At 43.0% G+C, this 288,358-nt stretch overlaps 1 protein-coding gene across 1 annotated transcript; it reads left to right on the forward strand.

Moving 5' to 3' along the window:
* Positions 1-37,430: 37,430 nt before the first annotated feature.
* On the forward strand, positions 37,431-227,931 carry LOC126234871 (uncharacterized). The gene is made up of 6 exons (XM_049943612.1): positions 37,431-37,631; positions 52,369-52,573; positions 59,720-59,962; positions 73,341-73,522; positions 185,714-186,020; positions 227,876-227,931. Exons 1-6 carry the CDS (start codon positions 37,431-37,433, stop codon positions 227,929-227,931), a joined length of 1,194 nt encoding a protein of 397 aa, XP_049799569.1.
* The last annotated feature ends 60,427 nt before the right edge of the window (positions 227,932-288,358 follow it).

The raw sequence follows: 288,358 nt of genomic DNA on the forward strand, positions 1-288,358 counted from the left end.
AAGTCCTGCGGACTCTTCTCGAACAGGTGCGAAGCATCCTTGCACCACTTCAAGCGATTCCGTTTTTGGTCAAGCGTGAGCAATCGCGGAACCCATCTTGTGAATAAATTTCTCATGTCCAAATGTTTATGCAAAATATTATGTACCCGTTCATTCGAGATGCCCACAGCACTAGCAATCTGACGCTCCTTAACTTTTCTGTCATCCACCACCATGTCATGGATTTTATCAATGATTTCTGGCGTCGTAACCTCTACAGAGCGTCCAGAACGTTCAGCATAACTTGTGCCCATATGGCCACTCCGAAAATTTTGAAACCACTTATACACTGTGCAGATACGCGCCGGTGGTGCCATCTCTCGGACTTTGCACGGATTTTTCAAACGCCCCTCGAAGTCTATCATGAGATCTGTCACAGATCGCCGCCTAGCCTGCATTACAAAGCGGTCTAGCCTTCGACCTTAACGAGCTGTGATGATACGTGTATAATTTTAATTAATATTGTGTTTATACTGGTTGCTCGTGAGGAGGAAAGTTAGTTATTAGTATTTTATTAATGATCTCATGCATAAGCAGCCATATCACAGCCATCACAGTCGCTCAAGAAAGTTATAATTAAGCTTTACTTGTTTAATCAGAATCGGACCTTGACTCTCCTTGTCCGCAGTCTCGATGATTCGAAGCGATCTGCAACCCTGTGTAAATAAAATGTCTGGGTTTTCTTGCGTTGCGTAGTTAGTCGGGAAACCTCAGATCAAGCGGAAAGTTTGCTTTGATAGAGCTTAATTATCCGATGAAATAATGGACCTCTTGGATCTACTAATTGCAGGCTCGTTTCCAATTCATCGGAAGTTCTCTTCTGATTACCAACGAAACGACACCTCCGTGCAAATTTCCAATTAGAGAATACATATATAATGAAATTCCTTACACACCTTTGATGTAAATGCTCAGTATATATTTTCTTGAGTAGCATACAATATATTTTCAATCTCTTTCTTCCAGTAATCTCGATAGCAAAATTACAATTATTCAATGCGGCTATTCGGCACGGAGAAGATCCTAGAAGTCCTCTCAACACACCAGAGAGAATATTACAAAGAGTAATTATGCGCTCATGGAACAGCAATAGTATTGTACTAATTTGCGCATCGATTCTGCGAGTATATAGATGGTCAAGTAGGAAACGTAATTCACTCATAGAATTGTGCAGGGATAATTAGTAGAATATAAAGAGATATTACACGTGGATGTTCAATACATTGGCGCCTACTCATGGTTTCAGTGTCCATAACCATTATCTGTAGAGCACGAGAACAGCCGACAAGCTTCGCCGTCTCTTATACCAGTGAATGTTCCCCATTTCCGCGCCTTGTGTCTCCATGAAAATGATTTTCCGTTCGTCTCCACTCCTTTTTTATACTAGGTTGGGACATTAAGGTCGTATTTTTCATATTAGTATCCGGTTGCTATTGTTTACTTATCGATTCTAATTTTTTATTTGTAGTTCACTGTTGCTATCTGAGTTTACATAATAATCTCATTTGATCATTTGGAGCTAGTGATGCCAGAAAATGGAGTGCCAAGTAGAGAAATCGGAACATTTCCGACGTGTTCGTCTGTTTGAGTTATATAGAGGGAGGACAGCAGCAGTGGAGGCCGTGTATGTGGATAATGCTATCGGACAGAGTGCTTTTAGGAGGATCGGTTTGACATTTGTGACTCGCCACGGTCAGGAAGATCTTCGGGGCTTGATGAAGATCGTTTAAACGCATTAACCCACAATGATCCACATTAGTGTACTCCAGAACTAGCACATGCGACGCGCTGTGATAATTCCTACAGCGTGTGACATATGTATGCAATGGGAATGTTACAAAAATCTGGTGGTAGTGTACCGCATGCTCTGAGCCAAAATCATAAAAATCAGCGGGTGGCCATATGTACATCTCGGTTTCCTCATCATCAATTGGCTTACAAACAGACTAAAACTGTGTGCCCGACCGAGACTCGAACTCGGGACCACTGCCTTTCGCGTGCAAGTGCTCTATCATCTGAGCTACCGAAGCACGACTCACGCCCGTTACTCACAGCTTTACTTCTGCCAGTATCTCGTCTCCTACCTTCCAAACTTCACAGAAGCCCTTCTGCGAACCTTGCAGAACTAGCACTCCTGAAAGAAAGGATACTGCGGAGACATGACTTAGCCACAGCCTGGGGGATGTTTCCAGGATGAGATTTTCACTCTGCAGCGGAGTGTGCGTTGATATGAAACTTCCTGGCAGATTAAAACTGTGTGCCCGACCGAGACTCGAACTCGGGACCTTTACCTTTCGCGGGCAAGTGCTCTACCATCTGAGCTACCAAAGCACGACTCACGCCCGGTACTCACAGCTTTACTTCTGCCGGTATTTCGTCTCCTACCTTCCGAACTTTACAAAAGCTCTTCTGCGAACCTTGCAGAACTAGCACTCCTGAAAGAAAGGATACTGCGGAGACATGGATTAGCCACAGCCTGGGGAACGTTTCCAGAATGAGATTTTCAGTCTGCAGGGGAGTGTGCGCTGATTTGAAACTCCCTGGCAGAATAAAACTGTGTGCCCGACGGACACTCGAACAAGCCCGGTACTCAGAGCTTTACTTCTGCCAGTGTCTCGTCTCCTACCTTCCAAACTTTACAGAAGCTCTTCTGAGACCCTTTCAGAACTAGCACTCCTGAAAGAAAGGATACTGCGCAGACATGGCTTAGCCACAGCCTGGGGTATGTTTCCAGAATGAGATTTTCACTCGGCAGCAGAGTGTGCGCTGATATGAAACTTCCTGGCAGATTAAAACTGTGTGCCCAACCGAGACTCGAACTCAGATGTTAGAGCACTTGACCGCGAAAGGCAAAGGTCCCGAGTTCGAGTCCCGGTCGGGCATACAGTTTTAATCTGCCAGGAAGTTTCATATCAGCGCACACTTCGCTGCAGAGACAAAATTTCATTCTGGAAACATCCCCCAGGCTGTGGCTAAGCCATGTCTCCGCAGTATCCTTTCTTTCAGGAGTGCTAGTTATGCAAAGTTCGCAGAAGAGCATCTTTAAAGTTTGGAAGGTAGGAGTCGAGATACTGGCAGAAATAAAGCTGTGAGTACCGGACGCGATTCGTGCTTCGGTAGCTCAGATGGTAGACCAGTTGCCCGCGAAAGGCAAAGGTCCCGAGTTCGAGTCTCGGTTGGGCACACTGTTTTAACCTGCCAGGAACTTTCATATCAGCGCACACTCCGCTGCAGAGTGAGAATCTCATTCTGGAAACATCCCCCAGGATGTGGCTAATCCATGTCTCCGCAGTATCCTTTCTTTCAGGAGTGCTAGTTCTACAAGGTTCACAGAATAGCTTCAGTATAGTTTGGAGTGTAGGAGACGAGATACTGGCAGAAGTAAAGCTGTGAGTACCGGACGTGAGTCGTGCTTCAGTAGCTCAAATGGTAGAGCATTTGCCCGCGAAAGGCAAAGGTCCCGACTTCGAGTCTCGGTCGGGCACACAGTTTTATTCTGCCAGGAAGTTTCATATCAGCGCACACTCCGCTGCAGAGAGAAAATCTCATTCTGGAAACATCCCCCAGGCTGTGGCTAACCCATGTCTCCGCAGTATCCTTTCTTTCAGGAGTGCTAGTTCTGCAAGGTTCGCTAAATAGCTTCTGTAAAGTTTGGAAGGTAGGAGACGAGATACTGGCAGAAGTAAAGCTGTGAGTACCGGGCGTGAGTCGTGCTTCGGTAGCTCAGATGGTAGAGCAGTTGCCCGCGAAAGACAAAGGTCCCGAGTTCGTGTCCCGGTCGGGCACACAGTTTTAATCTGCCAGTAAGTTTCATATCAGCGCACACTTCGCTGCAGAGAGAAAATCTCACTCTCGAAACATCCCCCAGGCTGCGGCTAAGCCATGTCTCCGCACTGTCCTTGCTTACATGAGTGCTAGTTCTGCAAATTTCGCAGAAGAGCTTCTGTAAAGTTTGGAAGGTAGGAGACGAGATACTGGCAGAAGTAAAGCTGTGAGAACCGGGCGTGAGTTTTACTTCGGTAGCTGAGATGGTAGAGCACTTGCCCGCGAAAGGCAAAGGTCCCGAGTTCGAGTGCCGGTCGGGCACACAGTTTTAATCTGCCAGGAAGTTTCATATCAACGCACACTCCGCTGCAGAGTGAAAATCTCATCCTGGAAACATCCCCCAGGCTGTGGCTAAGCCATGTCTCCGCAGTATCCTTTCTTTCAGGAGTGCTAGTTCTGCAAGGTTCGCAGAAGGGCTTCTGTAAAGTTTGGAAGGTAGGAGACGAGATACTGGCAGAAGTAATGCTGTGAGGGCCGGGCGTGAGTCGTGCTTCTGTAGCTCAGCTGGTAGAGCACTTACCCGCGAAAGGCAAAGGTCCCGAGTTCGAGTCTCGGTGGGGCACACAGTTTTAATCTGCCAGGAAATTTCAAAAAGAAACATATTTGTAAAACATACGAAATAACATGTTTAACAGTTGCTAATACTGAAAATATTACAAAATTAAAAGCTGAATATATGAATTGTTACTAAAATAAATTGTAGTTGATGTCAATGTCAGAAAATCATTTGCATATCTCGCACATGCACTCAGATAAATACATAAGCAAATGGACATACTACGAATAGTTTGTTTCCTCCTGCTAAATACGTACTCTCACAATTTTTGAACGGTAAATCGAAGTATAGCTTCTGCACATGCGATTGGCCTATAATTCTTCGCTTGAAAACCCCGCCAACGTATATCACAGAGAATACCATATACAGGGTGATCCAGGAGGAAAGTCACAGAATTTACGGGTTGATTTTACATATTAAAATAAATCGAAAAGAGGCGATCAAAAAGTCCCACACCCGTCTCAGTACACTTGTCAACACGTTGGAGGGTGTGTTCCGTTACATTTCTTTTTCCAACTAGCGGGTTAGTAGACAGTATCAATACTAAGAATAAGAACAATATACATAAAGATTTAAAATCACTTACTCTTGCCCAGAAAGGCGTCCAGTATTCAGCAACGCATTTTTTCAATAAGTTACCAGCAACCATTAAGAGTTTAGTTTCAGATAAGGCACAATTTAAACATAATTTAAAAGAATTTTTGGTGGCCCACTCCTTCTATTTCATCAATGAATTTCTCAGCAAGTGCAGTAGACCATTTTAATGAAAATATATTATACTTAATTTTTTGACAATCCTTGGTTGTAACAGCCAAGTAACTACCTACTCTGTGAAAGATGGATGTATGGAAAGCAGACGCCGGCCGAAGTGGCCGCGCGGTTCTGTCGCTGCAGTCTGGAGCCGCGAGACCGCTACGGTCGCAGGTTCGAATCCTGCCTCGGGCATGGATGTGTATGATGTCCTTAGGTTAGTTAGGTTTAACTAGTTCTAAGTTCTAGGGGACTAATGGCCTCAGCAGTTAAGTCCCATAGTGCTCAGAGCCATTTTTTGGAAAGCAGACGCAAGTAAATAGTGGAGGTTTAATTTTAAATCTTGTACATAATTTGACTGTTCTTAACTGAGGATAACTGAAATTAATACTTTAATTTTTGACAATATTTGGTTGTGATAGCGAAGTAACTAGCAACTTGAAACGTCCCCTTTGAACAATTATACATGACTGTGCTTAAACTGACACACAATATTTTTTAGCGCAACGCTATCTGACTTTCAATAATCCCTACAAAAGAATGGCCCTGACTAACATTAACCTATACCTTTCACAAATCACTTACCTCACAAAAATCTTCGTTACTCGAACTACTGCAATACAGCGAGCGCCACTACTGTCAGCTAAATAAAAGATTCAAACTAAGGAAGGCACTAACTACTGATAGGAATAGTTAGCAAATGAAAGATTTTAATAGAAAACAAACAATGTATTTACCTTAATAGTCATAATCTGTATAGCAGTTCATGACAGCCAGTCTTACAAATTTCAAAACTCCGCCATCTCTCTCCCCACATCCACCACTGCTGGCGGCTCACCTCCAACTGCGCAACGCTATGCGCTGTTAACAGCCAACAACCCAACACTACAATGGCGAATATTACAACAATGCCACCCAGCCACAGACTGCACACAGCACAGCCAGTGATTTTCATATAGAGCGCTACATGGCGTTACCAATATATAAACCTAAACAGCCTACTTACAAACTGTGTGAATGATGTATTTAATGAAAGCAGATGTAAGTGTTAAACCTGTAAATAATATAAGTTTAATTTTAATTCATCTATAAAATTTTACAGTTTATTGACTAAGGATTAAAATTAATGAAACTCAAGTTTTTCTAATTTAATTTTTGTAATGTGTTTATCTGACATGTTCCACACCCAGGAGGATCCCCTCTTTTGTGGGCCTATGGAATGAATAATTAATCAAATCAGATATAACCATTAAAAAAGAAAACGATCAGCATAGCTTTTAAATCTACCATAAACCTACAACAACTGACACAATCCTCCATCAGACTTCTAATCACCCACACTCACAGAAACAATTAGCACTCAGATACATGCTTCGTAGACTCAACACAGTACCACTCAGCACAGAAAATTACTAGAAAGAACTAGACACCATCACACAAATAGCAACAAACAATGGGTACAACAGGGAACTAGTCACCAAATTAAACAAAAAAATTAAAAAAACAAATACAGTCAGTCAACACAGTAGATAAACACCCACAAACAACAGTAAAGCAAAACACTGCACAAACAGGCACAGACAGTCACAGAACAATAACGACCCAAAGAATACAGGAAACAAGAAACAAGATTCAAGATGGTACACCATGACATACAAGCACAAACTCACACATAAAATAACAAACATTTTCAAAAGACAAGGGATAAAAACTGCATTCAAAACAGGCAATCCAATCCAAAGGCACATTCCAAAAAGAACCAAAAGCACAGATATCTACCAAAAAGCAGGAATACATCAACTACAGTGTAACACATGTGATGGAAGGTATATAGGACAAACCAGCAGAACATTTGACACCCAGTACAAATAACATATCAGAGCATGGAAATATGGAACGAGGCACTCAACTTTTGCAGAATATTTCAGAGAAAATAACCACAAACCTACTACAAGGGAAAATGATAAGAAAATAATTAGAATAAATAATGAAAGACATCTCCTAACATTACAGGAAAATTATCATATATACAAAACGAAGGCTGAAAAAAAACAACTACTAAATGACTAACAACTTACTGTTTACACTGATTGCTCATATAATAGACAGAAATCCCAACAAATGATTACGCATCTGATTCCTCTCATAAGTATATGCAGGACAATATTTTTAAGACTAAATAAAAAAAATCTCTCCTCCTCTCTAATACACACACACACACACACACACACACACACACACACACACACACACACACATGTTCACAAAACAGTTGGTAACACTTAGAAAAACTAATGAATTTCTGTGTTAAGAAGATGGCCGTTACAGTGAAGTGTAGCGAAAACAGTGAACTGAAAGTGAACTGTAAGATGTCCACTTGGTTGCCAGATGAGAAAAAGCAGTTTGCTTAGATGCAGTGAATTAGAAGTTACCTGTAAGTAACTTTCCATTTCGTAATACAACGTTAAGGAAGTGTGTTCAAATCTATAACCTAGATGTGAAACCATAACCTATGTGTAAAAAGGAGAAATCATGTTACGTTTCAGGACACCCACTGAAGATGTCTCGTAAAAACGTCGAAACGCGTCTGGATGCATAAATAAAAATAAAAATTTCGATGTGTAGCATGCAAAAGGCATTTTCCTTAAAACAAGTGCAATTTACTGTATATACAGCTGCTGCGAAAATGGCCACTACAAGAAACGTGACGTCCAGGTTAGATTAGGTGCCGAACGATTGCTTTGAGACATATTTGAAATAAAGATTAAATAAATTGTACTGCAAAATAAATGCTTTCTCTGGAACGTAAGTTATTTCGCGGCTGTGTTTCGGTATACGTGCCACTTTTCACTGCCTTGGGTGACCGACATTCATAGCTGCCGTTTGCATCTACCAGTTCCGAGAACCACAGAGTGCGTTGGTGTTCACCAGAACACTATTTTCCTCGAAATAGCGTGTTCGTATCTAAAGAGTATAGCAACTTTCTGGGTGATAATAGCAGCTGGCCTTCGAGCGCTGAGACCGCCAAAGCCGCAGCAAGTCGTTGAGAAACTTCAGAGATTCCCAGAGATGGAACTTGCCGTGCGTCCTTCCTCGTTCCGGAAATGTTAACTTCCAAGATAAGAGTAGCTGCGTCACGGAAGCTGCGGCATCACGAAATAATCAAGTTACACCCTGCTCTTGGATAATGCAGAGTCCGTTCTACTTTGGCTCTGATCGTTGAATGTACATTCAAGAGATATTTCCCTTGTGCCATCTAACCTTAAGAGATGATCGCAGAGAATGTTTCTCTAATCAAGGGTCTTGGTACTAATACACAAAAATCTACTTTGGCTCTGATCGTTGAATGTACATTCAAGAGATATTTCCCTTGTGCCATCTAACCTTAAGAGATGATCGCAGAGAATGTTTCTCTAATCAAGGGTCTTGGTACTAATACACAAAAATCAGTAATCAAACATTTCAAGGTACACCTGCAGCAAAACCTGTCTTGTTGGGTATAATTATTTGTTTCTCTTTAGCTCATTTTCTGATGCTGATCCCTGTACTAATCAGTGCAGTTTATTTATTTCTTCTACATTGTATCACATTATTTGGTATTCTGGATTATGACGTATTTTTTTACGACGATGTAATTCCTACAGTCACATTAGATAGAATACTCATGCTACGATGACAAAGTAAATATTACTTTTTATCCTTCTCTATTCATCCCACAGAAAAATTGTCTCCCGAAAAACCACAGGGAGGATATTAGCTTTAAAATTACTGTAGAAAAAAGTGGTGGAAAGCAATTTAATAACATAAAAAGCTTTTATACATATCAAGACTGCGTTAGTGACGTAAAATGGAAAAACTGTTTGAGATAGGAAGAAGGTAGTAGTAGACTATAGAACAGCGAGATGGCTGTTATTTGTGGTTGTTCAGAACAAGAAAATTCACAGTCAGCAATTATTTTTTATGTTTAGAGGGGGCACATAAAAAGGGTCAGGAAACAGAGATACCTACCATAAAGTACATATGCTGACTTATATTAAGAAAGTTTCTTTACATAGAAGCCATTTTAACAAGAACCATAAAGCTATGGGAAGCGAATATAACACGAAAATAGACAAGTCTAAATCCTAGGTGATAAATTGTGATAAACCAAAGCTCAAGTCAGAGTTCGAGCATATGCATGCGGCAAGTTACTGCAAAAAGTTGGCTGATTTTCTTACATGGGAAACTCGATCGTTAGAGAAGGAATAAGCAAAGAAGAAGTGAGAAACAGAACTGCGCAAGCGAAAAATGCGTTCAATAAATAGAAGAAAATATTAACTGCAAAACTAAACATCATACAGATCAGAAAAATGTTTCGTAAGGCATATGTTGGAAGTGTGCATTATGTGGCTGTGAGATCTTCACTCTGGCGAATGAGGAAAGTGAAAGCCTGAATTCTTTAGAGATATGGTGTTTACAGGCGCATCTTGAAAATCAAATGCTCTGATAAAGCCACGAATGACGTAGTCTTTAACAAAGTGGGAGAGAAGAAGAGTTTATGGGACAACGTTGTGAAAAAGAATTAACATTTTTGGCAGGGCTGCTGCTAGTTGTTTAGCCTCCCTAGGCGAGAATTCAAAAATGACGCCACCTCTTTCTTGTTACCATTGGTTTCCCCGATATCCTTCTCTCTCCACCACCAGCAACGTCGTACTATACTTTTAATCTTTAATCTTAGGTGACCAGACGTCCTCATTTTCTGGGGACAGTCCTCAATTTTCGTGCTTTGCCTTCGATTTCTTTAAAACTGATTGAGGCCAACAAACGTCCTCACTTTCCTATTTTTTGTCCTCAAGTTTTGGAATTTCCTCAGAATAACTGAAATAGGAAGAATGTGCTGAACATTTTAAGTTAGGACTTAACGTTTTTCTTGGTATGTTCTCAAATAGCGAAAGTTTAATTACAACCACCTTGTATGGAGAGATGCATCGTATTGGACACAACCAATGTCCGGATAGAGTGAAACCTGAAATGACCTGTCTCCTCAGTTACAGCATGAAAAGCCAGCAACTGATCATTGCAAGAAATGGACTTCAGCAATATAAACACCTTTTTCATTCTCTTATTTGTCTGTTATTTGCATTCTATCAAGAGGGAACAGCCTGTCAGTGGCCTAGTTAAGGATGGAATAGATCCACCGTGGTTTTCCAACGAAATTCGAAAAATGCTGAGGAAGCAAAGGCTGTCGCACTCACGGTCCAAAAGAGAACGCGCAAATGACGACAGGCAAAAGTTAACAGAAATACGTGCAACTGTAAAAAGGTCGATGCGCGAAGCTTACAACTACCATCGTCATGTTGCCGAGAACCGAAGAAAATTCTGGTCCTACGTAAAATCGCTAAGCTCGTCTAAGACTCGTTGACCAGTCTGGTATGGTAGTAGAAGATAGCAAAAATAAAAACAGTTTTAAATTTTGTATTTAGGAAATCGTTCAAGCATGAGAATCGTACAAACATACCGTGGTTTGAGCAACGAAAAGACTCTCATATGGAGGACGTTGTGATTAGCGTCCTTGGTGTAGATAAACAACTCAAAGAACTGAAAGCAAACAAATCGCCAGGTCCAGATGGAATCCCAATTCGGTTCTGAAAACTACTTCATAGTAATAGCCCCTTACTTAGCTTGCACTTGTCGCAAATTTCTCGCCCAGCACAAAAGTCCAAGTGACTGGAAAAAAGCGCTGGTGACTCTTGTATGTAAGAAGTGTAAAAGAACGGACCCGCAAAATTACAGACCAATATCTTTAACATCGATCTGCGGCAGAATCCTTGAAAACATTCTCTGTTGTAATATAGTAAATTTCCTTGAGAGAGGAAAGTTTCTGTCCACAAATTAGCACGGTTTTAGAAAGAATCGCTCGTGTGAAACGCAACTTACCATTTTCTCACACGATATTCTGCGAATTATGGATGAAAGGCAACATGCGGATTCCATATTTCATATTTCCGTAAAGCATTTGACACGGTGCCACATTCCCAACTGTTAACGAAGGTTCAAGCATACGCAGTAGGTTCCCAGATATAGCCAGAGGGTGTAGCCGAGCGTTTCTAGGCGCTTCAGTCTGGAACCGCGCGACCGCTACGGTCGCAGGTTCGAATCCTGCCTCGGGCATGGATATGTGTGATGTCCTTAGGTTAGTTAGGTTTAAGTGATTCTAAGTTTTTGCACACTGATGACCTCAGATGTTAAGTCCCACAGTGCTCAGAGCCATTTGAACCATTTTGAAGGTTCCCAGATATGTGAGTGGCTCGAAGACTTCGTAACAGAACCCAGTATGCTTGACGGCGAGTTTTCATCAGAGACAAGGGTATCGTCAGGAGTGTCACAGAGAAGTGTGACTGGACCGCTGTTGTGTATAGGAAACACAAATGGTCTGGCGGAGAGGGTAAACAGCAGCCTGCGGTTGTTTGCTGATGATGCTGCTTTGATGTACGGGAAGGTGTCGTCATTGAGTGCCCGAAGGAGGAAGCAAGACGCCAGACAAAATTTCTAGTTGATGTGACGAATTGTAGCAATCGTTAAATGTAGAAAATGTAAATTTATGCAAATGAGTATAAAAAACTAACCCCTCACGTTCGAGTACAGCATTACTAGTGTGCTAGTGGACATCAACATGTCGATTAAATATCGAAGGATAACGTCGCAAAGCAAAATGAAGTGGGATGAGCATGCAAGGATTGTAGTAGGAAAGGCGAATGATCGACTTTGGGCTACTGAGAGAATTCTAGGAAAGTGTGGTTCATCTGTAAAGGAGACCACATTTAGGACAATAGTGCGAACCATTGTTTAGTACCGTTTGGGTGCTCGGATCCGTACCTGCTCGGATGAAAGGAAGGCATCGAAGCAGTCCAGACACGTGCTTCTAGATTTTTTACCGGTATATTCGAACAACATGCAAGTGTTAGGGAAATTTTCGCGAACCCAAATGGGAATCGCTAAAGGAAAGGCGATGTTCTTTTCAAGGAGCACTATAGAGAAAATGTGGGGAGCCGCCATTTGAGACTGCAGAATGATCCTACTGCCACCAACGTACGTTTCGCGTAGAGACCACGAATATTAAAGTAAATACACTCCTGGAAATTGAAATAAGAACACCGTGAATTCATTGTCCCAGGAAGGGGAAACTTTATTGACACATTCCTGGGGTCAGATACATCACATGATCACACTGACAGAACCACAGGCACATAGACACAGGCAACAGAGCATGCACAATGTCGGCACTAGTACAGTGTATATCCACCTTTCGCAGCAATGCAGGCTGCTATTCTCCCATGGAGACGATCGTAGAGATGCTGGATGTAGTCCTGTGGAACGGCTTGCCATGCCATTTCCACCTGGCGCCTCAGTTGGACCAGCGTTCGTGCTGGACGTGCAGACCGCGTGAGACGACGCTTCATCCAGTCCCAAACATGCTCAATGGGGGACAGATCCGGAGATCTTGCTGGCCAGGGTAGTTGACTTACACCTTCTAGAGCACGTTGGGTGGCACGGGATACATGCGGACGTGCATTGTCCTGTTGGAACAGCAAGTTCCCTTGCCGGTCTAGGAATGGTAGAACGATAGGTTCGATGGCGGTTTGGATGTACCGTGCACTATTCAGTGTCCCCTCGACGATCACCAGTGGTGTACGGCCAGTGTAGGAGATCGCTCCCCACACCATGATGCCGGGTGTTGGCCCTGTGTGCCTCGGTCGTATGCAGTCCTGATTGTGGCGCTCACCTGCACGGCGCCAAACACGCATACGACCATCATTGGCACCAAGGCAGAAGCGACTCTCATCGCTGAAGACGACACGTCTCAATTCCTCCCTCCATTCACGCCTGTCGCGACACCACTGGAGGCGGGCTGCACGATGTTGGGGCGTGAGCGGAAGACGGCCTAACGGTGTGCGGGACCGTAGCCCAGCTTCATGGAGACGGTTGCGAATGGTCCTCGCCGATACCCCAGGAGCAACAGTGTCCCTAATTTGCTGGGAAGTGGCGGTGCGGTCCCCTACGGCACTGCGTAGGATCCTACGGTCTTGGCGTGCATCCGTGCGTCGCTGCGGTCCGGTCCCAGGTCGACGGGCACGTGCACCTTCCGCCGTTCTGGCGACAACATCGATGTACTGTGGAGACCTCACGCCCCACGTGTTGAGCAATTCGGCGGTACGTCCACCCGGCCTCCCGCATGCCCACTATACGCCCTCGCTCCAAGTCCGTCAACTGCACATACGGTTCACGTCCACGCTGTCGCGGCATGCTACCAGTGTTAAAGACTCCGATGGAGCTCCGTATGCCACGGCAAACTGGCCGACACTTACGGCGGCGGTGCACAAATGCTGCGCAGCTAGCGCCATTCGACGGCTAACACCTCGGTTCCTGGTGTGTCCGCTGTGCCGTGCGTGTGATCATTGCTTGTACAGCCCTCTCGCAGTGTTCGGAGCAAGTATGGTGGGTCTGACACACCGGTGTCAATGTGTTCTTTTTTCCATTTCCAGGAGTGTAGATTTTCGTACTGTGGCATATAGACAGTCGTTTATTCCCTAGCTCTATCTGCTACTGCAAAAGGAAAGAAACGACCGGTAGCGGTACAGAGTAACCTCCGCCACTAACATTCTTCAGCCTTCGGTTAAAACAAATTTAATTCTTAGTAAATGTATTGGAGGAAGCAGAAATAGTGAACCTAATATTGATGGAAATGGAAATGAGCGTTTGGTGTCATTGGTCGGGAGGCCCCTTGCGGGGCAGGTCCGGCCGCCTTGGTGCAGGTCTTACTACATTCGACGCCAGATTATGCGACCTGCGCGCCGGATGGGGATGAAATGATGATGAAGACAGCACAACATCCAGTCCTTGACGAGGTGAAGTTTGTGGTTCTCGAATCTCTAAGTATAGTGATGCTGTGAACACCTGTTAATATTTTCTATGTGTGAGATGTGGATTCGGATGGCGTTAGAGAGGTTGCGGAGGAAAAGGCAATGAGATGAGTACTTTTTTTCACTTACTGCCATTTATTTACTGACCCACCCTCTGATTACTTATGGTGGGTCTGTGAGAGCCTCTTGGCCGCTGAAACTGGGTTCTGCGTCCGAGGTAGCTGTGTAATACATCCCCGACTCCGGCCTCCACTCACACCGTTGCCCGGGTCCTGCCACGTGGAGGCGGGCTCTCTTCGGTTTTGTTTCTTTTTCATTTTTTTTTTGCAGGTTTTTCAAATCTTAAAATTAATACAATTGAAACTGGAAAGTGAAATACAGAAAGTTGATGATGGATCGAGTTTAGAGATTCCCACCACCAGATTGTGGGTAGCGGCCAGCGTCTTGGAATGAACTTCAAGTCGCTGACCGCCACCCAGGATCTCCTTTTGTATGCCTACATTCCAGGAGCAGGCACTCCATGCCCAGTTTCAACCACTCCCATCGACCAACAATCCGGGGTGGTTAGCTCCTCTGAGCTAGGCAAACGATTCACTCTTTACAGGGGTTTTCCCGGATATACTCCCGTATCTGTCGGGTTGGGCTTTATAAGGAGGAACCAGAATTAAGAACCTTCGGTCCAGGTTCATCGCTGCTTCCTAGGAGGCGCAGGCCTCTTAAAGAGCTATCTGACATTAAGCCCCTTCCCAATTACTGACCTGGTGGGACTACTTCACACTTAGAACTTGGACGTCCAACTAACATTTATGTACATATATAAAGTTTTGGTGCATTATGCTCGTGAGTATGTTTAGCCTTTGCATCTTTATTAGGCTGTTCTGGTGTTGTTGGTTGTGCTGTGTTGCAGAGTACCACTATGGATCAAAACGGTTCAAATGGCTCTGAGCACTATGGGACTTAACATCTGAGGTCATCAGTCCCCTGCTTGAACCTAACTAACCTAAGAACATCACACACATCCATGCCGAGGCAGGATTCGAACCTGTGACCATAGCAGTCGCGCGGTTCCGGACTGAAGCGTCTAGAACCGCTCGGTCATCAAGGCCGGCTCAATATGGATTATCAGCGCGAAACGCCACAAGTTCCACTTCGTTGTCAGAGTCGGTTTCGGTGTCTCATGGTTGGTTGTTTCAGCACTGACATCCATCCCGTGGGCACTGCTGTCTCTGTATACCGCCTTGCCTTCTGTAAGGTCTATTAGGTACATATTCTCTGTGCAAGATCTTAGAAGTTTCGACAGTCAGTGTGTTCAGTTCTGTCCACTGGTCAGGATTGCGTAGCGTAGCGTAACGTGTGTTATTTATGTTCATCGGGTTTACGTGTAGTGTATGTATTGTGGTTGTGCGCTGCCTGCAGAAAAAGACAGTGTGTTCAGGAGGTCCTTCTTCCCCGCACGTGCACATAGTTGTCTGTTGCAGACCCACGCGATTCAAGTGCGTGGCATATGGGCCTTGACCGGTGAGAAAGTGTACCATACCGTGGCTGGGATCGATATGTTTCAGTTTTAGTCTTTCCCTGATATCAGGGAAAAAGTTGTAAACTCGGCGGCCCTCATCACTATTGTCCCACTCGCCCTGCCAGGTATCCACTCGCCATGCTCTGAGTTGGCGTGTTGTTTCATGTGGTACACCAGTGATCTGCCGAACCTGGTCTAGTCTCTCTATCCTAAGCCAGTACATAGTGTAAGCGTGTATATTTCTATTGTCTATTGTCAACCCACAATTTATGAATGATGTTTATATTTTATTAATAGGATTAAGTATAAATAATTAATATTTGTCATTTTGGAAATAATTGTGGTAGCAGGGAATGTCTGCACCAAAGCGTTGTTGGCGGGAGAGACCGCACATCGATATAATTTAAAAAGGGCTGGAGAGACCGCGTATGAATACATTTTAAGAAAAGAGCGGGAAGGACCGCCCATTGATACATTTTGTAATGGTAGCAGGGATTGTCAGCACCAGAAAGCATTGTTGGCGGGAGAGACCGCACTTTAGCGTTCGTAGGAAGTCAGTAGTAAGCGAGATGTGAAGCGAGTCGGTAGCAGGTTTGAAGCGAGAGGTTGAGAGGAGCGGTGTGCCTGCCAGCCACCAACTATGATTTACAAGAGATTATAAACGGATGTACAGAGACATCAGCTAACTATTATCATGAGAGGAACTAATTTTTTTTTTTTTTTTTTTGAGAAACTCAAGACTACTGAAGATATGTTTGCGCAATGCTAGTTTTAAGATTATTGTAAAAAGTAAGTCCCATTTGAACGTTTGTAAAATCATTTGGTTCAAATGGTTCAAATGGTTCTGAGCACTATGGGACTCAACTTCTGAGGTCATAAGTTCCCTAGAACTTAGAACTACTTAAACCTAACTAACCTAAGGACAACACAAACATCCATGCCCGAGGCAGGATTCGAACCTGCGACCGTAGCGGTCGCGCGGTTCCAGACTGTAGCGCCAGAACCGCTCGGCCACCAGCGGCCGGCGTAAAATCATTTCATTACCAACAGTAAATATTTGAAGAATTGTTTTCAGAATATAATTAGCTTTTGCCAGCAATATTGCATTACTGAATATAATCAGTCCCAAAAACCATCAATGTAAAACTTTGGAAAATGTTATTGTTGTCAAGAAAAAGTTTAACTATGAATTACGTAACTTCAGCCAAAATAATTAAAGAATAACGTCATCTTTGCTATTAAAGAATAACGTCACTTTTGGTAATAAATACAGCCACTTATTATGACAACCCACCAGCAGCTAACAGAGTATAGTAAAGCAGAGTAAGTATATTCATGTCGCAGTTCGATGTAGCAGTCAGATGGCGACCCAGTAACAGTAGAAAAGGTAAGGAACAGTTTTGGGTTATTGCAGGTAACGACTGAGGGACACGACTACGATAAATTCTATGTTTCGTCGAAATAAACAGAAAATCACTTTTAATAAGCAGCATTTGCATTTGTATGCGAAGATTGCACTTATTATTAATGAGAAAGCGAATTAATTTCAAACGGAAGATTTCATTTGATATTATTAAGCAAGAGATAGAAATCCTAAGGGATGGTTCCATATGTTATTGTAGAAGGGAAGGTTGCGTAACAAAACAGATATAGAGGAGACGGGAAGGTTTCAATAGCCGCACAGTATCTGATAGTTATGTCTATCGGGAAGACCCCCATCACAACGCACCTACCGACGTTGTGCTCAAAGCCCAATCCTTAGTAATCGCACCGTCATCCTGTCGCAGCGTTCCCGGAACTAGTGGACTGCTAATTTTTTCAGTTGCAACTCTGTATGGTTCCCCAATATGTTTAATTGTGTTTGCGCTGCAACGTGTCTGTTCTAGTGGTCCTTCCTCGTCTTTTATGGTTCTGGTTTGTATCTCTCCTTGGCAAGCCGGTATGCGTTTAGTCGAATCTGTCTCTCTCTTTCTGAGATCGCTCTTTGATAGAGTTTGCCTTTTCCTCTGTCGTCTTGTTTGAGTTGCGTCAGATTTGTAGTCTAGGGAATAGTGTGGTGTTTCGTATTTCTTGATGTAGGTATGCAGGTGTACTGTGTGTGTGTACGACGATGTCTGTCAGCATGTGTGCTCGCTAGTCGATACTTCCATCGATATCATGTAATGCGAGTTCTTGTAATGTGTGTCTGACCTTGTCCCAGTCTGTCTTACTAAATAGCAGTCGTTTTGATTGTACTTCTGTGTTGACGTGAGGTATGTTATGGAGGGTTAAGATGAGTAATGGGAAGAATCAACAGAAGTGTTGTAGAGGACAGGAGGATGTGATTTCAGTTATGCAGGGAAAGAATGGGTTAGTCATTGGAGCCGTCATATGGAATGCCAATGGTGTTGTTGTAGTGTTTGGACTGAATAGTAGTTTGATCCAAATCTCCACGCTGCTCTGTCCTGTGCAAGGCTCTTCATCTTTGCACAACTACTGCAGCCTGCAGCCACTTACATCTGACAAGCCTCGATCCTCCGTTACGGTTTTCACCCCCACACTTCCCTCCATTACGAAGTTTACTTTTCTTTGACGTCTCTTTACGTGTTCTGTCAACCCGTATCCCTTATTAATTACCCGACGACATTTCAGCATTCCTATTGACCAGCCCATTTCAAAAGCTTCTATTTTCATTTTGTCGGAACTGTTTGTCATCCACGCTTCACTGTCGTACAAGTTTACATTTCAGACAAATACTAAAACACTTCCCAACACTGAAATTTGTATTCGATAGTTACAAATTTCTCTATCTCAGAACCTTTTTCTTGCTGTTCCCTGTCTGCACGTTATATTCTGCCTACTTCGGCAATCATCAGTTTATTCTACCAAAGGAGTAGAATTCACGTACTAGCTCCAACGTTTCATTTCCTGTTTTAATTGCATGAGCATTTTCTGATGCACGTCTAGCCATTCCTGCTTTTGCCGTTGAGCGCTTCATTTGTGGAAGCCTGTGTTTCCCTTCTCTTGCTTCCTTTGCTCGAGTTTTACATTTTCTTCTTTTGTCAATCAAATTCAATATTTCACGTGTTATCCACAGATTTGTCCTAAGGACTATTTTTTTGCAGATTTGACTCCCTGCTGTCTCCACTATTTCACCTCTGAAAGCTACACATTCGTCTCCTATTATATTCCTTTCTCCTGTTTTAGTTAATCGTTGCCTAATACCCCCTTTGAAACACTTAACAGCCTCTGGTTCTTTCAATTTATGTAGGTTTCCTCTCCTAAATTCTATATCTTCCATATTTTATTCAGTTTTAATCTGTTGTTCATAACCAATATATTTTAGTCATGGCCCACATTCTGCCGTGTGGTTTTTCTAGTTTAAAATCTGATTTCGAATCTCTCTCTCTACAAGATAGCTTGATCTGAAACCTTCAGGTATCTTCAGGCCCCTTCCACGTCCAAAATTTCTTTCATGATTCTTAAACCAAAATTTGGCAATGATTAATTGCAGGTGGCTTCTCCTTTAATTTCTTTCATACTGTTCACGTTCTCCTATCAGTTTCCCTTCTCATCCTTTTGCTATGATAGATTTCCAGTTACCCATCACAATTAAATTTTCGTCCCACTTAACTATCTGAATAATTTTCTTGTCAATGTCTTCACCATCTGCGGACCTAGTTATGTTTAGCATTTAAATTTCTACCCTTGTGACGGGATTGACATCGTGGCTATCTAACAACGAGAATTCGTTCTCTATGCCATTCATAGTAGCTCACCCAGATTCCTATTCATTAATACACTTCTGCTTCATTGCTGTTTCGTGTTGTAAGTAGGCTGTTTAGGTTTATATGTTGGTAACGCCAGGTAGCGCTCTGTATGAAAATCCCTCACTGTGCTGTGTGCAGTCTGTGGCTAATTTGCATTGTTGGAATATTTGCTATTGTAGCGTTGCGCAGTTGGAGGTGAGCCGCCAGAAGTGGTGGATGTGGGGACAGAGAAGCCAGAGTTTTGAGATGTGTGTCCGTCAGAAAAAGAATATTTGCCAAACTGGGTATCACAAATTATGTATATATATTATGACTTTTGAACACTGTTAAGGTAAATACATTGTTTGTTCTCTATCAAAATATTTCATTTGCTAACTATATGCCTATCAGTAGTTAGTGCCTTCAGTAGTTAGAATCTTTTATTTAGTAGGCAGTATTGGCGCAGTATTGCAGTAGCTCGTGTAACGAAGATTTTTGTGAGGTAAGTGATTCATGAAAGGTATAGGTTATTGTTAGTCAGGGCCATTCTTTTGTAGGGATTATTGAAAGTCAGATTGCGTTGCACTATATATATATATATATATATATATATATATATATATATATATATATATGTGTGTGTGTGTGTGTGTGTGTGTGTGAGTTGTGTGTGTCAGTTGTGTGTGTGTGTGTGTGTGTGTGTGTGTGTGTGTGTGTGTGTGTCAGTTTAGTGTTGATCAGAATAAATAAAGAGACAAATGTCTGAGTACGTTCAGTTTTGCTCATCTGTTTGAAAATCAAATAACGTAAGAAGTTTTTTCAGCACAGTCATTCATAATTTTCCAAAGGGGACGTTTCAGTGTTTATAGCTCAGTACTATGCTGGCTAGAAATTTTGTTCTTCCTACCATCGTACATCAGAAATGCTCACTAGATCTGAGTTTGAAATTTTGTTCTTCCTGCCATCGCACATCGGAAATTCTCACTGGATCTGGCTTATAACTATCCATATCTCTCTTTGAATTATCTAACCTACATCCCAGATTAAGGAGTCTAACAAACGACGCCCTGTTAATTTGTCCTGATGACAAAATACTCCTAAGTAGTCCTCGTGTTAACATCTGAATGGTTATTGTTTTATCTCCGGAATATTTTACCTAAGATGTTGCCAATAAACCACAGAGTAGCTCTGATCGTGAATTATATCGATTGCAGTTTTCCCCTCGCCTTCAGCCACTTATTGTATCAACAAAGCAAGGTCATATCGGTTAATGTGACAAGTCCAGATTAAATCAGTCACCCTGACTGTTGCCCCTGCAACTGCAGAAAATGCCGCTGCCCCTCTTGAGGCCACACATGTTAGGAGAGCCCTACTGTTGTGGTTGCGGTTGAATTTTGAATAGTTCAGGCATACAGGCTGCCCCTCCTCCGCTGGGTCCTAATCGCCATTCCTATTTGGAATCGACCCAGAGAAATCAGGGAAAGTAAACTGGGGATAAGAATAACGCAACAAATCACAAACATATTTCTGAGACTCTCTTGTATAGACGAACGGAGAGTAATCCTGTCTTGCTGAAAGGAGACATGGGAAACGTTCTCAAATGTATGAAAGTTGGAGAAACATACAGTACGTTGTGTGGAACATATAAATTCAGAAGATGCGAAAAAAAGTTTCGTCAAGAAGCGTACATACCAAATGATTGGTTCAAATGGCCTTGAGCACTGTGGGACTTAACATCTTTGGTCATCAGTCGCCTAGAACTTAGAACTACTTAAACCTAACTAACCTAAGGACATCATACAACACCCAGTCATCGCGAGGCAGAGAAAATCCCTGACCCCGCCGGGAATCGAACCCGGGAACCCGGGCGCGGGAAGCGAGAGTACATACCAGGCAACGAAAATATCAAAATGATGGTTAAGTAATTATGGAATCTTCGGCATGAAAAGAACTCAAGGAGAACAGCTGGTTTAAGTACATTACCCCAAAGATATAAAAAGTCATCAGTGGCACTAATATCACGAAGAGGAAGGACACATTAGAAACCGGAAATCACAGAAGTATATCTCATAGTGAACGAAGTGATGAATTGTGATGTAAGAAAAAAGTAAGACTCCATTTCTGACGCACATATCCATATTTAAGTTTCTAATATATTTCCTAATTGGCAGTAAACTCATGTTTATCCTTTATCCTAAATGGAAACCATTTTGTTGCTCGTTCTCCTTTGAAACAATTGCCTAATTTCTATAAATTTTGACGCATAATCTTCTCTGTATACAGCAACAGGACGAGGTTATAAAGGATATCCTATAGAACCTGGTCCTCCAAATCTGGCATATCCACAGTCCCCCTCCTCCCTGCACGTTCGTCGGTCTGAAAGCTCCCACGATCACACAGCCGTCCAAAAAGGGCTTCAAATGTTGTGTGATGTGGTTGGTTTCTGTGAGGGTACTTGTTTTGGTATAGCCGTGCTGCCTCTCGATCGTTTCCATCTGCTTGACCGCCACCAACACCATCCCGACTTGTTCCTGGCATGAATATCGGACCATTGTGCTACTTACCGTGCGATGCGTCAACCACACAGCCTGTAACATAGAAGGAACACACGGCACTTGGTCAGAGGAACTTCTGTTCATCAGCGCCATGTACCGTGGCAACAATGCATTTCCAGACATATGTTCACAGGGCCTCTTTCCCTCCATTTCCAGTCAGGAAACCGGTCTTACAGTTTATCGGTTTTATAAAATGCAGTGTCCCGACTGAATGACTCGCTGACTCATCGTAATCCAGCACAAACGACTAAGGATAGGAACTTGAAATTTACAGAGGGTGTAGTTCTTATACCTGTAGGCGTCGTTTAAGAAGGGATTTTGCGAAATTCCACCCCTAACAGAGTGTTTTGAAAAATGTCCCTTTCAAGGGACTTTTGAAGCTAGCCCTAACATAATTGTTATATGGTGTCTCAGTCAGAAATAAAGAAATACGTGTTTCAGCACTTTTTGGAATTCAACCACTAAGGATATAAAATAGTGAGCGAAACCTTTTTTCAAAATAAATCATTATTAAAGACGTACTAAAGCATTTGTAAAGGTACATCTGGTATTTGACTTCTCGGTTAGAAATTAAAAAAAAAAAACATGTTTCACTGTTTTGGCAATCCAACCTCTAAGAGGTAGAAATAGGGGATGAAAATTTTTCAGAAAATATTTCATTATACTAAAAGATTTTTAAAACTAAATCTATGAAAACTGGTATTTCACTTCTCTGTTATACATAAAGATATATGTGCTAGGGCATGAAAGTTTCTATGGAATATCACCACCAGAACGCGAAAGGAATGATTAACAAAAACCTTGGACTCCAACTATCACTATTGCTCTTTGGTTATAAGTAAATTCGGAAAAGACCATACTTCTGTGGCCTCAGTTACCCTGAAAACTTTAGGGGTACTGCAGTTTGTGAGCAACATAAAAATTCGACTAAAGTAATACAAAACATGAGTAGACCATACAGTCTACGCAAGCGAATTAGCGGGCGCTAAGCTAATACTTTATAGTTATGAAACTTAAAATATTCTGTCAAATATGACTTCTGTCTCATTTCGTAAAACTCAAATATAACACGCTGGGTGCGACTTTGCGAATGGGGATGATAGATAAGTTAGGTCCTCGTCATCTAGAGCTTAAAGTGCGTTCTATTAAAGCGTGTTTCACTTTTTGTTCCAGTTTTGAAATCTGAGGATTTCATTTAGAACTGCTGTGAGTTGTCGGCCGGAGTGGCCGAGCTGTTCTAGGCGCTTCAGTCTGGAACCGCGCGACCGCTACGGTCGCAGGTTCGAATCCTGCCTCGGGCATGGATGTGTGTGATGTCCTTAGGTTAGTTAGGTTTAAGTAGTTCTAAGTTCTGGGGACTGATGACCTCAGCAGTTAAGTCCCATAGTGCTCAGAGCCATTTGAACCATTTTTTTGCTGTGAGTTGTTTTGGTGATACGGAATCTCCTCTTCTCGCTCTTCTTTCAATTCTAAATTTCCCACTAGCCTGATAAAGTTTAATGGAAGCTGCAGCATTTGTGTACTAAATTCCTTAGCATACTAACACAGATTGAATCTATGCCTTGTGTCCCAGTGACTGTCGATACAAATCTTCTTGTAAATGAGTCAGAACTTGTAATTTCTTAGACTTTCCCGGCGATTTGATGACATCTCGTGGAAATCGGGGTTTCTGCCGGATATCAGCGTCTTCCAAACACGATATTTCGACGTCATTACTTGACGTCTTCATCAGGTGTTCCCTGAGACTGAGTCAGAACTAATTTCGTAGTCTGTTAATCCTGGACAAAAAGAGGTGATTCATGCTCACTATATCGCTCTGACATATGGGTTATTGTGCCTTAACCTCTTCTGAAGCCACCTAGCTCCTTTCCTTAATTGATGCCGTTACTTTACTAACACTAATGATCTTATGCCTCCGATTCGTCGCTTTCTTACTGTATATCTGCCAGCGATAAATCTCTGGAATGTAGGTCAAAGCTGAGTTTGTTGATCTGTCAGTACAACTTCTCAATGTTTTAGAGCCAAGTTATTCGTTTTCAGCAGGTTTCTTGAGTTGATTGATGATGGGTATCGCGTTGCACGCAGCCATCGATATAACAGATAAATAACGGCATTGACGTGAAGACTTCCGATGACTTACGGTCGACGACAATATGTTCCTATAAATCCAGTTTTACGATGCCAGGTTGCGTGGCGTCTATTTGGACTTAATACATCAACTACTGAAATACTATCATACGATCAATATTATTGTCAGTATTGGATGACTACGGTGTTTTATAAAGGGTGGTTCAACTACCCCTACCGACGCAGTTCTACGCAGCCCGCTATGTTATTTCTGGCTTTCAAAAACCACGCGCGAGATTTTCATATCCTCTTAGTCGTTACACGCAAACTGTTAGTGCTGCAGAAAAAACGAACGAGACCTTTTTGTAGGAAATTAAATGTAATTAAATTTTGTACTCGGATACGTTTTCCTTGGAGATGACGCTTTCCGGTTTATTCCATACAAATGCACAAAAGCGACCTTCAAACGCACTTTCACCTCCACACTCATCCCTCACCAGTTAGGATTTCTAGTACGTTGTTCGTGGCACTACCTCTTACCATTTTACAAAAAATTTCCGACTAGACGAACTGTTCTCGATATTCCACCTGTTTTGATCTCTATTAATTGGGCTATTACACCACCAAAATATTCGGCTATTTCATTAACAATATTAATTTAAATGTGATGGAGAGGATAATGAAAGAAAAAAGATTTTTATAAACATTATGCTAAAACTAATTACGTTAACAATTCGATCCAAACTGAACACTTACAAGCGCGGTAATTTCGTAGTCAGAAGGTCTGACGAATGTAACGATGTAATTGTTTATTTCATGCTGTTAAAATTAACAAAGTTATTATGTAAAATTTAGACAAACGTCAATTTTACAATATGTAAGTGCTCGACTAAGCCAGTGGCGTAATAAGGCCAGTCAATGAGGACCCAAAAAGTTCGAATGTGGAAAATAATTCGTGCAATCGCAGATTTTTGTACAGTGAGTGGAGGGAGTGCCATGAACAACAACTAGAAAAACTGACTGGTGGGGGCTGAGTGTCGGAGTGTGGAAGTGAGGGTGCCTTTGAAGCTCACTTTTGTGCATTTTTCTTGAATAACTCGAAAACTACCGTCTCTACCGAAATCCCAGTACAAAATTTGGCTACATTAAATTTCCTACCGAAAAGGATGTATTGATTTTTCTGTAGGACTAACAATTTGTGCGTACCGAGCGAGAGAGTATGAAAAACTCGCGCGTGGTTTCTAAGGCTATATATAGCATTGCTGGTTGCATAAAAGGTCATCGGTAGGGGCAGAAGATAAAGTTTAGTCATCTTAATATAATTCCTTACAGTTTTGCCAACTGTTCACTTCCACAAACTCCGCGAAGTAGACATAAAAAGAGCGTCAAGCCGTGGTCAAAAACTGAAGTGAGACAGAGTAAAAGTTTGTACACTTAAACTTATTAAAGTACGCAATAAAAGTTTTTCTGTGTATGGTACCACGTCATATAAAGAGCTATTGCTAGCCGAAACTTTGGTTTCATAAGTAAAAGTCTTTTGCTGTATAATGTCCGCAGCTCGTGGTCGTGCGGTAGCGTTCTCGCTTCCCACGCCCGGGTTCCCGGGTTCGATTCCCGGCGGGGTCAGGGATTTTCTCTGCCTCGTGATGACTGGGTGTTGTGTACTGTCCTTAGGTCAGTTAAGTTTAAGTAGTTCTAAGTTCTGGGGGACTGATGACCATAGACGTTAAGTCCCATAGTGCTCAGAGCCATTTTTTTTACTGTATGATGCGGTTGCATACCCAGAGAATATATGTCAACCACCTCTTGCCTAGGAAGCCTATGCAGTTACATCATTAAACTGTGTTGAGAACAATGATGCAAAGGATTTGCAGATTATGTATCGAACGACCAATCCGTAGGTACAGCATTGCAATGCAATGCGTCCTTATACGCCAAAACAAAATAAGAATATCCTATAGCCCAGGTACGAAAATAGAAGAACAGTTGTACAACATCTGATTTTATTATCGCGTTCCTGATGATTCATCAGTGATTTCGAAATTCGTTTCTGGCTACATTACATGAAGAACACTGGTGTGCTGTACCTCACCAGAACGTGGAAACGTTTATTTTTACTTCGCACGTGAATATTGTATAAACCGACCTCGGGGAAGATCAGTTTGGATTCTGTAGAAATGTTGGAACACGTGAGGCAATACTGACCCTACAACTTATCTTATAAAATAGATTAAGGAAAGGCAAACCTACGTTTCCAGCATTTGTAGGCTTAGAGAAAGCTTTTGACAATGTTGACTGGAATATTCTCTTTCAAATTCTAAAAGAGGCAGGGGTAAAATACAGGGAGCGAAAGGCTATTTACAATTTGTACAGAAACCAGATGGCAGTTACAAGAGTCGAGGGACATGAAAGGGAAGCAGTGGTTGGGAAAGGAGTGAGACAGGGTTGTAGCCTCTCCCCGATGTTATTCAATCTGTATATTGAGCAAGCAGTAAAGGAAACAAAAGAAAAATTCGGAGTAGGTATTAAAATTCATGGAGAAGAAGTAAAAACTTTGAGGTTCGCCGATGACATTGTAATTCTGTCAGAGACACAGCAAAGGACTTGGAAGAGCAGTTGAACGGAATGGACAGTGTCTTGAAAGGAGGATATAAGATGAACATCAACAAAACCAAAACGAGGATAATGGAATGTAGTCGAATTAAATCGGGTGATGCTGAGGGTATTAGATTAGGAAATGAGACGCTTAAGGTAGTAAATGAGTTTTGCTGTTTGGGGAGTAAAATAGGCCGGCCGAAGTGGCCGTGCGGTTAAAGGCGCTGCAGTCTGGAACCGCAGGACCGCTACGGTCGCAGGTTCGAATCCTGCCTCGGGCATGGATGTTTGTGATGTTCTTAGGTTAGTTAGGTTTAACTAGTTCTAAGTTCTAGGGGACTAATGACCTCAGCAGTTGAGTCCCATAGTGCTCAGAGCCATTTGAACCATTTTTGGAGTAAAATAACTGATGATGGTCGAAGTAGAGAGGATATAAAATGTTGACTGGCAATGGCAAGGAAAGCGTTTCTGAAGAAGAGAAATTTGTTAACATAGAGTATAGATTTAAGTGTCAGGAAGTCATTTCTGAAAGTATTTGTATGGAGTGTGGCCATGTATTGAAGTGAAACGTGGCTGATAAATAGTTTAGACAAGAAGAGAATAGAAGCTTTCGAAATGTGGTGCTAAAGAAGAATGCTGAAGATTAGATGGGTAGATCACATAACTAAGGAGGAGGTATTAAATAGAATTAGGGAGACGAGGAATTTCTGGCACAGGACATGTTGTGAGGCATCAAGGGATCACCAATTTAGTATTGGACGGCAGCGTGGAGGGTAAAAATCGTAGAGGGAGACCAAGAGATGAATACACTAAGCAGATTCAGAAGGATGTAGGTTGCAGTAGGTACTCGGAGATGAAGAAGCTTGCACAGGATAGATTAGCATGGACTGCTGCATCAGACCAGTCTCTGAACTGAAGACCACATCAACAACATGAATATTAATTTTGACTAAAGAGAGGGTGACGTAATCTAAAGGCCGTAAGAGAAAGCATACTTTTTCACGCATTTATTGGTGGGTGTCCACTTTCAAAAATCCCAGAAGCCAAACTGTAATTACGTGAATATTTTACTTTACACAGGATATAGACACAGCCATCTTCCGTTTAGTGGGCTTTTGTTTCTTCTTGATCAGTCGTTTCAGCGCAGTAATGTAAAACGTGAGGCGCTTCGGTTGAGCTTATCTTCGCAGCTAATGCAGGCGAGAAATTTTACGGGTTACCCAGTAGACAGAGATTTAGGAACCAGGTTTTAAATTGTAAGACATTTCCAGGGGCAGATGTGGACTCTGACCACAATCTGTTGGTTATAAACTGTAGATTAAAACTGAAGAAACTGCAAAAAGGTGAGAATTTAAGGAGATGGGACCTGGATAAACTGAAAGAACCAGCGGTTGTACAGAGTTTCAGGGAGAGCATAAGGGAACCATTGACAGGAATGGGGGAAAGAAGTACAGTAGAAGAAGAATGGGTAGCTCTGACAGATGAAGTAGTGAAGGCAGCTGAGGATCAAGTAGGTAAAAATACGAGGGCTAGTAGAACTCCTTGGGTAACAGAAGAAATATTGAACTTAATTGACGAAAGGAGAAAATATAGAAATGCAGTAAATGAAGCAGGCAAAAAGGAATACCGACGTCTCAAAAATATGGTCGACAGGAAGTGCATAATGGCTAAGCAGGGATGGCTAGAGGACAAATGTAAGGATGTAGAGGCTTATCTCACTAGGGGTAAGACAGATACTGCATATAGGAAAATTAAAGAGACCTTTGGAGAAAATGGTGGTGGTGGTGGTGGTTAGTATTTAACGTCCCGTCGACAACGAGGTCATTAGAGACGGAGCGCAAGCTCAGGTTAGTGAAGAACTGGGAAGGAAATTGGCCGTGCCCTTTCAAAGGAACCATCCCGGTATTTGCCTGAAACGATTTAGAGAAATCACGGAAAACCTAAATCAGGATGGCTGGAGACGGGATTGAACCGTCGTCCTCCCGAATGCGAGTCCAGTGTGCTAACCACTGCGCCACCTCGCTCGGTGGTCTTTGGAGAAAAGGGAACCACTTGCATGAATATCGAGAGCTCAGATGGAAACCCAGTTCTAAGCAAAGAAGGGAAAGCAGAAAGGTGGAAGGAGTATATAGAGGGTCTATACAAGGGCGATGTACTTGAGGACAATATTATGGAAATGGAAGAGGATGTAGATGAAGATGAAATTGGAGATACGATACTGCGTGAAGAGCTTGATAGAGCACTGAAAGACCTGAGTCGAAACAAGGCCCTGGGAGTGGACAACATTCCATTAGAACTACTGATGGCCTTGGGAGAGCCAGTCCTGACAAAACTCCACCATATGGTGAGCAAGATGTATGAGACAGGCGAAATACCCTCAGACTTCAAGAAGAATATAATAATTCCAATCCCAAAGAAAGCAGGTGTTGACAGATGTGAAAATTACCGAACTATCAGTAAAATAAGTCACACCTGCACAATACTAACGCGAATTCTTTACAGACGAATGGAAAAACTAGTAGAAGCCGACCTCGGGGAAGATCAGTTTGGATTCCGTACAATTATTGGAACCCGTGAGGCAATACTGACCTTACGACGTATCTTAGAAGAAAGATTAAGGAAAGGCAAACCTACGTTTCTAGAATTTGTAGACTTAGAGAAAGCTTTTGACAATGTTGACTGGAATATTCTCTTTCAAATTCTAAAAGAGGCAGGGGTAAAATACAGGGAGCGAAAGGCTATTTACAATTTGTACAGAAACCAGATGGCAGTTACAAGAGTCGAGGGACATGAAAGGGAAGCAGTGGTTGGGAAAGGAGTGAGACAGGGTTGTAGCCTATCCCCGATGTTATTCAATCTGTATATTGAGCACGCAGTAAAGGAAACAAAACAAAAATTCGGAGTAGGTATTAAAATCCATGGAGAAGAAATAAAAACTTTGAAGTTCACCGATGACATTGTAATTCTATCAGAGACAGCAGAGGACTTGGAAGAGCAGTTGGACGGAATGGCCAGTATCTTGAAAGGAGGATATAAGATGAACATCAACAAAAGCAAAACGAGGATAATGGAATGTAGTCTAATTAAGTCGGGTGATGCTGAGGGAATTAGATTAGGAAATGAGGCACTTAAAGTAGTAAAGGAGTTTTGCTATTTCGGAAGCAAAATAACTGATGATGGTCGAAGTAGAGAGGATATAAAATGTAGAATGGCAATGGCAAGGAAATCGTTTCTGAAGAAGAAAACTTTGTTAACATCGAGTATAGATCTAAATGTCAGGAAGTCGTTTCTGAAAGTATTTGTTTGGAGTGTAGCCATGTATGGAAGTGAAACGTGGACGATAAATAGTTTAGACAAGAAGGGAATAGAAGCTTTCGAAATGTGGTGCTACAGAATAATGCTGAAGATTAGATGGGTAGATCACATAACTAATGATTAAGTATTGAATAGAATTGTGGAGAAGAGGAGTATGTGGCACAACTTGACAAAAAGAAGGGACCGGTTAGTAGGACATGTTCTGAGGCATCAAGGGATCACAAATTTAGCATTGGAGGGCAGCGTGGAGGGTAAAAATCGTAGAGGGAGACCAAGAGATGAATACACTAAGCAGATTCAGAAGGATGTAGGTTGCAGTAGGTACTGGGAGATGAAGAAGCTTGCACAGGATAGAGTAGCATGGAGAGCTGCATCAAAACAGTCTCAGGACTGAAGACCACAACAACAACAACAACGCAGTAGTACATGAAGAAAACGGTGCCAAGAGTGCTGCATGAATGAAACTCAGTACCGCTCGTTTTCAAAAATCCTTACATCGAAAGGGACTGATCGACAATCAATCGTCTTTTCAGCTGTGGAGAAGAAGAAAAATACACGAACCGTGTAACATTAGGATGTCCCGAAATGACAGAGAAGATATTTCGACCACAAAATCAGCTGAGTGTTATGCGGTACAAAGGCCCCACTGCAGTACTATTCTTTTCGGAACAACAGACTTTAACGTGTGCAAACTCATACAGACAGCACTTCAGTAATAACCAAAGTTCATATAATTAACTACGGCAAAATCTATATCCTTGAGTACGGGAAGTTTCATCTTCATATATATTAATGTTATTTTTTCGTGCCATAGGCGATTTTATAAAAATTATACCTCTTTTGATATAATGGATTGAAATGTTGTACACAGATAATGGTCGCGAATCAGTGGTCGTATTTTGTTACTAACTGCCCTTATACATGTCCATCGAAACATTTCAAAATTGCATTCTTTTGTTTTTCTCAACCACACCATTCTTAAGCATTGTTCTTTATACAGTCTAACTTCTGTTCTCTTGCTACTACTTGATGGCGCGGAACAGAGGTTTCAGACGCACTATTTAACTGTTGTTTTTCTTTACCACATGCATATACAAACTGAACTACAACTTACATTTGTGGCTTGCATGATTTTACAAACAAATAGAGCTAAAGGACTAAAACTACAAATTTAGACCTAAATTTTCAGCCCGGTCAAGAGCTGCCTCTGTCAATTCAAAGAAACTTTCTAGATTTGCTGGGTAAGCTCGTCTGCTACAGTTTGTGTTTGATGGTCTGACGTTCTTTGCCACGCTCACCTGAAGATGATGGAGCCTTTCCCCATCGGTGGCGGCTTTCCGCACATATGCTATGGATTGTACGAATCCTGTTAATTGTTTTGCAAGCATGTCGTAGTAATTCCATGTCTGCTGGTCAACAGCCAGGTCTTAAGAGGGTGTAATATTCCTTATGGGCAACATTTTTCCACGTTTCTGACCACCTTCTGCTCACGCTGAAATCTATTGCTTGTAGCGATTCTGTCAAGATGATAGGTGACTGTCTGGGTTTTAATCGGCCCAATTTAAGTGTAGGCGTGTCAGAGTGGACTAGGACTTGAGAAATTTTAATTAATTTTTCGTATTCCTTGCGAAGCGTATTCTGTATTCGAAGATGTGGCAGGCAATGTGGCCTAGAGTTGGTAACCAGTGAAGAAGGATAGATCTGATACAACCTGTTATTGTCCTCATTCCTATTCTGATTCTTGTTTTGTATCTACTGAAGATTCAGAAATATTGCTTCATTGTTGCTCTGCATCTGATGTTTCACAAACTGCCGAAGGTCTCTTTCTGACAATAAATGTATCAATGTTTGATGACTTCTGTAAATTACATCATTTTAAAAGAAGGAAAATAATGACATATGCCACCAATGAAACAAAGAAACAGACTGGAGGAAAAGTGTACTACCTTCTAATATTACCAATCGAAGAGCTTGCTATGACATGGAGCGGCAGATAGCGGCAATGTAATCCAACAGAAGAGAGACGTCCAGTGCGATGATGGAAGTTACACGCACAGAATAGTGGAGTTCAACATTCGGATGACTCGTTTAATACGTAGTCTATAGTTACACGAACGAAAAGAAGGTTTTCTGTGTATTTTATTGCAAGTTTTTCGTTTGTTTTACGTTCTGAATTTTCTAGTCTCGCGATACCTTTTACTTCATTACTCGACGCCCATGGGGTGTCGGGACGCCCAGTTTGGAAAGCTCTGAGCTAAGAAATAGTTATACTAGCGCCTGCTCGAAATTAGAGTTTGGAAACTGCATAAAATGTACACAATACGAAGTTATCAAATTGGTGCTCCATGCGCTTTTATTACAAGCTGTTATTCTTCTACGGAGCTACATTTGGATTTACAATGGCTGTTGGAAACATCGTAGACCTTGAAAGCAGTCGATTCTACATCTACACAAATTCCCCGCAAGTCATCGTACAATGCATGGCGGAAGCTACGTCTCACCAATATTCCTTTATACTGAAGCGGAAAAAGTTGTGCGATACCTCTTCTTATCATGTACTACCTACTCTTTCTCGGCGTAGTGCAGCAACTCGACACGGCATGGACTCAAAAAGCTGTTGGAAGCCCCCTGCACAAATACTGAGAAATGCTTCCTCTATAGCCGAAGTGTTGCCGGTGCAGGATCTACATCTACATCTACATGGATACTCTGCAAATCACATTTAAGTGTCTGGCACAGGGTTCATCGAACCACCTTAACAATTCTCTACTATTCCAGTTTCGTTAGCGCGCAGAAGGAACGAACACCTATATCTTTCCGTACGAGCTCTGATTTCCCGTATTTTATCATGGTAATCGTTTCTCGCTATGTAGGTCGGCGTCAACAAAATATTTTCGCATTCGGAGGATAAAGTTGCTGATTGAAATTTCGTGAGAAGATTGCTCCGCAACGAAAAACGCCTTTGTTTTAATGATGTCCATCCCAAGTCCTGTATCATTTCAGTGACACCCTCTACCCTATTTCGCGATAGTACAAAACGTGCTGCCCTTCTTTGAACTTTTTCCATGTGCACGAACTAACCTCTCGATTATGTCCCGGAAGTGTTCGACTGGATTCATGTCGGGCGATTTGGGTGGCTAAATCATAGGCTCGAATTGTCCAGTGTGTTCTTGAGAAGAATAGCGAACAGTTGTGGCCCGGTGACATGACGCGTTGTCATTCATAAAAAAATGCATCATTTTTCTGGAACATGAAGTCCGTGACGGGCTGCAAATAGTCTCCAAGTAGATGAACATAAGCATTAGCAGTCAATGATCGGTTCAGGACCCATATAAACACAGCCCACACCATTATGGACAAATCAAAAGCTAGCACAGTGCTTTTTTGACAGCTTGGGTCCATGGCTTGGTGGGGTCCGCGTTACACTCAAACCCTCCCATCAGATCCTACCAACTGAAATCGGGACTCATCTCAACAGACCATGGTTTTTCAGTCGTCTACGGTTCAACGGATATGGTGACGATCCCGGGAAAGGAGCTGCAGGCGACGTCGTGTTCTTAGCGAAGTCACTCGCGTCTGTCGGATGCTGCTGTAGCTCATTAACTGAAATTTCGCCGCAATATCCTAACGGATAAGTTCGTATTACGTCCCACATTGATTTCTGCGTATATTTATTGCAGTGTAGCTTGTGTTAGCACTAACAACCCTACGCCAACGCCGCTGCTCTCTATCGTTAATTAAAGGCTGACGCTAACTGCGTTGTCCGTGGTGAGAGGTAATGCCTGAAATATGGTATTCTCGGCACATTCTTTACACTATGGATATCGGAATACTAAATTCCGAAATGGAATGTCCCATGCACTTATCTTCAACTACCATTCCGCGTTCGAAGTCTGTTAATTGCCGTCGTGCTGTGGGGCGGCGGGTTGCAAAATATGTTGCTGTTATATAATTTGTTTGAATGTAGAAACACTGCATTTCCTATTATTTAGAATGTTATTTATGCTGTCTTTCGCCGTTCTCAACACTGGCTCTCTAACTACATTATTGGCTACCAGAAAGTGATTAGCAAAACGTGAAGCCTGTAATTAGAATTCCTAGTGCCCACTTCATCTGAGAATACACTTATAGTTACAGCTTATAGCTCTGAGGAATTAGGAGATTGTCCGGGATTTATAATCAAAAAAGATTTTCTAAAATAGTTGAGTATATTCTGAAAGTCACAGATGAAAAACAAAAGAATCCACACAACCTAACTAACAGAGCAGTTCATAGTCTATAAATGTCCAAATTAAATGTTAAAATGAATGCTCGCCATAATTTGATGATTAGGTTCATCAAACGCCACGCTAAATAATGGTAGAATGTTTGTCCCGCGGCGGCACGTGAAAATACGACAATACGCAAACTGAAGATCGATAATTAAAGTCATCCCAGAATTAACACTTCACTCGAAAATGATTTCATGGTTACGCGTATCTCGAGTAACTTAATACGGCACCCGAGGCTGTTTGTAGCAATGATACCGACGCGACGCGACTCCCGACACATATGGCGTGCTATTCAGCGTCTGGAGAGAACTGGGGCCTTCCTTCCTGTTGCTGCTGCCGCCTGACAGGGACAGATGAGCCCCTGTGGGCCGGTGGAGTCTAAGCCGGAAGGCTATGCCTCCAAACTGACGGAGCATGTGATGTGGCCTGACTTCATGTGCGATGTCCTGTCAGTCTGCGGGGACGGTGTTCTGGACGTGCTGGCAACTCAGTGGTTGCGAAGCAGGTGGGGCCATCTGGTTGCGTTAAGACGCTGCACTCGGTGGCCCAGGGCTCGAAGGAGCGGGTTTTCGGACTGCGCGGACTTCTCGTAAAAGAGCGGTGCAGCCTGATGGAACCGTTCTCGAACAGTAGGAATGTTGGAGAGGCGGTTAAGGTCGTCCGACGGGAAGTCCCGAGGGAGGTGCAATGCCAGACGGAGAATCCGGTTCTGAAGGCGTTGCAGACGATCGACATGGGTCGCTGCAGCATTGCCCCAGACCACAGCGGCGTAGTCGATAAGCGGACGTATAAGTGTAAGATAGAGCGCAACACCCAGTTCTGGCGGGAGCGCAGGTGTCGGATTGAGAAAGGGGTAGAGTTGAGACAGTCTACCCCTGACCTTTTTGACGATGTCGTCGATATGGTGTCTCCACGTGAGCCCTCTATCCATCGTCACACCCAGGTACTTAGCGGTATTGCCCCAAGGTACGGCGGTTCCCCTGATGGTGATCTGCGGTAGGTCGGCAGGGATACGCTTCTTGGTGATGAGGAGGGCTTGCGTCTTAGCCCCATTGAAGCTAAGGCGCCACCGCCTGGCCCACTGACTAAGAGTGTCAGCCGCTGCCTGCATGCGTCGTTGGAGCAGAGCTGCATTCATGCTGCGCGTGAACATCGCCGTATCATCCGCGTAGAGGGCGAGGCGGACCCTGTCCATTCACGGCATGTCTGCGGTATACAGGATGTATAGTATGGGGCCGAGGACGGAGCCTTGGGGAACTCCAGCCCTAACCCTGCGGCGCGTCGACAGGTCCTCCGTGCGTACATGAAAGCTTCTGTCGGCGAGGCAAGATTTTAAGAGACGGACTTGCGGCAGGGGCACACCGAGGTCCAGGAGCTTGAAGAGAAGCCCCTCATGCCACACAGAATCGAACGCCTGTGGAACATCCAGGAAGATGGCTCCGAAGTATTCCCGCCATTCGATGGCATCAAGGGCCTCTTCAACGAGGCGAAGCAGTTGGTGGGTTGTCGCGTGTCCAGGGCGAAAACCACATTGTTCGTCCGGCAGGAGACGTTCTTCCCTGATGTGACGCAGGAGGCGGCAGAGATACAGCCTTTCAAAGACTTTGCTGACAGCTGGCAGCAAACTGATGGGCCTGTAGCTGCTCGGGAGACGAGGGTCCTTCCCAGGCTTGCGGATGGGGATGACCTCGGCGTGTTTCCACTCCTGAGGAAAGTAGCCAGTGCGGAGGATAGTGTTAAAAAGGCTAGCCAGGTGTTCAGCGGCTGCCGGCGGCATTCGTCGCAGCATTTCATTTGTAATCTGGTCAGGGCCGCCTGACTTGCGCGTGTTGAGCCGTCGAAGTTGATCGGAGACTTCAGCAGCATCCACCTCATCGATATGGTCGTCACCCGTAGGAGCAGCGAGGAACACCGGGAGACGTTGAGCAACCAGGCGAACGTGATCCCGATCCATGGGGTCCATGACGGGCTGGAAATTTTGTTCAAAAACGTCAGCAATGGCGTTGGCTTTGGCCACTGGGCTGCTGACGATGTTGCGACCAACTTGTAACGGCGGAATCTTCTGACGCCGGCGGAGGAAGAGCTGCGTGGCTTTCCAGGCGGTACCATCATCAACCCGAAGAGTGGCCAGGCAGTTGGACCAGTCCTGATGGCGGTAGTTTGCAACGGCAACTTTGATATCCCTCCTCATCCTGTTGAGAGCCCTCTTCGTCGCCGCGTTGCGCGTCAGCTGCCATTCACGAAAGAAGCGGTTTTTGGTAGTTATCGCCTCCATGAGATGCGGTGGTAGTTGCCGGGATCGGTCAGGGGGGCCAGACCGCGGCCGCGGCCGCGGCGTGGCTCGGAGTACCGCTTGTAGAGTACAGTCGTGGAGGAATCGGGCACAGCCATCAACTCCAACAGCGTCTGCGTCAGGTGTGTCACGGAGACCCTCTTCCAACAGCGCCTGATACTGGTTCCAGTTGGTGTTCCTGGTTGGGATGCCTCTCCGCGTCACTGGCTGGGCATCGACGTCAATGTCAAATATAACTGGGACGTGGTCCAAAGATAAGGCAGTGCGGGTGCTGGCAGAGATAACATAGGGCACACCCTTGGCCACCGCAATGTCGAGCACGTCTGGAGGCCCACCGTTGTTGCTAAAGTGGGTGGGTTCATGAGGCCCGAGGATGATGGCGTTCCACCGCTGGGCCGCTCGGAGAAGTTTGCGTCCGTGGTTGTTGGTGACACGGGAATGCCATTCGGTGTGCTTAGCGTTAAAGTCACCACCAGCAAAGACCTTTCCAGGTAATGCCAGCAAAGCGTCAACGTCCGGGAGGAGTAACTGTCGGCCAGGCGGACGGTAGACAGCAACAAACGTGATGCGCCCATGCGAGGTGTTGACAGCTGCAGCAGTGGCCTCTATCGCTTGGAGCTGTGGAAGAGGAACTTGATGGTGCACCAGGGAAGTCCGGACGTAGATTGCAGTGCCACCGCCATGAGTTGGCCTGTCGGTCCGGTAACACACGTAGTTGGCTGCCCGGACATGGACACCAGGCTTGAGAAAAGTCTCGGAAACCAGGCAAATGTCGACGGCCTCATCCCGCAGCAGCTGCCGAAATTCGCCATCTTGGGTGCGGATGCCCTGGGCATTCCACACGCATACAGTGACGCCTCGTTGACTACGGGCCATGCTGGGATGCCAGTGGTCCGGTGGAGAGTGCCTGAACGGCTGCACTGACAGCGGCAATGAGTTGCCGTGGGATATCTTTGAGAAGCTCCCGAAGTTCTTGCAAGAGGAGCTTCATTTCGGCCATGCTGGAATCGGCCGCCTGGGATGGGACAGTTGCAGGCCGTGAGTGTTGAGCCGGGGTCGGCACGACGTCAGCCTATCGTCCCTGTTGGGAGTGGTCGTGTTGGCCCTGGTCTTCATCCTGCTGCTGTGCAGAGCGCCGCGCTGGTGGTCGCGCTGCGGCCCGTGGACGGCGGTCCGTCTCGGAGGCGGGAGCCCGTGCAACAGTGGCCGGCTTCGGCGCAGGTAGGGAGGCCTGCGGGGAGGAGCCAGAGGAAGTAGCAGCAGCAAAACTGACGCCAGGTCGGACTGGTGCAGGCCGCTTTATGGAGCCGGGTCGTTGACCACGGCTCCGTGCCGCAGCCCGTTGGAAGCTGGAACAGCCGCGGTAGGAGGCCACATGTTCCCCACCACATCCAGCGCATTTGGGCGGTCCATCTGTCCGCTGCCGTGTGCAGTCGCGACTGGCGTGCTCCTCCGCACACTTAACACAGCGGGGGGGCAGCGTGCAGAACCGTGCCACATGCCCAACCATTTGACAGTTGAAGCATTGCGGTTCGCCCCTCTTCGAGCGCAGTTTTTCCGTAGTGACAGGTGTCGCCGCGATCTTCGTGACCTGCCATAGCCTGCGGTTGTGTGGGATATCACAGGTGACCACAAGGACCAGCGGAGTCTCCTTTCGGGTGCGGCGAGAGGGGAGGCGGGATATCGATCGGAGGCCAAATCCATAGCCCATATCCTCCAGCTGTCGCTGGACGTGATCCAGGCTGTAGTTTCGAGGTAGGCCCCGGAAGACGATCTTGAGTGTCTTGTCCGTTGCAGACGGGTAAGTATAGAACGGCTTCTCGTGTGCCCCAAACGTAGCCGTAACCTTCCTGTAATCTTCAGCCTATTTTAAGGTCACCTTATAAAGGTTGGCGCCAGCTGGCTTGATAATATCGTTATCTTGGCCGACAAGGCGAAGTAGCATCCTGTAGAGGCCGTCGTAGTCCTCCTTGTGTTGGACCACAATGGGTGGCGGTTTGGGTTCTCTCGTCTGAGCAGGCATCTCCACACCATCAGCGAGTTCCTCAAAGGCGTTTGCCATCTGAACCGGCGGCGCTGAGGAGAGCTGAGCCTTCCTGGCTGGCCGTTTGACGAGTTGAAACCCTTCGTCATCAACGGCGACATCGGTCTGTTTCGCCTTTTTGCCCTTAGGAGGCGCGCGGGTGGTTCCGGTGGCAGTAGTAGCGCGGCGTTTCGTTGTCCCGGCGGTGGCGGGAACGTCAGTTCTTGCTGTCGACTCGTCGTCCGAATCGGGCAGCGGAACTTGCAGTGCATCCGAAACGTAATCCATTTCCGTATCCATATTCATGGCCAGGGCCGTCGTAGGTGGGGGGCCGGATGGGGCCGTCGACAAAGCGGGCTTTGCCGGACGGCGATCCGCCACACCCTTCGCTGTACGGACAACCTCTCGCTCCGACATCTCAACGCGAACGAGTGCGCGTGTGCGTGGCCCTTCCTTCCTCGCGCAGCGTTCTTATATATAAAGCCGCGGTGCGGACGGCTAAGGGAACGCCTGATCAAATCGGCTCTCCCGACTAGCCGCTGGGCTAGTAATGCACCACTTTAAGTTACCTAATAAATCATAGCTTCTCTTGCTGATGGCCGATGAAGCTCTTAATTAAAATGTGCATTCAGCACGCAGGTAAGTATTGATAATAAAATTTTGACGTGCCTAAGTTAAATATTTTGGGCGAGAGAATTAATTTAATTACACTGCACGCAGTAGACGAGCTCTGAACTGGCCCTTTGGAGATACGCTATCGCTATAGTTTTATAGGTATTCAAATGAAACTTCTCACATCTTCATAGTTATAGCGGATCTCCCAACTACTTAAATATAAACATCCTAACCTTATTTATTAGCCTACTTAATCTATCTTGCTTCCTTAAGTTTTAAGACAAAAACCAGAAAATCATGAATATCCACTAAAATTTTAATTTGTGAGATCCAGAAGACTGTTTCTATTAAATAATTATGAAAAAGGAATCTAATTATCAATTTTGAATTTTCTAGCTCTTTTCTGTTGCGCCAATGATTTTTACAGAAAAACGTCCAAATTTCGAAAATGGCTAAAGTTATCGAACTGATATTCAACACATATTAATTTAGTATTACTACTGACATGCTAGAAACATTTTAGGTTATTTATTTGATTTTTAAAGTATTGCGCAACATTTATGACGTCAGAGCTAGTTACAGCGGACTGGCTGGCACACAATGGAAAGACTGATGTGAATTTACTACGGCATGAGTAGGCTGCTTCCCTACAGTGCGGCTATAATCACGTCGGAAATATTTTCCCATGAACCACCTGAGTACAAATGACGGCTCCGCCAATGCGCTACCCCTTTATACCTTTCGTATACGATACTACTGCCATCTGTGTATGTGCACACCGCTATTCCACGACTTCTGTCTCCTCAGTTTATTATAAAGCTTTTTACGGAAATGCCCGCTTTTAGATTTAAAAAAAAACTGAGGCAAAGCAACGAAAAGTGGTGAACATTTCTCTGCAGGTAGCTGAGTCACGATTCGCTTGTTAGCGATCTATACTTCAGCACTAAAGCAACTGCGAGCGACCAGGTTTCCCCGAAATGGGTGGCATATATTACCAGAACTGAATCGATAGAGCGAGCGTACCAGTGCATTCCTCTATCGTGAGTAAGCGAACTCCCAGTACTTCAGGTAATATCTGACGTCGTTTTGAACGAGTAACAGAGGCGGAATTAGGCGCCCGGGCTGGTCGTTCTAACAGCAGGCCACTTACAACACGATATGTCGTACGCCGAACGATTCTCAAACTGAAGTAGTGCTTCATCTTGTAACACCATAGCTCTAATGCTCTACTGATTCATTTTGTCTTTTGTTTTATTTACTGTTACATCGTTGAGCTTCTGTAAATGTGTTTGATTGAATCGATAACACAAAATTGTATACTCCTTTGTTTATAAAAACTTTTATTATGTCTTTTAGAGTGTAGGAAGTGTAATCTCTGCAACATGTACAATATGAGCAAATCATATGTTTTGTCTTTGTCATATAATCTCTTTGGTTTATCTTTAAAATTAAATAGTTTTATTTAAATAATTTTGTGTGTAAAAGATGGTGTGGTTCCCCTCCGGAACGGAACTTAGTAGCGCGCGCAAAATGTGGTTGGCATGGATAGAAAGGTGGAACCAAGTCAGTCCGGGACGAGCTACAAAACTGTCAACTGCTCATGTAAAAGTTGTATATTGTGCTGGTGCCGAGATAGGCTTTCCGTGCCGCTTTGCAATGCCTCGGATGGATAGATAAAGAGCTGGAACTATTCTGGAATTGATATCTGTCATCGCCACCAAGAAATGACAGTCCAGCAATTCTATCCGCTAATCCACCTACCAACATGCAATCGCCACCACACTGCGCAATCACTGAAAAGAAACCAAGGAATAGTACAAATGTATGGTGAAGGATCCGCTCAGTGGATGTTTTAGTGTGCGCAAATATGAGGTAACTTATACTCGAACTCTTATACCTACCTTGATTTTTTATCCCTCTGTTACATTTCCACTTAGGGTCCTTCCCATGCTAAAGTGATTACCGAGTGCCCTTATTGAAAGAACATTAATACCCAGTGTTTTACTAATTAATGCCTCTTGAACATAGTAAAAAGAAAGTTAAAGTTAATGTGGCAAGAGAACTGAGTAATATAGTAAATAATGAAACTTCCTGCCAGATTAAAACTGTGTGCCCGACCGAGACTCGAACTCGGGACCTTTGCCTTTCGCGGCCAAGTGCTCTACCACTTTTTTTTTTTTTTAATCTCATTTTGTTCACTATTGTCCGTTGCATCTGTTCGGGGCGGACGTCGTAAGACATCTGTTTAAGTTCGTTGTTGATCGACTAGCTCAGTTTTTTTATTACAGAGGGCTGTTAACCCTCTGACCGAACACGCTGAGCTACCGTGCCGGCCTACCATCTGAGCTACCGAAGCACGACTCACGCCCGGTACTCACAGCTTTACTTCTGCCTGTACCTCGTCTCCTACCTTCCAAACTTTACAGAAGCTCTCCGGCGAACCTTGCAGAACTAGCACTCCTGAAAGAAAGGATATTGCGTAGACATGGCTTAGCCACAGCCTGGGGGATATTTCCAGAATGAGATTTTCACTCTGCAGCGGAGTATGCGCTGATATGAAACTTGATTGCCCGCGAAAGGCAAAGGTCCCGAGTTCGAGTCTCGGTCGGGCACACAGTTTTAATCTGCCAGGAAGTTTCATTCTGGAATAGTAAATAATGCTTGCTGCTAATAATTTTTCTATTAAAATTGCTTATTAAAATTTTGTTGCCAACTTCTAAAGTGAAAGTTCTCAAGACTGAGGCTTATAAAGTTACGCTTGGGTATTGGTCATAATGCTGCCTGTTGTAAATTGTAAAAGGTGAGTCAGTTTCTTACAAATATGTCAATATCGTGTCTCAAAAGTAGTGAACTGCGTTTGTGGAAAGTTATATACTCATGTTTGTTAAGTGCTTGTCTCTCTTGTGTATTGGAAGTGCATATTAATAGTGTAACAGGACCACAGTTTGTCTATTGTGTTTATGCTAGGTAACAAGTAACAGAAAGACCACTATCTATGATAACAGTAGCTTCTTTTATTCAAAGGTCAGTGAGAAATAGTTTGCTAGTGAAATATTTATTTTTCCATGTCAGGTAGAAAATTAATTGGAAAAATAAATTCAGACTCTATGTCCATTTTATGATTCTACAGTGAATATTGATAATAATATTATTGAGACCATTCAGTTTGACCAAGCGTTGAAGGTAAAAGTGTATGCCATTTTCTGTTACCATTATGCAAATAGTTTGTTCTGCTCTGTCAGCTCCAACCTTAGCGTGAAAATGTGCAGGTGCCAGCGTTCATTGCACTCTCGTGTGACAAAGTATAGGCTGTGTTTGCCCATTGAAGTTACTTATTTTCAAATTCTTGAACAAGAATGTTACTCATTCTTATGCCTAATTAGACTGGCGACCGTTGTCTTTATTCTTTGAACAATATAGATAGGTAAATTATTGTTTATTACTGTTTAAATATTTACGTAATACTGATTTTCACTCCCGATAAGCCACCTCCGTTAGGTACAACACGGTCAACATAACAAAATTCCTCTCAGAGGGTAACACTGCTCTGTTGCTTTATACCATAATTGCTTTAACAAGATCTTATTTCACGACCTGCCTCCAACTTTAAGGTTATGGTATAGCCGTAGTTAAAGGAAGTCTTATACGTGGCTTTTCCGTGACAGGACTATTTGTTCTGTTGAGGCATAGTACGTAATAAACCAAACTTGGTATCTGATTGTACAAGCCATGTAAATCCAGTTGCAGTGTTATAAACTCTTTTGATGTTAAAGTTAATGGCGTTTCTTCATTTTTTCTACCAGTTCAATTTAATATACTATGATGCATTAATTGCCTCTGAGCACTATGGGACTTAACTTCTGAGGTCATCAGTCCCCTAGATCTTAGAACTACTTAAGCCTAAATAACCTAAGGACATCACACACATCCATGCCAGAGGCAGGATTAGAACCTGCGACAGTACCGTTCGCCCGGTTCCAGACTGAAGTGCCTGGAAACGCTCGGCCACCCCGGCCGGCACGCATTAATTAACAGTGTTGTGTCCTTAGCTAAAAAAATATCTATGTGCTGAGAGAACGAACTGTGCGTTTGCATGACCCGCGTGCTCTCGTAAATCCCAACATTAACCCCATACTGGCTGCCTACTCACATCAGATCTTTTAGCCGGCTACCGCTCCTCCATCATTAAGTCTCCCCCCTCCCCTTTTTCATGCATCTCCACACACTCCATGTCACTTCCCAGGCAAATTTCAACTGCCTTCCTCTTCCAGACCATAACTTCATTGCTGAGGCCTAACCACCAAACAACGTATCTGAAACATAAGAGGAATTAGGCAAAGATGAAGTGGGAGATGTGGTACGCTTTCTTTTAAGAATCACAAATCACCTATATGTCCTGTGGCTCTGTAAAGATCAAGTGCCCACATAAATCTATATGCATCTTATGACTGGACCTAATTTTCCTCCACTCAGTGGAATGTCATTGATATCAAATTGACAGAGTAATTAATTAAACTGTTCATGAGAGTCACTTTGTATGGTGGGTAATCTTTTTTCCAACTGTCGGATCACACCCGTCAAGTAATTCAGATGGGAATCCCTGGATGGAAGACGATGTTGTTTTCGAGGAACTCTATTGAGAACTGACATTTGAAACTGCAGAATTGCCTGATGTGAAAGAAGAAGAAATAGGGGTCGATTTAGAAGAGGTAGGGGATACAGTATTAGAATCAGAATTTAAGAGGGCTTTGGAGGACTTGAGATCAAATATGGCAGAAGGGATACATCACATTCCATCAGAATTTCTTAAGTCCTTGTTGACCTTTGCCTTGCCTTCTTCGATGTACAGATTGAACTGTGGCAACAAAATGACTATTCACGTTGGTGTGTAGAATGTATGAGTCTGGCAAAATACCTTCTGACTTTCAGAAAAATATTACCCAACAATTCAAAACACTGCAAGACCTGCCAAGTGCGAGAATTATCGCACAATCGGCTTAACAGTTAAAGCATCCAATTTGCTGACAAGAATAATATATAGAAGAGTGGAAGAGAAAACTGAGACTGTGTTGGATGAAGATCAGTTTGGCTTCAGTAAAGGTAAAGGCACCAGAGACGCAATTCTGACATTGCGGTTGATAATGGAAGAAAGACTAAAGAATAATCAAGAAACATTCATAGGATTTGTCAACCTGGAAAAAGAGTTCGACAATGTAAAATGGGGCAAGATGTTCGAAATTCTGAGAAAAATATGGATAAGCTATAGGGAGAGACGGGTAGTATACAGTATGTGCAAGAATCAAGAGAAAATAATAATAGTGGACGACCAAGAAGTTAGCGCTCGGATTAAAAAGGGTTTAAGACAGTGATGTAGTCATTAGCGTGAACACAAATGTATTCATTGAGCTAACGTGTCGTAAATGCTACTGTTAGTTAAGTGACTACTTTTGTTATCCGTACAACATCTCCAAAGACTCAGCGCATTATGTTGCAATAACACTCGACTTTAGTTTACACGACGCAATTTAGGATTCCTTTCAGCTCCAGCGATGACACTGATCTGGCTGTAGTTGCTGTACTTTTTTAGAATACAGGTAACTAATCTTAAAAAAAGCATTTTACTAACAGCCAAACGTCATAATTCATGTTGTTGCGATCTTCAGTCCAGAGACTGGTTTGATGCATCTCTCCATTCTACTATATCCTGTGCAAGCTTCTTCATCTCCCAGTACGTACTGCAACCTACATCCTTCTGAATCAGCTTAGTGTATTCATCTCTTGGTCTCCCTCTACGATTTTTACCCTCCACGCTGCCTTCCAATACTAAATTGGTGATCCCTTCATGCCTCAGAACATGTCCTACAAACCGATCCCTTCTTCTAGTCAAGTTGTGCCACAAATTTCTCTTCTCTCCAATCCTGTTCAATACCTCCTCATTAGTTATGTGTTCTATCCATCTAATCTTCAGCATTATTCTGTAGCACCACATTCCGAAAGCTTCCATTCTCGTCTTGTCTAAACTATTTATCGTCCATATTTCACTTCCATACATGGCTACACTCCACACAAATACTTTCAGAAACGACTTCCTGACATATAAATCTATACTTGGTGTTAACAAATTTCTCTTCTTCAGAAACGCTTTCCTTGCCATTGCCAGACCACATTTTATATCCTCTCTACTTCGACCATCGTCAGTTATTTTGCTCCCCAAGTAGCAAAACTTGTTTAATACTTTAAGTGTCTCACCTAATCTAATTCCCTCAGCATCACCCGATCGGTCATAAATAAAACTATAGTGCCTATGCTGTAACAAATATGTATGGAAAGGCCGCACGGGGAATCGCAGTTTGGGGTGAGAGGGGGAATGGGTTCTTGGTGCTCGGTTCCTATTTGAGCTAGAAACATGGCATAAAAAGTTTTTGGTTTAGTCCAGAACAGCTATCATACGCATAGCCATTCGAAAATGTCTTACTGTAGCTGTGTTACAGTATATTAAGTAAAGTTTTAACGACGAACCGGAGCTAGCGCTCAGGCAAGTTGCGCGAATCGATTAATTTCTTTTGTAAAAGATGTTAATTGTGCTGAAATTAATGCTTAGCTAATGGAACCATTCGTATGTGTACCATTCGGATTTTAAGGACAAAAACATAATTTCCTGGGAGATTTTTGAATCAGTTCAAACTCTGCACGAAGGTACACAAATTGATAAAGTCACAAAGAATGTTTTAAATCCAGTAATCCTTATCCGTTATAAAAACACGATAAAATCGAACTAAATGTGACACGTAAAATTGGTTCTTACGTGTCTTGAATGCGTGGTAACGGTTTAAAGTGAATCAGATAAATAAAAAATTCATTATTACGATAAAATTGGAAGCTCGGTTTCACAAATCCAGGTTAATTCGGATTTTATGTGAAGAGACACGTTTTTCAGGTTTTTCTTTTTGAGCGCGGCACTCCTTTATTTCAGACTTGTGCGGATCAGTTCAAATTTTGTAAGGAGATGGACAAATACATGTAATTAATGGGCGACCTGTTGTTTTGTGTAAGCTTTATCCGTTAACGCTATATAGTAGTCTGAAATTGCACATAAAATCCTGTTTTAAGCGAATAGTTCGAGGTGAGACGATTTAAAGTGATACCAATAATAATATTTAAGAAATATTGTTATGGTAACGTTTGCAAAAATCTTTCGTCCTTTTACGTTCGAAAAATCTCGCGTTTTTACGTGAAACTGTGTTTCGCAAAACTGCGTTGCAACTTAAGCGATGCATCAGTATTTAAAAAAACTCGTCGTTGCATTATCGTTTCGTTCTTAATACGTTAAATATTTGTTCACCAGCGGCTTAAAATCATCGAAAAATCTTTGGACGTACAAAACAATGCACAAAGCAGACCAGAATCATGTCCAGCGCTGTAAAAATGATACACTGTTTGATCGAGCGTTTAAAGGTTTATCGATAGTCACACAGAAAATTAAACTAACTCGAAAATTGCTGAATAAAAATAATTGTCAGAAAAAGGGCACCTTATTTCTAACTTACAGAAAATGTTTTACTACATTTTTTCAAATACTACTATGCTATCTTGTAGAAAATTTCTGTTCGGACAAAACAAGCTTAAATTCGTCAGTGTTCGTCCAGGATTCAAACGTTGATACTATTTTTTCGCAGTTCTTCTGTTTATTACAAACAATAATACTTAATTCGGACTGACTGTTGGAACATTTCTGGCCAGAATTATTCATGTGAATTTTTCCAGCTACGGTTTCTTAATTTTAAATTTTTATTGTTGCATACTTTAAATAGCAAGAATTTCAAGATGAGAGATGATAATAGTACTGTCTTTTTCAATAGTTTATTATTTGCTGCTCGACTCATTCAGCGTTCATGTAGTGCTTAATTCATTACACAGTATCCTTTTCTCTGGTTTTGTTTCAGATGTAAGATTTCATTTACGAAATCATCCGAGAAATTTTCAAACACATTTTTTGAAACGATGCATTTGTGCAGCTGATAGATAAGTTAGATTTAAACACATATCGGTAAGGCTCCCAATAAGGTGGGAATATTTTGATCCATCAGTTAGTTGTTCAACGGGTTAAATCCTCAACTAGTTAAATGGTCAAAATGGTCAATTAATGAAATTAATTAAACTGTCAGTTGACTGTTTTTGTGTCTTAGGATGCTTCTTCCTGCAGGTCGTCAAATCATTGGATGTCAATAGTGAGCCTATCCTAGCGCATAGTTGTCCGCACTTTGTCATTCATTGTAAAGATATTTTCACATATTATATTGGCTGATTGTCACTTTTTCTCTGTATTACTTCGTGCTATTCCATCGCGCGCTTGGTCATATGGCTCTTGTGCGTTACGTTACAACTACTTTTACAAAGTGTTCAATCAAGCGCAAGCTTTTTGCCACCCAGACGCCAATGGACAAGTCGCCTTTATCAACAGCAGTATGTGGACATGGAGAGATTCGTACAATGTCCTGAGTTTCAAAGCTGCTACTTCACATGAACCCTGAGACCACGTCTTTTTTCGTACAACCATTCTACATTTTTGTTCACATCGTAAGTTTATCCACGTAATACGATCGTATCGTACGTCTATCTACATAAAGTAAACTCTATACTTACGTTATCATAACCTTCGCACGGTATTTAACATTTCATTCGGTATTCGTATTTGTCTTTGCTGCTGATCTGTGCACTGTATGAAATATTTATGGTTAACTGTCACGCCCAAATCAACAATTTGATTCTTAATACGACACAAAAACAAAAAAAAGGCATACCGGATCAGTCGTTGCCCGAGACAACAAAAGTTTGCATCGGTTCCTAAGCTAAGGCGGTCTAATGTAAAAATTATGGTACAGTAAAAGTTGGGAACCACAATGAATAATTACCTGACAAGATTAGCACCCACACACGGGTTCTAGATCTTCTACATCTAGGCCAACAGATGTAGGTAGGCCTCTGACTAGTAAAAGCATGTGGACTGGGAGCCGAAATACTTTTGCATCCATTCACCAGATGTGGCAGCACGTGACTTTTTTTATAACGTAAGAAAAAGAAATTGGAGAAAAGGAAGTTGCTTCATATGAATAAGTCATCTGTCCTGAAAACGAATAGTATTTGTTTCTCGTGCAGAAAAAAAGGCTGGTACTTGCAGTTAGCATCGCTATCTGTCTGTGAACACAATAGCGCTTGCTTTCAAAACACATATGCATTAAACCCGTGACAAAACCAAGAGCACAGAAAATATAGTGTTACCGATTTTATTGAGTAGAGATTTAACTGTTAGAACATAGATTGGACAAACCAGCTACACGACCAGCAAAAGAGTATGTCATTAGCCCCTTACTTAGTTTGCGTATGTCGCGAATCTCTCAAACAGCGCAATGTGCCAAACGACTGGAGAAAAGCGCAGGTGACTCTTGTATATAAGGAAGAATAAAAAAAAAATGGTTCAAATGGCTCTAAGCACTATGCGACTTAACTGCTGAGGTCATCAGTCGCCTAGAACTTAGAACTAATTAAACCTAACTAACCTAAGGACATCACACACATCCAAGCCCGAGGCAGGATTCGAACCTGCGACCGTAGCGGTCGCTCGGCTCCAGACTGTAGCGCCCAGAACCGCACGGCCACTCCGACCAGCGAAGAATAAAAGAACGGACCCGCCGAATTACAGGCCAATATTCTTGACTTCGATTTGCTACAGAATTCTAGAGCACATTCTGAGTTCGAATATTTTCTTTATACATAAATGGTACATTAAGAGTACAACAGGAACTCCACTGTTACATGCAGAGGAGAGAGCGGATAGGTGGAAAGAGTGCACTGAAGGCCTCTACAAGGGGGAGATTGTCTGATGTGGTAGAGGAAGAAACAGGAGTCGATTTAGAAGAGATAGGAGATTCAGTATTAGAATCAGAGCTTAAAAGAGCTTTGGAGGAATTAAGATCAAAAAAGGCAGAAGCGATAGATAACATTCCACAGAATTTCTAAAATCATCGGATGAAGTGGCAACAAAACAACTGTTCACGTTGGAGTGTAGAATGTATGAATCTAGCGACATACCATTTGACTTTCGATAAAATATCAACCATACAATTCCGAAGACTGCAATAGCCGACAAGTGCTAGAATTATCGCACAATCAGCTTAACAGCTCATGAGTCCAAGTTGCTTACAAGAATAATATACAAAAGAATGGTAAAGAAAGTTGAGGATGTGTTAGACGACTATCAGTTTGGCTTTAGGAAAGCTAAAGGCATTAGAGAGGCAACTCTGACATTGAGGTTGATAATGGAAGCAAGACTGAAGAAAAATAAAGGGACGTTCATAGGATCTGTCGATCTGGAATAAGGGCTCGACAATATAAAATGGTGCAAGACATTCGAAATTTTGAGAAAAATATGGGTAAGCTATAGGAAGAGACGGGAAATATATGATATGTACAAGAGCGAAGAGGGAACAATGAGAGTGGACGACCAAGAACGAAGTGCTCGGATTAAAAAGGGTGCAAGACTGGAATGTAGTCTTTCATACCTACTTTTCAATCTTTACACCGAAGAAGCATTGATGGAATTAAAAGATAGGTTCGGGAGTGGAAATAAAAATTATGGCGAAAGGATATCAATGATTCGCTGATAAAATTACTATCCTGAGTGAAAGTGAAGAAGAATTACATGATCTGCTGAATACAATGAACAGTCTAATGAGAACAGAATACGGAATGAGAGTAAATCGAAGGAATACGAAAGGAATGGGAAATAATGGAAATGAGAACAGCGGAAAACGTAACATCAGGATTGATGGTCACGAAGTAGATGAAGTTAAGGAATTCTACTATCTAGACAGAAAAATAACCAGTGACACATGGAAGGAGGAAGACATCAAAAGCAGACTAGCACTGGAAAAAAAGGCATTGGTTCAAATGGCTCTAAGCACTATGGGATTCAACATCTGAGGTCATCAGTCCCCTAGACTTGAAACTACTTAAACCTAACTAACCTAAGGACATCACACACATCCATGACCGAGGCAGGGTTCGAACCTGCGACCGCAGCAGCAGCGCGGTTCCGGACCGAAGCGCCTAGAACCACTTGGCCACAACGGCCGTCAAAAAGGGAATTCCTGGCCAAAAAAAAAAAAAAAACTACTGGTATCAAACATAGGCCTTAACTTGAGGAAGAGATTTCTGAGGATGGGCGTTTGGAGAACAGCATTGTGCGGTAGTGAAACACTGACTTTGGGAAAACCGGAACAGAAGAGAATGGAAGCGTTTCAGATGTGGTGCTGTAGAAGAATGTTGAAAATTACGTGGAAAGATACGGTGAGAAATGATGAGGTTCTACGTAGAATCGGAGAGGAAAGGAATATATAGAAAACATTGATAAGGAGAAGGGACAGGATGACATGACATCTGTTAAGGTATCAGGGAATAACATACACGGTATTGAGAGGGAGCTGTAGGGGATAAAAACTGTGGAGGAAGACAGAGATTGGAGTACATCCAGCAGATAACTGTGGACGTAGGTTGCAAGTGCTACTCTTGGATGAAGAGATTGGCACAGGACACAGGACAGGAATTCGTGGCGGGCCGCATCAAACCAGTCGGAAAAAAAAGCAAGAAAGAAAGAAAAAAAATGGTCTGGCAGGCAGGGTGGGCAGCAATCAGCAGTTGTTCTCTGATGTTGCTGTGGAGTACAGGAAGGCGCCGAAGATAAGTTCTTGAACCAGACAAAATTTCTAGTTGGTGTGATGAATGGCAGCTGGCTCATAATGAAGAAAAATGTAAGGTAATGCGGATTAGTATGAAAAACGAACTCGTAATGTTCGGATACAGCATTAGTAGCTGTATCCTGCTTGACACACTCGCGTCGTTTGAATATTCGGGCGTAACGTAGCGAAGCAGTATGAAATGGACCGAGCTTGTGAGGATTGTGGTAGGGAAGGCGACCGGTCGACTTTGGTTTATTGGGAGAATTTTAGGAAACTGTAGGTCATCTATAAAGGAGACCGCATATAGGACGCTAGTACGACCTATTCTTGAGTGCTTTTAGAGTGTTCGGGATCCGCACCAGGTCGGACTGAAAGAAGAATCGAAGCTATTCAGAGGTGAGCTGCTAGATTGTAACGTTTTAGCTTTAATTTTGGTATGAAATCGTTACTAATAGCCAATGAAAGCGGGTTGAAAACTGTGAGCTGTCAGGGGAAGTTAATCTTGCATTACTAAGCAACAGTTTCACGACTGGGTATCTAGTCTAGGTTTACCAAATTCCCAAACAGACTAACATTGATTATAATCTTTTACAGTCATACAACAACCGGTAATATATCTATATATAAAAAAGGAGAATTTAAATAAAAAGAAAGAAATCAGTTTATATTTGCAAATTTATTTTAAGATTGATCATTGAAATTTCAGCATATTATACGTGAGTTATACTGAGCTGGTGCCTTATTTACGATTGTGAAAATGTGAGATTGGAATCTTACGGAACACATAAAATATGGAGCCAAGATTGGGAGACTGGATACAACACTGCATTCATAAAACAACACACAAAGAACATTGAAACACATGCAAGAGAAAGTTAACCACAACCAACAGATTCAAATTTTCAGTCAAAGAAATTACGTTCGTAGCACAATCCTGCCCGTCATGTAATTACCACACACTGGTATACTAAATTCATATTAACTCTTTGTGAAATCTTCCCAAGAAGAATAGCTGAGGGCTACTTTGATGATTCCACCACATGCTTCACGTGGTCAACTTGGTTTACAGAAAGCGTATAACTCCACAGTAATTTTGATAATAAAATAAATTCGATCGAAAAGCAATTGACAAAAGAAAAACCTTGAACTGGTTAATAACGTCTTACTATTAACCTGATGGGTCAAACAGTTATATAAGCACGTGGTACTGGTCTCGCAAAGTACACCCCACGTGGGTTGAACATAAAGAAAAGTTGCTATATTGAAAAAATTGTTAAGACGAGACGTTATAATCACACAAGCATTCGCATTTAAGATTGATCTTAGTTAGAGTTACTGACCAACACGTGGTTCCACTTTACTCACAAAGAAATGACAAAGCAACTACCGCAAAATAATCTGAACTTGACACGAGAATTACACTACGCTGCAATTTAAGGTAACCTTAGATATTTTAGAGCTAAACCTGAAATCACGGTGATTAAACTTTCAGTTAGGCTGAACTTAACAAATCCATTGTCCTACGGACTTAGCAGACACGCGCTTCGCTGGAGATCTTACCATTTCAGACGCTCGCCACCGCCAGACTGCAACTGCCTACTGCCCGACTGCAACTGCCTACCGCCAGACTGCAACTGCCTACCGCCAGACTGCAACTGCCTACCGCCAGACTGCAACTGCCTACCGCCAGACTGCAACTGCCTACCGCCAGACTGCAACTCCCTACTGCTGGACTGCAACTCTGCTACTACCAGACTGCCACTGCCTACTGCCCAGCGTGCTTCCTGAGGGTCGCTCACAAAGACAAACGGAAGGAGCCAGAGGGGCAGCTTCCTATACCAACCTGACAACGGACGGACCAGACCATACTAAGAATAGAAACCTCTCTGCTTTTAGGAACCGTAGCTACCTGTTCCGACGTTGGTCCTACTGTTCTCTAGCAGACAGCCTTGTCTGCTACCCTCAAGCATGCAACTACAAACACATTTGATCATTCATCCTCTCACACAGAAGGGAAGGGGGATGACAGTATCTTATCATATACAGTATATAAAAGAAAGCGGATGTGGGTTCCGTATGAGACTGTGTGACATGAATTACATATAAACTGTGTTTTAAAGTGTAGTAGTGTGACAGATCGTTCTTGTTTACGTGTAAAAGTAACACGTTCCACTACTCAGTCTCCTCCCAGATAGTCAGAAACGCCACAGTAAATTTAGAAGAGGAATTTATTCCATAAAAGACAACAAATTTGATAAATTAAACATGAAAGGAATCCAACAGAGTCCTTTCATAACCCCAATGCTCCGGGAAAAGACTATGCAGGGAATTTTCTGGCCATGCTAGGACATTCCCAAGCAGGCTTCTCACACCCTACTTAAACCAAAAGTGTGAAGAAAAGGCAAAAGGTCACCAGCTACTTGCTAAAACACAATAATTTCAAACATCTTTACAATCTACCAATTTCAAAGAGAGAAAAAAAACACACAATCTGTGACACCTATTTAAAAGATCGTGTAGACCTAATTCGGGCAGCAAGTAAAAACAATGGTTCCTGTGTCATTAATATGAAAACAATTTCTGGTTGTTACCCTTATGGAGTTCACCAGTATTTGCTCATTGCAAGAGCCAACTCATCACAGGAAAATTTATGACTGTTTATTAACAACCAAAATTTATGAAAATAGCAAAGGTGCCACAGCAATAAAAAAAAAGAACATGAAATAACATCAGTATTATAAAGCAGAACATTACAATGCACAATTCGCAAAAGCAAAAAAATTGATAAGAAAAAAAAACATGTTTTACAAAGTGGTTATCGCAAAAAAATTCTATATCATACAAAACTAATAATTTGACGAATTAAAATAACTATGTGGCACTAATTTAATCACTCTACTATATTTCAATTAGTTAGCAAACAATGAGCACTGTGTCATTATACTGAGACTACAATAATTATGTGATTGTTACCCTTATGGGGTTCCTCACAATAAATATGCCCCATCCAAAGGCTAATCGATCACAGCCCAATGAGAATGAATAGCAATCTGACTGATAAACGAAGCAATGCCACTTGAATGAATTTACGAAACAAAATAACACAAATCTAATACATCACACAAGAACAAACATTGATCAATAAAACAGTACAATAGTCAACATATAAAACAAAACACCAGTAAATAAAACACCTGCAAAATACAAGAGTCAAAGTTTAAATAAAATATAGAACACCTGCAAAATACAAGAGTCCGAGTTTAATAAACACCAATAAATCGAGTCCCTGCAAAACACACGAGTCAAAGTTTCTGTGACAGAAACACACGTATATGCATTGAACTAATAACCGTATAATCACTGTTCACTGATACACTCACTAGTTCCACTGTTCCGAGGCACAATATAAGGGGAGGGGGAGGGGGTTCGTCGCCGCAGCTGTCAGTAGGGATTTTTGTCCATCTGTTGCGTGCAATCCCGCCGTCTCTGCCCTCTCATGAAGTTTCTCTTGGTGGTCTGTGTCACGTACATCTCGATTTGGCTCCATGTTTGTGTTGTCAAATTCGTGTAGTATCTTCGATTGACACGCCAGGTTGATATTCCTGGGCAAGGATGACACTTCAATGGCTCTTCTTTTGTGCCACCCTTAGCGACCAGAGAACATCGAACCATGATTTACTGTCGCTTGACAGTAGGCATCCTTCAGGAAATGTCGATAGGCGTCGTTGACGTCTGCAAGTTTCTTTGGACAGTACCTGTCAAAAGGCTCCACGCCCTTTCATCCCCTGTCTTTTATCGTTTCACCGCGGCCGTCTCGTCACGGTCGCGTGCGTGTGGTGCGTTGCCAGGAGATGGATTTCCGTGCGGTGGACCGCTCGCCCATCTCAGGTCATCACCTCGAGGAAAGGGTCGCACGGGGCGGCCGCCCATTAGCTCCAGGTGCAAGGGAAAGTGTTTGCCGGAGCCCTTCTTTTGTTGTTGGCCGCGCTCCCAAAGTGTCCCGGTTGACAGCGTGTCCCGCTGGGAAACCCGCCAGTTTACAACCAGTCCGGCTGCTCCCGCTGTCTCGTAAGAGTTTAGCCGGTTCGCTTTCACGTTCTCAACTGCATTCACAGAAAAAATTTTTTATCGTAGTTATGTGATTACACAATGTCATACATAATACCACTTAGTATTGTCTTTCACAATTTTTAAGAACAAAATGAAACTTAATTAATTTTTTTTAATAAAAATAATTAGATGAATCGACAATATAAAATAAAATTTAAATGACTTGACAATGTAAAAAAAATAAAAGTGAAATGACTTGACAATATAAAAATAAAAATTAAATGAACTGACAATACAATATTTAAATCCACATCACTAATGTGGTTCACTTGTTTTAATAAATCAAGTGCTACTTATTAATTCACTAAAATGAATAGGATTATCCCTTGTGCAAGTATAGGTCAGGACAGCATAGGGTTCACATGTTATTTACACACATACATACACACCTGTTGTCTATTCTACAAACTAACTACCCATAAACATGCATTACTCATAATTCTACTTCTATCCACTCCTAGTTAAGCCCACAAGCTACTCCAATTCTATTTCAACACCGTGTATATACCACTACAGCAATGTTCTAATTCGCCCTCTTCTTGACGCTCGCGGCATACGTCTTGTCATATAATGAATATGGAGACTTTCCTTAAACATACACATTAAAAAGAACAATGGTTATTTACACGCCAAAACATTTATACCAGTTCACACACCTGAAAAGAGACTCGCAATTATACTTTTATCATACTCATATATTCACACATAAAACAGTAAGAAAATTTTATCTAAAATTACGTTATCACAAGAATTAATCACACAGATGGCTCTGAGAAGGTTAAAGATATTTTTATTATACAGGTTATATTACATTTTCTTACCCATTTTGCTGCGATTTCGTTCCTTCTTTAAGTTACCTTTCGCTTCCAAATCAGTTACTTCGCCTGTGGTGGTTATTCTGGATTCATTTCTCATGAATGGCAAAATTGTGGTCACCTCTATTCTGTAAAACAGTATCATCTTAACATATTGAACTTACAACAGACACAAAAGATCCGAATCCTCCTGTAGTTTAAGTGACAAATGTTTTGCTTCATCCTTATTACCTTAAACCAAGCTTTCCTTCGGTCCCATAATCAAAATTATTTAATCATCCTCTACCTTCAAGAGGGAAACTTCCTCAGTACAAATCATATAGGCTGCAGTGCATCCCGCACCAGCGAAAACAGTAAGCTGTAATGCTCACAGCATCAGCAAAACACATAAACGTCGCTTTTCTAGGACAAGTATTAACACAGAATAATTTTTCAGGCTTTGGCTCAACATCAATCAAGACTACAAAAAGGATCCATATTTCCGTTCCATTCTCCATTTGCTGAAAAACTGCTCGTATTTGACTACCACAATAATATTTCAGAGCCACGTAAATTACACAAACCACAATTCTTCTTTCACCTTGAAGGGAATCAATATACTTACGAAATCCACAGACAGCACTTTACGTACTCAGCTATAAAGAACAAAAACAGACATATATCATCAATATTAACATATCATCGCATATTGGGAAGCCAATGGTTAAACAATCGTATTATCGCATCCTGTTTTCAAGATTCCAGATTTACTCATTCCTTTCTCAGAGTTCTCCTATCTTAAAATATTCATACAGCACGCATACTATAGTAAGAGATCCTCATTTGTACTGACAGATATAGAATAGTAATAGATAGATAGTAGCACTGAAAACAGAAAATCGGAAACAAGGCTACTAACAGCTGGGGACCTGGGTTTGCCAGAACCATAATACCCACAGATCGGATATTCCCCTGAGTTTTCCTATCTTAAAATATTCATACAGCACGCATACTATAGTAAGAGATCCTCATTTATACTGACAGATATAGAATAGTAATAGATAGGTAGTAGCACTGAAGGCAGAAAATCGGAAACAAGGCTACTAACAGCTGGGGACCTGGGTTTGCCAGACCCATAATACCCACAGATCGGATATTCCCCTGAGTTTTGCATTAATTCAACACAGATCTTGCTTCTCTCAGGAGCAACTCTCTTCAATTTACACAAAAAAAAAAACATAAACAGCATTTCACTCGTTCACAAAGAAACCTTTTATCTTCACGTTTGAATCAAACTAAATCCTAATTGCACAAGGAAAGAAAAAAATTAAAACATCACTTCCATCAATCACATAGAAACATCTTTATCATTATTTTTACCAACATATTATTCAAAATGCATTTATCACAAATGTAAACTAATCAATTCATTCTCCTCTCTATAAATCCTATCTACTCATTTGCCATGTCGCTCATTTGTTCCGATTTGGCGCCTTCTGGGCTGATCATCTGTCATTGCCGGTTTCGTTCATTTCCATTTACTGGATTATGTCTAGGGTTGGCCGGCCGAATTTCAACATCATGTGGGGCTCCGCCTACAATCCTACTCCCACCGTGTTCATCGTAGTAACGATGCTGGTTGCCGTACCTGTTGCGTTCACGATCTTGTCCACGTCCTCGATCATTTCTGTTGTTCCACCTGTGCTCCCGAGTGTTACCCCTGTTTCTATACGGCCGGTCCCGCTTATTGTTCCGTTCGCGTCGCAACGACCAGTCACGCCGTTGATTAGTACTACAGCCACGACTGCGATCGCGCTGCTGTGCCCCGTAATAACTTTGTGCCTGATTAGTCGGGCATTCTGCTGTATTGTATTCCAACTCTTGGAGAAGTGTTTTAAACGTTTCCATGTCCTCTTTGCATCGTCCCGCAAGAATGACGTGGCGAAAGTGCATCTGCAATTTGGTGATGCATATCCTAATTAGTTCCGTAGGCCCGTATGGGTCGTATACAAATTGATTTTCCTGCAGCATGTGATCGAATAGGCGTGCAGGGCTGCCGAAACCAGGCTGGTTCAGCTCGTGAATCGCTAAACTGTTGTCCGCTATTGTGTTGCTAACGGACGTGGGACAATGCGTTTCCGCCTCTTGGACCCTCGAGAGTACCTGCTGGGGTTCCCTTTGGCATTCTTCCATCAGCTCTTGGAAATTCCTAAGTAGCCGTTCTTCGCTTTCTTTAGATTCGGCCTCGCCACTCCGCTTGTCCTGTTCAAAGGCTTGCAGACGGTCATCGATTTGTTCAAATGTATGGCCTAATTCTTGGATCGATTTTTCTGATTTATGCGTCATTTGTTCGCCTAGCTCTTGGATCGATTTTTCTGATTTATGCGTCATTTGTTCGCCTAGCTCGCGGATCGATTTTTCAAATGTATGCGTCATTTGTTCGCCTAGCTCGCGGATCGATTTTTCAAATGATTCTTCTTGTTCTCGGAACGATTTTTCTAATTTCTCTGCGTTTTCTTTATTTTGTTGCAATAAAGCTTTCATGAGTTCTGCCAAATCAATTTGGTTGGTTGGAGGCAAATTAATTTCTGGCTGTGATGTGAGCCCGTTCGTGCTGTTTTGCATTTCGTCTGAAGTATTCTCCATTGCATTTTCGGAACCGCCCGACGCGTTAATATTGGAAATCAAATTATCCCCTTGGTCCATGTTGCTTAAGTTGTCGGACTGCTTACTTTTAGCTTGGTTACGTGTTTGCATTAGTGCAATTTATACCCAATACGCAACACACTAATCACAATAAATGTATCCCCCAAAAATTACGACAGTCACACGAAAGATACCCAACCTAGTACGCACTTTTTATTTTATTTTATTTTTTTTTTTACACGCAAAAGAAATTTTTATCTTTGATCGAAACAGTGGAATTTACAAGCGAGAAAAAAACACACATAGAAACACACACATATAGAATACACAAATATAGAAAACATAACAAGACAAACAACTCAACGCCGCTCAACAACGCCGTGAATCTTTTGAAAGTCTGCTCAGAAACAACGCAGAAGTTGTTTGAGCGCTGTAGGGAAAAAAAATTTAGATTATAACACGCTCGCAATCTAACGTTTCAGAGATTCCAGAGTCTAGCGGAATCACAGAACAGGGTCGCCATTTGTAATATTTTAGCTTTAATTTGGTATGCTGAAAGCGGTACTGATGGATAACAAACGCGGGTTAAAAGCCGTGAGCTGTCAGGGGAAGTTAATCTTGCATTACTAAGCAACAGTTTCACGACTGGGTATCTAGTCTAGGTTTACCAAATTCCCAAACAGACTAACATTGATTATAATCTTTTACAGTCATACAACAACCGGTAATATATCTATATATAAAAAAGGAGAATTTAAATAAAAAGAAAGAAATCAGTTTATATTTGCAAATTTATTTTAAGATTGATCATTGAAATTTCAGCATATTATACGTGAGTTATACTGAGCTGGTGCCTTATTTACGATTGTGAAAATGTGAGATTGGAATCTTACGGAACACATAAAATATGGAGCCAAGATTGGGAGACTGGATACAACACTGCATTCATAAAACAACACACAAAGAACATTGAAACACATGCAAGAGAAAGTTAACCACAACCAACAGATTCATAAGCACGTGGTACTGGTCTCGCAAAGTACAGCCCACGTGGGTTGAACATAAAGAAAAGTTGCTATATTGAAAATATTGTTAAGACGAGACGTTATAATCACACAAGCATTCGCATTTAAGATTGATCTTAGTTAGAGTTACTGACCAACACGTGGTTCCACTTTACTCACAAGTAATGACAAAGCAACTACCGCAAAATAATCTGAGTTTGACACGAGAATTACACTACGCTGCAATTTAAGGTAACCTTAGATATTTTAGAGCTAAACCTGAAATCACGGTGATTAAACTTTCAGTTAGGCTGAACTTAACAAATCCATTGTCCTACGGACTTAGCAGACACGCGCTTCGCCGGAGATCTTACCATTTCAGACGCTCGCCACCGCCAGACTGCAACTGCCTACTGCCAGACTGCAACTGCCTACCGCCAGACTGCAACTGCCTACCGCCAGACTGCAACTGCCTACCGCCAGACTGCAACTGCCTACCGCCAGACTGCAACTGCCTACCGCCAGACTGCAACTGCCTACCGCCAGACTGCAACTCCCTACTGCTGGACTGCAACTCTGCTACTACCAGACTGCCACTGCCTACTGCCCAGCGTGCTTCCTGAGGGTCGCTCACAAAGACAAACGGAAGGAGCCAGAGGGGCAGCTTCCTATACCAACCTGACAACGGACGGACCGGACCATACTAAGAATAGAAACCTCTCTGCTTTTAGGAACCGTAGCTACCTGTTCCGACGTTGGTCCTACTGTTCTCTAGCAGACAGCCTTGTCTGCTACCCTCAAGCATGCAACTACAAACACATTTGATCATTCATCCTCTCACACAGAAGGGAAGGGGGATGACAGTATCTTATCATATACAGTATATAAAAGAAAGCGGATGTGGGTTCCGTATGAGACTGTGTGACATGAATTACATATAAACTGTGTTTTAAAGTGTAGTAGTGTGACAGATCGTTCTTGTTTACGTGTAAAAGTAACACGTTCCACTACTCAGTCTCCTCCCAGATAGTCAGAAACGCCACAGTAAATTTAGAAGAGGAATTTATTCCATAAAAGACAACAAATTTGAGAAATTAAACATGAAAGGAATCCAACAGAGACCTTTCAAGATTTGTTCCTGATAGGTTCGATCCGTATGCAAGTGTTACGGATATGTTGCGGGTTCTCAAGTGGAAATCCCTGCAGGAAAGAAGACAATTATTTCGAAGAACACTACTGAGAAATTTTAGAGTATCGGTATTTCAAGCTGATCATACAACGATCCTACTGCCTGTCAACATAAATTTTGCGTAGCGAACACGAAGATAAGATAGGAGAAATTAGGGCTCATACGGAGGAATATAGACTGTGGTTTTTCTGTCGCTCTATCTGCAAGTGGAACAGGAAAGAAAACGACTAGTTGTGGTAAAGAATACCCTCCGCCATGCACCTTACAGTGACTTGCGGTGTATGTACGTAGATGTAGATGTAGATGTAAATGCAGATGTAGAATAATGTATGGCGGAGTATAGCGGTTTAAATCCCGGTGGCGTGAACCCAAGGTCGTTGAAGGAGCATCTTCTCAATGCACTGATTCCTTAATGTATTTTTTCATAATTAATACGTCTCATTTTTCAAACGAACTGCTCAGTTCATGGAATCAGTACAATTTTCTGTATGTCAACAGTCTTGTAACTGGTTTCACGCGACCCGCTACCAATTCCTCTCTCGTGCAAACCTCTTCATTATTAGTGCTTGCGCCCTACGTGCTCAATTATTTGTTGGATATGCTCCATTCGCCGTGTTCTCCTACTGTTTTTACTCTCTACAGCTCTTTCTAGTACCATGGAAGTGTTTTCCATGTATTCTTTTCCTCACCGTTTTTGCGGGAACCCCCACATCCCTTACCTCTAAATTTTCAACATTCGTTAGTAGCACCACATGTCAGATACTTCGACTCTCTTCTGTCCCGGTTTCCCCACAGTCCATGTTTCAATATCATACGATGCTGTACTCCAAACGTACATTTTCAGAAATTTCTTTGTCAAATTAAGGCCTATGTTTGATACTGGTAGACTTCTCTTGGAATGCCTTTTTTTTTTTTTTTTTTTTGCTAATGCCAGTATTTTCTTTATGTCCTTCTTGCTTCGTTCTTATTGCTTTATTTTGCTTTTAGGTATCAGAATTTCTTAACTTCATCTATTTCGTGATCCCAAATCCCGCTGTTAAGTTTTTCGTTGTTCTCATTTCCGCTACTTCTCATTACTTTCCTCTTTCCTCGGTTTACTTCCAGTCCGTATTCTTTACTCGTTGGGGTTTTCGTTCAGTTCAACTTCTTTATTTTCACTGATGGTAGGAATGCCATCGGCGAATTTTATCATCGATATTCTTCCACACTGAACTTTAATCCCACTCTTTAAGCTTTTTTTTATTTCCGTAAATGTTTCTTAGATATATAGATTGAGCAGTAGTGGCAAATGAAGTATCCCTGTCTTATATCCTTTTTAATTTGAACACTTCATTCTTAATATTCCCATGTTATTGTTCCTGCTTGGTTCTTTCACATATTGTGTATTATCCGTCATTCCCTGTTTCATGTCCTACATGTTTTAGAAATTCTAAAATCTTGCACCATTTTACATTGTCGAACGCCGTTTTCTAAGTCGACAAATGCTGTGAGCGTGATGATGTTTTTCAGCCTTGCTTACATTAGGAGAACTGCCTCTCTGGTGCTCCCTTTACCTTGACCTAAAGTGAAACTGATCATCTAACTGATCATCAATTGTCTTTTCCATTATTCTGAATATTATTATTGTTAGCAGCATGGATGTATGAGCTGTTAAGCTGATTGTGTGGTAGTTTTCGCACTTATCTGCCTTTAATGACTTGGGAACTGTATGGATGGCGGTTTTCTGAAAGTCTTATGGTACGTCGCCAGTCTCATGGGTGCTACACATCAACTTGAATGATCGTTTCATTGCCACATCCTCCAGTGATTCGGCTCGCATGCGACAGAATGCGTTACAAATATGTTCCAAAACGCCACTCATTAAAACGGGATTTTTTCGGGACTCATATCACCTGCTCTATTGATGATAGAAAGATAGGGCTAAATGTTTTGGATAACGCTTCGTGCTAGTGACCATTTTTATACGCGACACAAGGATCGTCTTACCGGAGTACAGCCGCGCGGGCTCGCCGTGTGGTCTAGGACGCCTTGCCACGGTTCGCGTGGCTGCCCCCGTCGGATGTTCGAGTTCTCCCTCGAGCATAGGTGTGTGTGTTGTCCTTAGTGCAAGTTAGTTTAAGGTAGATCAAGTAGTGTGTAATCCTAAGGACCGATGACCTCGGCAGTGTGGTCCCATAGAACTTACCACAAAATTTCCATTTACCGGAGTATCCAACAGTACAGGGTAAAAGTTTGAGTATTACACACTTCATCTAGGTTAGGCAAATGGAGAAAATCGGTTGCTTCCTCTTGCATTAGATGTGATCTAGGGTACACCTTAAGGGGCTTACGAAGGCACGATTTAGTTCATGAGTGCTTCCTGAGAAAACCAGAAAAAAAGAGTGTTTCACCATTTCTTTCGCCGTCAGCAGCGGATATCTAAATAACTAACCACAGTGAATTGCTCAAATTTAAATGGTATATTCTTCAGGAATTTATTTAAAAGTTCCACCTTCCCGTTTTCAAAAATCTTTATCCGTTACCGAGAAGCACCTAAAAATGTGGCTTTTGGGTACCAAAACCGAGCCAAATATTCCAAGACGGCTATGCACAGCAAATTGCTGAAATTTACACGATATATTGCTAAAATACAGTTTTAGAAAGACCTAGAAAATTTTTAACGATTTTTTTATCCGTTTCCGAGATAAAAGGTTCAAAGTAACCATAGTTATACACGTAAAATACGCACGTAAAATCCGGTGTGAGGTGAGAACATAGTTTACAAAGTGACGTAGTGCTGAGAAATAAGCTTTAAAGTGTCTCCATTATCATGAGAAGAGTTTTGGGAACCCATTGTTGCAGTACTGAAGCACACGCAAAATATTTGTGTACGTAAAATCTAGCTTGAGTTGCAAAATTAGTTTTGCGTTATTTCAGTTTCAAATAAATAAAGAATAAAAATTTTACTGATCCATAAAGTGACACGCCCTACCGTCACAGGGAAAAGAAGGGAACCAGCGGAAAATGTTACACTTGTTAGTATATTCCATATATTGCTTTCATCGCCTTTTTCCTCGCGTATTTCTTATCTTATCAGTCCGCCTAATTTTCAACATTTTTTTGTAGCACCACATGTGAAATGCTTCTACTCTTTCCTGTTCCCGTTTTCCCACAGTTCATGTCTCATCGCCATACAATGCTGAACTCCAAACGTACAGTTTTCAGATATTTCTTCTTCAAATTATGACCTGTGTTTGATACTAGTAGAATCCTCTTGGCCAGAAACTCCCTTTTTGCCAGTGCTAGTCTCCTTTCGATCTACTCCTCGCTCCTCGACATGAGTTATTTTGCTTCCTAGGTGGAAGAAATCCTTAGTTTCATCTACTTTGTGATCACCCATTCTAATGTTCCTTTCTTTCTGTTGCCGGCCGAAGTGGCCGTGCGGTTAAAGGCGCTGCAGTCTGGAACCGCAAGACCGCTACGTTCGCAGGTTCAAATCCTGCCTCGGGCATGGATGTTTGTGATGTCCTTAGGTTAGTTAGGTTTAACTAGTTCTAAGTTCTAGGGGACTAATGACCTCAGCAGTTGAGTCCCATAGTGCTCAGAGCCATTTGAACCATTTTTTTCTTTCTGTTCTCATTTTTGCTACTTCTCATTACTTTCGTCTTTCTTCGATTCATTCTCAATCCACTTTTTGTACTCTGTCTTACACCCTTTTTAATGCGTGAACTTCGTTCTTGATTTTTCAGTCTTCCTCTTCCCTCTTGGTTCTTGTACATACTGTTAATTACCCGGCTTTCCCTAGTCGTTAGTTCTATGTTGCTTAGAATTTCGAACATCTTGCCACTGTCGAACCCATTTTTCCAGGTCGACAAACCCTATGAACGTGTCTCGATTTTTTTTCAGTCTTGCCTCCATTATCAAAAGCAACATCAACATCCCAGTTCAGTTTTTCACAGAGTTACTTACGGCATTGGTCCCTTACTCAGCTCGCGAATCTCTCGCCCAGCGCAAAGTACCAAGCGACTGGAAAAAGGGGAAGGTGACTCATCCGTATGAGAAGGGCAACACAGTGAAACCGCAAAATTACAGACTAATATCCCTAACATCGGTTTCCTGCTGAATATTTGAATATATTCTCAGTTCAAATATAATAAATTTTCTCGAGACCGAGAAGCTCATGTCCATGGATCAGCATTGATTGAGAAAGCATCTCTCGAGCAAAACTAAGTTTGTCCTTTTCTCACATGATATTCTGCGAACTATGAATGAAGGGCAAGAGGCAGGTATCATATTTCTAAATTTCAAGAAAGCGTTTGACAAGGTGCACTATAGCAAGCTGTTAAAGAAGATACGTGCAATCAGATACGTGAGAGGATCGAAGACTTCTTAAGTTATAGAACCCATACGTCGTCCTCACGGTGAATGTTCATCAGAGACAAGGGTATCGTCAGGAGTGCTCCAGGAAACTGTGATAGATTATTCTCTAGGTACATAAATGATATGACGCACAGGGTTGGCAGCAATCTGTCGTTTGCTGATGGATCTGTAGTGTACGGTAAGGTGACTTAGACAATTTTCTTCTTGGTCTGATGAATGGCACCTAGCTCTAACAAGGGAACCTCCCCATCGCACCCCCCTCAGATTTAGTTATAGATTGGCACAGTCGATAGGCCTTGAAACACTGAACACAGATCAATCGAGAGAACAGGAAGAAGTTGTGTGGAACTATGAAAAAATAAGCAAAATATACTAACTGAGTAGTCCATGTGCAAGATATGCAGTATCGTGGACAGACTCATCTCAGGAGCGCCGTGGTCCTGTGGTTAGCGTGAGCAGCTGTGGAACTAGAGGTCCTCGGTTCAAGTCTTCGCTCGAGTGAAAATTTTACATTCTTAATTTTCGCAAAGCTATGATCTGTCCGTTCGTTCATTGACGTCTCTGTTCATTATAATAAGTTTACTGTCTGTGTTTTGCGACCGCACTGCAAAACCGTGCGATTGTTATTGAAGTCGCAAGCTATATTTGCTGGATTCATATTGCCTACGGAATACATCTCACGTATTTAATGCACTCTCGTCCATAGTAGCGAACAATCAACTGCCGTGCGCTGTTGTCGACTGACGTCGTGTGTTTCGATGTTTGTTTAGGTGTAGCGTCCCCATACTACGGCGCAGTTACCTCGCATGGGACGGACGGACTGACAGATAATAATTGTCTGAAAATTAAAAAATTAAACTTTCCACTCGAGGTAGGACTTGAACCATAGTCCTCTCGCTCCGCAGCTGCTCACGCTAACCACGGGACCACTGCGCTCTTGAGCTTCCACTATCCTTGATATTGCCTATCTTGCACATGGACTACTGAGTTTGTATATTTTGCTTATTTTTTCATAGTTCCACACAGCTCCTTCCTGTTTTCTCGATTGATCTGTGTTCAGTGTTTCAAGGCCTATCGACTGTGCCAACTTACAACTAAATCTGAGGGGGGTGCGATGGGGAGGTTCCCTTGTAAGTGTAGGAAAAAGTAAGTTAATGAGGATAAATATGAAGAACGAACCCGCAATGTTGGGATACAGCATTAGCAGTGCCCTGCTTCACACAATCACCTCGTTTCAATATCTGCGCGTAACGTTGCAAAGCGATATGAAATGGAACGAGCATGTATGCGAGGTTTGTGATACGAAAGGCGTATGGTCCACTTCGGTTTATTGGGAGAATTCTAGGAAAGTGTGGCTCATCCGCAAGGGATACCGCATTTAAGACGCTAGTGCGACCTATTCGTGAGTATTGCTCGCGTGGCTGGGGCCGTTCCAGGTCGGATTAAAGTAAGGCATCGAAGCAATTCTGTGACGAGCTATAATATTTGTTACTGGTAAGTTCGAACAGTTGCGGAGATACTTCAGCAACTCAAATGGCAATCGCTGGAGGGAAGGAGATATTCTATTCGAAGAACCCTGTTGAGAAAGTTTAGAGAATCGACATTTGAAGCTGACTGCAGAACGATTCTGTTGCCTTCAATGTACATGGCAAACAAGTACCAAGAAGATAAGATACGGGACGTTGGGCTCATGCGGAGGCATATAGATAGCCGTTTTTCTCTCGTTCTATTTGCGACTGGAACAGGAAATCAAATGACTAGTAGTGGTATGGGATACCCTCCGCCACCCACCGTAAGGTGGATGGCGGTGTATCGATGTAGATCTAGATGTAGGTCAGAACTGTCTCTTTGGTGCCTTCACTTTTGCTAAAGAAAAACTGATCATCATTTAACAGATCATCAGTTTTCTTTTCCATTCTACAGTATATTATTCTTGTCACCAATGTGATGCATGAGATGTTAAGCTGATTGTGCGATAATTCTCGCACTTGCCGGTTCTTGCTGTCTTCGGAATTTTGTGAATGATGCTTTTCCGAAAGTCTAATGGGATATCTCCTGTCTCACATGTTCCACACACTAACGTAAATAGTCGTTTCGTTGCCAACTTCCCCAACGATTTTAGAAATTCTGATGGAATGTTATCTATCCGTTTTGCCTTATTTGAGTCTTCCAAAGCTCTTTTAAATTCCGGTTGTAGTACTCCCCGTCTGAGAAACCCTCACTTCACTCTTTCCACCTACCCGCTCTCTCCTCTGTATTTAACAGTGGAATACCCATACATAACGTTTCCGCCCTTACTTTTAATTTCACCGAAAGTTGTTTTGCCGGCCAGTGTGGCCGAGCGGTTCTAGGCGCTTCAGTCTGGAACCGCGCCACCGCTTCGGTCGCAGGTTCGGATCCTTCCTCGGGCGTAGACGTGTGTGATGTCCTTAGGCTAGTTAGGTTTAAGTAGTTCTAAGTTCTAGGGGACTGATGACCTCAGATGTTAAGTCCCATAGAGCTCAGAGCCATTTGAACCATTTTTGAAAGTTGTTTCCACATTTCTATAAATTTAGTCAGTCCTTCCGACAGTCATTTTTTTCGACTTATTCACATTTTTCATGTAGCCATTTCACTTTAGCTTCGCTGCTGTTCCTATTTATTTCATTGCTAGTGACTTGTATTTCTCTATTCCGAATTTCCCTGCACTTTTTTGTACCTCTTCCTTTCACCGATCAACTGAAGTATTTATTCTAAGTACACACATCAAAAAACGTTTTGCATCACCCCAGTTCCCAGAACTCCTGAAGACAGACGTTGACTGTGGATATTGTATCACAGACACAGTCCCTTTCACTGTTCAGAGATGTCCCTAAACCCGTCGAAAGATGTAAACAACCATATATGAGCTGCACGGAGGGGGCCCGACAGCCGATCAGTTCCAGTCATTCCACCAGGAAGAAGGGACACTGCTCGTGTTGTCTGTAGTTGAACCATACCTAGAAGGTCAACACCGCCGTTCGATCGCGTCTACGTCGTTACTTTGTGCGAGGAAGGGCTCTCAACAAGGGAAGCGTCCAACCGTCTCAGAGTGAACCAAAGCGATCTTATTCGGACGTGGAGGAGATACAGAGAGACAGGAACTGTCAATGACATACCACGCTCAGGCCGCCCAAGGGCTCAGCCGTGCGCAGTAGGCTGCATGATACGCAAATTGACTCCCGACGCCCACGGCGAGGTTCATCTTTGCAACCACGAGACCATGCAGGGCGGTACAGATGGGCCCAAAAACATGCCGAATGAATCGCTCAGGATTGGCATCACTCTGTCTTCACCGATGAGTCTCGCGTATGCCTTCAACCAGACAATCGTCGGAGAAGTGTTTGAACGCAACCAGGTCAGGCTGAACGACTTAGACACGCCGTCCAGCGAGTGCACAGAGGTGGGGGTTCCCTGCTAATTTGGGGTGGCATTATGTGGGGCCGACGTACACCGCTGGTGGTCATGGAAGGCGCCATAACGGTAGCGGCAGAACTTTCTCATGAAATTTAAATGATAACTTCCTCTTCCGAATGCGAAAATATTTTGTTGACGTCTACGTGTATAGGGAGAAATGGTGTCTGTAATAAAATAAGAGAAATCAGACCTCACAGGGAAAGATTGAAATCTTTGTTTTTCCCGCGTGTTTTTCAGGAGTGGAACGGTAGACAAATAGCTTGAAGGTGGTGCGATGAACCCTCAGGCAGCAGGCACTTAAGTGAATTGCACATTAATCATGTAGATGTAGATTTAGATGATTGGTGCCCGTATTACACGTGCTCTAAGGGACCCTCTACACATTGCTTCCGGACGTGCGTACCACAGAGAAACCAATCTTATGGTGTATGGTATTTCGTATACCATTGCTACTTCCCCCTTTCCTGCTTTGATTGCGTGTGGTCTGCAGGGAGAACGAATTGTTGGTAAGTCTTCGTCTGAGCTTTCATGGTCTTTTCACAAAATATACAGAGAACGAAGCAATATATTGGTTAATTGTAATGGAAACGTACGTTCTTCGAATTTAAACAATTAACGACGTCGTGACGCATAAGGTCTCTCTCATAACATATGCCACTGAAGTGACCATTTCTCTGACGCTTCTGTGATTACAAACGCACTGCTCTTCTTTGGATACTCTCTTTTTTTCTGTCAATCCTATTTAATAAAGATATCGGATTGACGAGCTATACTGAAGCGTCGGCCAAACTAGGGGTTAGTCAGCTTCCTCCTCCGTGCGTGGACATTTCCTTACGATCCTTCTAAAGAACCTTAGTCTGGCATTTGTGTTTCCTGCGATTAGTTTTATACAGTCGTTCCACTTCACATTGCTCCGAACGGCTAGTCCCTGATATCTGGATCTGACTGCTTCCAGTAAGTATCCCGCATTCTTGTAGTCATACAGTAGCGTGTCGATCCGCTAATTAAAACTCAGCGTGAGATATATCAACGACAGGATTCACTGACGTCACTGTTATTCTCAGTGGAAACGAGAAAGAGTTTCATCACATACTGAACGGAATGAACAGCGTACTGAGCACAGAATATGGGCTGAAAATAAATCGAAGTAAGAAAAAAGTGATGAGGAGTAGCAGAAATGAGATAAGCTGTGAAATTAATATCAAAATTTGGGACGAAGAAGTAGAAGAAGTGAAGGAATTCTGTTACCTCGGAAGCAAAATAATACATGATGGACGAAGCAAGGAGGAAATGGAAAGCAGACTAGCACTGGTAAACAGGGCATTCATTGCCAAAAGGATTCTACTGGCATCAAACATCGGTCTTAATTTGAGGAAGAAATTCCTGAGAATGTAGTCTGAAGAACAGAATTGCGTGGAAGTGATCCTGAACTGTGGGGGAAGCTGAGAACAACGAATTGGAAGCGTATAATATGTGGTTCTATAGAGAAATGCTGAAAAAATAGGAAATTTTCCACGTTATCGGCAAGGATGGATACATGTGGAAAATATTGACAAGAAGAATGGACAGGATCCTCTGACATGTGTTAAAACAGGGAATCACTACCATTGCATTAGTGGGAGCTATAGGGGGTAAAAACTGTAAGAAAAGAGAGTGGAATATATCAAAAAAATAATTTGGGATGTTGTGTAGAATTGCTACTTTGAAATGAAGAGGTTGGCGCAGGGAAGGAAGTCGTGGCGGGCCACGTCAAACCAGTCATATAACTGACGACCCGACAAACGCACTTTTTTATGTTGAGACTCAAGTGCCATTCCCTGCACAAACTGTCGATACTCTGCATGTTGTATCCTGCCTACTCGTCGAAAATCGGGTGCCTAGGAAACCTGCTTTCTCTGATCGCTAGACAACAATTCGAGCAAATCGTATTAATGAGTTTTTATTACAGAAAATAAACGACAATACTTAACTTTGATAAATTTACCATGCTGTGTCTCAAGCAAAGGGCGCAAGCAACATAAATCAGTCTCTTCAGTATGTACAATTCGCAATACAAGAGAAGTAATACAGTTGCTAAATCACTGCTATGCAAGTGAACACACTGTCGAAGTCGGCGAACTGAGCCGCGACCAGGCGGTGCGGCGCTTATGTCATCTTCATGTAGATGGCACTGCCGTCGCGTTGTCGTCGTGGAGAGGGATCTGCTGGCATGCTATTGGATAACGCTGTCTCGCGGCCCTCTCTACTCTAACGTTCCTACCTGATGTGCCGGCACTTGGCATTACAGCGGAACACTGCAGGTCTTCCTACATTTCAGTACAAGCTTCTAGCGTTGTGACTTCTCTAAAGACAACAACATCTAAGAACGGCCTCGTGGAATTCTGCATCCATCTACAAGTAAATTTTATCGTATCTACAACACGAGGATTTCATTTTGTGAACAAAGCAAGGAGATGGAGTAGTTGAAGAACACGATTTACATCCGGGAAAAGTGGGGTTTAAAGCCGTATGAGCCCCTCTCATCTGAAATTCTTTGCACGTTGGTAATATCAAATACATTAAACAGTTCAGTCAGTTTACGTTCCTGGGTTTCACTGAGTGTAATTTTTGACGTACTTGGTGAGAGAAGTGAAAAATTTAAGAGAGAGTGTGGTAATTTAATTAGAACGCCAAGAAACAAAATAAGGAATGAGGAAACGTTGAAGTTATATAAGACTGTGAAGGTACTAGTAGGGTCTTCACTCACAGCGGCAAAGGTAGAGTCCAAGACTCCGAAAGGCGGTTTCTTCGATTACTTGTGCGGTGGACAGAGGAGCAGGAAGAGAAATGAATACATACGCCATACACTCAATAATTACGACTTACTTGACGAATTCTTAGATTTGAGATCTCGCATAGAACGAATGAGCGACGACCTTTTGCCAAAATCGGCCTACAGGTATTATACGGCCTAGAGGATTCTGCATAATAGGCAGATCAGGGAGATGATCACGTCTGAAGTTTGAAACTGGTCGAAAGGCATGAAGATGTTGACGGTGATCATGAGTAGGTCACGGCATATTTCCTTACCTATCTTTGTCCAGCTGACCTCGTGCTCCGTTTCTAAAGAAAGGACAGAAAGGTGTAACCTCACCGTACTCCGGTACGTGAGGCTTGCGCGGAAGTCTCAATTATACGCCCAGTGCTAGCAGAATGCAAGTATCCGGGTTTGAGACACCATCACAATACCGTGACAATTTGTCGATATTGTCCGACACAATTAATACTCCTCGGAACGTAAAACAAACGAACCTCACCTTGCAGTTTTTATTATACGTAGATGCCAAATGAAACAAAAAGACTGCTATATGTTACTTGAAGTGAGAAGAATATAGAGTTCTTCATCTATGTGCCTGCGCATGGCGCAGGGAACTGCTCATTGCATTTCGCCTCTACTAGAAATACTCTAGACGAATTTTCCACGTGATCAAAAGTATTGCGAAATATCTTTTACATGTTAAGCTCTGCGCTATATTCTTCAAAACAGTTTCTGGTTGACAATAAATTTATCGAGGGGTCAGTGTGGCATTGGACGCATAAATCTCTCCGCCTTTTCCATTCCGTAATTATGGTGGGGGAAGAGAGATTTATTAGTATGGCTTACACCCGTCTATATATAATTCGCAGCGGATAACGGGTTCTGCAAACAAGACCGCGTGGAATACTGCTGCGACCGTCGACTTAAAATTCTGATGCTCTATTTTCAGATGAAACCACACAGTTTTCTTTGAACATCGTTGTGATTTACCTCTGTGAGCGATAAATCTGGTTTGAAAGTCACTATTGCGGGATTTATGAAATAGGTGTCGTACTATTAGAAAACACGTCATCAACACGATGACTGACTCGAACAACATACGCCCTGCCTGAAATTTAATGTTTTCATACACGTTTAAACCAATACTTTCCTCGTCCAATCACTTCTTGATAACATGCCGTAGGCAGTGCTCAGAAACGTCGCCATTCATAAATGTTTCTGTACGATGTATGTAGCCTTTAGTGACAAAGTGTCACTCAAACACAGAAGTCAGTGCAAAACGACATATTATCTATTTCTGCTATTAGTTTCAGTATAACGGAGGTCTGTCGCGGACACTGTTAGTCCGTGTGTACCCAACAAGAACAGGTTAGATTGTATTAGATACTATTGTCTAAATAGAATTAGGAAGTATATTTCAGTAACTTACGTTTTCATCGAGACAGAATATACTTTCTGGGTTTTACCACCTTGTCGATGAGGGAAGTTTTCATTTTCTACAATGGTCTACTTTCTGGGTTTTACCACCTTATCGATAAGGAAGTCTGCATTGGCTTTTGCCACCTAGCAGAAAAAAACATTTGCTGTGATCTTTGTTATTTGGGAATACGTTTGCCAACTGTTGGGAAAAATTTTTTGCTGTTGTTTTTATTATCCGAGAATATAAAATTAAGTGATGATACGGCCCACAAATGTGATGAGAGATTGTTATGTAGCCTACAACTGGTACACAAACGGTACCCTAATGATTCCACAAAAAGGGAGATATTCCTTGAGAATATAATGTCCGTTATCTAAAACAGAGACATCAATAATTTCAAGTACCGAATGACTGATATCATCGACACCGGTGATGCAGATATGTGTGCCACGTGGGATTAGCCGAGCGGTCTAGGGCGCTGCAGTCGTGGACTGTGCGGCTGGTCTCGGTGGAGGTTCGAGTCCCGCATTTGAACAAGATGTGTGTCACTAAAGAAAAAGAAAAAAAATCCTAAAAAACTAAAAACATCTGCAGCATGAGGACTCGACTCCATCAGCTACCCTACCCAGATACAATTTCCCTCCTTCTTCCTATTTTCTCCCGAAAGTTCTTTTTTTCCCTTCGCCAGTCACAAAACTCCGGCCCCAAGGAAACGACCCCTAGGGCTCGCGCTACAGCTGCAATTCCCTGCTTAGGCCTCTGTGTGCATTGGTAGGCGCTTTGTGAAGTAATTCCACTTGCAGCTTTATTTCAGAATGATTGCGTGTTTATCAGCTTTGGTAGTTGCGAGGCAACGCCGCCAGTGCTGGCGAGGCGCGCGTCTACGAGACGAGAAGGCAGGCAGCTGTCCGCCCCCAGCGCGCTAGTCAGCAGTCAGTCTTCGGGCTGCCCGCAGGCGGTGTTTGGCGAACTGACGCAGGCGGGGGCCGGTCGGTTTACGCTGTCGGAGAGGTGTTGGGCCTCAGAACGACGCCGCTCTGTGTGGCCCATTGGCAGGTGTTGAGACGCCGCTGACAAAGCTCTCAAAATACAAGGTACTGTAGGCGCTGCGAGGCAAAACTGGCCGTGAACTTGCGTCAACTTGCGTAATCCACTCTGATCACGTTCGCAGAAAAAATAGGCCTGACTGCTTGGGCAAAGAAAAAGTAAAAGTAAATGATGAAAGAGAGAGAAATTATGTACTGTCAAACGAAATACACTAGGCATTTCTCCGCTATCTCTTTTTCTTCCGGGACTGTTACTCCAGCAAGGTATGCAGGAAAACGACTGTGGGGTTTGAAAGGTAGAAGAGAGATAGTGTTGGAAGTGAAGCTTTCAGGATGGTCGTGAATCACGCCTGGGTAGCTCAGCCGGTAAGAGCACTGCTCACGAAAAACAAGGCACTGATTTCGAGTCTCAGTCCGGTACACAGTTTTAGCTTCAAAACATGGCATACTTCGGCACATGACGAAACAGTCATTCTCAGTTTGGGAGTTTCATTAAAAACCTCCCCCCAGTCAATTCAAATGCACCATAAACAGCTTCAACTATGACCAAAATGGTTAGTTTGAAATAATCATAAACGTATTCAGTACGTTTCCATATGCACTTTCCATAATAGGTAATATACAAACATTGTGAGCTCATGTTTGTACATTGTGTTAAAAGACAATATTTCATACTGTAAGAGATAGTGGTATGGACCATAAAAGAAAAAAACTTCAGTTGACATGGATTCTAACGTACATAGTTTAAGAGCTATGTACTGTGCTATTACGGAGGACCTACAGAATGCAATGAACGGATGAGAATACATTACTCCGTAAAACGCAAGACATTTTAATGTAATCAGCTTGCTATTACATACGACTTGTTGCAGTCACTGCTGAAGGAGGTTCTCAAAATGTTGTCAGTAGTGAAACTCGAGCCGAGACAACGATCTTATTTTAAGGTCACATCCAAACTGCCGGAGAATCATCCCCCCCTCCCCCCCCCCCCCCAACACACACATACACACAAAAATGATTCAAATGGCTCTGAGCACTATGGGACCTAACTTCTGAGCTCATCAGTCCCCTAGAACTTAGAACTACTTAAACCTAACTAACCTAAGATCATCACACACATCTATGCCCGAGGCAGGATCTGAACCTGCGACCGTAGCGGTCGCGCGGTTCCAGACTGTAGCGCCTAGAACCGCTCGGCCATCCCAGCCCCCCCCCCCCCCCTACACACACACACATACATACATTGCCCACGCCTGTCAGGCAATCGCGTGAGGTACTTTCAAGATCAGGATGTAACCTAATACCACGCCCACGGCTGTAGGGCACTTGTGTGTGATATATTAAAGATTAGTACCTAACCCGTATTCCGCCTCCGCATCTTGGTCTGCTGCGTGACATCCAGTGTCCACCTTTTGGACAGATAATGGCTCTCCCCCGTCTGATCTACACCACTACTACAGCTTAAAAAATGTGGTAAATCACTAACCTGAGTCCTCTCTCTAGACCAATAGGAGCACACTTGACTGGAGAGAAAGCCACTACCCTCCCGCCTTTTTATTACTATTCCAACTGTGTGGATTTCGTCATTTGAGGTGTGTACCGCATAGTGAAGGGATCATGAAGCGCCAACACAGATCAGCCACCAAACAGGCTGAAAGAAACCTAAGACTATCACATTCGAAAGTATTACTGCATCCATCTCTCTTATTACAAATAAGTTATTTATGTTATACATGTTTGTACCTACGATTGATCTTATTTATTTATTTATATTTCAGGTTTTTCTGGAAATTCTTAAGATATTACTTTTTCTACAAATGATCAATTATTTAACGATAATCTGTGTTCTCACTTAGGAATTTTTTATTTTCCGACAGTGTTGTGCCCCCTCATACAGTACTCCCTTCCCATTATCACCATTTATTCATTTTATTTTACTTTGCGTCCGACACCCAGACTACAGAAAATAAGTTTTAATCTGAACAAAAAGCAACAAGATCCACAGATATTCAGTATCAGAATGTAAACATGGAATTTTGTAGCCAATCTTTAGCGTTGACTGTAAATATGTGAATGTAGTTAAGACATCGGTCAGGAAACCCATACACATCACAACTTAAAATATGGTCCCTGGTCTGTTCCATTCCACAGTTACACTTCGGATATTCATTGAGTCCCCACATCACCGCCGGCCGCGGTGGTCTCGCGGTTCTAGGCGCGCAGTCCGGAACCGTGCGACTGCTACGGTCGCAGGTTCGAATCCTGCCTCGGGCATGGATGTTTGTGCTGTCCTTAGGTTAGTTAGGTTTAAGTAGTTCTAAGTTCTAGGGGACTAATGACCACAGCAGTTGAGTCCCATAGTGCTCAGAGCCATTTGAACCAACCCACATCACCATTAACTGTCTGCATCCTCGAAATCCGGCTCATAGTCCATTCAGTGCAGTCTAGTGGCTACAAAGCACTTGCACTGTTGCGTCAGGCACCGTGCTGCTGTCATTCACGGGTATTCGCCGCCATCCTTCTCTCCGTGCGGTCTTCGCATCCTCAGGTGTCGTCGATGTTGAAGGGTTTTCGGGATTTGAGGCGGTCCTCGATTGGAAAGTGTTGGTGCATGGGTAGGGTATGATTGTCTCTGATTGATATAGCTACCCACTGGGTTGTCGTCGGATGTGTGGAGGTTCAATGCGTGATAGGACTGGAAGCCACGGAATGGGCGTTGGTTATAGTGTTCCTGAGATTATGCTCATGATTTCTTGGAATTGGATGTCAGCCTTTTTTATGGATACTACTGGCCCACATTTGGGCACTGTACTTGCTAACACTATGTACAGTAACCAACGCTGTAGAGCTAAAGTGAATGTATGATGTAGAAATAAATAAAAACTGAATCCAATATGCCACAAAGGAGCTTGTAGGCTCATTTTAAAGCAGGAAATTAGCCGGTTGTGCTCTTATAAAGGCGCCTCCAGTCGCCCTGGTAGTTTTTGAATTATAATAAATTGAACATTTTAATAACTATATTGTAAACTGGTCATCTTGGAGACGCTCTGACAAAATTTTACGAACGAGGTGTCAAATGAAAGGTCTGAATGAGTAGTATTAAGATATCTATGTAACTTTTTTTACATGTTTTAAAAATTGAAATGAGGAGCCAGAATGCTGTTTTAGTGATTAAAAATGCAGAATTTTGATAAATAAAAAATAGGAACTCTAAAGATAGCGGCAGTACGGAAAAGTAGACATAAGGAAATAGGTAATACAATGATAATATCAGTTATTTATGCATTGAAATTATTTTAAATAATGAAAAGTTCTATATGAAGAACACATAAATTTTAATAATATGAGAATAAGATCCCTTACAGAAATTGTGATGATGAATCTGAATTCAGCGAAAATTTGCCGTCTGAGTAGAAGTGTTACATGCATTTTGTTGTATCTATATTAAGTGTGAAAGTAAATCTTATGTGCAAAGAAACTTGATTTGACTTCAGAGTGTCCAAACAGAGGGCTTTTAGGGGCAGCCATTGTCTGTGGTAGGGGGCAGGCTTTCAATTCAGTTGAAAGGGGTAGCACGTATGATTGTCAAAAATCTGTGCACGAATTGGACTTAGAATATTTTCGGACCTCGTAGTCGTGTCGAACTTTAAACTCTGAACAACCGCTGTGGCACATTGTGATTTCAGCTTGCGGTTGGACTTCGGATTGTACTTGGTTTATTATTATTTTTTTCGAGAAGTATTCTCCGCTCGGAGCTTTGTTCATCTTGAGGTTTCAGCTATTTTAAAAGAAACATTAAGTGAATAATTGCTGAATGATTGAGATTAATATTTGAGTGAACTAACTCGGTAAATATCTGAGGTCAAATCAAGAACACTTAACAGTATTTCACTCAAATATGTCCTGAACAAGTTAAAATGAACTCTAGTTAGTTAAAACTGTGCTGTGTTCACTAAAAACTATTCCTGCCTGTTAACATTTTTTTATAAACATGACATTAATTTAAAATTACTAGGGATAGTGCAGCGGATGTGGTTGGCATCCCTCAGACCTAACGTAGACAATTTAATTAATAAGTACAACCACTTTTTACGGAACCCATGCTATGTAGGTGCTTGTTTTTTGTTTTGTTTTGTTTTTTCGCGCAGAAGCACGTGGGTGCTCGCGCATAGAGAGAATCCGTAGCACGTCGCAAATGGGTATTTCTCGTCCGTAGTAGCTCGCAACCAGGATTAACAGTCCCTGTACTGACCGATCCAGTGGAACAGACAAGAAACTCTGTCCCACAAACCGACATCCGACACCTATACAACACAATGCATCCACGCTTGTGTGCTTGCACTCAACATTCTAGTGGCTACACCATTATTAATGCACCAGCATTTCGTATTTACAGTGGCTTATCTCACGCTTACACTAAGCTGTGCCCTTGCAAAGTTATCAGCCCGCATCTCGTGGTCGTGCGGTAGCGTTCTCGGTTCCCACGCCCGGGTTCCCGGGTTCGATTCCCGGCGGGGTCAGGGATTTTCTCTGCCTCGTGATGGCTGGGTGTTGTGTGATTCCTTAGGTTAGTTAGGTTTAAGTAGTTCTAAGTTCTAGGGGACTGATGACCTAAGATGTTAAGTCCCATAGTGCTCAGAGCCATTTTGCAATGTTATCACTTAAATATAATAACTAGAGAAATGTATTCCCGAAATTTCTTTACTCTACATTAATTATCTTTTGTGTTGGGACTATTTTTCCGTATATGTATTTTCCGAGCAGGTTTTATTTTGTCCACACTGCATATGTGGACGCTACTAGCTACTGTATCGAAGTAACCATTTACGTGTAGCATAGTCAGACACGTTAGAGCAGACATTACTTACATAACCAGAGTCGTACATATGATCTTTGCTTCTTCCACTACCTCTGTTACATTTATAGGGTTTGAGTATTCTAACATTTTTTCTCTGGTGTAACATATTTAACTGATGATCTCTGTGCATTGTCTAAAAATGTTAATGATTTCGGAACAAGGTTTCTCACAAATGATAGTGGTCGGGGGGCATGTAATTTCTTTTCCTAGTTAATACTCTTGACTCTTGTATAAACCAAAGTATTGAATCAAGTACGGTATTTTTTAAATAGAGCGATGTACTTCTTTTGACAACATTACAAATCTCTTGAAGAGACACGTATGGTGATGTAGCATGTGTAATTGTTCACGTTGGAGCGTTTAGCAAAAGTACTCGAGGAATGTGCTAAATCCGAAAGCTGATGCGGCTGGAGTCGGTTATTGTGGCCACTGCGGTAGCATCAGGCCTTTCGGCAGTTTACGTTTTTCCACAGAAACTTCTGACTTAAACATGATTTTATTCATATATTAGGAATAGTTTTCCTAAGCTGCATCCGATACGGTAGACGTCAGCATATAGCTCTATTTACAGCAATCGTAGCAGAACTTTTATCTATTTCGCAAGAAGTAGACCCAACAGGAACTGCATTTAATCGTAGAATCGTAGACTTGTTTTGTTGTCAGTTTTCAGATCAATCGATGCTGAGAGAAATTAATTGTAACATAAATGTGATATTTCGCCACATCGCAACAAAATGTTGCTGACACATTAGGGACAGGGAATTTGTTGATTTAGGTGTCTAAACAGACATAGGAAACGTGTACCTGCCGCCAACATCGATTTTTCTACGGCTGAGGTTATCCTCCAGTACGACAGCGAGGATTTCGGAGCTTTCACGGTTATCTGGATACCTTATCCTGTTATCGACTCACCGGAGCTACGCAGATGGCAACTGGCTTACCTCTTTACCTGGAGCTCGCGCCTGTCACCAGGTAATAATCCCAGATAATACAATTCTTCACCGCCTCCTCCGCCGTCTTCCTCTGTCTGCTCTTCTTCAAGGTTGACCTGTATTCATTCTCCAGCTCTCTTTTTCTCGTACTTTCTGCACTCTGTATGCCACCGTGTGGTTGTGTACTGCTTATCATGGAAACCATTGCGCTTCACCCGATGGACGCATTCATCTTTACAGTCGGTTGCGTGTATTTTGTTAGTGAAATCTTATTTTTAGTCTCTTACTCAGTACACTGTCAAAAAAAGTCCTGTCTTGATTGTTTCCGATATGCAGCTCCTTTGTTCTCTTTGTTCTTAACAGAGACAAAATGACCTAGCAGAAACGTTCTCATGATCGATCTACTGGCTGGTGAAATATATCCATTTGTATGTTACACGAAAACACTTGAAAAGAAAATTTGTGCTGCTTTCCATGGTATTGTATTGTATTGTATGTTAACCGGTGGCCTAGAAACGACAGAGAGGCTTAGACCCTGTTGCAGCCACAGTGGTCCACAACCCCACGACGACTTCCGCAGTCCACTTCACCCCTCTGCCGCCGCCCCACACCGCACACCGAACCACTCTTTCAGGATTACTGTGCGGTTCAGCCCCCTGTGGATCCCCCCCCCCCCCCCCCAGAACGTCTCACACCAGATGAGTGTAACCCCTATGTTTGCGTGGTAGAGTAATGGTTGAGTATGCGTACGCGGAGAACTTGTTTGCGCAACAATCGCCGGTTGCTGAGGTCATCAGTCCCATAGAACTTAGAACTACTTAAACCTAACTGACCAAAGGACATCACACAATAAGTGATTGTCGCCACCTCCTCGATCGACGACTTCAAGCCTTCAATCAACCAACAAGAAAGACTGAAAGCAAGTAAAGTTTTAGAACTGTATCGCAGACCTCAGCTTTTCAAACTGTTCCACTTGTGTCACTAAAATACAGCAACTTAGCATAAACCTTTGTTGCTCAATGTCCCAATTGCATTACCAAGCAGGGTCGCTTCCTTTTCCGAAATGAACCCGTGTGTCGTTGATATTTAAACGCCAGCATTTAAGTAATATCATTCCATTTCAATGCTTTAATTTCAAAGTTCAGTTAAAGTATTCATAACTGGCTACAATATTTAGATGACACAAGCACAAATTAAGAGTGCGAGTTTTGTTACCATATTTTAGCTTACCTGTGACTGCAGCTCAGCTGGGTACGCACTAAATTTTACTATTGTTAATTGTTCAAAATCACTTAATTCAAGTTAAAATTTAAATCTCTTACTTCTAAATTGCGTAGATTCAGAAAGCTTTTGAGATGATTGTTGAGGTAGCCCGAGACTAACCTTATTTTATTTAATTTCGTAGTGCTTCAGAAGCAAAGTTCACTATTAATTTCAGTCACTAAATTAACTTTCAATTTTCCGGTTTTATTAATTCTTTTGCTAAATTAAGTCAGAGTGTAGCGAAATTTATTACTTCTGACAAACATTCAGTTTTCACAACCTTCAGTTGCCACGGTTTTAGTGCTAATCATATGTGCATTAACCTTTCTTTTTCACTTATTATAGTAGTTGTCCATAGGACTGGCGACCGTAATTCTCCCCAAATCTCAAATATCTAATGAACGCCATTTACTTGTTAACGTAACGACCGCACATTTACTTCCTTTAACTTTACCCCTTTTCAAAATTAATTTCCACCAATTTCATTTGCATTTTTCCTTTCATTTAGATGTAACCCTTTCCTCCCTCTTTACCGACAGATTAACTTCGGTGACGATTGCTTTTCCAAAATTTCCATTAGGTACACGCGGTTTAATTTTTCACTGTCATTAAGGTCGATAAGTGAGGGGGAGGTTACATGCTGCCATTCCAGGCAGGTTTCCAACATGATAACGCTCACCCAAATACCGCTGTTTTAACAAAAGGAGCTCTACAGAGTGTCGACATGTTGCTCTATCCTGCTCTATCACCAGATCTGTCCTCAATGGAGTACATATGGGACATCATAAGACGACATCTGCACTGTCATCTACAACAGCTTTCAACGATTATATAGAGTACAATCACCCACAATGCGACAATCTTCCAAAGAAGAAGGACCACTAGCCTACACCCATAAGTGAACACTACAATCAGAATTTATCTTACAACGTCTACGACAAGACAAAGATAAACTCCTGTGCGGAAATAGGTAGGAACCCTCACTAGCAATAATGATGCGTAAACGTTATTTTCGTCGTCGCCGGCGAATGCTGATTTACAAATCACTTGTCAATGTGGACGGCACTCTTGGTGCTTCGACATCTTCTGGTAAGGGTAAAAAGAACGAAATAAGAGGAGTAGGTAAAACTACTCAATTTGTTCCTATTCATGGACCTACTTTATTTCGTGGTGCGAGGTTAACTTTTTCTTTAATGAAAGTTTCTTCTTCTTCCAGTTTGGGTAACGGATGGCTTACTGTAGCTTTCGTTGCTTGTAATAATGCAGGTAGACCCGGTTTGGACTCCTTTGAAACTCGGGAAATCTTAGCTTACCGTACTATACCTGTTTCCGAGATTATTATTGCTAGTGAGGGTTCCTACCTATTTCCGCACGGGAGTTTATCTTTGTCTTGTCGTAGACGTTGTAAGATAAATTCTGATTGTAGTGTTCGTGTGTTGACCGACCAAGTGCAACAGGCACGGGTCTCCATCCTGTAAACTGACGTACGGCACCTGTGCAACACACTGCATACACGTCTGCATGCTTGCATTGAACATTCTTGCGGTTACAACCGGTTATTAATGTGCCGACATTTCACATTTACAAAAATGGTTCAAATGGCTCTGCGCACATGGGACTTAACTTCTGAGGTCATCAGTCCCATAGAACTTAGAACTACTTAAACCTAACTGACCAAAGGACGTCACACACATCCATGCCCGAGGCAGGATTCGAACCTGCGACCGTAGCGGTCGCGCGGTTCCAGACTGTAGCGCCTAGAACCGCTCGGCTACCTCGGCAGGCTTCACATTTACAACAGCTTATCTTGTGCGTACCTTGTGCTACACTGTGTAACTCAGGATTTCATGAAGTGTGCTTCCACGGGACTGCTTTTCATGCTTCGTCACTGTGCATTTTCATTTTCGGATTACAAAAGCGGATTTGCTGTTTGTTTTGTATATTTAAGAGCCAGCTGATGTTCTTACCGTTTGAGGGGAGTTTTGTGTCAATTTTTCAGTAGTTTAACAGAATAGTTCATCGTCTGGCTTACGAATCTTCGTAAATTCCATTTCAAAAGCCACCTGTGGGTAAAAGGGTAGGGTTTCAGACGTTCCAGTAGTTGGGAAGATGGTGGTGCTGGGTTGTGGGTTATGAGGTATAACATAATGCAACACGTAATTGAACACTCATTGTGTATTAACAAATTCGCTCTTAAAATCGAAAGACCAGACATTTATCTGTAAGTGAACTGATACAGGTAATTCGCTCGCATTGATGTGTTCGAAGGTATGGAGATTCAGCATACTTTTGTAGGAACATTGCTTGGCTTCCTTCAGAATCCACTGCATGAAAAAAATAGTGAAGCAAACAAAAAAAAAGTAACGAAATAAAACTTCGTGAATTTAGAGGGTAAGTGGCGTTACTTCAATATCTGCAATAGTACCTTCGCACTATGACCCTACTTATAAGTATGACGTTTGGCCCACGACTAATGTAACTGGTCATTGGTATCTTGGGTACTGGCACTGAGAGCTGCTCCCACACTTCTTCATAGAGAATAGTGACGTGTGTGGACGAGCACTCACAAAATGGCGTCACAATAGTGTCGCATGAGAGGTAACACATGAGGATTAAAAAAAAATGGTTCAAATGGCTCTGAGCACTATGGGACTTAACATCTGAGGTCATCAGTCCCCTAGAACTTAGAACTACTTAAACCTAACTAACCTAAGGACATCACACACATCCATGCCCGAGGCAGGATTCGAACCTGCGACCGTAGCGGTCGCGCGGTTCCAGACTGAAACGCCTAGAACCGCTCGGCCACAGCGGCCGGCTAACACATGAGGATGCAGGATGTCTGTGATGTGTCATTGTGCCGTCAGAGTTCCCTCAACCACAATCACCCGTGACGTGAAGTCTTACCCTATGCCTCTCGAAAACACTGGGAGAATCGGACTTCCGTTCGCCTGCTTAGCTGGCTGGTAACGTGCTCGCCTCCCATGCAAGTGGGACCGGGTTCGTTTCCCGGCCGGGCTGGAGATTTTCTCCGCTCGTGGACTGGATGTCGTATTGTCCTCATCATCATTTCATCATCATCACCGGCGCGCAAGCCGCCCAGTGCGGCGTCGAATGAAATACGACTTTCAGTTGGCGGCCGAACTTCCTCCAGGCTAACGATGCCATGCGCTCATTTCATTTTTTTTTATCGGACATCTCCCCCTGATCACCGCAACACTCACCGACGATGATCATCAGAGGTAGTGCAGATTCGTACACAACGCGATGCCATATATCAGCGATCCATGTTTCTCTGCAATGGCACCACTCCAAAAGTAACTGTTTGTGTTGTGCTATTAAGGGCATCCTTACGCCTGGGAAGGTAATTCCTTAAGTCCGGCTGTTGCTAGTCTCGAACAATGGCGCGGGATGCCACACGACCTTGCAGCGAGTCAATTTCTTGTTCTAGGATGGCAGACGCAGATGCGAGGGTTACGATGTGCTTGGTGCACAATAGTGGCGATCCTCCTTGTAGTCGTCAAATGTGATCGACCGGACACCTGCCCACATGTTCCCATGCTGTCCAACATCGGGCCACAGTCACAGCCGAAGACCCCAAAAATCAGAATATTGCATGGTTCTACCAGCCGGCCAAATGGAGACCTCCAATGAGGCCACTTTGAATGTCTGTCAGATGCTGTTAACGCTGTCTCACGCGATTTTGCGGCATCTGACTGTCTTTCACAGTGATCACTCAACATCTGAAGTTGCTAAACCACTTTATATTCCCTACAGACTGGTAACAACACTAAACACCAACCACATTAATGCGCTCTGGTTGCAGTTCTACCTGACATAGAGAATTACAAAAAAATGGTTCAAAAGGCTCTGAGCACTATGGCACTTAACATCTATGGTCATCAGTTCCGTAGAACTTAGAACTACTTAAACCTAACTAACCTAAGGACATCACACAACACCCAGTCATCACGAGGCAGAGAAAATCCCTGACCCCGCCGGGAATCGAACCCGGGACCCCGAGCGTGGGAAGCGAGAACGAGAGAATTAAAACTCAAACCATTTACATAATGGTATCGAGGGGACACTAGACTTACATCCGAACCCTTAGGACAACGACAGAGAAAGAAGTACTACATTCAGATTTTTTTCACTGGCTTTGTTAGAGAAACTGGTGGATAACAATTTCTCTGGATAACAATTACGCGGTAACTAACCGATCGGACGTACCTCCCAGTGATAACTAAATAAATTCTACTAAAACGATAATACTAACAAAAATAGCAACCATCGTCTCCCATTCCTAGGGAGAGGGGTTGATGTGTGAGATGTTATAGAGAAAAGAGTTTAATAACAGTCGAAGACGGCGTCATTAGAGACGGAGCACAAGCTGGAATTGGGGAAGAATGCGGTGGGAAACTGACCGCATCCGTTTCAGAGATAATATTCCAGCATCAGCCTCAAGCTATATAGAGAAACACCGTAACCTAAATGTGGTTGACTGGGTGAAAACGTGGAGAGTCGTCCTGCCTCACCCTGCTCGGAGCTCGCATTTCAATGTATCACAGAGTCTACCTATACAGATCAGTTGGAGGCAGAGCCGGCCGCGGTGGTCTCGCGGTTCTAGGCGCTCAGTCCGGAACCGCGCGACTGCTACGGTCGCAGGTTCGAATCCTGCCTCGGGCATGGATGTGTGTGGTGTCCTTAGGTTGGTTAGGTTTAAGTAGTTCTAAGTTCTAGGGGACTGATGACCATAGATGTTAAGTCCCATAGTGCTCAGAGCCAGTTGGAGGCAGATGTCAAGGACCAGCACACTGCGAAACTGTTGCTACTTAATTTTCGTGTCACGCTCTGTTCTGCGTCACTACACTACCACTACTGGCGCCTGAGTTTCCTTAGTTTTACTTAGACAAACATCGTCTCATTGCACTGTTAAGATTCATCCTCGAATCGGGCCTTGGACCTAACCACACAGAATTAAAAGTCAGTTTCAGATCGTTTCCATTTATGGAGAATACGACTGCATGCGCAGCCAAAATATCTAGACTTTTTAAACGATGCAATAGTGCCAACTTAATCGCAATAGGTGATATGAACAGAAGCACAGCCGATAAAAAACTTAATCGTCCTTATCACATTAATATCGCATGTAACCATCTCTATCGTTGACTACAGTTCCAGTCCAGCTAGGAAGAGTTTCAGTTTAGCAAGAAAGAACTCCAGAAATTTATTCTCTGGTGTACCGTATTTACATGAAGCCATTAACTGATGATCAGATACCACAGAGCTACCATACTGCGAGTATGTTGTCTGGTACGTTTCATCCGCTGTTCCATACAGTCTCAGATACTTTCTGTGGGATGAAGATGGGCTGATTTAGCTGATGGTTGGAGGTGCAATAGGGAACCTTGAGTGTTCGTCAAAACAGGAACGTGTGAGTGCAGTCCTGTGAACACTGCTGTTGTCAACTTGGAAGACAGGACTGTACACAACACTCTCGTCATAAACACTGAAGTGCCAAAGAAGTTGGTACAGGCATGCGTAATCAAATACTGAGATATGTAAACAGGTAGAACATGGCGCTGCGGTCGGCAACACCTATATAAGACAACGAGTGTCTGACGCATTTGTTAGATCGGTTACAGCTGCTACAATGCCAGGTCATCGAGATCTGAGTGAGTTTCAACATGGTGTTATAGTCGGCGCACGAGTAATGGGCATAGCATCTCCGAGGTAGAGATGAAATGGGGATTTTCCCGTACGACCATTTCACGAGAGTGCCGTGAATATCAGAAATCCGGTATAACATCAAATCTACGACATTCCTGCTGCCGGAAAAGGTTCCTGCAAGAGCGGGACCAGTGACGACTGAAGAGAATCGTTCAACGTGGCAGAATTGCAACCCTTCCGCAAATTGCTGCAGATTTCAATGCAGGGCCATCGACAAGTGTTAACGTGCGAACCATTCGACAAAACATCATCGAAATGAGCTTTCGGAGCCGAAGGCCCACTCGCGACACAAAGCTTTTCGCCTCGTCTGGGCCCATCAACACCGAGACTGCACTGTTGATGACTAGAAACATGTTGCCTGGTCGGACATGTATCGTCTCAAATTGTACCGAGCGGATCGGACGTGTACGGGTATGGAGACAACCTCACGAATCCATGGACCCTGCATGTCAGCAGGGAACTGTTCAAGCTGGTGGAGGCTCTATAATGGTGTGTGGCGTGTGCGGTTGGAGCGATATGGGACCCCTGATACGTCTAGATACGACTCTGACAGGAGACACGTACGTAAGCATCCTGCCTGATCAGTTGCATCCATTCATGTCCATTGTGTATTCCGACGGACTTGGGCAATTCCAGCAGGATAATGCTACACCACACATATCCAGAATTGCTACAGAGTGGCTCCAGGAACACTCTTCTGAGTTTAACCGCTTGCACTGGCCACCAAACTCCTCAGACATGAAAATTATTGAGCATTTCTGGGATGCCTTGCAACTTGCTATTAACAAGAGATCTCCACCTCCTCGTGCTCTTACGTATTTATGGACAGCCCTGCAGAATTCCTGGTTTCAGTTCCCTCCAGAACTACTTCAGACAGTAGACAAGTCCATGAGAAGTCGTATTGTGGCATTTCTGCATGCTCGCGGGGGCCCTACACGATATTAGGCAGGTGTACCAGCTTCTTTGGCTCTTCAACGTAGATGTAGAAGAAACGACGTACTGGTCACTGAGAATGTTAAAATGAACAATATATTTCACGTTCACGCTAACCTGAGTGAGTAGGTCCAAAACATGGTACGAGAAACATTCCTAAAACGCGAAGGAACCATCTCTGGCCTGAAGCACACCCTCGATACACTGTGGGTTGTCTCACTGGGACTGTCGGTGTACTCGATGCCTTGGATAATTTGAAAAGGCTCAGAATCACAATCAGTCTGACCTCACTACACGCCTCCAGTCAATTACTGTCCAATGATTCAGCCCACTCAAGACGTGCAGGTTTATGTGTCGCCAAGGGCAATAACCTTTTGCGAGGTACTCGACTACAAACGGCCATTGTATGAATTTCCCTTTGCACTTTTGTCCTGAAATTGGTTGTGATATACATTCATTCACTGAGAGCAAGAATTCCTGCCGGGTTTTAAGCCGATTACCATTGAAAATGTGATACCTTTCTCTCCGATGTGTCAGTTTAAGGTAGCGCTGGGACGATAGTGCTTATAAACTGCTGGGTCCCTATACAACGTTTTAAATTTGTTGTTTTACTTCCGTATAATACGAGAAATAACGTCTAGTAAAATTTTGTTTCACTAATTCCAGCACTATCAGATACTGTGCATTTTGATTTTTATACCATAATCTGAACAACATAATAAACATAGCTCAAAACATTAAAAATGCCCGTCACATTTGTCTCTTAGTAGTTCCATCTACATGGTGAAGCTCACTGTTTAGGAAAAACAAGCCTCTCCATCACAAACCGTTTCGGACACAACTTGCTTCTGTCGTCTATACACTGAAACTGACCAAGTGACGAGGATGCTCTTGCTCCAGGTTTCACAAAGTGCGAAGAGTGACACAACCACTATTAGTGTTTCTATCGTCGCTCGACTTACGTGTGGAGCGGCAGCCGCATGCCGTTATAGGAGCTGACTTGGGCAGAGTGTCTAGAAATTGGCTCTTGTAAGAGAGCTTACTTTATAAAGAAAGATGTTTTGAAATTAAAAATTAGAATTTGAGATTGAACAAAACGTTGCAACACATTCCATAGTCCTGTGTTACACAGTAAAATGTAGCTACACAGCGTGTAGGATGTGTTTATGACCGCTCTTCTTACGCTGCGTCACGTGGCTGTAGGTGGTATACCAGTCCCTGTAGAGCCGGCGGACAGTCCGCCTTGATACACAAATAAATCAGGAAACTTCATTCGTGATGCACTCATGGACACGCCTAAACTCGATAGCTCTTTTCTGACATTTTGTGACGGTGTAAGGTGCAATATTCGTGGTTTACTTATTCTAGGATTGAAGACAACTGTGTAAGTTGAAATGACATGTTTAATGTCGCAATATTAGCACAAAAATATACGCTTTTACACAGTTTTCAATGTGACAGCAAAAAAACAGTTGTCAGGATAACGCATCTCGTCAACATCTAAAAGTGAAATAATCCTAAACACAATACTATTAAATATTAACTCTCATAAGGTTGAATTTTCCTAAACACGACAATATTAAAGTTTAACTAGAAGTTTCTTTACAAAACTGTTCCTACACTTACTTTATGATATTGGTCAGTACTATGAAAATCGTCCGATTCCTGTTCAAAGTTCGTTACTATCTTTAGGATGACAATCAATTCTATGGTGGATGGTTAGTAATGTGACAAATTGAGCAAAAGGTTACCCAAGGTCGCTTGAGTTTACAGTTGACACGAGCTGGTGAACCAACAAATTTACACCTCTGCAGGTGGTATTTACCTTAAGCTGCGATGAACTGTCGTCTGCTAGGCTGCTCTCTTACACTGAAATTCCTATAAAACTAATTACATATTTGCTGAATTTTCCAGCAGAAACTTTCCCTATGTTTCTCATTATGCGAGAGAACATGTAATCATCCGTAGTCTTAGAATGTGGCGATATACACGTGTATGTTTGGAGCAGCTGTATATTATAATGCCCTCTCAGTTCTCACAAGAACAATTAACTAAGTGGCTGATTGGTTTCTCTACAGTTGGAGCCGGCCGAAGTGGCCGTGCGGTTAAAGGCGCTGCAGTCTGGAACCGCAAGACCGCTACGGTCGCAGGTTCGAATCCTGCCTCGGGCATGGATGTTTGTGATGTCTTTAGGTTAGTTCGGTTTAACTAGTTCTAAGTTCTAGGGGACTAATGACCTCAGCAGTTGAGTCCCATAGTGCTCAGAGCCATTTGAACCATTTTTTTCTACAGTTGGAGCTAACGACGCTACAGTTAATTTCTATCTGGATATCAGCCGCTATGAACGCAGTGCTCAGACAAATTACTCCTCTGCGTCATACAGAGCGTTATGCGCTCCGTTCTGCAGTTGACGCCAGTTCAGAGAAGAGTCCCCGAAAATTTCCGTCTTGTCTTACTCATAGCCGAACCGTCTACCCACCTAGGTTCCTTCATTCTTCACGTCATTGCTTTTTTCAACCAATACGAGCGTTCGTCTTATGTTGTCGAAACTCTCTCTACCAATCGCAAGGTCCCTACCATTAAATTGCGTCGAAACTTTGGCTGTTTTCTCCTTCCTAGCGCGTTTCCGCCAACCGGACGTTTTGTGCCTGTTCCAGACGCCTAAATGCGTACATTGACTCTCTCACGTGAGTACCACTTGCTGGACATGTGATCGAAAATGCGTCACTGGTCTTGTTTCGTATCCTTTTGGAATTCCGAAATGAAATTTTCTAAAAGCTTTCTTTCCTGTCCTCCCTCAGATGGGCGGTTTATACTCGCTCTCTCTGTCTGAGTCACCTGGTCGGTCGTTAACTTTCCGCCTGGGACACTCCTTTAAGTGGTTTCCGTGGTACCTCCTGTAGCGTGGCCTTGCCCTCTGCCCTCTTCCCTCTGAATTCCAAACTAAAACACCTCTCGCTGCTTGTTTCACCTTCTGCTCAAACATGCATAATAGGAATGTTAATTATCATCGATTGAGTGTCATCCCGTTTTGCATTACATACTAATTGGCAAATTAAGTTAGGTGTCATATTCACCTTCCCGTTGCAACGTAGAAAACTCTCATGTAAGGTGCGAATCTGACCTTCATTTATTCTGCTGCCTTGCAACGTCTTTTTGTCGAACTATTTTACTTCTGTGATTCCATAGACTCGCTGACTCACAGCAGCTCTACACTGCCATGGAAAGGACTTACTTGATTCTTCGAAGAATTCGGTTTAAGGGACTTATTTTCATAGTGTCTTGTCTCAATACTATCAAAATAAATCCCTTAAACCTAATCCTTCCAAGACCAAAGTAAGCGCTTCTCACGTTTGAGCTCGGCAAGCAAAAAGAAAACTCGATATTTCCTGGAAAAATACATTGGAACTCACAGATAAACCATTCTATCTGGGTGTGACGTCGGATAGACCTCGGATATGTAGACACTGCTGTGAAAAGAGTCGTCAGGAAGTTGCTTCCAGAAGTAATATTTTGCAGAAACTCGTAAACAGCAAATGGAGAGCAAAACCTACTATCTTGAGAACCACAGCACGAGCACTGTGCTTCCCTACAGCTGACTACACCTGCCCAGCGCGGACCAGATCAATCCACACGAAGAAAGTACAGGATAAGCCTAAATGACATATGTCAAATAACAAGAGCGTACGTGAAATCCAGGCTCCTACCAAAGCTTTAAAGAGCTGCTGGTCTTGCGAGCCCCAACACCCGAAGAACATCTCACGAATTCACAGAGAGGCTCAGACAAAACATTGATAATACACAGTCTCTCTCTAGTACTGAGTGCTAGTCTGGACGACTTAGATACCACAAAAGGTTCTTCAACACGGGCATAGAAGATCCACCACCTGACTATAAACCAGCACAGGTAGCGGCTGGCGGCTACAGAGCAATCTGGGAAACATGGAGGACACTGAACCGCATAAGAACAGGGGTAGCCCCAGTGGAAACAAACATGATCAGGAGGGTTCATGATAGTGTGGATGACAAGTGAGGCTGCGGTGCTGTGCAAGACGTGGAACACACCCTGGCCTTTGGAAACTGTCCCTACAGATGCAACCACGACGATTTGTGGCTGGACGAGAAAGAAGCTCTAAACATGACCCAGTACTGGGCTAAAAGACTATGATTGGTTTCCAGAAACGAGAAAGTAAAGCGCTGCCATGGAGAACCACACGACCGACTCTTGGTGTAATCGCCAAATCCTCGAAAAATAAGCGAAAAATATACCTATTCAATAAAGCAGATAAAAATTCACTTGACGCCTTCCTAAGAGACAATCTCGACTCATTCCAAATTAATTATGTGGTGTCACTGCCAGACACCACACTTGCTAGGTGGTAGCTTAAATCGGCCGCGGTCCATTAGTACATGTCGGACCCGCGTGTCGCCACTGTGTGATCGCAGACCGAGCGCCACCACACGGCAGGTCTCGAGAGACGTATGAGAACTCGCCCCAGTTGTACGACGACGTTGCTAGCGACTATACGGACGAAGCCTTTGCTCTCATTTGCCGAGAGACAGTTAGAATAGCCTTCAGCTAAGTTAATGGCTACGACTTAGCAAGGCGCAAATTGTCACAGTGCATGTATCTTACGAGTCTCATTTGTATAGTCAAGAGGATGTATCACAAGGATTGATTAAAAGTTAAGTATATTCCAAAGATACGTATTTTCTTTATAGCAGTCATAACTTATCCTGTTCCAGATTTGACGCCAGTCGGCGTGTGTGTACGCGTGCCTTTCGGCTTCCTCCTCAGTGTGGCGTGACTAGCTTGTTACGCCACAACAGATTGACGACGAGGATTACAGGATCGTGTTCTTTCTACTTGCTTTGCTCTGCATTATTTGTGTCATGGCTTCGCCACATTCTCCAGATGTACTGTCCGAATTTTATCGCTTGCAGAATCAGCAGACGCAGGCGTTATTGGATGCCCTTGGACAGCTCGTCCAGGGTCAACGTGCGCTGCAAAACGATGCGGCCGCCGCCGCTTCATCGCTACCGCAGCCACAACACGCCGTTGCACCATCCTTCCGTAATTTTGATTCAACGCGAGAAACGTGGCCAGAATGGTCACGCCAGTTTGGCTTCCATCTGGCCGCCTACAGAATTCAAGGTAATGAGCGGCAGCCGTTTTTGCTTTCTTGTGTCGGTGTGTCCACCTACCGTGTGATAGTGAAATTGTTTCCCCGACGCGACATAGCAACTCTGTCCTACGAAGAGATTTTGTCTGCTTTAGATGCCTATTTCAAAGAAACAGTTAATGTAGTTGCCAAAAGGTATACGTTCTTTCGTACCAAACGTACGGCCGGTCAGACTAATAGGGAGTGGGTTGCAACATTGCAAGGACTTACTAGGGATTGTGATTTTGCATGTGAATGTGGACTTCCGTATTCAGATACTATGGTGCGTGATGCAATAGCACAGAATGTTTCTGATGTTCGCATACGGGAACAGATTTTGAAACTAGTAAATCCCTCCCTTCAACAAGTGATAGACATATTGGCTAGGCAAGACACACTTGACTTGGCTCAGGAATCATTTGAAACTTCGCCAGCAGTGTGTCGCATAGACCGGCCCGCCGGGCGCGCAGCACGGGACGCTAAACGGCCCTCGCGCACGTTCGCGCAGCTGCAGCCTAGCTCGCCAACACGTGCCGCATAAGCATGCCAATGCAGTTCTCAAATCATGCCCGCGGTGTGCAACTAGACATTTGCGTGACAATTGCCCGTCACGCCAAGCTATTTGCTTTTACTGTCATAAGAAAGGACATGTTCAAAGTGTTTGCCAGAAAAAGCTTAGATCAGACAATCACAATACTTCCAGGCCCTTTGCTTCGCGCCGGAATCGAACCAGGGACAATCAGGCTCGTGGACCTTCGCCCATGGACATTCATGTCGTTAGTTCCACCCCGTCCAGTGCCACTTTATCTCACAGTGACTGTGTTCGTCCCGCACAAAGTGTGCGTCGATGTCGCCGGAACTCCCGTAAAGTCGCAAGTGCTTCTGTACCTGTATCAGTTCAAATTGCACGTGAAAGTCGCTCTTGTCGTCAGCAGGACAATAAACTTTTTGTAGACTTAGACTTTGAAGGCAAAGTGATACCATTCCAGCTCGATACCGGAGCTGCAGTTTCATTGCTCAATCAAGACATGTACAACCAGCTGGGCAAGCCTCCGTTGCGTGCCGCAAATGTTCAGCTCAATAGTTTCTTAGGACAGCAGATACCTGTGTTAGGACAGTGCAGCCTTCTTGCCACATACAAGGGACAAACAAAACTTGTGTCATTTTACGTTCTTCGTCCTTCTACGGCAGTGAACTTGTTTGGGTTGGATTTATTTCAGTTGTTTAACATGTCAATAGTCAATCAGGTCCTATCAGTGAATCAGACTGTGCCTTCCGCCAGTGTTTCTCGTCTTTGTGACGAATTTGCAGACATTTTTGCACCGGGCCTTGGTTGCGCTACGAACTATGAAGCACATTTGGAACTCAAAGTGGACGCGCAACCGAAATTTTTCAGAGCGCGCAATGTTCCCCACACATTGCGTGATGAGGTCGCAAGAACATTACACGGTTTAGTATCACAAGGTGTAATTGAACGTGTGCAGGCTTCTCTCTGGGCCTCACCCTTAGTAATTTTGCCAAAACCTTCTGGAAAATTGAGACTTTGCGTGGCCTTCAAGGCAACTGTGAATCCACAACTTGTGCCTGCAACTTTTCCTTTGCCCCGCCCGGAAGATCTTTTTGACAAACTGTGCCCGGGTACATATTTTTCTAAGTTGGACCTAGCTGATGCGTACTTGCAAATACCAGTGGACGAAGAATCCCAGCGCGTCTTGGTGGTTAACACGCATCTTGGATTGTACCGATTCAAAAGACTGCCATTCGGGTGTGCATCCGCCCCGGCATTGTTTCAGCAATGTTTACAAACTGTTTGTGCGTCGGTTCCTACTGCTGCGAACTATCTGGACGATATTGTGATCTCCGGAAAGACAGAAGACGAACATTTAGCCAACCTACGAACGTTATTTCAGGTCTTGCGACAAAATGGTCTTCGCTTGAGGAAGGACAAATGTGTGTTTTTTGCTCGTGACTTACCATATCTGGGCCATGTCATAAATGCCCAAGGCATACATCCGAGTCCAGAGCACCTCCGTGCCATACAGGAGTTGCCTTCGCCACAGAACTTGAAACAGCTCCAGAGTGTGTTGGGAAAAATTAACTACTATGCCAGGTTTGTGCCGCGCGCTTCTTCCATTTCAGCTCCGCCTCATCGCTTACGCCGTAAAGGTGTTCCGTTCGTCTGGACGACGGAATGCGAACGCGCCTTTCGCCAGTTGAAATCGGCGTTGCTTTCAAATACTTGCCTTACACCATTCGATCCCCGGAAACCCCTTTTGTTGATGGTCGATGCATCGGAATTTGGGATCGGTGCTGTGCTTGCGCACAAAGATGGATCGCATGATCGTCCTATTGCCTTTGCTTCAAAATTACTCTCGTCTGCGCAACGCAATTATTCCCAGATAGAGAAAGAAGCTTTAGCTCTCGTGTTTGGTGTTACTAAGTTCCATGATTTCTTGTATGGTCGTCACTTTACCATCATCACAGACCACAAACCTTTGACATCGCTTTTTCATCCGCACAAGCCTGTACCTCCATGTACAGCGCAGAAATTCATTCGCTGGTCTATTTTCCTCTCGCAGTATCTCTACGATATCTTGTATCGGTCCACTGCTAAGCACGGAAACGCCGATGCATTGTCCCGTTTGCCTGTTGCTGAGGATACAGCATTCGATTCTTCCGAACTTGCTTGCATGTTCATTGATGCGGAAACCTATGACGTGGTCGAATCGTTTCCGATTGATTTTCGTCGTGTCGCTACAGCCACAGCTGCTGACCCTGTCCTTGCTACTGTTTGGCGTTTTGTTGCTGCGCAATGGCCCTTGTCAAAGTCACGGATCGAGGATCCGTTGGTTCGCCGATTTTTTGCTCACAAGGGGAGACTTTTTGTACGACGTGGTGTTTTGTTGTTGCGTTCTGATAATGATCAATCCAGAGTCGTGGTCCCACGTTCGTTACAGTCCTCTGTCGTACGGCTTCTTCACCAAGGACATTGGGGTATAGTGCGTACGAAACAACTTGCTCGTCAGCACTGTACTTGGTTCGGAATTGATGCTGCGATTGCGAATATGTGCTCTTCTTGCGTGGCGTGTGCCGAACAACAATCCGCCCCGCCGCGGAAATTCTTTGCATGGCCGACAGCCACTTCCCCTTGGCAACGCTTACATATCGATTTTGCTGGTCCATTCTGGAATGCTAGATGGTTGGTTGTGGTGGATTCCATCAGTTATTTTCCTTTTGTTGTCCGGATGTCTTCCACGATGTCATCTGCCACCATCCAAGCGTTGTCCGCTATTTTTTGCATTGAAGGTCTTCCCCAGACTATTGTTTCCGACAATGGCCCACAATTCATGTCCACAGAATTTCAGTCATTCTGCAAGGCCAATGGTATTCAACATCTGACATCCGCGCCGTTTTCGCCTCAGTCAAACGGTGCCGCTGAACGATTGGTCCGGACTTTCAAGTCACAGATGTTGAAGTTGAAAGAGTCGCATTCTAGGGAGGACGCATTCTTGCTCTTTTTGTCTTCGTATCGCTCTCAGCCCCGCGATGGTCGCTCGCCGGCTGAGTTGCTCCATGGTCGTCCTCATCGAACCTTGATGTCTTTGCTGCATCCGCCGCATCAGGTTCCAGTGCAGCGGCAGACTACTGCTTTTGCTCCTGGCGACGTTGTTTTCTATCGCAACTATCGCGGTTCACGGCGTTGACTCGCAGGGCGCATTCTTCGCTGCCTCGGCCGCGCGATGTAATTGGTTTTGGGGGCCTCTGGTGAGGTGCGTCGGCATCTCAATCAGCTGCGCCTCTGTCGTCGCCTGGGTTCTGCCGCTCCCCTTCTGCTTTCAGCGACGGTGCCGTCCGGTCAGCGCCCTGGGGACCCATCTACTGGCTCGCCTCATCCCCAGGTGTTACCGACGCTGCCTTCCATTTTGCCCCATGGCGACGCGCCGCCGCCGCCGCCTGTTCTCCCGCCGGCGCCGCCCGCAGTGGACGCTTCGCTGCAGCCGCCAGGCGCCTCCCTGGGTCACGCACCGCCGCTCGCTTCCCGTGACCGGCTGTCCTCCGCAATGGAACTCTTGCCCACTCCGGACCAGATGTCGTCTTCGCCCGTCGGGTGCCCCGACCACATGGAGGTCGACCCTTCGGCCCCTCCTGTCTCATTACGGGCGCATACACCGCATGTTGACGTGCACCCTGGACTAGGTTTTCAGGCGTTTCCTAGCTCCCCTCGGACCGAATGGCCGGGTGCGGGTGGCACAGCCTCGCCTGTTGTTAGGCTCCCCACCTCATCGCATACGTCAACATGGGGTCCTCCCCACGGCGGGCGGACGCCTTATAACACGACCGTTCGCGATTTGCGGGGAAGGAATGTGGTGTCACTGCCAGACACCACACTTGCTAGGTGGTAGCTTAAATCGGCCGCGGTCCATTAGTACATTTCGGACCCGCGTGTCGCCACTGTGTGATCGCAGACCGAGCGCCACCACACGGCAGGTCTCGAGAGACGTACGAGAACTCGCCCCAGTTGTACGACGACGTTGCTAGCGACTATACGGACGAAGCCTGTGCTCTCATTTGCCGAGAGACAGTTAGAATAGCCTTCAGCTAAGTTAATGGCTACGACTTAGCAAGGCGCCAATTGTCACAGTGCATGTATCTTACGAGTCTCATTTGTATAGTCAAGAGAGATGTATCACAAGGATTGATTAAAAGTTAAGTATATTCCAAAGATACGTATTTTCTTTATAGCAGTCATAACTTATCCTGTTCCAGATTTGACGCCAGTCGGCGTGTGTGTACGCGTGCCTTTCGGCTTCCTCCTCAGTGTGGCGTGACTAGCTTGTTACGCCACAACAAATTACATAGGTGTAGACCACATGTGGCTTAAATTCAAAGAAATAGTATCGGTAGCAATTGAGAGATTTATACCAAATAAGTTAACAAACGACGGAGATGATCCTCCTTGGTACACAAAACGGGTTAGAACACTGTTGCATAAACAACGAAACAAACATGCCAAATTTAAACAGACGCAAAATCCCAAAAATTGAAGATATTTTACAGAAGCTCGAAGTATAGCGCGGACTTCAATGCACAACGAAACTTTGTCACGAAACCTGCGCGATAGCAATGGACATAATATCGAAGACAGTGCTGCCAAAGCAGAGTTACTAAACACAGCCTTCCGAAATGCCTTCGCAAAAGAAGACGAAGTAAATATTCCAGAATTCGAACCGAGAACAGCTGCCAACATGAGTAACGTAGAAGTAAATATCCTCGGAGTACTGAAGCAACTTAAATCACTTAATAAAAGCAAGTCTTCTGGTCCAGACTGTACACCGATCAGGTTCCTTTCGAAGTATGCTGCTGCATTAGCTCCATACTTAACAATCATATACAACCGTTCGCTCGACGAAAGATCCGTACCCAAAGACTAGAAAATTGCACAGGTCACACCAGTATTCAAGAAAGTTAGTAGGAGTAATATACTAAATTACAGGCCCATATCGTTAACGTCGATATGCAGCAGGATTTTAGAACATACACTCCTGGAAATGGAAAAAAGAACACATTGACACCGGTGTGTCAGACCCACCATACTTGCTCCGGACACTGCGAGAGGGCTGTACAAGCAATGATCACACGCACGGCACAGCGGACACAGCAGGAACCGCGGTGTTGGCCGTCGAATGGCGCTAGCTGCGCAGCATTTGTGCACCGCCGCCGACAGTGTCAGCCAGTTTGCCGTGGCATACGGAGCTCCATCGCAGTCTTTAGCACTGGTAGCATGCCGCGACAGCGTGGACGTGAACCGTATGTGCAGTTGACGGACTTTGAGCGAGGGCGTATAGTGGGCATGCGGGACGCCGGGTGGACGTACCGCCGAATTGCTCAACACGTGGGGCGTGAGGTCTCCACAGTACATCGATGTTGTCGCCAGTGGTCGGCGGAAGGTGCACGTGCCCGTCGACCTGGGACCGGACCGCAGCGACGCACGGATGCACGCCAAGACCGTAGGATCCTACGCAGTGCCGTAGGGGACCGCACCGCCACTTCCCAGCAAATTAGGGACACTGTTGCTCCTGGGGTATCGGCGAGGACCATTCGCAACCGTCTCCATGAAGCTGGGCTACGGTCCCGCACACCGTTAGGCCGTCTTCCGCTCACGCCCCAACATCGTGCAGCCCGCCTCCAGTGGTGTCGCGACAGGCGTGAATGGAGGGACGAATGGAGACGTGTCGTCTTCAGCGATGAGAGTCGCTTCTGCCTTGGTGCCAATGATGGTCGTATGCGTGTTTGGCGCCGTGCAGGTGAGCGCCACAATCAGGACTGCATACGACCGAGGCACACAGGGTCAACACCCGGCATCATGGTGTGGGGAGGGATCTCCTACACTGGCCGTACACCACTGGTGATCGTCGAGGTGACACTGAATAGTGCACGGTACATCCAAACCGTCATCGAACCCATCGTTCAACCATTCCTAGACCGGCAAGGGAACTTGCTGTTCCAACAGGACAATGCACGTCTGCTTGTATCCCGTGCCACCCAACGTGCTCTAGAAGGTGTAAGTCAACTACCCTGGCCAGCAAGATCTCCGGATCTGTCCCCCATTGAGCATGTTTGGGACTGGATGAAGCGTCGTCTCACGCGGTCTGCACGTCCAGCTGAGGCGCCAGGTGGAAATGGCATGGCAAGCCGTTCCACAGGACTACATCCAGCATCTCTACGATCGTCTCCATGGGAGAATAGCAACCTGCATTGCTGCGAAAGGTGGATATACACTGTACTAGTGCCGACATTGTGCATGCTCTGTTGCCTGTGTCTATGTGCCTGTGGTTCTGTCAGTGTGATCATGTGATGTATCTGACCCCAGGAATGTGTCAATAAAGTTTCCCCTTCCTGGGACAATGAATTCACGGTGTTCTTATTTCAATTTCCAGGAGTGTATATTGTGTTCGAACATTATGAATTACCTCGAAGAAAACGGTCTATTGACACACAGTCAACATGGGTTTAGAAAACATCGTTCCTGTGAAACACAACTATCGCTTTATTCACATGAAATGTTGAGTGTCATTGACAAGGGATTTCAGATCGATTCCGTATTTCTGGATTTCCGGAATGCTTTTGACACTGTACTACACAAGCGGCTCTTAGTGAAATTGCGTGCTTATGGAATATCGTCTCAGTTATGTGACTGGATTTGTGATTTCCTGTCAGAGAGGTCACAGTTAGTAGTAACTGACGGAGAGAGTCATCGAGTAAAACAGAAGTGATTTCTGGCATTCCCCAAGGTGGTGTTATAGGCCCTTTGCTGTTCCTTATCTGTACAGGGTGTTACAAAAAGGTACGGCCAAACTTTCAGGAAACATTCCTCACACACAAAGAAAGAAAATATGTTATGTGGACATGTGTCCGGAAACGCTTACTTTCCGTGTTAGAGCTCATTTTATTACTTCTCTTCAAATCACATTAATCATGGAATGGAAACACACAGCAACAGAACGTACCAGCGTGACTTCAAACACTTTGTTACAGAAAATGTTCAAAATGTCCTCCGTTAGCGAGGATACATGCATCCACCCTCCGTCGCATGGAATCCCTGATGCGCTGATGCAGCCCTGGGGAATGGCGTATTGTATCACAGCCGTCCACAATATATTTGGTACCGGGGTTGCGTAGGCAAGAGCTTTCAAATGCCCCCATAAATGAAAGTCAAGAGGGTTGAGATCAGGAGAGCGTGGAGGCCATGGAATTGGTCCGCCTCTACCAATCCATCGTTCACCGAATCTGTTGTTGAGAAGCGTACGAACACTTCGACTGAAATGTGCAGAAGCTCCATCGTGCATGAACCACATGTTGTGTCGTACTTGTAAAGGCACATTTTGTAGCAGCACAGGTAGAGTATCCCGTATGAAATCGTGATAATGTGCACCATTGACCGTAGGTGGAAGAACATGGGGCCCAATCAAGACATCACCAACAATGCCTGCCAAAACGTTCACAGAAAATCTGTGTTGATGACGTGATTGCACAATTGCGTGCGGATTCTCGTCAGCCCACACATGTTGATTGTGAAAATTTACAATTTGATCACGTTGGAATGAAGCCTCATCCGTAAAGAGAACATTTGCACTGAAATGAGGATTGACACATTGTTGGATGAACCACTCGCAGAAGTGTACCCGTGGAGGCCAATCAGCTGCTGATAGTGCCTGCACACGCTGTACACGGTACGGAAACAACTGGTTCTCCCGTAGCACTCTCCATACAGTGACGTGGTCAACGTTACCTTGTACAGCAGCAACTTCTCTGACGCTGACGATAGGGCTATCGTCAACTGCACGAAGAATTGCCTCGTCCATTTCAGGTGTCCTCGTCGTTCTGGGTCTTACCCAGTCGCGAGTCATAGGCTGGAATGTTCCGTGCTCCCTAAGACGCCGATCAATTGCTTCGAACGTCTTTCTGTCGGGACACCTTCGTTCTGGAAATCTGTCTCGATACAAACGTACCGCGCCACGGCTATTGCCCCGTGCTAATCCATACATCAAATGGGCATCTGCCAACTCCGCATTTGTAAACATTGCACTGACTGCAAAACCACGTTCGTGATGAACACTAACCTGTTGATGCTACGTACTGATGTGGTTGATGCTAGTACTGTAGAGCAATGAGTCGCATGTCAATACAAGCACCGAAGTCAACATTACCTTCTTTCATTTGGGCCAACTGGCGGTGAATCGAGGACGTACAGTACATACTGACGAAACTAAAATGAGCTCTAACATGGAAATTAAGCGTTTCCGAACACATGTCCACAGAACATCTTTTCTTTATTTGTGTGTGAGGAATGTTTCCTGAAAGTTTGGCCGTACCTTTTTGTAATACCCTGTATAAACGATTTGGGAGACAATCTGAGCAGCCGTCTTAGGTTGTTTGCAGATGACGCTGTCGTTTATCGACTAATAAAGTCATCAGAAGATCAAAACAAACTGCAAAACGATTTAGAAAAGATCTGAATGATGCGAAAATTGGAAATTGACCCTAAATAACCAAAAGTGTGAGGTCATCCACATGAGTGCTGAAAGGGATTCGTTAAACTTCGGTTACACAATAAATCAGTCTAATCTAAAAGCTGTAAATTCAACTAAATACCTAGGTATTACAATTACGAACAACTTAAATTGGAAGGAACACCTATGAAAATGTTGTGGGGAAGGCTAATCAAAGACTGCGTTTTATTGGCAGGACACTTAGAAAATGTAACAGACCTACTAAGGAGACGGCCTGCCATACGCTTGTCCGTCCTCTTTTAGAATACTGCTGCGCGGTGTGGGATCCTTACCAGGTAGGACTGACGGAGTAAATCGAAAAAGTTCAAAGAAAGGCAGCACGTTTTGTATTATCGAGAATTATGGGAGAGAGTGTCACAGAAATGATGCAGGATTTGGGCTGGAAATCATTAAAAGAAAGGCGTTTTTCGTTGCGACGGCACCTTCTCACGAAATTTCTGTCACCAACTTTCTCCTCCGAATGCGAAAATATTTTGTTGGCACCGATCTACATAGGGAGGAACGATCACCACGATAAAATAAGGGAAATCAAAACTCGTACGGAAAGATATAGGTGTTCATTCTTTCCGCGCGCCATACGAGATTGGAATAATAGAAAATTGTGAAGGTGGTTCTATGAACCCTCTGACAGGCACTTTAATGTGATTTACAGAGTATCCATGTCGATGTAGATGTAGATGGTGGCAGTTATTCACCTTCTACAACGTTGTAAGGCGACGACTTTGCTCTTTTTAGGGGTGACTTGCAATTTGTGCGGCGAGCTTACATCATCGTAAAAGAATCTTTAGTCTGAGATAATCGTAAAGCCTCGCTGCTCCACTTGCTGACATTGTTGTCGGCGGATGTTGAACGGCCTCCGGTTTCTCCAGACGCCAGTTACCATCATCAAAGAATCGTCGCCGGCGACGTGTGGGGCAGAGCAATTATCGCGTGCTTCCCGCCCGAGACGGGCGCTGCCCTGTACCGCGTTTTGCGCGCCGGTCATTTCTGAGCTGCCGACGGACGGGCGGGGTATTTTGAGCGGCCATCCGTCAGGCGCGCCGCAAAACAAACGCCGCGGCCACGACGATGATGGGCCGGTCTAGAGAGCTCGCCGCTCTGACGTCACGCACCCCGCCCAAGTAGCGACGCCGTGTGGCGCGCGTTTACAGACAGCTGCTCGGCAGCCACACCGCGGCGCTCTCACACTTCATTAAGCTTTTTATAGAACCCTCAAGTTAGTCCTCATCCACATCTATATTCGTGGACCTCAAGTCACTGTAATCACATAATTTCAATTCTCTCGAAAGAATCAAGCTGCGCCCATCAAACTTCATTATCGAGTTAGCCTTCTTTGCATATTCACCCTTCAAAAAATGTTCAGAGGTGTGTGAATTCTTATGGGACTTAACTGCTAAGGTCATCAGTCCCTACTGAAGGGGCTCCGGAAAGGCTCAAAATCATGAAAAGTTCAATTTTTACTTTTTTGCGTTTTCTGAATCTGCAGACTATTACCTTTTAATAGATATATAATTTATTCAATTCCGAAGACTACAACTATTTTTAAATTTTTTTTGAAATGTGTTCTACATGGGCGTGACCCACTGTGGCGCTGTTAAACTGCTGTCAAATGGTGTTATTATTAACGTCCGTGTTCATCAGGTACATTTTAGTGATGTGAGATAAAGTATGTGTTGTGGCTAACCTGTGATGGTTCAATATATATCGCTGGTGTGATTGTCGATTGTTTCATGTTTATTTACTCTGTCGTTATCTCGAAAATATTCGTAATGAATCCTGTTTCTTGAGTCTCTGTTTTGTTGAAGTATAATAATGAGTAAAAGTAAAGTTATTAGAAATCCTCTGAAGGCTTTTAAGAAAAGGAGAAATGTTGGAAAGCCAAAGGTATTTAGAAATATGGGAATGAAGATAGGTTCTAACATGGTACGAGCGATGCTTGCTTTAGACAAGGAACGCCTTCGGGCTGCAGACAGGGCTGTAAAGAGTCTAGAAATACAAGCAAGAGTAAACAGGAGGAGGAACAAGAGGAAGCTGGAGGAGGAGTTTGCAGAGGATGAAGATAATCCATCCTATGGACCTGGAATGCACTAAAAAGTTAATCCAATCTTTGTCGCTCGAGTCCCAAAACTTTTATTTTCTCGTACTAATTACATGTTTTCTAAGGATCTTCCAAACATATTTGTTTCAAACTTTCAGTAAATGTTACACAGTACCTTCTGCATAATTTAACACAGCCTTTTTCCAAAAAACTGTATATTTTTGAATATATAAATAAAAAATTGCAAAAAATGTTGTGAATTTTCATTACAATTGAAAAAAATCATCTTTAATAACTGAACTAAAATTTTGTAAAATCCCTGTGTTAAGTTGTAGCCCATATTCCAATAAATAATCTGTAAAAAGTTCAACTTCCTACCTCAAATACTTTGTGAGGAAAGAAGTAATTTATAAGCGTTATTTTAACATTGCAAGTATAGGGCGTTCCGGAGCCCCTTAACCTAAATTATCCTAATGACAAACACACACACCCATGCCCGAGGGAGGACTCGAACCTCTGCCGGGACCAGCCGCACAGTCCATGACTGCAGCGCCATAGACCGCTCGGCTAAATTCACCCTTCAACGCGACACGTTATTCCCACCATGGATAACTTGATGGGAACCTTCAGTGTAGAAGTCTGCATTCTGGCTGTTCTTGGTACTATCCACCCCCTAAAATCACCTCGTCGTCCTTCTGCAAATGTCTGCCACGTAATGGTTTCTTCACTCGAGGAAAGAGCGGAAAGTTACTGGGTGCCATGTTAGGCTAATGAAAGATATGGTAGCCCCAAAAAGCAGCCTCTTTGACCCTGTCTTGTGCAGAATGAGATGGGACGTTGTCATTGAGCAAACGCACACCCTTCGACAGCTTTCTGCGACACCTCATCTTCTTATTCCCATAACGTCGGCGGGTGGTTTCGGTAGTACACTCCTACGACGCTTTGTCCTTTACAAGCGTGAAAAATGCTCGCTATCGTCTTGCCGAATGATGGTTGTGCCTTCGCCTTTTTCGCTGGTGGAGATGAATCCCCGTGTTGCCACTACTTCCTTTGCTGCTTGATCTCGTGGTCTACAAGCTTTCTTGCTAATAAGGCAGATATCGAAGTCATTTGGTCTCATACAGTTACAACATTTCTGCTGCAGTCTCAGTGGGGCGGGATATCTGAATGGGAGTGAGCAGTCGCAGAACACAGCGAGTGTCGCCCTCTATCACGACCAAGGATGCAGAGCCATTTGTGGATAAAATATCACCTCGCTCCATACTTTGCGCAACCTCTGCGTCAACATCTGGTGTCATACACGTCTGCAAAACAGCCAAGCACTTGTTGACTCCATACTACACAGAATCGATTTTGTACTGTGTTTCATATTTGAATCGACATGCTATTGGGCCGATGGTCATAATCTTTTCGCTCATTAGTGTATCCGAAATTCAATGTAACGTACATAAAGAACAGAAAGACCAACTATCTAATTACAGCATAAATGAATGACTTGTGGGTCAGCAACAGTTATGATAGAAATTCAATAGAAAACAGATTTGTTGGGAAGTTACTAGAAAAATGTCTTTGTTAAGCGTACAAGATTGTAGTGGGGCTTTTCCTGGAGTAGTGCCCTCGTTAATTCTTGTCATTGTCTAGTCAGTATGGTGATACGCGGCAGAAGAACGTAGGTTTATTATTATAAGAAAGATGCTAAGGGAAACTACAATGATCAGTGACCGAATTAGAGACATGAGAACAGAATCTTCCGTCGGTACTTGGTAGAACAGCATTATAATAAATGAAAAGAACCAGTTTGCTTTTGTTCTGCAATATTATTGTAGAATTAGACACTTACCTAGTAGCGGAATCGCTCGGGAACAACTCTGCTCAGTTGTCACCCACAACGTACAGTGGCTGAAAGCAGCTAAGTCTAAGGTGAGCGGATCTCGGTTGATGATGGCTGGGACTTGTTGAATACGACTGTGATCAGTTGACTCGGAGGGGATGGTTCGTGGATGTGGGAGGAGAAGAAAGCCTTATAGCATCTGTGGAGTGTCCGTGAAGCCGCTCTGGCAATGTGTTGTGTTGTCGCGACAGGATGGTGAGTTGTCTTAGTGGTAGTGTAGACAGCCTCTGAAGTGCTGTAGGCGGAGAATGGATAAAATCAGTCTGACAGCTGATTCCTGGATCTTTGGCTAGTTGAGGGCCGATGATAAGCCCATGTTAACTCGTGCAAACATTTCACAATAAGAGAATACATCAAAAACACTGTCTGAATTTTTCTGATGTCGTCAAAATCTGACACTGGCATGCTAAAATATGTACCGCGACTCATCGGTCCAAGCGACTATTTTGCGTGCGTCAGCGTGTACTGGCGCTGTTACCTTGCCGTTATTGATCCCCGGGGCCCATGAAGATCGTTGAGGATGTGACACTAAAACTCCAGGCCGCTTCGTCGCATGGCAAGACTCATAGATGAGGTTTCGTGTGAGGTAGCAAGTAATTAAAATCAGATATATATTGCTTCAGAATATTGACCCCTACGTTACAACAAATAACCTGAAGACTTCATCTACATCTACATACATAGTCCGCAATCCACCATACGGTGCGTGGCGGAGGGTACCTCGTACCACAACTAGCATCTTCTCTCCCTGTTCCACTCCCAAACAGAACGAGGGAAAAATGTCTGCCTATATGCCTCTGTACGAGCCCTAATCTCTTTTATCTTATCTTTGTAGTCTTTCTGCGAAATATAAGTTGGCGGCAGTAAAATTGTGCTGCAGTCAGCCTCAAATGCTGGTTCTCTAAATTTCCTCGGTAACGATTCACGAAAAGAACGCCTGCTTTCCTCCAGAGACTCCCACCCGAGTTCCTGAAGCATTTCCGTAACACTCGCGTGATGATAAAACCTACCAGTAACAAATATAGCAGCCCGCCTCTGAATTGCTTCTATGTCCTCCCTCAATCTGACCTGATAGGGATCTCAAACGCTCGAGCAGTACTCAAGAATAGCTCGTATTAGTGTTTTATAAGCGGTCTCCTTTGCAGATGAACCACATCTTCCCAAAATTCTACCAATGAACCGAAGAGGACTATCCGCCTTCCCCACAACTGCCATTACATGCTTGTCCCACTTCATATCGCTCTGCAATGTTACGCCCAAATACGAGGGCAGTTCAATAAGTAATGCAACACATTTTTTTTCTGAAACAGGGGTTGTTTTATTCAGCATTGAAATACACCAGGTTATTCCCAAATCTTTTAGCTACACAACACTATTTTTCAACGTAATCTCCATTCAATGCTACGGCCTTACGCCACCTTGAAATGAGGGCCTGTATGCCTGCACGGTACCATTCCACTGGTCGATGTCGGAGCCAACGTCGTACTGCATCAATAACTTCTTCATCATCCGCGTAGTGCCTCCCACGGATTGCGTCCTTCATTGGGCCAAACATATGGAAATCCGACGGTGCGAGATCGGGGCTGTAGGGTGCATGAGGAAGAACAGTCCACTGAAGTTTTGTGAGCTCCTCTCGGGTGCGAAGACTTGTGTGAGGTCTTGCGTTGTCATGAAGAAGGAGAAGTTCGTTCAGATTTTTGTGCCTACGAACACGCTGAAGTCGTTTCTTCAATTTCTGAAGAGTAGCACAATACACTTCAGAGTTGATCGTTTGACCACGGGGAAGGACATCGAACAGAATAACCCCTTCAGCGTCCCAGAAGACTGTAACCATGACTTTACCGGCTGAGGGTATGGCTTTAAACTTTTCCTTGGTAGGGGAGTGGGTGTGGCGCCACTCCATTGATTGCCGTTTTGTTTCAGGTTCGAAGTGATGAACCCATGTTTCATCGCCTGTAACAATCTTTGACAAGAAATTGTCACCCTCAGCCACATGACGAGCAAGCAATTCCGCACAGATGGTTCTCCTTTGCTCTTTATGGTGTTCGGTTAGACAAAGAGGGACCCAGCGGGAACAAACCTTTGAATATCCCAACTGGTGAACAATTGTGACAGCACTACCAACAGAGATGTCAAGTTGAGCACTGAGTTGTTTGATGGTGATCCGTCGATCATCTCGAACGAGTGTGTTCGCACGCTCCGCCATTGCAGGAGTCACAGCTGTGCACGGCCGGCCCGCACGCGGGAGATCAGACAGTCTTGCTTGACCTTGCGGCGATGATGACACACGCTTTGCCCAACGACTCACCGTGCTTTTGTCCACTGCCAGATCACCGTAGACATTCTGCAAGCGCCTATGAATATCTGAGATGCCCTGGTTTTCCGCCAAAAGAAACTCGATCACTGCCCGTTGTTTGCAATGCACATCCGTTACAGACGCCATTTTAACAGCTCCGTACAGCGCTGCCACCTGTCGGAAGTCAATGAAACTACACGAGACGAAGCGGGAATGTTTGAAAATATTCCACAAGAAATTTCCGGTTTTTTCAACCAAAATTGGCCGAGAAAAAAATGTGTTGCATTACTTATTGAACTGCCCTCGTATTTAATCGACGTGTCTGTGTCAAGCGCTACACTACTAATGGAGTATTCAAACATTATGGGATTCTTTTTCCTATTCATCTGCATTAATTTACATTTATCTATATTTAGAGTTAGCTGCCATTCTTTACACCAATCACAAATCCTGTACAAGTCATCTTGTATCCTCCTACAGTCACTCAACGACGACACCTTCCCGTGCACCACAGCATCATCAGAAAACAGCCGCACATAGCTATCCACCCTATCCAAAAGATCATTTATGTAGATAGAAAACGACAGCGGACCTACCACACTTTCCTGGGGCACTCCAGATGATACCCTCACCTCCGATGAACACTCACCATCGAGGACAACGTACTGGGTTCTATTACTTTAGAAGTCTTCGAGCGACTCACATATTTGGGAACCAATCCCATAAGCTCGTACCTTAGTTAGGAGTCTGCAGTGGGGCACCGAGTCAAACGCCATCCGGAAGTCAAGGAATATGACATCCGTCTGATACCCTTCATCCATGGTTCGCAAGATATCATGTGAAAAAAGGGCGAGTTGCGTTTCGCGGGAGCGATGCTTTCTAAGTCCGTGCTGATGCATGTCTCAAGGAAATTCATTATATTCGAACTGAGAATATGTTCGAGAATCCTGCAAGAAGCCGATGTTAAGGATATTGGTCTGTAATTTTCTACCCTTCTTATATACAGGCGTCACCCGCGTTTCTTTCCAGTCGCTCGGGACTTTACGTTGGGCAAGAGATTCGTGATAAATACAAGCTAAGTAAGAAGCCAGTGCAGTAGAGTACTCTCTGTAAGACCGAATTGGAATCCATCGGGACCTGTCGATTTACGAGTATTTATTTTCAACCCATTCAGCTGCTTCACAACCCCAGGGATGTCTATCACTATGTCCTCCATATGGGAATCTGTACGAGACTCATACGGCGGTATGTTTGAACGATCCTCCTGCGTTAAAGTTTTATCAAATGCTAAATTTAAAATTTCAGCTTTCGTTTTGCTGTCTTCCGTTGCCAGGCCAGTCTGATAAGTGAGTGACTGGATGAAAGCCTTCGTCCCGCTTACCGATTTTACGTAAGAGCAGAATTTCCTTGGGTTTTCAGCAAGATCTTTTGCTAAGGTATGACGGTGGTAGTGGTTGTATGCTTCACGCATCGCTCTTTTTACAGCACGAATCTCTACTAACTTTTGCCTGTCCTCATTATCCCGATCTTTCTTGTACCGCGAGTGCAACTGTCTTTGCTTCCAGAGCATTCTCCGAATTGCGCTGTTAAACCACTGTGGTGTGCGTACCTTCAGTACACACACCATCAAATTATTAGACTTGTCGCTGTAACGAAGTAGGCGAGTGCCAGCAATATGTCTCGTGGTCTTATCGTGGCGTGTTTATCTTGTGCCGTTAGGTCAGACGACAGAAATGCCACTTGCACGCTTAGAGTAGCAGATTGACGGTGACCAACTTTAAACAGAACTTGATTAATTTTCACACACATTTATCAAAATAATAACAAGCATAAAAATTAGTTAACTTGGTTCTGGATGCTATTTACAATTGAAAATCTCAAGTTCCTTTGGTATTGATACGTTACTCTTATTCTCACATATCTCTCTGATACTTGACATGAGTGTCTATACATTTATCTTCATGGCTATGTACAGGAATGTTGTTGTTGTGGTCTTCAGTCCTGAGACTGGTTTGATGCAGCTCTCCATGCTACTCTATCCTGTGCAAGCTTCTTCATCTCCCAGTACCTACTGCAACCTACATCCTTCTGAATCTGCTTAGTGTATTCAAAAAATGGCTCTGAGCACTATGGGACTCAACTGCTAAGGTCATTAGTCCCCTAGAACTTAGCACTAGTTAAACCTAACTAACCTAAGGACATCACAAACATCCATGCCCGAGGCAGGATTCGAACCTGCGACCGTAGCGGTCTTGCGGTTCCAGACTGCAGCGCCTTTAACCGCACGGCCACTTCATCCGGCTGCTTAGTGTATTGATCTCTTGGTCTCCCTCTACGATTATTACCCTCCACGCTGCCCTCCAATGCTAAATTGGTGATCCCTTGATGCCTCAAAACATGTCCTACCAACCGATCCCTTCTTCTAGTCAAGTTGTGCCACAAACTTCTCTTCTCCCCAATCCTATTCAATACCTCCTCATTAGTTACGTGATCTACCCACCTTATCTTCAGCATTCTTCTGTAGCACCACATTTCGAAAGCTTCTATTCTCTTCTTGTCCAAACTGGTTATCGTCCATGTTTCACTTCCATACATGGCTACACTCCATACAAATACTTTCAGAAACGACTTCCTGACACTTAAATCTATACTCGATGTTAACAAATTTCTCTTCTTCAGAAACGCTTTCCTTGCCATTGCCAGTCTACATTTTATATCCTCTCTACTTCGACCATCATCAGTTATTTTACTCCCTAAATAGCAAAACTCCTTTACTACTTTAAGTGTCTCATTTTCTAATCTAATTCCCTCAGCATCATCCGACTTAATTCGATTACATTCCATTATCCTCGTTTTGCTTTTGTTGGTGTTCATCTTATATCCTCCTTTCAAGACACTGTCCAATCCGTTCAACTGCTCTTCCAAGTCCTTTGCTGTCTCTGACAGAATTACAATGTCATCGGCAAACCTCAAAGTTTTTACTTCTTCTCCATGAATTTTAATACCTACTCCGAATTTTTCTTTTGTTTCCTTTACTGCTTGCTCAATATACAGATTGAATAACATCGGGGAGAGGCTACAACCCTGTCTCACTCCTTTCCCAACCACTGCTTCCCTTTCATGCCCCTCGACTCTTATAACTGCCATCTGGTTTCTGTACAAATTGTAAATAGCCTTTCGCTCCCTGTATTTTACCCCTGCCACCTTCAGAATTTGAAAGAGAGTATTCCATTTAACGGTGTCAAAAGCTTTCTCTAAGTCTACAAATGCTAGAAACGTAGTTTTGCCTTTTCTTAATCTTTCTTCTAAGATAAGTCGTAAGGTTAGTATTGCCTCACGTGTTCCAACATTTCTACGGAATCCAAACTGATCTTCCCCGAGGTCCGCTTCTACCAGTTTTTCCATTCGTCTGTAAAGAATTCGCGTTAGTATTTTGCAGCTGTGACTTATTAAACTGATAGTTCGGTAATTTTCACATCTGTCAATACCTGCTTTCTTTGGTATTGGAATTATTATATTCTTCTTGAAGTCTGTGGGTATTTCGCCTGTCTCATACATCTTGCTCACCAGATGGTAGAGTTTTGTCATGACTGGCTCTCCCAAGGCCATCAGTAGTTCTAATGGAATGTTGTCTACTCCCGGGGCCTTGTTTCGACTCAAGTCTTTCAGTGCTCTGTCAAACTCTTCACGCAGTATCTTATCTCCCATTTTATCTTCATCTACATCCTCTTCCATTTCCATAATACTGTCCTCAAGTACATCGCCCTTGTATAAACCCTCTATATACTCCGTCCACCTTTCTGCCTTCCCTTCTTTGCTTAGAACTGGGTTGCCATCTGAGCTCTTGATATTCATACAAGTGGTTCTCTTCTCTCCAGAGGTCTCTTTAATTTTCCTGTAGGCAGTATCTATCTTACCCCTAGTGAGACAAGCCTCTACATCCTTACATTTGTCCTCTAGCCATCCCTGCTTAGTCATTTTGCACTTTCTGTCGATCTCATTTTTGAGACGTTTGTATTCCCTTTTGCTTGCTTCAATTACAGGAATATGGTAATCTTATTGGGTGCAGACTGAAACTTCACTATAGACTGGTATAGACAAATGTAAAACTCGTACAGACTGGTACAGACTAATGCAGACTGGTACAGACTGGTGCAGACAATTGCAGACTGACTAAGCGGAGGTCTGTACACTCGTTATAATACCTCGCGCGTTCATGTATCACTGCGCGAGTGTGATCCGCGAGAGAAAAGGTTCTACGTTAGCAGCAATCTCATTGGCTGCGTTACATATTAATACGCGGATCGGCGGAAGCAGAATTTGGTCCATCTCTATGGCAGCGTCATCTCGTAGTGCGGAGACGGACGAGCGCTGCGCCTGCGCTGTTGTGCTTAGCGGGGCGCGGTCTAATGGGAAAGTTGTGTACGATCTGACTATGCGGAACTATGTACACAACAACCACGGTGAGTCTTTTCCGTCCGTAACCCACTTTTTCGGCACATACTTCTCCAATGCGTGATTTACAATGTGTTTAAAATTTGCCCATAATTCTTCCACGTCCATCGTACCGGAAGTAAATGAAGTCGATTCATTTATTAAGTGGGACGCTAACAACTGCTTATCTGTTCTTTCTAGTAAGGATACTCTCCTAGCTTTCTTGACCGACTTTTTAACTTTCGTAACCAAAGTAGTAATGACAACATCATGATCACTAATCCCTGTCTCAACACTGACACCGTCGATGAGGTCTGGTCTGTTCGTGGCTACCAGACCTAAAATATTTCCATTATGTGTTGGCTGTCGATTTAGCCTCTCAAGACAGTTTTCGGATAATTTGTTCAAAAGTAATTCACACGACGGCTTGTCTGTACCACCTATAATGAATCCATAGACATCCCAGTCTATACTAGGACGGTTGAAGTCGTCTCCGACTAATATAGCATGATCCGGGTACTTCTGTGATACAGAGTGTAGACTCCCTTTGAATGATTCTAGAACTGTCACGGTGGAACCTGGTGGCCGGTAGTAATACCCAACAATTAACTTTATTTCTCCTAGCCCTGTTAAACGTGTCCAGATAACTTCACAATCACATTCTACTTCGACCTTTGTAGAAACAATATTTTTGTGAACTGCAATGAAGACACCACCTCCTACGGTGTCTAATCTGTCTTTCCGAGAATAATTTGCGCGCCACACGCTTCCTGGAGGGCAGTAAATTCAGGAACTTTATTCCCAGCACTCTGAAAATTTACTGGTAATATCTTGATAGCTGAAGTGTCTTAACACTGTGCGCGTCCTGATTTCCCTGCCTGCACGCCGACTGGTGAGTGTTCATCAGGACACCTCGCCGTACTCCCTAGCCTAAATAACCACCATGTGCACGCCACAAGTACTCTGCTACCCGAGTAGCCGCTTCCTTTGTGTAGTGCTCCCATGACCTATCTAGGGGCGTCCTACAATTCCCTACCCAATAGCGCACGTCTATTAATCTGCAGCCAAATTCATTCCATAATCTGATCTACAATACGACCATCATGAGGGAACTTACACTACTGGCCATTAAAACTGCTACACCACGACGATGACGTGCTACAGACGCTAAATTTAACCGACAGGAAGAAGATGCTGTGATATGCAAATGATTAGCTTTTCAGAGCATTCACACAAGGTTGGCGCCGGCGGCGACACCTACAACGTGCTGACATGAGGAAAGTTTACAACAGATTTCTTATACACAAACAGCAGTTGACCGGCGTTTCCTGGTGAAGCGTTGTCGTGATGCCTCGTGTAAAGAGGAGAAATGCGTACCATCACGTTTCCGACTTTGATAAAGGTCGGATTGTAGCCTATCGCGACTGCGGTTTATCGTATCGCGACATTGCTGCTCGCGTTGGTCGAGATCCAATGACTTTTAGCAGAATATGGAATCGGTGGGTTCAGGAGGGTAATACGGAACGCCGTGCTGGATCCCAACGGCCTCGGATCACTAGCAGTCGAGATGCCAGGCATCTTATCCGCATGGCTGTAACGGATCGTGCAGCGACATCTCGATCCCTGAGTCAACAGATGGGGACGTTTGCAAGACAACAACCACCTGCACGAACAGTTCGACGACGTTTGCAGCAGCACGGACTATCAGCTCGGAGACCGTGGCTAGGGTTACCCTTGACGCTGCATCACAGACAGGAGCGCCTACGATGGTGTACTCAACGACGAACCTGGGTGCACGAAAGGGAAAACGTCATTTTTTCGGACGAATCCAGTTTCTGTTTACAGCATCATGATGGTCGCATCCGTGTTTGGCGACATCGCGGTGAACGCACATTGGAAGCGTGTATTCATCATCGCCGTACTGGCGTATCATCCGGCGTGATGGTATGGGGTGCCATTGGTTACACGTCTCGGTCACCTCTTGTTCGCATTGACGGCACTTTGAACATTGGACGTTACATTTCGATGTGTTACGACCCGTGGCTCTACCCTTCATTCGATCCTTGAGAAACCCGACATTTCAGCAGGTTAATGCACGACCGCATGTAGTAGGTCCTGTACGAACCTTTGCGGATACAGAAAATGTTCAACTGCTGCCCTGGCCAGCACATTCTCCAGATCTCTCACCAACTGAAAACGTGTGGTCAATGGTGGCCGAACAACTGGCTCGTCACAATACGCCAGTCACTACTCTTGATGAATTGTGGTAGCGTGTTGAAGCTGCGTGGACAGCTGTACCTGTACACGCCATCCAAGCTCTGTTTGACCAATACCCAGGGGTATCAAGGCCGTTATTGCGGCCGGAGGTGGTTGTTCTAAGTATTGATTTCTCAGGATCTATGCACCCAAATTGCGTGAAAATGTAATCACATGTCAGTTCTAGTATAATATATTTGCGCAATGAATACCCGTTTATCCTCTGCATTCCTTCTTGGTGTAGCAATTTTAATGGTCAGTAGTGTAGAATTGTCTATGTTATAGTTATAACCGTTTGAAAGCGATGAAAATTTGAACGGCTCCTTCTTCAAAGTGGAGCCCGCATACAAAGTATGTCCTGTCTTGCACTGTTAGCGCATAGTCAAGATGGGAAACCTCGGAGGAATTAAGACACTACCTGTTCCCTTTGTTCCTGAAGACAGAATCTGGCCGCTTGAAATTTCGGAATACAACCGTCTTGCCCCTTTTGTTCTGACATCAGCAGCTGCAAATGGGACGCCTGACCTGCGCCAACGTCTGGCGCTTTCAGCTACTGGCACTTGCCATCTAGACTCTCATTGTAGTTTGCTGTTCATTGCCTTGAAAAAATGTCAGCCACAATAAAGTGCCACTTTTTTCACTCAGCACAAGTACCTTTTTCCGGCACGAGAGTCAATAGCAGCCTGGTGGATGCTGCGAATCCTATCGACATGGCCTTGTGGTAACACGACACTGCAAACACGTCCTATCCCGTCCCTGTCTTTGTCGCTTCGGTTGATCTCTCATGAGTGCAATGATGTCTCTGATCTCTCTGGCTTATCTCGAAAGCTTTCCCGCAATAATACAAAGTGTAATTGGAAAGTAAGTTCCGATCAGCCGCGAAATTTAACCACAGTGAAAATGAAAAATCTTTCATTTGCAACAGTTAGCTACAACTTCCAGCTACTTATCTACATAGTCGCGGACATATACATTCGTCGTAGTTTTGTATCAACTTTCCAGTACCCTCGTCATAGAAAGCAGCCCCAGGTGCTTTCCACCAGTTCTCTACACTAGTCTACAGTTCGTTGCCTGTGCCAAAATGATGTCTTCATAGCCACTGGTTCCTGCGAGCAAAGATGAAACTCAGGGGAGCCATTTACGGGCTGTATTGTAGGTGATGAAACGCTTCCCAACGAATAAAATGACGGAGCATCTCGATTGCCCCTGCAGAATGCGGCTGAGAATTGTTTTGAAGAAACAAACGCATGACAGTTATGTTACGTGGGCTGCCTAGCTTCAGGCGAAATTTCTCACCAGGTCCTCTACTTGGCGGGAGACACTATTTCCTAGAAATATTTACGTACTCACTGTGCGCTCAGAACTCAAAAGAGAGACGTGACGCAATCGACAGGCGTACTAGAGACACTGCCCACCACATCTGCGCAAATCTTCATTGAATTTTCTCATTACTTTCCATTTGCGACCGATCGGAACTTACTTTCCGAATAGCCCTCGTATCGGTAGTTTACAGATTAAATTTAGCTTCTGAAGTAACAGCCATGTTCCCCACCACTCTGCTACCACTATTTGTTTATTAGCTTAGTAACAATGCCGGTTTCCCTTTAAGTTTCGGTGTCGGTAGCGAATTCTTGGCTGCAACCCTACATTTGTGAAGGCTACTCTCAGCAAGGTGAAAGTCATTGGCGTATTTGATAATCAAAATATCCACGGGTGTACTGCCGGTCTACAGTGTCCAACGGGCACAATATTTCGGCAGTCATACATGTCGCTATCATCAGGTGAACTGACGGACTGAGCTCCTGTGAACGTGCCGGTACGGAGATCCGTACGCTATGGCTGCTCAGGGGGAACTGGGTTCGGTCGCTGCTGCTTTCATCTGTTACTTTCCCCTCTTTGGGGAAGTGTGAGTGGGAGTTTGTAGCCTTTCGGCTTTTACTGCCCTGTGTACATGTGTGTGTGTTTTTTCTATAGTTTTTTGGTGTCTGTGATGTGTGATGATTGTTGTGAATGTGTCTGGTACTTGCCTGAGGTAGGCGAGATGATTGGTGATATGTGGGAAGGAACTGGATTAGGGATTGGGTATTGGGATTTTCTCTTCGACTTAATCGTCGAAGATCGTCATAGGGCGCTTGTGTTTATCGCGGGACTTGTCATACCGACCTAGGGAGTGGATGAGTGCATTTCCGGATCTGGAAGTACCTTCATAGAAGACCCTTGCCAGATCCTGGAAACGCTCTCCCAGGAGTGGGATTTCGGCTGCGGCGTGCAGGTCGTCTGTGGGGAATCCAAGGGGTAGATGCAGTGCCCTTCTGAGGGCGCGGTTCTGCAGCCTCTGGAGTTTGTCCAGGTGCTGCTTTCTCGCGTATCCCCAGAAAGGGCATGCATACTCCATTACCGGCCGGATCAGGGCCTAGTATACATTTACTGCTACTGGGCAGGGAAGGGAGCTGGTTGTGTTCAGGATAGGGTATAGGATGGACATTCTGGCGCAGACCTTCCTGTGGACCTCGTCTATGTGGGGTTTCCACGTAATACGAGAGTCCAAGGTTACGCCAAGGTACTTGGCGGTTCTGCGCCAGGGGAGTTGGGTTCCATTTAGGTGGAGGTGGAGGGGGGGACGTTGAGAGGGTTCGGTCGCGGCGGCGGCCGATTTAAATACCCTCCGCCCGCGGCGCGCTCCCTCCGCCGTCCGCGCCCCGCGCCACGGTCGTGCGGTGGAACAGATTGCGACGGCATCTGAGATGACGTCGGTGTGATGGCTCTGTCCGCCGTGGTCGTCACAACTATACGTTTGCTCGATTTACTCTCTATTGACCCAATCGCTGGTTCCCAAGCCTTGCTAAGATTATAGCCACAGTCATGGTTTATGTCGTCATTGGTGCGAATTTCGATGGCCTCTCTAACAACTCTGTCCCAGTATCTCGACGTCTGTACCAGAATCCTCGTGCTTTCATACTCCATAGCGTGATTTTCCGACAAACAGCGCGGGCGGAGGGTATTTAAATCGGCCGCCGCTGCGACCGAACCCAGTTTCCCTGAGCAGCCATAGCGTACGGATCTCCGTACCGGCACGTTCACAGAAGCTCAGTCCGTCAGTTCACCTGATGATGGCGAGATGTATGATCGCCGAAATATTGTGCCCGTTGGGCACTGTAGACCGGCAGTACACCCGTTTGATTACAAATATTTAATTATAACCTTTTTATTTGTGTGCTGTAACCCCAGTCCACCCATTCAGTTTAGAATCCCTTACAAGTTATAACAAATTCCAGTGCTTTGCACAGTCAAGATTGAGACCGGGAGTCATATTAATTTCTTCATTTGTGTGGCCATACTAATTTCGTACGCGCAAAGCAACTCTCCTCTCAGACGAAATGAGTCTTCTCTAAGCAGGAGCAATCAGATAATTAGAAGAGAGAGATACGATGAGACTGTCCACGTTTTTACTAACAACTGATTTGCCACTTTGTGGTCCATCTACTCACTCTTATAATTCTCTAAAATCGATGTCTACTCCTCCCTATTAAACGCTGTTGTTCATTGTGGTTGACTCTCGCGGAGGTGGTTTTCCCGTCTCGGCTTACTCACAGTGAAAGTAAACAAGTCTATTGGTTCTTTCTTTTGAACATTAAATGTGATATTATCAAGGGGCCATGGGGTTTAGTGCTCTATACCGTACACTGAGGTGACAAAAGTCATGGGATACCTCCCAATGTCGTGTGGGACCTCTTTTTTCTCAACGTAGTGGAGCAACTCGATGTGGCATGGACTCCACAAGTCGTTGGAAATCCACTGCAGAAATATTGAGTCATGCACCCTCTATAAGCCTTCGATAATTGCGAAAGTGTGGCCAGTGCAGGCTGCTGTGCACCAACTTCTCGGGCGATCTGGGTGGACAGATCGTTCGCAACAACTGTCCAGAATGTTCTTAAAACCAACTGCAAACAGTTGTGGCCCGGTGACACGGTGCATCGTTGTGTGGGAACATGAAGTGCACGAATGGCTGCGAATGGTCTCTGAATACCGAACGTAACTATTTACCATCAACGATAGGTTCATCTGGACCAGGAGACCCAGTCAACTTCAGTCCACACCACAATGTTGACTGGAACACTCTCTTTCAAATTCTAAAGGTGGCAGGGGTAAAATACAGGGAGCGAAAGGCTATTTACAATTTGTACAGAAACCAAATGGCAGTTATAAGAGTCGAGGGACATGAAAGGGAAGCAGCGGTTGGGAAGGGAGTAAGACAGGGTTGTAGCGTCTCCCCGATGTTATTCAATCTGTATATTGAGCAAGCAGTAAAGGAAACAAAAGAAAAATTCGGAGAAGGTATTAAAATCCATGGAGAAGAAATAAAAACTTTGAGGTTCACCGATGACATTGTAATTCTGTCAGAGAGAGCAAAGGACTTGGAAGAGCAGTTGAACGGAATGGATGGTGTCTTGAAGGGAGGATATAAGATGAACATCAACAAAAGCAAAACGAGGATAATGGAATGTACTCGAATTAAGTCGGGTGATGTTGAGGGTATTAGATTAGGAAATGAGACACTTAAAGTAGTAAAGGAGTTTTGCTATTTGGGGAGCAAAATAACTGATGATGGTCGAAGTAGAGAGGATATAAAATGTAGACTGGCAATGGCAAGGAAAGCGTTTCTGAAGAAGAGAAATTTGTTAACATCGAGTGTAGATTTAAGTGTCAGGAAGTCATTTCTGAAAGTATTTGTATGGAGTGTAGCCATGTATGGAAGTGAAACATGGACGGTAAATAGTTTGGACAAGAAGAGAATAGAAGCTTTCGAAATGTGGTGCTACAGAAGAATGCTGAAGATTAGATGGGTAGATCACATAAATAATGACGAAGTATTGAATAGGATTGGGGAGAAGAAAAGTTTGTGGCACAACTTGACCAGAAGAAGGGATCGGTTGGTAGGACATGTTCTGAGGCATCAAGGGATCACCAATTTAGTATTGGTGGGCATCGTGGGGGGTAAAAATCGTAGGGGGAGACCAAGACATGAATACACTAAATAGATTCAGAAGGATGTAGGTTGCAGTAGGTACTGGGAGATGAAGAAGCTTGCACAGGATAGAATAGCATGGAGAGCTGCATCAAACCAGTCTCAGGACTGAAGACCACAACAACAACAACCATTATGGAAAGTACACCAGCTTGTACACTACCCTGTTGACAACTTGAGTCCATAGCTTCGTCGTGTTTGCGCCATACTCAAACCCTACCATCAGCTCTTACCAACTAAAATCGGGACTCGTCTGACCAGGTACCAGTTTTCCAGACATCTAGAGTGCAACCGATGTGGTCACGAGCCCAGGAGAAGCGCTGCAGACGATGTCCTGCTGTTAGCAACGGCACTCGCGTCGATCGTCTGCTGCCATAGCTCATAAAAGCCAAATCTCGCTGCAGTGTCCTAGAGGATTCGTTCATCGTATGTCGCACATTGATTTCTGCGTTTATTTCAAGCAGTGCTGATTGTCTATCAGCACCGACAATTCTTTGCAAGCGCCGCTGCTCTCAGTCGTTAAGGGAATGCTGTCGGCCACTGCGTTGTACGTGGTGAAAAGTAATGCCTGAAATTTGATATTTTCGACACATTCTCGGCACTGTGGATCTCGGACTATTGAATTCCCTAAAGATTTACGAAATGGAATGACCCGTGCACCTAGCTCCAACGACCATTCTGCGATCAGAGTCTGTTAATTGCCATCATGCGGCCATAATTACGTTGGATACCTTTTCACATGAATTACCTGTGTACAAATGACAACTCCGCCAATGCACGCCATTTTACAGCTTGTGTACGTGATACGAGTACTACCGCTATCTGTATATGTACATATCGCCGGCCGCAGTGGCCGTGCGGTTCTAGACGGTACAGTCTGGAGCCGCGTGGCCGCTACGGTCGCAGGTTCGAATCCTGCCTCGGGCATGGATGTGTGTGATGTCCTTAGGTTAGTTAAGTTTCAGTAGTTCTAAGTTCTAGGGGACTGATGACCACAGATGTTAAGTCCCATAATGCTCAGAGCCCTATGTACATATCGCCAATCCATGACTTTTATCATTTCAGTGTCTACTTACCAGTGTGGTTCTGATCTTAACCCACGTGTTTGAGCTGGGAAGCTCTATGAGAGTATAAATACTTAACCAGCGGGTAGTTCGAGACTACATAAATGTTGATATTAATGAGAAGACCGTGTGATGCCTTGTATTAGAAGGAGAAATATCTGCAAGTACCTGTCGGAATTTGTCCAGTTAACTATTCCATATCGGCACTCCTGGTGGCGGGATCTCTGGATTGTAATACAAATATGGAACCAAAGGGTTCAGAAGGGGCCGCACTCTACCCATTGCAGGATCTCTGCGGCCCCACGCGCCTGCCGTCAGGATGGACAGTCATAAGGTTCACTCGGCCGTGCGGGGCATGCGACCGCAACACGTACTTTGGTTCAGGAAACGGGGTGATTTGCAACATGAAATATATCAAAAACGACAGTGCAGTGATGTTCGGAACGCACCCAACATTGTAGCGTATTCCCTGGATATAGAAGCAGAGAGGCGGTGTGACAGTGGTGCGTCCAATGACAAAGCTGAACACATGACGGGCACCACGTCATTTTTACCTGATGAGTTCCGGTGCAGCATCACGATGGTGTATCCACAAAAATGGTTCAAATGGCTCTAAGCACTGTGGGACTTAACATCTGAGGTAATCAGTCCCCTAGACTTACAAGGGAACCTCCCCATCGGACCCCCCTCAGATTTAGTTATAAGTTTGCACAGTGGATAGGCCTTGAAAAACTGAACACAGATCAATCAAGAAAACAGGAAGCAGTTGTGTGGAACTATGAAAAAGATAAGCAAAATATACAAACTGAGTAGTCCATGCGCAAGATAGGCAACATCAAGGATAATGTGAGCTCAGGAGCGCCGTGGTCCTGTAGTTAGCGTGAGCAGCTGTGGAACGAGAGGTCCGTGACTCAAGTCTTCCCTCGTCCCCATCTGTTGACTCGGGGACCGAGACGTGGCTACACGATCCGTTAATGCCATGCGGATAAGACGCCTGTCATCTCGACTGCTAGCGATTCGAGGCCGTTGGGATCCAGCACGGCGTTCCGTATTACCCTCCTGAACCCACCGATTCCATATTCTGCTAACAGTCATTGGATATCGAGCAACGCGAGCAGCAATGTCGCGATACGATAAACCGCAATCGCGATAGGCTACAATCCGACCTTTATCAAAGTCGGAAACGTGATGGTACGCATTTCTCCTCCTTACACGAGGCATCACACAACGTTTCACCAGGCAACGCCGGTCAACTGCTGTTTGTGTATGAGAAATCAATTGGAAACTTTCCTCATGTCAGCACGTTGTAGGTGTCGCCAACCTTGCGAGAATGCTCTGAAAAGCTAATCATTTGCAGATCACAGCATCTTCTTCCTGTCGGGTAAATTTCGCGTCTGTAGCACGTCTTCTTAGTGGTGTCGCAATTTCAATGGCCAGTAGTGTATTTATTGAGCGCCACTCGTTGACAACTCCGGTCCGTGACTTCGTGATGTGTACCCACTCTCGGACCCCACCATCAGCTCTTACCAACGGAAATCGGGACTCATCTGATCAGGTCACGGTTAATCAGCACATAACTGACAACTACTTACATGGACATGCACTCTTAGTGCGACATTTATAGGAAGCACACTTCAGACTGTTTCCCCTGCACTCGCCACACCCCTTGCGGACGTTCTTCTCAGCTACGTATTGTGCACACACACACGTTTCACGGACTTAGCCGTTTATAGTGCGGTCTGTTCATCCGAGCTCTCGGGCGCAGCTTTATATCTAACAGCGCTGCTGATAGGGCTTAGGCAGGTAATGAACGCCGCGGCGTATCGAGGGCGGCGGGCGGGCGCGGAGGCGGAAGCGGCGACGGCGGCTGCAGTGCCGGGGCGGGATTAACGGCCGGCCGCGCTATCGCCCATCGGCGATATTGCATTTGGCTAAGTGTGCGGAGCTACGGCGCGGAGGGGCGACGTGGTCCAAAGATAGCGGCAGGCCAAGCCAGACATCGATCGCGAGTCCGCCGCCGCTCCACTGTCTATCGCCACTCGCGCAGCCAGGAGAGGGAGCGGCGCATCGGCGCTCGTGAGCACGGGCAAGTACCCTCCAGACTCCAGGCCACCACCAATGGACTGTGTAATGTGACTCTTCAGTGCAGAATACTCCATAACTTGTCCTCGGCTGGACTTCAGTCATTATTTTAAGGGGTGTAGGACGTCAAACGGGCCCACTGGGAGCAGGAAAGGCATCTCAGGACATTTTAATTTCCAGTTTCTATACTTTTACAAATAAATTTATAAAACTTTGTCAGCACCGCCACGAAGGATTCAGGATTCACACTCATTGCAGAGGAAGTTCGAAAACATAGCAAAATAAATTTTTTTTACGTGCGAAATTTCATCATTTTTTCACTTACTAAGGGCTGCATTTGTTGCTATAGGTACACTTTTCTTCATAAGTTAGAGACATTCTTCGATGAATTTTGCACAGCATACATACCACACTCACAGGTGTATGAAACACTAGAATTTATTTAATTTATGAAAAAACGAATGAACTCTTATACTTTAAACTTCATGTTTAGAAAAAACACAAATTTTATAATTAATTACCTCAATTTTTACCACAGTTTTTAATAGATTTGGAAAATTCTAGAGTTTCATACACCTTTAAATATGGTGCTGTGCAAAATTCATAGAAGAATCTCTCTTACTTGTGCAGAAATGTGTACCTATAGCAACAAATGCTGCCATTAGTAAGTGAAAAAAATGATGAAATTTCGCACGTAAAAAAATTACTTCGTTATGTTTTAGAACTTCCACTGCTATGAGTGTAAATTCTAAATCCTTCCTGGTCATGCTGACAAAGTCTTATGAATTTATTTGTAAAAGAATAGACAGTGGAAATTGAAATGTCCTGTGGTACCCCTCCTGCTCCAAGTCGGCCCGTTTGACGTCCTAGCCGGCCAGGGTGGCCGAGCGGTTCTAGGCTTTACAGTTTGGAACAGCGCGACCGCTACGGTCGCAGGTTCGAATCCTGCCTCGGGCATGGATGTTTGTGATGTACTTAGGTTAGTTATGTTTATGTAGTTCTAAGTTCTAGGGGATTGATGACCTCAGAAGTTACGTCCCATAGTGCTCAGAGCCATTTGAACCGTTTTTTGACGTTCTACCCCCCCTTAAGTGAGCTGCATAGAACGGCAGATTCACGAAAATAGACTCAGGTACAAAAGTCATAAGACACCTCCTAATATCGTGTGGGACCTCCTTTTGCCTGGTGTAGTGCAGCAGCTCGACGTGGCATGGACTCAACAAGTCATTGGAAGTCCGCTGCAGGAATATTGATCCAATCATCCTCTATAGCCGTCCATAGTTTGCGAAAGCGTTGTCGGTGCATGATTTTGCGCACGAACTGACTTTTCGATTTTGTCCCACAAATATTCGAGGGATTCATGCTCGGCGATTTGGGCGGCTAAATCATTCGCTCGAAATGCCCAGAATGTTTCTCAAACCAATCGCAAACAATTGCTGCCCGGCGACATGGCACATTCCTCTTTCTTTCTTTTGCTACAGCCCTTATCCCGCATTGTGCGCAGGGTCGGCACGGTTAACTACGGATTTGACATGGTTAATCGTAAGGGGTGGCCGGATGCCCTTCCTGCCGCCACCCCATACCCCCCGCGACAGAATTAATGTACTCCAGCTGTCTGCGCCTAGTGTAAATCGTGAAAGAGTGTGAATGTGTTTCAGATGTCTGAGTGCCGTGTAACTGAGGCAGGACGTGGGGACCAGCCCGGTATTCACCTAAGAGGATGTGGGAAACCGCCTAAAAACCACATCCAGGTTGGCCGGCACACCGGCCGTCGTCGTTAATCCGCCATGCGGACTCGATCCGGGGCCGGCGCGCCTACCCGATGTCAGGAAGCAGCGCGTTAGCGCTCTCGGCTACCCTGTAGGGTGCTGACGTGGCGCATTATCATCAATAAATATTCCATCACTGTTTGGAAACATGAAATCCATCAAGTCTTCAAGTAGCCGAACATAACCATGCCCAGTCAGTGATCGGTTTTCTTGTGTTACGGCGTAAAGTCAAGAGACGACACGTCAGTCGGGAACAACAGGGCAGGGCAGAGAAGGCTGTGAGAAGAAGTCAGCCAATTGCACACTGGCTGGACCTCCCTCCAGGACGACAATGCGACAGCTGCGGCCCGTATGTGAAGAGGAGGTAAGCGCCGCGACCGACTGGTGACGGCCCATTCCAAATAACACCTTCACGATTAGCAACTTTGATGGAAGCGTCAACGCTAGATCACTTCGCTTGTACTCTCTATGTAGCACAGACTTGGAATTGTTTATACTGAAGAAGATTGATTATTTAGTATGTCGCCCTTTGCTTGCGACACGTCTGTGTAATTGCAAAAGTATTGTAATTTTATTATTGTAGTAAAACTCGTTAATTCGAGTATTTGATTATTTGTCTAGCGAACCGAGTATTCAAACTTGCTAGACACCACAACTTGGACCAGAGGAGCCAGTCCATTTCTATGCAAACACAGGCAACAGCATTATGGAGCCACCACCAGATTGCACAGTGCCTTGTTGACAACTGCGGTCCATGATGGCTCAAATGGCTCTAAGCACTATGGGACTTAACATCTGAGGTTATCAGTCCCCTAGACTTAGAACTACTTAAACCTAACTAACCTAAGGACATCACACACATCCACGCCCGAGGCAAGATTCGAATCTGCGACCGCAGCAGCAGCTCGGTTCCGGACTGAAGCGCCTAGAACCGCTCGGCCACAGCGGCCGGCCCGGTCCACGACTTCGTGATGTGTTCCCCACACACGGACCCTACCGTCGGCTCTCACCAACTCAAATCGGGACTCATCTGACCAGGCCACGGTTTTCCAGTCATCTACGGTGCAGCCGTTGTGGTCACGAGACCAGGATAGACACTGCAGGCGATGTGCTGTCAGGAAAGGCACTCGCGTCTGTCGTCTGCTGCCATAGCCCATTGTAGCCAAATTTCGCAGCACTGTCCTAACGGATACGTTCGTCGTACGTCTCACATTGATCTTTGATGTTATTTCACACAGTTGCCTATGAGCTAGCACTGACGACTCTACACAAACGCTGCTGCTCTTGGTCGTCAACTGAAGGTTCAAATAGCTCTGAGCACTATGGCACTTAAAATCTGAGGTCATCAGTCCCCTAGAACTTAGAACTACTTAAACCTAACTAACCTAAGGACATCACACACACCAATGCCCGAGGCAGGATTCGAACCAGCGACCGTAGCGGTCGCGCGGTTCCAGACTGCAGCGCCTAGAACCGCTCGGCCACAAAGGCCGGCTCAAGTGAAGGCCGTCGGCCACTGTGTTGTCCGTGGTGAGATGTAATGCCTGATACTTTCGTATTATTGGCACTCTCTTGACAGTGTGGATGTCAGAATATGGAATTTGGCTATTGGAATCTGTCGGAATATGGAATTCCCTAATGGTTTCAGAAATCGAACGCTCCATAGTCTCGCTCCAACTACCATTCCGCGTTCAATGCCCATTAACCCTGTTGTGCGACCATAATCACGCCGGAATCCTATTCACGTTGAAAGGTGGCTACACTGAGTCACAGCGCCAGAGATTATTATTCCGCCGCCTCCACTGGTGCAGTAGTAGTTCAGAGGATGTCCAGGGCAGTTGTTGTTCTGTTGGGCGAGAGAGTCGTTGCTGTTCGGTTGGTGTAATGTATAGATGGAACAAGTTGCAATTGTCAGAGTGTATGTGAGGACATGGGCTTTTGTTTTATGATGCTGGTGTTATGGAAAATTTTCGTCAATATATAATGAGGTAAAAAGGTATTACAATTTTCTTTAATGACAATGCCTCTTGCTCACAGGTACAGTCAACAAGGCATCTGGGTCGTGTTCATTTATTAGACTTGTGATTCTGGTTTCTATGTGCAATTATAGTATTTCTGGTTTTTCAATTAGTTCATTGTAAATGATGTTTAAAATATTTTGTTGTATTGAGAAAGAACCGAGCCAGATACATGTACGTTGAGTCACACTACCACACAGAACAGTTACACTTGTGCTTGTTGTTTCGTAGTTTTTTATAGTTGCAGGGGACTTAATTAATCAATTGTGTTAATGGAAATTCATTGTCATTCTTTATTTTTATTTTATGCAGTCACATTGCGTGCTAATAATAGTCAGGGCCAACCGGTTACGAGACTTCGTAACCAGTCACACAGCTACTAAAATTATTGCATTTATTCATTAATATTAGTTTTTCTTTTTAATTAAACCCCTATGCAACGTGAATCGCTTGAGTACAAATGATGGCTCTTCCAATGCACTGGCCTTTTATACCTTGTGTCCCCGATACTGCCGCCATCTGTATTTGTGCATATCGCAGTCCAATGACTTTTTTCTCCTCAGTATACGAAATTTTACCTACCTGAGATGTTGGCTTCGTTGTTTTCTTTGGAGGAGTGATATCGTCTGCAGATCTTCTTCTACTGCGGAAGGATTTAGTTATGAAGCAAATATAATAATTGGATACTTTTCCAAACACAAAATGAAGTAAATTATCTTAACTTCTAAACGTTTGTGTTCTGAAAATTTTCACATATTATGATGGCCCAGTTTCAATCAAGACTAAATCCATCCGACATCTATAGCCTTACCAAACTACTCGAATTCGATTTACCACGTAACTCCCATCAAATCTCTACAGAAAGAGGCAGAGCAGAGATATTATAGAAAGCAAAGAGTTTACATCTTTGTCAGAGGCAAACGCTGGTACATATTTGGCAAAATTAATACAACCGATCATACAAAATTTTATGTTAAAACTTCATGAGTATTGTGAATACGCGGAATATAAATATTTAAAAGGGGAAATAATTGATTTGTATGAACATATTTTATATGGATTTTTCTGTATGTTAACGTAGATATCGATACTGGCTGATATCGTAGGATTCAAAATGCATCATTGGCTTGATTATATTACAACTGACACGAAAAAAATAGGCTTAAGAACATACTAGACGTGGAGAACCAAGTAACACATTGTAGTCATTACCTTTCTTAAAATAGGGACTGAGTTTAGGTAAGTGTTATTCGAGGCTGCCTCTAACCCCTAACGCTACTGTTCCGTCTAAGCGCAAGCCACTTGCACGAACCTTCGTAATAAGGTGCTTCATAAAATTCCCAGAAAAATTAAGTCACCATTATAAAAGTCTTAAGTGGGACCGCACCTTTACCAGCCGACTGCATTAAAACTTTTCCGCTATGGGCGCCGCTAACAAAACGACATAAATGGCGCAGAGCTACTAAAAATTAATCATCACTTCTGCGTCTCTCAATTTGAAAAATAAACAATCGGTTGCTGACTTAAAACACAATATATTCTTCAGTAACACTAAAGGCATACGCCTCGTGGAAACAACTTTGTGAAGTCTTAAAAAACCGTTAATGATCATGGCAGTAGCCTTATTCTGGCGCAGCCATAGATAAGTCCAGAATGGCTAAAATACGGAGACGGACGGTATTGCAAAGCCATCTTTGTCTACATTCTTAAGAAAACAATGGCTGGTTGTGGATACCGTGCCTCTTGTTCTTCCATCATTGTTCCACGCCTACAACACGTTCACGCCAGTTTCGCAGGCACTGCATTCCCCACGAATCTGAAGCTGGGTGGCGGCTCGGGCCATCTTTTACATGCAGCAGATCTTCACAAAAATATTAATAGAAGGATCTTTTCGCACTTGTCGCCCTTCTTCCACCACCCACCAGCAGATTGAGGTTCATTATTTTTTCTTTCACAATTTTAAATTTTTGAGGGGAATAAAAATGTATGTAAATCAACCGTTACAACTTACTGCTTTGTATTTCCAAAAAATAAGTAAATAAATAAATTCGTAAACCTCACAATACGTAAAAACATAGTATCCTGCGATTACAATATCAGTGAGTCACGACTGGAAACAGATAGCTCATACAAATAAGTGATTGTTGCGGGATATGGAACGGAATGGTCATATAGGTTTGCTCGTAGGTAAAGCAGACGACATGTTTTGGTTCATTGATAGGATTCTTGGAAAGCTTCGTCTTTTTACAACTAAGAGTGCTTACAAAACACTCTTGCGGCTCCTGTTAAAATATTGCTGAAGCTTGTGGCACTCATATTAAATTTGATTAACACGAGATATTCAGTGTATTCAAAGACGGGCAGCACAAACTGCCACAGGTTGGCTTGACCCGCAGGAGAGTGTCATCTGCCGGCTCAAAAACCTGAAGTGGCGGAGGTTTGAAAATACACGTAAAGTTTCACTAAAACCTACTTGCAACATTTGAAGCAATGGTGTTAAGCAAAGGTACTTGACATACTACAAACCCCTTATGCATCACTCCTGTAGGACCCACTGAGGGAAGACTAACATAGAGGTATTCTTGTTGGCGAAACGCCCAAATTGACCGTAGGTTCATGGTGAAATTCTGACTTTGTATGTATCGGAAAGCATTGTCGCATCCAATTGTAGTCAACTGGTGCCAACGATTTGACCAAAGCAACACACACGTGGCTGCTGCTGATCGGGAAGGCCATCGATATTGACCACACATTGCAACGTACAGGGGCTGATAGTAGAAGTCGCAGTGCGACTGTCTTGGCTCAGCAGACACGCATCTCAATAAGCAGAGGTAATTCCACCGTCCAAGATCGCCAGCAATATCGCAAAATGTGCTCAAGGGAGGTTCCGTGGTCGTTGTCGTCTGCACACAAAGGCACAATGTTTATGACCAAAAAGGAAGAGAGGAGTGGAAAATTGAGCAAAGGCACTGTTCTCCTGCACGACACAGCACGAAATTTGTTTCAGCGCTCTCTGTGTGAAGTTTGGAACCATACGCCGTACAGTCTACATCTTGCACCATGTGAGTTCAATCTTATTGGCGAACTGAAAGAACAGCCGAGGGGAAAAGGAATTGTCAACCATGTGCACGTCGGCACAATGGTGACTCCGTGAGCGAGGAGTGGATTTCTGTAGGCGAGGAACTGAACAATTGGTAAAACTTTCTGGCCGTTGTTTGTAGTGACTTGGAGACTATGTTGGAAAATTGTGTCACGTATGTGTCACTTTGAAGCATAGTGTATAATTCAATAAAAGTCACTTTACCTGACATAAAAATGTATAACTTACTTTGAAGGGTGGCTACACTGAGCCACAGCGCCAGAGATTGCGCCAAAGAGTATTATTCAGCCGCCTCCACTGGCAGTTCTTGTCGAGAAGTCGTGGTGGGCAGTGCTTATTGAGATGTAGCAGTGGTGAGTTGTTGTTGAGAAGTTCCCATGGAGAGTGCTTGTTCAGATGTTGTCATATTGTTTTGATGGGCTAGACACCAGATATTGTTGGATTGGGGATGCTGTAATGATCAGAGTGTGCTTTTCGTCAATATATACGAAGGTAAAAAATTCCTTTTTTTATTGTTTCAATGTCTTAAACAATAATGCCTCTTGGTCACAGGTTCAGTCAACAAAGCATCTGGCTCGTGTTCTTGTATTAGACTGTATTTCTGGTTTCTATGTGCAATTATAGTATTTCTGTTGTTTTTTATATTACTTCAGTATAAATGGTATTTAAAATATCTTGTCTTATTGAGGAAGAACCGTGCCAGATGTGTACGTTGAATCACACTTCCACGCACAGAACAGTTACTCTTGTGCTTTGTTGTTTCGTAGGTTTTATAGTTGCTGGGGACTTAATTAATTAATTGCGTTAACGGAAATTTCCTTTCATTCTTTGTTGTTGTTCTATGCAGTCAGATTGCGTACAAATACCAGTCAGGGCTAACCGTTTAAGAGACAGCGTAATCGGACAGACAGCTACTAAAATTAAAAAGTATTTGCATTCATTATATTTAATTAAGCCCCCATACACGTGGCGACCGCTGCTTCGGATCGTCCCTTGGAATTCTTCTGATTGTATAAATAGCAGACAGTAGTATTGTTGTAGTAATTCGTAGTTTAGTAATTGTAGTCTATATTGCATGTGTAGATTCGGTAGCTGTCATTCTTCTAATGGTTTTTTTCTTTTGCAGAATTTAATTTTTGTTGTCTTGTATACGGGTTTGACATCTTTGTGCAGTTATGAAGATTTCAATTGTTCGTTAATCGTGTTTGAGGGAAGCATTTCGTGTGAATGATATTGTTGGTGATAAAGTGTCATTGTGTGTAATTTTCATATAGTGACGAGTTTTGTATGTTTTGTAAATGATTACGCGATCGATGAAAAAGGCAAAAATGATGGATAGTGAGAATGACGAAATTGTTGACATGGCGAACTCGCCAACACAGGAGAACAGTATGATGAATAATGAAGTTGAAAACAATTTAATAAGTCGGGAAAATAGTCCGGAACCATTTCAAAACTTTTCACAATCAAAAAAATTTCAGAATACTAGATTAACAACAGGAGACTCTGGAATAGTATCGAACACGGATAACTTTACAGCTTTGACGGAAGACGTTGGTTTTGCAGGAAATGTTAGGGGCGAAATGAATTTCGAACCAGTTAATATGGAGCAGTTTATGAGTGCTATATTAAATGTGGGATCACAGTTACGATCTGAAATTAAAACAGAGATAGGAACAATTAAAACTGATATGGGAACAATGGAAACACGGTTAGACTCACTGGGATCACAGTTGGGATCTGAATTAAAAACAGTGGGATCACAGTTACGATCTGAAATTAAAACAGAGATAGGAACAATTAAAACTGAGATGGAAACAATGGAAACACGCTTAGACTCACGAATAGGGACATGTTTCAAAAACATGAAAGATGAATTAAAGAAAGAAATTAGAGAAGAAGTACAACCGATTTTGAATTCTCACAATAATAGATTATTTGCAGTAGAGATTAGACAAAAGGAACAGGATAGAGAACAGGAAGAAAGAGATCGCGTGATAGTACAAAAATTTTCAGAGTTAAATTTACAACGTGCACACGATAAGGAAGAAATATTTGAGAGAATCGAGGAATCCGTACCAAATGACAGAATAAATAACCTAACACAACAATATGAACAGTTAACTACTAAATGTGTCAATACTGAAACCCGAGTCGCGACACTTACGGAAGACGTAAATAAACAGAAAGAAAAAATAGGCGACTTATCGGAAAGAGTTGATGAGATTGCAGATAAATTGACAAGTCTTAGTTTAAATGGGGACAGAGATTCAGATGATACAGCTCCATTACCATTTGCAGAAACCGAAGAGTACCAGCACATGAATAAGCATGTTGAAAATCAGGGAAAATTTAATGAACGCGTCAAAAGGGAATTTGAGGCATTACGAAAGCAAGTCAAACAAATTGAAGGCGAAATCGTAGGAAAAGACAGCAGAAGAAATTTAGAATCACAGATAGCAGAGGGGTTTGAAGAAAGTAATTTATTTCATTTACGGGAAGCAACAAGAGAGCGCCAGGCGCGCGAACTTGACAATAATCGACATTCGGACTGGGACAGACGGTTCGGAAATTTAAGATCTTTCGCAATTCTAAGAACGACATACATCCATGTTCACGGTTAGATCACTTCCACCAAATTGGCCACTAAGTCACAAACTGGAATTTATGTATGGATATTTAGAAAACGAAACGGCGACGCGGATGCGCGCACTTATTAGAGATTGTAATAATCTAAATGATTTTTATCATGCATTTCTATCGGCATATTGGTCCGAAAACACGGAAGACAGAGTCAAACACAGTCTTATTATGCAGTGTAATTTTAAACAGTCTGAGTTCCGCACGTCAGCAGAATACTTTGAAGACATGATTCGAAAGACTCAGTTCCTTTCCAGCCCTTATAGCCAGACTGAATTAATTCGCATTTGTTTAACTAAGCTGCCACAATCCATAAGACAAATTGCTTTAGCCGGAAGATGTAAAGACGACATTGAGACTTTTAAGACGTTGCTAAAAGAACTTGAGTATGACAACGACGACGGGACTTCTTGTAATTTTTTCAGTAACGGTAATCACAATAGATTTTCAGAGAGAAGGGATAATAATCGGAACGGACGTTATATGGGTAATTTTGAGAATGGCAGACGAAACAGACAGGACAATAGATACCAGCCTTATGACAATAACAGACGTTCTAACAGAAATTACACAGACAATTATAATAACGGTAATTCCTACCTGAATGATCAATCATACGGAAACAGTAATCGGTATCATCAAGACAGAAATTATTCATACAATAATAGAAATTCTTACTACAGAAATAACCAGGGTAGTAGATCTGACAGTCGAAATTACACAAGAAGTAGTCATGCAGACAGACAGGAAAATAGAAATTTTTATAACAGACACAACCAAGAATTTACATCTAACAGACAGGAAGGACCTAATTGGCATCCTCCGCGTGACAGAAATTCAGAGAGACAAGTGCAAATAGTAGAAATTGATCCGCGAAATGACGGGAATAATCAAAGACGTGACGCGTACAATCGACAATGACTTGTAGCTTCGGCTTCTGGCAGCAATATAGACGGTTCAGAAAGTAATGACACTACGACTTTACACTACGTACGACTGGAAGACATGAGTGACATTTTGCTAGACGAAAAGGAAAATAATGTAGACGCATTTTTACATCCTGTTATTGAAGTATGTGTAGGTAAGAATAAGTTCACTGCAGTTTTAGATTCTGGGAGCCCATTGAATGTCATTAGTGAATCAGTTTTTCGTATATGTGTAAGAACTATTGCTTGTCCTGTGTTACCTGTTTCTAAAACTACAATTCGAGGAGCTATTTCTGGAAAAAGTGTGGAAGTCAAACAACAGACCAACTTAAATTTCATTTGTCAAGGATACGAATTTTCTGCTAATTTTATTATCGTTCCATTACTCAGTACACAAATTATATTAGGTATGGAGTTTCTTAACGCACATAAGGCAATTTTAAACTTTAAAGAAGGAAGTGTGAATTTGACTGTTGCCGGAGTGCCGAAAAGTTTGAAATTTTTCGAGTGTTTAACAAAATCTGAATCAGACATAAAATGTTTAAGGTTTCTTACTTCTGATGTTTTCGCTGAGCATTATGACGACAATGTGTTCATTCATGAAAATGACAATAGATACAGACACGGGATGGATGATATAATTAATAGCGAAGAATTAGTTAATGAAAAGGTTAAGAAAGCTGAAGTGCCAGATGATGTTGCGAGAGTAGAACTGCACCAAATTTTGACTTCACATGCTACAGTATTTAGCCATCACACAGGAACTATACAAGGCTTACAATATTTATTTAAAGTAAAAGAACACACACCATTTCGGGGGGAAACGTACGCTATTCCTTTGGCTTACAGAGACAAGGTTAAGAGTGAACTTCAATACATGTTAGATCAAGGCATTATTGAGCCAGCAGTCAGTCCTTATACTAGCCCATTACAGGTCGTTCTTAAAAAGGATGGGTCAATTGGTTTGGTTCTGGATTCCAGACAGATAAATAATATCATCATTCCTGAAACTGACCGTCCACAAAATTTAGATGAACTTCTTCAACATTTCCATGGAATTAAAGTTTTATCCACGATTGATATGCGCGCAAGTTTTTGGCAAATAGAACTCCACCCTGATTGTAGAAAATACACTGCCTTTTTAGCCTTTGGTAACTGTTACCAGTTTCGGAAATTACCGTTTGGACTTACTATATCTTCTGCAGCATTCATTCGTAGTTTAAACGAAATTTTACCTGTTTATCTTCGTGACAATATTACTTCATATGTTGACGATATTCTTGTTGCTAAACGTTCTTGGAGTGAGCATAACAAAATTTTGGATTCATTATTACGTATTTTTGCAAGAGTTGGCATTACAGTGAACTTGGAAAAATCTGAATTTGGTCGTTCTCAGGTGAAATTTCTTGGTCACATTATTTCTACAGAAGGTATTCTTCCTGATCCAGAGAAACTAGACGCTATTCGTAATTATGCTGTTCCTACCACAAAACGTGATGTTCGTAGTTTCCTTGGTGTCTGTAATTTTCTTAGAGGCTTTGTTAGATTGAACGATTTAGCCACACCTCGTTTATGTGAACTATCTGGAAAGAATTCTAATTGGTGTTGGGATGAGGAAGCTCAATCAGAATTTGAACAACTTCGTTATGCTTTAGTTGCTGCTCCACTTCTTTCACACCCGTATTTATCTAAAGATTTTTGTTTGGCGACGGACTCATCATACAAAGGCCTAGGTGCACACTTATTTCAAGAGATAGAAGAAGACAGCGTTGTAGTACAGAAAACTACTGCATTTGGAAGTTGTGTTCTCTCTAAATCAGAAAAGAATTATTCGATTACGGACCTTGAAGCCTTGGCTGTTGTTTGGGCTTTCACAAAATTTCGCATATTTTTGTATGGCAGACATACTAAGGTTTACACCAATCACCGAGCTCTGGAATTTCTTATGTCAGCAAAATTAACACATGGAAGGTTGTCACGATGGGCGCTGTATCTACAGGAATTTGATTTTAGTATTGTTTACATACAGGGATCTTCGAATATTATTCCTGATGCTTTATCACGTGCACCTATGGGTTTGAAACAAAGTGCTGAAGAGGACTGCAAAGAAAACAATTATTGTTTGATGTATATTTAAGGTGTTGCGTTTGAGAATTTTATTTCGTCTTCGCTCCAGGACATCGCTAAGGAGCAAAACAAGGATCGAATCTGGAAGGACATTAAGGAGAAGTGGAGGAGAAAGGAAAGCGTAGCGATTAGACAGTATTATTTAGTTCGCAATGATATTCTTTTTAAACGAAAATCGGTTGACAACTCTGTTTGGTTAGTTTGTATTCCTGATGAATGGGTCAATAAATTGATTTGGTACACACATTTCAGTTATGCACACTTTGGTCCCAGAAAATGCTTTCATAAATTACAAGAAAATTGCTACTTCAGTAATATGGAAAAACGTATTCGATCTGTTCTTGCCAAATGCAAATTATGTCAAAAGGCTAAGCCGCCAACTATTTCTCACAGAGCACCGTCGTTTCCTATCATTCCAGCGAAATTAAAGGAGATGGCTGCAGTCGATTTGTTCGGTCCAGTGGTTCGTTCTACTAATGGTTTTGCGTACATTTTGGTAGCAGTGGAATTAACATCAAAATGTGTGTTTTACACCTTTACGCAAAGCAACAGCTCGTTCAGCATCTAACGCTTTCATCAAACATTTTCTTAAAGAAGTGGGTCATGTTGATAAGGTTATATCAGATAATGGATCATAGTTTCGCTCTAAAATTTGGCTTCGTACTCTACGGCATCGTAAGATTAAATCAATTTTCATTTCACTTTTTCACCCTCAATCTAACGCTTTAGAGAGATGGATGAAGGAAATCAATAAATTCTGTCGTCTTTATTGTCATCAGAATCACAGAACGTGGGATCAGTATCTTCATATTTTTCAAAACATTCTGAATGAACTCCCTAATGATTCAACTTCTTTACCGACTATATTGATATTAAAAAATAAAGCACCGACAAATCGCATTTCTGAAATCGTTCCTTTTCCGCCTACACGGAAACCGCGGCATTCTGAAGTTGTCAACATGGCTCTACAAAATATTGCGTCTGCGGCTGCTAGAAGAGAGAAATCAGCTAAACGTCCTGGTCGTTTAAAAACCTTGTCAGTTGGTCAAAAGGTGTTAATTAAGTCTCACCGTTTGTCTCACAAAGGAAAGGGCTTGTGTCGCAAATTTTTTCTGCTTTATAACGGTCCATATAGAATTCGCAAAATTATTCATGATAACACTGTTGAAGTAGAAACTCTTAAATCTCGACGCTCTAAGGGAGTACATCATACATCGAACGTTAAAATTTTTGTGGAATTACATACTTTTGGGAAACTAACAGCTACATGTAAACATGTAGAGAATACAAGAGTACCGCGCTGTGTTTTGGCGGCGGCACATACTCAAAGCAACAGTCAAGTCTGCGTGCCGCACAAGGCAGTCGTTGACCGCAAACAATCACTTCCTACGTCACGCGCCTACAGCTGATCGAGCGCTCAGTGCGAATGCACTGAGAGCCGTAAACAAATACACAGTCTAATTTCTGTGATTAAATTCAGTATAAAGCTATAATGACTTAATAAATTATGTTATTAACGTTCAGTATTTTTCAGGATACGGTTGTATAAAATATTTAAGAACTTCAGGTAAATTCTGTGTGTGTCCGACGTTAAGAGGACTTGCTATCGAGAAAATTTCAGGAAGAATGTAATTTCGAAGAAGAAAGTAATAACTAAAAAGGTAACTATTGATTGAGTTTATTTTTCAGGTAACATATTTCCACTTAGGTACGTACTTTAGACGTAATTTGTGGCTCGCGATTACGTGATTTATACGTTGTGCTAAATTTTATGTTCTATGAATTTACTTGTGAAGCGACGTGCTTGTGTACATTTGCTGATTTTGACAATGTTTTATTAATGAACAGGGTTGTTAATTATGTATGTTATGCATGACTTGGCTGCTATGCTTTTTCACTGATATCACATTTTTTTTATTATGTGCCTGCTATGCTTATTTATTTAAATTATAGTTGTCACTTGATTAATTGTGCTGATATGGTTATGTATGTAAGTTATACTTTGTGATTTATCTGCTTGCGCCTTCATGTTTACTTATTAAGATTACATATGAACATTTATTTGCTTATGCTGATGTGATGCTAATGACCTGTTTATTATGTAAGATACATATTTGCTGCTTTGCGTATGGATTGCATATTTACACATTTTTGTTTTGTTGTCGTATCTACTGTTTATTTGGTATAGAGAAATGCTGATATACTGTGTACGAACATGGAGTTTAGGTCACACTATGGTAATAATTATAGATTGTTTGCTTGGCAGAGCCTCGTTGTAGGAATTGTGCTGCATCCACTTGTTGACATTCTGTTCTCTACTGGTATATTTACTCGATGTTGCATGTTTTGCTTGTGCTCAGTGCCTTATATTTTTAAGATAAGAAAATGAACTGCTATAATTCTACGAACGACGTTGCTACAAGAAACTTCATTGAAGTCACATGAGCTGGAGGTTTTATGGAAGCTGTATAAATTTATGCTAATAGGAAGGAAGCTAATGACATGACATACCAACACTAGGTTTAGACCATTGACAGTTATTACACTGCATTCTTCGTGAGCAATTGAAATAGCAAGTGACACTTGACACAAGAAATACTCCACATGTTTGCTTCTGTTTTGCCATGATTCTTGAAGTGGTGTACACACTGTGAAATATTACGATCATTAACACTCCGTACTCGTACTTACTTACTGAGAGTTATTCAAACTAAAGGCTGTTAGAGGTTATGTATGCATTTCTTTTATTTAATGATGGACATGGTAACCAAAATGTATTTTATGATTCATAATGAGTAGAAGATTTGGATCAGATGGATTACACAGAGGTTGTGTGTGGACATTGTGTCTTCGGATTGTATGGGATGATGAAGTTTGCACTAGGATTTTATCAGTACTTGTTCAAGGAGACTGACTAGAGGAAAGAGTTGTTACGGAAGTGAAATGGTATTGGCATTAGGGTTTATGTGTATCGACGTATTGAAGAGGTATTATTGAGGTATTGAGATTGTGTGAAGTTGATGATTATTGGAGTTTTGGTGGACAAGAGGTAAGGTAAATGACAATTGATGATAAGGTTTATATGTATCGATGTAAGAGGTATTATTGAAGTATTAAGATTATGTGATGCTGATGATTATTGGAGTTTTGGTGGATAAGAGGTAAAGCATATTTTTTGTTGGTTTATATGGAACAAGGAGGATGAAGATGGCAGACTAGAACACTCAAGTGGAAGGAAGATTGTCTACACACACACTTTGTTAAATCACTAAGCGGTATATACTTTTTTTTGGAGAGAGGAAGCATTTGCATATCTTGGCACACTGACAGTTGTTCACAAACCGTACATTTTGATTTGGCTTGGCAAACATTGGTCTTGACATGATGACTATGACGTTGACTAACTATTATTGACTGTTACACACTGCTGCCACTACTACTTGATACACATGTCGAACATCAAATCTTTGACAGAATTGCATTTACGCAGTTCACACTATTCAATTACACAGTAGTACTTAATATGTGGATGAAAGGTGAGTGTGTTTTGTGTGTTTTCCTTTTCCTAATCCCAAATAATTGGTACCAACCTATCTCGTAAATATTATTTTACTTGTTTGTTGTGGCTTGCACTGACACCCACAAATATTATAGGTTTACTGTTATTTGTGTATTTGTAATAGTTAATATGACAGTTATCTGATATCATTTGTGTGTTTGTTATAATTTGTATGTTTAGTGTAAGAGCATTGAGAATAATTTTGTAAAGGCAATTGTGTGTGCATTCAAACTGTTGTTCATACCTGCACTTGTTCAACATGATGGGTGCCACTTGGAAATGTTTAATTTATGCTGATAAACTCTGATGAACTGTCTAATTAGTGATAGTGAATATTATGGACTGTTACCTGCACTTGTTCAACATGATGGGTGCCACTAGGAGATGTTTAATTTGTGCTAATGAACTCTGATGAACTGTCTAATTAGTGATAGTGAATATTATGGACTGTTACCTGCACCTGCTCGACATTACTGGGTGCCACTGATGGACTGCCTCTGCTGAAATTATGTCACTTGTTGGTGTCTGCACCTGTTCAACATCACTGGCCGCCACTGATGGAACTGCTTCTACTGAAATAATGTTACTTGTTACTGTCTGCACCTGTTCAACATTACTGGGTGCCACTGATGGGCTGCATCTATTGAAATAATGTCACTTGTTGCTGTCTGCACCTGTTCAACATTGCTGGGTGCCACTGATGGACTGCTTCTACTGAAATGTCACTTGTTGGTGTCTGCACCTGCTCAACATTACTGGGTGCCACTAATGGACTGCATATATTGAAATGATGTCACTTGTTGGTGTCTGCACCTGCTCAACATTGCTGGGTGCCACTGATGGAACTGTTTCTACTGACATAATGTCACTTGATGATGTTTGCACCTGTTCAACATTATTGGGTGCCACTGTTAGAACTGTTTCTACTGAAATGATGTTACTTCTTGCTGTCTGAACCTGTTTAACATTTCTGGGTGCCACTGATGGAGCTGTTTCTACTGAAGTAATGTCACTCGTTGGTGTTTGCGCCTGTTGACCATTGCTGGGTGCTACTGCTGGAACTGTCAACTACTTGTTTATTGATATATTGAAAGGGTTTTATGTGAATATTTGTAAGAACTGATTTTTTGTGTGTTTACTGCTTATAAGATGTTATGAGACTCTTACCTGAACCTATTCGTCATGGTTGACGCTATTGATTGAGTTGTTTAACCACATGATACTTATGTAGACTATTATGTAAAATCGCATGTATGCAAGTATTTGTATTCCTTACAGTATTTTATATATTAGGTTATTGAAGGGTCAGTGCAAAGCCAAAATTTTAGCTAGTTATGTGATATTTAATTATTAATATTATCTTTTATTTTTGTTTGTGTTTTTTTGGACGAATTTGGTGGTATTTTCACCACCAATCCTGGCAAAAATACCATCAAATTCTGGCCCGTGGAGGAGGGGCATATGAAAGGTGGCTACACTGACCCACAGCGCCAGAGATTGCGCCAAAGAGTATTATTCAGCCGCCTCCACTGGAAGTTCTTGTCGAGAAGTCGTGGTGGGCAGTGCTTATTGAGATGTAGCAGTGGTGAGTTGTTGTTGAGAAGTTCCCATGGAGAGTGCTTGTTTAGATGTTGTCATATTGTTTTGATGGGCTAGACACCAGATATTGTTGGATTGGGGATGCTGTAATGATCAGAGTGTGCTTTTCGTCAATATATATGAAGGTAAAAAATTCCTTTTTTTAATTATTTCAATGTCTTAAACAATAATGCCTCTTGGTCACAGGTTCAGTCAACAAAGCATCTGGCTCGTGTTCTTGTATTAGACTGTATTTCTGGTTTCTATGTGCAATTATAGTATTTCTGTTTCCTTTTTTCTTTTTTTATTACTTCAGTATAAATGGTATTTAAAATATGTTGTCTTATTGAGGAAGAACCGTGCCAGATGTGTACGTTGAATCACACTTCCACACACAGAACAGTTACTCTTGTGCTTTGTTGTTTCGTAGGTTTTATAGTTGCTGGGGACTTAATTAATTAATTGTGTTAACGGAAATTTCCTTTCATTCTTTGTTGTTGTTCTATGCAGTCAGATTGCGTACAAATACCAGTCAGGGCCAACCGTTTACGAGACAGCGTAATCGGACAGACAGCTACTAAAATTAAAAAGTATTTGCATTCACTATATTTAATTAAGCCCCCATGCAACTTTTTGAAGTCCGTTCGTATTATCAGCACCGGATCATTGATGGCAGGCTTCTTAGAGGCTGCCTGTTTAGGTACAACCGACGAGCCGCTCTCCCAGCTTCAAATGGCTCTCAGCACTATGGGACTCAACTGCTGTGGTCGTAAGTCCCCTAGAACTTAGAACTACTTAAACCTAACTAACCTAAGGACATCACACACATCCATGCCCGAGGCAGGATTCGAATCTGCGGCCGTAGCGACTGTAGCGCCTTTAACCGCTCGGCCACCTCGGACGGCTCTCCCAGCTTCAACCCTACCAGTACCCCCTCCCATTCTCACAATTTCACAGACGTTCTGCTGTGTATTGTGCAGGACTGCCTTTGTTAGAAGCAAGCAAAGTGGAACTGAGATACTGGCAGCGTTCTGGCTGTGAGGGGGGTCGTCATTTGTACCTCACTAATTGTGTCTATAAGAGCTTTGCACCAGGTAAGGCCATGCTTTGCTTTAGAGTCCCGGTCTGGAACACAGTTTTAATCTACCAGAAGTTTCAGAACCGCGGACATACGGCTACAGAACGAAAGATTCAGTTTGTAAATAATGACTGAGCTGTGACTAAGCCACTTCTCCGCAACATCCTTTCTTCTAGAAGTGCTTAAATGTTTACCTGTTGTGCAGTTTCGTTGTACTGATGTCATTTGACACATGTCATGGACGTGTAGAATTGAAAATTGCAAGAAATAGCCGAAGTTTGTCAGTGTCAATAAACACATATTTTTCAATCGTTTCTTCCTCCATTTTTGGATCCGCTGTTCTCATGAGCTGTAAAATCTTTTTCATTTAATTTTGAACCCGTATGCCCTTCCAGATAACCTGAAAGAAGAAGTCGTGTGCGGAATCTGTCCGTTAATCGTGTGGACTTGGTACTGTGTATTTCAGATGTTTGTATATCGTTTTTTCTGAGGTGGAGATTTGGGATCAGCCCAGCATTTGCCTAAACGAGCGTGGTAATTTTTCTTTTTCCAAATAGAGAATATCGGTGTCTAGAAAGGAAGTATTGCTAGATTTAACTTTCGGCACAGTTGTGGACAAGACAAGGGTATGGGTTCAAGTCCTACATGTGTACAACCTTTACATCTATAGATTTATTTATATTCACAGATTTACTCTGCAAACCACACTTATGAGCTTGGCAGTGGTTTAATACAACCATTTTCTTGCTATATCCCTATTGCTACTGTCTCAAATGGCTTGTCGGACGAATGCACATTTGAATCTTTCCTTGCGAGCTCTATTTTGTCTTGTTTCATCAGGATGGTAATTTCTCCCTATGCAGGTGGGATCAACAAAATATTTAGGCAAACGTAGGAGATAAGCAGTGGTTGTTATGTCGAAAAAAGATCTCTCTGCAATGGAAAACGGCTTTAATTATTGCCATCCCAACTCTCGATCATATCTATGACACGCTTTCCCCTCTTTCGCGACAGCACAAATCGAGCTCTTCTTTGAACTTTTTCGGTCTCCTCTGTCAATCCTATCTGTTGAGGATCCTATACGTCTCAGAACTACTCTAGAACAGGACCGCCAGACGCAGTGTAGTGCGGCGGTTTTTTTTTCACTATTCTCTTTGAACTTAACATACTCGGGATAATCTGCTTTGTCAACCGATTGGCCCTGAGGAAGCTAGGTGCGCCCAGCACGAGTTACCGGCTTAGAGAGATACCACATGAATGTATCACTACTTCCTTAGAGCGCCTTACTTTTACAGAATAATTAAAGTGTAATTTTCAAAAATATGTGGTCAGGTCTGTATTCAAAAGCAACCCTAATCAGTGCAACCGTCCAAATCAGTCATATAGTAACACTATAACTCATCGGAGTACGTCATTCAGAGCCAAGCTACAAAAATATTTCCAGCAGAAATGAAATTTCACGCCACTGTATTTTTCCATAATATGTACAGTAAGGCGTCATTAAAAACATTAACCAAACTTTACAATCACTCTTTACATTTGCTAATTAAAATCTATTATGCTTGATGCAGTACTGATCATTACCAATTCTCGTGCAGATACGAGCAAAAGAGATTTTTTTTAACATTCTTTCGTTATCTTTTTCTTGCACTGGCGGATCCTTTGGCGGCGACCTTATTCTCCCACTGCTGACAACTAGCTACTCGGTTCACCTCGTCCACCAGCCGTGACGCCTCATAATTCACTCGATTCTTCCTGCAACCATTTACAGTTCTTATTAACAACATGGAAATTCCCCCTTGTCTGGACATGACACTACTTTGCTAACTTCCGTGTCAATTTCACTGCTTTTATATTCAAGCCGCTTTTCAGTTGGCCTCACAAAGCTGATTGAATCACTGGACCTTAACGATACTTGTTTGCTACACAGTGCAACTACTTCCAAAAGGCGAATAATGCAGTATACTTTTTTTCATAACCAGGATTTTATCTCATGCGTTTATTTTCAACTTTCTCTTTTTCTGCCAAAGCAATAACTTTGATTACTTGACTGAATAAATACATTAGATAGTGCTAATATGATAAGCAGAACCTGCTAAAAGAACATTAAGTTGTGATGTTTTATCCATTTATAGATTTTAAAACATGTAATATATCTGGAAGTATGGTTCGCATACAGCCAAACGTATGGAACTATAGATGCTAAAATCTGTTGAATCCAAACCTTGGCGGGACTTTTCAGTTTCATAACAGGAAAGAAACGTTCGCACATATGTATTGAATCAAACATAGAAATGACTTCACGTTGTCTCTGAGTTGAGGAGATTTCTCTTAGGGTAACATTTTGCAAACGTCTTGTAAGTTCGTGGATTGGACGATCAGATCACCGAGCTGTTTGCCACCCTGTGAGAGTGTCAGTTAAAGTTCGAAGCAATGTGTCATATTAGCAGCCAAAACTAAGAATGCTCTAACACAATAAATCGAAATCCGTTTTCGGTCGTGTAATGTCTTGGAATCTCTATGTAAACTCATAATAAAACTGCCAATTACTGAAACGTAGTCAGTCATGTCCGGTCCACAAATGACTACCTTGAGTTATGGGAAATTTACGGTATAAGACATAAAAACTGACCGCCGGCCGGCTGCCACAGAGGCTAAGTCTGAGTCGTTCACTTAAGGGGGCCATTGAAACAGACCGCCCCCGACAACGCGATCTGCACAGTCTGGCAACACTGTAAGACGCGAAAGTGTTAGGAGGAAGTTTTATCTACTTCCGAGATGTCGTTGTGTTGTGTGAGCCTGTTGTCTAGCTATCGAAATACTCGTATGAGAATTGTCAAAGTGTAACTGCTATAACAACTACCTTATTAACACCTCATTTTGGATGGAATATGACTCGGAAAGCGACGTTAATTTTCCGTTTCCGTCCGTCTCCTGACGACTTACATAATGAAGTCTTAAGTGCGCTTACAGTTGTGTTGCCGGCAGCATGACTTCTGTAAAGTGTTGTGGCAGCTGGCAGTCATTGCCGAATACAGACATGTGCAAATATCTTCACTGTTCTAGGGGAACTCGTCTTTTTTGCATTTTTTCCATATCGTAATTAGCACAATAACATAAGGCTCATTCTGCTGAAGAACCTAATGCCCGAAAGTTCTTAAATAAGTGGAGGTAATGCATGAAAGGGAACAGACTGTTGGACAAAAGAATTGAGAGCTCCCTTCTTTTTGCATTTGCGATAGGGCCTACGATAAGAATATGGTGTCATATTATGCTTCAGAACCCTAAACTGTTTATTTCTCACTTCATATTAAAAGAAAAGCTATGATTTGAGAAGAGGAAATGACTTACATGCTTCGCCGGCCGAGTTGGCCGAGCGGTTCTAAGCGTTACTTTCTGGAAGTGCGCGACCGATACGGTCGCAGGTTCGAATCCTGCCTAGGGCATGGATGTGTGTGATGTCCTTAGGTTAGTTAGGTTTAAGTAGTTCCAAGTTCTATGGGACTGATGACCTAGAAGTTAAGTCCCATAGTGCTCAGAGCCATTTGAACCATTTTGACCTTACATGCTTCTCAGAAACTTTAGTTTTTATGTTTATTTCCTCACTTCATTCTAAAACAAGGACGTTGATATGAGAGGAGGAAATGAAGTATATGCTTCCAAGACATAATATTTCCTTGTGTGCTACTACTGCGTGCGTGAAAGCTCTGCAGTTAATTTTTGTGTGTTGGATAAATTTTGGTATCACCTCCCATTACTTTGTGAGAAGGTTCCTATTTTCTTGGGATTCAAATAGACACTTCATCACTGGTTAATAATCTGATGACTAATGACATGATACCCGTTCCAATTGCTCCATGGCACCTGTGAGTAGAGCCTCACGTTGGTTACTGTAAGAACATACAGACAGTAATGTCCGCTCACTGCAGTCAGAACCAAAGTAATTTCTTCCTGTTTATAGCGAAGTGTCTGCTGCAGTGTCCACGCTCTGCCAACATAAACAATCCGCGGCGGCATTAGGCACTGCTAATCGCTGCACTTGTCGCGAGCCGCGACAACAAGAGCGCACTGTCTCTGCTAACGATATTATGGAGTTAATACATCTTACGTCCCCCCCCCCCCCCCCCCATGAACCATGGACCTTGCCGTTGGTGGGGAGGCTTGCGTGCCTCAGCGATACAGATAGCCGTACCGTAGGTGCAACCACAATGGAGGGGTATCTGTTGAGAGGCAAGACAAACGTGTGGTTCCTGAAGAGGGGCAGCAGCCTTTTCAGTAGTTGCAAGGGCAACAGTCTGGATGATTGACTGATGTGGCCTTGTAACAATAACCAAAACGGCCTTGCTGTGCTGGTACTGCGAACGGCTGAAAGCAAGGGGAAACTACAGCCGTAATTTTTCCCGAGGGCATGCAGCTTTACTGTATGATTAAATGATGATGGCGTCCTCTTAGGTAAAATATTCCGGAGGTAAAATAGTCCCCCATTCGGATCTCCGGGCGGGGACTACTCAAGAGGATGTCGTTATCAGGAGAAAGAAAACTGGCGCTCTACGGATCGGAGCGTGGAATGGCAGATCCCTTAATCGGGGTAGGTTAGAAAATTTAAAAAGGGAAATGGATAGGTTGAAGTTAGATATAGTGGGAATTAGTGAAGTTCGGTGGCAGGAGGAACAAGACTTGTGGTCAGGTGACTACAGGGTTATAAACACAAAATCAAATAGGGGTAATGCAGGAGTAGGTTTAATAATGAATAGGAAAATAGGAATGCGGGTAAGCTACTACAAACAGCATAGTGAACGCATTATTGTGGCCAAGATAGATACGAAGCCCACACCTACTACAGTATTACATATTTATATGCCAACTAGCTCTGCAGATGACGAAGAAATTGAAGAAATGTATGATGAAATAAAAGAAATGATTCAGATTGTGAAGGGAGACGAAAATTTAATAGTCATGGGTGACTGGAATTCGAGTGTAGGAAAAGGGAGAGAAGGAAACATAGTAGGTGAATATGGATTGGGGCTAAGAAATGAAAGAGGAAGCCGCCTGGTAGAATTTTGCACAGAGCACAACATAATCATAGCTAACACTTGGTTTAAGAATCATGAAAGAAGGTTGTATACATGGAAGAACCCTGGAGATACTAAAAGGTAACAGATAGGTTATATAATGGTAAGACAGAGATTTAGGAACCAGGTTTTAAATTGTAAGACATTTCCAGGGGCAGATGTGGACTCTGACCACAATCTATTGGTTATGACCTGTAGATTAAAACTGAAGAAACTGCAAAAATGTGGAAATTTAAGGAGATGGGACCTGGATAAACTGAAAGAACCAGAGGTTGTACAGAGTTTCAGGGAGAGCATAAGGGAACAATTGACAGGAATGGGGGAAAGAACTACAGTAGAAGAAGAATGGGTAGCTTTGAGGGATGAAGTAGCGAAGGCAGCAGAGGATCAAGTAGGTAAAAAGACGAGGGCTATTAGAAATCCTTGGGTAACAGAAGAAATATTGAATTTAATTGATGAAAGGAGAAAATATAGAAATGCAGTAAATGAAGCAGGCAAAAAGGAATACAAACGTTTCAAAAATGAGATCGACAGGAAGTGCAAAATGGCTAAGCAGGGATGGCTAGAGGACAAATGTAAGGATGTAGAGGCTTGTCTCACTAGGGGTAAGATAGATACTGCCTACAGGAAAATTAAAGAGACCTTTGGAGATAAGAGAATGACTTGTATGAATATCAAGAGCTCAGATGGAAACCCAGTTCTAAGCAAAGAAGGGAAAGCAGAAAGGTGGAAGGAGTATATAGAGGGTCTATACAAGGGCGATGTACTTGAGGACAATATTATGGAAATGGAAGAGGATGTAGATGAACATGAAATGGGAGATATGATACTGCGTGAAGAGTTTGACAGAGCACTGAAAGACCTGAGTCGAAACAAGGCCTCCGGAGTAGACAACATTCCATTGGAACTACTGACGGCCTTGGGAGAGCCAGTCCTGACAAAACTCTACCATCTGGTGAGCAAGATGTATGAAACAGGCGAAATACCCTCAGACTTCAAGAAGAATGTAATAATTCCAATCCCAAAGAAAGCAGGTGTTGACAGATGTGAAAATTACCGAACTATCAGTTTAATAAGTCACAGCTGCAAAATACTAACACGAATTCTTTACAGACGAATGGAAAAACTAGTAGAAGCCAACCTCGGGGAAGATCAGTTTGGATTCCGTAGAAATATTGGAATACGTGAGGCAATACTGACCTTACGACTTATCTTAGAAGAAAGATTAAGGAAAGGCAAACCTACGTTTCTAGCATTTGTAGACTTAGAGAAAGCTTTTGACAATGTTGACTGGAATACTCTCTTTCAAATTCTAAAGATGGCAGGGGTAAAATACAGGGAGCGAAAGGCTATTTACAATTTGTACAGAAACCAGATGGCAGTTATAAGAGTCGAGGGGCATGAAAGGGAAGCAGTGGTTGGGAAGGGAGTGAGACAGGGTTGTAGCCTCTCCCCGATGTTGTTCAATCTGTATATTGAGCAAGCAGTAAAGGAAACAAAAGAAAAATTCGGAGTAGGTATTAAAATTCATGGAGTAGAAGTAAAAACTTTGAGGTTCGCCGATGACATTGTAATTCTGTCAGAGACAGCAAAGGACTTGGAAGAGCAGTTGAACGGAATGGACAGTGTCTTGAAAGGAGGATATAAGATGAACATCAACAAAAGCAAAACGAGGATAATGGAATGTAGCCAAATTAAATCGGGTGATGCTGAGGGGATTAGATTAGGAAATGAGACACTTAAAGTAGTAAAGGAGTTTTGCTATTTGGGGAGCAAAATAACTGATGATGGTCGAAGTAGAGAAGATATAAAATGTAGACTCGCAATGGCAAGGAAAGCGTTTCTGAAGAAGAGAAATTTGTTAACATCGAGTATAGATTTAAGTGTCAGGAAGTCATTTCTGAAAGTATTTGTATGGAGTGTAGCCATGTATGGAAGTGAAACATGGACGATAAATAGTTTGGACAAGAAGAGAATAGAAGCTTTCGAAATGTGGTGCTACAGAAGAATGCTGAAGATTAGATGGGTAGATCACATAACTAATGAAGAAGTATTGAATAGGATTGGGGAGAAGAGAAGTTTGTGGCACAACTTGACCAGAAGAAGGGATCGGTTGGCAGGACATGTTCTGAGGCATCACGGGATCACCAATTTAGTATTGGATGGCAGCGTGGAGGGTAAAAATCGTAGAGGGAGACCAAGAGATGAATACACTAAGCAGATTCAGAAGGATGTAGGTTGCAGTAGGTACTGGGAGATGAAAAAGCTTGCACAGGATAGAGTAGCATGGAGAGCTGCATCAAACCAGTCTCAGGACTGAAGACCACAACAACAACAACAACACATCTTACGTAAAGTAATATGCAAGACATGGGTTGGGTAAAAATTCAGTTTTTAGTAACTAGCCATTGCATTAAAATACTTTACAATTATATTTGATGCAATATTTATTGTTGCTTGTCTCTCTAATGTTAATAGTATTGATTCAGATTGTGCGTGAATACAAAAACACACATGTACGCACACAAACAGTCATTGATTCCAGTGAGAGTGACGACTGCTGTCTGTTGAACAACACATGCGCCAATCAATTACGCAAATACACTGCGACCGAAAGGTGTCTCAGTTGTTGGTAACAAATTCCGGCTGTGATGAACACACCCTTGGAGAAGAATTGGTAGTGAAAAACACGCTTTTGGAGCTATCAGATGTAAAATATGTCGCATTACTCTTTGCTCCAGTTTACGTCTTTTGGCAGGGCTCAGCCTTTCACTTCTTAGGAAGTTAACGATAAAGGCATCATAACTCGTCACCAGTAACAGTATTGCATAGGAATGCTCAACGAGCGACCTGATGACGTTCAAGCAAAACTGCAATAATAGTCACTCCATTGATTTTTGTTGTTTCGAATTAGAGCATGCAGTATTTTTAAACCAGACGTCTGAGACTTGCCTGTTGAATGCGAATGTCGTATGATGGTGAAATGGTAATCCTTCACTTATATCACTAGTTGAGACTTCCTTAATATGGAAAATCTTCTATGCCAGAACGATCTTTATGGAAACAAGAATATCTTTTTCTCGCTCCACACAAAGTTCAAATCTTTCGAGCTGCCTCCTCTGCATTCACCCCTCTATTATACCAAAAATTAAGTGTTGCAGATGTTGCACTTTTTCCACTTGCAACCCAATTTTACAATGCTGAACCGTAGTTCACGATTTTAAAGTATGCAAAATCTATTGCTTAACTGCAAGATGATAACTAGAACTTCAAATTCTAAAATGACAGTTGATACATACACTGACAGCGTCGCCCGATTTCAGGCGGCGGGTGGCGTCTGGCCGGTGGCCGGTAGCCGCTCCAGCGCGGGGAAACGCTCGAGCGTAAGCCGTTCTGATCCCGACGCAGCCACGATCTGTCCTGCGGAATTGTTTCTGGAAGTATTTGTTATTACTGGGGGTAGAACGTGAAGCGAATTATGTTAGATGTTCAATCACACTCATAACTTTAGACGAGGGCCGAAATGTGGGGAAAAAAAAGACACATGAGTATAAGTTTAGAATGCACGACGATTACCACTATACCCCGGGCTCACACAACGAGCAACACGTCGGAAGTAGACAACACTTCCTCCTGACACTTCCGCATTTTACAGTGTTGCCATATTGTGCAGATGGCCGGACTTCGCGTTGTCAGGAGCGGTCGGTTTCATTAGCCACCTTAAGTGAACGATTCGGACGTAGTCTCTGTGGCGGCCGGCCGGCGGTCAGTATTTATGTCTAAGACTGTACCATCTCATGAACTTGAGGATGACTATTCCGTAGTATTACTTTTTCTACTAGCATCAGTTTTGTCCACCCCATCTATTATCAAACGATTCTCCTCTTGCATCAAAACACTTAATGAAACGAAATAATTGTGATGTCAGTCATAAAATACTTTTTCATCGTTGTACTAACCGTTAACTCAGCTTTTCCCCTAATGGCTGCCTTCAATGCAGCCAGCGTTCACTCCCTTTCGTCATAATACAAGAACATCACATCGTCTTCGTCACTGATGTTGGAATGAGGTTTCAATAAGTGTTTTTCCTGCTCATAATAGTGCGATGGCATATTAAGCAGTTGCCATGTTCTTCAAACGATGCGAAAAGTAAGGCAGTTCCCATCTGGCATTTTATTTTTTCGGACAAGAACATAGACGTCTTAGTATTCGTAATGCAGAACGTAAATCTGGTCTACCGCAAGTAGTGCTGTCAGAAAACTACTTCGCGTTTGACAAGGCGACTGCACTGCTCTACCGGCGTCCGGCTGCGGCCTTCATTTCCCTGTTCTTCCTCGTCCGTCAGCCCCACTCGCCACTGCGCTCGGAGTACTAGGTACGAGCGTGGCTGGAGCTGTTTGGCCAGGCCTAATCTACACCTTTCCAGCTAAGAAAAATTTGAGGTGATCCGAGGAATCTTACCAGGGACCTTTGTATTCAGCGCCAAAAGAATGCTAGCCTCTGGCCAAACGGCCAGTTTCCTTTTGCAGGTATGTCATTAGCTCTTACTATTGCGACATTAGAACACTGAAAAGGCTATGTATCACACGAAAAAGTGTGTGACGACTGCTGGATGACAGACAGATTCAGAAACTGAAAATTTTATCAAATAAATCGCCATAGTTTCAATCCAAGAATTATTATCCTCACCACCACCACCACCATCGTCAATCTATGACAAACAGCAGACGAATTACTGGGGAGAATAGTTTTATATACAGGGTGGTCCACTGATAGTGACCGGGCCGAATATCTCACGAAATAAGCATCAAACGAAAAAAACTACAATGAACGAAACTCGTCTAGCTTGAAGGGGGAAACCAGATGGCGCTATGGTTGGCCCGCTAGATGGCGCTGCCTTAGGTCAAACGGATATCAACTGCGTTTTTTTAAATAGGAACCCCCATTTTTATTACATATTCGTGTAGTACGTAAAGAAATATGAATGTTTTAGTTGGACCACATTTTTCGCTTTATGATAAATGGCGCTGTAATAGTCATAAACGTATAAGTACGTGGTGTCACGTAACATTCCGCCAGTGCGGACGGTATTTGCTTCGTGATACATTACCCGTGTTAAAATGGACCGTTTACCAATTGCGGAGAAGGTCGATATCGCGTTGACGTATGGCTATTGTGATCAAAATGCCCAACGGGCGTGTGCTACGTGTGCTGTTCGGTATCCTGGACGACATCATTCAAGTGTCCGGACCGTTCGCCGGATAGTTACGTTATTTAAGGAAACAGGAAGTGCTCAGCCACATGTGAAACGTCAATCACGACCTGTAAACAAATGATGATACCCAACTAGATGTTTTAGCCGCTGTTGCGGATAATCCGCACATCAGCAGAAGACAAACTGCGCGAGAATCGGGAATCTCAAAAACGTCGGTGTTGAGAATGTTACATCAACATCGATTGCACCAGTACCATATCTCTTTGCACCAGGAATTGTATGGCGAAGATTTTGAACGTCGTGTAGAGTTCTGCCACTGGGCACAATAGATATTACGAGACGATGACAGACTTTTTGCACGCGTTCTATTTAGCGACGAAGCGTCATTCACCAACAGCGGTAACATAAACCGGCATAATATGCACTATTGGGCAACGGAAAATCCACGATGGCTGCGACAAGTGGAACATCAGCGACCTTGGCGGTTTAATGCATGGTGCGGCATTATGGGAGGAAGGATAATTGGCCCCCATTTTATCGATGGCAATCTAAATGCTGCAATGTATGCTGATTTCCTACGCAATGTTCTACCGATGTTACTACAAGATGTTTCACTGCATGACAGAATGGCGATGTACTTCCAACATGATGGATGTCCGGCACATAGCTCGCGTGCGGTTGAAGTGGTATTGAATAGCATATTTCATGACAGGTGGATTGGCCGTCGAAGCACCCTACCATGGCCCGCACGTTCACCGGATCTGACGTCCCCGGATTTCTTTCTGTGGGGAAAGTTGAAGGATATTTGCTATCGTGATCCACCGACAACGCCTGACAACATGCGTCAGCGCATTGTCAATGCATGTGCGAACATTACGGAAGGCGAACTACTTACTCGTTACACGTATTGCCAAATGCACTGAGGTTGACGGCCATCATTTTGAGCATTTATTGCGTTTATGTGGTATTTACAGGTAATAACGCTGTAACAGCATGCGTTCTCAGGAATGATAAGTTGACAAAGGTACATGTATCACATTGGAACAACCGAAATAAGATGTTCAAACGTACCCACGTTCTGTATTTTAATTTAAAAAACCTACTTGTTGCCAACTGTTCGTCTAAAATTGTGAGCCATATGTTTTTGAATATTACAGCGCCATCTATCACAAAGCGAAAAAAGTAGTCCAACTAAAATGTTCATATTTCTTTACGAACTATACGAATATGTAATAAAAATGGTGGTTCCTATTTTTAAAAAAACGCAGTTGATATCCGTTTTACCTGTGGCACCGCCATCAAGTGGGCCAACCATAGCCAACCTTGAGGCTTGACAAGTTTCGTTCTTTGTAGTTCTTTCGTTTGACGCTTATTTCGTGAGATATTTGGCCTGGTCATGATCAATGGACCACCCTGTATACTGCCAGTGAAGCATCATGAGCGATAGTTTTATATATAATGCCAATGAAGTATCGTGAGAAGACAAGATGAAATGTATTGTACGACTAGTTAATATTTTCGTTCTAAATGGGCATTTCACTGAGTGACGTCTGCCCCTTAGCTGGATGGACAGCGCAGCTGACTGCCCTGCGGTGTGCCTGGCCTCTGATCCCAGCTTGGTTGGAGATTTTCTTCCGTCAGGGACTTGGTGTTGTGTTGTCATCATCGACACACAAGTCGCCCAGTGTGGTGTCAACTTAAAAACTTGCACCTCAGCGAGCGAGCTTCCTCAGGTGAGGACTCATGGCCATCAATTCCATAAGATAATTTCATTTTTTTTCCGATGAACGGCACGCATATGCCTTGTCCGGACAGAGAATGACTCTCTCAGCTGTGTATAGTATTTCCCATTCTGACATTCGATCCCTGGGTTCAATAATTTAAGACGGTTGATATAAGCTGACTGTCACATCAGGCAGTCTCTTTAGTAGATTTTCTACACTTTCTAATAAACTGCAGTCCTTAGAACGCCTTCCCGCATCATTTTCTGTACGACGACTCGAATGGAAGGTGTACGTAATCGTACTCAATATGTATGCTTGTGAGTCAGCAACCTTTAAATTTGTCAAATGAAACTATACGGTTCCAGAGACCTTTCCAAGTCTCAAACATCTATGATGTCTATATGTAGACTTAAGTGATGAATGAACATTTTTACCAAGGCCAGGATTCGAACTCAAGCTGTACTGCTCGCTAAGCAGATGCGCTATCCACTACACCATCCTGACATAGTAGCTTTGCACAACTGCTATGCCTATCCTAGCAAGCAAGTATTCTGAGACGTGAATGGGAATCTGAAGAGGGAAACGTGATAGCGTAGTTCGTACAGTTAATGCAAAGCACTGTACCAGAGTGGCGTAGTGGATAACATATCTGCCTAGTGAGCAGGGGTTCTGGGTTAGGATCCTGATCTTGATACAAATTTTCATTCGTCACTTCAGTGCACATATATAATTTAAATATGTGTAATTTTTCCTATGGTAACACCGTGGTCTAGGGGTATCGTCTTTGATTCATAATCAAAACGTTTTCGGTCCCGGGTTCGATACCCACCACTGCCTAAATTTTGATAAATTGGCGGCCAAAGACTTCCGGCATAAGAAGTCAGCCTCATTCTGCCAACGGCCTTGTCAAAGAGGGCGGAGGAGCGGATAGAGGTTCAGGGCACTCTCTTGTCCTATTGGTGGGAAATTGCTCCTAAAGGCGGAAGAATCAGCAATGATCAACGAAATGAGGATGCAGAAGGCAATGCAAACCACTGCATTAAAGACATGTAACGTGTATCCACAGGACATGTGGCCTGTAATTGAAGAAGTGTCATGATGATCTCTCCATTGGCAAAAGATTCCGGAATAGTCCCCCATTCAGATCTCCGGGAGGGGACTGACAAGGGGGGGGGGGGGGTTACCATGAGAAAAAGACTGAATAATCAACGAAAGGATAGCGTTCTACGAGTCGGGGCGTGGAATGTCAGAAGCTTGAACGTGGTAGGGAAACTAGAAAATCTGAAAAGGGAAATGCAAAGGCTCAATCTAGATATAGTAGGGGTCAGTGAAGTGAAGTGAAGTGGAAGGAAGACAAGGATTTCTGGTCAGATGAGTATTGGGTAATATCAACAGCAGCAGAAAATGGTATAACAGGTGTAGGATTCGTTATGAATAGGAAGGTAGGGCAGAGGGCGTGTTACTGTGAACAGTTCAGTGACCGGCTTGTTCTAATCAGAATCGACAGCAGACCAAAACCGACAACGATGGTTCAGGTATACATGCCGACTTCGCAAGCTGAAGATGAACAGATAGAGAAAGTGTATGAGGATATTGAAAGGGTAATGCAGTATGTAAAGGGGGACAAAAATCTAATAGTCGTGGGCGACTGGAATGCAGTTGTAGGGGAAGGAGTAGAAGAAAAGGTTACAGGAGAATATGGGCTTGGGACAAGGAATGAAAGAGGAGAAAGACTAATTGAGTTCTGTAACAAGTTTCAGCTAGTAATAGCGAATACCCTGTTCAAGAATCACAAGAGGAGGAGGTATACTTGGAAAAGGCCGGGAGATACGGGAAGATTTCAATTAGATTACATCATGGTCAGACAGAGATTCCGAAATCAGATACTGGATTGTAAGGCGTACCCAGGAGCAGATATAGACTCAGATCACAATATAGTAGTGATGAAGAGTAGGCTGAAGTTCAAGACATTAGTCAGGAAGAATCAATACGCAAAGAAGTGGGATACGGAAGTACTAAGGAATGACGAGATACGTTTGAAGTTCTCTAACGCTATAGATACAGCAATAAGGAATAGCGCAGTAGGTAGTACACTTGAAGAGGAATGGACATGTCTAAAAAGGGCCATCACAGAAGATGGGAAGGAAAGCATAGGTACATAGAAGGTAGCTGCGAAGAAACCATGGGTAACAGAAGAAATACTTCAGTTGATTGATGAAAGGAGGAAGTACAAACATGTTCCGGGAAAATCAGGAATACAGAAATACAAGTCGCTGAGGAATGAAATAAATAGGAAGTGCAGGGAAGCTAAGACGAAATGGCTGCAGGAAAAATGTGAAGACATCGAAAAAGATATGATTGTCGGAAGGACCGACTCAGCATACAGGAAAGTCAAAACAAGCTTTGGTGACATTAAAAGCAACGGTCGTAACATTAAGAGTGCAACGGGAATTCCACTGTTAAATGCAGAGGAGAGAGCAGATAGGTGGAAAGAATACATTGAAAGCCTCTATGAGGGTGAAGATTTGTCTTATGTGATAGAAGAAGAAACAGGAGTCGATTTAGAAGAGATAGGGGATCCGGTATTAGAATCGGAATTTAAAAGAGCTTTGGAGGACTTACGGTCAAATAAGGCAGAAGGGATAGATAACATTCCATCAGAATTTCTAAAATCATTGGGGTAAGTGGCAACAAAACGACTATTCACGTTCGTGTGTAGAATATATGACTCTGGCGACCTACCATCTGACTTTCTGAAAAGCATCATCCACACAATTCCGAAGACGGCAAGAGCTGACAAGTGCGAGAATTATCGCACAATCAGCTTAATAGCTCATGCATCGAAGCTGCTTACAAGAATAATATGCAGAAGAATGGAAAAGAAAATTGAGAATGCGCTAGGTGACGATCAGTTTGGCTTTAGGAAAGGTGTGTGTGTGTGTTGGGGCTTATGGGCGCTCAACATCGAGGTCATCAGCGCCCTTAGGAAAAGTAAAGGGACGAGAGAGGCAATTATGACGTTACGGCTAATAATGGAAGCACGGCTAAAGAAAAATCAATACACTTTCATAGGATTTGTCGACCTGGAAAAAGCGTTCGACAATATAAAATGGTGCAAGCTGTTCGAGATTCTGAAAAAAGTAGGGGTAAGCTATAGGGAGAGACGGGTCATATACAATATGTACAACAACCAAGAGGGAATAATAAGAGTGGACGATCAAGAACGAAGTGCTCGTGTTAAGAAGGGTGTAAGACGAGGCTGTAGCCTTTCGCCCCTACTCTTCAATCTGTACATCGAGGAAGCAATGATGGAAATAAAAGAAAAGTTTCAGCAGTGGAATTAAAAGACAAGGTGAAAGGGTATCAATGATACGATTCGCTGATGACATTGCTATCCTGAGTGAAAGTGAAGAAGAATTAAATGATCTGCTGAACGGAATGAACAATCTAATGAGTACACAGTATGGTTTGAGAGTAAATCGGAGAAAGACGAAGGTAATGAGAAGTAGTAGAAATGAGAACAGCGAGAAACTTAACATCAGGATTGATGGTCACAAAGTCAATGAAGTTAAGGAATTCTGCTACCTAGGCAGTAAAATAAACAATGACGGACGGAGCAAGGAGGACATCAAAAGCAGACTCGCTATGGCAAAAAAGGCATTTCTGGCCAAGAGAAGTCTACTAATATCAAATACCGGCCTTAATTTGAGGAAGAAATTTCTGAGGATGTACGTCTGGAGTACAGCATTGTATGGTAGTGAAGCATGGACTGTGGGAAAACCGTAACGGAAGAGAATCGAAGCACTTGCGATGTGGTGCTATAGACGAATGTTAAAAATTAGGTGGACTGATAAGGTAAGGAATGAGGAGGTTCTATGCAGAATCGGAGAGGAAAGGAATATGTGGAAAACACTGATAAGGAGAAGGGACAGGATGATAGGACATCTGCTAAGACATGAGGGAATGACTTCCATGGTACTACAGGGAGCTGTAGAGGGCAAAAACTGTAGAGGAAGACAGAGATTGGAATACGTCAAGCAAATAATTGAGGACGTAGGTTGCAAGTGCTACTCTGAGATGAAGAGGTTAGCACAGGAAAGGAATTCGTGGCGGGCCGCATCAAACCAGCGAGTAGGCTGATGACCAAAAAAAAAAAAAAAAAAAATTCTGTGTAAACGAAATCTGACAGAATTTGACCCACGTGCTGTTTCTACATATGTATAATTGAAAGCGCGACGTAATCCCTTTGGCTGCAGCTAAGCAAAGGCCTGCTTCGCGTCACGCCAGGGAACATCCGCGCGCTCTGCTGCCAGGCTGGCTTACCGACGGCAGGCATCACCTCTCAGTCGTTTGCCACTAATGGCTGGTGGACAGCCGTCCAAGGACAAGTGCTGGCAGTCACATGCGACATGGACACTACGTTGAGAGTTGAATATTATTTCGAGCGACCAACTGCCGCTGTTCTATGATTTTATTCGACCGGGTTTTGTTGATGACGGACCTGGAACTGAACCTGTTATTTATGGCTGCAGAATGCACGTGCAAGTGGAGTTGTCGAATCACACTCATTAGCACCTATTGGACTGGCTTGGTGAGCACACTGGTGTAGACTGTACAAACATTCGTAGCTATCTGCTGCAATGTAAGGATTATTGCATTATGTGTTTTGTGTCTGAGGTAATTTGATTCCTTACCAGAGGCTAACACACGCTGCCAGCACTTCCTTTCTGTTCATGGCACAGTTTTTTTTACCAGATTTGAGGCCGGATTTTAATTTATCAGTATTAGTGCAGTCTTTGTGTCATTCAATTAGTTACTCAGTATTAATTGCTCGTTCCTTTAGTGGAAGCCTTGCGAGCGTTGGTGTTCAAAATTTATTTACAAATTCTTTTGTGCAATCAACCTGATCCATTTGTATTTTATCTGAAAAGTTCCAGTATTATTTTTCTGATTCAGCTAAGGCCTCTATGTTATGGTCGCCCATTGGTTATTTAATTTGCTGGGCTTACAGATTTGAACTGTACTGGCTATTGATGTATTTTTTCTTTGGGGCATGCCTAAACTAAAAACTTTGTGTTTTTTCTCATGATGCCTGAATTTTCAGACTGTCTTATTGAAATTACGAGGGACGTTAAATAACTAACGCAACACCTTTTTTCTATGCTTTTTTCGGTTGAAAAATACGGAATTTCTTATGGGAGAACGTGGAATATGCCCGCTTTAGCCCCTATAATTACATGAACTTCCGATAAGTATCAGCACTATACGTGGCCTTCAAAACAAAAAGGTGTCTTTAACGGAGGTGTATTCCAAGCAGACAGTTGTCGTTGAGCTTCTTTTGGCGGAAAATCTGAGGATCGCAGATGTCAATAAGTCCCTTGCAGAACATCTACGGAGACCTGGCAGTAAACAAAAGCACGCTGAGTCGTTTGGCGAGGCGCCTGTCATCATAGCTACATGGTAGTGCAAACTAGTCCGATCTAACACGTGCCGGCCAGTCGCAAACTGCTGTGACTTCTGCAGTATTGGAACTTGCGGACATTCTCATTAGGGGTGATCGATGGATCAGAATCAAACACCTCGCTGACCAATTGGACGTCTCAGTTGGTAGCGCTGACACACTCTCCCGACAGTTAGGGTAATCAAAGGCGTGTTTCCACTGGGTTGCTCGCCACCGAACAGAAGACTTCCATCTGTTTGGCTCAATGAAGGATGATCTCCACGAGCAAGAGTACGCTGGTGATGGACAGGCTTGATGCAGCAAGACGTAGGGTCCCACGTCGACCAGTTGGCTGGTACCATGCGGGCATACAAATGGTTCAGATGGCTCTGAGCACTGTGGGACTTAACATCTGAGGTCATCAGTCCCCTAGAACTTAGAACTACTAAAACTTAACCAAGCGAAGGACATCACACACATCCATGCCCGCGGCAGGATTCGAACCTGCGACCGTAGCAGTCGCACGGTTCCTGACTGAAGCGCATAGAACCGCTCGGCCACCGCGGCCGGCTGCGGGCATACAGGGACTCCCAGTAATGTGAAGTAAGACCGTCGAATTGAACGGAGATTATGTTGAAATATAAGATTTTGTAGCCAAAAGATTGAGCAATAATGTAGTGTCTTGGAGTCCTGAATAAAATCAACCTGCTATCAGGACAGAAATGAGCTGCATTACTTACTGAAAGCCCCTCATATAGTGTCAGAAGGTCGACACAATGCCGCCGTTTCAAAACTCATCGTTTAAATTTAAGATAATAATGATTCATTGTAGTTTTCTTCCATTTGCTTGAATTTGTTGAATGTTATATTTAAAAAAGGAATTCATAAGTGCTTAGTCGAAACTTGTTAATAAATTATCTTTTCTGGATGATGTTTTATGTTTTTGTAGCCTGGCCCTTTAACTATCCGTATTATGTAAGAATTTATTTCAGTACTGATGTGGAGGAGTTCACAACTTTTTATTTTTCAAGGTGAATGGCCACTATTCACAGAATGTACACTACAGGCCATTAAAATTGCTACACCAAGAAGAAATGCAGATAATAAACGGGTATTCATTGGACAAATATATTATACTAGAACTGACCTGTGATTACATTTTCACGCAGTTTGGGTGCATAGATTCTGAGAAATCAGTACCCAGAACAACCACCTCTCGCCGTAATAACGGCCTTAATACGCCTGGGCGTTTAGTCACACAGAGCTTGGATGGCGTGTACAGGTACAACTGCCCATGCAGCTTCAACACGATACCACAGTTCATCAAGAGTAGTGTCTGGCGTATTGTAACGAGCCAGTTGCTCGGCCACCATTGACCAGACGTTTTCAATTGGTGAGAGATCTGGAGAATGTGCTGGCCAGGGCAGCAGTCGAACATTTTCTGTATTCAGAAAGGCCCGTGCAGGACCTGCAACATGCGGTCGTGCATTATCTTGCTGAAATGTAGTGTTTCGCAGGGATGGAATGAAGGGTAGAGCCACGGGTCGTAACACATCTGAAATGTAACGACCAGTGTTCAAAGCGCCGTGAATGCGAACAAGCGGTGACTGAGACGTGTAACCAATGGCACCCCGTACCATCACGCCGGGTGACACGCCAGTATGGCGATGACGAATACACGCTTTCAATGTGCGTTCACCGCCATGTCTCCAAACACGGATGCGACCATCATGATGCTGTAAACAGAACCTGGATTCATCCGATAAAATGACGTTTTCCCTTTCGTGCACCCAGGTTCGTCGTTGAGTACACCATCGCAGGCACTCCTGTCCGTGATGTAGCGTGAAGGGTAACTGCAGCCATGGTCTCCGAGCTGATAGTCCATGCTGCTGCAAACGTCGTCGAACTGTTCGTGCAGATGGTTGTTGTCTTGCAAACGTCCCCATCTGTTGACTCAGGGATCGAGACGTGGCTGCAAGATCCGTTACAGCCATGCGGATAAGATGCCTGTCATCTCGACTGCTAGTGATACGACGCTGTTGGGATGCAGCACGGCGTTCCGTTTTACCCTCCTGAACCCACCGATTCCATATTCTGCTAACAGTCATTGGATCTCGATCAACGCGAGCAGCAATGTCGCGATACGATAAACCGCAATCGCGATAGGCTAGAATCCGACCTTTATCAAAGTCGGGAACGTGATGGTACGCATTTCTCCTCCTTTCACCAGGCATCACAACAACGTTTCACCAGGCAAAGCCGGTCAACTGCTGTTTGTGTATGAGAAATCGGTTGGAAACTTTCCTCATGTCAGCACGTTGTAGGTGTCGCCACAGACGCCAAACTTGTGTGAATTCTCTGAAAAGCTAATCCTTTGCATATTACAGCATCGTCTTACTGTCGGTTAAATTTCGCGTCTTTAGCACGTCTACTTGGTGGTGTAGCAATTTTTAAATGGCCAGTAGTGTATATACTGGATGTTGTCTAAACTATATCGTAATTCGTTTTTGCCCGTCAGGAAATTTTGCTAACCTGTTCTTTCCGTTTCTATACTGAAATATTAGACCCACCTGACTATTAGATAAACGACGGTCCATACGTAATAGAGCTGCCACCTTTAAAACGTTTTCCCCTCGACGCGCTTTACGTATTTTTGAGCCCGGCGTAGCTGTTTAACCTTTTAGGCAGCGATACGCCACTCTACGGCCAGACATAAATCAACTGGAGGCACGTTAGAGCGCGTCAGAGCGCGGCTGACCCGCTGGCATTTGTGCCGCCCTGCCCCGCCGTGTCGCTTCGTGTCGCCGCCGCCACTGTGAGCTGCGAGAGGCCGGGGGGGAGACCGACCGGAATGGACGACCCCTGCGCCCCGGCGGGACCGCCAGCCGCAACACAGCAGCTCGGGCGCGCGTAATTCCACACACGGCTTTGGTACTCTCCGTCGGTGGGGTCCCGCGTGAACACACTACCGCAGATTACCCTTTGAGGGAGGGTGCGTCAGGGGGCCGGTAAATCAGTGGTCCATACACTGGAGGCTGCCACAGCTTCACAGGCTCTACAGCGAGAAGCAGCGGTAGAAACTTTCACAAACCCATAACGATACTGCAGACCGCTAAGCTGCAGAAAGAATTGTGCAAATGAAATTAAACTAGAGCTGTATGCTGAACAGCATGTAGCGGATCCTACCCCTCCCTGATTAATGAACTAAGCAGGATGAGATGTGGAATTTTTTTACCGTTGCACATTACTGCGTCGGACATGCTGACAGCACAAGTTGTTGTTTACGAAATGTTGCATGTGGTGGGCAACGTTGAGTGTTTAATGAGAAAACACTCCAGCATTTTACACAGATACTCCCCAAGCGCCACTTTATAGAGGTACCCTGACCTTGTGTGTTTTATTGCTGTCTCGCTGTCCATGTTGGATTTCTTCTCCGTCGGTCGGAGATCCTAACATGCATGCATTAAGCATGTTGAGTATTTGGACAGTACGCTAATGAAAGTTCAGAATACCGGGATGCAACCTCATTTTTTATTATTTTAATATACAAATCAGGAAACGTAAAATGAACTATTAGTAATGAGAGATTAGAGAATCTAATTGTTTCTCATGATGCACAATAATAATATGTAAGGACTGTCACTACACGAATTCGTTGACATATAAGAAAGCGCGCGTAAATATTGCCGAGATAGTTTTAATTAACAATTCATTTTTACACTAAATAACGTACCATTATCTGCACATACGTATTGCCTCTCGGAAAATCAGTGGCAGACGGTTTTCCGAGGCTGGTTTAAAGTTTAACCTAATTTGAATAACACAAAATATCGTTTAGTATCATGAATTTGTTGCTGGTTTGATTAAGAACTGCTTGAATGTTTGTCCTACACTGCGTAAGTCGACAACTTGAAAATTTGTTCTGAACTGACTGATCGGAGAGCCAGACTGTTTCACGCCTGCTCGATCATGGTCCGCTCGTGACTGGATGATTCCGTCCACCAATGATAAACGACATTAAGTGAAATTTTTATCTGGGCCTTGATTATGATATTAGAGTTACTGAAATCATAATTAGAAAGACGTCAGTGTGGATCACCATCATTGGAACTCAGCACAAACATTTAAAAGGTAAATATAAATAATCCAAGTTAGCATCTTGGCGCCAATGCTAACGGGTGAGTCACAGCTTTGTATGAGCGACTCGGCTCCGTTCTCACTATCTCTGACTATCTGTCGTTTGTGTGGTGGTGTATTCTACTGATATTGCTTGCTCTGTAGCTTCCAGCAGCGTGAGTCTTCATGCACTGGCGTAAGTGTCCCAAACGTATCATCCATCTTTAACATGGAGAACCTCATATTTTAGTGATGTTCAATAATTAATGCTAAATAATTTTTCGCGGCCTGTTTCAATTGTGAAAATGCGGTATTTGTTGTGGGACATGGTGGGATATTCCCTATTCGGCCCCTATAGTTCCACGAAATTCCTATTGATACGTAGCCTTCAAAATGGCGTCTGTAACGGAGTTGTGCTCCAAGCAGACAGCTATCATTGAGTTTCTTCTGGCGGAGAACCAGATCATTCCAGATATTCAGAGGCGCTTGCAGAATGTCTACGGGGACGTGGCAGTGAACACAAGCACGGTGAGTCTTTGGGCGAGGCTTCTGTCATCGTCGTAACAAGGTCGCGGAAACCTGTCCCATCTGCCGCGTGCTGGCCGTCATCGCGCAGGTGTGACTCCTACTGCAATGTTGGAACGTGCGGACACTCTCATTCGAAGTGATCGACAGATCACAATCAGGCACCTGGCTGCACGACGGGTCGTCTCTGCTGGTAGAGCTATCACACTCGTTCACCAGTTGGGGTACTCAAAGATGAGTATCCGCTGGATTCCTTGCCATCTAACAGACGACCTCACAGAGCATCGAAGGACCACATGTGCGGAATGGCCTGCGCGTTACGAGGCTCATCGTAATAACTTTTCGTCATTGTCACAGGCGATGAGACTTAGATTCATCACTTCTAACCGGAAACAAAGGGGCAATCCATTGAGTGGTGCGACCTCACCTCTTCTCTTCTGAATAAAAAGTTCAATACCGAACCCTCAGCCGGTGAATTCGTGGCGACGGTCTTCTAGGACAGTGAAGAGTTTATTCTGTTTAACGTTCTCTCTCACTGTGCAACGACCAACTCGAAAGTGTACTGTGCTATTCTCAAAGAACTGAAGAACCGACTTTAGCTAGTTCGTCGCCACAAGAAGTGAATGAACTTCTTCATGACAACGCAAGGCCTCACACAAGTCCGCACACCCGGGACGAGCTCATGAAACATCATTGAAGTGTTCTTCTTCATCCATCCTATAGCACGGATCTCGCATTTTCCAACTTCTATCTGTTTGGCTGAATGAAGCATGCAACCGGAGGAAATCAGGTGCAGAAGCTGATGCAGAAAGACGTTGGGTTCGACGTCGACCATTAGAGTGGTACCATCCGGGCATACAGGCTCTCCCAGTAAGGTGGCAGACTGCGGAATCTAATAATCAACGTATCCAGCACAATAATAATAAGCAAAAACTGTTACCACACTAGTATGTTGACATATAGAAACAGCACATAAATGTCCCTGAGATACTTTTAATTGATAGTTCAAATGGTTCAAATGGCTCTGAGCACTATGGGACTTAACATCTATGGTCATCAGTCCCCTAGAACTTAGAACTAGTTAAACCTAACTAACCTAAGGATATCACACAACACCCAGTCAGCACGAGGCAGAGAAAATCCATGACCCCGCCAATTGATAGTTAACTTTTACGCAAAATAATGTAACATTCTAGACAAACACGTATTGCCTCTCGAAAGACTAGTCCTAGACTGTCTTTAAAAACGGTTTCCCTGGCTGGTTTCAACTTCAGAGTAATCTGAACAAGACAAAATATCTACTCATATCACGAATATGTTTCTGGTGTGAAAGATAGGAAGTGGCTGAAAGTTTGTTCCATGCTAAATAAGTGAACTACCTTGAAATTTGTCCTATAGTGCGTGAGTGAACAGCCTGAAAGTTCGTCCTGCACTGCATAAGTGAATAACCTGAAAATTTGTCCTGTACTGCGTAAATGAACTGCCTGAAAGTTTGTCCTGTACTGCTTAAGTGAACTGCCTGAAAGTTTGTTCTATACTGCGTAAATGAACTACCTGAAAGTTTGTCCTGTAATGCGTAAGTGAACTGCCTGAAAGTTTGTGCCATACTGCGAAAATGAACTACCTGAAAATTTGTCCTGTACGGCATTAGTGGACTGCCTGAAAGTTTTTCCTGTACTCCATAAGTGAACTACCCGAAAATTTGTCCTGTACTGCGTAAGTGAACTGTCTGAATGTTTGTTCTGAACTGACTGATCAGATAGCCTTACTGTACCGCGCCTCCCCGCTAAGGACGCGCTCATGATTGGTCGCTTCAGTCTTTCAGTGATAAATAACGTAAAATGCAACCCTTATCTGATCTTCAGGTATGAAATTAGAGTTATTGATGTCACAATTAGAGAGTCGTCGGTATGGATATTCTCAGGAAGATAGCTGGAACTCTGTACAAACATTTAAGCGGAAAATACAAATAATCAAAGTGATGCGGCTTGCTCCAGTGCTAAAGCCGTCCAACAGAGGCGAGGCAGCTAACGTTGACGTAGACGCGACGTCGCACCTGACGAGCGATAGCGCCTTCGGCACACGGTACGCGCTGATTAAACGTGATTTGCAGTCTCAGCGTTCTCCAGCGGCGATCGGGGCAATATGTGGCGCGTCAACCACACACCTGCTTTGCGAAAATGGACGTGTCTAAAATTCTGCTTTAACTCTGTTAGCTGTTGTCGAAGAAGAGCGGAGGAAATCGCGAAGATGCGTGTGCATAAAATCTTTATTCTCGATGCAGCATTGACTACCATCACTTTGAAGTAACGTACTTCGCCACACAGATTTCAAGACCGAAATTCGTTTCATAATTTCATTTCAGTGGAAGAGAGGACTTTCTCGAAGCTGCTCACCATCATTGAGAAAGATATTTACCGACAAGATATACGAGGCAATCCATAAAACTACGTGGTAAGTATATATATTTTACACAGAGTTTCACAAGGGCAAAAAATTCCAGTGTGTAGCTTGTGTGCTTTTCTTGACAAAGTGGCAGTTTCGTTAAGGTTTCTGGCCACTCGGAAAACATTCCAGTCGCTGGCCTTTGCAACAATAGCTGCCCCAAATACATTATTTATAACAAATAACATCGACTTTTGAGATAATACACCTGTTAAATTAATAAATCTTTTAGAAAACAGGCAACGGCCTTGCAGCAGTGGATACACCGGTTCCCGTCAGATCACCGAAGTTAAGCGCTGTCGGGCGTGGCCGGCACTTGGATGAGTGACCATCCGGACCGCCATGCGCTGTTGCCTTTTTTCGGGGTGCACTCAGCCTCGTGATGCAAAATGAGGAGCTATTCGACCGAATAGTAGCGGCTCATGGACCTTGCCGTTGGTGGGGAGGCTTGCGTGCCTCAGCGATACAGATGGTCGTACCGTAGGTGCAACCACAACGGAGGGGTATCTGTTGAGAGGCCAGACAAACGTGTGGTTCCTGAAGAGGGGCAGCAGCCTTTTCAGTAGTTGCAAGGGCAACAGTCTGGATGATTGACTGATCTGGCCTTGTAACAATAACCAAAACGGCCTTGCTGTGCTGGTACTGCGAACGGCTGAAAGCAAGGGGAAACTACGGCCGTAATGTTTCCCGAGGGCATGCATCTTTACTGTATGATTAAATGGTGATGGCGTCCTCTTGGGTAAAATATTCTGGAGGTAAAATAGTCCCCCATTCGGATCTCCGGGCGGGGACTACTCAAGTGGACGTCGTTATCAGGAGAAAGAAAACTGGCGTTCTACGGATCGGAGCGTGGAATGTCAGATCCCTTAATCGGGCAGGTAGGTTAGAAAATTTAAAAAGGGAAATGGATAGGTTAAAGTTAGATATAGTGGGAATTAGTGAAGTTCGGTGGCAGGAGGAACAAGACTTTTGGTCAGGTGATTACAGGGTTATAAATACAAAATCAAATAGGGGTAATGCAGGAGTAGGTTTAATAATGAATAAAAAATAGGAGTGCGGGTTAGCTACTACAAACAGCATAGTGAACGCATTATTGTGGCCAAGATAGACACAAAGCCCATGCCTACTACAGTAGTACAAGTTCATATGCCAACTAGCTCTGCAGATGATGAAGAAATTGCTGAAATGTATGGCGAGATAAAAGAAATTATTCAGGTAGTGAAGGGAGACGAAAATTTAATAGTCATGGGTGACTGGAATTAGACAGTAGGAAAAGGGAGAGAAGGAAACATAGTAGGTGAATATGGATTGGGGGGAAGTAATGAAAGAGGAAGCCGCCTTGTAGAATTTTGCACAGAGCATAACTTAATCATAGCTAACACTTGGTTCAAGAATCATAAAAGAAGGTTGTATACCTGGAAGAATCCTGGAGATACTAAAAGGTATCAGATAGATTATATAATGGTATGACAGAGATTTAGGAACCAGGTTTTAAATTGTAAGACATTTCCAGGGGCAGATGTGGATTCTGACCACAATCTATTGGTTATAAACTGCAGATTGAAACTGAAGAAACTGCAAAAAGGTGGGAATTTAAGGAGATGGGACCTGGATAAACTGAAAAAACCAGAGGTTGTAGAGAGTTTCAGGGAGAGCATAAGGGAACAATTGACAGGAATGGGGGAAAGAAATACAGTAGAAGAAGAATGGGTAGCTCTGAGGGATGAAGTAGTGAAGGCAGCAGAGGATCAAGTAGGTAAAAAGACGAGGGCTAATAGAAATCCTTGGGTAACAGAAGAAATATTGAATTTAATTGATGAAAGGAGAAAATATAAAAATGCAGTAAATGACGCAGGCAAAAAGGAATACAAACGTCTCAAAAATGAGATCGACAGGAAGTGCAAAATGGCTAAGCAGGGATGGCTAGAAGACAAATGTAAGGATGTAGAGGCTTATCTCACTAGGGGTAAGATAGATACTGCCTACAGGAAAATTAAAGAGACCTTTGGAGAGAGGAGAACCACTTGTATGAATATCAAGAGCTCAGATGGCAACCCAGTTCTAAGTAAAGAAGGGAAGGCAGAAAGGTGGAAGGAGTATATAGAGGGTTTATACAAAGACGATGTACTTGAGGACAATATTATGGAAATGGAAGAGGATGTAGATGAAGATGAAATGGGAGATAAGATACTGCGTGAAGAGTTTGACAGAGCACTGGAAGACCTGAGTCGAAACAAGGCCCCGGGAGTAGACAATATTCCATTAGAACGACTGATGGCCTTGGGAGAACCAGTCATGCAAAACTCTACCATCTGGTGAGCAAGATGTATGAGACAGGCGAAATACCCTCAGACTTCAAGAAGAATATAATAATTCCAATACCAAAGAAAGCAGGTGTTGACAGATGTGAAAATTACCGAAGTATCAGTTTAATAAGTCACAGCTGCAAAGTACTAACGCGAATTCTTTACAGACGAATCGAAAAACTGGTAGAAGCGGACCTCGGGGAAGATCAGTTTGGATTCCGTAGAAATGTTGGAACACGTGAGGCAATACTAACCTTACGACTTATCTTAGAAGAAAGATTAAGAAAAGGCAAACCTACGTTTCTAGCATTTGTAGACTTAGAGAAAGCTTTTGACAACGTTAACTGGAATACTCTCTTTCAAATTCTGAAGGTGGCAGGGGTAACATACAGGGAGCGAAAGGCTATTTACAATTTGTACAGAAACCAGATGGCAGTTATAAGAGTCGAGGGGCATGAAAGGGAAGCAGTGGTTGGGAAAGGAGTGAGACAGGGTTGTAGCCTCTCCCCGATGTTATTCAATCTGTATATTGAGCAAGCAGTAATGGAAACAAAAGAAAAATTCGGAGTAGGTATTAAAATTCATGGAGAAGAAGTAAAAACTTTGAGGTTCGCCGATGACATTGTAATTCTGTCAGAGACAGCAAAGGACTTGGAAGAGCAGTTGAACGGAATGGACAGTGTCTTGAAAGGAGGATATAAGATGAACATCAACTAAAGCAAAACGAGGATAACGGAAGGTAGTCAAATTAAATCGGGTGATGCTGAGGGGATTAGATTAGGAAATGAGACACTTAAAGTAGTAAAGGAGTTTTGCTATTTAGGGAGTAAAATAACTGATGATGGTCGAAGTAGAGAGGATATAAAATGTAGACTGGCAATGGCAAGGAAAGCGTTTCTGAAGAAGAGAAATTTGTTAACATCGAGTATAGATTTAAGTGTCAGGAAGTCGTTTCTGATAGTATTTGTATGGAGTGTAGCCATGTTTGGAAGTGAAACGTGGACGATAACCAGTTTGGACAAGAAGAGAATAGAAGCTTTCGAAATGTGGTGCTACAGAAGAATGCTGAAGATAAGGTGGGTAGATCACGTAATTAATGAGGAAGTATTGAATAGGATTGGGGAGAAGAGAAGTTTGTGGCACAACTTGACTAGAAGAAGGGATCGGTTGGTAGGACATGTTTTGAGGCATCAAGGGATCACAAATTTAGCATTGGAGGGCAGCGTGGAGGGTAAAAATCGTAGAGGGAGACCAAGAGATCAATACACTAAGCAGATTCAGAAGGATGTAGGTTGCAGTAGGTAGTGGGAGATGAAGAAGCTTGCACAGGATAGAGTAGCATGGAGAGCTGCATCAAACCAGTCTCAGGACTGAAGACCACAACAACAACAACAGTAGCGGCTCCGGTCAAAGAAAACCATCGTAACGACCGGGAGAGCGGTGTGCTGACCACACACCCCTCCTATCCCAATCCTCTACTGAGGATGTCACGGCGGTCGGATGGTCCCGATGGGCCACTTGTGGCCTGATGACGGAGTGCTTTTTTTTTAGAAAACAAAAAGTGAAAAAATCGGCAGGAGTTAGAATTGAACCCGTTTCTTATCACTTTAAAAACCTACGCTGCTACCGAATCGGCTACCACTTCTGCACGCTGGTAAGCCCTCTCGATTTCGCTATCCACTAGGTAAAGACTGTATCTACGATGTCATTATTTTGTATTTAACAATTACACCATGTATGAAAATGGTACACATTTGATAGATCATCGTTGTGGCGTAGCACTGAAACGGTATACTTTCATCGCACAGAAGTTATAACAGTAGAAACACTAAATACAGGAAGCCATTATCTACAGATATGTAGTTTCCTATCATTTTATTATAACAAATCGTAGCTAAAATGAAGCGTTTTCGAGATATCCTCAATTCTCTGATGCTCTGTAATAGCTTTGAATCATATCATGAATGTGATAAACCAAATCCCTACCGAATAAGTAGCTTAAGGCAATAAAATTTGACGGCACACAAGTTCTGCTTGTAACGCTGGAAATGTATATCCTCCTATTTCCATCTACGATACTATAAATTTTTTCCTTATTTCGTTACCTGAAGATATGACATTTCTGTGTCTTGAAATATTGTAATTGTTTTACTATATATATATATATATATATATATATATATATATATATATATATATATAGTAATTTAGTACGTCGAAATTATTTAATTCAAGTTCAAAGTTAAATTTCTTATTTCAAAATTGCGTACATTCAAGTTGCTTTTGAGTTCACTATTAATTTAAGTCACAAACTTAACTTTCTATTAATTCTTTTGCTAAATTAAGTCAGAGTGTAGCGAAATTTATTACTTCTGACAAAATTCAGTTTTCACACAACACGTGTCAACCTTCAGTTGCCACGCTTTTAGTGCTAATTATATGTGCATTAACCTTTCTTTTTCAGTTATTATAGTAGTTGTTCATAGGACTGGCGACATTAATTTTCCCCAAATTTCAAATATCTAATTAACGACAGTTCATTGTTAACGTAACGACCGCACATTTACTTTCTTTATTAACTTTACCTTTTTTCGAAATTAATTTCGAGAATTTGCATTTGCATTTTTCCTTTCATTTAGATGTATCCCTTTCTCCCTCTTTACCGGCAGATTAACTTCGCTGACGATTGCTTTTCCCAAGTTTCCATTAGGTACCCGAGGTCTAATTTTTCACTGTCATTTAGGTCGATAAGTGAGGGGGACGTTACATGCTCTTGACATAAAACCATGTCGCGCCTCATTGGCCTTGTTCCTCTCCGCGAGACAAAACTCTGATCTGCCACATTCTCCATTTCACGTTCTGCGTTATAGTGGAACGGGGAATTTCTCGCTGTGGCTTCACGCGTTCCCCGTCCACGAGCGTTTTCACGTGCCGTGAGAAGACGGCTTAACATATTATTTCCTTATGCACCCTTCAGCACGACTCGACTTCGTTCTCACATGCAGTGCCGTTTTGGTGTGGAGTGCTCTACTGTTGAAAGGTCTCTGTTGGATTCCCTTCATGTTAATTTCTTAAATCTGTTGTCATTTACGGCATAAATTCCTCTTCTAAATTTACTGTGGTATTTCTGACTATCTGGGAGGAGACTGAGCAGTGAAACGTGTTACTTTACACATAAACAAGAACGATCTGTCACACTACTACACTTTAAAACACAGTTTATATGTAATTCCTGTCACACAGTCTCATACGGAACCTACATCCGCTTTCTTTTATATACTGTATATGATAAGATACTGTCATCCCCCTTCCCTTCTGTGTGAGAGGATGAATGAGCAAATGTGTTTCTAGTTGCATGCTTGAGGGTAGCAGACAAGCCTGTCTGCTAGAGAACAGTAGGACCAACGTCGGAACAGGTAGCTACGCTTTCTAAAAGCAGAGAGGTTTCCATTCTTAGCATGTTTCTGTCTGTCCCTTGTGATGTTGGCATAGGAAGCTGTCTCTCTGGTCACTTCCGTTTGTATCTGGGGAGCATGCTCGGTAGGAGCGCAGGTCAGTCTGTCCGTGGCGAGCGTCTGAAGTGGTAAGATCTCCGGCTAAGCGCGTGTCTGCTAAAAAAAATGGTTAAAATGGCCCTGAGCACTATGGGACTTAACTTCTGAGGTCATCAGTCCCCTAGAACTTAGAACTACTTAAACCTAACTAACCTAAGGACATCACACACATCCATGCCCGAGGCAGGATTCGAACCTGCGACCGTAGCGGTCACGCGGTTCCAAACTGAAGCGCTTAGAACCGCACGGCCACACCGGCCGGCCGTGTCTGCTAAGTCCGTAGGACAATCGATTGCTTAAGTTCAGCCTAATTGAAAATTTAATCACCTTTACTTCAGGTTTATCTCTAAAATATCTAATGTTATCTTAAATTGCAACGCAGTGTAATTCGCGTGTGAAGTTCAGAATATCTTCCGGTAGTTGCTTTGTCACTACTTTGTGAGTAAAGTGGAACCACGTGTTGATCAGTAACTCTAACTAAGATCATCAATCTTAAATGCGAATGCTTGTGTGATTATAACGTCTCGTCTTGACAATATTTTTCTATATAGCAACTTTTCTTTATGTTCAACCCACGTGGGGTGTACTTTGCAAGACCAGTACCATGTGCTTATATAACTGTTTGACCCATCAGGTTAATAGTAAGACGATAGTAACCAGTTCAAGGTTTTTCTTTAGTAAATTGCGTTTCGATTTAATTTATTTTAATTATCAAAATTATTATGCAGTTACACTCTTTGTGTAAACCAAGTTGACCACGTGAAGCATGTGGTGAAAGCATCAACGTGGCCCTCAGCTATTCTTTTCGGGAAGATTTCACAGAGAGTTAGTATGAATTTAGTATACCAGTGTGTGGTAACTACATGACGGACAGGATTGCGCTACGAACGTAACTTCTTTGGGTGAAAATTGAATCGGTTGGTTGTGGTTAATTTACTCTTGCATATGTTTCAACGTTCTTTGTGTGTTATTTTATGAATGCAGTGTTGTATGTGGTCTCCCAATCTTGGCTCCCTATTTGATGTGTTTCGTAAGATTACAAACTCACATTTTCACAGTCCTAAATAAGGCACCAGTTTAGTTATGACTTACGTTTAATATGCTGAAATTTCAATGATCAATGTTAAAATAAATTTCCAAATATAAACTGATTTATTTCTTTTTCTTTAAATTCTCTTGATTAAAAGATTATAATTAATGTTAGTCTGGTTGGAAATTCGGTAAGCTAGACTGGATGCCTGGTGAAACAGTTGCTCAGTAAAGCAAGGTTAACTTCCCCAGACAGCTCACAGCTTTAACCTGCTTTTATTGTCAATCACCACCGCTTTCATAGCAAATTAAAGTAACAACGTTACACATGGCGACCCTGTTCTGTGATCCCGCTAGACTCTGGAATCTCTGAAACGCTAGATTGCAAGCGTTGTATAATCTTATTTTTTTTCCCTACAGCGCTCAAACAACTTCTGCGTTGTTTCTGAGGAGACTTTCAAATTATTCACTGCATTGTTGAGCGGCGTTGTGTTGTTTGTCTTGTTGTTTTGTTTTCTATATTTGTGTGCTTTATATGTGTGTGTGTTTTTTTTTCTGGCTTGTAAATTGCACTGTTTCGATCAAGGATAAAAATTTGTTTTGCGTGTGAAAAAGTGCGTACTAGGTTGGGTACCTTTCGTGTAACTGTCGAAATTTTTGGGGGATACATTTATTGTGATTAGTGTGTTGCGTACCGGGTATAAATTGAACTAATGCAGACATGTAACCAAGCTAAAAGTAGGCAGTCCAACAACTTAAGCAACATGGACCAAGGGGATAATTTGATTTCCAATATTAACACGTCGGGCGGTTCCGAAAATGCAATGGGGAATACTTCAGACGAAATGCAAAACAGGACGAACGGGCTCACAGCAGAGCCAGAAATTAATTTTCCTCCAACTAACCAAATTGATTTGGCAGAACTCATGAAATCCTTATTGCAACAAAATAAAGAAAACGCAGAGAAATCTGAAAAATCGATCCGCGAGCTAGGGGAACAAATGATGCAGAAATCTGAAAAATCGATCCGAGAGCTAGGCGATCAAATGACACAGAAATCAGAAAAATCGTTCCGAGAACAAAAAGAATCATCCGAAAAATCGATCCGAGAGCTAGGCGAACAAATGACGCAGAAATCTGAAAAATCGATCCGCGAGCTAGGCGAACAAATAGACGAAAAACTAATCCAGCAGACAAATAAAGTCGACAAGTCGATGCAGAGAGTGTCCGATGATATCTCACAAAGAATAAACAATCTGGCAAGTGAAATAAAAAGTGATATTATGAAAGAATTAGGCCGTACATTTGAACAAATCGATGATCGTTGCAAGCCTTAGAACAGGGCAAGCAGAGCCGCGATGCGGAATCGAAAGAGCGCGAAGAATAGCTACTTAGGAATTTCCAAGCGCTGAGAGAAGAATGCCAAAGTGAACACCAGCAGGTACCTTCCAGGGTCCAGGAGGCAGAAACGCATTGTCCCGCGTCCATTAGCAACACAGTAGCGGACAACAGTCGATTCACGCACTCGAACAGCAAGTAGAACAATTGAAGCAGACTGGGGCGGAGGACAACAGACAAATACATGATAAGATTGCGGCATTATGGGACATCGTAGGCACGATGAAGGTGACGGAAAGCGAGAACAATACTGCACCGGTAGCGGCCGCAGAGACCGAAGAAGTGCGTTCGCTTCTTAGATTTCAGAAGGGACAGTTCGAAGTGAACAGGCGGCACAAAGCTGTAACAGACGAATTACAAGAACGCTAGGCGCATCTGGAAAACCGCATGGCATGTGATTACGAACTCGCCAATAGCACTAAAAATAGCCGTACGAACAGTGCAGAGAGGGACTCCGGCCATGCCCGCATCTCGTGGTCGTGCGATAGCATTCTCGCTTCCCACGCCCGGGTTCCCGGGTTCGATTCCCGGCGGGGTCAGGGATTTTCTCTGCCTCGTGATGGCTGGGTGTTGTGTGCTGTCCTTAGGTTAGTTAGGTTTAAGTAGTTCTAAGTTCTAGGGGACTTATGACCACAGCAGTTGAGTCCCATAGTGCTCAGAGCCATTTGAACCATTTTTGATTCCGGCCACGAGGGAGATTTTGACGACAGGGAAGAATGTATTTTGAGGGACAGACATGAGAAAAATAGAAACAGTCAAGTGCCTCGCCAGGAGGAAATGCGGGATTTGATTTCAAATATTTCCTTATGGTGAGAAAGTTTGAGATATTTCGAAATTCGCAAAAAGGAATACATCCAAGAGCATGGCTCGAGCAATTTGAGTTCTGTCTTCCCCCCGACTGGGCAAGTTCACATAAGATAGAATATATGTGTGGCTATTTGGTAGGCGAACCGGCGATTCGCATGAGGTTGGCAGCGCGTCACTGCAACTCCACTCGGGAGTTTCGACAAGCCTTTCTCTCCGCCTATTGGTCAGAAGCGACACAAGATAGGGTCAAGCATGGCATAATTATGCTGCCAAATTTGAACCAGTCTGGTTTCGGCAGCCCAGCACGCCTATTCGACCACATGCTGCAGGCGAATCAATTTCTATACGATCCATACGGACCTGCGGAACTAATTAGGATATGCATCACCAAATTGCCGATGCACTTGCGCCACGTCATTCTTGCGGGACGATGCAAAGAGGACGTGGAAACGTTTAAGACACTGCTCCAAGAGTTGGAATACAATACAGGAGAATGCCCGCCTAATCAGGCACAAAGTTATTACGGGGCACAGCAGCGCGACCGCAGCCGTGGCCGTATTACTAATCAACGGCGTGACTGGTCGTCGCGATGCGAACGGAACAATAATCGGGACCGACCGTATAGAAACTGGGTTAACAGCCGCGAACACAGGTGGAACAACGGAAATGATCGAGGGCGTGAACAAGATCGTGAACGCAACAGGTACGGCAACCAGAATCGATACTACGGTGAACATGGTGGGAATAGGACTGTAGGCGGAGCACCACGTGATGTTGAAATTCGGCCGGCTAACCCTAGACATAATCTAGCAAATGGAAATGAACAAAACCGGCAATGACAAACGATTAGCGCAGAAGGCGCCCAATCGAAACAAATGAGCGACATGGCAAATGAGTACAAAGGGTTTATAGGGAGGAGAATGAATTGATTAGTTTACATTTGTGATAAATGCATTTTGAATAATATGTTGGTAAAAATAGTGATAAAGATGTTTCTATGTGATTGATTGAAGTGATGTTTGTAGTTTTTTTTTCTTTCCTTGTGCAATTAGGATTTAGGTTGGTTCAAATGTGAACATAAAAGGTTTCTTTGTGAACGAGTGAAATGCTGTTTATGTTTTTTTTTTGTGTGTGTAAATTGAAACGAGTTGCTCCTGAGGGAAGCAAGATCTGTGTTGAATTAATGCAAAACCCAGGGGAATATCCGATCTGTGGGTATTATGGGTCTGGCAAACCCAGGTCCCCAGCTGTTAGTAGCCTTGTTTCCGATTTTCTGCTTTCAGTGCTACTATCTATCTATTACTATTCTATATCTGTTAGTATAAATGAGGATCTCTTACTATAGTATGCGTGCTGTATGAATATTTTAAGACAGGAGAACTCTGAGAAAGGAATGAGTAAGTTTGGAATCTTGAAAACAGGATGCGATAATACGATTGTTTAACCAATGACTTCCCAATATACGCTAATATGTTAATATTGATGATATATGTCTTTTTTGTTCTTTATAGCTGAGTACGTAAAGTGCTGCCTGTGGATTTCGTAAGTAGATTGATTCCCTTCAAGGTGAAAGAAGAATTGTGGTTTGTGTAATTTTTCGTGGCCCTGAAATATTATTGTGGTAGTCAAATACGAGCAGTTTTTCAGCAAATGGAGAATGGAACAGAAATATGGATTCTTTCTGTAGTCGTGATTGATGTTGAGCCAAAGCCTGAAAAATTATTCTGCGTTAATACTTGTCCTAGAAAAGCGACGTTTATGTGTTTTGCTGATGCTGTGAGCATTACAGCTTACTGTTTTCGCTGGTGCGGGATGCACTGCAGCCTATATGATTTGTACTGAGGGAATTTCCCTCTTGAAGGTAGAGGAAGATTAAATAATTTTGATTATGGGACCGAAGGAAAGCTTGGTTTAAGGTAATAAGGATGAAGCAAAACATTTGTCGTTTAAACTACAGGAGGATTCATATCTTTTGTGTCTGTTGTAAGTTCAATATGTTAAGATGAAACTGTTTTACAGAATAGAGGTGACCACAATTTTTCCGTTCATGAGAAATGAATCCAGAATGACCACCACAGGCGAAATAACTGATTTGGAAGTGAAAGGTAACTTAAAGAAGGAACGAAATGGGTAAGAAAATGTAGTATAAACTGTATGAGGAAAATATTTGCCCTTCTCAGAGTCATCTGTGTGATTAATTCTTGTGATAACGTAATTTTAGATGAAATTGTCTTATTGTTTTATGTGTGAATATATGAGTATCATAAATGTATAATTGCGAGTCTCTTATCAGGGCTGTCAACTGGTATAAATGTTGTGGCGTGTAAATAACCATTGTTCTTTTTACTGTGTATGTTTAAGGAAAGTTTCTCAATATTTATCATGTGACAAGACACATGCGGCGAGCGTCAGGAAGAGGACGAATTAGAACAATGTTGTAGTGGTGTAAACACTTTGTTGAAGTAGCATTGAAGTAGCTTGTTGGATTAACTTGTAGTGGATTGAAGTAGAATTTTGAGTAATACATGTTTATGGGTAGTTAGTTTGTAGTATAGACAACAGGTGTGCATGTGTGTGTGTAAATAACATGTGAACCCTATGCTGTCCTGACCTATACTTGCACAAGGCATAATCCTATTCATTTTAGTGAATTAATAAGTAGCATTTGATTTCTTAAAACGCAAGTGAACCACATTATTGATGTGGATTTAGTTATTATATTGTCAGTTCATTTGATTTTTATATTTATAGTGTCAAGTCATTTCACTTTGATTTTTTATATTGTCAAGTCATTTAACTTTTAATTTTGTATTGTCGATTCATCTAACTTTTTTTTATTTTAAAAAAATTAAGTCTCACTTTTGTTCTTAAAAATTGAGAAAGACAATACTAAGTGGTATTATGTATGACATTTTTTAATCACATAACTATGATGAACAATTTCTGTGAATGCAGTTGAGAACGTGAAAGCGAACCGGCTAAACTCTTACGAGACAGCAGGAGCAGCTAGGAGGAGGGCTACTTGTAAACTGGCGGGTTTCCCAGCAGGACACACAGTCAACCGGGCCACTTCGGGAGCGTGGTCGACAACAAAAGAAGGGTGCGGAAAACACTTTCCCTTGCGCCCGGAGATAATGGCCGGCCGCACGAGTGCGACCCTCCGTGGAGGCGATGACCTCAGATGGCCGCGCGAAAATCCATCTGCTGGCAACGCACAACACGCACGCAACCGTGACAAGACGGCCGCGGTGAAATGATAAAAGACAAGGGATAAAGGGGTGTGGAGCCTTTTGACAGGTACTGTCCAGAGAAACTTGCAGAAGTCGACGACACCTATCGACATTTCCTGACGGATGCCTACTGTCAAGCGACGGTAAATCATGGTTCGATGTTCTCTGGTCGCTAAGGGTGGCACAAAGTAGAGCCATTAAGTGTCATCCTTGCCCAGGAATATCATCAACCTGGCGTGTCAAACGAGGATACCGCACGAATTTGACAACACAAACATGGAACCAAATCGAGATGTACGTGACACGGGCCACCAAGAGAAACTTCATGAGAGGGCAGAGACGGCGGGATTGCACGCAACAGATGGACAAAAATCCCTACTGACAGCTGCAGCGACGAACCCCCCCCCCTCCCCTTATATTGTGCCTCGGAACAGTGAAACTGCTGAGTGTGCCAGTGAACAGTGATTATACGGTTCTTAGTCCAATGCATATACGTGTGTTCTTTCAGAGAAACTTTGATCGTGTATTTTGCAGGGGTTCGATTTATTGGTGTTTTTTTTATTAGACTGACTCTTGTATTTTGCAGGTGTTTTATTTATAGGTGTTTTTTTTATTTTAGACGTGACTATTGAACTTTCAGAGCTGTTTTATTTATCAATGTTTGTTTTTGTGTGATGTATTAGATTTGTGATATTTTGTTTCGTAAATTCTTTCCTGTGGCATTACTTCGTTTATCATTCAGATAGCTATTCATTCTCATTGCACTGTGATCGATTAGCCTTTGCATGGGGCATATTTATAGTGAGGAACCCCGTAAGGGTAACAAGCACATAATTAATTGTATTTTCAGTATAATGACACAGTGCTCATTGTTTGCTGACTAACTGAAATATAGTACAGTGATTAAATTAGTGCCACAAAGTTATTTTAATTCTACAAATTATTAGTTTTATAAGATATACAATTTTTTGCGATAACCACTTTGTAAAATATGTTTTTTTTCTCTTATCTTTTTTTGCTGTTGCGGATTGTGCATTGTAATGTTCTGCTTTATAATACTGATGTTATTTTCATGTTTTTTTTAATTGCTGTGGCACCTTTGCTATTTTCATAAATTTTACTTGTCAATAAACAGTCATAAATTTTTCTGTGATCAGTTGGCTCTTGCAATGAGCAAATACTGGTGAACTCCATAACGGTAACAACCAGAAATTGTTTTCATGTTAATGACACAGGAACCATTGTTTTTACTTGCTGACCGAATTAGGTCTACACTATCTTTTAAATACGTGTCACAGATTGTTTTTTTCTCTTTGAAATTGGTAGATTCTAAAGATGTGTTGAAATTATTGTGTTCTAGCAAGTAGCTGGTGACCTTTTGCCTTTTTTTTATATTTTTGGTTTAAGTAGGGTGTGAGAAGCCTGCTTGGGAATGTCCTAGCATGGCCAGAAAATTCCCTGCAAAGTATTTTCCTGGAGCGTTGGGGTTATGAAAGGTCTCTGTTGGATTCCTTTCATGTTAATTTCTTAAATCTGTTGTCATTTTCGGCATAAATTCCTCTTCTAAATTTACTGTGGTATTTCTGACTATCTGGGAGGAGACTGAGCAGTGAAAAGTGTTACTTTTACACATAAACAAGAACGATCTGTCACACTACTACACTTTAAAACACAGTTTATATGTAATTCATGTCACACAGTCTCATATGGAACCTACATCCGCTTTCTTTCATATACTGTATATGATAAGATACTGCCATCCCCTTCCCTTCTGTGTGAGAGGATGAATGAGCAAATGTGTTTCTAGTTGCATGCTTGAGGGTAGCAGACAAGCCTGTCTGCTAGAGAACAGTAGGACCAACGTCGGAACAGGTAGCTACGCTTTCTAAAAGCAGAGAGGTTTCCATTCTTAGCATGTTTCTGTCTGTCCCTTGTGATGTTGGCATAGGAAGCTGTCTCTCTGGTCACTTCCGTTTGTATCTGGGAAGCACGCTCGGTAGGAGCGCAGGTCAGTCTGTCCGTGGCGAGCGTCTGAAGTGGTAAGATCTCCGGCTAAGCGCGTGTCTGCTAAGTCCGTAGGACAATGGATTTCTTAAGTTCAGCCTAACTGAAGATTTAATCACCTTTATTTCAGGTTTATCTCTAAAATATCTAATGTTATCTTAAATTGCAACGCAGTGTAATTCGCGTGTGAAGTTTAGAATATCTTCCGGTAGTTGCTCTGTCACTACTTTGTGAGTAAAGTGGAACCACGTGTTGATCAGTAACTCTAACTAAGATCATCAATCTTAAATGCGAATGCTTGTGTGATTATAACGTCTCGTCTTGACAATATTTTTCTATATAGCAACTTTTCTTTATGTTCAACCCACGTGGGGTGTACTTTGCAAGACCAGTACCATGTGCTTATATAACTGTTTGACCCATCAGGTTAATAGTAAGACGATAGTAACCAGTTCAAGGTTTTTCTTTAGTAAATTGCGTTTCGATGTAATTTATTTTAATTATCAAAATTATTATGCAGTTACACTCTTTGTGTAAACCAAGTTGACCACGTGAAGCATGTGGTGAAAGCATCAACGTGGCCCTCAGCTATTCTTTTCGGGAAGATTTCACAGAGAGTTAGTATGAATTTAGTATACCAGTGTGTGGTAACTACATGACGGACAGGATTGCGCTACGAACGTAACTTCTTTGGGTGGAAATTGAATCGGTTGGTAGTGGTTAATTTACTCTTGCATATGTTTCAACGTTCTTTGTGTGTTATTTTATGAATGCAGTGTTGTATGTAGTCTCCCAATCTTGGCTCCCTATTTGATGTGTTTCGTAAGATTACAAACTCACATTTTCACAGTCCTAAATAAGGCACCAGCTTAGTTATGACTCACGTTTAATATGCTGAAATTTCAATGATCAATGTTAAAATAAATTTCCAAATATAAACTGATTTATTTCTTTTTATTTAAATTCTCTATTATATATATATATATATATATATATATATATATATATCACCGGTTGTCGTATGACTATTAAAAAATTATAATTAGTGTTAGTCTGGTTGGGAATTCGGTAAGCTAGACTGGATGCCTGGTGAAACAGTTGCTCAGTAATGCAAGGTTAACTTCCCCAGACAGCTCACAGCTTTAACCTGCTTTTATTGTCTATCAGTACCGCTTTCATAGCAAATTAAAGTAACAACGTTACACTGTATAACAAAATACGACAAGACGTGGGATGAAAATGGGGCATCAATGCCAAAAGCGTAGCATCGATGAGTGTCGCGAGGAATATGATATACATTGCTCTAGGAGCTTTCTTTCTGTCTCGTGAGACCAGGACTGCCAGTTATGTGCCAAAGTAGATGAATGATGACACGTCAAATAATGTGTTGATGCGGAAGCAAGTGGTAATTTCGCCGTGCAAAAAATCACTCACCAATAGAAGGAATGGCACTAATACCGTGAAACACCGCCCTTCGTCCGGATGACGGCCTCAGTTCAGCGAGGAAGACAATCCACAAGTTTCTTCAGGTATGCAGCATATCCAGGTGAACCCACTCATTGACGACCCTTTCCCCCAGAGTTATCTGTGTGGGAGGACGCTGACTGCTAAGTTTCATCCACTGCTCAGACAGTCTCAGATATTTTCTATTGCTTTAAGATCTGGTGGTTTATCGGGCCAGCCGATGTGCTGTGCAGTCCTGTGTACCGGGCTGTTCCCACCTTTGTAACGAGAGAGTCCCTCCAGTACACTGAATTTTTTTTTGTGTTCAGAACAGCTTCGAACCCACCAAATTTTTAATTTATATGGTGCTCACCCACCATTTTTTGGAACACGATTGTAGAGATGAATCCCACGTGTGCACATCGATTGACCTTACGACTGTGATTCCGCACAAGCCCCACCGCTTTGACACACCAGCGGTGGAGTGTCACGTGACCGCGTGGTAATGGTTCTGTACCATCTGCAGCGATCCAAAGCGACCGTGATGCTCTTCTCACCCTTCATTTCACACTGCTTTGACTTCTTGAGAAAATAAGTTTTATAGTCTGCTCTTCATGTAACTGGGGTTCCTGACTCTTATGAACTAACTCTATATATAAAAAAAAAAAGAGACAGAGAGAGAGAGAAATGGGGCTCTATCGGTAGATTGAGGTTGTCGTGCAGGCCGCCGAGCATGGGGAATTTGATGACATATTAGTGAAGCCAGTTGTACGCTAGGGATGGCGATTATCGGTGAAACAACCAGTTTTCGGTTATATTAATTTTTTGACGTCAGTTTAACCTGACTGTCAAAACCGCTCAAAATAACGGGTTTCTGAAATAACCCATTTTCGGTTTTCTATTGCTGTTACTGCCTGTGATAAACGTAGAAATCGAACAAAGAGTGAAAAATTTTTACTCTCTCAGCTTCAAGATACACAGAATAAACATATTAAATTTAATAAGCAAACAAAAGTAAACTTTGTCTGTCCACCGTACGCTGCTTTTCTCAAAAAAAGTTTTGGAGCATATACTGTACTCGAACATTATGGATCACCTGGAAGAAAATGACTTATTGATACATTACCAACACGGATACAGAAAATATCGTTATTGTGCAACACAGGTAGCTCTTTATTCCCATGTAGTAATGACTGCTGCCGACAAGGGACCTCAGATCGATTCCATATTCCTATATTTCCAGAAGGCTTTTGATACCGTTCCTTACAAGTCAGTATTAATCAAATTGCGTGCATATGGAGTATCGTCTCAGTTGTGTGACTGGATTCGTAATTTCCTCTCAGAGTGAGAGACGGTAAATAATCGAGTAGAACAGAGCTCGAACGGAAAGATTTAGGTGTTCCTTTTTCCCACGCGCCATTCGAGAGTGGAATGGTAGAGAGGTAGTATGAAAATGGTTCGATGAACCCTCTGCCAGGCACTTAAGTGTGAATTGCAGAGTAACCATGTAGATTTAGATGCAGATGTAGAAAAATTAAGTGGTTTAGCAGTACAAAAAATTACCAGTATTCGCCTACTGATTCTAATTTTTTTGAAACTATGCTCAAAAATCATGTAACTTGGGATTCCATCACTACTTAAGCGTTACGAATAGTGAGTGCTAGAGGGTGAAAACTGAGGCTAAATAACTCAGTTTGTCGTGTTAATTTGCCCGTTTCCGAGAGCTACCAGAAGATAAAGGCATCTTATGTAGACACAGGCAAATCAGCTACTTTCTATGTTTATTGTACTATGAATTAACTGTTGTTAAATTCTTAATTTATTATTGTTACCGTAATTTCCTTCCTCTTACCTTAAGCCACGACACACGGAAACAAGGCCCTTATTGTCTTCTTATGTCATGTGTTTGTTGCTCGTTCTGTCGGGATTATTATTAAAATAGTGCTGATCGCTTTTCCCATTTTCTGTAATAACGAAATATATCAAACCAATCCAAATTCCACGAATAAAAACTACTCTTTTCTTAAGGAAGAGGTTTATTTAACATGTAAACGTATTAGCACTATTGTTACGGTTAAATGATATTTCGCTTTTTATACACGATTATCAGAAAAAGTAAAGAGAGACCTGTTATAAACAAATAGTGATATTGGAAATTTGTGGTGAGTTCTATGGGACCAAACTACTGAGGTCATCGGTCCCTAGGCTTACACACTGCTTAATCTAACTTAAACTAACTTACGCTAAGGACAACACACACAACCAAGGGAGGACTCGACCCTCCGACGGACCAGCCGCGCGAACCGTGGCAAGAGACCCTAGACCGCACGGCTACGCCGTGCGGCTAAACCAATACAGAAAAATATCAGTTATTCAGAACTAAAATACCGGTATCAGTTTTAAGAGCTCCATTTTTCCCACCTGTACTCCAAATCAGTCTCTCTTGACACCAATATCGTCGATCGAAGGGTGAATAGTACACTACTGGCCATTAAAACTGCTACACCACGAAGATGACGTGCTACAGACGCGAAATTTAACTGACGGGAAGAAGATGCTGAGATATGCAAATGATTGCATTTTCAGAGCATTCACACAAGGTCGGCGCCGGTGGCGACACCTACAACGTGCTGATATGAGGAAAGTTTCCAACCGATTTCTCATACACAAACAGCAGTTGATCGGCGTTGCCTGGTGAAACGTTGTTGTGGTGACTCGTGTAAGAAGGAGAAATGCGTACATCACGTTTCCGACTTTGATAAAGGACGGATTGTAGCCTATCCCGATTGCGATTTATCGTATCGCGACATTGCTGCTCGCGTTGGTCGAGATCCTATGACTGTTAGCAGAATATGGAATCTGTGGGTTCAGGAGGGTAATACGGAACGCCATGCTGGATTCCAACGGCCTCGTATCACTAGCAGTCGAGGTGACTGGAATCTTATCCACATGGATGTAACGGATCGTGCAGCCACGTCTCGATCCCTGAGTCAACAGATGGGAACGTTTGCAAGACAACAACCATCTGCACGAACTGTTCGACGACGTTTCTAGCAGCATGGACTATCAGCTCGGAGACCACGGCTGCGGTTACACTTGACGCTGCATCACAGACAGGAGCGCCTGCGATGGTGTACTCAACGACGAACCTTGGTGCACGAATGGCAAAACGTCAGTTTTTGGATGAATCCAGGTTCTGTTTACAGCATCATGATGATCGCATCCGTGTTTGGCGACATCGCAGTGAATGCACATTGGAAGCGTGTATTCGTCATCGCCATACTGGCGTATCACCTGGCGTGATGGTACGGGGTGCCATTGGTTACTCGTCTCGGACACCTCTTGTTCGCATTGACGGCACTTTGAACAGTGGACGTTACATTTCAGATGTGTTACGACCCGTGGCTCTGCCCATCATTCGATCCCTTCGAAACCCTACATTTCAGCAGGATAATGCACGACCGCATGTTGCAGGTCCTGTACGGGCCTTTCTGGAAATGTTCGACTGCTGCCCTGGCCAGTACATTCTCCAGATCTCTCACCAATTGAAAACGTCTGGTCAATGGTGACCGAGCAACTGGCTCGTCACAATACGCCAGTCACTACTCTTGATGGACTGTGGTATCGTGTTGAAGCTGCATGGGCGGCTGTACCTGTACACGCCATCCAAGCTCTGTTTGACTCAATGCCCAGGCGTATAAAGGCCGTTATTAGGGCCAGAGGTGGTTGTTATGGGTACTGATTTCTCAGGATCTATGCACCCAAATTGCGTGAAAATGTAATCACATGTCAGTTCTACTGTAATAAATTTGTCCAATGAATATCCGTTTATCATCTGCATTTCTTCTTGTCACGGTTATAACTTCAGACAGAAAGCAGAGTGTAATCCTCGCCACGCTATAGAGTGAATACGGTGTTGGGCAATAACAAGTGTAGGAGAAGAGTGGAGTGAGAGCAGCAGCTGTGTTGTGGGCCCGACGCGTCTTGCTAGGCGACGGACAGGCAGGCAGGTGTGCCCTTTCTGCCCAGCCTTCAGACGGCCACCCACTATGATGGAGCAGCCGCTGCCTACGGGACCGCCGCCGCCGCCGCCGCCGCCGCCGCCGCCAACATAAGCGGAACCGGCGGACAGCGGCCGGCAGCCCCTGGCCCACTTGCTGTCGTGTGGGCGGCGGCAGCAGAAATAGCGCGCAAGCCGGGAATACCCGCCATCGGGCGTGACCGCCGCTTCTGCCCCTTAGCAACTCAGCTAGTGTGGAAGCAACGCTCAAATGAAACAAATGCGCGTTACACGAGGGGTACTCGCGAAGATATGCTCAATTTCCAGGGGCAGATGGGCACTCTGGCCATAATTTACCCGAATGAAAAGTGCTCCTGTCGTTGCACAAGAAAGGCAAGTATAACCTGCACAGAGTTATGCATTTAGAAGACGGGAAATAGCTCTTCTACTTACACTATGTCATCAAAAGTATCCGGACTTCCCCCAAAAACATACGTTTTTCGTATTAGGTGCATTGTGCTGCCACCTACTGCCAGGCACTCCATAAAAGCGACCTCAGTAGTCATTAGACATCGTGAGAGAGCAGAATGGGGGCGCTCCGCGGAACTCAGGGACTTCGAACGTGGTCAGGTGATTGGGTGCCACTTGTGTCACACGTCGGTACGCGAGATTCCCACACTCCTGAACATCCCTAGGTCCACTGTTTCCGATGTGATAGTGAACTGGAAACGTGAAGGGACACGTAGAGCACGAAAGCGTGCAGGTCGATATCGTCTGTTGACTGACAGAGACCGCCGACAGTTGAAGATGGTCGTGATGTGTTATAGGCAGACATCGATCCAGGCCATCTCATATGAATTCCAAACTTCATCATGATCCACTGCAAGTACTATGACACTTAGGTGGAAATTGAGAAAACTTGAATTTCATGGGCGAGCGTCCGCAGCTCGTGGTCGTGCGGTAGCGTTCTCGCTTCCCAAGCCCGGGTTCCCGGGTTCGATTCCCGGCGGGGTCAGGGATTTTCTCTGCCTCGTGATGACTGGGTGTTGTGTGCTGTCCTTAGGTTAGTTACGTTTAAGTAGTCCTAAGTTCTAGGGGACTGATGACCATAGATGTTAAGTCCCATAGTGCTCAGAGCCATGGTCGAGCGGCTGTTCATAAGCCACACATCACGTCGGTAAATGCCAAACGACGCCTCGCTTGGTGTAAGCAGCGTAAACATTGGACGATCGAACAGTGGAAAAACCTTGTGTGGAGTGACGAATCACGGTACACAATGTGGCGCTCCGATGGCAGGATGTCGGTATGACGAATACCCGGTGAACGTCATCTGCCAACAGTAAAATTCGGAGGCGTTGGTGTCAGGGTGTGGTTTTTCATGTAGTGTGCTTGCACCCCTTGTTGTTTTGCGTGGCACTATCACAGTACAGGCCTGAATTGATGTTTTGATCTCTTTCTTGCTTCCCACTGTTGAAGAGCAATTTGGGGATGGCGACTGCATCTTTCAGCATGATCGAGCCCCTGTGGCTGAGTGGTTACATGACAGTAATATCCCTGTAATGGACTGGCCTGCACAGAGTCCTGACCTGAATCCTATAGAATACCTTTGGGATATTTTCGAACGCCGACTTCGTGACAGGCTTCACCGACCGACATCGATACCCCTCCTGAGCGTAGCACTCCGTGAAAAATGGGGTGCCTTTTCCCAAGAAACTTTCCAGCACCTGACTGAACGTATGTCTGCGAGAGAGGAGGCTGTCATCAAGGCTAAGGGTGGGCCAACACCATATTGAATTCCAGGGCGCCTCGAACTTGTAGGCTATTTTTCAGCCAGTTGTCCGCATGCTTTTGATCACATAGTGTATCTGGCAGCTTCAAAGACATTTAAATAAAAAAAAATCTTGATATATTCGCAGTCTCCCTCCCCTCCCACCTCCCTTCACCCCCCTTTTCCCTTCAGCAAAGCTTTCTTAGCTGTTACATGTACACTCTTCCACCATACGATACTATACGTTTTTACTATGGCTGGCGAATATTCTGGATTTTTGGCACAGAATAAGCCTATGAACCGCAAGCTGCATGTGTGCCAACACCTTGCAGCTAAGAGATCTCAATGCGCTGGGGAAGTAGGGTTAACTTCATAAAAAAGGGTTAATGTGTCAAGACATTTTCATTTAAGTGTCTTTGAAGCTGCCACATAAGTCAGAAAGCTAGTTCCGTTCTTTTACATCCAGAACTCGGCCTAGGACATACTCGCCTTTTTTTGCGCTGTGATAGGAGCATTTTTCATTTCCTTCCCAACTTTTATTCTACAATAATTTTGGCATTAGAGTGCCATAACCTGAAACTGATGTAAATTTTTGTAGTCTCGGGCGACGAATGACCAGGTCCAAGTTTTTTTAATTGACTTTCGAACGATGTTGCTAATATCATGGCAAGGGATAAAGCTTTCAGAAAACGGCAGAACGACCATTAATTACATGTATTTGTTTGCCTGCTTAAGAATTTGAACTGATTCGCAGAAGTCTGAAACACAGAAGTGACATGTGAAGAAACTCAGAAGAAACGTGTTTTTTGTACGTAAAATCCTAATGAAGCCAGGCTATGAAAGCGACTCTTCAGTTTCATTGTAATAATTGATTTGTTATATATTTGATTCGCTTTAAACAGTTTCCTCGCGTTCAGCTAATGTAAGAAGGAATTGTACGTGCTACATTTAGCTTGACTTTAAACCATCATATCTCGACAACGGATAGAGATTATTGTATGAAAAAACTTTCGTTTCGAGTTTATCACTCTCGTGCAAAATGTGAGTCGATTCGTACAAGTTTATAGTATAAAACTACGTCGCTTCAAAAACCTCCCAAAAAAACGTATTTTCCTTTTTCAAACGGTTAAAACCTGTGTTGGATGCAGGTCGTATATACCGGTGGATCAAATTTGTATCGTCAGTCTCCCTCCAGTCCGGAGATACTGAAGGGTGGCCGTTTTACACGTAAAATCCGAACATACAAATGGCGCCATTAGCTGAGCATTAATTTCAGACCAACTACAATCTTTTCCAGAAGAAGTTAATTGATTTGCGCAATTTTCCTGGGCGCCAGCTCCGGTTCGTCGTTTTAACCTTGGTGAACATACTGTAACATAGCTGCAGTAAGCCAGATGTTCGAATGGCTTTACAAATGGCCGTTGGCGCAGGCTAAACCAAAAACCTTATCCCCTTCTCCCTAGCTCAAATAGGAAACGAGTATCTAGAACACCCCCACCCCACAAAATAAAAAAAAAAAAACGAAACACGATTGTGCGTGCGGCCTTATCATTCACATTTCTTACTGCGTTTCCGGGCTGAAATGGTTGGTTATGAACTGCAGATGAAAGCAGAAGAAACTGGAGTAAGATAGGAAATTAAGAAGGTGGGACCAGAGTACTCTGAAGGAACAAGAGAATAATAAGAGTTTTGAAGGAAACAGTAGGCAACGTTTGACTGAGATAGGGAAAATGGATATAACAGAAGACGAATGGGTATAATTTAGAGATGAAATAGTAAAGGCAGCATAGAAGCAAATAGGTAAAAAGACAAGGCTGGGGAAAATCCTTGTATAACACAGAAATACTGAGTTTAATTGACGAAAGAAGAAGATACAAGAATGGTAGATATGAAGCATACAAAAACAGAATATAAACGTGTAAAACTGAGATGGACTGAAAGCACAAAATGGCAAAGCAATTACGGCTAGCGGACAATAAAACGCTGTAGACACATGCATAACTATGAGTACAACAGTTTGCATCTAGACCAAAATTAAAGAGATCTTTGGAGCTAAAGGAACTCAGATGTATGAACAACAAGAGCTTAGATGGCAAGCAATTAGTAAGCAATGAAGATAAAGTTGAAAACTGGGAGGAATATACACGATGATTCCACTATCCCTGCAGCTGGATTTTACTCAACCCGCATTTCCTTCAAATACCACATGCAACGTTTTCGTATTCTCTCGCTTGCTGTGCACAAAGTACTAGTCCTATAGAAAAATGAACAGGGTCGTTTCGTACAAAATTTAATGTAGTTAAATTTGGCACTGGCATGTATTTTGGCTACAGGCAGTAGCCTTCGAATTATGTAAAAGAAAGTACAAAAGTGACCTTCAAATGCGCTTTTCTAGAACAGCTCGAAAACTGTGGCCTGCACCAAAAACGTCTCGGAGTACGAAATTGAGCTACATTAAATTCGTTTCAAAAAGTCTTGATTGTATTTCTGTAGGACTAATAGTTTGCATGTAGCGAGAGAGCAAATATAAAAATCTTGCGCAGGATATTTGAAGGCATTGCGGGCTGCCTAAAACCCAGCAGCAGGGGCAGATGAAACCACCTTGTATAGAAGAGCTGTACATGGGAAACAAGCTTGAAATCAATATTGAAAGGGAAGCAAATCAAGATGAAGTCAGAGAAGTGACTCTAAGACAATAATTCGACAGAGCACTGAAAGATCAAAGTCGAAACGAGGCACCTGGAGTAGCCTATATACCCTCACTACTACTGAGATCCTTGGGAGAAAATACTAGGACAAAAATTATTCCACCTGATATGGGAGATATATGATACAGGCGAAGTATCTTCAGTGTTTAAGAAGAATCTAATAATTTTAGTTACCAAAAGCATGTGTCGATTGGCGATAAATTAGCAAAGTCATGGTTGCAGAATACTGACAAGATTTATTTATAAAAAAACTGGAAAAATTGGTAGAGGCCGAATCGAGAAAAATAAGTTTGGATTCTAGAAAACACAGCAATACATGATGTAATGCTGATACTACCACTCATACATTAAGAAAGACAAATTGACCTCTACAGCATATGGCAATTAGAGAAAGCTTTTGACAAGGTTGACTGGAACACACGTCGTGAAATACCGAGGGTGGCAAGGATAAGATAAACGAGTGGAAGGTTATGTACAACTTATACATAATGAAATGAAAAGGAAGTGGTATTTGAGAAGGGAGTGAGACATGTTTGTAGCCTATCATACACGTTATTTAATATGTACATTGAGAAAACTGTGAAGAAAAGTAAAAAAAAAATTTGGAAGGAGAACTCAAGTTCAAGGAGAAGAAAATAAATCTTCTTGGCCTGTTAATGACACTTTAATTCTATCAGAGACGGCGAAAACCTTGGAAAAGCACTTGAATGGAGTAGACAGCGTCTTGGAAAGAGGTTATCGTAAGAAAATCAACAAAACTGAAACAAGGAAATGGAATGTAACCGAATTAATGATGGGAATCAGATAACGAAATCAGACATCAGAAGTTGTGGTAGTAGTAGATAATGTAATGTAGCCCAAATTAATGCAGGGAATTAGATTAGCAAATGAGGCATTCAGAGTAATAGATGAGGTTTACTATTTGGGCAAAAAAAATAACTGATGATGGACTAGGTAGAGTGAGTATAAAATTCAGACCGCCAATAGCAAGAAAAGGATTTATGAAAAAGAGGAATTATTGAAGATCTGATTTAAAATTAAATGTTACGTCTTTTATGAACGCGTTTTTCTGGAGTGTAGCTTTGTACAGTACTGAAACGTGGACTATTTACAGAATACAAACTTTTTAAATGTCGTGCTACATAAGAATGATGCACATTACATACACTGAAGAGCCAAAAAAATAAGTGGTAAACGTGCCTAATATCGTGTAGGGCCCCCGCGAGCACGCAGAAGTGCCGCAACACGACGTGGCATGGACTCGATTAATGTCTGAAGTAGTTCTGGGGGGAACTGACACCATGAATCCTGCAGGCCTGTCCATGGAAGTGGAAATGAGCGCTTGGCGTCATTAGCAGGGAAGTCCCTTACGGGACAGGTCAGGCCGCCTTGGTTGCACGTCTTATTACATTCGACGCCACATTGGGCGACCTTCGCGCCGGATGGGAATAAAATGATGATGAACACAACAAAACACCCAGTCCCCGAGCGGAGAAAATCCCCGATCCAGCCGGTAATCGAACTCGGGCGCTTAGGACGGCAGTCTGTCACGCTCACCATTCAGCTATTGGGGCGGACAGGCCTGTCCATGAATCCTAAGAGTACAGAGGGAGGGGTCGAGATCTCTTCTGAACAACACGTTGTAAGGCAACCCAGATATGCTCCATAAAGTTCATGTCTGGGTTACTTTAGTAGCCAGCGGAAGTGTTTAAACTCAGGAGAGTGTTCCTGGAGCCACTCTGTAGCAATTCGGGACGTGTGAGGTGTCGCATTGTCGTGCTGGAATTGCCCCAGTCCGTCGGAATGCACAATAGACATGAATGGATACAGGTGATCAGACAGGATGCTTACGTATGTGTCACGTGTCAGAGTCGTGTCTAGACGTATCAGGCGTCCTACATCACTCCAACTGCACACGGTCCACACCATTACAGAGCCTCCACCACCTTGGATAGTCACCTGCTGACATACAGGGTCCATGGATTCATGTGGTTGTCTCCATATCCGGACACGTCCATCCGTTCGATACAATTTGAAACGATACGCGTCCCACCAGGCCACAAGTTTCCAGTCACTAATAGTCCAATGTCGTTTTTGACGTTCCCAGGCGACGCGTAAACCTCTGTGTCGTGTAGTCTTCAAGGGTACGCGAGAGGGACTTCGGCTCCAAAAGCCTGTATCGATGATGTTGTGTTGAATGGTTGGCACGCTGACACTTGCTGATGTCCCAGCACTGAAATATGCAGCAATTTTCGGAAGGGTTGCACTTCTGTCATACTCAACGATTCTCTTCAGTCGTTGTTGGTCCCGTTCTTGCAGGACCTTTTTCCGGCCGCAGCGATGTCGGAGGTTTGATGTTTCACCGGATTCCTGATATTCACGGTACACTCGTGAAATAGTTGTGAGGAAAAATGCTTATTTCATCGCTACCTTGGAGATGCCGTGTCCACTCGCTCGAGCGCTGACTATAGCATCACGTTCAAACTCACTGACATCTTGATAACCTGCCATTGTAGCAGCAGTAACCGATCTAACAACAGCGCTAGACACTTCTTGTTGTCTTATAGAGGCGTTGCCGACCGAAGCGTCGTATTCTCCCTGTTTGCATATCTCTGTATTTGAATACTCGATAAGTAAAAATGTGAGGAGGCTCAACCCGGTATCTATAGAGCACGTCAGAGATAGCTTAAGAAATGTTAATAGGGGAGATGTATATAATGATCCAGATGCTAATGCAACATATTTCTTGATAAATTTATATCCCTTTTTGAACATTGTTTCCCAAAGAAAATTAGTAAACGTAACACCACACAATTTTCAAAGAAACCTTTGATTACTACAGGTATTAAAGTGTATTCAGAAAGAAAAAGAAAAATGTATGAGACAGCAAGAACTAGTAAAGATCCAGAAGTAGTTTTACACTATAAAAATTATTTTAGCATACAGAGAAAAGTTGTAAGGAAATCAAGAAATATATATGTTAGAGAAGAAATTAACAACTCTGCCCATAAAATCAAATCATTATGGAATGTTAGAAAGGAGACAGGAAAAGTAACCGCTGGGGTAGGTAGTATTACTATTAAAGAAAACGAGACCATCCTAATCAACAGTACACAAGCAACTAATGTATTTAACAACCATTTCTTAAGTGTAGGAGAAAAAATTGGTGAGAACAGTTCAAAAGAAAAAGCCAGGCAGTACATGGAAGAGTCTGTTTTGAAAAACTTTAGTCAGATTACGTTTCGTCTAACAGCCTCTTGTGAAATAAGTAAAATTATTAAATCTCTGAAAAATAAATGTTCTGTTGGAGTAGATGACATCTCTGATAAGATATTAAAACAATGTGGAGCAATTACAGCTGATGTTCTGAGTCACATATGTAATGCATCTCTAACTGAAGGTATTTTCCCAGACAGGTTAAAATATGCCATTGTCAGGCCTGTCTACAAAAAGGGGGGCACCGCAGATGTCGATAATTATCGGCTAGTATCCTTGCTTACAGCATTTTCAAAAATCTTCGAGAAAGTAATGTACTCAAGAGTGGTTAGCCATCTTAACGGTAAATGGATACTTAGTAAATCACAGTTCGGATTTCAAAAATGCTGTTCCACTGAGACAGCAATATACAATTTCACTGTCCACATAATAGAGTTTTTAAGTATTAAAATGTCACCAATAGGAATTTTCTGTGACTTGTCCAAAGCATTTGATTGTGTGAACCATGACATTATGTTACAGAAATTACAATTCTATGGTATAAATGGAATAGCAAATGAGTGGTTTAAGTCATACCTACAGAACAGGAAGCAAAAAGTTTCCTTATATGGGTCAAGTAATTTAAATAAGTTTGCCACTTCATCTAACGGGGGCGAAATTACATTAGGTGTTTCACAGGGTTCAATAATGGGTCCCCTTCTGTTCTTGATATATGTGAACGACCTCCCTTCCTATCTGAAACAGGAAGCTGAAGTGATACTGTTTGCTGATGATACAAGCATCATTATTAATCCAGTAAAAGAAACTCCAATTGAAAATTATACAAATAAGGTCTTAGGAAAAGTCAGTAATTGGTTTTCTGCAAATGGGCTTGCTCTAAACTTTGAAGAAACACAGTACATACAATTTTCTGCTGCAGAATGTACAGCTCCTTCAATAAATATAACACATCAACAGAGGTCAGTAGGCAGGGTAGAGCATAGAATGTACAGCTCCTTCAATAAATATAACACATCAACAGAGGTCAGTAGGCAGGGTAGAGCATACTAAGTTTTTGGGTGTACATGTAGATGAGAATCTTAATTGGAAAATTCATATTCTGGATCTCCTAAAGCGACTAGGTCAGCAACTTTTGCAATCAGAATGATTCCCAATTTTGAGGATATAGAAATTAGTAAGCTAACATACTTTGCATACTTTCACTCTCTGATGTAATAAGGAGTAATATTGTGGGGTAACTCAACATTTAGACAAAAAGTATTCACTGCTCAAAAGAAAGTGGTTAGAATAATGTGTGGGGTTCATAGCCGCACATCTTGTAGGCATCTTTTTAAAAGATTGGGAATCATTACAACAGCCTCACAGTACATTTACTCACTAATGAAAATTGCTCTCGACAATATGGACCAGTTTAAAAACAACAGTGACATTCATGATTATAATACGAGAAAAAAGAAAGACTTACACCATCCATTACTCAACCTATCTTTGGCACGGAATCGGCTAAAATATGCTGCTATTAAAATTTTCGACAAATTACCAGACAGCAGTAACAGCGTCAAAAACAAACTGAAATCATATCTCCTTGACAACTCCTTCTATACCGTAGATGAATTCTTGAATATGAATAAATAAATCTATGAAGATGTATGAGACAGGCGAAATACCGTCAGACTTCAAGATGAATATAATAATTTCAATCCCAAAGCAGCTGTTGACAGATGTGAAAATTACCGAACTATCAGTTTAATAAGCAAAATACAAACACGAATTCTTTACAGACGAATGGAAAAACTGGTAGAAGCCGACCTCGGGGAAGATCAGTTTGGGTTCCGTAGAAATGTTGGAACACGTGTGGCAATACTGACCCTACGTTTTATCTTAAAAAATAGATTAATGAAAGGCAAACCTATATTTCTAGTATTTGTAGACTAAGAGAAAGCTTTTTACAATGTTGACTGGAATACTCTCTTTCAAATTCTGAAGGTGGCAGGGGTAAAATACAGGGAGCGAAAGGCTATTTACAATTTGTACAGAAACCAGAAGGCAGTTATAAGAGTCGAGTGGCATGAAAGGGAATCAGTGGTAGGAAAGGGAGTGAGACAGGTTTGTAGCCTATCCACGATTTTATTCAATCTGTATATTGAGAAAGCAGTAAAGGGAACAAAAGAAAAATTCGGAGTAGGAATTAAAAGCCATGGAGAAGAAATAAAAACTTTAAGGTTTGCCGATGACATTGTAATTCTGTCAGCTACAGCAAAGGACCCGGAAGAGCAGTTGAACGGAATGAACAGTGTGTTGAAAGCAGGATATAAGATGAACATTAACAAAAGCAAAACGAGGATAATGGAATGTAGTCGAATTAAATCGGGTGATGCTGAGGGGATTAGATTAGGAAATGAGACACTTAAAGTAGTAAAGGAGTTTTGCTATTTGGGGAGCATAATAACTGATGATGGTCGAAGTAGAGAGGATATAAAATGTAGTCTGGCAATGGCAAGGAAATCGTTTCTGAAGAAGAGAAATTTGTTAACATCGAGTATAGATTTAAGTGTCACGAAGTCGTTTCTGAAAGTATTTGTATGGAGTGTAGCCATGTATGGATGTGAAACATGGACGATAACCAGTTTGGACAAGAAGAGAATAGAAGCTTTCGAAATGTGGTGCTACAGAAGAATGCTGAAAATAAGGTGGGTAGATCACGTAAGTAATGAGGAGGTATTGAATAGGATTGGGGAGAAGAGAAGTTTGTGGCGCAACTTGACTAGAAGAAGGGATCGGTTGGTAGGACATGTTTTAAGGCATCAATGGATCACAAATTTAGCATTGGAGGGCAGCGTGGAGGGTAAAAATCGTAGAGGGAGACCAAGAGATCAATACACTAAGCAGATTCAGAAGGATGTAGGTTGCAGTAGGTAGTGGGAGATGAAGAAGCTTGCACAGGATAGAGTAGCATGGAGGGCTGCATCAAACCAGTCTCAGGACTGGAGACCACAACAACAACAACAATGTAACAATAGCCCGCAGTTCTACATGGCCAAACTGGAAGGCGTTTGACTATAAGATACCTTGAGCATAGGATGCCTTCCGGCTAAATAAATTTGATAAATCCACCTTTGCAATGCATCTAAAAGACCATGGTCACTCAGCCACAGCCATTACAGATAACCTTCAAATACTACACACTGTGAACAAAGGAAAGAAAATAATCTGCTTGAAGAGCTAGAAATTTATATCCACAGCTCTAACTCACCAGACCTTATTCTCAACGAACAAGTGGAGCTTGCAAACAAATTTTATCTTCACATATTTCATGAAGTATTCAAAAACAAAAACTAATTATCCTCTGCTATAATAACAAAGCAATATTCTATGGAAATTCCATGTAGCAGTCATACAACAGTTCAAGTTTCATTATCGTAATTTGTAACAATCGTATTATAAACAGAAGTTGTAACTGTCATTGTATAAGTTGTATAGCTTTCATAATATCAAGTGTGTAACATCACTGTACGTCCTAGATCTAAGTTCTCTGACAACAGTGTGGCTCGAAACAGTTCTAGCAGTCATTTTTAAATTTGTAATAGCTTTTAATAGTTTCATATATATAACATCATTGTACTTCCTAGATCTAAGTTCCCCGACAAAAATCTGGATAAAAAAATTTCATAATGTGTATCAAAAAACTTCACAGTCTATAATAGCTTTTTAAGTTTGTGTATGTACAACACCCTCGCACTTCCTGTGGCTAAGTTCTTTGACCATAACCTACATGTTTCTGTATGAGCGATATCTTTACACCTGCTACGTCTAAGTTCTTTGACCATAGCCCACATGTTTGTATGTAAACACAGTGTATTTCACGAGTGCACGCCGTAATAGTGAAATATGCAGCTAAACTTTACAAAACTGAAATATGGACGTGAAAATGGTAAGTGAGCAACTAAGAAGAAAAACTGCCACCACAGCGTAACTATAATAATGATGCTTCATCTTTGTGTAAGTACAGATATATTTTCCACAAATGCTGCCATGCCACTTACAATTGTCCCACTTGTATGTGTCTAGTCACCAGCAAATAATTTTTTTGAATTTATACGGTGATCTCCAGCAATATAAACATGTACATGCATGTATAAACACCTGAGGTCGTATGACAAATAAATAACCTTTTACTGTGATTGGTAGCGGAAATTTTTCTACACCCTATTATGACCACTGCCCATGGCAACGTTGGATGCTGCCTGGTGGAGTTGCAAGCACGTGACGCGGTAACAAAAGTATGTAAACTGAGCAGACACGGATAGGGGATCATCGTAGTAAAGATATGGGCTGCAAATGGGGAAGTCCATTGAGATAAGCGATACTGACAAAGGGGAGATTATTATTACGCACAGCCTGTGAGCGAGTATCTCGAAAACGGCAAAGCTGGTCAAATGATCACGTGGTACTATTGGGAGCATCTACGAAAAGTGGTAGGACAGTGAAACTACCACTAGGCGCTAAATGGTTGGGCGTCCACGACTTTTCAAAGAACATGGGATTCGCAGGCTTTTTGCTCTGTGAAGTAGGATAGATGGTGATCAGTGGCCTCTCTCACGAATGATCACCATGCCGGTGCATGCACAAGTGTTTCGGAGCGTACTGTTCATTGCACATTGTTGAAAATGGAGCTCTGCAGCAGACCAATCCCCAGTGTTCACATGTTGAACCAACGATACCGTCAATTATGATTGCAGAGGGCACGGGACCATCGGCTTTCCATCGTTGATCAATGGAAATGAGTCGGCTCTTCGGGTGGATCATATTTTCGCTGCACTAGGTCGATGGCCGTCACCACAAAGGCCGTTATCTAGATGAACGGCGGCTCGAAACGCTCTGCGTGCCACGTCCGCAGGCTGGTGGGAGCGGTATTGTGCTGTGGGACACATTCTCCTGCTATTGCATGGGACCTGTGGTAGTATTCGAAGACACGCTGAGAGTTGCGAATCACCTGCATCCCTTCACGCGTAATGTGTTCTCCGACGGCGATGTCATCTTTCAGCAGTATACCTGCCCGTGTCTCAGAGCCAGACCCATGCAACAGAGCTTTCAGGAGCATTATAATGTCTTGGCGTCCAATTCGCCTGATGTGAATGTCGCATCCCTGATACGCAGAACCAGTTGTGTATTTCGTTCCAAAGACGGACAGGAAAACCATGCCATTAAGCACACTGTCGTAATGTTTTGGCTCATCAGTGGACGCTATATGATCAAAAGTATCCAGATACCTGTACGTGAACGTTAATATGGGGTACCACACAACTTTTGTCTTTATGCCGACTTGAACTCTGCTGAGTTGCACATTACACGTATGCTGCCGAGCTGTCAGCTGCATAAAGTTACTGAAATCATGAGTCTTTTTATAATCAATCAACGTTAATTTCTTTGTCAATATAGAGTGCCTGTGTGCAAATTTCATATTTCAATTAATTGTAGATAAGCCGTTAGACACAGGACATTGTGTATAGCGTGAGGGGAATCGGCAAAAAATGGTGCTTCTTTCAACTTCTATGTCGTATTTGTGATTTGTATTTCACACGGTAGACAATTAATGTATTTTGTGATCGTTATAATGTTTGGCGGGCATACCGATGGCTCACAATGGGGCTGAAATGCCTGCTCTTGGTTGTTCTGTTCTAGGCGGGCGTAATGGACGGCAAGTGACCGCATAGTACTTTAACTTCACTTTTTATTTAAAATAATTTACAAGAGCTAAAGAATTAAAAAACAGACATTATTTTGACTGCGTATTATCTCTTATAAAAAGCGACAGTTTAACCCATTACTTTTACAAGGCCGGCCGAAGTGGCCGTGCGGTTAAAGGCGCTGCAGTCTGGAACCGCAAGACCGCTACGGTCGCAGGTTCGAATCCTGCCTCGGGCATGGATGTTTGTGATGTCCTTAGGTTAGTTAGGTTTAACTAGTTCTAAGTTCTAGGGGACTAATGACCTCAGCAGTTGAGTCCCATAGTGCTCAGAGCCATTTGAACCATTTTTTACTTTTACAAACTAGAACTACGTAACATATTTTTTACTTTTTGGTGTAAATATAGATTCTGTATCAGTCGTCTCTCTTTCCAATCCACTCCTTTCCTCTTCAAAATATACATCAGCTTGTTCCACTGAAGCCTTTTCTAAGTCTATAAAAACAGCAAACATTTCTCTACCTTTTTCCATATATCTTTCCCCTATAGTTCTTAACAGACCAATAGCATCTCTTATTCCTTTTCCTCTTCTAAATCCGAACTGCTCCTCTGCAATCCCTCTATCCAGCTCGCCATATGGCCTTCTATTCAACACTCGCAGCTAAAGTCTTGCAGAAAGTAAGGATAAGGACTGGAAATGAAATGTCAGAAGGAAGCAGCATTGTACGAGGTGTTGGACAAGGTTGTTGCCTTTCTCCATTGTTGTTTAACGCATACCTTGAAGAGATTATTGCGAAAGGCTTCGATGGGAAAAGAGGAATATGTATTGGTGGAAAGAGAATAGAATGTATAAGATTTGCTGATGACATGGTATTAGTGGCAGAAAGTGAGAGGACAGTGGATAACATGCTGAAAGATCTGAATGAAGCTTGTGAGGAATATGGGATGCAAGTAAACACAGCAAAAACAAAGAGTATGGTCATCAGTACAAGACGCAGACTGTCCAATATGAAAATAGGACAGTCTACCATTAGCCAAGCAGGTGCATTTAAATGTCTTGGAAGAACAATAACTGAAGACTTGAGATGTCACCAGGAGATGAAAACTCGAATTGCCATAGCGAAGGGGGCATTCAACGGAAAGAGGAGACTCTTAAGTGGCAAATTAGATAAAGGTCTAAGGAAAAGGCTTGGCAAGTGTTTTGTCTGGAGTGTGGCACTATATGGGCAGAAACATGGACGCTGAGGCGAGAGGATGAAAAAAGGTTAGAAGAATGTGAGATGTGGATGTGGAGGAGAATGGAGAGAATAAGCTGGATAGAGAGAATGAGTAATGAAAGAGTATTGGAAAGGGTTGGTGAGGGAAGACGTCTGCTGAATGTTGTAAGAGAAACGAAAAAGAACTGGTTGGGACACTCATTGAGAAGGGAGTGCTTGCTAGCAGATGGTTTGGAAGGATTGGTTTGTGGGAGAAGACAGAGGAAGAAGGAGATACAAGATGATAGACGACATAAAGGAAAGAGGAAATTATACAGACCTGAAGAGTATGGCAGAATACCGGACAGCCTGGGGAACTACTATGTGAAAACCTGCCTTTTCACAGAATACTGATGATGACGATTTTATATACCTTGGTTATAATTTCGTATACTTTTATATATGTTCCTTGCAGCTAGCACAACAGCTTGACGTATGCATAGATTGTGTTTGCAGTAATCACGTAGAATATGTGCATTACTGGACATATCATAACATTACGTTTCTATGAAGAAGATTCTGACGTCTACTAAACCAGTACCAAGTAAATTTCTATAATATACTAATTACATTTCTTATAAATTATAGCCAAAGTCTAAACATTTAAAATATACCTAATTTGTAGGCTTCTGAAGATGACAAATTAATTTGTCGAAACCGATAAACCATAATAAAAATATGTTAACTGTGTTTACATCTATAGCCATACTCAACAAGCAATTGTACAGTGCATGGCGGAGAATATATCTTACCAATATTATAGATCTTCTCTCCTACTCCGTTCGAAAACCAAGCGAGGGAAAGTAGCTGTCTGTATGTTTCTGTACCTTCAGTACAGTCAGAAACGAAATACATAGAATAGTTGATCCGTTTGTTGCAGAAAGGCAGCAACTCCACATTTCCTAATCTAACAGTAGAGACGAAAAACTGAATCAAACCGGTTTAATGCATTTCATCTCCTGACAAGTGTTTCTGGTTTCTTGATGTAGGCATACTTGCTTAGTACATACACGTGAAAGTCAAGTATGAGGTAAGGGGATAGAGGGGGACGACTTTGTTGGTGTTACACACATTCCCTTTCTGCAATAAAGTGAATTTACAAATTAATTTTAGGACTCATTTAGTTTTTGTGAAATAGAATTGAACATAAGAACGTCTTTTCTTGTAATAAACATTGTTTCTTACTTATTTGTGAATAATATTTCAAGTTTTTCATAGTTGTTTTATTCAGTTGTCTTTATCTGTATCACGAGATGCTGTTGTTGTCGGCCGAGATGAGTCTGAATTCTAAAACTGCATCATGTCTTGAAGAAATTAACCAAAGGTTTCTTGACCTCATATACTGTGTTGTTATTTGTAGGCGGTGCAGACATGTACGCTTTTTTTGAATGCAATTTCAAAGGCTGTACAACTTTTCTCAGCCTAAAAGAGTGTATCGTCAAGTCATCAACATTCAAGCGACGCTTAAAAAATGGTTCAAATGGCTCTGAGCACTATGGGACTTAACATCTGAGGTCATCAGTCCCCTAGACTTAGAATTACTTAAACCTAACTAACCTAAGGACATCACACACATCCATGCCCGAGGCAGGACTCGAACCTGCGAGCGTATCGGTCGCGCAGTTCCAGACTGAAGCGCCTAGAACCGCTCGGCCACAGCGGCAGGCAGCGCTTAACACTGTGCTGATTTTCAGTTGAAAAGTTTATCTCATAGTACTTCGAAATAGACCATCCTTTTTAGACGTCTAGGAACGACTTTACCGTAAGAATCATCGCGCAGGCAGGCTCTTTATACAATGTAGACCATAAGGAACTAGTGGATGGAAGAATCCACCTTCATTTGAACGATGGAAAACTTGTTATCGTTTTTTGAGGACTGTTTTGTGGGTTCAACAACGTCATCCCCCACCCGCATGTCCCAGACTAGTTCCCTGTCTTTAGTAACCGGAAAACTGACGGCGTTGCCAGACCTGTGTTATCGCGCAAAGTCGTTTACCTTTTGCTGGAAACGATGCATTGGTCCAGTCAGAAACATAATTGTCAAAAATCGGAAATTTATAAATTTAAATCTCATTGCCTTTCTGCAGCAAGCATTTAATTTGTGAATGGAAATGGCGAGAAGAATGAGATACTTCTTGCACATCTTCCGCTGATGGGCTCAGCTGAATAATCATCCCGTGCAGAGGAAAAATATTGCTGGCACACTGAAGCAGGACAGCATCTTGTGCCACTTCTTAGTAACTAGGGATGTCATCCAACATTTTGTTGTATCAGGCAGAAGAAGCCCGGCTATAGAAGCGCGACTATGCAATTACAGAGGGCAAATCAGATTCAGACGTTTGCAGGCTTCCTTTAAATCGATACTGGAAGCGGTGGGCTTCAGAAAAGCAGACACGTGCAGGCTATTAGATTCGAAAGAGACCGATGGCACTCTGAAACGAGTTCTCGTGTCTTCTCTGATACAAAATGGATCTCTATTACGTTCCATCGAATGAAATCGTTCAGATAGTAAGTGTTGTTAACGATATATTAAAAGAAGGAAATTTAGGATTTGATTTTTCAGTGTCAATCAGGTTGTTAGACAAGTGTTAATGAAACAGAGAAACTTTCGTACTCATTAGGGGCTGCTAGCAGTTTTTGTATAGAATAGACTCCGTTATGCGGCAAACCGGATGCATGTGACAGTATGTAGGGAGTTCTGCTCAGACTATCATACTCTGATGGTATTGAAACACAACGGTAAAGCGATGTGGGAAGCACCTGTTACATAAAAATGACGGAAAACTATTTAATGGAAGGTGATGTAACTTATCGGTTCAGTTAGGAATGAAATAAAAACTGCGATGCTCTTCAAACTGTATGATACAGCTGTACTAATGATTTTCTTTCACACGGAAAGAAGAAATGAGAATGAAGAGCGATACGGACAAATAAGCGACACTGTAAAGAGGAAACCACTGGCGGACGCTAGAGACCGGAAAGCAAAAGAGATGGATAGAGCAAAACGATCACTACTATCGTGTGTCGTATACGGCTCGTTTGGAATAACTGTGAGGACGTCACTACGGTAAGTGGGACGGAAAGTATAAATAAAATCGAAGCTCGCATATTGCAACCGCATTTGTTACAGATGGAAAACAAAAAGAAACGGTATTCTGAATCATTGATTAGTATTTGAGTCACTGGAGTAGCTGCAAGTTGCGCTGTTACATTTGATCATGAACGCTGCCTGTGTAGTATCCTCTATACATTGTAATTATCATTTGTGGTCAGAGCAGTGTTCCGTGTAGTTATGGGTGCGTTATGTCGGAACTAAGTGCATTCTAACATGTGAAATTGTTAGTGGTCATACGGTGTATTTCCTCCGTACCGTATACAGGAAAGGCGGGAAAACATCATCCGCTAAGACACAATGCCGACAAAAGCGTGTGTTGAGGGAAAGTGATAGACGGCCATTGAAGAGGATTGCCACGAAAAATAAGAGGACAATAGCTGCAAAAGTCACTGGAAAATTGAATGTCCCATTCGCGAACCCTCCCAGCATCAAAACTACAAGAAGGGAGCTTCCTAAGCAGCGAATTGCAGAGCGAACTGGAATTCCAGTCGTACATCAGTGATGCAAATGACCGTAACAGGAAAACGTGATGCCAAAGGCATGAAACCTGGACTGTGGGACCAATGGAAGAAAGTAATTTGATCGGATGAGTCTTATTTCATACCATTTGAAACTTCTTGCCGAGTTAGTGTCCCAAGTGAGAAACATGGGTGGGCGTCGGTGATGCTATGGACAGACATATCGTGGTATTCCATGGGCCCCATGGCTATGCTGCAAGGTCACATTACTGCCAAGCATCAGATGATACTTTCGGCTGATCAGGTCCACCCCATGGTATAATGTCTGTTCCCTAATGGTGAAGTTATGTTCCAAGACGACACAGTCCTGTTTACATCGCTCCCATCATCCAAGATTGGTTTCGTGAGCATGAGGATGGACTGTTGCATCTTCCCTGTCTGTCATAGTCATCAGATTTCAGTATTATTGAGTCTGTGTGGTGTGTTTCGGAGAGATGGATGTGTGATCGCTATCCAGCCTCCGTCATCATTGCCTGAAGTTGCCACTGTCCTGGATGCAAATGTTGTAAGACGCGTTTAAAATTTATGCACGACCTGCACTGGTCCATGACTGGAAGATATTTTAAATGGCGAACGAATAGCTCTGAGCACTATGGGACTTAACATCTGTGGTCATCAGTCCCCTAGAACTTAGAACTACTTAAACCTAACTAACCTAAGGACATCACACACATCCATGCCCGAGGCAGGATTCGAACCCGCGACCGTAGCGGTCACGCGGTTTCAGACTGAAGCGCCTAGAACTGCACGGCCACACCGGCCGGCACATTTTAAATGCATAGGGGTCTTCTATACCGTGTTAGGCGTGGTAGTGTGTTCTGTTTTCGGTGTTTCCACATTTTTCATCGTCTGTAGCTTTAAGTAAACTTTATTAGGTCATAAGTTATTCTTCACTGGTCGAAACGTTCACCCTTGCAGTTGTGCCTTGCGGTAGAAAACACTAGTCTGGATGGATATCAACGAAGGACTGGTTAGATAGTGGCCCTCATCGAATCAACGATGCAGTTCATCAACCACATTTCGAATTTCACATTCTCTAGCGTTTTTACAGTTTCTGTAATAAAGTTGGCCACAAGTAAGTTAACTCACGGGCTTACCGCCGTCATAGACAATAAGTTATAGGATTCATTTTAATCTATAAATTTAAGGGATTGTACGAGAAATATAAACACTTTCATTAGTTTTTCTTCAAAAACATGTTCGACACATCTGTAGGGGGAAAATGTGCTGAGATTGTTTGTCCTCGAATTGTTTGCACGTGTGTTGTTGGACCATTTTTCGCTTGGAGAGAGTGTGGTTACACTTTGTGCACACTGTTATCGTTTATCTGCAATGTAATTGCTGATACCTTTCGCAGTCATAGCCAGCTCATAATAACGTGAACCTTGCAGTGCCAGGTGATACAGTTTGAGAAGCTGTAAGTTTGTTACTTTACTTTGCTATGTAAGCGTTACTGCTAGCCAATAAAAGCGGGTTAAACGCTGTGAGCTGTCTGGGAAAGTTAATCTTGCATTACTAAGCAACTGTTTCATCAGGTATCTAGTCTAGGTTTACCAAATTCCCAAACAGACTAGCATTAATTATAATCTTTTAATAGTCATACAACAACCGGTAATATATATATATATATAAGAGAATTTAAATAAAAAGAAAGAAATCAGTTTATATTTGGAAATTTATTTTAAGATTGATCATTGAAATTTCACCATATTACACATGATTCCTAACTGAACTGGTGCCTTATTTAGGATTGTGAAAACGTGAGATTGCAATCTTACGGAACACATCAAATATGGAGCCAAGATTGGGAGACTGCATACAACACTGCATTCATAAAACAACACACAAAGAACGTTGAAACGCATGCAAGAGAAAGTTAACCACTACAAACAGATTCAAATTTTCACCCAAAGAAATTACGTTCGTAGCACAATCCTGTCCGTCATGTAATTACCACACACTGGTATACTAAATTCATACTAACTCTCAGTGAAATCTTCCCAAAAAGAATAGCTGAGGGCTACTTTGATGATTACACCACATGCTTCACGTGGTCAACTTGGTTTACACAAAGCGTATAACTCCACAATAATTTTGATAATTAAAATAAATTAGATCAAAAGCAATTTCCAAAAGAAAAACCTCGAACTGGTTATTAACGTCTTACTGTTAACCTGACGGGTCAAACAGTTATATAAGCACGTGGTGCTGGTCTCGCAAAGTACATCCCACGTGGGTTGAACATAAAGAAAAGTTGCTATATTGAAAATATTGTCAAGACGAGACGTTATAATCACACAAGCATTCGCATTTAAGATTGATCTTAGTTAGAGTTACTGATCAACACGTGGTTCCACTTTACTCACAAAGTAGTGACAAAGCAACTACCGGAAAATAATCTGAACTTCACAGGAGAATTATACTGCGCTGCAATTTAAGATAACATTAGATATTTTAGAGCTAAACCCGAAATAAAGGTGTTTAAATTTTCAGTTAGGCTGAACTTAACAAATCCATTGTCCTACGGACTTAGCAGACACGCGCTTAGCCGGAGATCTTACCACTTCAGACGCTCGCCACGGACCAACTGACTGGTCCCTTCCTGAGGGGTGGCTCACAAATACAAACGGAAGTGGCCAGAGGGGCAGCTTCCTATACCAACATGACAACGGCCGGACAGGACCATACTAAAGATAGAAACCTCTTTGCTTTTAGAAAGTGTAGCTACCTATTCCGACGTTGGTCCTACTGTTCTCTAGCAGACAGCCTTGTCTGCTACCCTCAAGCATGCAACTAGAAATACATTTGCTCATTCATCCTCTCACACCTTACGACATGTCTTAGAAGACTGAAGAAAGGCAAATCTATGTTTATAGCATTTTTCAGGTATAACCCCCTTTCTCAAATTAAGGGTTGTATCAGTGGTATTATAAAAAGCACTCCGCCTTCAGGCCACGAGTGACCTACGGGGACCATCCGACCGCCGTGTCATCCTCAGCGGAGGATGCGGATAGGAGGGCCGTGGGGTCAGCACACCGCTCTCCTGGTCGTTATGATGTTATTCGTGAGCGAAGCCGCTACTATACGGTCGAGTAGCTCCTCAATTGGCATCACGAGGCTGAGTGCACCCCGAAAAATAGCAACAGCGCCGCGCGGCCTGGATGGTCAGCCATCCAAGTGCCGACCACGCCCGACAGCACTCAACTTCGGTGACCTCACGGGAACAGGTGTATCCACTGCGGCAAGGCCCTTGCACATCAGTGGTATTATGTACGCTGTAAAAAGGTATGAAAGTCACAAGTTGTGTGGCGACTGCTTTCATTAATTACGCGTTTCGTTTAATAAATCTTCTTCAGATTAATCGAGGTTTGGGTGAACACGTCATACACATGTATGGAGTCATATAAGATAGATTACTGTTTATTTTGGTTGTTGTTGAGGAAGATGATTCGAAGTATGATAAAATCTTCTGGTGTGATCAGCTGAGCGGTGGCGTTGTCTTGTCACATCGTTTCAGTGAGTTTCGTACCCAATATCTTCAGGCGAAGTTTTTATCACTGGAGTGCACCGAGGAAACCTCCAGTTATATATACAACTCGAAGTAGATGTGTATATGCAAGGGAATACAGCATATGCTAACTAAAGCAGGACGACTGTAACTTTGAATCCTAAATATGATCTGTTAAATGAGAGAACTTTATTTTAGAGATAAATATGGGAGTTAGGAGAAAAGTTTCCTTATAATTTTTATAGGTATGCAAGTGCCGGAAGCATTTAGAATCTATAATTTTTTGAAAGTAAAGTCAAAGGGTTACTATGATAGGTGAGTGTTCTATTTAGCGAAACTCAGTTTCGTAAGTACTACGATCTCTTTTTAGTTTGCGAGTATCCTGAACTTCATTAATTACTCTGTAATATCAGAAAGACTAAACACATAGTCGGCCGCAGTCACCGAGCGGTTCTAGGCGCTTCAGTGCGGAACCGCGCTGCTGCTACGGTCGCAGCTTCGAATCCTGCCTCGGGCATGGATGTGTGTGATGTCCTTAGGTTAGTTAGGTTTAAGTAGTTCTAAGTTCTAGGGGACTGATGACCTCAGATGTTACGTCCAATAGTGCTTAGAGCCATTTGAACCATTTTGAATTAAACACATAAAGCTTTAGAAGATATGTGTTTGCAGATATGGAATCGCAGGCAAATAGAATTAATATATTAAAAGATACGAAGAATATTAAAAAATAACTTTTTCTGTAATAATGTATGATAAGAGGTAGTACTTCAAAAGTATCTTCACCTGCTTGGATTCATCGTATGCTGGGAAGCAAAAATAAATCACTGACTAATAAATATACAATAGTTCGTAATTAATCTGGCGGAAGATACAAATCAGTTTCCGTCTTACTAATCTAATTAAAACCTAGAAATCTATTCAGCTGCTTCATTTACATCCAAGCAAAATATTTCAATTGGGTTCTACGAAATATTGGAGCGCTTATTATAATCAAATAAATCCCGCCTGTCAGCTATTTGCAAGCAACACATACCCAATTACGTGCACATCGGTTAAGAATGGAGTATCATTAGACAGATTATGTTTCGTACTCGTTGATTTACGGTCAAAATTGGCACGAAGCAACTGTAACATAAGCACGCAATTTTAAAATTTTTGTCAAATGATTTCTGAAAGTAAGTATTCTGGAGTCAGTGTGTAATGCTGATTACGAAATTTCTCTTAGTTCAATCACGTCAGTATTTCTTCAGCATAATATCTATTATTTTGAAGGTTTAACTAATTGAAGCACAAATACTAAAATACAATTTCAGTCATGGGCATATGTTTTACGGGCACATAAAAAACATTTGGGACAGTTGTCTTATCAAGATTATGAGTACTCTGTTATATTCAATTTTCAGATTTCCTCTTTTTTGTTTTACTCATAGAACTTCAATCTTTACTGTCTGTCTTCAACACCTTTGAGGGCGTGGTAGAAGCAGTTTCCTTGTTCTTCGCTATAATGTCCCAGCCTTTCAGGAATGTAGACAATGTGCGAATGTAGGAACTTCTTAAAATTGAGGGCGTGGTAGAAGCAGTATCCTTGTTCTTCACTATAATGTCCCAGCCTTTCAGGAATGTAGAAAATGTGCGAATGTAGGAACTTCTTAAAATTTTACAACTTAGTTTTGACAATGTTCTTGTAAGTTGTATATTTTTTATGGCATAGAAAGTTCTAGTAACAGACTTGAAGGTAGCCAATGCATCTTTTTATCTAAGTTTAAAATTCGTGATCCTTCGACAGTTTGTGAATTTGGAGACCAAATTTCAATATTTCTTGAGTGATGAAAGAAAATTTCATAGAAAGGTACCTAAACCAGGATACTGTTTGTGGAAGAGCCCTTGCAAACTGCTTCATCAAGTACATTTTGAATGTTGTCGTGGAAAGAATAATCTTGTGTTGTCTGGGAGCGGTTAATCCTAGGTGTTCTTAGTTCCAGACGCAAAACGTCACCGATTTAGTCACACCTTAGCACTGCAATGCTTAATCTTGGGCCGGCTACCCACTCGCATAAAACACTCCATTTTCGTTTACCCAGCTTTCTGTCCTAAACAAGGCCTTATTCCATTATGAAAAAAAGACTGTGCGTGATAAATGACATCTAAGAGTATTTTTTAAACCAACAACAAAAGTTAGGAACACATACTGAATTTCCCTCATTTGATGTGATGCAGAGTGAAGTAATCCAGAAATACTCTCTTCAGTATATTACGAAGCACATTGATCGTTGACGTACGGTTTTTAAGCATACGCTTTCACATACGAGGAAAAAAGCGCAGGGAACCAGAGGAATGTTACAAATTCTGCTGTCATTAATCCCCAACCAACGAAACGCCAGTACGAGGTACCGTTGGCTGTGGGTGCTTGGCTAGGAGTTGACACAAGCCATCGCTGTTTGAACGAGTCAAGTAACGCGATCGCCTCTCGGCGCCGACTTTAAGTTCGTGCAGCAGCTAACTTCACTCAAACTTGAGTAGTCGTGGTGCAGAACTAGCTAGAATGCAGAGAGCTGCTGCCTCTAACTTTTCTCTTGCAAACGGAGGATGATGCTTGCACAGCCAATATTTGGATGCGCTAGCAAATTACGGTAAGTTCCTGAATGTTGAACTAACTGAGATTCTTCCTGAAATTAGACTGTCTCATCAGCGCTGCTGTAGATTGTTCGTTAATTTATATAGGCGAGGCACACATTGGCGTTGTTTTCTTGGTGCCATACATTCTGTAACCACCTTATACTATACATTATTTAATTTTTGTAGTAAGATGTCCTTCGCAGATGTGTAGCGTACATTTCCATAGTCCAGGTGCGACCATACTATTGTATGATAAACTTTCATGCAAATCTTGTAGCGCCTGTAATCTCCGTTAGTCCATTAATGTGAACCCACCTTTTGCCACTAGTTGTTCTGCATGTGCTGTCAATATAGGAGAAGGTATTTCACCACCGTGAGAACATATGTGTGTAATAAAATAAAGAAGACCACTTGCATTCCACGTCTAGCATTGATGGTGATAACAAACTTGTTCTGCTATGTTCTTCGGTATACAGTTTGTGATGTATTTGTAGACTGTTACTTGTTATGTCTTTATACAAGGACAAATAGTCAGTGTTTTGAAGTAACGTGATGCTGATGTCGAAGATGGCGTGCCTGTCTGCTATATTGGAAAGTTCATATATCCTTGCGGCAGTTGCTTACTCGTCCTCCCTTTGCTTTCTCATACACAAACAGCAGTTGACCGGCGTTGCCTGGTGAAACGTTGTTGTGATACCTAGTGTAAGGAGGAGAAATGCGTACCATCACGTTTCCGACACTGATAAAGGTCGGATTGTAGCCTATCACGATTGCGGTTTATCGTATCGTGACATTGCTGCTCGCGTTGGTCGAGATACAATGACTGTTAGCAGAATATGGAATCGGTGGGTTCAGGAGGGTAATACGGAACGCCGTGTTGGATCCCAACGGCTTCGTATCACTAGCAGTCGCGATGACAGGCATCTTATCCGCATGACTGTAACGGATCGCGCAGCCACGTCTCGATCCCTGAGTCAACAGATGGGGACGTTTTCAAGACAACAACCATCTGCACGAACAGTTCGACGACGTTTGCAGCAGCATGGACTATCAGCTCGGAGACCATGGCTGCGGTTGGCCTTGACGCTGCATCACAGACAGGAGCGCTTCCGATGGTGTACTCAACGACGAACCTGGGTGCACGAAGGGCAAAACGTCATTTTTTCGGATGAATCCAGGTTATGTTTACAGTATCATGATGGTCGCATCCGCGTTTGGCAACATCGCGGTGAACGCACATTGGAAGCGTGTATTCGTCATCGCCATACTGGCGTATCACCCGGCGTGATGGTATGGGGTGCCATTGCTTACACGTCTGGGTCACCTCTTGTTCGCATTGATGGCACTTTTAACAGTGGACGTTACATTTCAGATGTGTTACGACCCGTGGCTCTACCCTTCATTCGATCCCTGCGAAACCCTACATTTCAGGAGGATAATGCACGACCGCATGTTGCAGGTCCTGTACGGGTCTTTCTGGGTACAGAAAATGTTCGACAGCTGCCCTGGCCAGCACATTCTCCGGATCTCTCACCAATTGGAAACGTCTGGTCAATAGTGGCCTAGCGACTGGCTCGTCACAATACGCCAGTCACTACTCTTGATGAACTGTGGTATTGTGTTGAAGTTGCATGGGCAGCTGTACCTGTACACGCCATCCAAGCTCTGTTTCACACAATGTGCAGGCGTATCAAGGCCGTTATTATGGCCAGAGGTGGTTGTTCTGGGTACTGATTTCTCACGATCTATGCTCCCAAATTGTGTGAAAATGTAATCACATGCTAGTTCTGGTATAATATATTTGTCCAATGAATACCCGTTTATCATCTGCATTTCTTCTTGGTGTAGCAATTTTAATGGCCAGTCATGGAGATATGTCTTATATAGGCGTTGTCGACCGCAGCGCCATATACTGACTCTTTACAGACCTCTGTATTTGAATAAGTATGCCTGTACTAGTTTCTTTCACGCCTCAGCGTTAGATGTTAATTTACCAACCACGACGTGTCATCTTTATTTTTATACATAAGTTCCAAGTACATTGAGACATCTGTCATACCGCTTTATAAGCTTCAAAAAGCCTTCCAGGAAAAAATCAGGGCGTTGCATTCGGAAGAAGCGTTGAACGGCTTGTTTGACGTCAGAATTGCTGCCAAAGCGCCTTCCGTCGAGAGTCTTCTTCAAAGCAGGAAACAAACGGAAGTCACTTGGTGCGAGATCCGGACTCTAAGGCGGATGGTGTAGGCGTTCCCAACCAAGAGCTGCAATATGGTTTTGCGTTGCCGTCGCCGTGTGTTATCTCGCATTGTCATCCAACAGCAGAACGCCAGATCTGAGAAGGCCAGGCCGCTTTTTCCGAATCACCTCTTTCAATTTCGACAGAGTGGCACAGTACCGCTCAGCATTGATGGTTGCATCCTCCAGAAAGTCCAGCAGCAAAACTCCTTTGGCGTCCCAGAAAACGATGAGTAGCACTTTACCTGCCGACGGAGTGCTTTTGAACTTCTTTCGGACAGGTAACGACGGATGTTTCCACTCCATGGATGCGGCCTTCGATTCGGGTGCGTAATGGTGGACTCACGTTTCATTCCCCGTCACAATTCGAAACAGAAGGTCATTGCCAGATTCATGGTAACGCACGCGCTGTTCCAGGGTGAACGCCACGTGTTGTTCCATGTGTGTCGGGGTCTGTTGGCGGGGCACCCATCGTAGTGACACCTTCCTCTATCGAAGAATGTCGTGGATGATCTTGTGAGCTCGCTCATGTCTGATTCCAAGTTCTGCCACTGATCCATCGATGGTGACACACCGGCTCGCTTTAATCATTTCAACCACCTTCCTGACATTTGAATCTGTAGTGGCCGTGCGCGTTCGTCCAAGTCTCGGTATGTCCTGCACTAGCTGACGTCCATCACTGAATCGCTGGCACCATCTCCGCACCATTTGCCTCGACATCACACCTGACCCAAACACCTCAACAAGGCAGTTATGAATCTCTGTACCTGATACTCCACGTTCCTAGCTCTCACTTCCGTCCTTGCCGGCCGGTGTGGCCGAGCGGTTCTAGGCGCTACAGTCTGGAACCGCGCGACCGCTACGGTCGCAGGTTCGAATCCTGCCTCGGGCATGGATTTGTGTGTTGTTCTTAGGTTAGTTAGGTTTAAGTAGTTCTAAGTTCTAGGGGACTGATGACCTCAGCAGTTAAGTCCCTTAGTGCTCAGAGCCATTTGAACCATTTGAACTTCCGTCCTTCCGCCTTTGACCACTACTCCAAAACACTCCTTCTCTCCATAGCTTCGGAAAAATACTAAGCGGCTGGCCTCCGCTTTGCGCAGGCACTGTGACAGCGCCAACTGCTTGATCACAGTCGACCTCTACCCAGTGGTGTATCGGTGTCTTTCACGCGCACGTTGACCTGCCGTGTCGTCTTTATCGACAGGGGAAACTTATTTTCCAACTCCCCCTCGTATAAAATGTCCCTACTGTCAAACAACTTGCATTAACTTGCGGTACATAGAACCACAGTGTGGCGCAAATAAAAATGGCCCCGAGAACAGAGTTCCAGGGTACGAAGAAACACAACAGAGGAAAGGAAATACAACACTAACCTTACTGTAGCAGATGCTGAAAGTGACCACCATTCACATCCTGCTACTTTTGGGCCCTGGTCAGCAAGTTGCTGAAGGCGATCGAAGCTGGATTCCGGAACTGCTGTGATCTCATCCGAAATGTTGTGCTACAGTTTTTGAAGACTATGTGGGTTGTTGCGATACACCGTAGACTTGAGGGCTCCCCACACAAAGTAATCGCACACTGACAGATCAGGTGATGTGGGTGGCCCAGACCACTGCTGAGAACTCTGTCAGGCTTGAAGATTGTGTAAATGTGCTCCACGGTTCTATCGGCTACATGGACAGTTGCTCCGTCCTGTTGGAAGTAACTGTAGGTCTTTTCCTCCTCCATTAATGCTGGCTATATGCAGAATATCACATCCAATGGTATCTATTCGCCCCAGCCACTTTTATTTACCCCACCCTGTAGATCATCATTTAATAATCGACAAGATCTATCTATGGGTTGTTTTCGGGAATTTTAGTTTCTGTAGTTTATGCAGTACTAAGCAGCAGCTGTCGTGTAGTGGCATAGGTTGCGTTTGCTTTTAGTGAGAATTTATCATACCGAACTAAATATTACGCTAAAGAAGACGCGACACGAAGAGGGAGTTATACGAAACAAACGAAAGTTGGTAGGCGTGTTTCTACATCTAAAAGACGATTTCCATTAAAATTTTGCGCCAACTCATTAGAGAGGCACTAGCAGCATCACTGTGAGAATGCGAATCAGGTTTGCTTTAAATACACGCTGTAACGGTCGTGAGAGCTATTTACCTGCGAGATTGGACGTGATGAGTTGATGTTAGTCAGGAAAACCTTTAAGGTGACGAAAATCCTATTATTAACACCTGACTGAGTTTGAACATGGTCCTGAACATCGCTACGAGAAGCTGGATGTTATTTTTGCGATACTGCAGAAAGATTTGACAGGAATATAGCCACTGTATGTGACTGCTGGAAGCAGTGGTCAACTGAATGTCCGGTCGAAAGAAGACCGGGCTCCGCACGGACAGTGACACTACCGACAGGGAACACCATAGTGTTTGGCATATGGCTATGGCGCACAGTACTGCATTTGCATCAGCTGTTCGAGCAGCATTTGGTACAACAATGACACAAAGAACTGTTACAAATCGGTTACTCCAAGGACAGTTCGGAGTCACACGCCGTGCAGCGTGCATTCAACTGACCTCAAACGACTGCCATACGCGAGTTAAGTAGTGCCAAGCGAGAGCTCATTGGAGGGCAGGACGGAGGTATTTCGTGTATTCTGATGAAAGCTGGTTTTGCCTTGGTGTCAGTGATGACTGTGTGTTGGTTAGGAGGCCAGCTGAGGGCCTGAAACCAACCTGCCTGCGTGCTAAACGCACTTGACCTACTCCTGGAGTTAAGGTGTGGGGTGCGATTTCGTATGACAGCAGGTGCACCTCATTATTATCTCACGCACCCTGACTGTAAATGACTGCACCTTTGTTCGTCAGTCTGGTGATTCGACCTGTTGTGCTGCCATTCATCTTACAGTAACCCAACACGCTCTGCAGAGTGTCGAAATGTTGCCTTGGTCTGCTCGACCACCAGGTCTGTCTCCAATCGAGCACACGTGGGACATAGTAGGACGACAACTACAGTGTCATCCACAAACAGCATTAACCATCCCCTGTAATGGCTGACCAAGTGCAACAGCCTTGGAACTCCATCCCACAGTGACATTAGGCACCTGTACAACATAATGCACACGCGTCTGCATGTTTACATTCAACATTCTGGCGGTTACACCGTGTATTGATGTACCACCTTTTCACATTTGCATTATCTCAAAATTACACTAACCTCTGGTCTTGCAATGTTAATCACTTAAATATGTTACCCAGACAAAAATTTTCCCGAAATTTCATTACTTAACATTAATTATTTTTTGTTGCGATTTTCTCCTTCATTATATATTCTACATGACAAAAAATTCCCTATTCAATCTTACATTAGCTTAGATATTCATTAGAGCGTATGTTACCGGTGAACTTGTAATGTGAAACCGTGTCAAAAGTCATCTGCAATACAAGGGACATGACATTGAACTCAGTGAGCGAGCTGGATTACAAACGATCACTACGTCAACAATATAGAAAACTGTAGTCTCATTTCACATGGGCCGCGTTGTAATACAGAGAAAAAAAATAGAACTATTAATCGCAGTAGTCACGCACTAACTATTTATCTTGCCGCAGGTGTGGTGGCTTGGGTACTTCAATAACGCTGACAGCCATACCGTAGGTGTTACCTAATGAAGAGGTCTCTATGGAGAGGCCTGACTAGCCCTTGGTTGCTGAAGAGGGGCAGCTGCCTTTTCAGTAATTGCAGACATAACGATCTGGATGATTTTCAGATATGGACTTGTAACATTAGCCAGCACAGTGTTGTTATGCTGGTACTGCGAACGCTGAAAGCAAACTGCAGCCCTTACTTTTCCCGAGAGGATGCACTTATGCTGTGTGCTTAAATGATAATGCCATTCTCTTGGGTAAAATATTCCGGAAATTAAATAGTCTCTTATTTGCCACGAACCTACTATGCTGTCATAGTAGGAGGAGAGGTGACACTCCTACGTGGCGCGTCCCAGGTGGAGGATAGGGAAATCCTCACCGGTTTACTGGCGGACTTGAGTGAAATAAAATAGCTCTCGTGGACCAAACACACCCTCTTCGGTTAACAACCGTAGTTGTAAATCGGAGCTTGCTCCAACTAAGGTTGACAACCTTCGAAAGTCAAAAGTGGAAAGGTCTTTTAGGAAAAAAATTCCACCGTCCTCAAAAAGGCAGGAAAAGGCTACATCGGATTCGGTGGGTAGTCAACTAGAAGACAGCAACGAATCGGAGCGTTTGCAACCATCCAAATGCACACTAAAACACAAAAAGAAGATTAAACATGAGCAAATAAATTGTAACTCTTCAGGCTTTCCCGGCGATCTAATGACATCTTGGTTGTCGGGTGTTCTGCCGGATATCAGCGTCGTACTTGCACGATATTTCGGTCACGTAGCTCGTGACCTTCATCAGGTGCGACCTGAGACTGAACTCAGGTCGCACCTGATGAAGGTTACGAGCTACGTGACCGAAATATCGTGCAAGTACGACGCTGATATCCGGCAGAACACCCGACAGCCCAAGATGTCAGCAAATAAATTATATAGCAACACACAACATAAATTCACTACTTCAGACCGGAAAACTCAAGGAGCTCACAGATGAACTAAATAAACAAAAAATTTTAATAACAGGGGTCCAAGAAATGAGAAACACCACAGAGGACCCATTCGAATCACAAGGATACAGAATTTATAATGGGAAACCAGGACCGAGGGCAATGAAACAATGTCCCCAGTTTGGAACAGGGTTTTTAGTAAACATAAAAATAATAGATTCAGTAACGGATTTCCAAGCAGTATCACCAAGAATTGCGACTCTAAGCTTTAAAACAATGAATAAAACCTATACAATAATAAATGCTCATGCCCCAACAAATGAAAAAAATTGTCTAATAAAAACAAAGGAAGAGGTAGATAAATTTTGGGACCTTCTAGAACAAACTGTGAACAGAGTAAATAAAAGAATATAAAAATCTTATTGGGATTATATGGTTAAAATTAAAATCAAATTCACTCCGTTAAAGAAAAGGACCGGAAAAACTAATAAAATAATGCTCAGTTGGGAAAAGAAAGGAAATATAAAGATATGATTGGAAAATGGAGTCCACATAAATTTACGAACAAAAACGGTCAAAGACTTGTAGAACTCTGCAGAGAACACAACCTTATATCTAAATCAACATACTTTAAGAGGAAGCCAAGTAAACTTAAACATGGAAACATCCAGACTAAAGGAAGGGCGAGTGGCAGCTAGACCATGTCTGTATGGACAAAAATTTTCATAAGGAGATCCACAATGTTAAAGTACTGAGAGGAGTAGACACAGGCTCAGACCATTATATGGTTAAACTTAAAATCAAATTCACTCCATTAAAGAAGAGGACCGGAAAAACTAATCGGCTAATTAAAAATAATAAGTACCAACAAATAACACAAACCATCAAATCAACAGATGATTTAGAACAACTAGTGCCTAATCTTGAAAAAGAAACAGAAAATCTAGCTCCCTTGAACCCACGAAGTAAACATGCATGGTGGACATCAGAATGTGACAAATTCCATGAAGATAGACACCAAGCATGGTTAAAGTTTCAGACACATAAAACTGAAGAAAATGCCATCAACCTAAAAAATTAAAGAAAAAAATTCACACATAGTATTAGAAGAATCAAGAGAGGATTTTATAAAGATATTATAAACTCTGTAGAAGGTAATTATCATAAAACCAACTCCAGGGACTACTATAAAATCTTTGGGAAACAAATACAACAATATGAGGCCCCTACACTGAAAGATGAAGATGGAAGAATGACACACAGTAACAAGGAAAATGCAGAAATCATGGCAAAAGCATTTAACAAACTTCTGAATTGCGAGGAACCCGAAGAACCCTTACATATCAACATAAATACCCCAATGAAAACCAAACCTAACAAACTAGACCCTCCAACTTCCCAAGAAATAGAAAAAATTCTTAAAGAACAAAAAAAATTTAAGGCATGTGTAGAAGATCAGGTTTTTGTTGAAATGTGGAAATATGCAAGTGACACAGTAAAGACCTCCTTACACATGGCTCTAACAAAAATTTGGGTAACAGAACGATTTCCCAAACATTGGACCACAGCTATCATCCACTCACTACACAAAAAGGGAGATAAGAGCAACTCAGACAACTACAGAGGAATCTCTCTCCTAGATTGCACATACAAAATTCTATCCAAGATCCTATATGAAAGAATGAAGGAGCAATTAGAACAGGAGTTAGGGGAATATGAGGGAGGTTTCAGACCATGGAGAAGCTGTGCAGAGCAGATAATTAGTTTAAAATTGATTATGGCATACTACAAGAAACGGAACAAACCTCTGGCAGTAACATTTGTAGATTTTAAGAAGGCATATGACTGTCTCCACAGACCTTCAGTATTAAAAATTTTAAGAAATCTAGGACTCCATCCAAAACTAATTAACATAATATAACTCACTCTAACCAACACCAAATCAGAAGTGAAGCTTAGAGCAGAAATTTCGGAACCATTCCTCATAAAAACAGGCTTAAGACAAGGTGACTGCCTATCACCATTACTGTTCAACTGTGCACTGGAATACATAATGAGAGAATGGTACAAGGACAATCCAAAGATGATAAGAATTGGAAGTGCAAAAGATGATATTAGCTTAAACTGCTTGGGATTCGCTGATGATCTTGCTCTCCTAGCCAATACCGTTCAAGAAGCCAGGCAACAAACGAAATCACCCGAAGAAATAGCGGAGAAAGTATGTCTTAGAATATCATTTGAAAAAATCAGAGATTATGGTAACTGATCCACCACTTGCAAACAAAATTACAATAGGAGAACAGGAAATCAAAATTGTTGATAAATTTAAATATTTAGGCGAAATAATAACATACAATGTAAATGAGAAGCCATCATGGCAGAATAGTATAAAAAAACTGATTTATGCAAATTACATTACCAAAACTACATACAACAAAAAAAAGCCTGTCCATATATGCAAAATTAAAACACTATAAAACAGTTACGCAACCAGATATAACGTATGCAGTTGAAACTATCTTCAAAACAACTAATACAGCAGTAATTGACAGAATACTAAAAATAGAAAGAAGAATAATTAGGACATGTACAAATAAACAGTATAAAATAAATGGACATTGGAGAATAGCATCAAATGAAACAGTATATAAGAAAATAGAACCAGTCATGAGCACAATCAGGAAGAAACGCATCTCATTCTTTGGACATCTGATGAGAACTCCAGAAAACAGAATCAGTAAAAAAAAATACAAAAATTGTGGAATAGCAAGAGCGACATTAAATGGATCACAGAAATTAAGGAAGATATAAAACAACTTCAAATTACAGTAGATGACGTAAAAAACCAGACAGAGAATACCAGAACACTGCAAGACCCACAAACCAGACTACAAATGAAAATCAATAAAAGGAGACAGGAAGAGCGGTCTCAGATGAAGAAAGAAAGAAAATATCTGAAAGAATGAAGAAATATTGGGAGACAGAAGAGCAAAACACCTTTCATATAAGAATAGACTCTAATAATTATACTACCTAAATATCATATTAAGTTATTGTTGAACCAAATTGTTTCCCTGTGTAACAACTTGTTTACAACTTTGTATTTTTTACTAGAGTGGTCCAATGAAGGCCATAAAATAAAATAAATAAAAAGTCTCTTATTTGGACCTCCGGAAGATGACTGCACAGGAGCATGGCATCATGAAGAAAGACAAAACTGGCATTCAACTGCTCGGACGTGGAATGTTGGATTCCATAATCGAGTAGGGAGGTTAGAAAATTTAAAAAAAGGGTACACTGATACTAAATATAGTGGAAATTGGTGAAGCGCAGTGGCAAGAAGAACATGACTTCTGATCAAGTGAGTACAGGGTTATAAGTACAAAACTAAAGAGAGGTAATATAGGAGTAGTTTAATAAAAAAGATTAGCTTTGCAGATGGTAAAGAGATTGAATGAATCTGTGATAAGAAAAAATAATTTGTTCCGAAAGTTAAGGGAGACTAAAATTTCATTTTGATGAGTGACTGAAATTCGGTGATAGAAGAAGGGAGAATATAAAATATAGTAGGAGAATATGGACTGGGGGGGGGAGGGGTGTTGGGATGACAGAGGAAGCCGTCTAGTAGAATTTTGCGTGGAGTGTAACCTAATCATATACAATACTTGATTTAAAAGTCATGAAAGAAGGTACGACATTTATTTTCGAAACCAAATTTAAATTACAAAACATTTCCAGGGACAAATTACAGGTTATGAAACGCGGATTAAAACTGAAAGAACAGTAGAAACAGATAAAATGAAAATATAAAAAACATATTCGGGCGACAAGTCCTAAGTTTAAACAAAGAAAATCAACAATGTAACACTGGAATTTGCTTAATTTTTTAGCTCTTCCAGGAGCTACTCGACAGAATAGAAGGAGTGAGCCATGAGGAAACTCTTCAGTTTGGACTTAAAAGAGTTTGGGCTACTACTAAGATTTTTTAATTCTTGTGGTAGCTTATTGAAAATGGATGCAGCAGAATACTGCACTCCTTTCTGCACAAGAGTCAAGGAAGTGCATTCCACATGAAGATTTGATTTCTGCCTAGTATTAACTGAGTGAAATCTGCTAACTCTTGGGAATAGGCAAATATTGCTAACAACAAACGACATTAAAGAAAATGTATACTGTGAGGGCAATGTCAGAATTCCCAGACTTTTGAATAGGGGTCGACAAGAGGTTCTCGAACATAAACCACATATAGCTCGAACAGCCCGTTTTTGAGCCAAAAATACCCTATTTGAATCAGAAGAATTACCCCAAAAATAATACCATACGACATAAGCGAATGAAAATATGCGAAGTAGACTACTTTTTGTGTTGAACTGTCACTTATTTCAGATACTGTGCTAATGGTAAATAAAACAGCATTTTGTTTCTGAACAAGATCCTGGATATGGGCTTTCCACAACAGCTTACTATCTCTCCGAACGCCTAGGAACTTGAACTGTTCCGTCTCGCTTATAATATGCCCATTCTGTCTGATCAGAATATCGGTTCGTGTTGAATTGTGAGTTAGAAACTGCAAAAACTGAGTCTTACTGTGATTTAGCATCAAATTATTTTCCACAAGCCATGAACTTATTTCATGAACTACGTTATTTGATACTGTTTCAATATTACACGCAAGATCCTTCCCTACCAAGCTGGTGTCATCAGCAAACAGAAATATTTTTGAATCACCTGTAATACAATAAGGCATATCATTTATATAAATAAGAAACAGCAGTGGCCCCAGCACTGATCCTTGGGGAACGCCCCACTTAACAGTGCACCATTAGAACTGAACATCACTACCACTCTCAATATTGCGGAGAATTACCTTCTGCTTTCTGTTCTTAAAGTAAGAGGCGAACCAATTGTAAGCTACTCCCCTTACTCCATAATGGTCCAACTTCTGCAGTAATATTTTGTGGTCAACACAGTGAAAAGCCTTCGTTAAATCAAAGAAAACACCTAGCGTTCGCAACCCTTTATTTAATCCGTCCAAAACCTGTGAATTTAAATACTCCAGTAACCTTGTATATACAGCCTTCTTGATAACTTTAGCAAACACCGATGGCATAGAAATAGGTCTAAAATTGTCAACATTATTCCTGTCTCCCTTTTTATAAAGTGGCTTCACTACCAAGTACTTTAATCGGTCAGGAAACCGACCACTCCTAAAGGAAAAGTTACAGATATTGCTAAGTACTGGGCTAACATACGTAGGACAATACTTCAGTATTCTGCTAGATACCCCGTCATTCCCCGAGAATCCTTGGTCTTTAGTGATTTGATTATTAACTCAATCACCCTCTTGTCAGTATCATGGAGGAGCATTTCAGATATCAGTCTCGGAACACTTTTTTCTAAGAGCGCTATATGATTTCCTGTTGGGACTAGGTTTCTATTTAGTTCACCTTGTATATTCAGAAAGTGATTATTAAATACTGTACATATATGCGACTTATCAGTAACACGGACATTCCCACTACGCACTCTATATCCTCGACCTGTCTCTGCAGACCAGCCACTTCCTTTATGACTGACCATATGGTTTTAATTTTATCCTAAGACTTAGCTATTCTATCTGCATACCACAAAATTTTTGCCTTCCTAATAACATTTTTAAGCCCCTTACAATACTGTTTGTAATGGGCTGCTGCATTTAGATTTTGCCTCTTTCTAACGTTCTGATATAATTGCCACTTTGTTCTACAAGATATTCTTATCCCTCTAGTCAGCCACCCAGGCTGCCTGTTTGTGCTAGTACCCTGTTTTGAACGTTCTAACGGAAAGCAACTTTCAAAGAGCACGAGAGAAGTCTTCAGAAAAGCATTATATTTATCATCTACTGTTTCAGCGCTATAAACATCTTGGCACTCTTATTCCTTGATAAGGTTTACAAAGGTCTCTACAGCAACTGGATCAGCTTTCCTAAACAGTTGATAACTATATTTAACATGTGTTGCAGTACCAAAATCTTTTAGAGTTTAAATTTGTGCATCATGATCTGAAAGGCCGTTCACCTTTTTGCAGACAGAATGGCCTTCTAGTAATGAGGAATGAACAAAAATGTTGTCTATGGTTGTTCTACTGTTCCCTTGCACTCTCGTTGGAAAGAATACGGTTTGCATAAGATTATATGAATTAAGGAGGTCTACGAGCATCCTTGTCCTTGCACAATCACTTATACAATTAATATTGAAGTCACCACATATAACTAACTTTTTGTATTTCCTATAAAGTGAACCAAGAACCTCCTCTAGCTTTAGCAAAAATGTTGTGAAATCGGAGTCTGGGGATCAATAAATAACAACAGTTAGAAGTTTAGCTCCATTAAATTTAACCACACCTGCACAACATTCAAACACCTTTTCAGTGCAGTGCTTTGAAACATCAATTGACTCAAATGGGATGCCGTTTTTCACATACATGGCTACTCCCCCACACCGCAAAGAGCTCCTAGAAAAGCTGCCAGCCAACCTGTATCCTGGTAAAGGAAGCCTTTGAATTATCTCCTTATTTAAGAAGTGTTCAGATATATCAATAATTTCAGAGTCAACATCTACAAGCAGTTCACTAACTTTATCTCTAATACCTTGTATATTTTGATGAAATATACCAATTCCCTCATTACTCGGATACCTAAGCTTTGTCAAAAGTGGTTCCTTTGTTAGAGAGACTTCCCTTAAGCAGGAATACCTAAAAGCTGACTTCAATTAAGATGATGACACCTGGATCACCTGTAAATATCAAATTCTCAGGTTAATAAGTCAATCTTACAAATACTGACAAGAATTACTTACATAAGAATGGTATTATTGAAAGAAAGGCGAGCTCGAAGAAGGTCAGTCTGGGTTCCAAAGGAATGTTGGAATATTCGCGGTAATAATGACCCTAAGGTTTATCCTATGTTGAACAAAAGTAACTTCATCAAAGCATCTGCAGATTTACGGAAAGCTTGAGTCGTTATTGCCTGGAATACAATCTTTGAAATTCTGAGTATTGTAGGTGTAACACACAGGGAGCGAAAGCTTATTTACATGAAACTTCGTAGCAGATTAAACCTCTGTGCCGGACCGAGACTCGAACACGCAACCTTTGCCGTTCTCGGGCAATACCAAATGCACTCGCTTGGGTAGCTCAGTTAGTAGAGCACATCCCTCCAAAAGGTAAAAGTCCCGAGTTCGAGTCTCAGTCCAACACACAGTTTTAATGTCTCAGGAGATTTCATATCAGTATACACTCCACTGCAGAGTAAGAATTTCATTCCAGCTTATTCACAACCTGTCAATAGTAATAAAAGTCGAAGGACATGAACGGGGAGCAGAGGCTGACAAGGCTGTGAAACAGGATTCTACCTTATCTATGACGTCAGAATGTACATTGAGAAAGTAGTAAAACGAAACCAAGCAGGAAGTATGTAATTCTGTCAGAAACAGCAAAGGACTAGGATAAGCACTGAATTCTTTCACAGGCAGCAAAGGACTAAGAAAAGCATAAAATTCAATCATAGGCAGAAAAGGGCTGGGAAAAGCTATTAATTCTGTTGGAGGCAGAAAAGACTAGGAAAAGTATGTAATTCTATCAGTGGCTGAAAAGAAGTAGGAAAAACATGCAGTTCGATCAGAGACAGTAAAATGACTAGGAAATGCATTAATTCTGCCAGAGTCAGCAAAGGACTAAAAAAAGATGCAGCAAAAGTCTAGAAGCATGAAATTCTCTCAGCGACAGCAAAGAAGAAGGAAAAGCGTGTAATTATGTCAATGTTAACAAAGGACTAGAAAAAGTATGTAACTCTGTCAGAGGCAGCGAAGGACTAGGAAAAGCATTAAATCTGTCAGAGGCTGCAAAGGGCTACCGATTGAATGTAATTCTGTCAGAGGCTGCAAAGTACAAGAAAAGCGCACAATTCTATCACAAACAATACAAGGACTAGGAAATGCATTAATTCTGTCAGAGTCAGCAAAGGATTAGGAAAAACTAATAATTCTATCACAGACAAAAAAGGACTAGTAAATGCATGTATTTCAGCCAAAGGCAGCAAAGGACTAGGAAAGGTCTGTAGTTCTTTCAGATGCAGCAAGAGGTTAGGAAATGCATGTAATTGAGTCAGAGTGAGCAAAGGAGTAAGAAAGGCATGTAATTCTCTCAGAGGCAGCAAAGTACTAAGGATAACATGTGTTCTGCCAAGATTCAGTAAAAGACTAGGAAAAACATGTAATCCTGTCAGTGGCAGTAGTGCACTAGGAAGAGCCGATGCACAGATTGGATAATGCCTTGAAAAGAGGTTTTAACATTAACAACAACGGAAATAAAGTAAAGGTGATGGAAAGTTCACGACATAAATCATGCGATGTTGACGAAATTACATTGGGAAATGAGACACTAAAGGTAGCAGTTGAGTTTTGTTATTTGGGTGGCGGAATTACTGATGATGAGCGAAGTGGAGAGAATCTAAAATCCAGGCTGGCAAGATGAACAAAAGCATTTATGAAAAAGAGGACTTCGTTAGCATCTAATACAAATGTATGTGGTGGGAAATATTCCTGAGCTATTTATGTGGACTACTACTTTATACGGAAACGATGCGTGGACGACAAGTCGTTAAGGAAGAAGATAATAGAAACTTCTGATATGTGATGTTACATAAGAGTGCTGATACTTTGATGAGTAGATAGAGTAGCTAATGAGGGGGTGTTGATTCGAGCGGGGAGCAAAGACATTTGTGGCATAACTTGACTAAAAGAGGGCATTGGTTTGTATTACGCATCCTGAGGCACGAAGGAGACGTCAGTTTGCCAATGGAGGGAAATGTGGCGGCTGGGTGTAAAAATTGTAGAGGGAGACCAAGGGATGAATACACCAAACAGTTTCTTACGGATGTAGGCTACAGTAATATTTTGAAGATGAAGAGGCTTGCACAAGGTAATGTATCGTGGAGAACTGTATCAGAACACCTTTGGATTGAAGACTACAAGAACAACACATAAGCAAATAGGTACCGTCGCTATCTCTTATCGAAAAAGGATATAATGTCCTGAGCTGTTTAAGAAATGTCTCCGATATACACACCATGTGATGTATCATACGAGCGCAGTTGGTTTCCGTAAAATGTTTAGTGCATTGCTGTAATTCAGTTTAACTGGAATATACTTAGGCTCATCAGCAAATAATTTAGATTGTGTGATTTGTTTTATAAAATTTTTTCGCAGATTAATATTAGGTTGCGTTTCGCCGAAGCGAGGAAGGTCATATTTCGACTTCAGCGTCTGTATTCCACTCAACAAAATAGCGCAACCTATTGCAACGTTCTACTGTCACAAATACAGGGTGTTTCAAAAATGACCGGTATATCTGAAACGGCAATAAAAACTAAACGAGCAGCGATAGAAATACACCGTTTGTTACAATATGCTTGGGACAACAGTACATTTTCAGGCGGACAAACTTTCGAAATTACAGTAGTTACAATTTTCAACAACAGATGGCGCTGCAAGTGATGCGAAAGATATAGACGACAACGCAGTCTGTGGGTGCGCCATTCTGTACGTCGTCTTTCTGCTGTAAGCGTGTGCTGTTCGCAACGTGCAAGTGTGCTGTGGACAACATGGTTTATTCCTTAGAACAGAGGATTTTTCTGGTGTTGGAATTCCACCGCCTAGAACACAGTGTTGTTGCAACAAGACAAAGTTTTCAACGGAGGTTTAATGTAACAAAAGGACCGAAAAGCGATACAATAAAGGATCTGTTTGAAAAATTTCAACGGACTGGGAACGTGACGGATGAACGTGCTGGAAAGGTAGGGCGACCACGTACGGCAACCACAGAGGGCAACGCGCAGCTAGTGCAGCAGGTGATCCAACAGCGGCCTCGGGTTTCCGTTCGCCGTGTTGCAGCTGCGGTCCAAATGACGCCAACGTCCACGTATCGTCTCATGCGCTAGAGTTTACACCTCTATCCATACAAAATTCAAACGCGGCAACCCCTCAGCGCCGCTACCATTGCTGCACGAGAGACATTCGCTAACGATATAGTGCACAGGATTGATGACGGCGATATGCATGTGGGCAGCATTTGGTTTACTGACGAAGCTTATTTTTACCTGGACGGCTTCGTCAATAAACAGAACTGGCGCATATGGGGAACCGAAAAGCCCCATGTTGCAGTCCCATCGTCCCTGCATCCTCAAAAAGTACTGGTCTGGGCCGCCATTTCTTCCAAAGGAATCATTGGCCCATTTTTCAGATCCGAAACGATTACTGCATCACGCTATCTGGACATTCTTCGTGAATTTGTGGCGGTACAGACCGCCTTAGACGACACTGCGAACACCTCGTGGTTTATGCAAGATGGTGCCCGGCCACATCGCACGGCCGACGTCTTTAATTTCCTGAATGAATATTTCGATGATCGTGTGATTGCTTTGGGCTATCCGAAACATACAGGAGGCGGCGTGGATTGGCCTCCCTATTCGCCAGACATGAACCCCTGTGACTTCTTTCTGTGGGGACACTTGAAAGACCAGGTGTACCGCCAGAATCCAGAAACAATTGAACAGCTGAAGCAGTACATCTCATCTGCATGTGAAGCCATTCAGCCAGACACGTTGTCAAATGTTTCGGGTAATTTCATTCAGAGACTACGCCATATTATTGCTACGCATGGTGGATATGTGGAAAATATCGTACTATAGAGTTTCCCAGACCGCAGCGCCATCTGTTGTTGACAATTGTAACTACTGTAATTTCGAAAGTTTGTCTGCCTGAAAATGTACTGTTGTCTCAAGCATATTGCAACAAACGGTGTATTTCTATCGCTGCTCGTTTAGTTTTTATTGCCGTTTCAAATATACCGGTCATTTTTTAAACACCCTGTATATAACTTTTCTTATTTGTATTTGTTGTATTTTTTTCTCAGTTGCTAGAGAAGAACAGCTGATACACGTGTTCCACGGTCAAAATGTTCTGCCATGAAACTCTAAATATCTCAACAAAACGACTGAAAATATATTATTTATGAGAAGTAAATGATTGTAATGATTATTTCAGTTGCAGAGTACGTAAGTGAACTACAGAAATTAGGCAAAACATTTATGTTTTACGGAAGAAAAATTCAGGTGCAAAAGACAACTGACACTTTGTCTTATTTATAATCCCATCATATTTTTCTGGCTGCGCTAGGAATGGAAAAGGGGAAAGGATGGGAGTTGCATTTAGAGATGATTCAAAGAATAATTAGGAGTTAGAACTGTGTGCTAGTACAGAATTGTGTAAAATCTGGCCTACTTTACAGCGTAATATACGGTTCCTGCGGGAGCTCGCCTCGGCGCACGGAAATGCGATCGCTGCCAGAGCGAAGTGGTCACAGACGCCCCCATGGTATCGTTCTGGGCCCGCTGATAGCGAGCCACACATGGCCCTGGATGGTGCCGCCCACACATCTAGGAGCAGCCCCACGCGCTCCGCTTGCGTGATGGCAAACCCAACTGCGGAAATTACTTTCCGATCGTATGACTGCATTCCATCGTCCTTTCTTTATTTATGTTACTTCGAATGTCCCGTGACCACACTAACAAGGCTAAAGGTGATTTTCTCTATGATTCTTACCCAAAGACGTTAAGACGAATCCCTCACACTTATAAGCGTACTGTCATATCGCTGGCTTAGTTGTGGAGTATCTTTGCGGGCAACGTATTTGCAGAGTCGAGCACGGGACACAGAACTCATATGTTGTGTTGTGGGTAGCTCTGCATGTGAGAGGCATTGTTAATATGGAAGTTGAAGTGTTGCTACAAGTGCTAGTACAGTAAAGTGATGAAATATGGAAATGATTCAGAGAAAAGTGCGTCAAGAAGTAATTAAAAATGAGGAGTGCCGCGCGTCACCAAATCATCCGCGCCGTGTTCGGTCTCCCAGATGAAATAATACCAAATATCTGTGTATGCGTGACGAGCGTATGGGCTTTCGTGCGATCATTCGGCTTCCGCATCAACAATCACCCGCGTCGTGTCGGTTACGCGTGCGCTCGTCTGAGTGACATTGTACACTATTAATCAACCATTCAATGGAATAAACATTTATGAATTAGAATGTAAACCGTGCAACCTGTGATTTCTTATCGTCTCAGAATATAGATGTTCATACCAGACGTAGGGAAGTGTTGTGCTTGGCGTTGAGTGGCTCCCCTAGACCCGCTTGCATATTTAGATAGATAATTTCAGGCAAGCCAGCAGCAGTGTGCAGCAGAAGAATAGGACCGCCGCGGTATTATCAGGTATGTGGTGTGGACAGGGCACACGGTCAAGAAGCGAAACGACAAACAGTTTAAAGGTACCCCACCCATTTGTACTCCCGGGCGTGTTACACACTCTCAACATTGATGCAACGTTAACTCTCAGTTTGAACATTTTCTTTACAAAATGAAATCGCATTTTGCCGGCCGGGGTGGCTAAGCGGTTAAAGGCGCTACAGTCTGGAACCGCGCGACCGCTACGGTCGCAAGTTCGAATCCTGCCTCGGGCATGGATGTGTGTGTTGTCCTTAGGTTAGTTAGGTTTAACTAGTTCTAAGTTCTAGGGGACTGATGACCTTAGACGTTAAGTCCCATAGTGCTCAAAGCCATTTGAACCATTTTTTTTAAATCGCATTTTCAGAATACAGATTAAATTTAGCTGTTTGTGACAAACGGAAGTTTATACCCGACAGAGACTCTAAACCGATTTTCCCAGTTATCGGAAACGGTCGCCTTAAACAACTTCGACTAGCCGAGCACGCTTGCAGGACTGACTGACCATATGGTGCCATGGAGTCCACCACCTTAAGCCGTCGGCACACGGACCGTGCATCCGAACGTTGGGCGTTGAGCGTGCCGAGTTTCTGACGTCATAGCGTGGAATAGCACGTTCGGGAGTCTTTCCGAACGCGCAGAGCAATATATGGCATGTCAGATATTATGAGCGTGCGTCTGAGCGTTGACAAATGAGATGGAACAACGCCACCTACGTCACACGCAAGCCGTCTCCCTTCAGTACAGAGGTGTGAGGCGCCATATTGGCATTCATTTCAAGCCTATATGTATATATGCCGTTTCTGAGCACCAGAAAATTGAGAATCACTGGAAAACCCGTTGTTAGTTGTGTGATTCGATCCAATAAATTAATGAGAAACATCATATTCGAAGCCAAAGAATTATTGTAACTTGCGTATTATGAAAATAGGCTATTTGAAGGCAGCGACACACTGAAGATCCACCCAAAACGCATTGTTCTTGGTACAATTTGTTATAATTAAATTTCAGTTAGTAACATAATTACCTACGATTAACGTTTTTACTGATGGCTAAGATAATATAACTCTGTGTAGAGGTATTGTTGGTTTAGCGTAGTGAGCAGCGTCTTTGTCCAGTAATGAGTGCTTGATGGGCCGGTGGTTCACGTCGTAGGGCTTCCAAATTTTTATCCTAACATTTGCGTTTTTATTAGCTTCTGATACTTTATTATTAGTTCAATATAAGTATATACTATAGTATTTGATGTTATGTAAATATACGTTCACCTTTTTTTGAGGGTGACTTTATCCGATTGGCTTAATCTACAGGACAGCTTGCGCTACCTGTATAAAGATATTTTGCTCCTTTTACGTTTCGTAATTCACTTGTTGCAAAGATTCTGCTACTGGGTAGGAACAGTGATCAAGTAAGACTGACCCTGGGGTTTTACTAAACTGTGGGAATGGTGGAATAATGTTTATCTTATGCGGAGAAGTATTTCAAATTTGTACCTCGCTGTTTGTAATGGAACTTTTATAAGCCTGTGTCCTTATTGACTGGACATGGTACTTTCCTTTTCGTGGACGATGGAGTAAATGTGCGTTTTAATAGAGCTAACGTGGGAATTTTACGCACGCCCGTTGAGTAAACAGTGTGATTTACGAACTAGAAACATCCCTCAACTGCCGCTGGAGTGCGTTGCGATCGCGTATACCACGTTGGGGCCCACGTACCGTATGCACAAGTCACATCGTTCCTGAGCGTTCAGCAGCACGTTGAACTTGGCACGCACAACGTTAACGTTCGACAGCACGGTCCGTGTGCCGAGGGCTTTACGCTCGCACATTTTGCTACCTGAATAGGAGAGAGCTTTTTTTTTTTTTTTGGATTGCCATGCCTGAAGCAACAGACACTTTGGCAAGGGGAAGATTGTTATAACATGGCCCCTGGGAGCAAGCAACATGGAAAGGGCGAAGCTGGTAAGCTGTTCGCTTGATAATGCCGAGAGAATGTACGGAAACTGGTTGGACAACGGTGAAACCAGGAGTGGGCGCCCAGGTACTGGAGTTCCATGCCTCATCGCAGAATGCAAGCGATCTACGGTAAGGTTCAACGCTGCTGCAAGAGCAAGTGTTTCGGAACCCACTGCGCAGCGCAAGTTGTTAAACATGGTTCTCCACAGGAGATGATCTCTATGTATTCTCGTGTTGACCTAATGACAGGGTCACTTACGGTTTCAGTGGGTGTGGTATCTACGAGATTGCTCTGGATACAAATACTAAAGCGTCGCGCGGTCAGATGATAACGTTTCTCGTCATACCTGGCTGATGGTCGTGTCTGGATACGCCGTCATACACGTGAACGATTACTCGAACCATTCATCGTGGCACTGTCTTTGGCTGTTGAGAATAGTGATACGCTGTGGGGGCATTCTCCTGGGCTTCCATGGGACCTGTGGCGCTATGCGAAGGCACCGTGACGACTGGGCACTGCAAAAAATACCTCGTGCCACATTCGTCCCTTAATGCTTAATGTCTTCCTCGACGCGGATGGCATCTTCTAACAGGATAATTGTTCGTGTTCACAAGACTTGAATCGTGCAGTATTTGTTTGAGGGGCGTGATAGCGAACTCACTTTCACGTCTTGGCCACCAGATTCGCCTAATCTGTACCCGCGGGAAACATCTTCGACACTGTCGGTGGGCATTCCACAACCACAAACTTCCGGTTCGTCATTTACGACAGTTTTGTGACCTGTGCGTATACATCTGGTGGCGACGAACGTGTTGATTGTGGTGATGGTAATGGACTGCACGACATCTATAGCAAATTGAGCTATAAGCAGCTACGACTCCTACCAAGATTAAAGTAATAATACCTCTCCGACCCAAGACTGTACTTACAGGCCACGTTCATCTGCAGTATATGCTGCATCAACAAGCCGCATGTAAATGTTACTGTACTACAGACACGCTAACCAAAAATATATTGTAGTAAACGGAGATGAGCTTGTGTCCGTCATTGGACACATGGATTCAGGCGTGAGACTTTACTGTGCCCGTAGGCAGCCTCGTTGCAGTCATTTTGTTAAGTTACTTTGGCAATGGGTGGGTGGTGTTGCATAGCGGCTGTGAGGAGACACAAACAGTGAAGGTTTTCAGGTCCTCATGCGTTGCTGCCATAAACGTCTATCGAAACTAACGTACTAGTACTCGACCCGATAATAAATGACAGTGCCTCATCAAATAACACGAACTTCCAGTGCTTGCCTGTTGTGTAAACCAGAATCAGCGACAAATGTTGTCTCAATGAAACGTAGTCCTTTTTTTTATTTTCGTATTTTTTTTCCTATCTCGTTCATTGTGGTGATTAGATTTATGGTCACTCACTCACATCAGCTTTTGTGTACGCGAAGATCTGATTCATTTTAAAGAGCTAAAATAAATTCTGATTCGTTAAGATTAAAATCAAGTCCTCCTATTCTCATTTTACCCATTATTCTAAACAAAGTGAAAGAGAATGTTCCAATTTTGAACTTTGGAAAGGGAAAAAAATAAAGGTCGAGAGTTTAGTTGTCTGACTTACAAATTGACCAAGCACGCTCAAGTCAGCGATATAATATAAATAAATGAACGACGTATCTTTAAAAAGAAATCAGAGAAGTATTTTATTAAAGTTTAACGACGCGACGTTTACTATCTACGTAATTTCTTGAGAGGTAACATTAGAGTTACAGTTAAAAATATTTTAGTTGACAATTATAAACCAATACACAAAGAAAGTTTAAGTATATACTTTATTAGCAGAGGTATCGGTGATCAGAGATGTAAGTAACTGCTGTCTATTTCCATAGTAACAAATACATCTCTGGCCTGAGGCGCCAACTGCTTTATAAAAATAATGAAATGCAGAACGTTTTTACACATTTTGGAACGCGTAAGTGCTGCAGTTAACGACTGTAGATTAATAAAATTAAGTAATTTTTTGCCAAGTCCAACGTTGTCATTATCTGAGTAACGACTTAAGAGGTGACAATATTACACGGTAGAGTACGACTGTCAAGTGTACTTTTCATTAATAGTAATCTGTATGGTACACTCATTTGCAGTGTCTTGATGATTTCTATAATTGTTTATGAGCTTAACTCAAAAAGACCTGTGGGGTCGTTATAATGTTATAGTGTTGGAAAGCCTATTTACCAATTCGATCAGATACGCGAGTGCTGATGGTTTTCGGAATTGCTCATATAGTGTTTCAAACAACGTGTTATCTTCTGAGAGGTTAGACTGAGATCTAGTGCACCTCTACACGAATTATTGACAATTTATTGCATCTATATTTTATTTTATTGATGTCCTCTTGTACTGGATTAGGGTGGCACCTGAACGTTTTATCAGGGCTAGATTCGTGGACACTCGAAAGCAGCAATTGCAGCACAGTGCACCAAGTGACATCGTAGTAAAATTCTGGGTGTTATGCAGATGCTGCCGCGTATACCGTTCATCGGAACGCCTGCGACAGCATGCGCTGACTATTATATTCTAAAATGCCACTCATAAAAACGGGATTTTTTCGGGATTCTGTTGATGGTAGGAAGATGGGGTCAAGAGTTTTGGATAACCCTTGGTCTAGGGTCTATTTGTATACACAATAGATGGATCCCCTTAGTGTCACTATCCTACAATATGGGCTCAAAGTATGAACATTACATAATTCCTCCTGCTTAGGCAAATGGAGCAGGTCGTTTGGTTCTCTTTGTATCTGATGCGGTCTACGGCAAACATTAAGGGGCTTATGGAAGCACCATTAGTTCACGAGCGGGTCTGCAGTAAACCCCCCAAAAAAGTTTTTTACGATATTTTCGTAGCAAAACCTAGCCGCGGATTCCAAGGCGGCTGTGCACAGTAAATGGCTGCAATGTTAACGATATACTCCTAACATCCCGGTCTCTAACAAACTCGAAAATTCTATTGATATCTTTATCCGTTTCCCATTGATAGAGGTTCAACGGTACCCTACTCCTGCGCGTAAAACTGCTCAAATTTTAATGGTTATTTTCGAGGCATTTACCTAGAAGAGAAATCTTCCTGTTTTCAAAAATCTTCATCCGATATCGGAAGCACCCAGAAAACACGGTTTTTAGGTTCCAAACCAAGCTGCAGATTCAATGACGGCTAAGCCCAGATAATGGTCGTAATTGTTGCGATGTATTTCTACGATCACGATTTCGATCGAACTTGAATATTTTCTTCATATATTTATCCGTTTCCGAGATACAGAGTTTTGTAAGTTACCCTACTTTGAAACAAGTATGTATTCATTACCAGCGATGGCAAGACATGACAGAATCTCTGACCAGAGAGTTATTTATCGTTGCTAGTCTGCGCTTGACCGCGCGAGTGTTCAGTTGCGAGTTGCACTCTGTCTGCAGTAGAAGTCAGTCGGCAGTAGTGTGTGGCGAGTGGGCAGAGAGAGTAGTTTGTTGGAGAGTAGTAGAAGTCGGATGCAGTTGTGTGTGGCGAGTCGGAATGCGTCCGCGGTGTGCTCTGCCCACAAGTCTGGTCAGGAATGTGGTGGACGATATGTATATTATTGTAGAAGGTAATGAAGCAGCATTGCGCTCAGCTAATAACGTATGTTAATTGTAATTAATTTGTTCCAAAAAATGCCCCCATAATAATTTTTTTATAAAGTAAATCTTTTAAAGAAAAGTAATCATTTCAATTTAAAGAATTTTTCCACTCTTTTGAAGAAAAAGCATTCATTTCAATTTAAAGAATATTTCTTATGCATTCCCTCCAAGAATCAAAATTAAATACAGGTAAGCATTGCACGGAGCTGCGCCGAAAAATAAGAGCAGATATGGATGCATTTTTTTTTACCGAGGTAAGAATTTTGGTTTTTCTATTCAGGTTTAATTATTTCACAGGGCCGTAGATCAGCGTTGCTGCCCTTATATGATTTATCAGGTTTAATTATTTGTGTTGAGATGTTACATTCAGTTCATGGTTCATTATTTAATTAATATTATTGTGGGTTTAATGAGCAATCATCTTAACGTTAATTTTGTGGGGACTTTACATTTGGGCCATTATTATTCTTTAATTTTGCAAGGAGGTTACGCTTGGCTCATTTTTATTATTCAGTTTTGTGGGAAGACAACATTTCACTTAACATTGACTTTCATATTCTTGCTAGGAGGTTACAATTTCACTATTATTGACTTTCAAAATTTTTGTGGGGAGGTTACAACTTGTACTCATAAAATCCAGTATGAGGCGAAAACGCGGCTTATAAAGTGACCTAGCACGGTGAAATATCCTATACGATGTCTTATCACCAGAAGCTCTCTGGTAGTCCAGTGTTGTAGTACTGAAGCACATGCAAAATTTTTGTGAGTTTCACACAAGTAAACTGTCAAAATTTTAATAGCCCACAAAGTTCTTTTCATATGAGATGCATGTTCTGCTCTGATAGGGAAAAGAAGGGAACCAGCGGAAAATACTGTCGGAGCACAACAAGGGCAAATGTGCTCCTGTTTATAGACTCTGGCTGAAAAGTGGAGTACCAGTTGCCTCATTCGACTTTCCTCAGCAAATTTAATAATTCCGCGAAAATTTCTGCATGCAAATATATTGGCGGTTTTTTGTGCTGAGGGAGACGGCGACAATGGTAGTGGGAAAGAGACGGAAAAGTAATAAATGCTGGAAGCTAGTAGACAGTGGTTGTGGTATAGAAAGAGAGAAGGAGACAATGGCAGTGTGAGAGCAAGAGAGGGATACAGTACCAGTGGCATTGGAACATAGTTGACAGTGACAACACATTGGTAGAAAAGGAGTAAAGGAGAACGTGCCAGTGAGAGAGGAATATAGAGAAGGAGAAAGAAGAAATGAATGAGAGCCAGTGGTAATGGGAGATAGAGTCTGTGACAGTGACAGTGAGGTCGAGAGAGAGAGAGGGGGTGGGGGAGGGAGGAGGGAGAGAAGAGAGAGACACTGAGAAGAGACAGCAGCAGTGAGAAGAAGTGAATGAGATAGTACCAGTAAGATAGAACAAGAGGGACGGAGTGACAGTGAGACAAGACAGTACTAGCAGGACGGAACGAAGGAGACTGTGGGTGTGGGGCGAGAAGTAGTTACAGAGAGACAGACTTGGGATGAGTGAGTGAGAATAGGCAAGTGGGAGTGGGTGCGTATTTACAACTTTCAGCGATGGACTAGTGAGTGTGAGACACTTACAGTTACGAGATCTCGTGGGAATGAGAGGTGAGTTCCATGTTAAAAAGAGAGCAAATATGATCGCGTGCCAAAACTTTTGGGAAACATTCTAAAGTGCGGAAGAGTCGAATGATGCAGCTGGTACACCACTTTTAAGTCAGTATCATACTCGCCCCTTTGTGCTGTGGTGGAGGCATTTTTCTGTTGGTTGTATCACGTTTGTTTCAGATAAGACTATCAACAGTGTACCTGTACGTGAGACTAAATGAAGCCTACAAAATAATTAAGATCGCAGTAAACAAATCGTGACTCAGCGATGGAGCAATGGAGGAAGAAACAGGTAATGAATTACGATGTGTATGACGTTACTGGAAGGGTCAGGATACGTTGTCTTCCAAGAGAGTATCCATTCGAGTCATGGAAATTATGACGTTTAAGATCGGTGTAATGTACTAAAGGAAACATTTCTGGAGCCTATATGGTTAAGGGGGACACCGTGGAAGATGCCATCTACAGCAGCATAGCTAAACACGTCCGTTCGCTTTATTCTCTTGTATTCTTACTGTAGCTTACCGCGGCAAGATAGCTGTCTATAACGTTAAGTATTACAACGCAGCACTCAGTGGCGCATGATCATGCCTAGGCCGTAGTTCCACTGAATGCTGATATCTGAAATATCGGCCGACAAAGTGGTGCTCACAGCCACACTCCGAGTAATACACAGGATTTGCATGACCCGAGAAGTCGTACTCTGTAATGGTGCTCTGTAATGCAGCTCCAGGCCCACGATTTGTAGCTTGCGTGTCACGACAAAATTCAGCTGTTTTGCGTGCGTAACTCAGGAGTGTAATGCTCTGCGACATCAGTGATTCTCTACTGGATGAAGTGATAAAGTCTCCCGTTCTGGCGGGGAAAATTTATTGACTCTCATGACGTATACTATCAATTTGCTTTAGTTATATTTACAGAAAATGCTGTTTGGAGAGGAGGAAACATTTCAGATGTTTGATGTGCAAGAAAACACGCTTTTCAGCACATTGCATTCCGAACCATCATATCTGTTGTCGATCTAAGCGCTGGTTTTCCTCCAGACTTCAACTCGACCCTTCCTCTCACCATAGTACCCAGTATATACTGTCCATAACTGATTTTCCCTCTATACGAGGTCTGTTCAAAAAAATCCGGAACTTCGTCCTCAAAATTTCTCTGCGATTACGTTTTACTTATTGTGCATGGTCTTCTTCGAAATACCCTCCTCCACAGTTGATACACCGCTCCCAACGCCATTTCCACTTCCGAAAGCAGTCTCGGTACGCCTCTCGCTGTATCGCGCCAAGCGCCGTCTGCGAATTTTCTTATATCTTGTCTACCGTTGCAAAGGGAAAGTAGAAAGGTGGAAGGAGTATATAGAGGGTCTATACAAGGGCGATGAACGTGAGGACATTATTATGGAAATGGAAGAGGATGTAGATGAAGATGAAATGGGAGATACGATACTGCGTGAAGAGGTTGACAGAGCACTGAAAGAGCTGAGCCGAAACAAGGCCCCGGGAGTAGACAACATTCCATTAGAACTACTGACAGCCTTGGGAGAGGTAATCCTGACAAAACTCTACCATCTGGTGAGCAACATGTATGAGACTGGCGAAATACCCTCAGACTTCAAGAAGAATATAATAATTCCAATCCCAAAGAAAGCAGGTGTTGACAGATGTGAAAATTACCGAACTATCAGTTTAATAAGTCACAGCTGCAAAATACTAAAGCGAATTCTTTATAGACGAATGGAAAAACTGGTAGAAGCCGACTTCGGGGAAAATGAGTTTGGATTCCGTAGAAATATTTGAACACGTGAGGCAATACTGACCCTACGACTTATGTTAAAAGAAAGATTAAGGAAAGGCAAACCTACGTTTCTAGCATTTGTGTACTTAAGAAAGCTTTTGACAATGTTGACTGGAATACTCTCTTTCAAATTCTAAAGGTTGCAGGGATAATATACAAGGAGCGAAAGGCTATTAACAAATTGTACAGAAACCAGATGGCAGTTATAAGAGTCGAGGGGCATGAATGGGAAGCAGAGGTTGGGAAGGGACTGAGACAGGGTTGTAGCCTCTCCCCGATGTTATTCAGTCTGTATATTGAGCAAGCAGTAAAGGAAACAAAAGAAAAATTCGGAGTAGGTATTAAAATCCATGGAGAAGAAATAAAAACTTTGAGGTTCGGCGATGATATTGTAATTCTATCAGAGACAGCAAAGGACTTGGAAGAGCAGTTGAACGGAATGGGCAGTGTCTTAAAAGGAGGATATAAGATGAACATCAACAAAAGCAAAACGAGGATAATGGAATGTAGTCGAATTAAGTCGGGTGATGCTGAGGGAATTAGATTAGGAAATGAGACACTTAAAGTAGTAAAGGAGTTTTGCTATTTGGGGAGCAAAATAACTCATGATGGTCGAAGTAGAGAAGATATAAAATGTAGACTGGCAATGGCAAGGAAAGCGTTTCTGAAGAAGAGAAATTTGTTGATATCGAGTATAGATTTAAGTGTCAGGAAGTCGTTTCTGAAAGTATTTGTATGGAGTGTAGCCAGGTATGGAAGTGAAACATGGACGATAAATACACTCCTGGAAATGGAAAAAAGAACACATTGACACCGGTGTGTCAGACCCACCATACTTGCTCCGGACACTGCGAGAGGGCTGTACAAGCAATGATCACACGCACGGCACAGCGGACACACCAGGAACCGCGGTGTTGGCCGTCGAATGGCGCTAGCTGCGCAGCATTTGTGCACCGCCGCCGTCAGTGTCAGCCAGTTTGCCGTGGCATACGGAGCTCCATCGCAGTCTTTAACACTGGTAGCAAGCCGCGACAGCGTGGACGTGAACCGTTTGTGCAGTTGACGGACTTTGAGCGAGGGCGTATAGTGGGCATGCGGGAGGCCGGGTGGACGTACCGCCGAATTGCTCAACACGTGGGGCGTGAGGTCTCCACAGTACATCGATGTTGTCGCCAGTGGTCGGCGGAAGGTGCACGTGCCCGTCGACCTGGGACCGGACCGCAGCGACGCACGGATGCACGCCAAGACCGTAGGATCCTACGCAGTGCCGTAGGGGACCGCACCGCCACTTCCCAGCAAATTAGGGACACTGTTGCTCCTGGGGTATCGGCGAGGACCATTCGCAACCGTCTCCATGAAGCTGGGTTACGGTCCCGCACACCGTTAGGCCGTCTTCCGCTCACGCCCCAACATCGTGCAGCCCGCCTCCAGTGGTGTCGCGACAGGCGTGAATGGAGGGACGAATGGAGACGTGTCGTCTTCAGCGATGAGAGTCGCTTCTGCCTTGGTGCCAATGATGGTCGTATGCGTGTTTGGCGCCGTGCAGGTGAGCGCCACAATCAGGACTGCATACGGCCGAGGCACACAGGGCCAACACCCGGCATCATGGTGTGGGGAGCGATCTCCTACACTGGCCGTACACCACTGGTGATCGTCGAGGGGACACTGAATAGTGCACGGTACATCCAAACCGTCATCGAACCCATCGTTCTACCATTCCTAGACCGGCAAGGGAACTTGCTGTTCCAACAGGACAATGCACGTCCGCATGTATCCCGTGCCACCCAACGTGCTCTAGAAGGTGTAAGTCAACTACCCTGGCCAGCAAGATCTCCGGATCTGTCCCCCATTGAGCATGTTTGGGACTGGATGAAGCGTCGTCTCACGCGGTCTGCACGTCCAGCACGAACGCTGGTCCAACTGAGGCGCCAGGTGGAAATGGCATGGCAAGCCGTTCCACAGGACTACATCCAGTATCTCTACGATCGTCTCCATGGGAGAATAGCAGCCTGCATTGCTGCGAAAGGTGGATATACACTGTACTAGTGCCGACATTGTGCATGCTCTGTTACCTGTGTCTATGTGCCTGTGGTTCTGTCAGTGTGATCATGTGATGTATCTGACCCCAGGAATGTGTCAATAAAGTTTCCCCTTCCTGGGACAATGAATTCACGGTGTTCTTATTTCAATTTCCAGGAGTGTAGTTTGGACAAGAATAGAATAGAAGCTTTCGAAATGTGGTGCTACAGAAGAATGCTGAAGATTAGCTGGGTAGATCACGTAACTAATGAGGAGGTATTGAATAGAATTGGGGAAAAGAGGAGTTTGTGGCACAACTTGACAAGAAGAAGGGATCGGTTGGTAGGACATGTTCTGAGGCATCAAGGGATCACAAATTTAGCATTGGAGGGCAGCGTGGATGGTAAAAATCGTAGAGGGAGACCAAGCGACGAATACACTAAACAGATACAGATGTATGAAGGTTGCAGTAGGTACTGGGAGATGAAGAAGCTTGCACAGGTTAGAGTAGCATGGAGATCTGCATCATACCAGTCTCTGGACTGAAGACCACAAAAACAAACAACCTTTGTAAATCTTCGTCTTTCGACAGGTCTTTATAACTTTGATAATAAAAAAAGAGGTCGCAGGGGCAAGGTCTAGAGAGTATGGAGAACGAGGCGGCACACTGATTTCGTTGTTTGTGTAATAGTCAAGCACCAGCAGGGATGAATGCGCGGATTTGTTATCGTGATGCAAGAACCATTAATTGTCTCACCACATTTCAGGCCGTTTCTTTCTCACAGTTTCTCGCAGGCGTCCCAACATGTCCCGATACTACCATATCTTAACAGTTTGTCCATGTTGCACGAATTCATGATGAACTAATCCTTCAAAGTCAAAGAAAACTATCAGCATGGCTTTGACATTTCACCTGACCTGGGGATCCCTTCCCGACCCATTCTGCAGATCGAACCTTGGTCTTAACATGATAACCGTTGACCCACGCCTCATCAGCAGTTATGGTTCTCTTAGGGAACATTTTGTTCTCATTTTCGCAATTCAATAGTTCTTCACAGACTGTGAGGCGATGGTCTTTCTGATGTCGATTCATGAGTCGTGGGACGAACTTTGCGGCAACACAATGCGTTTCAAGATTGTGTGTCAGCATTTCATGACATCATGATTCAGCTAAAATGTTTCATCCTCCTACAATCTCTCGGACAGTCAGCCTTCTATTGGCACAACACATAATTTCGTTAACGTTCCTGACATGAGCGTCGACGGTAGACGTCGAAGGGCTTTCTCAACGCCGCCCTTTGTGGCCGAGCGGTTCTAGGCGCTTCAGTTCGGAACCACGCGGCTGCTACGGCCGCAGGTTTGAATCCTGCCTCGGGCATGGATGTGTGTGATGTTCTTAGGTTAGTTAGGTTTACGTAGTTCTAAGTCTAGGGGGCTGATGACCTCAGATGTTAAGTCCCACAGTGCTTAGAGCCATTTGAACCATTTTGAGCATCCTCAACGAAGGTCATCTGTAACCTCCGTCCGACCGTTTTTAAACCATGTGAGCTATTCGTAACAGCGAGTAAGGATTAAGCCCACATCACCATAGCTTCCTGCATTATTTCGTGTGTCGCTGTAACGGTTTTCTTGAGTTTCACCCAAAATGTAATGCAGACGCTTTTCTCCTATAGCTCTGCATCTCGAAGTTCGCAAACTGTGCGACGCAACGTTCTACTTGATGCAGCACTGAAGAACACCAAAGAGATGTACAACAATGAAACTTCCGGCAGTTACACAATAAATAAAGGCGTGTGCAGGGATGCCAACTGCATTTCGCTCCAACACACATTGGATCGAAACTACGAATGTTCGGAATTTTTTGAACAGAACTCGTATATGTTTATGTTTGGTTACCAAGTTTGCCTTTACGCGCTAGTTCATCCTCTTACTTTGCGCCTCCTACCTATCTGACAAAAATGGTCTCGAATCATCTTCGATGCTTAGTAGTCAGCGTGCGATAATATTACGCACTATCCCTAGTGGGAAGTGGTTGTTTCCACAGAGAGCAGAAAAGAATTCTTCAGTCATCGATAAATACTAAAATAACGATTGTTCCGCTCCCCGAATTATGCTTGTGGCGAAAAAAGCGCTGTATCATTTGAGAGATACGGAGGTGAACGAGTGTGTCGGGACTTTACCCCAGTTCACTGCTAGTTGCGCCACGTAACCACAACGCGTCTGTGCGTAGCACACGTATTGCTCCATAATCTGAGAATGGAATTAAAAGTTAAAGTTGCTTTTCCAAACTTTGTCAACATTTAGTATATTAATGTGTAAACTGCCAAATCTCAGACTGATCAGATGAATATGTTCCCCTAAATACATCGTTTTAAGAAAAAAGTGGCGCTAAATAATAAAGCTAGGAACCCAAAAATTGGTCGTAATGTGCAGACGCATGTCAATACTAACTGGTACAAGTCTCAACGTGATTGAAGCAATATTTTGGTCAGAATCCACATTTTTAAGAAAAATTGAAGGCGCTAAATATTAGACTTAGAAACATGAAAATCTGTATGAAGTTTGCGTTTAATATAAAAACATTAATTGTGTAACCCCATTGAGCAACCTCTAATAGTTTTCGAGTAATTCGCTGAAAACTAAACTTGGAGCAAAAACGTCCTTATTTGTAGTAGATTAAGTATCTGTTATATTAATACTAGAAAGTTCTGGTTACAGTATGTGATGAAACCTATTAAATAATAGAGCTTTAACAAGTTTCAATGCCCAGATGTAAATAATAACACATACAAGGTCTCTTAAAGTTGTAGTTCAGAGGTCATGTCCGGCTGTCTGTCCCATTCTAAAAATTATATGTAGGCGAGTTAAAACTTTTTCTCTGTTGAAAATAAAATGAACGTATGGCATTTGTTGGCCGGGATATCCCCTTCGGGGTTCGGCCGCCGTACTGCAAGGCTTTTTAGTTGACGCCACTTCGTCGATTTTGTGTGTTGTTAACCAACTTAACTACATTCATAAAAAAATTACGAAGATTCTAAATTGATTCTTGACATGCTTATAAGATATTATGTGTCCGATAAAAAGGCCGTTTAGAGGCTTCTACCGTGGGCATAGAGCGGATAACAGCAGACGTTCCCTTGGTCACCCGCTGCGCCAGTATATAAATACAGCCCAAAACGCAAGATTAGGCTTCACTTCGCACTCGGGCACTGTACGATCCACGTCAGTCGAACGCCGGAGTACGCGCTGCCTCAGATGACGTCAGTGACAGGTTGATGGTAAACGTATAATTTCGTACAAACTGGAAGTGAAATCGCGAGGTCTGTACACCATCGTGGATTGCTTAGATTTCGCAGAAGTAACTGTTAGTGTGCCGCCTCTAATGGTTGGTTGGTTTTGGGGAAGGAGACCAGACAGCGTGGTCATCGGTCTCATCGGATTAGGGAAGGATGGGGAAGGAAGTCGGCCGTGCCCTTTCAGAGGAACCATCCCGGCATTTGCCTGGAGTGATTTAGGGAAATCACGGAAAACCTAAATCAGGATGGCCGGACGCGGGATTGAACCGTCGTCCTCCCGAATGTGAGTCCAGTGTCTAACCACTGCGCCACCTCGCTCGGTACCGCCTCTAATGTTAACAAATCTGTGTAGTAAGTGAAGACAACTATTTTCCACTTTTGTGGCGAGCAATTATTTTGATTATCGGAAGTCAGGACGAAAGACAATTTTATAGGAACTTACCATAGAGGTCGCCTCTGAACTGCTACTCATAGTGCTGTGTAGGATAGAGAGATTTATTATTAGTATTAATATAATGAATATTACAATGTTGTGCATGTGCAACATTACCAAATATATCCATCAATTAGAACCCAAAGCCGGTCGAAGTGGCCGTGCGGTTAAAGGCGCTGCAGTCTGGAACCGCAGGACCGCTACGGTCGCAGGTTCGAATCCTGCCTCGGGCATGGATGTTTGTGATGTCCTTAGGTTAGTTAGGTTTAACTAGTTCTAAGTTCTAGGGGACTAATGACCTCAGCAGTTGAGTCCCATAGTGCTCAGAGCCATTTGAACCTAGAACCCAAAATCTTCATTTACAATCATAGTCCTGATCTCGCTGAGCAAATAGAGAACAGAAACATTTCTTTCAGTGGGCGAACAAGAATGTGGACTTGCAGACTGGGAATTATGGTCATTATGTTCTCTACTGCTTTCTGGCTGACCACAAAAACATTTTCGAGGCTCTCATAAAAGACGGCAAACAATATTCCAGTATTCAAATATATCCTCCAATATATCCTACTGCTTATGATTTATGACTTATCACTGATTATTATTATGATTATTGTTAACCCTCCACCCCACATGCTGCTCTGTTAGATTTAGAATTTCATCACAATCGAATCGAAATTTGGATTATATGTGGTTTGTACCTGTACTTTATCTCATATTATTACGTATCCTTATACTCAGAAGCGAGTGTGACGAGGGAAGCTAAATGTCACTGGTATGTGTCACACTTGGTATGAATATTGTGTTAGTCTCAACTTCTCCTTCGTTTTAATGTTCTCTCTTTGCAGTGCCACTGCAGTATGACATGTTCTGGGAACAAAGGTGATTAGATTTAAGTGAGAGTTATGGTTTTTGGTGTTGCAGTAGCAACTTCTGTCACCAAATGTAACAGAAACACCAAATGTAGCGGGAAGACGTAGAAGCCACCATATTAAGACTCTCCTTAACCTTCCACGTGATTTATTGTTTCCAACTACAGTGCTGCGTTCCTCTTGGTCTGCGCCACCGGGTACCGCAATGCTGAGGACACCACTTCACTGTCTGCAAAATGGTTTGGAGCGGAATGGCTGCCTCAGCCACCCATGCAGCGCAATGCTGTGTGGCGGCCTTGTAAGGCCGCGGAGTTGTGGCGACGTTAGGATGCGCTCGCAACCGACTCAGTGACCTCCATCCCCACCTGCCTCCCCTCAGGGGACTCAGCATTTCTTTGCTGGGTACGGGCTTGGCGAACCCGGGATCCCCGAGCTGTGGACTGGTGTGCGCTGCCAGTCCTCTGACACCGTAATCTCTGGGCATGCTTCGGCGACCACCGTGTGGCGCAACGGTGGAACGTTGTGTGTCGCAGGGACCGGCGATCTTGGCTTGATTGCCTGGATCGCGAGGATGGTACATACCTCTATAAAAAACCCTTCAATCTTAAGGTGTGCTGCGCGCCGATAAGATGCATGGCTGTTGAGGTGGAACAGTCGCTAGCGGGCGACCTCTGAGGAACCTGCCGCACCTCAGTTGTATAAGGCTTACCCAGGCATGCGGGGCTCTGTCTGGGCTGACGTTTCGTTTCCTAGCTGCTCGTGGGACGCACATGGCAACCATGTAGTTTCCTTCACCAACTTCGCAATCAGTCAAGCGCATGAGGGAGGCTAGTCCTCCAGATATGCAGATGGAAAAGAGTAACAGGGCTCTTGGAGTCGTCAATGACAATGTTTTCATCGTCATTAAGAGGAAGGAGGGCTCATTTGAAAAAGTGTCTCCTTTCTACATACATAAAGGTTTAGAAGGACTCGCAGGTACACTGAAATCTATCAAACGCCTGCGGAATGGTACCCTGTTAGTTGAGACTACTAGGGCAAAGCAAGTGGAGCTGCTTCGAAAGTCAACCAAGTTAGGCGAGTATGATATTACTGTCGAGTTGCACAATTCCCTCAACTCCAGTAAAGGCGTTGTCACCTGCTGTGATTTAATGGATATCGCTGTCGACGAGCTGAAGCAAGAATGGGCACCACAGGGGATTGTAGACGGGGAACAAAGGACACGTAGGAGTTATTGAGAAATCTGCCACCTTCATTGTGACTTTCAGTTCGCCTGTCTTACCTGACTACGTTCTGGCTGGTTTCCTCCGACTTAGGGTTCGGCCTTATATACCTAACCCTATGCGCTGTTTCAAATGTCAGCGATTTGGCCATACGACAATGAGTTGTGGGGGTGAACCAACCTGCGGTATATGTGGCAAGGCAGCTCATGAAGCTGGGACCAACTGCACATCTCCAGCGCTGTGTATCAACTGCTCTGGGAGCCATCCCGTCTGGAGCAGTGACTGCCCCGTCTTTGCGGAAGAACGAAAAATTCAGGAGATCAAGGTGACAAAGAGGCTACTTTATGTGGAAGCCAAAAAAGAGTATAGGGCTACAAAACCCCCTGTCTTTGCCACATCCTATGCCTCCTTGGTGCACAACCGTGCGTCGCAAGTAGACGCTTCGACGCAGACCATGTCCAGCGTCGCAGTATCTTCCACCAATACCTGTCCCTGCGTTTGTACCTGCCAGAGCACTCCCACTAACGATATAGCTATTCAGGCTGCTCCACCTGCACCAACCGCTATTGCTGAGAAAGCTCCCGTGAAGCCTTCGAAGGCCCTCCAGAAACAGAGTGCCTCTCCACTTCCCCCATCCCCGACTTCCACAAAGAAATCGGGACCAGGGAAAGGGGCACGGCGTTTGACGTCAAACCTGCCAAAGGCGCCATCGGATGTCGTCATGGCATCCCTGACTGATGAGGAGGAAATCGTCATGGATTTTGATACCTCTTCCCCAGAACCTGGCAGCCCCTCTGCTGCCACTCGCTTTACAAGTGCCTCACCAGCGCTGCGCAAGGACAGGGGGAAATCTAAACCGAAACGCTGATATGGCTTCCATACTTCAGTGGAATCTGAACGGAGTCAGACCTCGCTTTGCAGAATTGCGGCTGTTAGTACAGGCAAACCCCTTTTGCATCTCTTTGCAAGAGACACATTTTAAAGAGACTGACACGCCTGTACTTCCAGGATATCGCATGTACCGGAAAGACGACCTGACTGGTAATAGGGCTCAGGGTGGGGTGGCCGTGTTCATTAAGGACACGTTCCACTCCTCACCTGTGACCTTAACCACAACGCTACAAGCGGTTGCAGCTCGGATCCTGGCCCAGGTTGATGTCACAGTGTGCTCCCTGTATCTACCACCCGCTGAGCACATTGACAGTGAAGCCCTCGCACGGCTCATTGATCAGCTACCCCGACCCTTTCTCATTTTAGGAGACTTTAATGCTCATAATGCATTATGGGGTTCCAACAAAACCTGCCCCAGAGGCCAGATGATTGAGCAGTTGATCAGGACTTCCGACATCATACTGCTGAACACAGATCAGGCCACGCATTTTAGCACCGCTTCAGGTTCGTCTTCTGCCATAGACCTCTCTATTTGTTCGCCTGTGCTTGCGGACATTGCTCAGTGGGTCGTAGCCGACGACATTTATGGCAGCGACCATTATCCTATCTGGCTCCATCTGCCAGTTGAAATGGGTCGTGTCGCACAGCCGCCGAAATGGTTGTTCCGGAAGGGAAACTGGACGCTCTACCGGCAGTTGGCTGTTTTTGAACGGTGTGAAGGCGTCCAGGATTGGGTGGATCACATTACGGCGGTGATGCACCATGCCGCTGATGTATCCATACCAAAGTCAAAGGGCACACCTGTGAGGCAGCCTGTCCCTTGGTGGAATGACGACTGTCGTACCGGCTTTGAGAAGATTCCGTCGGTGCCCCACTGCTGCGCATCTGACAACTTTCCGAATAGCACGGGCGCGGGCGAGAAAAATCGTTAGGGAGAGTAAACGGAGGTCTTGGCGTGAGTTCCTGAACTCCATCAATAGGTCCACATCTTCAAGCAAAGTATGGGAAGCCATTAGGAGGATCTCAAGGCGATACTCTCGACCGCCAATAGCAGCTATACGTGAGCGGGGGTGTCTCCTAACATCTCCAAGAGACATCGCCCGGGCGTTGGCAGAATCTTTTCAAACTATTACGGCAGATTCTAGCCAGGACCCAGAATTTCTGCGCTATCGGGGTACACAGGAGAGGGCTGGTTTTGATTTCCGTTCAAAGAACGCTGAGGAATACAACCAGCCTTTCTCTTTGTGGGAGTTGGACTCTGCTCTGTCCGTATCTCGGGATACCGCACCTGGTCCAGACCTGATATCGTATAGCATGCTGCAGCAGTTGGATCTGCGGTCGAAGGAAGTCCTCCTTCAACTTTTTAATGAAATTTGGCAGACAGGCGACTTTCCTAGTTCGTGGAAAGAATCGATTTTAATTCCCCTTTTAAAACCAGGGAAGGATCGGACCGAACCCAGTAGCTACCGTAGCATTAGTCTCACGAGCTGCGTCGGAAAGACATTTGAGCGTATGGTCAATCGGCGCCTGGTGTGGGTTCTCGAATCCAGATCCTTACTTACCCGCTGCCAGTGTGGGTTCAGGAGGTATCATTCCACCCTCGATAACCTCATCCTACTCGAAACAGCGATACAAGATGCTTTCCTACGTAAGCAACACCTTATCGGGGTTTTCTTCGACCTGGAGAAGGCGTACGATACTACCTGGAGGCATACCATTTTGCGGCAGCTTTATGAGTGGGGTTTCCGTGGACGTTTACCCACACTCATCCGATCCTTTCTGTCGGACAGATATTTTAAGTATAAGGTTGGGAATGTCCTGTCTGACCGTTTTAAGCAGGAGAACGGTGTCCCTCAAGGAAGTGTCCTCAGTGTGACAGCTTTCGCAATTGCCATCAATAGTATTGCGTCCACAGTACGACGGCCCGTGCAGTGCTCCTTGTTTGTGGACGATTTCTCGATTTTCTGTGCGTCTTCCTCCCTCACAGCTGCTACACGCCAATTACAGCTGACACTCGTGCGATTGGAGGAATGGTCTAAGACCACAGGCTTTAAATTCTCTTTGGAGAAGACCGTTTGTGTAGATTTTAACCATTCCCGTTCTCTTTTTAATCTCCCTGTTTTAAAACTAGGAGACACTGTTCTCCCCTTTATGGGAAAAGTGAAATATCTCGGGCTTATTTTTGATGAGAAGCTCACATGGTTGCCACACTTAAAGGATCTAAAGGTCCGCTGTTTCAAGGCTTTAAACGTCCTTAAATGCGTCATTCATAGATCCTGGGGCGCTGACAGGGCACGTCTGCTCCAACTTTATAAGGCCTTTGTGCGACCTCGACTGGAATACGGATGTCAAGCTTATGGCTCTGCCAGACCTTCCTACCTCAAAATGTTGGACGTGATTCACCATGAGGGTATTAGGCTTTCAACGGGGGCTTATCGCACGAGTCCGGTTGCTAGTGTGTGTGTCGAGGCGGGAGAGCCTCCGCTGTCCATTCGGCGTCTTCTCCTCGTGGTACGGCACGCGTACAGGGCCAAGTCCACTCCTCTTTCATTGGCGTCCAACACTTTTTCCCAGCCGGCACTGGAACGTCTCTTCCGCCACCGTCCGAAGGCAACAAAGCCGTTTGGCATCCGTGCGAAGGAGAGTCTCGAGTCAGTACACCTGGAGGGCATTAAGGTACTCCACCAGGGATGGAGTAGGGGATCTCCCTGGCGACTACAAAGGCCAAGATTCCTTCTTGATCTGGCTGCTTACAGGAAGTATTGTACCCCGGACCACCTTTTTAAAATTAAACTTACTGAGATTTTAGGACGCCATTCTGATTTTATTACTGTTTACACGGATGGGTCTAAACAGGGGGATTTTATGGGCTGCTCTGCTGTGTTTCCCGATACTGTCCATCGGATAGGGCTCCCAGAGCAGTTCTCAGTTTACTATGCAGAACTGTTTGCCATTCTGCAAGCATTAGAGCATATGCGCCGACATCGTGGCACGAAATTCATCATCTGCTCCGATTCCCAAAGTGCTCTACACGCTCTTGAACAGATGTACCCAGCAGATCGGATGGTGCAAGAGGTGCAGGACGCACTCCTGCTCTTGCAACAGCAGGGTAAGGATGTAATTTTCTGCTGGGTTCCAGGGCACATAGGGGTTCCTGGCAATGAACTTGCAGATGCGGCTGCCAAGGAGGCTTGCTCCATCCCACCTCCTGCTCGCTGTTCCGTCCCCCTGCAGGCCATTACGTCTTTCGTGACTCGGAAGGTCATGCGTTGGTGGGAGGCTCAGTGGCTGGACGTGAGGGATAATAAGTTGCGAGTGGTGAAGGATTCTGTCCGACCGTGGCTCACCTCCTTCCGCCACCGACGCGCTGAGGAAGTAGCCCTTACACGGCTTCGAATAGGCCATTGTCCTTTGACACATGGTTTTCTGTTACGTCGTGAGGAGCCACCAACGTGTCAGACATGTGGGACACAGCTGTCGATACGACATATTTTAACTGAGTGTGTTTTATATGCGGGTTTGAGGGACGATTTCAGTTTCCCACCAGACCTACCCTCTCTTTTAACTAATAATGAGGCGAGTGTTGCTAGAGTTTTACGTTTTTGTTTGATGTCTGGCCTTCTTCCCAAAATATTGGGATTGAAGTCTTAATGTGCTGTCCAGTGGTTTGGTCACCCATTATTTGTAAGTGGTCACTCAGCCACCGTTAATTATTTTTCCCTGTTTGTACTGCTATTTTCTTTTTAGTTTTATCTCCCTGTTTTGATGTGCTGTGTCCCATCTTGCAATTTGAACAATACCAATTCTCTCACAATTCGGCTCTGAATTGAACTTTTGGGAACGGGCGCTGATAACCTCGCTGTTGTGCGCCCTAAAACACTAATAATAATCATCATCATCATCCCACCTGCCTCAGCACTGCTCGCAGGGAAGCCGCAAGGCGGCCCACCGGCGTGGCTAATATCGTGGCGACAATAAGCGCCGCTGGTCCGGCAGCTGAATCTGCCTCCCTCACCATGCATGTCTCTGGCGCGTGTTGGGAGCCAAGACGACTGCCCGCGGTAGCGAGCCGTGGTGTGGCCCACCGCTGGCTGACTACGCATCCCACGTCAGCCTCAGAAGGTCGAACCAGTGACCCGCCGTGGGCTGGAACGCTGGCGCCCCATCTGCTGCTGTGTGTAGCTGGTGGTGTGACACGCCTCGCCGTACAGGAGAGCTGCCACACTAGAAAGCTTTGTTAGTGAACCGGCACCTATTTATATGCGGCTGTGCGCCTCTGTTTTGCTAAATGCGCCGCTCTGCATCATGTACTCTTAACACGAAGGTTGGCCAGGGGGCCCCTTCTGCCTGTGACTTGCGCCATGCAAACCACTGCGTGTACTTTTTCCGACGGTTCTACGCCCCTGTGGCCTCTATTTTACTTTACAACGGCTGGTGAGCGTAACTCACTGTAAACAGGCCTGTACCTGGCTGCAACTTGCATGCTCAGAAATATTGCATCAAAACTGACTTTTCCTATCCAAAAAGGTAGTGCCACTATAGTGCGCTACAAAAAATTAGTTTTAGGAAAGGAAATACGAATAACACTTGACATCCAACACTTTACACCATGTACCTGTGGTACGAGGTCTTGCGTGGAGGGTGCATGTGACTCACGTGTGTGATTTTCCTTTTAAAATCGACGTTTGTGAATGTCCCTTGAAAAATAATACGCAGACGTCTATGACGTTTTGTTTCATGCTGGTTTACACGAAGTTGTTGGTGTCTGAAACTTCAGTAGAAACTGAATGCAAAAAACGAAACATGACCTAGCAAGGCTGGCTATGATGTCTACTTGTAAGACATTTTTTGGACGTTGATAGGCAGCCGCAGAGTGGGAGCTATCCGGGTAAAAGACTGTTTGCCTGCATCCAGCCTCACCTTCACAGGCCTCCATCTGAGCTGCCTACTGAACGTAATAACTGTGGCTCAACGAGCTGGGGCAAACCTTTCTAACTGAACGCCACTTAACTGACTTGGTAGTCCCTGCCCTGTCGCAGTAATGCTCTCGGGGAAAGACAACTTGCAGTTTAACTTGGAACCCGGAACACGTGATGTTCCTAGTGAACAGTCATATCATTGAGGGAAGGAGTCTAGGTTGAAGCTAGAATTAAAATTTGATGGTGGCATCTAGATTCGATCCGGCGACTTTTTGATTTCCAGGCATGCAGTTTCGCACTCTCACCAGGCCCGAGAATTACTATACGAGGCATGTTCATAGAGTAAGTATACTGGGTTCTTATATTTTTTTAAGAAAAAGCATATCTCAAAAAAAGCAGAATATTCTTCATGCACTTGTTGAGCATTCTTCCACGTAATCGCCATCTCGTTGACTGCATGTGATGAGTCATGGCACAAGGTTCTTTGCGCCCCCCCTCGAAGAACTCTCCATCCAGCTCCTTCCCCCTCTTCAGAACTCTTTCTGCACCTGTTCGTCGGTTGAAAATTTAATTCCACTCATGTTTGCCTTCAGGGAGGTGAGAAGATGGAAATCTGAAGGCGCCAAGTCAGGAGAATACGGGTGTGGTTCAGAACATTCCAGTCAAATAAGCCCTAGAGCGCCTTGGTGGCTATGTGAGGACGGCGTTTGTCGTGCAACATGCACACTCCTCTCTTCAGCATTCCCTTTCCTTTATTTTGAAGGTCCCTTTTGAGTTTTTTAGGGTCTCACAAATCGTTGAGCATTGATGGTCTCCCCAGAGGCGGAAATTCGACAAAACGATGTCTTTTCGGTTAAAAAAACTAAGGTCATGACTGTGTCGACTGTTTTTTTTTGTCTCAGTCGTGTAATGAGCCACCCACGTTTCTTTTTCAGTCACAACAAAGCTGAACAAGTCCTCACCTTCCAATTCAAGTCGTTCAAGAAACTCAGGAGTGCTAATAAACTAATTTTTATTGTGCTGCTCTTTCAGCCGTTTTGGGAACCATCTCATTACAGTTTCCGGTATCTCAGCCGTTCTGTGAGTGTTTTCGTGTAGGAGAGTTTTGGAGAGTTATGGAGACATCGCAGAAATTTCGTCTACTGTCAATCGGCAGTCTCCACGAACAGTTTCCTCGACTTTTTGCACCAACTCACAAGTCATGAACACTTGTTCTGCCTCCAGTCAACCAAATATATCACTTCACTGCTCTCGTTATGTTCATGACACTTTCGGCGTAACCCATTTTGATCGCGAACAAATTTCGGTAGGTGCTGCTTCTTCCGCGAGTAGGAAATGGATCACAACACTTGGCGTGATTTCTTACTGACACCTTTCACGTAACTGGACACTATAACGAGAGTATACGCACTACTGAGTCTTACAATACACAGTTGATGTCCCGCAGCGTCCGCTAGTCTCCAGTTTCCCACTCATGCGTCCTGCATATGAATGCCGGAGCCGGATATACGCATAGTTCAACTCTTCATTACGAGGTGCAGCTCGGAAGTTTTATTCGAATGTTATGCGCATTAGGATGTTCACCAGGCAAAATATTTTCCACTTTTTTGAACACACAGCCCACTTTGGAACGCTGTAGGTGGTAAGAATGGTTCAGGCGGTCGTCTGAAACCTTGCTACCCACATAAGTCATGACGATGAAGTGATGTGTACGTGATATCCTGTTGTTATAGACCCAGCGTAATAAGATGTTAATGTTTAATGGCATTGTCAGCGTTGTAGACAAGCCATCTGTCGTAATTCTTATATTAATGGTTGATGGTTGAAAATCCTCGAAGGCAGGATCAAAAAAAAAATAGGTTGCGAGTTTCAATTACATGCGAGCTGTCTTCACATCATAACAACATTCTTGATTAGTGTAATTGTTGTGGTGGCTCCACACATCGTTGTGGTTGTTGTTGTTGTTGTGGTGGTCCCCACTCTACCGTGTACAAGCTTCCTCACCTGCTGCAACCTACATCCTTCTTAATCTGCTGACTGTATTCAGCTCTTGGTGTCCCTCTACGATTTTTCCCCCTATACTTCTATCCAGTTCTAAATTGGTGATCCTTTGATGTCTCACAATGTTTCCTATCAACCTATCCCTTATCATAATCAAGTTCTACCACAGATTTCTCGTCTTCACAGTTCTGTTCAGTACCTCCTTATTAGCTACATAATCTAGCCATCTAATCTTCAGCAGTTTCCTGTAGCACAACATTTCAAAAAATTCTGTTCTCTTCTTGCTAAATTGTTTGTCATCACTGTTTCACTTCCATACATACTTCTCGAACACTGCTTCCCTTTCATGCTCCTCGGCTGTCATAACTGCCGTGCGGTTTCTGTACAAGTCGTAAATAGCCTTTCGCTTCCTGTATTTTACCTGTGCTGTCTCCAGAATTTGAAAGATGCAATATCAGTCAACATTGTCAAAAGCTTTCCGTATGTCTACAACTGCTGTAAACTTACGTTTGCCATCTTAGCCTATCTTGCGACAGAAGAGGGCAACGCTAGCTGAAAATGGACCGTATCGGTCGCTATCTACAGTGTCTTAAATGAAACAAATGGTTCAAATGGCTCTGAGCACTATGGGACTTAACATCTGAGGTCATCAGTCCCCTAGAACTTAGAACTGCTGAAACCTAACTAACCTAAGGACATCACACACATCCATGCCCGAGGCAGGATTCGAACCTGCGACCGTAGCGATCGCGTGGTTCCAGACTGAAGCGCCTAGAACCGCTCGGCCACCCTGGCCGGCTAAATGAAACCATTAAAAATGGCAATTTCTATTGGCTCTTCGTTTAAGCAATATGTCTTCCTAGTCTTGCTTCTCCCAAAAGAGATTTGTTTGATTGGTATTGTAATGGCCCGTCTCAATGCCTAAAACATTCTTGGTATTACGACGGAACAGTTCCACAAATTTAATTGTGATGTCGGACACAGTCACTGGTAATTAACTTGCCGCGGTGACCGTTACTTTCTTATTCATTAATGGTATGTGCTGCGTGCTCATTAATATTTGAAGATTACTCCGGGAGTAGCGTGGCATTTGGGTTACAAGTCCATTCTAAAGTTTCTTTTAATCGGAGACAATACTCAAACACTGACATTCATTCCTGAATTCCATCCCGTATAATACTGCATACGGTGTAATTGCAATTTATAGTGTTCCTAATAATTTGTGTTATATTTCCTCATCGTTACTTATCTTCCTGTCAGCATACTATTAATTTCGTCGAGTAATTCTTCCACACCTTGTTTGGCTGGAGCCGAGGAGTTGGTAATACTAATGTTTAACTCATAGCAAAAATGAAATGAAGTTCTAGAGTTTAACGTCGTTTAGAAATCGAGGTCATTAGTGATGGACGATTTGTTCTTAAGGGACAAGGATGACGGAAGAAACGTCACAGTATCTAAAGCGTTTTGGGAAAATAGTGTAAATATTTAGATGTGTATTATAATGAAAAATAATGAATTAAAAGGAAATAATGATGGAAATTTGATTGGTAACTGTCCTATCGCTTGCAATGAAAGAGAATATTGGTACAGTTGCATTATTATGAAATGTTCTGCGTGTACAAAATTGTGCTATTGTTCATTCACTTTACCTTGCGTCGTTTCTTTTTCTGTGTCGAACTATATATATATGTATATTAATTGTCGTCTTCTGAAACCTTCTCCTTCCGTTAATTTTAGTAAAATATGACAGTGGACTTCTTTCCCTCCATTTCAATTGTAGATATGCAGGCAGCTGACTCCAGGGAACAGCAGTACCTCTGAAGACGATATAAATTATGAAGGAATTCTTCTTCATTCTATTTCAAACGGTTCAAATGTCTCTAAGAACTATGGGACTTAACATCTGAGGTCATCCGTCCCCTAGACTTAGAACTACTTAAAGCTAACTAACCTGAGGACATCACACACATCCATGCCCGAGACAGGATTCGAACCTGCGACCGTAGCAGCAGCGCGGTTCCGGATTGAAGCGCCTAGAACCGCTGGGCCACAGCGGCCGGCTATTCTATTTCACTTTAATAAAAATACTTAATACCGTTTTAAGTCTTCTCTTATTCAGAAACACATATGATATAAAAGACTCGTAGCCCATCATACTCCGAGCAGTATGCCTCAACAAGACTCCTACATACGAAAGAGAGAGTGAAACAAAATCATGTACAAAAAGGTGAATGATGTTTTATGATCATTTGTGTAAGCTTTACTGCACATTCATAACTAATGTCTTTGCCGACGCTTATAGTCGGTCTTTGATTCTGTTGTTATCGCTGTTTCATTTTTTAAAATAAATTTTAACTTTACCATATAACGAGGGTCTTTCACCATGTACCTACACAATTCCCGCACACTGTACGTTGACACGGTATGTCTTTGTATGTACATAGCTTATATTTACATTTGTCAATTGGGGTTGATGCCCTTTATTCACCGGCTTCTCTTGTATTTAATGGAATTGATGTGCCAGTTTATCCTATGTAGTATGTTATAGTTCTATAAGAAATTAAAAGATTATATACATAATATGATAGTTCATAACATATTTGAATTTAGCGCGCTGACAGTAATGTTCAGTTTGCTTCAGCTTCGTTGCCGGGTTCTGCGCCTGCGCACTAGTATGTTTGGCGGCTATGCGCTAGTTGCTAATGGTCAACATGCTAGTTGTTACCGTGGTATGTGCGTGCACTTGTTTCTTAGTGTTAATTTCACATTGAGTGTCACACTTTCACCTGAGTATTACATACTAAAGGATTGCCGTGGCGTTTGTCTTCATTCTGGGAGCAGTGTGTGTGCTTGTTGTTCAACATTCGACGCTGTGGCAGAAGATCTCCATTCTTACCGCCCGGGCATCATTATTACCCGTCGTACTCGCATTTTCTGCGGAGAGAACCTTGGTCAGCAGCATCCGTCCACGAGGTAATTACTAGCTCGAACAACTCTAGTTCACTTATTAATGTCCGAGAGCTATCCACAAAGTACATTACTTTTTGGAATTAAAAGTAAATAAAGTATTGGAAATTTTTTTTATTATATACAGATGAAAGCCACACTTAAATACTACTTTTCTACATAGTTGCCATTTAAATTAAGGCACTTATCGTAGCGATGGATGAGCTTGGAAATTCCTTCGTCGTAAAATTCGGCCGCCTGCGCCTTCAACCACGTGGTTACCTTTTCTTTTGGGACAGAAAAGGTGTGATTTTTGTGGATTTCCTGGAAAGAGGCACTACAGTTAACTCTCAAAGATATTGCCAAACTCTGCACAACCTCAGAAGAGCAATACAAAACAAGCGCAGGGAAAAGTTGGCCTCAAAGATATTGCTGATTCACGACAACGCCCGGGCCCACATGGCAAATGCCACTCGTGAAGTTCTCGAATATTTTAAGTGGGAGTTGTTTCCTCATCCACCGTACAGTCCCGACCTGGCACCGAGCGACTTCCACTTATTCCCAGCAATGAAGAAGTGGTTGGCTATGCAGCGTTTTGATGACGACGCACAGCTTCAAGAACCACATGGTTGAAGGGGCAGGCGGCCGAATTTTACGACGAAGGAATTTCCAAGCTCGTCCATCGCTACGATAAGTGCCTTAACTTAAATGACAACTATGTAGAAAAAAATGGTTCAAATGGCTCTGAGCACTATGGGACTCAACTGCTGAGGTCATTAGTCCCCTAGAACTTAGAACTAGTTAAACCTAACTAACCTAAGGACATCACAAACATCCATGCCCGAGGCAGGATTCGAACCTGCGACCGTAGCGGTCTTGCGGTTCCAGACTGCAGCGCCTTTAACCGCACGGCCACTTCGGCCGGCAACTATGTAGAAAAGTAGTATTTAAGTGTGGCTTTCACCTGTACATAATAAAAAAAATTTCCAGTACTTTATTTATTTTTAATTCCAAAACGTAATGTACTTTGTGGATAGCCCTCGTATCAGGCGTTGTGAGACACAATATTCAGAGATTACTTCGTTGCACACGTATGTTAATGTCACCGCACTTCATCGTCCACTTTGTTGAAAGACTCATATTGCCGTTCAAAACATTGTACAAATTTCTTGTCTTTAAAGTTCATTCCTTTACACAGAGTCTGATTTTCAATCAAAATTCATACAAGTATCGAGTTACAACAATATATAATATGGTAGCTTGTACCTATGGCTTACATTCCATCCATTGCTAATTCTATGAAAATTTTTTAAGTTTTAAAACGTCATAAATTTCTCTTTAACTGGTTTCGGTTACTACAGTTCGTTTGTCAGTTTCAACTTATCTTCGTTCACATCATATTTAGAAATTAATTACATAACACATTATTATGGTACAATACATGCATACCATACGTTTATACTTTATTTTGTAAATATGCTTTTATGACTTATGGGACCTCATTTCTTCCTTAGGTAGAAGAGGGAGAAAAACATTCACAATAGGACTAAAACATTACGCATTGCTGGCATAACTACGCTTGTCGCCGCCACCTTTGTTTGGGAGGGAAGAAAGGAAACACTCATCTACTGGTGCAAGGATTTATGAGGAAATGCTACTCGTGCTATCACGGACTAGTTGCCAAGTAACTCTTATTTCATGGAAATGATGTGTACTGACTAATCATTTATGTACTGTCTTGTTTCTGGTACGCTAGCGCTTTTTACTTCAATTCACGTGTAACTTACTGTTAATAATGAAGGAGTTTCCACCACCGTAGACTTACCTTTCTCGAAAACATGAAAAGTTATTATTTATGCTTTCATGTGACAGAATAAAAATTAATTGGTTTTTGGAAAATCACATGTTTAAATGTTTATGTGCACTTTGCAGCGAATAGGAAATGGTAAATGTCACGGAGCTATACTGTGACGATGCATATTTTCATTTTTCATTTGCCTTATGGCCTTTGTATAAATATCCTTATAACTAAATTGTTTACTCGAGGTGCTGCCCGTTTCTTTATTTGGTACCTGCTACTCTCGACGTGACAATCCACTGGTCGCTGAAATAAAAAACTTAAAACTAACTTAAAACTAATTGCATTACGTCGCTCGTTGGCCACTGATACATTCGGTCATTACATCCGTCAGCAGATATTTCCATACTTCGTTTAAATTCATAGACATTAGTTTATTTTGTTACTCTTTATGATCATTTACCTTGCGAAGAGAATTATTTGAAATTTCCTACGGTATTTTATCGTTTCTCCTTGGCTTATACATCTCAAAAATTTCTTCATAATGCTTCTTTTTGCTTGTAAATGTGTTGTATGTAGCTTAGTATTTAATTAAATCTCTGTGTACATATGTAAATAGGTTCTTTAGTTGTTAGACAGTAGATGCTACTGCTTAGTATTTATGTTTACTTTGTATTTAAGTTAGGTACTTGTACACACCGCATTTCTATTTGGTTGCGCCTTATGCCAGTCTGTCGCGCATGTGCTCAAGTCCGAGTCTCCTCTCCTGCTAAAGAATCAGCCCGTATTGTTGAGGGCGCACAGCTGGGCCATAAGCTAATTCTGTTTATAATTTCGCTTCGCGTGAAGCGGTGTATAACTTCTCATTCCTATTGATTTTATGCTTATGTGTACAAATCAAAAGAATTACTTACACCTATACACATTACTTTACCCTAAAATACACTCAGAAAAAATTGCACTTAGAGTTACATACATTATGTACAACTATCTTGAGGTAGAAAGAAAAATGCTACGTTGCTTCATCATTCTATCAAGGCTTCTATGTCTTTGTGAGGGTAGAGACAATTGTCTCTCCCTGTTTTCTCATAGACTAGTCTGTACGTTCCAGGGTAAGATATTTTAGAAATTATGTATGGTCCTGAATAGAGTAATTGCCTTTTCGTATTCAGTTTGCAAATTTTTGTCCATTTAGGGTGCGTCCGTAAGCGGACTCGTTGCCCTTCAAAACATTTTGCAATACGTTTCAGTTTATTATCATAAATTTTTTTCTATACTCGGTCCTGTTTTTGAGTGTAATCATAGCGTGTTTGATTTTGTCTTGTAGTGTTACTTCTGTAGTGGGTACGTTTGGAATGGGCGACTCCCACCCATTCGTTTGTTTTGTCCAGAACGTCAATTCGTTAGGTGGTAAACCTGTTGAAGAATGTGGAAGGTTACTGACAACTTTCATGAAAGGAGCTACATATTCTACCCATCGGGTGTGTTCCTGAAGGGTGCATGCCTAATAAACCGGTTAAATTCTTTAAAGACTCGTTCTACTGGACATGCTTCCGTGTGAAAAAGTTTACTAATACATGTTTTATGCCGTGTGAGGTCATAAATTGTTTCCACTTTTGCCAAACAAAATATGAAGCATTACCAGTAAGTAGTACCTTTAGTTTACCTATTCTTCTCAAATAGTCTTCCTCAACTTTTTTCTGATATTTGTGGCTGTTGCATTTTTAATGAAATACATTTTGATATGTTTCGAGAAACACCCCCTTTACTTCTTGGATATGGACCAGCTAGGTCCAGGGATACTATATATAGAGCTTTTTGTGACTATTGTGTGTAGTTCAGTATATTTTGACTCATTGGACTGTTTTGATTTTTGACATATTGCACACTTTCTTAATACCTGTAGGACACGCGTTCTCAAATTTGAAAAATAACAAAGTGTTGCAAATTTTCCAGTACCTTTACCTACTCCATAATGTCCCCATACTTCAAACGTGTGTCTTACAAGTTCGTCGATATAATCTTCAGGAATACACACACACCATTGATCACATTTTTCATGTTTCCTATGACACGAAATGCCCTTGTACCCATAATACCATTTACTTGCCTTTTCACCTTCATCTTGCTTAAGGTTTTCCATGACTTTACTCCATCTGCGATCTTCCTGTTGTATAATTTCATTTGCTTACAAAACTTATGGTCATCTGACTGTTGTATTGTACCTTGCATTAATAACGTTTTGATTTCTGCATCTTGCTCTGTTAATTCACTAAATTCATCTAAGCCTTGTGGTAGCCTAGACAAGGCATCTGCAATAACATTTTGACTTCCTTTAATATAAATGATCTCGAAACTGAATTCTTGTAAATATAGACACTACCCAGCTAATCTACGGTGCAATCGTTTACATGGTAGAAGAAATGACAATGACAGATGGTCACAGTTAACTTTGGTATTTTACCCCACAAAAAATATTCAAACTTTTTAAATGCCCATATTACAGTCAAACTTTCCAGTTCCAACCCAGAGTAACATCTTTCTGCTTCTGATAATGTTCGACTGGGAAAACTGATGACCTTGGGTACTTCTTTACCTTTTCTTCTCGCATCTGGAACAAGCGTGTCCCAGCCCTTGAGATGAGGCATCTGTATATTGACAAAAATCCTTGGACATGTCAGGAAGGCTAAGAATGTTTGCATTGACTAATGCCTGCTTAATGTCATTAAAGTCCTCCTGACACTTGTCATCCCATAACCAACAATTTTTTCCTAGCAAGTTGTGAAACTCATCACTGTTCATCAGTTGCTGTGAAACGAATTTCCGAAAAAAGGATGATAGTCCTAAATAAGGTTGTGGTTTGTTCACTGTAGCCTGTGTATTTTTACGTGCATATTTCGAGATCCGGTAATATTTTCTTCTAAAAGATTGCGGATCCTACCTTCTACGGCTTGTAGGTTAATGTTTACCTTTAACGCTATGTCATTTTCTTTTTTCTGAGTAGTTTTTTCTACTACATCTGTGTATAACTTACAATCGGTTACTAACTTCTATGCAATGGTATTACTCCTATCTAACTCATCTGCTTCAGCTTCACTATTGATATCACTTCGATTTTCATTGATCTTATCTCTCTTCTTCTTAGCACATGCTGAGTGAACTTCTGATGTTGTTACCCTTAAAGTAAGCTCTTCTACAGCTAGAGGTACACCTTCATAGTCTTTGTTTTGTTTGTTAACGACAGTGGTTACCTTTTTTAGTGTCGAACACAACTGGTTGTGTGTGGCTTCAGTGTTTGTGTTCGCGTCTACGATTCTCTTTATTTGTTGCTCTACTAGATCATGATTGTCATTAAAAGACTCTACCCTATGTTTTAACTCCATAATGTTACTGTTAACTTCAGTAAGTACTTCAAGCTTTACTTATTTTTTCATGTCATTCAATTTTTCATCGATTTCAGTGCGAAAATTTTTGGCTAAATCATTAAACTTCTGTGAGACCGTGTCTTGCAAATCCTTGAATACTTGTTTTTGTTCTTCTTTTATTGTATTTAGACCTTGTGTAACAGTGTTTTGTTGCTGTTTTACCGTGTTCATGTCTTGTTTCATATCACTGAAATTCGTGTTCATATTATCTAATTTCGTATTTATGTCAGATTATAACTGTCCTAGCAGTGCGTCATTTGTACTACTGTGGATACTGGCAGCTGTACTTTCCACGTTAATGTTTGTGTTGTGAACAATTGGTGTTTGTAACGTGTTGTCAAGATCGAAATTTGTATCACTCTCCAGTGTTTCATTCACGAGCGGTATATCGCTCTACGAGATGCGTGACATTGTTTCGTCAATTGTAAACATTGTGTAGTCAAAGATTTTCTGCTGTGGAGCGTGGCTGTCATTTGTCGTATCTACGACACTCTTCTCTGACCTACTTAATCTTTCTGCGGTAGGCACGCGCGGAGCCTGAACTTCAATTGTCCGAAAACGCAATTCTACGCCATCTTGGCTGATTGCATTTTCACTATTGCTGTCAACAATGAGCATATATTTTTCTGCCATGTTGTATGAATATGCAAAAATAAAAGTTTCAGAAAAAATGGATAAATTTCGTATGCTTATTTATTACACTTGATAATTGTAGTTTACGCGATGTCAAAGCCTGTTTTACTTCTATGATATGCAAACTATTGTGTTGCAATTCTTTGTGTTTTTCTGACAATTCGTATCACACTGAAAAATTCCGCCGGCCGAGGTGGCCGAGCGGTTCTAGAGTCTATAGTCTGGAACCGCACGACTGCTGCGGTCGCAGGTTCGAATCCTACCTCGGGCATGGATGTGTGTGATGTCCTAAGTTGGTTAGGTTTAAGTAGTTCTAAGTTGTAGGGGACTGATGATCTCAGCAGTTAGGTCCCATAGTGTTCAGAGCCATTTCAACCATTTTTTTGAAAAATTCCTGTAAATTTTCCACAATAAAATTCAAGGAAGAGAATAATGAGGAAAAGGTTTCTAGATACATCAAAAGAGGCGCTAGTAAGTGTAACCATGCAAGAAAGTTGCACAGACGTCCTAACTTTGCTGCCCCGAACGAAACAGCTCACTATGGAAAATTTTACGTAACCTGGGACCAACTCTTATTTTTTTCTAAAATTTCTCCTAAATTTTTGCCCTTTTGCTTTACTTGCTCCCCGTTGTGATTCATGCAAACAGAAAATACAATTGAAACTTCCTGGCAGATTAAAACTGTGTGCCCGACCGCGACTCGAACTCGGGACCTTTGCCTTTCGCGGGCAAGTGCTCTACCAACTTTTTTTTTTTACCAGGAAAAGGGTAAATGAAAAAAAGATCTTTATTGGTACAAACTTAAATACAACAGAAATGCCATCCTTCCGGCGAAAATAACACAAGACAATATACTCGTACAAGGCGAGGAATTTTTTTTTTATGAACAAGGTGTAGGGAAAAAAAGAATAATAATTCTGATGTAATCTAAGAGGTGTGAAGCAATATACAGTGGAGTGAGGGAAAGACCAGTGTTGTCTGGGGTAGTGCATTGAAGAAAGGAGGCACGTGTCCATGCGCCTACTCCACTGTGGGTTACAAATGCAGAAAGTAGCGCGGGGAGTCTCACATGTCAGCAGGGGGGGGGGGGGCGGGAGTGCTGTCGGCGTGTGGCACCATCCAACTGAGCGGGGGTGAAGTAAAGATCGCATGTAGGTAGTTGGCGAAGAAGGCGCGGTAGCACGGTCGCTGTTCAACTTCACTGTGGGCGGTTTGTAAGTACTGCCAGAAATCAAGGCGTGATTTGTCGCCACCATTATACATGTAGGTGATCGTCCACCCCTTGACCCATACAATCGCATGATTTTTGGAGGCGGGGAAATAAGAGTTCTCAGGATGGATAAAAGTCCGTGGGTCAATCGAGTCCGGCGGAACGCGGAGGTAACAGGCAACAAACTGTCGGGCAAGTTTCCAGACGTCACTGGTGGCAGCACAAGTCAGTTGGTGGACATCGTCATCCACGAGGTGGCAAATGGAACAGAGTGGAGAGTCCTGTAGTCCGATGGCGTGAAGGCGATGGTTTGTGGCGAATTTTTCATTTGCGACTTGGTACCATGTTGCCCGGACGTTGGAGGGAAGAAAAGGCTGGTGGATGTGACGCCAAACCGTTGGCCACCGCGTGGACGGATGTCTCAGTTCGATATTGTTGCTGGATATGGAACGAAGGAGTGAGGTGTAAAAATCTTTAGGTCGAGGAGAACGCGTGGTCGGTAAGTGCGTGTGAGCATAACTGAAGTCGACGATGAAATCAGAAATGTGGGTCGAATGGTGCTTGATGTGTCCGACTGGTACTGGCGGTGTCATGGTCGCGGGCACAAGAATTTCCAGCAAGCTTCGCGTAAGGGAGGTGCCCCCGTGCCACTGCTTGTGCATGGTGGACATGTACAAGGACGCCGCTCGGAGTCGCACATTGACAAGGCCGAGGCCTCCTGCTCGCGGGGGAAGGGTGAGCGTGCCGCAGCGGACCTTAAAGATCGTACCGGCCGTAAGGAAGTATCCGAGGGCAGCCTGGAGGCTGCGTCCAATAGTTGATGGCAGCGGGAGGACCTGTGCGATGTGGACCATTCTGGCCGCCACATGTTGATTGAGGTATTGGACACGTTGTAAAGAATCGAGTCGTCGGAGAAGATTTTGTCGCACCGTCGTGCGGATAGTTTGGAGTGCACGCCGAAAATTGATGGCAGCGGAGCGGCGCACGGTGGAGGTGAAAATGATACCAAGATATCGTAGTTGTTGTACACACGGGAGAGGTGCTAAGTCGTCGTGTGAGAGGCCGCGTCCAATGGGCATCGCCGCGGATTTAGCCACATTTATGTTACTGCCCGCTGCAGTGCCGTACGTTGATATCAAATCAAGTACCGTGTGCGTTTCACTCCGTGAGCGGATCAAGAGGAGGAGGTCGTCCGCATACGCACGACATCGAAAATTGTGCTGTCGCAAAGTGAGACCAGAAAGGTGGCTCGTCAGACTCCCGATGAGTGGCTCCAGGCTTATGGCATACAGTAGGGTCGAAAGTGGGCAGCCTTGCCGTACGGAACGCTGGATCGCCACTGGTCCCGCCACACGGCCGTTAACCTGAATCAGAGATTCGGCGGTGCCGTACAGGCGCCGGATCACGTCGATAAAGGTTGGTGGAAAACCCATGCGGTTCATCACTGAGAACAGAAAAGGATGCCGCAATTTGTCGAATGCGCTGTCAAAATCAATGGCAACCACTGCTGCGCGGAGTCTGCACGCCGCTGCCAATGCAATTAAATCGCGACATCCTCCTGTGGCCGTTTGTATATTAACTGAGCCGCCCGGAGTTGTCTGTTCCGGGGATAGAATACTAGGCAGGATCTTGCGGCATCGCGTTGCCAGTAGGCGTGTAAAAATTTTACAGTCTGCGTTAAGCAGAGTCAGGGGACGGTAATGTGCTGTCGTCACACCTGGTGTCGGTTTGTGGATGGGTATAATGATTCCCGTGACGAAGGACGGCGGTACGGCGTTCCCCATCGTCAGCAGTTCATTAAACATCGTTGTCCACCGTGACGCCATTAGTGTGAAGAAAGCGCGATAAAATTCTATCGGCAATCCGTCGACACCAGGTGACTTATTCAGAGCACCTTTTTTGATTGCATCGTGGATTTCGTCACGCATAATGGGCTCCATCAGCTCGTCCGCTTCGTCGCTGGTGAGGGTGCGAGTTACGTGTGGTAACACAGACTCCTCAGGGTGGTTGTTGGTAGTCTCCTCCTGGTACATTGTGCGGTAGTGGTCGACAAAGGCACTGACGATTTCGGCCTGGCAAGTGACGTGCTGGCCGCGACAGGTGGTGATCTCGGTGATGAGTTGTCGTCGTCGATGTTTCCTATCGGAGGCGATATGATGCATGGTCGGATGTTCTTGTTCCGCCGAATCTTGACGTCGGGTTCGCACCATAGCCCCCTGCAGTCTACGGCGTGTCAAAGTTACAATTTGCGCCTTAATCCTGCTGCGTTCCCTCTGGGTGTCGGGGGTGGGCGGTTGGGCGTCCAGGTCGCGGGGAACGGCGTAGAAATAGTCGGTAGTGTGCCGGCGCCACATAGCAACTTCCTTTCCATACTGAATCAAAGTACGTCGAATGGCAGGTTTGGCACATTCTAGCCACCAGGTCAAGGTCGTGCCGTATTTAGGTAAGCGACGTTCACAGGTGGCCCATGTCTCGGTAACACGTTGAAGACATTCGGGATCATGAAGATGAGAGGTGTTTAGCTTCCACGGTGCACGACTACGCCAGACCACTTGCTTGGGGAAGAGAATGTTGCAGATGTAGGCACAGTGGTCCGAAAAGGCCAGGGGCCAAAGTTCTGCACCTTGGACTGCAGGCGTGAGTTCCCGAGAGACGTAAATTCTATCAAGGCGGCTCGCGGAGTGACTCGTCTGGTAAGTATGTCCAGGCGCGTCGCCGTGCCGAACTTCCCAAGTGTCGCGGAGCAACAGATCTCGGACGACAAGACGCAGTTCTTGACAGGTGTTGTAGTGGGGCACTTGATCTTTAGGGTGCAAGACACAATTAAAATCACCTCCAAGCAAGTAATGGTCGCAGCGTCCAAGAAACAAAGGAGCGATGTCTTCTGAATAGAAGAGTGCCCTGTCGCGTCTGCGGGTGGAGCCTGACGGAGCGTAAATGTTGACGATACGGGTCCCCATGACGGTGACGGCCATGCCTCTGGCAGATGGAAGGTATGTGATATCGGCCACTGGAATGCCTTCTCTGGCGTAGATGGCTACGCCGCGTCCCAGGTGGTCACCAGGAGAAGGATAAGTGTTATATCCCGCGACGTCTGGAAGAGTGGCCAGGTGTACTTCCTGTAGTAGTGCGATATCGACGTCCGACGCCCATATCATCTCTCGCAGCAGTTGAAGTTTCACGGGTGAGCTAATGGTGTTAGTGTTGATCGTCGCTATTCGGTAGGTTTGGAGCCGTACCCCGCCGTGGAGGGGAACTCCACCGGCGGAGGATGAAGAGGGACGAGGCAACGGTGAGTCGTGCCGTACGCCACCCGACGGCGTTGTCAGCGGCGTAACGATGCTTCCGTCTGGGATAACTCTGTCCCCAGCGTGTGGTCCGGGTCCTCATCGACGTCCTCACTCCACACCATTGAAGGCGTTGTCGTTGTGATGGTCGTACGGTCCACTTCGGTCGTAGGGGCAGAGGACGTCTCGGCGGCAGTCGCATCTGTGGAGTCCATTGGTTCAGGAGCACCTGAGCGAGCCAGTAGAGTAGGCATCGACGTATCCACAGTCGGCGTCATGTTGTCGTCATTCGTATCGTCGTGTAGGTTCTCCGAGGCCTCGTCGGGTCGGACGGCCTCTGGAGCATCGGGGGGTGGTGATCCGTCTCGTTCCGAGACCGTACGGCGCCTCCTCTTGCGCCTCTTAGGTGAACGTTGTTTGCGGGTTCGCCCCTCCGTGTCGGAAGACGGGAGGGAGTCGCGTCGCTCTGAGAGGAAGGCCGCCGCGGGAACGTCAAATGAAGGGGCGTCCATATGTTCAGGCGGGTGGGTGTCGGAAGTCGTCGCTGTTGGTAGTGGCGCCGGAGTAGCGTCAGGCTTTGAGCGCGACGCGTCGGCCCCAGCGGTATCCGTAGCAGCTGGAAGGGTCACCGGTGCATGGTCCGATGGGCGGCGGCCGGTGGGAGGAGAAGAGAGCGCCGATGCGTAGGTGATCGGTAAAACCGTCGTCGGAGTCGGAGGTGCCACGGTAGCGGCTGGCAATTGGGTGATTCGTCGCTGAAGACACTCAGATCTGAGGTGGCCTTCTTTGCCGCACCCGGAACAGGTCTTGGGTTGGCCGTCGTATATGACAACCGCGCGGCACCCGCTAATTTGCAGGTAAGATGGCACGTGGCGATGGAGGTCGATGGTGATCTGTCGTACACCGTTAAGAACGGGGTACGTTTGGAATTGCGCCCAGCGTTCGGCAGTGTGGCCATGTACAGTGCCATAGGGGCGGAAAGCCGCGATAACGTCTTCCGCTGGAAGCTCGAACGGGAGTTCGAAAACTCGTATGGTGCGCATTTCCTAAGCCGGCATGGTCGACAGTGACCGCTCCGACATTGCCGTCGGCGTGGCAAAAGCGTAATCCATGGTTGGTGTCACGAAGTATTCTTTCACATACCGCGTAATTGACGACTTTGACGTACACAGTACTGCTTAATATGGACAAATGGATGCCCAAGATGTCAGAAGCTGGGATCTTAGCAACGTCGCGTAGGAAGCGTTCCACTTCCAAGGCCTTTGGTCGTGCGTAGTCGTTGCAGAAGTTGAAACGTAAAGTTGATTTTCGAAAACGGTTGGCCATGATTCTAGTGCACGTAAGCGACACGTAAGTGACGGCCGCTGAAATGTAAACAACAGCGAGCGCGCGCGCTCCGCAGGCGGAAATAACAACACGTCCGCACTGCACGGCGGCGAAAGCCGGACTGCCAACTGAGCTACCGAAGCACGACTAATGCCCGGTACTCACAGCTTTACTTCCGCCAGTACCTCGTCTCCTACCTTCCAAACTTTACAGAAGCTCTCCTGCGAACCTTGCAGAACTAGCACTCCTGAAAGAAAGGATATTGCGGAGACATGGCTTAGCCACAGCCTAGGGGATGTTTCCAGAATGAGATTTTCACTCTGCAGCGGAGTGTGCGCTGATATGAAACTTCCTGGCAGATTAAAACTGTGTGCCCGACCGAGACTCGAACTCGGGACCTTTGCCTTTCGCGGGCAAGTGCTCTACCAAGGAGCTTTTGTACAGTTTGGAAGGTAGGAGACGAGGTACTGGGAGAAGTAAGGCTGTGAGTACCAGCCGTGAGTCGTGCTTCGGTAGCTCAGTTGATTACCTCAACGAACGACATTGTGCGATCGTCAAGAACCCTAAATATCGGCAATATTTTTCTAATTTTCTTTGGAGCGCATTCCATACTCCGCCTCGCAGCTGGATTATCGATGACATGAGAAGATAACCATAGCACCTCTTCCCAGTTCCTTTTTTTTTTTATGAGATTGAACAAACAACGGAAACAACACAGCAACGAGAAGACAGTCATCGAAAAATTCGCAGCGGGCTATAGTATGGAGCATCCTTTGTCGTAACGGGACGACTTCCTATTATTCTGTTTATGTAGCCGAAGAAGAACGGCCTTCCTTTTATCCATTTGTATAAAATAAAATAAAATAAAAACAAAAGCAGAAAAACAAACCTTCCCAAATCGTTTTTTTTTCCTTTTTTCATTTTTGTTCAAAAAAAAAAAAAGTGGTTAGCGCCTGGGAATGCAACACAAAAGGACACAGGTTCGCGCTTGGATGGATGCAATTTTTTTTTTTGCCCTGTTCATATATGCAACACGTTCTAAAAAAAAGGGGTAGCGTCTAAAAAAAAAAAAAAAGATGGTAGAGCACTTGCCCGCGGAAGGCAAAGGTCCCGAGTTCGAGTCTCGGTCGGGCACACAAAAAAAAAAAAAAAATAATAAAAAAAATAATAAAAAAAAAAGTTGGTAGAGCACTTGCCCGCGAAAGGCAAAGGTCCCGAGTTCGAGTCTCGGTCGGGAACACAGTTTTAATCTGCCAGGAAGTTTCATATCAGCGCACACTCCGCTGCAGAGTGAAAATCTCATTGTAGAAAATACAATTAGCTTTTATGACTAATAACAATGTCATAGAAATTTCTTACTATAACAATAGTTAACAAACCCTACTTACAACCAGTGTCCTGATGTCGTGGCACTTAGGTCGCCAGTTGTGTTATAATAATAATAAAATATAATTAAACGGAAAGAATGATAGAAATTTGATTGGTAATTGTACTTTGCTTGCAATGAAAAGAGAATATTAGTACAATTGCATTATTATGAAGTGTTCTGCATGTACGAAATTGTGCTGTTGTTCATTCACTTTACCTTGTGTCGTTTCTTTTTCTGTGCCCATCACCGTATATATTTTAATTATATTTGTAGTCTTCTGAAAGCTTCTCCTTCCGTTAATTTTACGAAAATATGACCGTGGACTTCTTTTCCTCCATTTCAATTGCAGATGCAGGCAACCGACTCCAGGGAACACCAGTACCTCTGAAGATTATATAAATTATGAAGGAATTCTTCTTAACTTGGTTCTATTTCACTTTAATAAAAGTACTTAATACTGTTATTAAGTCTTCTCTCATTCAGAAAAACATGTGATATAAAAGACTCGTAGCCCATCATACTCCGAACAGTACATCTTAACAAAACTTCTACATACGAGAGAGAGAGTGAAACAAAATCTGCTCCAAAAACGTGAATGGTGTTTTTGGTCATTTGTCTACGCTTTACTGCACATTCATAACTAATGTGTTTGCTGACGATTATACTCGGTCTTTGATTCTGTTGTTATCGCTTTTACATTTGTTTAAATAAATTTTAGCTTTATCAAATCTGGAAGTCTTTCACCATGTACCTACACAAATGGCAGGACGGAGTTTGAAACACACTCGTCTCTCAAACGGATCTGTTGGTTTACCAGCTGTGCTCGGCATGACCAGCAGTGCAGTTAACACGGTCGTTACACAACAGTGACTCACACGTCTGAGCTTCTACTACACTTGTCTAAATGTCAAGGCAGCCGTCCCCCTGGGAATGTGTGCTATGGGAGTCGTGACATGCGACACTCGTAAATGACACAGCCAAATGTCTGCAGCCTGTTTGTCAATCGACAATGCAGTGCAGTTACCTGTGCAAGGGCGTGCCAAAACTGCATCGCCTATGCTAACGCAGGTGGGCCCGCGACAAAGTTCATGATGAACAATAGCTGCTGTTACGTATGTCACCTGCCTAGAATTAGTTTATTCTCAGTGTGGTTCGTGCGTATATAAAATTTCGCAATTTGTTACATGTTATTTCTCTTTCTCTGTGTGGGGTCTGTCCCTGATGGGATTGACATTACTTATCTGCTATTTTAGTCTGTTATCTAACTACAAGGATGCACCACATGTAAGTACATGAGTTAGTATATATGAACAGAACAAACAATATTTTAACATTTCAAACGACTTTGATAAAGGTCAGATTGTAGCCTATCGCGATTGCGGTTTATCGTATTGCGACATTGCTGCTCGCGTTGGTCGAGATCCAATGACTGTTAGCAGAACATGGAATCGGTGTGTTCAGGAGGGTAATACGGAACGCCGTGCTGGGTCCCAACGGCCTCGTATCACACTAGCAGTCGGGATGACAGGCATCTTATCCACATGACCGTAACGGATCGTGCAGCCACGTCTCGATCCCTGAGTCAACAGATGGGGACGTTTGCAAGACAACAACCATCTGCACGAACAGTTCGACGACGTTTGCGGCAGTATGGACTATCGGTTCGGAGACCATGGCTGCAGTTACCCTTGACGCTGCATCACAGGCAGGAGCGCCTGCGTTGGTGTACTCAACGACGAAACTGGGTGCACGAATGGCAAAACGTCATTTTTTCGGATGAATCCAGGTTCTGTTTTAGCATCCGTGTTTGGCGACATCGCGGTGAACGCACATTGGAAGCGTGTATTCGTCATCGCCATACTGGCGTATCACCCGGCGTGATGGTATGGGGTGCCATTGTTTACACGCGTCGGTCACCTCTCGTTCGCATTGACGGCACTTTGAACAGTGGACGTTACATTTCAGATGCGTTACAACCCATGGCTCTACCCTTTTCCGATCCCTGCGAAACCCTACATTTCAGCAGGATAATGGACAACCGCATGTTGCAGGTCCTGTACGGGCCTCTCTGGAGACAGAAAATGTTCGACTGCTGCCCTGTCCAGCACATTCTCCAGATCTATCGGCAATTGATAACGTCTGGTTAATGGTGACCGAGCCACTGGCTCGTCACAATACGCCAGTCACTACTGTTGATGAACTGTGGTATCGTGTTGAACCTGCATGGGCAGCTGTACCTGGACACGCCATCCAAGCTCTGTTTGACTCAATGCCCAGGCGTATCAAGGCCGTTATTACGGCCAGAGGTGGTTTTTCTGGGTACTGATTTCTTAGGATCTATGCACCCAAATCGCGTGAAAATGTAATCACATGTCAGTTCTAGTATAATATATTTGTCCAGTGAATACCCGTTTATCATCTGCATTTCTTCTTGGTGTAGCAAATTTAATGGCCAGTAGTGTATTAGATATTGAACTTCCTTCGTAATTATTATTTTGTGTCATCAGCCATAGCCGTTTTGGAAGCTTGGCGTCAAATACTAAACACATTAACAACATATTGTCAGGTAATCAGGAGTTTTAAGCTGTCTCATACTGGGAGTTTGATTCTTTAAATAATCGTGGTGGCAGAGGATGTGTTTACTAGTTGCCTCCTCAGGTTCGGGTGCTCAGTTGCCACACGACGCTGCCGGATTGCTCGCCCGGGTGGTGCCCCCGTTCCGTCGTAACGCTACGCCCGCCGGCCTCGTTGCCGCCCCCTTGGGACTGACGGCGTTTCCCGCTTGCCACCCCCTCCGAGCGGCATCGACCTGCCGACGCCGCGCGCTACGCGCCGCCCGCTCGCGGTATGCGGCGCGCATTCCTGAACGGATTGCCGGCGGCTGGCGTCGTGTCGCTGCGTGTCGTGTCGCCGCGTGTGAGGCTCGGGCTGCCGCCCCCGCTCCCGCCCCCGCGGCCCAGACACGTCTGCCGGTGATGTGGAAAAATGCCCCGCGGCGCGCTGGCTGTCATCCCGGGACGGCGCCGCCGTGCGCGAGCCGGCGCTGGTCCGTGGGAGGCACTGCCAAGCCGAATGTTTCTGGGCCACGCAGGAGCTGCGCAGGCGGGTGTAAATATTCGGCTCGAAAATATAGTCCGAGTAAGTCGTCTGTCTCTTTCGCACCCCGACAGTCAAGAGCAAAATCCTCAGAAAAGGGTTATTGCGTATGCTATCTGAAGGGAAAAAGTCGCAAGCCCCAGGCAGTACCTGTATTAACAAATAAATCCATAAAACAATTCACTTGCTAGAGAAACACCTACTCAGAAGGGAAGTGCGTCACCCAGAACCCTCAGAACCGTACGAAAATGTGCTTCTCAAGTACAGGGTGTCTCTCCAAAGAGTCACCAGGCAACTTACTCTGTGGTGTTTCTGGAGATATTGGCAATTTAGATTCTTCCGTGTATAGCTGCAGCCAATCCAAATAAATACTGTTCATCATGTCTTTCATGCAACGTCTCGTGTGGACGGGAAGCGTCGGTTTGTTGGTTCAAATGGCTCTGAGCACTATGGGATTCAACTTCCGAGGTCATTAGTCCCCTAGAACTTAGAACTAGTTAAACCTAACTAACCTAAGGACATCACACACATCCATGCCCGAGGCAGGATTCGAACCTGCGACCGTAGCCGTCGCGCGGTTCCAGACTGTAGCGCCTAGAACCGCTCGGCCACTCAAGCCGGCGTCGGTCTGTTACACGCTACAATCAGAATGACTTTTAAGTGAAATTTTACATGCCCATTAAATTGCGCGGTCCCACATTAGTCTAATACGATGTTCGTGTTGTCGACATGTATTAACAGGGGCAGTAAAACACGAAGAATAACCAGAAAACCAGCAGCTACTCAGCAACGCCATGTCGGTGCTGTCGCAGCTGGTGTTCTGGTTATTCTTCGTGTTTTACTGTCCCTGTTAATAGGCATCGATAAAACAAACACTTTAGCACACTAATCTAGCACAGGTCTATCGAATGGGCATGCAAAATTTCAGTTTAATAATAATTTTTATGCATAACCGGAGACAAACCAGCGATTCCCGTCCACACTGGGACTCGCATGAGAGACACGATGAGCGGTACTTGCTTGTGATGACTCCAGCTGCCGGCCGTTGTGGCCGAGAGGTTCTAGGCGCTTCGATCTGGAACCGCGCGACCGAATCGCCAGACAAAAAGCGTCTGACAACTCTTAGAAGAGACACCCTGTGTGTTATATTTGCGGACGTTTGTGTGTGAGTATGTTTGTTATTCCTTCAGGCTGGAGGATGGAGATAGCCTATACCCCGAATTAACACACATTTTACTCCAAAAATAAGCCATTCCTGTCGTGGGATGTTCAACGTGACTACTGTGCTCGTAAGATGGCTAATATGACTAAAAGGTCATCCATAGAAGTGAACTGTCAAACGAATGCATTAAGACACGAAGGATTGCATTAAGTTTAGCGTAGTGATTAGGTATTACCTGTAGTGAAAAATGTAATAAGTATGTACATAAATAAAGGACATCAGAAATATCACTGTGAATGTATTCTATTCTACTTTTGATGATGGCTTGATAATGAATCAGAGTTTTAGAATTGGAAATGTTTTCTGACTTTTAGCTGTGCAGTCATAAATGGAAGTTAACGAAATGCTTTTACGGCCGGCTACCGAACACACTCTACCAAACACACCTGAAATAAACTTTCTAGGAAATTTAATGCTAAATGTTCTTAGTTGTATTTTCTTCTCAGTGGGAAACTTTACCTCTTCTTTCTGCTGCAATGGTCGTCTCCAATACAGCTGCCGTAGAAACTGCTAATTGTTGACTGTGTCGCCTAACGAAAGAGCTCATATTTCGATGCGGTGAGATGAACGGTTCGTTAAGTAAACAGACAGGCACTGTACTTCACATATTAACCCAACACCAATATTATTAACAAAACTGTTATAATAAGAAGAGCGATAAAAACGTTCTTGTCTGCATCAAGACACACCACTTACTTCTCTTTTTTTGCCAACTTAAATGTGGTAGTCCCCTCACTCATCTAACAGCATATCTGCAGCAATGCATCACTTCCTTTTTTATCTTATGTGCAGCTCTTTGGAAGCATCTAGCAAGTGCCATTACACATGTCCTCTACTGTGGGCTGTGGATTCATGTACATAGCACACAGAACAAAATTTCGATTTCTTTTTAATTTATACAATTTTATACATATTACGTTTTTTACCCGGAGGTGCATGGTGCAGTCGTTTGTTTTCATTGCCGAGGGGTCAGAAACCTTCATTTTGGCCGTTCAACAGTTGGCATATTTATCTATTATCCTTTAATACACTAGTTGATTAATCTGTGTCAGCTATGTGAGAACCTCGTTTTTACCAGATTCTTGATATGTCTTACATTTTAGAAATTTTTTTTACACTGTATTAAAATTGCAAATAAATGAATTTAAATTTTGTTTCATATAAGTAGTCCCTTTTCACTTTCAGTTAAATATTTATCTATCCTTATTTACATGTATGGCAACTGAGTTTCTCTCCTTCTGTTTATAACAAAAATTTGCGTCTTCCCTACCATATGTTTTTCTATTGTCGTTGAGTCTCGAGCGTGAGCTGGCTCCAAGAAGTTCCTCGCAGTTTTGTTTTCCACACCCGGTGGAGCATTATTCGGGCACGTGATGGAGTGCGAACAGTTCGTAGTGTCCACACCCGGTGACTATTTATACCTGCCTACGGATCCGGTAAGCTATGACGTCTCCACCGCATCGTGGGGCCGAAGGACCCTGCTGGACCAGCTACGTCTAGATGAAATCTTCGTCGACATTTTGCTGAGTGTTCATCTTTCCATTTGCACAAGCACGACACTGTTCAGCTCGGCATCGTAGATCCGTTTGACTTCCTGCATTGCAGATGATGACTCACTTGGCGATTGCGATCTCTATCGTCGCACAGCACTATTTTTGACCACTAGGTGGCAACTCCACGCATATGAGGTACGTTGCACAACTTATGTAGCACTCCTTCACACGTATTTGCACTTTCTAAAACGGCTGATGTCGCGTAAGATCGGTTTCTACAGGTTTACAAAATATCCATGAAGATATTGACAACGACGTGAAAGACGAAAAAGTCATACAAGCACAGCTGCAGGAAAATCTTATCTGTATTCCATTTGGACGGCCTCATAATTAATTTTTGCTGAGACTTCTATTTTTAGCTGTATAAAATTTTCTTCTTTTTATTTCTTTCGGTGAATGAACACTTTACTTCTCAAAATCTTTACGTCTCCCGTAACAATCTGAAAATTGATATTATCATTAATGCAATCAAGATTAATTTGACCACTACACGAGGAAAGGAAAAGCATAGGAATTAAATCAAGCAAACTTTCGTTTGAGATAAACAGCATGCATCTTCTTCTACTAGTTTTTTGTTTTCACAAACAATTTACGATACTTGTTAGACTACAGGTGTAATACTGGTTTTAAATGCATGTTATGGTCACAGCATAGTGTTTCTTAAATTCCTATCTATGTCTCAAAATCCTTTGTTTAATATTTATATTTTTCACTCAGCTATTCACTGTTGAAACCGTCTTTATAATAGAAACCGATACACATGTATATACGTTTTTATTGCATTTTGTGTTCCGGTTCCCTGGTAACTGTGTTTGAATATAGTGTTCAAGTGTTTCAACAACGCTAGTTTTGCATTACTCTTTGTAGAACGTGAATATAAGCGTTAGTTTATCCTCACATGTGGCTTGCATAGCCATGTATGTATTTCATTGGACATACCACTCAAATCGGTTAACACGCAGGCTAAGTTAATGTGAGATCCACTGTGTTCGTTATTACTCTTCAGCTGAGAGCGACACTCGTTTCTAGCTGTTTCAACGTACTGAACACAAATGTAGCTACTTAGTCTCCTAGTACAGTCTATTACAATTATACATAACTTATAAACTAATATGAGAGATGGATGTTTTATTTGGTACCTCCCACCTCCAATTTCATCTTTGCGCCAAGTGGGACATGCTACTTTGCGTCATTCCATGCAAAATTCTTATTACTACTCAACTTGTTAATTATGTTTAACTGCCTGTGGGTCAGCCAGCATGTTCATTTACACATACGCAAACATAAAGTGCAACACGTCACATTTAATATTTTTGCTAATAACGTTTTGTCTTTATACCTTTTAGAGCCGTCCTTTAACAATAATTTGCCTGCTGCACTGTGTTTGCGAAAGTAACGCTTATTTTCCGTAACAAGCATTAATTTAGCGTGAGGCTTGAGTCCACGGAGGATACGCTGCCCGATGCGTACTGAGCAGTTCTCGTTCAAAGCGCTGGACGAGTTCATTCGTTCGTACGGAAGGGGAGGCCGACTTTTGCATTGTTTATGGCCTTATTTGTCAGCTTCCCCCCCATGAACCATGGACCTTGCCGTTGGTGTGGAGGCTTGCGTGCCTCAGCGATACAGATGGCCGTACCGTAGGTGCAGCCACAACGGAGGGGTATCTGTTGAGAGGCCAGACAAACATGTGGTTCCTGAAGAGGGGCAGCAGCCTTTTCAATAGTTGCAAGGGCAACAGTCTGGATGATTGACTGACCTGGCCTTGTAACATTAACCAAAACGGCCTTGCTGTTCTGGTACTGCGAACGGCTGTAAGCAAGGGGAAACTACAGCCGTAATTTTTTCCCGAGGACATGCAGCTTTACTGTATGATTAAATGATGATGGCGCCCTCTTGGGTAAAATATTCCGGAGGTAAAATAGTCCCCCATTCGGATCTCCAGGCGGGGACTACTCAAGAGGACGTCGTTATCAGGAGAAAGAAAACTGGCGTTCTACGGATCGGAGCGTGGAATGTCAGATCCGTTAATCAGGCAGGTAGGTTAGAAAATGTAAAAAGGGAAATGGATAGGTTAAAGTTAGATATACTGGGAATTAGTGAAGTTCGGTGGCAGGAGGAACAAGACTTTTGGTCAGGTGATTACAGGGTTATAAATACAAAATTAAATAGGGGTAATGCAGGAGTAGGTTTAATAATGAATAAAAAAATAGGAGTGCGGGTTAGCTACTACAAACAGCATAGTGAACGCATTATTGTGGCCAAGATAGACACAAAGCCCATGCCTACTACACTAGTACAAGTTTATATGCCAACTAGCTCTGCAGATGATGAAGAAATTGATGAAATGTATGACGAGATAAAAGAAATTATTCAGGTAGTGAAGGGAGACGAAAATTTAATAGTCATGGGCGACTGGAATTCGTCAGTAGGAAAAGGGAGAGAAGGAAACATAGTAGGTGAATATGGATTGGGGGGAAGAAATGAAAGAGGAAGCCGCCTTGTAGTATTTTGCACAGAGCATAACTTAATCATAGCTAACACTTGGTTCAAGAATCATAAAAGAAGGCTGTATACCTGGAAGAATCCTGGAGATATTAAAAGGTATCAGATAGATTATATAATGGTAAGACAGAGATTTAGGAACCAGGTTTTAAATTGTAAGACATTTCCAGGGGCAGATGTGGATTCTGACCACAATCTATTGGTTATGACCTGCAGATTGAAACTGAAGAAACTGCAAAAAGGTGGGAATTTAAGGAGATGGGACCTGGATAAACTGAAAGAACCAGAGGTTGTAGAGAGTTACAGGGAGAGCATAAGGGGACAATTGACAGGAATGGGGGAAAGAAATACAGTAGAAGAAGAATGGGTAGCTCTGAGGGATGTAGTGAAGGCAGCAGAGGATCAAGTAGGTAAAAAGACGAGGGCTAGTATAAATCCTTGGGTAACAGAATAAATATTGAATTTAATTGATGAAAGGAGAAAATATAAAAATGCAGTAAATGAAGCAGGCAAAAAGGAATACAAACATCTCAAAAATGAGATCGACAGGAAGGACAAATGTAAGGATGTAGAGGCTTGTCTCACTAGGGGTAAGATAGATACTGCCTACAGAAAAATTAAAAAGACCTTTGGAGATAAGAGAACCACTTGTATGAATATCAAGAGCTCAGATGGCAACCCAGTTCTAAGCAAAGAAGGGAAGGCAGAAAGGTGGAAGGAGTATATAGAGGGTTTATACAAGGGCGATGTACATGAGGACAATATTATGGAAATGGAAGAGGATGTAGATGAAGATGAAATGGGAGATAAGATACTGCGTGAAGAGTTTGACAGAGCACTGAAAGACCTGAGTCGAAACAAGGCCCCGGGAGTAGACAACATTCCATTAGAACTACTGATGGCCTTGGGAGAGCCAGTCATGACAAAACTCTACCATCTGGTGAGCAAGATGTATGAGACAGGCGAAATACCCACAGACTTCAAGAAGAATATAATAATTCCAATCCCAAAGAAAGCAGGTGTTGACAGATGTGAAAATTACCGAACTATCAGTTTAATAAGTCACAGCTGCAAAATACTAACGCGAATTCTTTACAGACGAATGGAAAAACTGGTAGAAGCGGACCTCGGGGAAGATCAGTTTGGATTCCGTAGAAATGTTGGAACACGTGAGGCAATACTAACCTTACGACTTATCTTAGAAGAAAGATTAGGGAAAGGCAAACCTACGGTTCTAGCATTTGTAGACTTAGAGAAAGCTTTTGACAACGTTAACTATAATACTCTCTTTCAAATTCTGAAGGTGGCAGGGGTAAAATACAGGGAGCGAAAGGCTATTTACAATTTGTACAGAAACCAGATGGCAGTTATAAGAGTCGAGGGGTATGAAAGGGAAGCAGCGGTTGGGAAAGGAGTGAGACAGGGTTGTAGCCTCTCCCCGATGTTATTCAGTCTGTATATTGAGGAAGCAGTAAAGGAAACAAAAGAAAAATTCGGAGTAGGTATTAAAATTCATGGAGAAGAAGTAAAAACTTTGAGGTTCGCCGATGACATTGTAATTCTGTCAGAGACAGCAAAGGACTTGGAAGAGCAGTTGAACGGAATGGACAGTGTCTTGAAAGGAGGATATAAGATGAACATCAACAAAAGCAAAACGAGGATAATGGAATGTAGTCAAATTAAATCGGGTGATGCTGAGGGGATTAGATTAGGAAATGAGACACTTAAAGTAGTAAAGGAGTTTTGCTATTTAGGGAGTAAAATAACTGATGATGGGCGAAGTAGAGAGGATATAAAATGTAGACTGGCAATGACAAGGAAATCGTTTCTGAAGAAGAGAAATTTGTTAACATCGAGTATAGATTTAAGTGTCAGGAAGTCGTTCTGAAAGTATTTGTATGGAGTGTAGCCATGTATGGAAGTGAAACATGGACGATAAACAGTTTGGACAAGAAGAGAATAGAAGCTTTCGAAATGTGGTGCTACAGAAGAATGCTGAAGATAAGGTGGGTAGATCACATAACTAATGAGGAGGTATTGAATAGGATTGGGGAGAAGAGAAATTTGTGGCACAACTTGACTATAAGAAAGGATCGGTTGGTAGGACATGTTTTGAGGCATCAAGGGATCACAAATTTAGCATTGGAGGGCAGCGTGGAGGGTAAAAATCGTAGAGGGAGACCAAGAGATGAATACACTAAGCAGATTCAGAAGGATGTAGGTTGCAGTAGGTACTGGGAGATGAAGAAGCTTGCACAGGATAGAGTAGCATGGAGAGCTGCATCAAACCAGTCCCAGGACTGAAGACCACAACAACAACAACAATGTCAGCTTCATGATGATGTGCACATCATTTCGTTAATGGTCATAGTTATTGTGATACGTCTATTTTAAGTAAGACACTGCGCGATATTGGAAAATGTTTGCAATTAAAGGTAGGGGTCGCTATGATGTTGCCCTTGCTTCATATTAAGTAATATGTTACTGCATATGATACTTAGTTAACTTAAATTTTCTTTAGACTTGAATGGAGATGTCTTTCTGACATCAGTCTCGAGACAAATGATCTTATGTAACGTACTCATTTGCGTTTGCGGGCGCCAGCGATAAAGCCAGAATGAAATATTCACAACATTCATCGTATCTCAAACGATTTGAAATATCGAAATGAGATTTTGGCAAACGATAGCCCGCAAAAAGATGAGCATTTAGCCGTATGATTATTACCAGAAACTTGATAGTCTGTCGTGTTATTCCACTAAGTACAGACTTTTTCGATGAAAGAATGTTGTTTATAAGGACCATCAATAGCTGGTGAAATGAGAAATGCTGTCAGCTTTAGAGCAACGGAAGTGAAGACTTTACACATTTACTTTTGTTCTGAGCATGCGCTTTCTGGTAAGCTATTGACCTTCCTTGTCCTCAGTTCCTCACTCAATGTACATAATAAACCATTGCTTCAGAATTCTCTCGCAACTGCGCGTGCACAATATGTTAGAGAGGTGATAATGTGTAAATTACGCTGTGTTTTGGTAAAAAAAGCAAATTTTAACATGATGACAAGAGAAATGTAGGTTTTACGCAAAATTTGCCTTTCATGACGTTTCTCTGAAAGCTACATGAGTAACCAGTCAGGTGAAAATAAATCACTGCTTTTGTTGCATTTTCAGCGGAACTCGTTTTACGTACTAACCAAAGCAGAACTGACAGTAGATGTTTTTTGGTTGGTCGTCACGGAAGTGTGAAGAGGTTCCGCTTAATATTTACAAAAAATGTGAGCGGAGGCTTCAATTTAGAACGGCACTTCCCCTCCAACACACGGCGTTTCACCTAGAGCGCCTTTCCCTCAACCCCACCGCTACCATTTTCACAACGTTTGCATTGCCGACTGTACATCTTCCGCACTGAGCGCACTATAGTTGCTTGCTATGCGAAGTTTTTTGCCATTTTAATCACGTGCACCTATTTTCTTTCTGTTATTAAATTTTTAAATTCCTTCCTATACAGTATATTACTTTTTCGTGTTCACTTCAATGCAGACATTGTTTCCAATAGAATACTGTAAAGTATTTTATAATTGTCGTTGCTTAATCGGTTGTAGTTTTATGTAAACTGCGTAGTTCTTTCTTATTGTAAGTAGCCGTAGATAGTGTAATATGAGTCGCACGTAATTTTAGTACCATCACTATATTCATTAGCCTGTTCCTCCTCGTAGCTTACTCGTAAACGTTTGTTTTATTTATTGATTTAGTAGAATCGTGACCTTCCTGTAACTAGTTTTTTCGCGTGTATGAGCATAGTGTAAATAATTTCTTTTGTATGTAGCTTCTTACTCTGATACGACTTTCTTCTTGTACGTAGACCTACCTGTACGTACAGTCGTATGTGTGAAGTTGATTTTGAAGTTAGCCACATTTTGAAGTTTCCCACATAATGACGTGGTAAAATGAACTTGTCATTAGACAAACCATTTCATACAACCAGCACATTTGTAGGATATACAAAGTGTGCAGTAATAATACTCGTTATACATGTTTATTCTTTGGTTGATATATTGGCTAGCAATACCGGTTATCAAGTGTACTATTTGTTTCTATAACTAATTGTATAGGGTAAATCAGGCTGATATGGTGAACAAAAAATTTGGGCCTCGTAGAAGACAAGAAATTGTTTATTTAAACAAAATAAAAACACTCTCCTTTCACAAAATACACAAGTAACACATTAACAGTACCACATCCTCTTTAAGGCACTACAAAAGTAAAAAAAAAAAAACAGTACTTATTTTTATCAATTTCACCATTTCACCCATGTACTCGTATATGGGTGAAATGGCGAATGCCCTTTGGGTGAAATGGTGAACTCATTTTCCCTGCTTTTTGCCACATGCGTCACACGTAGATTCATATTTTGAACAGTCTTCGTGCAGCCAACGTTGGCAGCTAATACATTTCATCCAATTCACATCCTTTTTAGTGCAACTGTACAGTTCACCGCACCCTACACAACAATACTCTTCACCATCCGCGTCGTCATCATCGTCTTGCAATTGGATATCCAGCGACGAGTCGAATTCGGTGTCAGTGGTAGACGCTTTTCGTTTCTTAGGCTGCTTCTTTTCGATAATTCCTTTGATAGTCTCTTTGGTTGCGGTTTTTCCCTTGGTTACGGTTTCTCCTTTTGTTCCTCTTTTTAACATTTGCTCTACTCTTCACTGACTCATTTTGTCGTTTTCTGTTTCGCAGGTTGTCGATGTTTTCCGGAGAAGTCAAAACCTCAGCTAAAGCTCTGGACTTCTTCCTTGCAGATGCAACTTTATCTAGGATAGGTATCGGCGAAATACGGTCCAAGAGTTTGCCAGGGGTTCTACATCTACATCTACATTTATACTCCGCAAGCCACCCAACGGTGTGTGGCGGAGGGCACTTTACGTGCCACTGTCATTACCTCCCTTTTCTCTTCCAGTCGCGTATGGTTCGCGCGAAGAACGACTGTCTGAAAGCCTCCGTGCGCGCTCGAATCTCTCTAATTTTACATTCGTGATCTCCTCGAATCTCTCTAATTTTACATTCGTGATCTCCTCGGGAGGTATAAGTAGGGGGAAGCAATATATTCGATACCTCATCCAGAAACGCACCCTCTCCAAACCTGGCGAGCAAGCTACACCGTGATGCAGAGCGCCTCTCTTGCGGAGTCTGCCACTTGAGTTTCCTAAACATCTCCGTAACGTTATTACGGTTACCAAATAACCCTGTGACGAAACGCGCCGCTCTTCTGTGGATCTTCTCTATATCTTCCGTCAACCCGATCTGGTACGGATCCCACACTGATGAGCAATACTCAAGTATAGGTCGAACGAGTGTTTTCTAAGCCACCTCCTGTGTTGATGGACTACATTTTCTAAGGACTCTCCCAATGAATCTCAACCTGGTACCCGCCTTACCAATAATTAATTTTATATGATCATTTCACTTCAAATCCCAGATATTTTACAGAAGTAACTGCTACCAGTGTTTGTTCCGCTATCATACAATCATACAATAAAGGATCCTTCTTTCTATGTATTCGCAATACATTTGTCTATGTTAAGGGTCAGTTGCCACTCCCTGCACCAAGTGCCTATCCGCTGCAGATCTTCCTGCATTTCGCTACAATTTTCTAATGCTGCAACTCCTCTGTATACTACAGCATCATCCGCGAAAAGCCGCATGGAACTTCCGACACTTTCTACTAGGTCATTTATATATATTGTGAAAAGTAATGGTCCCATAACACTCCCCTGTGGCACGCCAGAGGTTACTTTAACGTCTGTAGACGTCTCTCCATTGATAACAACATGCTGTGTTCTGTTTGCTTATTTAAGATTCTTCTGTTGCCACTGTCGAGGTCATATCTGTTGCTTCCGATGAATACTGCCTGTTTTCCTGTGGATTTTACGCCCGTTACGTACGGCCCAGCTGTGGTGAAGCTTGTATGTGTTCTAGTCCCTCATCGTTATCTATGTCTGCAGTTGCTTCTTTCGAGCGATTAGGTATCTCCTGCCAGTGGGAACAATTTGGTCGAGGTGAAGTAGGTCTGTTTTCGTGTTGTTCGTTGTTTTCCTGATGCTGATCTGAAGCTGATGTTAAAAATGCATATTCGGGGATGACATCAGGATTACACGGGATGATTCATGTTCTTCTGAACCCCGATATTGCATTCTCTGTCGTAGCTGCTTGTACCCATGCCTTTGTAAGCAGTCCTCCGAACACTAGTCTGGAAATTTTTCTATTTGGATTCATTTTAATGTACGAATTGCAAGCATTGTAATAATAGGATTTCAGAGCTTTAAAAAATGCTCTGTCTAGCGGCTGCAGATAGTGTGTGGTGTGGCTGGGTAGACAGAGCAAAATTATGTTTTTTTCTTCTGCAAACTCTAATGTATCCACGCTGCTGCAATGAGAGCTATGTCCATCCAAAATAAGCACGACTGTTCCCTCAGGCTTCCTCGGTGCGAAATGGTTCCTTAGTCACAAAAGAAAAATATCAGTTGTTACGTACGCCGACTTTTGTGACATGAAAATCGTGGAACCCTGCGGCATACCATCTTTGTACTAGGCCTTTTCATTTTTTCCATTCAAAACACAAGCTGGGGGTAAAAACATGCCCTCTGCATTGCAGCAAGCGATTACAAATATGGTTTCACCGTTTTCACCGGATGTTATCGCTGGAACGCTCTTAGACCCCTTTGCTGCCAACACGTAACCTGGTCTATTATTCAGCTGAAGTCCGGACTCATCTACGTTGAATATATTTCCTGGCTTATCAAGGAGGTTATGCTCTACCAAGATGTTCTGCAGCAATGGAAAATAGTCTGAAACGTTTTTCGTACTTAAACCCCTTGACCGTGCTTGTGAAACTCCTTCCGATTTGCGGATTGAGAGTGCCGGATTTCTTTTTAAGAATAAATGTAGCCAGTCCATTCCAGCAATTTCCTTTTCGTGGTTAAATTTGTGATGTTAGTTATATTTCTCAGCTGGTTTATATGCCATGGTACGTACTTCTGTCCTTGTCGGTGCAAATCCGAAGTTTTGTAATTTTATGATATGTTTTACCAACTTCTTCTCACATTCTTGTGTTAGTATAGGCGGCCCAACCAAAGGTTTTTTCGTAAAGCACCCGTTTGCTAATCGTCTCTTCAGCGTTGACCATGGAACGTGAAACTCCTTTGAGGCTTTATTCAGGCTCATTCTACTTTGAACTGCATTTACGGCATCGTTAAGTTGCTCCTCTGTCCAGTCAGCACGGCTGGATCCTTTTTGTCTTTTGTAAAATGTAGGCATCTTTGCCTGGAACAATGGCGGTAGTTAGAACATTTACTTTTTTAATCAATGACAAACCAAACTGTACTCGCAAAAAATATTTAAAAACTAATTTTTAAATTAACGATTGTATTGAGACGTTGGATAAAACAGAATATAACTCTCGCATGGGAAAGGAAACGCTAACATTTCATGGCTTGTCAAAAACCCTGGTTGGGATGTACCTAAATAAAAGCTTTACACTTTACATGTAAGGAAAGTCCTTCACCGTATCACCCCTGCCCGAGATCACCATTTCTCCCATTTGCTATGGGTGAAACGGTGAATACCACGGCAAGAAGTTCAAAACACTAGACGCAACGATTTCTAAGCTATGTAGTACATAAGCAGTATAAGAAGGCAGAATATATCAAAAAATACCCCGTGGACTACGCTACCTGAAGTAACATCTAGAAATGCATCCAGCATATAAAAATTATTTAGCATCGAAAACAGTTTTGTACAAAGTACTTACGGTTTTTTAAACGGAGCTGGTTTTCAACACGTGCAGACTGCACAGATGATCAGAGACTGTTGGCATGCAGACATACAGAGACATCTGTTTAACCAGTAAGCAATTCACCATTTCACCCGATTCACATCACCCTGACTTACCCTGCGTAACAAGTAAAAATTGCTACCTCACTTGTTCGAAGTTCCTATATTTTGGGCTGAAGCATATGTCGGTATTTACTTAATGCAGTTTATTCACAATATTTCCTTTTCTCAATTAAGTTTATGTTGTCTTTTTCACCAGTCAATGTTTGAACGACGCGCTATGTCTCTTCCATTCAATCATTGTTTGTTAATCGGTGCGCTAGTGCGTATGCGTGAATATGGCTATTGCAGACTAAGTGAAAAGTGATAACAGCAGAAGGGGGATGCTTACCACCCGCAGGTCAGCCAACTCCTCCCCTCGCACTGCGTCGAGTGTGGGCTGCCAGACTGCACTGTTGTCGTTCACATTCACGGTTTACAAAATTGTGTTTAACGCACACTTTGTGTAGCGTCTTTTTTCCCAGAATAGAATAAAAAAATTTGATAAAAGATTTCAGAGAATCTTCGTACTTGCCTTGGATTATACCTAGTCTAACATTCATTATGAGATTTTCCAATTTGTTTCAGAAGTAATATGGATATTTTTCGTGTAGTTAAGTTAAAAATGTATATAGTATCATCCTAGAAATGTTTTAATTTTTTACTACGAGATATATTCTCCAAATTTCTATAAGGATTATACTATAGATTGTAGTATTTTCCGTAAGGGCTGTAAGCGCTGAAGTTGTTGTGGTGCATTGACCTCTTACGTTTGTCGTACAAATTCTTTGATATCTTACGTGAATATAATCCACATATTTTTCCTGCTTTGGGTTGCTCATCAAATAGCATCCTGGGTGTGCTATACTGTCTATAGTGTATGGCTGATAAATTACCACTACAAAATTCTTCTACCTTACTCTGAATAGTGTGCAAAACTGTCGTTTCCTCTGGGATCTGTTCGTTACATTCCTCATTCAATTAAAATACTTCTGGATGTATCAGATGGATGCTCACTTTATCTGCTAACTGGTTCTTCACACAAGATATTGTTTCAATTCTTATGTATAGGGCAGAATGTGGCTGTATTCCATTGTTCCGGCATTTTTTCTTTCCGCCATATTTCCACTATAATCTCATCCAAAATCCTTACTAGTTTTTCTCCACCATGTTTTATCATTTCTGCCGTAATATTGTCTTCTCACGGAGCTTTATTGTTTTTAAGGGTTAAGTTTCCTGATACTCTTCTTCTCTGTCTACTTCTTGCACCACCTCTTCTACCATAGCAGCATTCACTTCACCTTCCTTTTGCGATTCTGTATTCAATAGTTCACTAAAATACTCCACCCACCTGTCTAAAAACTGATCTTTTCCTCCAATCAGATTTCCCTCCTTATTTTTACAGAAAAAAACTCTGGGTTCGAATCCTTTCTTTATATCTTTCACCGGCATGCAGTCTTTCTCCCTTCTTCCCTTCCGTTCTCTTCTGCTGGTGTTCATCTACAGTGATTCTTGTTCTCCTTTTCAGCATTATTTTTCTTATTTCATTCCTTTCTTCTGTCTCCTTCCTACAATCTTCATCAAGCCACATCTGGGTTCTCAATTGCTTCTTTCTACCCAGTATAGTTTTAGCTGTCTCCTGTATTAAACCTTTGACTGTTTCCCTCTTTCTTCAATACCCTCTCTCCTTTTCAGCATTATTTTTCTTATTTCATTCCTTTCTTCTGTCTCCTTCCTACAATCTTCATCAAGCCACATCTGGGTTCTCAATTGCTTCTTTCTACCCAGTATAGTTTCAGCTGTCTCCTGTATCAAATCTTTCACTGTTTCCCTCTTTCTTCAATACCCTCTCCCACCCGATCTTCTACTTCATTAAGTCTACTTGTCAAAATAGTTCTGTACTGTTGCACTCTATTTTCATCATTTGTTGACTTAACATCATCAAACCTTGGCACAATAGTTTTCTTGGCCTGTCTGTGATTGGCAATCCTCTGTCTATATTTGATTCATACCAATTAGTGATCACTATCTCCGTCTGCACCACGACAACTCTATACTTTTAATATATCTGAAACATGTCGCCTATCTATGAGTACGTGAACAACCTGATTTTTGGTGATCCCATCTGGGGAGCACCATGCAATTTTCCTTATGTCTTTCCTTTGCATCCATGTGTTTT

This window comes from Schistocerca nitens, chromosome 2, assembly GCF_023898315.1.
Source record: "Schistocerca nitens isolate TAMUIC-IGC-003100 chromosome 2, iqSchNite1.1, whole genome shotgun sequence".
NCBI lineage: Eukaryota > Metazoa > Arthropoda > Insecta > Orthoptera > Acrididae > Schistocerca > Schistocerca nitens.

Coding starts and splice junctions, on each gene's coding strand:
- LOC126234871 (XM_049943612.1), top strand. CDS start 37,431: ATGGGACAGTTGCAGGCCGTGAGTGTTGAGCCGGGGTCGGCACGACGT. Junction 59,963..73,340: donor GCCCAGCGTGCTTCCTGAGG/GTCGCTCACAAA, acceptor TTCCACTTGCAG/CTTTATTTCAGAATGATTGC. Junction 186,021..227,875: donor AAATGCGCGTTACACGAGGG/GTACTCGCGAAG, acceptor TTTTTTTCTCAG/TTGCTAGAGAAGAACAGCTG.